The 280,305-nt window shown below is 42.0% G+C and overlaps 5 protein-coding genes, 2 long non-coding RNA genes and 1 pseudogene across 9 annotated transcripts in view; 4 read left to right on the forward strand and 4 right to left on the reverse strand.

The window, feature by feature from the left end:
• The window catches only part of CD8B (CD8b molecule), a 14,317-nt gene extending 10,618 nt beyond the window's left edge, over window positions 1–3,699 (forward strand). Inside the window, exons 5-6 of the mRNA XM_006183599.3 lie at window positions 590–626; window positions 2,974–3,699. Coding sequence (XP_006183661.2) covers window positions 590–626; window positions 2,974–2,986 — 50 coding nt within the window. The 3' untranslated portion in view covers window positions 2,987–3,699. The remainder of the gene's footprint in view (window positions 1–589; window positions 627–2,973) is intronic.
• A 32,065-nt stretch (window positions 3,700–35,764) lies between these two features.
• Window positions 35,765–42,681, forward strand: CD8A (CD8a molecule). The gene is made up of 7 exons (XM_006183601.3): window positions 35,765–35,846; window positions 36,527–36,839; window positions 36,929–37,294; window positions 37,873–37,986; window positions 38,170–38,277; window positions 39,276–39,306; window positions 41,462–42,681. The coding sequence occupies exons 2-7, from the start codon at window positions 36,791–36,793 to the stop codon at window positions 41,511–41,513; spliced, it is 720 nt and encodes a 239-aa protein (XP_006183663.1). The 5' UTR covers window positions 35,765–35,846; window positions 36,527–36,790; the 3' UTR covers window positions 41,514–42,681.
• A 5,845-nt stretch (window positions 42,682–48,526) lies between these two features.
• Window positions 48,527–97,055, reverse strand: RMND5A (required for meiotic nuclear division 5 homolog A). Its single transcript, XM_032469695.1, has 10 exons — window positions 96,299–97,055; window positions 79,942–80,084; window positions 69,902–70,036; window positions 68,349–68,449; window positions 58,976–59,142; window positions 57,966–58,131; window positions 56,426–56,528; window positions 54,348–54,502; window positions 53,107–53,189; window positions 48,527–52,633 (listed from the first exon to the last, which is right to left on the reverse strand). Exons 1-9 carry the CDS (start codon window positions 96,438–96,440, stop codon window positions 53,126–53,128), a joined length of 1,176 nt encoding a protein of 391 aa, XP_032325586.1. The 5' UTR covers window positions 96,441–97,055; the 3' UTR covers window positions 48,527–52,633; window positions 53,107–53,125.
• Window positions 97,056–97,173: 118 nt separating this feature from the next.
• On the forward strand, window positions 97,174–123,396 carry LOC116660377. Of its 2 annotated transcripts, XR_004315853.1 has the most exons (5): window positions 97,174–98,001; window positions 98,593–98,621; window positions 117,710–118,251; window positions 118,842–119,019; window positions 119,120–123,396. It is a non-coding gene; the product is annotated as an uncharacterized LOC116660377 (long non-coding RNA). The 2 variants fall into 2 exon arrangements; XR_004315852.1 differs by lacking the exon at window positions 117,710–118,251 and having other exon boundaries at window positions 97,176–98,001; window positions 118,842–123,396.
• Window positions 106,616–118,957, reverse strand: LOC106729441. Its single transcript, XR_001365852.2, has 3 exons — window positions 118,829–118,957; window positions 117,054–117,250; window positions 106,616–107,813 (listed from the first exon to the last, which is right to left on the reverse strand). It is a non-coding gene; the product is annotated as an uncharacterized LOC106729441 (long non-coding RNA).
• A 3,300-nt stretch (window positions 123,397–126,696) lies between the features above and the next one.
• On the forward strand, window positions 126,697–180,837 carry LOC102513259 (charged multivesicular body protein 3). The gene is given in 8 exon segments (XM_032469727.1): window positions 126,697–126,951; window positions 129,483–129,622; window positions 169,154–169,214; window positions 170,319–170,498; window positions 176,327–176,448; window positions 179,109–179,153; window positions 179,155–179,224; window positions 180,302–180,837. Coding segments are annotated over 8 exon segments (990 nt in total). The 5' UTR covers window positions 126,697–126,725; the 3' UTR covers window positions 180,448–180,837.
• Window positions 167,567–168,276, reverse strand: LOC116660381 (annotated as a pseudogene).
• A 13,882-nt stretch (window positions 180,838–194,719) lies between the features above and the next one.
• On the reverse strand, window positions 194,720–242,440 carry KDM3A (lysine demethylase 3A). Of its 2 annotated transcripts, none has more exons than XM_032469786.1 (26): window positions 242,283–242,440; window positions 241,523–241,737; window positions 234,631–234,786; window positions 233,306–233,416; window positions 230,173–230,275; window positions 229,320–229,444; window positions 228,989–229,061; window positions 228,795–228,883; window positions 222,172–222,335; window positions 220,144–220,658; window positions 216,368–216,572; window positions 213,212–213,383; window positions 210,104–210,251; window positions 209,870–209,965; window positions 209,369–209,496; window positions 207,658–207,853; window positions 206,196–206,368; window positions 205,569–205,805; window positions 204,239–204,410; window positions 201,779–201,866; window positions 201,046–201,176; window positions 198,041–198,160; window positions 197,821–197,960; window positions 196,418–196,594; window positions 196,201–196,335; window positions 194,720–195,427 (listed from the first exon to the last, which is right to left on the reverse strand). In XM_032469786.1, exons 2-26 carry the CDS (start codon window positions 241,706–241,708, stop codon window positions 195,347–195,349), a joined length of 3,921 nt encoding a protein of 1,306 aa, XP_032325677.1. In that variant the 5' UTR covers window positions 241,709–241,737; window positions 242,283–242,440; the 3' UTR covers window positions 194,720–195,346. The 2 variants fall into 2 exon arrangements, with proteins under 2 accessions (XP_032325677.1, XP_032325676.1); XM_032469785.1 differs by having other exon boundaries at window positions 210,104–210,256; window positions 213,169–213,383; window positions 242,283–242,439.
• Between the last annotated feature and the right edge of the window lie 37,865 nt (window positions 242,441–280,305).

Genomic DNA, 280,305 nt, shown 5'->3' on the forward strand with positions numbered 1-280,305 from the left:
TATATTTATACTAATAAATTATTAACATTTATGTTAGCTGTGTTTATTTAACGTACTATGTATGTTTTCAACATGCTTCAAAAATAAAAGGTAATAGGATGAGACAAACATGTATGTAAATCATATGTAAATATTATAAATGTTAAATCTGTAAATGATTGTAAATAAATAAATATGGAAATATGGAAATAGACACACTTGCATTTCCTTCCTGCTTTCCAAGGGGAAACCTTACACATCCCCAGAACACACGTGCTCTGGTTTAAGACCACCTATCTGTTCAGCCTCCTCTTCCTGACCTGCTGTGAAGGGCACAATGACACGTGTAAGGACACACAGACTGCCACTTCCTAGTGGCATGGCTTTGGGCAAGTTAGTAACACACTCTCTCTGTGCCTCAGTTTCCCACTCATTGGTTTGCCATGACCATTAAGGGAGTTAAAACCCATGAAGTGTTGGGAGCAGAGCCCGGCACCGAGGAAGTGGTCCGAGATGCCAGCTGCCCCTCTCATCGCCCTCCTCACTGTCTGGGCCTGGGGGTCAGCGGCTCACAGCCCGTTCCAACCAGTGTTCTTGTGTTCTTTTCCAGGCCTGTGGAGGAGAGCCCGGCTGCGCCTCCTGAAACAGTAAGTGGCCGGGGCCTCGGAGAGGGGCCCGTGCTGCAGGCCTGGGCGTGGCCCTGGCTTCCTTAGCGCTGGCAGCCTCCAACTGCAAGAAACCCCAGCCAGACGTCGCCTTCAAAACATCAGACACTATAAATAGATGGGATGATGGAGTTCAGGCAGAGAGAGAACTTAAGCAAACAAAAATACTGATTAGTCGTTTAAGTGTATGTCGAGGATGGTAAGATTTAGCTCTTAGCTCCCGAAGATAACAACTCTTTTTCTAAAAAAAAAAAATTTTTATTGAAGTATAGTTGATTTACAGTGTTATGTAAGTTTCACGTGTAGAGCAAAGTGATTCACATATATCTGTATATGTGTGTGTGTATATATTCTTTTTCAGATTCTTTTCCATTATAGATTATTATAAGATACTGGATAAACCATCCAATCTTGCCCGCATAAATCCAGTTGGATACCCCAAACTCTTTCCCACCCCCTAGTTCATTTGACTTGGTCCTGCATTTTTACAGACAAGTGGAAAGACTTGCCCAAAGCCCTTGGGGAAGTAAAGAGCAGAAATCGAATTTGAAGACAAGTGGCTTCACCCCAAGGCCAGCTTCCCCGCTGGTGTGGGGTGCTGGGCATGACCCACCTGGGTCCCAGGAGTTTGCACACCCGCCTGCTGAGTCACATAAACACAGGACCTAAAAAGCTCTCACTCTTTAGGCCCACGGAGCAGTGTGGGCTCCGGCCGTGAGAGGCCAGGGCTTAGGGGCTCCTGGACCCCTACTGGGCCATGGACAGTATTCTCAGATAGCTTTTTCTTTCTCAAAATAGAGATGGTTTCATATTTACCTAACTCCTTCATTACAACCCCCTCCATCTAGAGGTGTTTGGGAAAAAACAGAAAGCCCCCGCCTCTGGATTGACGATCAAGAACTCTGGCTCCGTCGCGAGGCAGATCTAGGTTTGAATCCTGTCTGCTCACCCACCCTGTGACTGTAGGCGAGTCACTGCACCTCTCTGAGCCTCTGGCTCCTCATCTAGTAAAATGGGATAACAGTACCAACCACATGGCTATTGTAAGGAAATACCTTCCAAGTGCTCAGCTGCTGGTCCCTTGGAGTCAAAGCGCCAGCTCATGTCACTTAGGAAAATCGACCCTACAAGAAGCCAAATCTTTTCTTGTTGAATCATAAGTGACATATAATATTGTATTTGTTTCAGGTGTACAACTCAAAATGTTTTTTTTTTTTAGTAAAAGCAGATTTATTCAGAGATACAACTCCATGGATAGAGGGCAGGCCATCTCAAAAGGCAAGAGAAAGGCCACAAAGTGTATTTTTAAATACTCTGAAATTATAAGTTTTCATACATACTCTCTACACTGTGTGCTCTGCATTATTATACACATTACGTTTGTATATATAGTTGTGTAAACATGCCTGCTGTGTTTAAGGGGTAATTTTCAATGATAATTTTGGTTGTGTGCAATTTTCACTTTATGTGCTGGATTTAGAAACAGCCCCATACTTAAGAGACAGCAACTTAACGGTATTTGTCTGACCCTGGGCTTCCGGAAGGTTTCAGTTCAGAACCTTCCTCGTGGTGACCTTATATGGGGAGTGACCCCCTCTCGGGGTACATGTGGCCTGTGATTCTGCCTCCCACTCACCCCTTTGCTGTAACTTGTTCCCCAGGGATTTGATGCCGGTTTGGGAGGAAGGTCGTGCAGAGCTGCAGGGCCTCAGTGCTTTGGTGAACCCAGGGCCTCTGAGGATCGGTGCAGGCGAGGAAGGGGCTGGGGTGGCCGTGGGTGGGCCTTTAGCCCCCTCACCGTCTTCTTTCCGAACAGCTCTGCTTTCATCTTTTGTCTGTTGTTTCACTTACCTGTAAGATGTTGTTGAACAAAAGTTTTTGTGGCTAAAAAGAAGTTTTAAAACCACCTCTGGTTTTGCTCTCATAATCCAGGTGTAGACGAAATGGTCTCTGGGCTTCACAGACCGGCTGTTCCAAACTCAAGTTGCAGTTTGGAGCAGACAATCCTCAACCTCTAACTGACCTTAGACAATCCTCCCATCGGCAGGCCTGCTGCCTCCAGCCCCTTCGTGTGCACGGATGGAGAGCTCATCTTAGAAGGGACCGCAGGAAGTGACACTATGCAAAGCTAGAGCTCTTAAGGCTGTGTTTTTTAAGCTCTTTAATTTTTTCTAATGACAAAGATGCACCCTAAAAACATCCTAGCACAAACGCTTGGCCCCAGGCTACTTACTTGGAATGCAGTCTTGCATCCGTTTATCTCTGTTACAGGAAATTCAATAGCGTTGGCCCGAAAATAAGTGGTTTCACAACTTACTGTTGTTTTCAGGTTTTATAAGTGAGCAGAGAATGCGCTTTTGGTGTCCTGCTACAAAAATACACCGGTCAGTGATGAGCGAGATCTGGAAAAATGAGACAGAAGGGACACACTCAACCATGGAAATTCCCCTGACCTGCCGAAGCTGCCTGCTTTTAACTACTGCAAGTTCTTTCTGTGAGCCTCATGCATGGGAGCAACTTGTGATGGAGTCATTGGGAATCTCAGAGAGAAGGCTTCAGAACCCCAGGGCACTTTCTGCGACCCGGAAGGCACACTGGAGGACTGAGTAAGAAATGCCACCGGTGACACCACTTCCGGCTCCTGTACTCACCCTGGGTTGGGCTGGGAACTTCACTGTTGGCCTTCCAGCCACCAGCTTGCTGTGCCCTGGTAGGGCAGTGACACTGAGGCCTGAGTCTCTCGAGGGGATGGCGCTGGGATGGGTCCCCTTGGTCTTCCCAGGCTGGAGCTGACCCTCCTCACAGAAGGCCCCAGAGAGCAGATCCAGATTGGAAGTGGCACTTCTGAGAGGGGCTGACCTGACCCCCCTGGTCACTTTCGGTTTCTGAGTACCTCCTCTGGGGCTGGGAACTTGTGGTTCGGGGGGCAGGAGGCCACTTGATCTCCCACTAGGAAGTGCCTCAGCTTTCACTTCTGCCCTCCCATGGCTTGTATATTTTGACTCTTACTCTCTGTTCCTTTCATGAAGATACCTTGGTTGTAAAAATAAAGTCTTGAGTCAAAGATGCAGATGGCTCCTGCGATGTAAACGCACAAAAGCTCATCTATATAGCAAAGCTGTGATGCTCAGTTAAAAAGAAATAATGAGGTTAAAAGGAGTCTGTCTTCATTTTGCCTTGAGTTCCTCATTTGCCCCCAAAACATACGATAGTCCACGTTGTCGGTATAGAGACGGCCTGGGGAGGTTGGGAGCACCCCGGGCACCCAGAGCCAGACAGCAGTTGCCTCAGGGGCCACCCTCCTCCACCCCACTCCCATCCTGCCTTCACCAGCACCTGTTCATTTCTACTGAGCGTGGAAACCCAGGGACTCCTGGCCACAAGGCGGGCGGCCCTGCACCAAACAGGAGGCGAGAGACATCAGGCTCTCTGTTGCTTGTCCATGTGTTTCTTACTGTCTCTTAGTTTCCATAGAGAAGGAAAAGGCCAGGAGAAAATGCTGTGGAGTGGAGGAGTTATAAAAGCCCCTGGATCATATCTTAACTCCTGAGCCTGGGCTTGAGCAGGTAAAGAGCTATTGAGCCAAGAAAGAATTCAGTCTTTGGCTGCAATAGCAGAAGCACCGAGCCCGGGTCAAAGGAGAAGAGAGTCCCCGCCTGCTTTTCCTGGCCAGCCCAGGGCTGGGAGGTGCGATTTAAGAAGGAATGGCAAACCAGGCGAGGCCACAGAAGGGCCAGTGTGACCTGCTCCCGGCATCTGAGAGGCCCCCTGTGGAGTCGGGGCGCAGCAGAACTGGGTCTGCTGGGTGGGAGACAGAAGGGGGTAGAAGCAGAAAGTGCTGGAGAGAAACAAAAGCCTTCCACGCACCCGCTGTACGGACCACAGGACAGGCTGCCTTGTGAGGCTGCAGGGTCGGGGGAAAGGGCCGGGTTAGGCTGGACCAGACTCCTCCAGGGTTCACTTTGCTCTGAGATGACCCATTTAATAAGAGACCAAGGCCCAGGCGTGCAGCCTGCCCTCCCTGAAGGCTCACACCCTGTCCGCAGAGGAAGTAAGAACAGGCCTCAAGGCCCCTCGTCCCACTGCAGGCTCTGCTGTTTAAGAGCATCTCCCTGCTGCTGTCTTGGTGACCGTGTTTGCTTGTTTGCAGGTTGGCATGGGATGAGGTTGGGGGGCCAGGGCGGGTGGGGGTTGCTCCTCTGTCTGTTTTCTGTGCAGCAGACACCTGCCGAGGCAGGTCTGCCCGGGGAGCCAGCGTGAGCTTGGCTGCCAGCGGCAGGGACTGCGGTGAGGAGGTCTGCGCTCAGCACCTGACTTTTGTTTTGAAGAAGAAACTGAGCATTGACTACTTTCTGGAGCGCCGTTACGGCAAAATATCAAAAAAAAAATTTTTTTTTTCTTAATTTAGCTATCTTTTGACGAGAAATTTCACTTGTCGGCGTGTCTCTTAAAGAAGCACATCTCAGCATGACATGCACAAAGAAACAAGCATCATGTTGTTCCTCAGAGCTCTGCTTATTAGCCGAAAATTGGGGATAATCCAAATGTCCCTCAGAAGGAACCAGTTGGATCAATTGCAATGTAAGGGACCCCGTGCAGCTGTTAAGGCGTGTGCTAGACCCCTAACGCCAGCATCAAATGATGGCCACCACATCTGCGAGTCTTTTAACATTTATATTGAATATTCCCCTTTTTTTTTCATTTTTCAGTTTTATTAGGTAGAATTATTACAATTTGACTGCACACATACAATATATTGCATATAAATACATATACACAATGTACTGCACATGTATTTTTTAATTTACATATATGTACTGTTCATTGTTCCTAAAACGGTTGGAGCTTTAGCTTTTTAGGGGGGTAATTAGGTCTACTTACTTAGTTTTAAATTAACCTTTCTTTTAGCGAAGGTACTGGGGATTGAACCCAGGACCTTGTGCATGCTAAGCATGTGCTCTACCACTGAGCTACACCTTCCCCCAAGCTTTAGCTTTTTAAACTTACACAGTTATCAAAGGAATAAAGCCAACCACAAAATAAGAATTAATTCAAAGAGATACATACACCCCGCTATTAACAGCAGCATTGTTTATAAGTGCCAAGATATGGAAGCATCCTCAGTGCACATCAATAGATGAATGGATAAAGAAGATGCAGCTTATATATGTAATGGAATACAGCTCACCCATAAGAAGAAGAATATTTTGCCATTTTCAGCCCTTCATTCACTTTTTTTTTTTCACTTCAAAAACCAGAATTTTATAACTGGCATAAACTGAATATTCTCATTTTAAATGCAATACGCCGTCACTGTTAAAATTCAAGCACAGATATTTTAAATAGACAAAAAGTCTATGTAAGTGAGAAGTCAGGATACAGGTACCCATGGTGCAGGAATGATCACAAGGTTTGGGGTGGGAGTGTTCTGCTTCTCCATGTGTGTTCAGTTTGTGAAAAGTCAGAGTTATACAGTCATGAGGTCACCCCTCACAGATGGCTATGGAAATAGATACACATTACACTTCATTATACTTCTATACTTGGAGATATTTTAAAAATCCAAGCACAGAACATTGCAGAAATGTGCAAAATCGGCATTTGAAAGTTTCTTGTTCTTCCAGATTTTTCCTGCATGTACTTTTTAAGCAGAAAATTGAAATCTTACAAAATACAACATATAATACAAAAGATATAGGATACAGAAAATTGAATCTTATTGTTCGATTTCCTTTTTTCTGTAATAATGTATCAAGGCCTCTGTATCTACTTGTTCCTATTTGAATAGAAAAAGGTGTGGAAGGATATACTCCAAGCTGTCAATGGCAGTTACTCTGGGGAACATCCATTTCTGTGTGTACATTTCTGTGTTGTGTGAATTTTTTATGACAATCATCTTATTCTTTTATAACTGGGGGAAAAAAGAACGTTTGGGGGAAAAAAGAAGCAGCCTCTTAAAAGAGGCTTTGGTTATTGTATTAAAAAACCGGAATCAGTGTCAATGAGGAATTTGTTCATGGATCATGATTTTAAAAATCTATACAGTGGGAAACAGAATCACAGATGTGGAAAATGAACTTATGGTTACCAGAGGGGAAAGGGGTGGGAAGGGATAAACTGGGAGTTGAGATTTGCAGATACTAACTAATATATATAAAACAGATAAACAACAGGTTTATATCATATAACATGGGGAATTGTGTTCAATATCTTGTAGTACCTTATGGTGAAAAAGAACATGAAAACGAATCTATGTAAGATTCATGTATGACTGAAGCACTGTGCTGTACACTAGAAACTGATACAACATTGTAAACTGACTGTACTTCAGTAAAAAAAAATATATATATATATATCAAAATAATTGAAACAATAAATAAAAAATAAAAATCTGTACAGTGGAAATCGTTGTGATGCAGGCAGCCGGACAACCAGGACCAGCGCTACAGCTGTGTGACCCTGGGCATCATAAACCCGCCGCCTCAGTTCTTTCCTCTGCGATGGGAGTTCCAGGAGTCTCGCCCTGTGCGTGTTGCTGTTGGCCTTGAACGACCACAGATAGAAGGGTCTAGGGCAGTGCTGGCCCCCTCCCCTCCCTTCCTCTCGGCGGGAAACGAGGATGGAAGATTCTGGGCAGCAGCCTGCAGGTGTGGCAGCCAGCGGGGCTGAGTTCAAAGGAGGAAGGGGGCTCCCGCGCCCACTCCCTTTCATCCTGACTCAGCCCCGCCCCCGCCCGCTTGCCTCCCCGCCGCCGGTAGGAAGTGAGCAGCTTGTTTTCAGAAAGTGATTCCCGGCCCCCACGTGGGCCGCCGAGCTGATCCGAATCTACCACCCAGTCAAAGGGAAAGAGCGAAAGAGCCCCGTCTTCAGAGCCCCGTTTCCAGGTGTGGAGGATGAAAGAGATCTCCTCTGTCGCTTCTTGGGAAACCTCCTCAATGCGTCACTGAACTCCTCAGTGGCCGCGAGTCAGCGGGTCCTGGAGACCCAGCCGCATCACCCAGTGTGACGGCGCCGACAGCAGGGAACCGTATCCCCCCCACCGGGTCGGTTTGGGAGCCAACGAAACATGCGTGACACGTGTGATTCTTACCAAGCTCAAAGCAGGGGTGCTGAATACAGCACTTCGGGTCCTGTGCCATATCCCTGGCTCTCCGGGGTCGGGTTTTTTGCCATTAACTTACTGCCTTTTGCATGCGAGTACCCATCTAAGAGCTTAGCTTAGGCTTCTAAATTTGAATGCAAACTGCCTAAGTCTCTGTTCATTATTATTGGGGTGGGGGGAAGTAATTTGATTTATTTATTAACGGAGATGCTGGGGATTGAACGATGAACCCAAGGCCTTGTACATGCTAAGCACGCCCTGTACCACTGAGCTATACCCTCCCCTCTGTTCATATATTATTTTAGTTGCTGTTGTTCCTATGAGATTAACTGCAGACCATCTCTGTCCCTGTCCCCGAGTTATGTGAACTAATCAACTGTCCCCTCTCCCTGCAGTTAGCGCCCCGCTCCTTAGGCTGCGGGTTCAAATATATTCACTTGGGCACCTTCTGTGTGCCCCGCCGCTGGGCACACTCAGTCCTCCAGGCTCACATCTTGTTCATCGCACTTACCAAAGAGCCTTCTAGGCCCCAGTTCCCTCTTGTCTAGCCAAACCCTCATTTCCTGGAGTTGGCAGGGTCGGGGGTGGGAGGACCAAGGCTTGTGGGAGCCCTCTGGCCCTGTCCCACCATCTGCACAGATGATCAGCATTCCCAAGCCCCAGGCCAAAGTCTGCATGAATGAACACCTAGGAGGTCCTCGGAGTCCACGGCAGGGCAGGCTGCTGTCAGGTTAGTGAGCTGGGACAGCTGCCCTCCCTCTTGGCCCCCTCAGCACCTCTCCTCTTGGCTCCCAGCCCAACCTTTCTGGGCCCCTCAAGGCAGTGAGGACTGACTTCTCCACCTTTTAATGTTTACTCTGCTGAGGACAACTGACAGACCCCCTGGAGAACACACGCTCCACAAATTAGATGCTAACTGAGCACCTTACATGTTCTTGGCGCGAACGTGTGAACAGATGCTGTCCCTGATCCCCAGGGCTTACATCATCTCGGGGACACGGACACAGGGCTGGTCCCCAGAGTGAGTGCCCTTGGGGACTCACTCGCCACATCCTCGTGCCGGCCCGAGGAAAAACGACAAACAAGTCAACAGGTAAATACCCAGCTGGTGTTAGCACAGGCGGAAGGCATGAACTGCCTCCTCCCAAAAGGCTGTGTTCCACCGACAGGAGGGTTTGCAGCCTCTCACAGATTTTGTGGAGGTCTCTGCGGTTGGGTGGGGGCAAAGCAAGAGGGGAAGACTTGAAGTGTTGGTGGGAGGCCGAGGCCCACCCTCCCCAGCACACCCCACCCCCCAACCCCCTCAGCATCCTGTGAGCCGCAAGCTGCCTGCTTGGCTAGACCTGCTGGCCTGGTAGAGCCAGGCCAGGCAAGAGGGAGGCTGTGACTCCTGTCCCTCCAGCTCACCCCACTCCAGCCCTCAGTCAAGCTTCGGGGACCTGGGGAGCAAAGAGCACCGGGCGACTCGCCCAGCACAAAAGATGGGACAGCTCGAGAACACCTGGCCTCGGGGCAGGAGAAAATGGAATCTGAGTTGTCCCTTCCTCCCACCTCATCATCTTCCCTACAGCCACACTGATGTTTTGGTTTGGGGATGGGAGGAAGGGTGACTTCCACAGGACGAGCAGGCCCTTGTGGAAGACCTTTCCTGGACCCCCACTCAAAGCCTGCGCCACCCGCAGAAACTCAGAACCCCATCCCCGGCGGCCCACCCACTGTCTAGGGGGTTGAAGGAAGTGACAAGAAAAGAGTGCCGGGGCTCAGACGGCAGCCAGCCTTTCCCCTAAGGGCTCCTCACATCTTCTTCTGTCAGGACTCTGCCAGCCCAGCCAGCGCATGAGGAGCTGAGCACGGAAGAGGGAATCACACTGTTGGGGTTTTATCCATGTCACTTCGGAGCGAGAGTGCTCCTGTGTGTGGCAAGTGATGGGGACAGAATGCTTGCCTTGTAAACCAGCCCTGATTATGGTGACAGTCAGGACCTTCCAAAGGACAGCTGTCTCACATTTGAGCCTGATCAGAGCCTGCTGGTGAGACACAAAAGCTCCCCACCCGCTTCCTTGCCCTGCTTTTAGCATCCAAACTAAATTAAGATCTTTGAGTGTATCTATGTGTTTAAGGCAAGAAGGTTGATTCATCTGTTCTCAGTCTCCTGCCAAAACCTCTACACCAAAATTTCACCTTCAGAGGATGACTTGTGACTTGGTCAGTGGAGGTTATGAAAACGTTTCGCAGAAAAATGGAAACCCATCATTTACACACAAATGTCACTGGGTGAAAACATCAAAAGCAAGACACCACTCACTGCTGGAGAGAATGTGGACCACCTCGCAGGGGCTGCTGATGGTACTGTGAGAGCCTCCAGCCTTCTGGAAAGCAGTTTGGCAGTATCTAGGAACGTCTGATGTAAATCACATGCTAACTCAGCACCTGCGGGAACAGGTCCGCTATAAAGCAGAAGCATTGTTACATAAGAATAAATATACAAAGATAATCATTTCAATCTTGTTTGGGCAAAATAAAAGCCGGAAACAGCCCCAAGTTAATTAGTAGGGAATCACTAAATTGTGATCAATCCTCACCCTAAAGTATCATGCAACCATCAAAAGAACAACTTAAAAGAATGCTTTGGTGCGATTGCCAGGGATCCTTAGGAAAAGCAGGATGCAGGGAAGGATTTAAAATGTGATCCTATTTCTGCAAAGCAAATGAAGACCCGCAGAAAACCTTAGACGTAGATGTCTACTGCTGAGCATAAGGAGGCGAGGGACACAGCCCCGACCAACGCTGGGCACGAATGCTGAAAAGCGCTAGAAGAGGAACTAGTTTAATTTAAGTGATGAGGGATTAAACAAAAGGATTCCTCTTTTTATTTTAATTAAATTGACTGTTAAAATTTAATTTCACAATACATCGGGGAGCACTTCAGAATCAATATTTTTATTTATTCCTGCACTGCCCAGTGCCAAAAAGGATGGGGGGCAGCTTACAGAGCTATATGCTCAAAGGGAGCAGTGAGCGAGGCAAACCAGCGATGGGATGGAGGGTGGAGAAGGCGGGCAGCTCACAGCGGCACAGCCCCCGCTGGCCCTCCGCATCCCCCAGCCGGCTCATTTGGTGCCTGTAAAACGTATGTTTCTGTGTCCTTCATCCTATTTAATACGATGTCGCCTCTCATTTGCCCTTTTTAGTTTTCCAGTCACTCCAGGTAATTTATTTTCTCCTTTCTATTTGCCGAAAATGACAATTCACCTCCCCAGATGCGCTGTGCCGCTCTGGCTGTGGGTTCGTGGTGTGAACACCCAGGTCGCTCAGATGCACGGTGAGATGAGAGAGCACAATTTCCACTCATCTATGTTTTTTTCCCACAGAAATAGAATTTGTTATTGCAGTAGCTGAACATACTACTAGCTCCTGCATTTAAAAAGATGCTTTTTCCAGCATAGGTATAATGAAGTTACTGACTTCCTGAGACCTGGCTCTTTGATCATTTAAAAATTTTATTAATTTTTCTAAAAGTTGTGAGAACACAACTTCCTTCACTTCCCCCGAAGTCTTAGTTTTTGATTTCTCATCAGGGTCCCAGAGCTGGGCTGACTTGTCGAAGTGTCAGAATCCCAGAGGCTGATAGTCAGTTTTCACTGGAACCACCTGCCACCCTCGGGGCAGGAGGAGCTTAAGTTTCCACACAAGCTTTGTTACCGGTTGGCGGCTGTGTTCTGAATTCTGGATTCCTGCTTTCTCTCTGTGAGGGCCTGTTTTTCCCACCCTTCTGTCCCAACAGGGGGAAAAACTGCAGATATGTAAGAATGTGACTCACCCATCTTTTTAGAATCAGAAAAGCTTTCCTTCTCAGAGGCAAGAGCTTCTCCCTCCCAATGGGATTACCAGCTACCAGACACACACTGGTCAATTCACAATGACTGGTTCCAATAATTAAAATAACGTGATTCAAGAACAGAGCCCAGTAGAACTGAGAGAGGTGATCAGACAGGCTCGCTGACCCTGGCTGATTAACTAGGGGAAGAAAATGCCAGGCTGTGAAAAACGGGACACTTCTCTTATCCCACAGCTGGCTCCTTGGCTCCAAGGACCTAGTCCTACAGCAGGACAATTTATGTCCCACAGCTGCTGCATTACTTCAGGACACACCCTAGCATCTCTTTCTTTGTTCGCTTCCTCCCACTGCGGCTCCTGTTTTAGGTCTGGGCTCCACGGGGGAAAGAGCTGGTAACAAGGGACTGGCACCACTGGAATGAAGCTAACGATGGCAGAGCCTTCCAGTAAAAGACCCTGTGGCCACATCTGGGGCTGGTGCTGTCTTGACCAGCCCCTGGGCTGTCGACTCCCCACTCAAGTGTTTACTTTTCCTCTCTCTCTGAGCAATAAAAGCAGCTTTTTTTTTTTTTTAACTTTGTGTCTCTACCTCTATCAAGAATTCTTTCTCAGCCAGCAGGCAAGGACCCACACAACTGGCGGGCTTTCCAATTTGGGAGCCCCTCCATCCACTAACAGAATATATGGATTACATGCTACAAGTAGCGTTCACATGCACAGGGAAAGAATGAATTCTATAATAAAGGGTGCCGAGACAATTGACTATTTGGGAAAAAGTAAGTGTTAGTCCTCCACATCTTACACCAAAAAGAAATTCCAGGTGGTTTCAGTAAGTGAATATTTTTTTAAAATACACTGAAAGAAAGAAACCAGAAGGTCAGTGATTTAATCAATAATAAACTGTAATAAAAATTAAAGACAAACTTGTTTTTAATACAAATTGGAGTTGTTCAAACAATAAACGAAACAATAACAAAAAAAGGAATTCATTTTTAAAATGCATTTTACCATATTATACCAGAATATACTATTTCAGGTAGATGAGAGTATTGATAAATGAGCTCATTAGTATATTCCATCGCGGGGAGTGCAGGCTGGGGCCACCACTGTGAAGCGTGGCTTGGACCCGTGTATCAAAAGCCGTAAAGTCGTGCGTGTTTCCTTGACCCAGCAATTACACTCCAACGAATTTATCATGAAAAGGTTATTGTGGTTACGCATAGGGATTATTAATGGCAGAGACCTGCATCGCATTATTGTGAGCGTATTGAAAACATGCTAAATACCTAAGTACCCACCAGTGGAGTAAAAAAGTACATCCACACAACATGATGAGAGCCCTTATAATAATGCTACGCAAGAATGCTTAATAACTGGAAAGATACTCACGATGTATTTTTAAATTTAAAAAGCAGGTTAGGAAACATTAGACGTTCTATGAATCCAAAGTTGGCAGGCAGGGAAATTATCTGGGTATAACAAACACGCATTAGAAAAAACAGTGTAAGAGTTTGGGCTGGAATGTCCACTCTGTTACAGGGGTCGGGGAGGTGACAGATTACTGGCGCTTTCCACTTCTTGTTTATGCATATGCTTTGCTTCCATCTGTGAATTACATTTATCGCCAGACAAAACAAGAAAATAACTTCCATGTTGAAAAAAAGTTACATGTGAGGAGAATGTGTAACGACAAAGGATTACTGTTTGAAAAAGGTTTTAAAAAGCTGTGAAATGTTATCAGAGCAACCAGAATCTGGCCCCCTTTTTAAGTCAGAGGATCTGGAAGGTGACCTGGCAGAGGTTGCCGATTATATCTTTGGGGATAGAATTGTATGAAGATTTTTTTTCCCTCCTCTCTTGGCTTTGCTAAATCCTAGATTTTCTCTAAAAAGACACACGACTTTGAAAAAAAGGCAGTAACTATTTAAAACACACATATTTAAAACAAGACTATTTTAAACATATTTTAACACATACAGAGCTTCACGCTTACACGTGGGTTCTGAACATCACAGGCCCGCCATCCTGGCCGCCCTGCGGGGTTCACGTCTCTGTGTCCAGGGCCATCAGAAAGGCATCTCACCCCCCAAAATGAGTTCAACATCAGCATCCTCTTCAGCTGCAAGATCTCCTCTGAGAGGAAGAAAATCATCATCAAAAAAAACAGAGTAAAAATAAATTTAAATTTTCCGGTCTATAAATGAGGTTAGCTGCTTTCTACATCTATTTTAAAAAGTTGTCTGTGGACCTGACCACACACATACACATATATTTCTACTTGTTTTCGGACAAGGGTTGCCCGCCTCCAGTCTCACTAAAAGTTTAAAGTGACCACATGACTCATATCTTCACACATAGTGTGCTGACACCGGCTCTCAGTTGCCCGCCACCATCTCTACTTATTAAGCATTTATTATGTGCTTGTTTTACCTACATTGTCTCAACTAACCCCTTATGCACATATGCATTCCTGCTAGTTTATAAGCAGGACGCTAAGCCTAAATTCCCTCAAGTCACCAGGCTGGAAAGCAAACGGCAGAGCTAGGACTTTACCCAAATACAACCACCGCCCAGTGCTGCCCGGTCAGATGCCCTGTACCCACCCCAACCCAAGGGGACAAGAGCCAGAGCAGTATAATCTTGGGTCCTGCACAAGTTTACCTCGTTTCACCACTATACAAAGCCCCAGAGTTCACATTCCCTGCATATAAGGCGTCCTGCGGGTTTTTTCTCTACCCTGGTTGTGGCCAAAGCAGCAGCAAACTGCAGCTAAAATTCAAAAATCTTTGCAACTGGTAAAACCTGATCCTTTAGAGTTATAAACCTCTCTGTTGGGAAAGGATCTTAAAGCCTATCTAATTCAGCTTCCAAAATCAAACTAGAACACGCTTTACAAGAACCCTGCCCAGTGCTCATCCACCCCATACTTCAATACCTCCTGTGACGTGGACCTCATTCTCTGGTCAACCTACTTCACAAGGAACTAATTCTACCAGAAAGGGTTTTTCTTCCAAAGCAAGCTTCCCGAAGTAAGTCTTCTCAATGACTTGCACATGACTGCAGTTTTGAGCCACTAATGCACCATGATGACTCTTTGCTTCCACAAAATTCACAGTGGTGCCCACGTGTGACCATTTCCTTGGCTGACTCGCTGTGTGCCAGCTGTCACTCCACCCCTTTCTAGCCCGCTCAAGGGGTCCTGTGACAACGCAAGTGAACAAGTGATGCTACATTTCATAGGAACAATCTCGAACCTGCTCTCCTTCATTTAAGGAAGTGGGCATTTTTAATCGCCACCCTTCCTGAGCCGTCTGCTTTTCCAGTATGCCTGTTGGGGTCCCCCCAGCCCAGAACCACTGCACCTTTCAATGGTATCACTATGAACGGGTCACCGGTTCCTGTTTCCTCTTCATGTACAAACCCACACCTGTCACAGATTCTCTGAATATTCCACTGTTTGCCAGAAAGTCACCATCTTCGAGTTGCTCTTTGTTTTGCTTTGTTTATTGGGAGGAGCACATTGGCTTTATAAGTCCGTTACCCTGCCACACCACCCGGGAGGTGTCACTGGCTGAGCAGGGGGCAGATGTGACCGCCTCTTCGCGGCCGTGGCCCAGATGGACGCCTCCGACAACCAGTCTAGAGCTAAGAAGGTGTCGCAGGCCGAGGGCTGCCGGCACAGCGCTCCCTCCCCACAAGACCACACTTCCTCCTGGGTTTTCAAGGGCACACCAACAGGAGATAAATGAGCCTTTCTAAAAACCACCTAAAAACACGGCACCTCATCTACTGGGTCTGCATATCCATCAGAGTGGAGGGGAGAGGGGCTGTCTTGGACATTTTCCGCCAAGAGCTCCAGCCAACGATGTCCGCACACTCAGGTACGTGCTCCTGTTTATGACCGACTGTGTCCCCTCCCTGAGGACAGGGTCATGGCTGTTCTCCACGGTGTGTCTTAGGGGGTGGCTGACAGGCACATGCTGAGTCACTTGGCCTGATACGGTCAGAGAAGGGCGGTAAAGGTGGATGAGCAGGAGGTTAGTGGCCCAGGAAGGAGGTGGCCCTTTCTGGAAAGCTCCCAGGCCTTGGTTCAGGTCTGCTGACCATTCAGACTTGGAGGTGGCACCAAGAACACATCGCAGCACTTTTCTTCTCCCATGAATTTTCTGTTAGTTTCTTCCCAGAGGTGTCTGGCCTACGGGCATCAGCCAGAAGGAGGCAGAGTTGGCTGGAGCCCAGGCTCCCAGGGTGGGGGCAGCCTCAGGGCCTCAGGACATCACCCCTAGTGCTCAGCTTTCCCACCTGGAAGAGTCGATTCTGCCTCCAGTGTGATCACAGCTGATCACAGCGACCGCAAACCAGCCACAAGCCTCTGTCTTTGCGGGCCTGGGGTTTGCTGTGACAGTTACAAACTCTGGGGCTGTGCCCTAGATGGGGCCAGATTGAAACGTGCAAGAATCCCTGTACCTTGGACTCTTTCCCAAAGGAAGGTAAAGGGAATGGCCCAAGGAGGGGTGGGGGGGACGCTTGAGGCAGGCAGTAGCCCCCCACAAGCAAGGGGAGCCAGGCAGGGCTGCTGCCACCCTGGGTGCCACCTGCACACCTGCCGCTTTTATGTGGGGACGTTATGTAGGGCGGCCCCTCCCCCGTCCAGCAGCTGTTTGGGACGAGGAACAAGTTCACTTAACAGCACAGAAGCATCGTTGTCCTGGTCCTGTCCTGGGACAGAAAGTCACCGTTTTAGAGTTGCTCTTTGTTTGGCTTTATAAGCCCATCACCCAGCCTGCACCAGGCCTGCAGTCACCTTAGGCACCGTGGAGGGTCAAAAGCGATAGGGCCCAAAGAACCTGCTCAGACCTTTGAAACCCAGTCTGGAGCTCAGTCCTCAGGAAAGACTGCTCTTGGTGTTATTCGCATTATTTAACAGTGTTGTGTATGTATTTTAGACATTTCAAGCCAATGTACATGATTCACAAGAGGAAATTTTAACAAACTGTGGTCCATTGACTTGGCAGACAGTTATTCAAAGCTCATCAATCGTAGTCATAAAGATATTGTAAGAGACTGAATATTTAAGCAAGCAGCTAATGGAAAAGCAGGACATAACATTGCATTTACAGTAAGGTCAAGAGGAGGCTTTGGGAAAGGAGCACAAGAAAGCACCCCGAGTGTGCTCTGAAGTCTAGAATCTTCTTTTCATCTTCTGTGGTGGGCCCTGTTCCCCCTTCCTCTCCCCTCCTCCACCCACGGGCCTCCCACCCTCCCCCTTCCCTGGCCCAATGGAACAATGAAAGGCCCCCTCCCCCAGGACCCTGGGAGGGGAGGGAGAGGGGTGGGGTAGACCTTTTTTTTTTTTTTCCTCTTTTCATTTGGTGTTTCATCCAATCACATATTCACGCTTCATTTTCTTGCTCCTCGACGTTGGGCGGGTGGCTTCTCGTCCCTAAGCCTGTTTTCACTCCAACAAATTGGAGATAACCATCGCCTTCCCCCACCCCGTACGTACATCAGCCCCCGCACCCACAGCGGCCCAGCGGCGAGCTAAGATGCGGAACACAGCAGCGGTTCGGGGCTCGGGGCGCGCCGGTTAGCGGTCTCCAGCTGTACGAGACGCTGCCCCGCTCTGTGCCTCGGCCTCGGTGTCTGGGAAACGGGGCGCCCGGGTACCTGGACCAGGAGGTCGTGCGGGTACGCGAGGTGGCAGTCAGCGCCGCGCACGCAGTACAGGCGCCCAGTCAAGCCTAGGGCCCTTCTCCCTTCCTCTCCAGTGGGTGAGAGAAGAGGTTCCCTACATCTCCAATCACACCTGGAATACACTCCTGCCCCCCCCCCAGCCCCCATTGTCGCCCCGGATCCACCAACTCCCCCAGGACCCTTGCGCCTGCGCGCGCCCTGCCCAGACCCCCCCACCCCCAACAGGGCTCCTCCTCGCCTTCCTCCAGGACCACTCCCCCATCCACCCTCCCACACAGGTTTTCCAGAAGGCCCCGAGAGGTTCTCCGCCATCACACCCAGCATACTTGTCACACACTGTCCTTTTCTCTGCGTTTTCCCTTGTTCTCTCTGCGCCTCCACTGTCAGCCTCGGAGACCACACGTGGTTCTTGAGCGTTCCTTAGCCCTCTGCCTAGCGCAATAATATTTACAAAAATGAGCAAATAAACATCACGTTTAAGATGAAAACTGATCAGACACTTGGTCCTTATCCTTAAAAATGGTTGTAGGAAAAAAACAAATATTATATGATTCCACTTATATGAGGTTCCCAGAGTATTCCAATTCCTGGAGACAAGAAAGCAGAATGGTGGGCGCCAGGGGCTGGGGGCTGGGGGCCGGGGAGGGGGAGTTAGTGTTTAATGGGAAGATGAAAAAGCTCTGGCGATGGAAGTGGTGATGTTGCAGTGAGAATGTACTTAACGCCACTGAATTGTACCCTTAAAAATAGGTAAAATGGTAAATGTTAAGCTATACTTTGTCACAATTAAAAATTGTGGGAAAAGTTATAAACATACTAAACTAGAAAGTTTTGAGACAACATGTGGATAAAGGACACAGGCAATATGAAGCAGAGCACCCACTGCTTGATTCAGCCCCTCGAACAGAAAGAAACCCAGTCCTCTCCTGAAGGTTGTTCCGAGGTGGGTGTGGCCTTGGGCTGAGTGTGGCTCCCCCAGAAGGGAAATGAGTTATTTTTAAGTCTTCCATTTATAAAAGTCCTATAATCATTGTAATACACGTTGCAGAAACTTAGGAACTAGAAAAAAGAGTGAGGGAAAGACATCTTAATATATTTTAATGTAATGTTTTTCAACATTTTTTTAGTTGTAATCATGTTGAATGTTTTAATGAAGTAGACCATAAGCCTTTTTTCTTATTCTTACGTAGTTTTCACAATTATAACAATTCATAATTATAATGCTTAAAATTGTATAGAGCAGATTATCATAGTTTACTTAAATGACCCTTTATTTCTGAACATTTCAATTGTTTTAAACATTTAACATCTTTGGTTATTGCTCTAAATCTAAGATTATATCCACAGGAGAAATTTTCCAGATTAGAATTACTGAGCATAGGGGTATAAATATTTTTATAGCTTTTAATACTTGGCATCAAATTGCTTTCCAGGCCACCAGCAGGTACCAGTTCTGCACCACTGTCATCCACAATAGGTGTCACCTTCTCTTTTTTTAGCCCTGCTGGGTTATAGGTGGGAAATACTTTTTCAGTGTTGATATGATTTTGTATTGGAAGATTGCTATATTTTTTTAAGACTTTATATTTTTAGAGCAATTTTAGGTTCACAGCAAAACTGAAAAGAAGATACAGGGATTTCCCATATACCTCCCTGCCCCCACGCATGCATAGCCGCCCCCCTTATCAACATCCCACACCAAAGTAGTTCGTTTGTTACAACTGACGAACGTGCACTGACACATCCTTATCACCCAACGTTCATAGTTTACATTAGGACTTACTCTTAGGATTTACTCATAGATTTACATCCTATGGATTTGGACAAATGTATAATGGCATGTATCCATTATAATATGCAGAGTCGTTTCACTGCCCTAAAAATCCTCTGTGCTCTGCCTGTTCCTTCTCCTTCCGCCCAACCCCTAGCAACCCCTAGTCCTTCTACTGTTTCTATAGTTTGCCTTTTCCAAGATGTCATACAGTTGGAACCTTTTCTTATTGGCTTTTTCACTTAGTAATATGCATTTAAGTTTCCTCCATGTCTTTTCATGGCTTGATAGCTCATTTCTTTTTAGTGCCCAATAATACTCCATTGTCTGGATGAACCAAACTTTATTTATCCATCCCTACTGAAGGATAGCTTGGTTGCTTCCAATTTGGGGCAATTATGAAGAAAGCTGCTATAAACATCTCTCTGCAGATTTCTGTGTGGACATGAATTTTCAACTCCTTTGGGTAATACAAGAAGTATGATTGCTGGATCATATGATAAGAGTACATTTAGTTTTGAAAGAAACCGGCAAACTGAAAGAAATATATATGTATATTCCAAGATAGATAGATAGATAGATAGATAGATAGATAGATATCTCCTGTGGTCTTTCTGAGAGTCAGGAATAAAGAACATTAAAGCAAATGTGGCAAAATGTTAAAAGTTCATAAAGTATAAATGGAAGTTCATTATATTATTTTTGCAATGTATCTGTAAGTTAGGAAATATTTCAAAATAAAACTTTAAAAATTAAAGGGGAAAAAAAAAAAAGAAACTAGCAAACTGTATTTCAAAGTGGCTGAACCATTTTGGATTCCCACCAGCTGCTCCACATTCTCACCAGCATTTGGTGTTGTCAGTGTTTTGGATTTTGGTGATTCTAGTAAGTGTGTAGTGGAATCTCATTTTTGTTTTAATCTGCATTTCCCTGATGACATATGATGCTTTCTTTTGCTTATTTGCCATCTATTGATCTTCTTTGGTGAGGTATCCATCAAGATTTTTCACCCATACTTTAATCGGGTTGTTTGCTTGCTTATTGTTGAGTGTTAACAATTCTTTGTGTACATCAGATAACAGTCCTTTATCAGATGTACTGTTTGCAAATATTTTTTCCTGTCTGTGGCTTGTCTTATCACTCTCTTGACATTGTTTTAGCAGAGCCAAAGGTTTTAAATTTTAATACAGTTCAGCTTATCAGTTATTTCTTGCATGAATCGTGCCTTGAAAGAATGCAGCATTTTTAAATCTCTGTGTTTCCCAAGTGGAACATCTTTCCTTGTAGTACACAGATCTTCCTGCTGTGTTTACAGACCTAAAGGACAGAGTTTTTGCCGGAAACAGTGCAGGAACTCAAAGCCCTAGGGAGGGTTACTGGTTCAGTCCACTGTGTGCCTGGGGGCAAATCAGGGTGGGATTATTGGAAGTGGTAACCTAAGTACTGAGTCGTGGCTCGGGGAGACAGCAAGACAGGCTTACCGAGGTCATAGGGCAGAGGCTCCTCACCCAGGTCAAGGACAAACAGACAATCTAGAACCTGAAAGCAGTGCAGTGGTTCTCCAAAATCAGAGAAGCAGTGCTGGAAAAGGCAAAAGAATACAGAAGGCAAGATGGGATGCTAACTACTATAGATAAACTAGATAAACAACAAGTTTCTTCTGTAGAGCACACGGAACTATATTCCATACCTTATAGTAACCTATAATGAAGAAGAATATGAAAACAAATATATGTGTGTATATGTATGACTGAAACATTATGCTGTACACCAGAAACTGATACAACATCGTAAACTGGCTATACTCCAATTAAAAAAATAGATGGGATGGAGCTAAGGGCTTAGCAGGGGGAAGAGAGGGGTGTGGGAAGTAAGGGGCAAAGAACAGGCAAAGCCCCCTCCAGGGGACTCTGCCTTTGGGGAGGATGGGTTACACTGGGGGCTTTCCCCCACTGTGGCAGGGTCTTGCTAAAAGTGAAACTGTGATTTTCCAAGAAGGGGTTTGCCCTGGGAGGGAAGATGTTCTGCATGGGGGTCCACACTGGCTCAAAAACAATCCCTCTCCAGCTTTCAGTTACTGAGCCCTGCTACAGTGGTCCCCAACTTACCCTGCATCCCAGCCTGGGCCAGGGCATAAAGGAGCCCCAGTGGGTCTCAGCTCAAGTGTGCCTGCCAGCACCAGACCCCGGTTACTTCCTCAACACAAGGTGAGTAAGAGTAAGAAAGCTCCCATCTGCTGAGCACTTCCCAGGTGCCAGTGCTATGCTGGGAGCGGTGTGTTCCTTTTCTTTATTTTCCTAGCAGCCTGACAAGGTAGATATTAGGGACCCCTTTAACAGGTGAGTAGACTGAGGCTCAGAGAGGCTCCCTGGCGTGATTGAAATCACACAGCATCTAATGGATCGGAGAGCTAGGATTCAGCCTGACTCCAGCGCCTCACTTACTCCCCACATGTGCCAGAAACAGCCCAGCTGCCCCTTAAGACTTTGAAGAGCAGCACCCTGTGTGTTTGGAGAAAAACCTGGCAGAAGTCTGGGTAACCTGATAAAAGTCTGAATTACTGGATTATTTGAGAATAAAGTGAGTCCTTTCAAACCAGCTAAGTCCAGCTATACAGAGTGGTTCAGGAGAAGAGGCGAGGCTGGAGGGGAGGTGGTCGGAGCTTGTGGGGCAGACAGAATGGCTCAGTAGTCAGGGCAGACGCTGGTGTCTGACAGACCTGCACTGCCGTGTGACACTGGGCAAGTGACCCTGGTTAATTTTCTCCCAATTTTTATTGAGATATAATTGACATAAAATATTGTATTAGTTTAAGGTGCACAACATAATGATTTGATATATGCATGTTGTGAAATGATCACCACAATAAGTCTAGTTAATGTCCACCATCTCACGTGGTTATAAATTCCTTGTGATGAGAACTTTTAAGATCTACTTTCTTAACAAGAGTGTCATTAACTGTCGTCACCATGATGTACATTACATGCCCGGAATTTATGTATCTTACAACTGGACATTTATACGTTTTGACTCCCTTCACTCATTTCACCTACTCCTCTGCCTCTGGCAACCACTAACCTTTTCTCTGTTTCTTTGCATTCAGTTTTTTTTCGATTCCACATATAAGTGAGATCATACAGCATTTTTCTTTCTCTGCCTGACTTATTGCGCTTACTTAATGCCTTCAAGGTCCATCTACGTTGTTGCAAATGGAAGGACTTTCTTCTTCTCTGTGGCTAAATAATATTCCATTGTTTATTTACAGTACATTTTTTTAATCCATCCACTCATCTATGGACACTTAAGTTGTTTCCATATCTTGGGTATTGTAAATAATACTGCAATAAACACAGGGGTGACCATATCACTTCAAGATGGTAATTTCATTTCCTTTGGATACTGAGAAGATGAAATGCTGGATCATATAGCAGTTCTGTTTTTAACTTTTTGAGGAACCTCCATACCTTTTTCCATAGTAGCTGCACCAATTTATACTCCCACCAATAGAAATAGAAACCATGCAAATTATGTTCTCAGAACACAATGAAATTAAACTAGCATCGATAACAGCAAGATATCTGAACAATCCCTAAGTATTTGGAGATTAAACGACATACTTCTAAATAATACATGGGTCAAAGAAAAAGTCTCAATGGAAACTTAAGACTATTTCAAACTAAACAGAAATGAAAACACAACTTATCAAAATTTGTGGGATGCAGCAAAAGCAACGCTTAGAGGGAAATTTATAGCATTAGATGCATGTATTAAAAAGAAAGGAAGATCTAAAATCAATAATCTAAGCTTTCACCTTAGGAAATGGGAGAAAGTAGAGCAATTTAAGCCTAAAGGAAGCAGAAGAAAAGAAATAAAATTTAGGTGGGGAAGGTATAGCTCAATGGTAGAGTGCATGCCTAGCATGCACAAGTTGCTGGGTTCAATTCCCAGTACCTCCAGTACCTCCATTAAAAATAAATAAATAAATAACCTCCCGCCACCAAAGAGATAAAATTTAGAGCAGACATCAATGAAACTAGTAAGGTTAGGGGTACAGCTCAGTGGTAGATTGTGTTCTTGGCATGCACGAAGTCAAAAAAAAATTTTTTTAACGCCAAAAATTGAAATTACGTACTATTTAGAAACTACTGTATCATAATGAAAAAGCAGACACAATCTGAATGTCCAACTAATTGAGGGCTAACTGGGCAAAATATGAGCAGAATATCTTGCTGATACCAGGTGAGACTCATGAAGAACATGTTATAAAAGAAACGAGTATGGTACAAGAATTTTTAAAAGCAGCCCAGAAAACTGAAGTAAGAAAATGATGGGGAAAATTAAATGCATAAGTTTAGCATTTAAACAAAAAAGACCAAAAATAAATAAATAAAATAAAAAGAACTACAAAATAAACACACCAAAATATTGAGAGATTATATTTCCATACTGGCACTATGGGAGACTTTTTTCCTTCTCTATTTTCCAAATTTTTTTAAACCAAAAAAAAAAAAAGGCAAAAAAAATTTAGATTAAATACTGATTGTATACATCTGAGGCAGAGAGGAATTTAGGGAACTGCTAAAGTCACAAATTCAGTGCGGGGGGCGGGCCCAGGCGCCCCCCAATCCCGTTGCTGTGTCTATAGTCAGCTCAGGACTCCGGTGAACAACCGGAAGCAATGATTCACATCACCAGAAGAAACAGGCTGGGCCTAGTGACTTGTTAGTGGCTGACAGCAGGACACGTTTTGACCAAGGGACTCTGGTTCCGGGCAGCTCCAGGGATAGCTAGGGGCTGGGCCTTCCAGGTAAAATAAAACCAAGAGCGGAAGGAAATCAGTGACTAGATCAAAGGAACCCCAGAGAGGCCCTGGCCGCTGTAACTTCTCACATTAGTGCCCTCAGGCTGTCCCTTCTCCCAGACCCGCCCTGGCCCAGCGCGCGCGAGGCCGGACCCGCCGCCCGGACCTTTCCCGGCACAGCGACCTCCGCGTCCTGCGCGAGAGACCAGGGGCCGGACGCTCCACCTGCCCTCAGGACGTCTCGAACCCCCAGACCCCGCCCGCTTCCTGCCGGGTGTCCCCCTCGTCCCCTTCCCCCCGGGCCCATGGCCCCCTCTCCAGGATGCAGGTCAAGATGAGCAAGCGAGACGACCCCGCTCGCCTCCCCTCCGCGCCCGCGCCCATCAGCCCGCGCCAGGGGAGGGGACCAGCAGACAGCGGCCGGGTCGGCCCCGAGCCCAGGCTCTCTCGTTCGGCCCCTTTTCATTTTTGGCAAGTGAATGAAGGATAGTTGGGAGAACTCACAGCCTGGCCCAAAAAAAGAGAGGTTCTCAGAATGGGGATTCCTACTCACCAGGAAAGCGCTGACATTCTGTTTCCACGGAAGATGCATTGCGCAGATGGTTCAGGACTAATTGGTAGAAATTTAAGAGTTTGGGGAGGTTAGGAGTCTATCTGAAACTATCTCCCCGCCCTATCTTGGGCCAGAAATTCCATCTTCGACCAGTCTTTTGACCCCCTGTCAAATGCTAATCCTGCCCTCCTCCCTACTCCACCCTTTCCCTCAGTGCACCCCCGGTTGCCGAAAAAAGGTAGGACTCTGGGGACCTGTAACACGACTCTTGGGAGTTGGGGTGAGGAATCCTGGGAAAGGCGAGACCCGGAGCCACAGCCCGGCAGCTAGGTGGGGACGTTGAAGAGGGCTGGGCTCCGGATGGCCGGAAGGGAATATGCACCAGCTTCGGTTTTGCTTGCGGTAAAGCAGGGACTGAATTCAGAATCCCTCCCTACCCACGCCCGCACCCCAAACCAGGCCAAAACTAGAGCAGCATCGCCCCCTGCTGGACTGAACGGGGTGTTCGATTTTATTCGAGGCGGGCAAGGCGCGGGCGTGGTAGAGAGCGTCCCGGCTGCTGGTCCCGGCTCAGTCCGGCCTCCTGAGTTACTCTAGTAAAATGCTCAGACCCTCCCTGGGCCTCCGATTTTCTTTCTCTATAAAATAAATGGATTGGACTGGATCCTCTCTGAGCTTACTTCCAGGTCCGGATTCTAGATCCCTCCTTTCTCCTACCCTCGGCCCCCAACCAAGGGCCCTTGGAGTCTTCTTCATCCTTCCCCCCACAGCATGGTTCTCCCCACCCGCTATGGCGCCGCAGTTTCTGCCTCAGTGCTGCGCGCTGAGCTCTGCGCCCTACGCGTGCAGCTGCCGCGGCCCCTCGTTCAGGGCCACTGTTTTCTGGGATAAGAGTGGGAAGTGTGCTGCCCGCCTCTGGTCAGTGTGCTGCTGTGCTCAGAAAAAGTAATTCCTATGAGAAAAGCGGGGAGGGGTGGAATACAGGCTTGGATCAGCCGGGGTGGATATTTTGGAGCTGTTCCAGTCTGGCCCAGAGAATTCTACAGGAGTAACTGGGAAGGGAAGAGGGCAAACTGCTTACGACAGCTGTGAACCGGCCCCCACCTCCTCTCCAGCATCAACTCTGCCTCAACAGTCCTGATCGATGCTGGGCTCCGCAAACACACAGCGCCGCTTCTGGTCATCGTAGCCTTTGCGACACTGCCTGCCTTCAGCCTGGCTACCTCACACCACCACCACCCTCCCCAACTCCCACCACGCCTGCTTCTTCGCTTCCTTGAAGTCTGAGTTCAGGCACAACCAGTCGCCCTGGTGGCCCTCCCCAGTCTCCACCCCACCCCTACGGGCAGAGGGTGGCGGTAAGCTGGGCTCCCCATGCGCCTGTCCGCGGCTGCACCCACCACATCCTGGCACCCTCAACGCGGTATCACGTGTAACTTTGTCTATCCCCGTTGCTAGGCAGCATCGGTACCCAGGACAGTAGCAGCAGACCACGAAACATGACACCAACTGCAACCCCCACCCGCACCCCAGCTCCCCGTAGCTCGCTCCACTGCATGACCGCTTGGGGATGTCTACCGAACAAGACTGAAACTGACTGGGGCAGTGGGGAGATAGTACTTCATTGCCTCTGCCTCTGGGCACATGCAGCAGTGTTCCTGAAGGACAGTTGACACCAGTGTCTGGGGTGTGAAGGAAGCAGCTCATTTCTCTCCTTCCTGCTAAACTGAGAAGGTGCAAACCACCTGAGAAATTCTCTAACCTCCTTCTTTCCGCCCCCACCAAAAGATGGGGGGAGGGAGGAGCTGGAGGACCAGGCGAGGAGGAAGGGAGGGAAAAGTCTTTGGCTCCCCCACCTCCACCCTCGCCTCTGTCTTCTTTTCTTTCTTTTCCAAGCTCCGCCTTTTCTGCCTTCCACTCTCCAGGTCTACACCTCCCTCCACATCTTCCCAGAGGAGGAAGATCTTATAAATGGGTCGCCGTGCTACAGGAGCTGCTGGGGACTTTTCGGCCCGCTCGCAGGTTCTGGTGGTTAGCTGTGGAAACAGTCGTCCTCCCCTCTTGCGATGTTTCCATTGCTTCGTCGAAGAGAGCTGCTCAGATCCCCTAGGAAAGTTGCATGGGGCGGGGGCTGCCCACCAGCAAAGTCATAGTTTATAACACGTGAGTGACAAAAGCTTTATGGTTGAGTTGAGGTTCATGGATGCTCTACCAACACCCAAATAAAAGAATTAACCATCTTGTACAAAAAGAAAAATTTCCACTGACTTTTTAAAGTTTCTATTCTGGGTAAATAGTTTCAAGACAAATTGTCTCTCCAAAAGAAGAGGAGGAAGGTCTTCAGAACTTTTCATCTTGCAAAACTGAAACTCTGTACCCATTAAATACTAACTTCCCCTCCTCCCTTCCCCCCAGCCCCGACAACCACCATCCTACTTTCTGTCTCTGAGTTTGAACACTCTTCGTACCTCATGTAAGTGAATCGTACAGTATTTGTCTTTTTGTGACTGGCTTATTTCACTTAGCATAACGTCTTCAAGATTCACCCATGTTGTAGTATCTGTCGGAATGTCCTTCCCTTTTAGGGCTATGCATAATATTCCGTCACAGGCATGTGTCACATTTTGCTTATCCATTCACCCATCAATGGATGTCTGGGTTGTTTCCATGTTTTAACTATTGTGAATAAGGCTGCTATGAACATGGCGCACTCCTTCACTCAGTTTTAACTTGACAGCAAACACTTTTTATCATAAATACTTGTAAAGCATATAATTTCCAATGTGTTGTAAATGTTGATATTTTTAAATAAAACTTTACATCAGTCTTTTGGTTTCTAATGGAACATAAACAAATGATATATCAATTTTATTTCAACCATCACCCATTTTAAAAATACAAGAACAAATTCTCCTTTAACTTCTGGAATTTTCCAGCATTCTTTTTTTTCCTCAAACTTATAAATGCTATCCCACTTTCTCCATAGACATTTATTCTAATATAATATGTTCTTATGCTTGAAGATCTTTTGTTCATCATACTTCTCTGCCAAAAAAGCATACAAATTGAAATTTTAATTTCCTACAGCTGTAAATTTCTAAGTATTAAAATTTTATTTAGATTATGCCATCATCCTTACATTATCAGTAGTACATAATTGTTCAAAAATAATAAATTATAAATAAAATTAATCCGAAATTATAAAAATCAAAATGATTGAAAATTAATTATTAAACATAAAAAGTAACCTTTGGTGATAATGTACTGTAGTTATGCAAAATGTTACCATTGGGGAAGCTGGGTGAAGGATATATGGGATCTGTCTGTATTATTTCTTATAACAACAACGTCAATCTACAATCATCTCAAAATAAGAAGCTCTATCAAAAAAGTAACTTTGAGGCGAAATCTAGCTCTTAATGAGGTGAATAGGGTCCAAATAGTTAATGAACCCGTAGGATAATATTACCTATTGTTAGAATGAGACAGAGTTTAGCATCGTTTTCCAGTTTTTTGTTTTGTTTTTCATACTGTGTAAGCACCTGAGGAATCTTGTTCCCGTTACATCAGTAGTTGGTTTTGTTATACCGGAATCACCAAATCTTTTAACTTTTTCCAAAATTTCTTTGGCCAAAAAAAAAAAATTCACAATAGCGATCTACCATCAGAAGGTAATTTTAAGGATCTATCAGTTGCTGTGTTAGTTTGCAAGGGCTGCTATAACAAAGTACCAAGAACTAGGTAGCTTAAACAACAGAAATGTGTTCTCTCACAGGTTTGGAAGCTAGAAATTCAGGATCAAGGTATTGGCTGAGTTAGTTCCTTCGGAGGGTGGTGAGGGACAATCTGTTCCATGCCTCTCTCATAGCCTCTGGTAGGTGGCCGGCCATCTTTGGGGTTCCTTGGACTGTAGAAGCATCACCCCCATCTCTGTCTTTATTTTTCCTTGACATTCTCCCTGGGTGTGTGTCTGTGTCCAAATTTCCCCCCTTTTAAGGACCCCAGTGATATTGGATTAGGACTCACCCTAATGACCTCCTTTCATCTCGATTACCTCTAATAAAGACTCTATCTCCAAATAAGGTCACATCTAGAGGTACTGGGGGTTAGGACTCCAGCATATGAACTTTCACAGAGTGGGGACACAATTCAACCCATAACAGTTGCCAAACCTAGTAGGTCTTCTTTCAATTGTGTTGTAAGCAAAGACTCAGGAAGCACTGGCCTCTACGTGGATGGGTCACCATCTTTAGAGTTACTCCTCTGTTTTTGGATTCCACTGAAATAGGTTTTAACACAGCCTATCAAGTAGCTGTCAACTGCACTGTTCCTCTCCCACTGCAAAGCTGTGGCCTACCCTGATCAACCTAGAAAGGGTTGGGGAACTAGAAATATTTTTAACTTCAATACCAACTTACCAAAACAATGGTCTGACAAAATGTTTTCATCTTATCACAGGCTTTCAACTTTGTTTTCATCAAGACTTTGGCGCTAAAGGTTTACCTCATTTGATTTGTGTAATATAAAAATACTGCCAACTAACCTCATTGGCAAATCAAGCCAACTAACAAATCAGATTTATTTTCTGTTAAAAAAAAAGTAAGTCTGATTCCTTTTGCAATCCTAATGAACATGTTAGTGTACATCCCATAATGGTCTCACTTCTGGATTCTAGCTCTACAATCGAGAGGCAGGTAGAGTGACGAGGCCCAGGAGTCAGCCACGAGGTCCTCTGCCTCCAGGGGATGCCCTCTTTTCCAGCATCTCAGGGACCCTTCTCTGGAGAAATGCATTCTTTGGCAATTCCTAAACAAATGAATATTAAATGAAAAATATTTGGGTGTTGCCCTTTGATTGCTGCCCAAGAGGGCATTAAACCTTGCAAGATACAGAAGAGTAGGAGGTCTGCCGCTTTGTTTTAAAGCAGGAAAAGAGCAATCATGAAGGCAGGGCGAGGGGATGGCTGGGGAAAGAGCGTTAATGTGAAGATCTCCCAAAAACATTTGTTCTTGGACAGATCTGGGCCAATGGGATTTGAGGATCTGGAAAACCAACCCCTTAAACTTATATGTATCCTTAAGGATGGTCTTCATGTTCCCCCAAATGTATGAAGACCCTGGTTTGAGAACTACAAAACAGTGGTATATTCACCAGATAATACTATTATACAGCATTTAAGAGAAATGAACTAAATTCATGTCTCAGCATAACTCAAACTCAAAGACATGTAATATAACATTTCTATATATTGAAACATTCTCAAAAATAATAGTATATATAGTTAATACATATCTACACACACAGCAAAAGTATTAAAACAGAGAGGGGGCAAGTTGAAAGTAGTAAAATAGAAAAGATCTTTCGTTCAAACAGAAAATGTAAGAGAGCTAGTGTGACCATGTGAATATCAAGCTAGACTTCAAAACAAAGCATCACCAGAGATAAAGAGGGACATTTTGGTGGGGAGGGTATAGCTCAGTGGTAGAGTGCCTGCTTAGCATGCATGACATCCTGGGTTCAATCTCCAGTACCTCCTCTAAAAATAAATAAACCTAATTACCTCTTCCCTAAAATAAAAAAAAGAGACATTTTGTAATGATAAAAGAGTTAATCTGCCAAGAAGACAGACAATCCTAAATGTGTATGTGCCCAATAACAAAGCTTCAAAATACGCAAGGCAAAAAACCAGAGTTAAAGGGAGAAATAGACAAATCCAGAATCATGGCTGGAAATGTAACATCCTTCTTTCATAGTTGATGGACAAAACCCCAAACGTTGCTTCTGGGAAGGAGGCAGGGTTTGGGGGGATGGTACAATTGCTTCTGTAACATTCATCTGAAGCAAATATGACAAAACGCTAACACGTTAGTTTTAAGGAGTGTTTTCTGAGGAGTATATGGTATTTTATATTATTTGCTCTCTTTTTCTGTGTTCAGATGCTTTCATAACTTTATAAAAAGTGAATGGAAGAAATATTTAAGTGAATGAGCAATAAATGAAATCCAGACATCAGCATTACTTCATCCAACATTACTTCAACTCCACACCCCACCCATGCGAGCCTCCCTCCCCTGCCTTCCTCCTTACCTGTGAGCCTTCCTCATTTCACTGTTGACCACTGACAATTGTGTGGAGTTGGGTGTCCTTTTTGTGGGTGAGGCACTAAACACAGGCTTACAATCTCTTCCTGCCACAGACTTGCAGTCCCAAGTTTGAATGTCCTCCCATAACTCCCTTATAGCTCAAACCTGCTGCAGCCACCTCCCCATAAAGGCTTTCCACCTTCTTGAGCCCCATCCTGAAGTTCCTGAATCATTGCCAAAGTTTCCTTCCCTCTCCTTAAATACGCCTTCCCTAAACATTCAATGTCCTCTTCCGCTCCTCCCCGCCTACTCTACCTCCTTTTGCAAGCAGACCCAATTTCATGACTTACATTGTTACCCCCTTGCAGAGGCTGCCTCTCCAGCCCAGGGCCCCCAAGTCCTGGTTCTCCAGTTGCATTCAAGATGCTTCTGTTTCAATGTTCTTGACAATAAAGATCTGCAGAAAGTTGACCCAACCCAACTTTATAGCCAGCGTGTGTCTGCACTGAGAGCAGAGAATGACACAGCATCGATACAAGTCGTCAACAGACGTGTGGGTTTTTCCCATCACAGATCAGCTTCTTACTCTCTCTGCCGCAAGAGAGAGTAAGGCTCTCCAAGTTGTGACTAAGGCTCTCCCAAACATATTTCAAACATCATCCCAGCTTCTTCTGGCTTCTGGGATACCTTCCTCTCCTGTGGTTCATCTTGATATATTCAAAAATGGACGTATTTTTATTTATCCTATTTGGCATTCTGGGAGCACTTTTGATCAGAGCACTTGTGCCTTTCATTGTGGAAAATCTTCAGCCATGATCTGTTCCAACCTTCCTTCTCCACATTCCCTTTGTTCTCCTCTTTCTGAAATCCCGTTAAATATTTCACAGTGCTGATCCACATCTCAACAGATTTCAAACTGCTTCTGTCTTTATCTCCCTGCACTGAAGTCTCTGTGAATTCCTCAGCGGTAGCTTCCATTTTACTAATTATCCCTTCAACAGTGTCCAATCTAAAGTACATCCTAGCTTATATCTAAACTGTATGTAGTTTTCATTTCCAGTATGCTCAGTATTTATCATATTCAGTTGTTCTTTGTTTAATTTCTGCATTTTCTATACTTCCTTGTTCTCTGTTTAAAACTTTTTTCAGATTGCTATATAATTTGCATTTCTTCTGAACTCCCATCTCAATTTTAGTTACATATCCTTATATATTTTTTGAATTTTGAGCGTGTATGTAAGTGCATCTTGAATGGGAATTTTAAAAATCTCTCTCTCTCTTTACACTCCATCCTCCTGGGTGTTTGGTAGCCTCTGATCTTCCAGGGCCTGTAGTCAGAACCAGGCCTGACTCTGATGTCTCTAGGCTCCTGTCCAGTGGTGACACTGGGGATCAGGCAGCTCCGGTCTCTGGCCTGCCCTCCCATCACTGTAGGGGAGGAACCCCATGTGAGCCATGACTCTGGAGGGGCACCAAGCTTTCTTCCACTTTCACCAAGAGAAATCCTGAGCCACACCCCTGTTTCAAGCAGAGAGACTGTCTCCAGGCTCTCTCCATAGGTGAAATAGTTTGGGACCCTGTTAGCTGACAGAGTCAGACCCTCAGTGCCTCTGCTCCAAGAATGGACCTTCAAGACACAGATCCAAGAATAGACCCCAACAAACCAGCCCCTGATTTCAGACCTGGTTCCATTACTAAATCCAGGGTGATATTCATGTCGCTTTTAAATGCATCTACCTTCTCCCCTTCGTCCTCCTTGTTTTACCATCATATAAACATGAACGAGACAAGGTCTCTTCCTCAAGGGACCAAGGGTCTGGTCATCAAGCTGGATAAGCAAACAAACCAGTGCTGTGCAGAATAAGTGCTTCAGTTCAGGGATGCCCAAGGTCCAAGTGACCCCGAGAGGCATGCGGTCTATACTGCCTGGGAGTGGGGCAAAGGGGGAGGGGCTGAGCCCCACAAGGAAGAGATGCTGAGGAAGAGGAGTTTACTAACCAGAGAGCAGAGCTGAGAATAATCCAGACGAAAGGAATAGTATGTTCAAGGGCACCGAGGTGGAAAGGAGCAGGGTCCCTTGGAGAAACAGAGACACCAAGCCTAGGAGGTGTGGAGAGGGTGAGCAGGAGAGGATGCAGATGCAGCTGCAGAGCTGAGTGTGCAGAGCCTCAGACAACATTCGGGATCACCGAATGTCCTCCTAGGGACCATGGGAAGCCCTTGTGGGCTGGAGCATGAGGAGGGCAGGATGAGATTTTCACTGGAAGAGACCAGAAGCACTGGAAGAAACTAGAGTGGAGGCAGAGTGGCCAGTTAGGAGGCCACTACAAAAGTCCAGGCAAGAGATGACAGTAGGGGATCCTCGATGAACCTGGGGGTCTAGGATGGAGAAAAGTGGGAATGGCAGAGGTGAGATAGAATCAACAGGTATTTGTGATTGAGAAAGCAAGGCCCTGATGACTCCAGAGTTCAAAGACCTTTCTAGACCCAAACAAGGAGACAGTAACATTTCCATAGACCTGGACAAGCAAGGGGAGACGGCTGGCAAATTCCAGTGACATGATTCCAGGTTGTCCCCGAGTCGGTGTCTCCAGAGCGCTGATTAATTTCCTACCCCTGCCCTGCCCAGGTACGCATTCTGAATAGGTCTTTAATTAGCATAAACTAAAAGTATTTCCACCTTTTAAGAACATACACCTTGAGAAAAACAAAGACCTGTTTAAATTCAGCATAGAAACTGGCTACTCTCTTACCATCTCTCTCTCTCTCTCTGGATGTCTTTAAAAATAAAGTGGGGACAGAGTGCTGCTGTCTCCACTTTTTCAAGCCACCCCATGTGAGTGCCGCAGCGTGGGGGTGTGGGAGCTTACCTGGCAGGCCCCACCCAGCCCTCCGCACACCTGGCCCTACGGCAAACAAGCATCCCCAGAGCCTGCACAGCTGCATCTGGTCTCCTGTCTGCTGCAGGGCGGATGTCACTGTGGTTACACTGAGAATCTACCGCTTCTGTGAAAAATATCATTGGGGTCACAAAGTCTTCTTGGTGGGTTTGACATCCCCCCGCCACCCTTTGTTGAGCTCTGCACAAAGGGGCTGCCACCCCCCTGGCTGACACTTCTCTTAGCTGCCAGGCTGGAAGACCTCCAAGCCAGCAGCAGCTCACTTCTGGGAGGAGACTGACAGGACGATTCTGTTCTCAAGCATTGCCCCCCAGAATCTGGCCATCATCGTACTCAGGGACCTGGTTCCCAAGATCCAAATATCTACAGGGTGACTTTGACTCCTTTACCTTCGTGGCTGGCCATCCTCTTTACCACCCTCCCAATTGCAACCGTTGGCCAGAAGGGCCATTTAGTTCTCCTCCTGCAGTGGGAATAGAGGCGAAGCAAAATAGGCAAAACTCTCTAAAACAAAGACTGCCCTGTCAAGACAGAGAAACAACCTAAATACCCAACGACAGGTGACTGGGTAAAGAAGTAGTGGTATATTTATTCAGTGGAATACTACTCAGCAATAGAAAAGAATAAAATAATGCCATTTGCAGCAACATGGATGGACCTGGAGATCGTCATTCTGAGTGAAGTTAGCCAGAAAGAGAAAGAAAAATACCATATGATACCACTCATATGTGGAATCTAAAAAAAAAAAAAAAAGACACAAATGAACTTATTTACAAAACAGAAAGAGACTCACAGACATAGAGAAAAAGCTTATGGTTACCAGCAGGGAAAGGAGGTGGGAAGGGATAAACTGGGAGTTCAAGATTTGCAGATACTAACTACTATATATAAAATAGATAAACAATAATGTCCTACTGTATAGCCCAGGGAACTATATTCAATATCTTGTAGTAACCTATAATGAAAAAGAATATGAAACTATATATGCATATGTATGACTGAAACATTATGCTGTACGCCAGAAATTGACACATTGTGAACTGATCATACTTCAATTAAAAAAAAACAGAACCCCCCCCCCCCGCCAAAACTAAAGATTGCCATATCGGTGGCCTATCTGGACTTGGTCATTTCCTCATCACCCTCATTCGTGTGAGTTAAGACAGCACTCTGTCTACAAAGCCAGGGACACACACACAGAGTCATATCCATCATTACAAAGGATCTTCCTTCCCCAACCTCCCTAGTCTTCCATTTGAAAATGTTACATGCACATGTGCAAGTAAGTCCTCAATGATACAGATAAGTTACTACAGCCTTACTAGTACCTGCAAAAACTGAGAAACTGCTCAAATGTCTATTACAGGAAAGTGAAATTATGGAACAACCATTTAAAATGTGTTCCTTTAAAAACTTTAAAAAAATTTTTTAAATGTACCCCTTTAGAAGTATGGGGTCAATCTACATGTGCTAACATGAAAAACTTTCCTTCTTCTTCTACTGTCAGATAAGAAAGGCAAGCTGCAAAAAGTACATGCGTAGCACAAACACATGTGCTAAAATGATGTATAAACATCTATACAGGTGTTTCTGAGGGACACACTTAACTGCAACAGTGGTTTTCTCTTGAGAATGAATGAATGATGGTGAAGAGAATTGAGACAGGAAAATTTCCCCATACACTTTTTCGCATTGTCTGAAGTTTTTAAAAAATATATATTGCCTAGGGGTGGGAGCAGGTGGAGCTCAGTGGTAGAGTGCATGCTTAGTATGAACGAGGTCCTGTATTCAATCGCCAGTATCTCCATTAAAAATATATATATATATATGTAACTTCTGTAATTTAAAAGACACTTTAAAAACCATTTCTAAATATAAAATGTTAAACAGTTCATGTTAGAGTAAGCACCTTGGATGCTTTGGGCGGAGCAGGATGGGTGTGCATTGAAATCAAAGTAAAAAAAAAAAAAAAAAGCCCATCCGAAATTTAAGTTCAGATCCAGTTCCGCAAACGCAGCTCAGTCCAAGCTGTGATGTGACATGTGACATCCGGGGGGTGTCTGGGACACAGTCCCCTCACGCAGAACTCTCGGGTAGGAAAGACACATGAAAGAGATAATGCCAAGGTGGCTTGACTCTAGAATCAAGCAGCAGCAGCATGAAGTGCACCCACTATAGGATGCAAAGTGGGAAAGACCCTGAAGAAATGGGAAGGGGGCACCCACTATGGGGAGTGTAAGGTTTCAGGACAGCAGCAGACAAGAAGGAAGAAAGCACGTGCCTGCCAGGGTCAGAGAGGGAAAACCGGCTCCACCCACGAATTCACCCGGGCTGTATACCAGTCCCCGCCCATCACCCAGAGCTGGGATACAGGGAACTGAGGTCCAAGTCCCACAGCAAGGGAGCTGACCCCGAGGCTTAAGTAGAATAGCATTGTAGGCAAGAGGAGCCCAGAGTTTAGGTAATCTCAAACCCCATGGGAATGCAGCCGCAGATGGTTCGGAAAGATCAGGGCAGGGAACTGGGCGGAGGCTGGGAGGAGCCAGCACCCAAAGGCTCTGAGCCAAGCCAGCGTTTAGCTTCCACGCGGTCCTGCGGGTCGTGGGAGGCTGTGGGAGTGACACCATCGGGTCCCCTTTAGGAGAATAATGTTCACAGCGGGTGGCTGGGGGACTGGCCAGGAGAGGGACTGGTGGGGAGGCTGCTGCAGTGGCCTCAGGAAGGAATGAGGCTGTGTGCTGAGGTTTCCCGGCTGAGAGAAAGCCCGAAGGGTGCGGTCACCAGAGCACGCAGGTCCCACACAAGGCTTGGGTGGAGGCTGCCCCGTGGATGTCTCCTCAGTGGAAGGGAGAAGGTCCTCCCTCCGTGAGCGCTCGGACTCCCCTGCGCAGTGCCCGAGAGGTGGGCCCGTCACTGACCCTTCTCAGCCCGCGGTGCCACCCTGCGGACCCTAGGCCCCAGGGCGTCAGTGCTAGGGCCACTTCGAGCGAGGGCAACGAAGTGGACTCTCCTGTCTCCTTTCCTGCCTTCTCTCACCCTCATGTCTTGAAATGTCTCATCTCTATCCTGACTTTGTCACTCCCACAAGAGAGCCATTTTAAGGGCCATTTCCAAGCCCTTTTCCCTGTCCCAAACCCGCAGCTCTCAACCGTCCCCAGCTTCCTGGCAAGGCTGCCTCGACGGCTCCGGTTCACCCTCCGGCTCCGCTGGGCTGGAGGGTGACAACGGCGAAAAGGAGGGCGACTCTCTCCGCGGTGGGGCTTCGGGTGACATCACATCCTCCGAACGCGAAATCGGCCTCGGCGGCCAGTCGAAGGGCGCAACTTCCCCCCTCGGCGTCCCACCGGCTCCTGCGCGCCTCCGAGCTCCGAGCTTCGAGCCGAAGCGCACGGCGGGGAGCGCGCCATGGCCTCTCCCGTGACCGCCCTGCTGCTGCCGCTGGCCTGGCTGCTGAGTGAGTTTGCCACCCCTGGGGAGGGCGGGGGCCAGGCGGGCAGTGGGGCGCGGGGCTCCGGGCTCAGCCTCGCTGCCTGCCCCCTGCAGATACCGACACCGCCCTCGGGTCTCACTTGTTCCGGATGTCGCCAGAGAAGGTGCAGGCTCACCTGGGCGAGCAGGTGAAGCTGGACTGCGAGGTGCTGCAGCCCGGCCAGACGTCGGGCTGCTCCTGGCTCTACCAGAAGCCCGAGGCCGCCTCCGGACCCACATTCCTGGCGTACATCTCCAGCAGCCGGTCCAAGATGGCCGAGGGGCTGAACACCAACTACATCTCCGCCAAGAAGACCAGGGACTCCAACTTCCAGCTCACGCTGCACCGCTTCCGCGAGAAGGACCAAGGCTACTATTTCTGCTCGGTCTTCATCAACTCGGTTATGCACTTCAGCAAACTCGTGCAAGTCTTCTTGCCAGGTCCGGGCGCCGGGGACACGGCACCTCTAGGTGTAGGGTCTGGGGCTCACGTCTGAACCCATTTTTCACACGGATGCCTCGCTTTCGAGCCTCTTAGCTCCCCGGGGGCTACTTCGATCTTGTTCCCATTTCACAGAGAAGGAAACTGAGGCTAGAGTGCAGCTGGGTAGGAACTGAAGGTGCCTTTTTATGTCTGGCTGCGCTGGGCTCGGGTTCGGGTGCTTGCGTGACTCTGGGCAAGCTACTTAAATTCACTGAGCCTCCGTTTGGTTGTCAGTAAAATGCGGGTATCAACCCAAGCCCACGAGGTTTCTGGCTGGGCCCTGGAGAGAGGATGGACGGAGGGAAGCGGACTCCTGCATTCCTGTCCGAGGCGTCCGGTGCGCTCCGCGGACCAGCAGGTCCCGCCCCATCTCCCCTGCCCTGAGCGCAGAGGTCCGCGCGGGCGGCCCTATAAGGCGCCCTAAGTGGAAAATCGGGGAGGAGGCAACTCTTGGGCAAAGGCGCGTGGAGCTGTGGGGAGGGTTCGCGTGCACCGCCCCAGCCTGGCCACCAACCTCGCTCTGTTGCTTCTGCAGCGAAGCCCACCACCACGACAGTGGCGACGCCGCCACCCAAGCGGGCGCCCACCAACGCGTCGCTGCCCGTGACTCCGCGCCCAGAAGCATGCCGGCCCTCGGCGGGCAGCAAAGGTGAGGCGCGCGAGGGGAAGGCCCACGCGAGCGGGCAGCCCTGATCCCGGGGGTGGAGCCGAGGCCAGGCTGAATGGTGGGGAAACTGAGACCAGGAGCCGGGAGAAGGACGTGCCGGGGCCGGCAGGGTCGGGTGGGGGATCCTGGTCCGCTCCTACATTCGGCATCTTGTGTTGTCACTAGATACAAGTGGCATGGACTTCGCCTGTGATCTCTACATCTGGGCGCCCCTGGCTGGGACCTGCGCCATCCTCCTTCTGTCACTAGTCATCACCGTCATCTGCAACCGCAGTAAGTCCTAGAGGATCTCGGCGGGGAGGGTCTGCCCCGCTTCCACCCAGGACGCCCCTGCCGGGAGTTGGGGATGGGATTTCTGGGACTCTGAGCTGCACCGCAGGGCCAGGCACAGTCTGTTTCTTTCCTAGAGAGAGAACGCGGGGAAACCTCTCCCCGCTGCTCCTTCCATTCCCCTGGAGGTTTTTTAAGAAGGCTGTCCTATCCGCAGAGCGGCAGCAGCGGGGGTGGGGCGTTCCATTAGGCCAGCGCACAGGTCTGGGCTCACTGAAAATGCCCTGGGGGAGAGGGGGCTAGGGAAAGGGGGGGCCGCTGTGGCCCTGGGACCAGATTCCAGGAGGGCTGGGCCCAAACCACAACCGGCTGTGGTTTGTACTTGCCCCCTCCCCGCGAGTTCCCGCACCGCGCTTTGGAGCCCACGCAGGTAAGTGTACGAACCCACATCTGTATTTGCAATGTTTTTTAAATTGATGTGAAGAGAGATGGGAAAGAAGCCCCATAACTCTCAAGACTTATAATCCTGTTTACTGTACAGCACAGTGAACTATATTCAATATCTTGTAATAGCCTGTAATGGAAAAGAATCTGAAAAAAATATATATATAGTGGAATCATTTTGCTGTACACCTGAAACTAACACAATGTTGTAAATCGATATACTTCAATTTTTAATTTTTTAAACAATTATTATTAAAACCATGGAATATAAATATACCATGCTTTCTTTATAGCTTATTTCTTTATAATATAAATTAATCTTCTTTACAGTGGCAATCATCACTATGTACTCATGTCATTTTACAAGTTTACCTTATTACGATAAATGTTTTTTATCATGTCAGTGTAGTTATTGTTTGCTTTAAATAAAATAGTCATAACCTCGCTAGGAAAAAAGAGTTATAATCCTAAATAAATAGAGAAAAAGGAGAAACCGTATTTGGGGACTATTGGTTGTGGTGGAGCAGTCACTTTACCCCTTCTTTTCCTTTATCCAGGGAACCGAAGACGTGTCTGCAAATGTCCCAGGTGAGTCTCTTGTAACCCCTGGGCCTGCTGGCCCCGGGCAGCGCTGGGCACATGTCCTTGCTTCCCAGGCAGCAGATGGTGGGAACTCCTTTCCCAGAGGGAGGCCATGGCAGACTCAGCTTGCTGCCTGAACAGAGAGATGGAGAAGGCTGACATGGGGGAGAAAATGGAGGCCCCAGTTGGGCTGACGGGGAGAGCAGTGTGACTTCAGAAAACTGTCCCATTTGGCCCAGCATCAAAAAACCCATCTGAAGAATTCCCCCAGTTAATCCTAGCTCCTCAAAAGACCTGAGGTCTCTTTCACTGTATGATTCCAGCTGGGTTTTCTTAAGAAAACTTTTTTTTTTCCTACTTGTTTGGTCTAGTTTTTTTGAGAGAGTTTTATCACCCGAACTAGATAGGTAATGGCCTCCGTTCCTAATTACCCTGTGGCAACACAGCGCCTTGATCTGCCACCACGGCCTGGAGTGGAAGAAAGGGGGGACCAGGAGGAGGGGCAGTTAGCACCCAGCAGTTCAAGTGACTCCCCCATCCAGCTCCATTCATTCTGAAATGATCAGGAAAAAGACAAAAACAAAAGGCAGTGTCTGGAAGCGAGGCCTCAGTCTCTCCCCTCAGAGCTTAGGCCCCCAGCACTAACGTCTAGCAAAGCGCCCACTCTCGCCCACCCAGCGCTGTAATGGGTGGTACACTCAGGATCTGGCTTATCCTCACAGCCACCCCATGGGGGAAATGCCACAGGGCCGTCTCACAGATCACTGGTTCAGAGATCACGAAACCTACCCAAGGTCACAGAGACATTACAGTCTGATTGTCAATAGTAATAACAACCATTTGATGAAATTCTAAAGGGCACCTGTTACGTGCTTTATGTATATATACATATATATGTACACATATTTTTTAAGTTTCAAGTTTCATAACAACCGTTAAAGTAGTTACTGTGACCACCATTTTACAGATGAGGAAACCAAGGACATTTAATGGCTTGTCCAAGGCCATACGGCCCCCAAGTAGTAAAGCTACAACTTCCATCCAAAGCCCAGGCTCCTTCCTGTGGCTGGGGGCTGGGGCAGGAACGGGTTAAGGATAACCTACCATATTCATCAGTTCCTTTCACCAGATGAAAATACTTCAAGTTTTATACCTGGGGTTTGCATTTCACGGTGGTATATTGGCATTTCTCTTGCTATTTCTTGATGTCAATATCATTTCTTGATACTTGATATTTCTCTGTGGGAACACAAGTTTGGTGCCTAATACATCTTTATTTTTAACACTGGAAATGTAATGAATTTCCAGTGCCTATACTAGAGGTGATCTACCAAGGGGATAAAGACTCTTTAAAAGCAGAGAGGGGTTTTTAGCAATGTCAATATTTGGGGTACAGTTGGGAGCTTTTGGAGGAGAATTGTCCCTTATCTCCATCTTTTTGAAAAATTCTCATTTTGAAATGAATAAGTGAGAATAAAACTCTGCCCTGAAATACAAAGCCGTGTAGATCAAACATATGAGGAATTCACACACCCAAGTTTATATAACTCAGTGATGACCAAAGGCAGCTCAGCTTCGACAGAGAGGCTTTGGAGGACAGTGTGTGTAGACATGACACACAGGATGAATCAGCCCATTTAGAAGGTGCTAGCCCAGGAGTGAGTTAACATTTTTAGTGTGACATCAAATTTAGGTTGTCAAGGGACTTTTAGGTAAAGCATCTCTGCTTGTCTGACTGTGGGGGTTCGTTCACATCCTCCCCTATCTCTGCCATCCTCCCGGGGGCCGAGAACCAGGTCAGGTGATGATTGGTTATCAGTCTGCTTCTCTCACCTCCTTTCACCTTGACAAAGTTTCCAGGAAGCTGGGTTAACTGGGCTCAGTCCTGGCTCCACCATCTCCTAGTTGCGTGACCTTGGGCACGTCCTCTAACCTCTCCTCCCTAGTGGCTACCCCTCAGTTTGCCGTGAGGATTAAACAAGATGGCACAAGGAAAGCACTTGGCCAGGTGGCTGAGGTCATTCACCCAGTCCCACGCTGGTGCCCCAGGGACAAGTCCTCAGAGCCCAGAAGGCTGGGAGGCTGGTGGAGGGTGGGTAGACATGGGTGGATGCTGTATTGCGTTCCAGGCCACAATGGCCGTCACCTGCCTCTCTTTCAGGCCGGTGGCCAGACAGGGAGGCAAGCCCAGCCCTTCAGAGAGATACATCTAACAGGGTGATGGGCCCCGTGCGACAGCCACTACAGGACATCAAACAGAGAACTCGCCCAATGAAGAGAGCGAGAGTCCTTCCTTTTTGTTTTTTTCCAGCGTCCTTATGTATTCACTCCTATTCTTGTTATTTTCATGGGGGATGGGGTGGGAACGGTTACTTTTTCTTTATGTGTTTGCTTTAATTGACGCAAAACGAGACTGTGTAACATCGACGGTTCACCGCAAGGGTTCCAGTACCCCTGTGCTCACGTACTGGGGGAGGGCGGGAGCCAGAGCTACCGCAAGCCGCCTTCTCAGCACCAGGCTGTTAGAGCTGGCCGGGCCTCGGCACCCACTCAGCTCAATTTTACCCCATCTTACAAAGCCCAGAGGTGGGGAGCAGCTGGATCAGAGGCCCAGCAGAGGCTCAGGGCTTGTCCTCCACAATATATAGTTCTTTTCTTCTGGAGGCCTCTGTCTTCACGCATGGAAGCCTGTGTCTTAAACCTCAAAGGAACAAGTTATTTCTTGAGCACCTATGATAGACCCATCACTGCACCCCGAGCCCCGACAAGGTAATGAAATAAAATTAGAAAACTTTACCGAGTTGTATGATGTAGTTAAACAGGATCAGACTTGTTTTTAATAACCAAGCGTGAAATTATACAGATGATAGGAGTTCCTCAAATAAAGTGGAAGGGGTGACCTGAATCCTGAAAAACGAACAACTTGACCTCTAAAGGAAAGCTCTGTGAGATCCCCAGGTAGAGGCAAAACAGCCCTCCCAGCCCATGTGTTGCAGACAGACCCATGAAAGAGGAGAGGCCGCCCTTTGCAAACGTGATTTAAGCATCGGGAAAGCTGAAGGGAGGTCAGCCCTCTCTGAATTTGAGATTCCGTATTGGTACGTGCTCCTAGGATCCTCGATGACTTTTTGCTGGTTGTGAAGGCGGAACTGTGAGAGAGCACCCGGCACAGGTCCTGGCCTCCCCTGGACCAGCAGGGATGGGGATGTGGGGATGGAGCAGGAGAGACCCTGGGGAGGGGGCTGAACCCAGACTGCTGGCCCACACATGCGCTTCCTCTCTTAATGGGCTTGTGCTAATGTGACCTGCTCATTGCAGGAAAAAACTTAGATAAGGTAATAATAAAAGGTAATAAAAGTCACCCACAATTCTTAACCTCAAGTATCACTGTTAATATTATGATGTCCATTCTTTCTGATTATTTTCTATGCACATATACATGATACATACTTTAAAAAGTGGGATGGCACTATGCTTTTATAAGTGGCTTTAATAAACGTTTACGGCATACTTTTTTAATGGCAGAGTTGCATTCCATTTTTGGTTGTGCCATCATTTATTTAACTGTTACTTAACGTTTAATTGTTTCCGATTTTTCACTGTCGTCACAACTAACATGACTGAAGTGTTGCACACATCTTTGTTTCTTCAGGGTAAATACCTAAAAGGAAAATCACTGCGCATTTTCCCCTTGGACTTCCCATTTTCACATCAGTCAAAATGGATTTGTCTCTTCTTGTATCGCCTTCCTTCCTCTTAAAAATATTTTATACTGCGCACTTTCCCCTTGGACTTCCCATTTTCACATCAGTCAAAATGGATTTGTCTCTTCTTGTATCGTCTTCCTTCCTCTTAAAAATATTTTATTTTTTATTATTTGTTTGTTTGTTTTTGCGGGGGGCAGGTAACTAGATTTACTCGTTTATTTAAATGGCGGTACTGGGGCTTGAACCCAGGACTTTGTGCATCTTGGTAACAGATGAGCTGATAGTCCTCACATAATAAATCACAAACTCTTCACTTTGTTGTTCAGGTAAATTGGACAAACTAAGAAGTGCACAAATCATTAAGCGTACAGCTCTAAGCCATTATGAAATGAACACACAGCCGCCACCAGGTCAGACACAGAACTCCCCCTACCTTCCACAACTTTAATTTTTAAAAAACAATCTACTTTGGGAGAACAAAAATCTAGACGAAAAAGTATCCTGAGCATGGGAAAGCAGAAGTGAAAGCTGAAAGTTTCTCTGAGACAAAATCTGGCTCTCGCTCCCTTCTCCTAAATCCACTGAGCTAAGCAGAACCCGCAGGGGTAGGGGTGAAGGAGAGGGGAAACCGCAGGGACTGAGGCTCAGCTTGGAACACGTGCCAGGCTCTGGGCTGTCTCTGGGTTCCCTGGAAAAGGTGAGAAGCATCACGCAAAGGACACTCCTCTCCTCATGGGACAAACTTGTGAGGGTGGCCGTGGATCGCCGGTGTCGGAGAATCCGGGCCAAGGCGGAAAAAGGGCATTTCCTCCCCAGCCTGCAGCTCAGGTGGGGCGTGGCTGGGAGAGGGTTAATTACTTACTGATTTCTTTCATACCCAGTACAAAAGGGTTTCACTTATCACAAATAAAATGGTAAATAACCATTTGGAGTTTAAAAATAACAACATAGGAATAAGCATTTATTAGAGTTGGTCCTGGAGACTAGGAATAAAACAGAAGGCCGATCTGCAGGCCCTGAGGCCTCAAGCATGCGAGGGGGTGGGGGGTAGGGGGCGCTGCGGTTCTGGGCTCAGGGCCCGGAGGTGACAGCGGACATCCAACCTGCTCCTTCGTTCTCCGCATGCGGAAGGAGCACCCCACAGTTCAAAGCTGGAGGCTTCAACAATTGTATTTCATTTGCCAATTGCTAGCCTGAAGCACTGGTTTTACAAATTTTCCTGCAACAAAGATGCTCACCACATGTTTTCGGACCCTGAAAACCAGGAGATGGAGAAATGACTTCTTTACTAGGCAGTAAACTTGGTATCAGCAGGCCGGAATCCAGCCTCCACGTGGTTCACTTAAAAAACATGCATCCACTTAACAAAAACATATCCTGCTTGTGCAAGAAGAAAAAACAAAACAAAACAGAGAAATGGGTCATTTCTTTCTCCAGCTATTAAACTGCTTTCAAGAGAGCCTACCTTATGCTTGGAAATCCCCTGTGACTCTGCAACCAGTGGGTCGGGGGAAGGGTCCTCGTTTTTTGTTTTGTTTTTTTCAAACCAGCAAGAAGCTGTCCCTCCCACCTGCCCCAGGCCTGGGTGCAAATCCCTCCTGCACAGGATTTTACAACAACCAGGGACAGGCACCCCTTAACCTGCCCCAAAAAGCAGATTTGAGGCAGACTTGAGCAATAATTTCTCCATCAGAAAGAACGGCAAAGGTCACAACTGCCTGAGATCAGATTAAATGCAGAGGCTCTGAAAGCAGCTTCCTGGCCCCGCTGATTATTGTATGTTCTCTAGCAAGTAAGTGATAATGTCTCAATACCTCAGTCTCTCCCCTTGTACAATGCGGGTAATAACAGTCTCTATCTCAAAGGGCTCTTGGTAAGAATATATGAGTTTATATGTATTTTAAGTGCCTACTTCAGCCACTGGAACATAGTAACAAATAAATGTATACTGAAAAAATGAACTTGTACTGAATTTCTCAAAATTAGTGTTGGAACAATTATACTCTGAAGGCAGCTGACCCGTGTCTGATTCCTCCAACTTCTGTTCCAAAAAAGGGGTGCACAATAACCATTCCTGTTGAGTCTATGTGTTAGAGCAGGCAGGTAACTAGATGTGAGCAGAGAAAGGGGGACATGGGCAAATGGCAGAAATATTGCGAGAATGACAAAAACGTGACACAGAGAAAAATGTGCTGTTGGAAAAATGGCACTGACAGATCTGCTCGACGCAGGTGGCCACAAACTTTCAATTTGTAAAACACGAAGTATCTGTGAAGCACAATAAAGCAAAGTGCAATAAAACAAAGGACTGCCTGTAGAGCACTTAAAAATTCTCTAAAAGTCGACAAGTACCTGAAAACCAAATATACTTTTCTCCTATGCAGCCCAAGATAGAAAACAAAGGTCACCACCACCTGCTCTGTTCTAGAACAAGGGTAGAACAGGGGTTCTCGTCTGAAGTTAGGGCGTTTCCTGCTTCCACCACGAACATCACCAGTGGGTGTATCTCTGACCGCTAACCCCTCATTTGTCTAACATCCCAGGGCAGGAGAAAGGCTGCATCGATGACCGGTGCTGATGACTTAATTCCACACTGTGAATGAAATGCCACCTGTTTCCTGGCTGAGATGCACAGGTAAGTGGGGCAGAGACCGTAGGCTGCTTTCCTAACAACGATCCTCCCTTTCTTCCTCACCTAACAGAACCTTCATTTTATGACAGGTGGCGATACACCAGGCTAAAAGACTACATTTCCCAGACTTCCTTGCAGACAAGTGTGGTGAGTAAGTCGCCGGGTAGAGCTTCCAGGAAAGACTTCAAAGGGCTAACTCAGATGGAAGCTTGTTCTTTTCCCACTCCTTTCCTCCTCCTTCCTGCCTGGACCACAGATACAATTAGAGGTGAAACTGAAGCCACATATCAAGGCTGTGGAGCAGGATAAGAACCCAGGTCCCCTGATGGCATGAAGCCACCACGCAAAGCCCAGACCGCCTACTGCACACATGCTGCTAACTGGTACACACCAGCACAGACACGGGCCCTCAGCCCAAACTTCCTGAACCACCTCTCAAAACTTTCATGGCCATTTAATGATTTCCTGTGAAATTCCTCTGACCTGAAATAACTGAAAGCAACATGGTCTCATGTTAAGACCGAAAGGAAACCTACCAGGCACTTGTAATCTGCTCAGCAGGGGATGCTCCCACAACAGTCTTGAACGCTGACAAGTAACACGTTTCCTTTTAAGGCACATTTTTGCTTTAGAGGGGAAATGACACCGAAGTCCTTCACTTGAAGGGCAGTCCTTGCACGGTGGCAGAATGACGTCCTCAAATGCAGCAAAAAGACCAATCCTGGCGGGGAACTGACAGAACATTACACAACCCACACAGTGTAGGAGACCAATGTAAGTAAGGAGAGTGGGGAGAAGTTAGAAACCCACCTAGAAAACGGAGACAATAGAAAGAAATGGGAATGTATTTTAGATCAGAGCAAGGAGTCCCATCGCTTGAGAGACAAGAACACCTTAATGCTTCTCTATGTTATAGAAGGGCCTGGAACATTGTATGTAACAAAAATATCACCTTGCTGTGTTTTCATTATCTTTTTCTCAGATTATCCTGAGAGCAGAGACCAAGTGGGTCTTGTTCACCACTCTACCCCCAGGACCTACAGTGCTCAACAAAAACTGACACCTTCTTTACCTACTGTACTGGCCTCCCTGGCTCTAACCACCTCTCCCCAACCATCTCATCCACTGTGGTCACAGTGGGCCTTAAAAACACACAACTTACTGCATCTCTCCCGTGACCCTCTGGTAGTTGGGTCACTGTAGTGAAGTTGGAATTAACTTCACTACAGGGTCTTGGTGCTCTGTTTTTCTGCATATACTAGCAGTCCACAAGCCCCAGGAGGGCAAGGACCCTGCTTCCTCCCAGGGCCTGGCTCTTAAAAAAAATTCCACATTGAGTGACTGAAGTTGCCACATCACAATATGTTAAATACTTCCTGCATTTGACATGCACACATCTGCTTATTAACTAAAGGGTTCTACTGTACAAGCCAATATTTACCATGAAGCACTTTGCACTTTTCTGAGCTGGAAGAAAACATAGCTAATTAACACATAATTCCCTGGCACATGGAAGCCCTTGCTTTTAGACAATGCTTCTAATTCTGGTATAATCCATTTGCTAGCATAGAAGACTCACAGACTAACACTCCACTGCAGGGAAAAGCTTTTGTGGAAAAAGAAAAAATACTTTGTCATACATACTGACAGAGATTTCACTGCGGCTTTGTGAAAGGATCATTCCATCTCTGTCCCTTAAGGCAAAGTTTTTTTTAAACAGTAGATCTCAGCCCCTTAGCAAGTCATGAAATCAACTATCTTGTTAAGTATTAGCGAAATAATAGAAAATATCAGTGTATCACGCATTGTAAGCGTTCGTTTCGTAAAACTTGTTTCAGAATGATAAACTCTGCGTGTATACAGGGTTATATTAATTTCTCACTCGGTGCCAGAAAAAAAAAAAAAGTTAGGGAAGTGTGTCCTCCGGGAAAGAACACTTCCGTCTGCTGGGAAATTATCATCCAGCTTCTCCACTGCGGGGTGAGGGGGGATCGAGCTGCTCATTTGAAGGTGCCTTTTCAGTCTTATTTCACCATTACAAAAATCCATTATTTTCTATCTTTGTGCTCATCCTTCCCCACTTTGGTGAAGATGGGGTGGAAACTGCATCTGGCCATGCTGCAAATATGACAAACACTCCCTCAATTACCTGGGTGCCTACGGACATACGCTGACTTTTAAAGTAACTACACGAAAACCGAGTTCAAAGCACACTAAATTTAACTTTTCTTGATGACTCAGGACTTAGTCATCACGGGTAAAGTTTGCTCAGTACACGTGATCCTTACCTGCCACACTTAAAAGGGAGGGTACTTCAGGAAGTAGGGAGCATCCTAGAGGCTCCTCGTGAGGGAAGCGTTTTCTCATAAGCATGCAGGTGCCGACCCAGAAATTCTGGGCTGTGGCTGGAGATCGGCCATTCCTCCCCAGCTCCCAGGTGATGCTGATGCTGCCGGAGACCGCACTTTGAGCCTGGAGATGCCCCCATGCTGCAGGGACAGGTGGTGAGGTCTCTGGCCTCATCCTTACCACCTGGACCGCTAGCTCCAAACACGACGGTGGGAAAGGAGGGACCCACAACGGTTCTCACGGGTAGAAAACATTCTAGAACCTCAGGTAAGAATGAGTGTCTCTTAGAAATACAAGGAAACACCAATGCAACCCCCACCCCGTCCTTAGAAACTGGGGACGGTGGCCCAGCCACCTCTGCTTCTCACATTGCTGGTGGCACAGAAATAGGATGAGATGGTGACAATGATATGTTCTTACATTCTTTACAGGCAGAGCCTTAGCAAATGCAGACAGCAATGTCCTCTCACCTCCACGCTCCCTCCCTCAGATCTTGGGCACCTGTCACAGTTGCACAGACTGGTTCCACAAAACACTCTTTAAGTGTGCATTTCTTTAATTGTTAAAAATATACACAGGAGAAGCCATGTGTTTTTACATAGGAATACACACATTAACAAAGCATTTCTGAGTTTTCCAAAACTATTGTTATCAGTCTAAAATTTATAAATTAAACATATCAGAACCTTTTAAGTTAAAACGAAGTCCCTGAAACTACTGGATGTGCTGGACTTTTCTCAAGATCAAATGAACAGAGAAATGTGAATACAGTTTGTGTTAAATAAGGTTTATTGTTAGCTTTATTGCCTATAGTCTATAAGATGCAACTTTATTGTGCCTTTGCAAACAGGATACATTTCTTAAAAAACTGATCAAAAGTTTCCATACATATAGCTCTATATGATAGATTACAGTGCAACACTATTGTTACATAATTATAGAAACACTATAGAACCCAAGAGCACAGGGTAAGCAAATGAAATACAACCCTGAGCCATCGGAACAAGGTGATTTGATGAATCCTTTCAGCGTAAGTTTAGAAAACATGGAGGAGGGGGGGAAAAATACATGCACACTGCAGTCATGAGCAAAATACATTAAGTACCTGTTCCTTTGCTGGACACAGGTGGGGGTAAATGGTGAATTTCAGACACATGCACACTCACTCACGCTTCCGTCTTCTCCTGCTTCCCTCCCATCCCCAGTACATTCACTCCCACCCCTTCCCAAAAGAAAAGATCAGGCACTAAGTCCTAGTGACCCCCACATCTGCCTTGCTGGAGAACATGTCAAAGTGACTGCTAAAACAAGAGTGTCGGTCCTCACCCATAACATGAAACAAAGCATGTGCCATAAGCCAGTTCCAGCTGCTTCTGCCGCTTTGGAAGTAAAGGAAGCATCTGCTCACTACAGTGGGGAACTGTAGAGGGAAATGTCTTGATAACTAAACTGTTTTCTCTCCCTATGTCTTGAGTAAAATCAACAGCGGGAAAACTCGCCCTAAAACTAAGTGCCTCGTCTGCTATTAAAATACACTTGTCATTCTATTTTTGGTATCTATTCAATTATAGTTCGATAAGAACAGTTCATGAAGTTTGTACCTGCTTATGGTAAACACCGCTGTGCTGCACCAAACCTTCTGCGTGCTCCTCGCTCACGTCCCCCCAAGGCCACAGCACGCCAGTGTTACCAAACATAATGTACGTAGAGTTAGGTGATGAAAAGTATTTGGTTTGTGTCTTCACCTGACACATCCTGGTGATGAAATTAACCAAACACGCCTCCATGCCTTCCCTGAAAATAACCTGAGTCTGCTGACTAAGCAGACTGACCAGCCTGACTGTCAATCCACTTAATCAGAGGTTGAGCTGGAAAACCAGAGGGCTAATGTCTACCAGCAGCTTGTGCAGAAAACCCAAGAGTTCTTGGTTTTTGCAGTTATCTACTGTCCCAAAGGCTGAAACCACCGAGGTGGAAATAACTCACAGCATAAAATACAATGAACTTAAACCGCATAACCTGTGGGACCACCAGGAGAGAAAAAAGGATCCTCATTGCCCACATAACTTGGTGTGGGTTTTAGCGTCTCTGTATACATTAGCTGCTACCGAAAAAAAATCAAAAAACTAAAGATTTACTTCGTAACTCTTATTTTCAGTTAAATGCTCATACACTCACAAAATACTCACACACCCTATGAATATGAGGTGGCTCTTTTCTTCAAAATTTTAAAAATCAAGAGGCACCAATACCCGTTCGTTTATGTATTTAGAAGTCTCATATAATCACCACTGAAGCAACAGAAATGGCATCTGTGAAGATCACACACAGGAGAAAAAAGATCAAAAGACAACCTTAGCCGCTGCACTTCACGCTGTCCTTGAAAGCACAGATGCTCTGAATCAGAATCTAAGGATCTGCTAAGGTTTTATCGGTTTAGCATAGTCCCATGGCCTTTGTCCGTGATTGGTAAGTGGAAATGGCTTCTTAGTAAGAAATGTTTAAGAAACCACTCTGAAATTGTTTTCAACGTACACTGTTATCATTAGTCTGACTGTAACACACCTTAGCTTTATCACGACCTCCTGCGAGAACGCAGAGCGTGACCAAGCACATCCTCCCGCCCGGCTGACTGACAGCCCCAGCGACAGTCCTGCCACCACTGGTGAAGGTGAAGGTGTGTCTAGAGCAGAAAGGTCAGCATGTTGTACTTCAGCATCTTTGGTTAAGGTCTGGCTTCTTCAAACCCACCTCTCTTCTCCACGTTTAGTCACCTAAGAATTTTAAGTCCATGCATTTAGTTAAAGAAGGTCACACGACAAAATTTTCACGTGAAATTGTCAGATCAACAAGAGTCTCCCAATTTTTGGCCCTACCCCTGCCCAGTGGGACCACAGGGACCTTGCACAGGAAGCTGTAAAGTCCAACGCTTCAGTTAAAGCATGTTCTTTCTAAGGTCTCATAGGCCGCATAGAGAGCTTCCACAGGATCCCCAATCCTGGGAGAGGGACAAAGCAGAGCTCTCTCTGGCTTTTGTCCTTCAAGTGGCCTGAGCCAACTATGTTAAGTGTCTGGTCGCCAAAAATATTTACCACCAGCCTTGAGAGCAATGTCTGTACTGTTCAAATCATACATCAAGCCTAAATGTTGTGTAGGTGTTTGAGGTGCAAAGGCGAGAATAAGCTGTGACTAAAATAAATCTGGCCTAGCGAGAAAAAAAAAAAAAAGTTAAAAAAAAGGTAACACTCTGGGTTTTAATTCAAAGGAAAAAAATACATAATAAAGCAGTTTTACATCCTTGGCCAGAGTGTTCCCTGGAATTCCCTACCTTCTCCTTCTAGAGTCCAAGGAGCTGCTCTCTGCTCTCTTCCTTCACTGTGTTAGTGGAGACCTGCAGGTTCCAACAGGAAAGCAGAAACGCAGGGCAAAAGCCGCTGTGGGGCCAAGACGGAAGTGGGGCAAAGCGGGTACCCGGAGCGCCCAGCCAAATCCCTGGCTGCGCCCCACAGTGCAGTGACCCTCAGCATCAGCCGGACCACACGCAGCAGCGAAGCAGCACCCCTTCCTTCACAAGCGAGTCCCGGCTCTCCCAGGGGAACATCTCAGGACAAACCATCCAGGCCGGACCGCTACAGCGAACGCTGCCAGGCTCCAATTAACTCAGCACCAGATCTGTCAGCTCCCTCCCCCGCAAACGAAGTCAATCTGCAGTAAAATGTGGAGTGTCACATTTCTCTCTGCTCCTGTGTATTCTTCTTTCTTCCTTTTCTCATCAAAGTTCTCCTGTACTGATATTCAGTTCCCAGTCAGATGAAATAGAGTTGCAAAGTATTTGGTGGTTTCCATATGACATTCTTCTCAAAATGAAGTGACTTCGTAGGTTTAAGTCGGAATTATGTCCACAAAAGTCTTTTTCATGTAGTTCATCATACAGAGAAAGACTCTTACACATGGCTATTTCTGGACAGTGCATTAAATGAAGATACCTCGCGAGAGAAAGGATCATTATCGGTACCCAGTAGAATAATATAGAGATTCACAATGAGATGATACACTTTGCAGAAGAGAGGCATTGAACAGTATACTATTCAAATACAAAAACAGCAATAAACATAGTCTGCACTACAGAAAATGTGCTAGCTTCTAACTTTAAGGATTTAAAGTGGTAAGTCTGGTAACTGCATTTTAGGACTGGAACATGCTTCTTCCCTTCCAGATACACAATGTTTGATGCCGGTGCACATATATACACACACACACAACACTGTGTCTGCAATGACATACAAAGGCAATAGACAGCCAAGTCCTGAAGGCAGATTTCAGAGAAGAGGGCTACCAAGACCAAGAGAGCAAATAGCAACTTAAGAACACGTCTAACTTCAGAATTTTGTTTTATTGAACACACTTTTAAAAACAAGCACCTCTTGGCAATAAAAGCAAAGAAACAATAGTAGTGCTTCCACTCAGTTCTGGTGGAAGATTTCTCACACCAACCTGCTAAAATTTATGACGGCATTTTTTTATAGAAGGCAGCCCCGCTGGGGCTACAAGCAGAGCTCAGATGCAGGTCTGCTAACTTCTCGGTGAGAGCTGGAGCAGAGGAAAACATCCAAAAGCAAATTTGGAATTTATCACAGCTTTCTTCCTTAAGCAAAAGAAACTGCAAATTAGCTTCATGACCACAATTCAGTTTTTCAAACTGCTTCTGAAGAATTTTCATTTAATTATGTATACACAACATGTTTCTTCACAAACATTCTCAAGGCTTAACAGTTATCAAGAGAATGACAAAAGTAAAAGCAGGAGAAATATTAAACACATGGCGGGGAGGTCAATTTCTGTTTCTGCTCTTAAAAAGTAAAAAAATCACCATATAATTAAGTACAAAAACCTGCATTGAATGACAACTGCTGGTGTATTTACTTGATCAGAAATGAAGACCAAGAATATAATAAAGCCCTATGACAGGTGTCCCCCAGAGCACTCCCTCAGTGTGTGCACACTAAAATGTTGGCAAAGTTTCTGGAGCGTTAGCTTATATAAACATGGGAGTCCTTGGTTAGCTGCATTAAATGGGACGTTCTCTTCTGAAATGCGCCTCCATTCAGTTTCACTTACAAATTGCAAACTAATTTCTTCAGAAAAATATCTGTTTGGCATCCCCTGGACTTTGTTCCATTGGACAATATGGACATTTTAATCTAAAGACAAGAAAGAAAACACGGAATCAAGGAACAGGATCAGTACAGAGCATTCAATTTTCATGTACTTATAGAGTATCTTTAAAAAAAATTACACACATACACTGTTTTTCACTTTGAGGGGTAACTGTGTTTTCTCTTACTGTAACAGCCAGCGTCACAAATGAACACCATCCAAGCCAGACCCCACACTGAAAGGCTCTTCTTTAGTGGAAATCAGTGAAAATTATTTTGTACAAAAAACAAAGACAACTTCTGAAAATTGCATTTGGGGTTTCAGGAGGAAATGCAACTTTTCTCCTCCAAGGTTTAGCTTGCACCGATCTCGAAATGACTTTCGGAGGTACGAGTGTCACAATCCACTCACACACAGCAGGTCTGATGCCAGCTGCTAAGCCTACAGGACACGCGGCCCACCCAGAGCGGCCTGCACGCCCCGTGGTGGCGCGAGACCCCCTGCAGGGGCACAGGAACCCAGCACAGCCCGAACCAAGACCACCGTCTGGCTTCTAGTGGCCACTCACCCGCACTCCCAGGGCTGCTGGGAAGGGCACAGGCAATTTTATTACAAGCCAGAGGCTTCTCTGAGAAGAAAGACTTAACCATAATGGGTCTGAAACCAACTCCAATGAAACATCTTCTAGCCACTTGAGCTAGAAACAGTTTTGAGATTGTCTTTTTAAAAGCTGGGCTCATCATGTATAAAAATTATAAATGTATACACCCTTTGAATTAGTAATTCCAATTCTACAAATTTATAAATCACACAAAGATACGGTAAATTCACTTTATAGTAACAAAAGTTAAATGCTCATCATTAGGGAACTGGTTCAATAAATGATCCTATTTCCATATGGCAGAATATTCTGCAGCTTTAAAAAAGAATGAGGACTCTTTCTATATCATAAAAAGATCTCTAAGATGCATCACTAAGTGAAAAAGCAAAGCGCAGAACAGTACACAGCACGCTACCATCTGTGTAAAGGGGGAGGGATGAGAGGGGCTGAAGACCACGCCCCTAAATCTAACCAGCAAATTCAAGACTGACAAAAAAAATCAGAAACACTCACGATACTAAATGAATAGTTAAGAATCTATTAATTTCTAAAGTCTACCTTTTTTTTTTTAACAAACATTTTTCAAAAGTCAGACACTTACTTGCTACCGTTAAACATTTTATTCAGGGCGTCTCTTGATATAATATGACCACAGACCAATTTCATGGGTGGATTGTTGTCTGTTGTTTGCTGACGAAGAATAGGACAGGCAAAAATAGAGTGATACCAGCACTTCTTACCAAGGTCCACTTCAATCTGTTTTTTTTAAAAAGTTAAGAGTCTCAAGTTACATTACAGAAAACCATCCACATGTTGATATGCACTACGCAGCAAGGAACATTTATCAAATCTACTCAACTGACGGCAACTTTTTATAGCATTTTTCTAACTTGCTCAAATAGGCAGTCTTAGGGATTCAAAGTATTACTTCATAATTCTAAATTAGCCCTCAAATTTATTTTTAACACTACTTTTCAGACCAAATTCTGATGTCTGAGAGGAGGAGTAAGGCAGTGCTCTGTAAGTCAAACACTCTCGAAAATCTGTAATTTGTACTGAAAATTTGTTCGGGATATACCGAAGAGCTAACCCAGCAGAAATCCCGGCTGTTCCTGTGGGACACTTAGCTCGGCGACACAAGCCAGGGTGGCAACGCCTCTAACACAGGCTAAAGGCCGCTGCTGCCACGTGGGCTTCAGATCCGGGCTTCCCCTGTTCTGTGTGCACCTGTCCAGAGAAACCACCCGAAACAAGGGCTTTACAGACCCTCAGGCCCCCTCACAACCCGTCATCCGAGCCAATGGCACCTGTACATCGGCTCCCTCCTTCCAGCAAACACAACGAACAGAAGCGATGGAATCAGCTCAGCACAGTGGCTGGCGCATGACAGAGGCTCCACGAAGGCCGGTTCTTCCTGTTTCTTTCCTTCTAAATCTAGCACGGCTGTCGGTATAAACGTCTATCACTCAGACTCTTTTAGAAAGCTGACCAAGTGTAAGAACAGCTCCGAGAAACACTCATTTCCCAGCACCTCCCAGTGCGCTATTCCCCGGCACCGGGATTCGGGCGAGTTCAGCTTTCAGTGCGCAGTGGCCCAGGGCTTGAGGGTCAAAGGTTCTGACGACACAACTGGGAACACCTGCCCTGGCGAGGCGAGGGAAGGCTCGGCGCCCCCCGCCCGCTCAGATGAGCAGCAGCCACGCTGGGTACGGCTGGCGTCCTGACCACACTCAGGACTGGGGCCGCACCTGTGCCTTTGATCTGAACGGATCACTGAGAAGCTGGGGCAACCAACCGACAGCTACCAGCTGGAAGGACGAGGTAACTGCAGATAAACCTGGGTGCAGGGGTGGCAGAAACACAGCCAAAAGCCAAATGCGTGTTTTAGCCCATTAGAGCCTGTGACACAGTCACGACAGGCATGGTGACTCCTGTCAGAGGCCTGGTGGAAACACACACACGTGTCGTAACTACATGGCAACGAAACCTGACTGCCTATTCTGTGGTCCACACTATCCCCAGCATACCAATGCTGTCTCTAGCCTTAACAGCCCCATAAAGAGAAGCATGGTCCTCATTGTAGACATGGACAAACTACCGCTTTCAGAAGTTAGAGAGCTCGTGACTGGAGCTGATGTTGAAAACCCTGGCCTGTTCCATGACAGCGGTGGGCACACAGCACGGGAGGGCCACTGCTGACTGCGGGTGTCCCTGGGACAGCCCTTAACAGCTATGTACTCATTTTAATTGGTATTGGGAAATATAACCAGCACAAACCCATGACCCCATAAATATCAATATTTAAGACAAAACTAAATCCAATCAAGCTGACTCACCGATTTTACATTTTTAAAAATCCACAGTGTGAGTGGTTTATCAACTGCACCACAGAACACAGCGCACGCTACAGCATAGACCACCCTTCCCACCTGTATTTTTCCTTCACGAGCTGTCACTGCCACTCTTAAGTAAAATGGTAAGAAAACTGCTCCAGTGCCTCCAAAATGTACCAGCTCCCAGTTCTATGGTTTCATCACGTCTACATATACGGAAAAGGATCCCCATCAAACAATTACAATCCTGTTCCCTGATTAAAAGGCAAGACAGGCATTTAAAATTCTTAATATCCAAGTTCTTCTAATGACAGGAGAGGCAATAACGAAAGAAAATGGAACTCACAGGTAATTCATCTTTCTGGTTCCAAACTCCTGTGCACTGCCTCTGTTCGATCACAGCTTTGATATTAATTAAAGCTGGCAGCGCCACACACCCTGCTGAGAAACTGGGAGGGCAGAAGAGGAAACGTTAGTGCCAGGCCAGGTGTCAGAAAGCTCAGTTTGAGGAAACGCCAACTCCTGCCGACTCCGTGCAGAGGGCCCCGGGCATTGGATTCAAAGTATTACAAAGCCCTCCGCTTTGCTAAGTCAGCGCGTGTGTGCGCGAGCCCGTGTGCGCACACACACACCTCAACAGTTTACAAAACCATTCGACTTAATAGGCTCTGCGTATCCATCATTAATGGCATCGTTAACATCAACGACACTCTGAGACATCTCCTTGCACAGTCCCTTGCCCACCCAGATCACCCCTGTCCACGGCAGAAGTGCGCATTTCTCAGATCTGGAAGTGCTGGCAGTCAACTCTTGGTCGAGTTCCCCTCCTGGACTGTCCTCAGTTGAAGAAAGCGACCTGGCCAGGGCTGCACCAAAACTCACCAGGGAGTAGTTTTTTTAAGCTGAGCTGCAAAGTGGCACCTGAATCCTTGCCCCTGTATTTCCTGGTACCCTGCCCCACTAAACTCCAACAGTCTTGTACTCTGAATCAATCTTCCTCTCATGCAAGATTTTGTAAGAACACACTGATCTTCCAAGTGTTAGTACATTTCATTATATAATATCAGAAAGTTCAAATTCATTATTATCCCCACCAGTCTCACTGCGAACATCTTTTAAGCACTGGGAAGCTGTCAAGCTCACAGTGGTGGGTTTACATTTCCCCAAATTTCTATTTTGGCTTCAAGTCTTGAATTTTATCACTGTGGCAAGACACTGCCACCTGCTTTCCCTGGTGCGACCGGTCACGTCACTCATCTGAACACGTATCTGCCACAAACCTGGGTGTGAAGAACCAGAGTTGGTCTTTCAGTGGTTTTTCAAGTAAAAACTGCATTTCAGGGAAAAGGCAACTAATTTTTTAGCTCATAACTTAAGCACCATACAGCTGCTTTTTCTTGAGACAAGTGTCACTGTCTCATGACATGACATGGAGCTGAAGTGCTTTCTGTGAGCTCCCTACCTGGGCACGCAGAGCAGTGAAAAGATGTGTGCTCAAAGGCTGAGACTTAATAAAATAAGTAGCTTTCAATGTTTTGTCAAGAACATTAAGTAAAACTAACGTCTTAAACTGCCAAACGTGTACTGGTGAGGAATCCCGCAAGTCCCTGTGGGGTTTGGGACCACTGCCCTGATCTGGGCTCAGGCAGGAGCAGTTTAACCCACAATGTCGACAAAAAGGCCCTCAGAGACCCCCAAAGGACCACAGACCACACTTTGGTTAACTACTGCTCTAAAACTGTCACTGCCAATTGTGATGATCTCTTGAAGTACCAACTGCAGAAAGACAAACGTTCCTTCAGCTTTAAATATCAAGAACCAGACAACAAATTAAACAGAACTGACCAAATGCGTGCCTCAGTAACAGACAAGACCAGTTTCCATACCTGACACTGAGGGGGGACTCCACGGAGAGCCCCAGGAGGGCACAAGCATCCCGCGTGAAGATGTCGCAGATGTCAGCCCACTGGTTCGCATCAAGCAGGTGAACATATGGCGAGTTCTCGATCCCCTGTCTCAGGTACACGAGGCTTCCCATCAAAACCTGAATGTCTGAACAAAAGCAGCAGCAGTTTGGAGGTGCGAGTGATCACACCTGAAGGGGAGCTTGCAAGGAATTCACCGAAAAGACCAAAATTTCCCCAAGTATATTGACACAGCCCCAAATAACTGACTAACAACATCTTTTAAAATTCTGGTCCTTGGCAAGGGGATAGCTCAGTGGTAGAGCGCATGCTTAGCGTGCACGAGGTCCTAGGTTCCATCCCCAGTGTCTTCATGTTAAAAAAATAAATAAATAACCAAAGAAATCACCTCCTCCCCACCCAGAAAAATAAATTTAAAAAGTTTTAATTAATAAAATAAAATTCTGGTCCTTAAGCTTGGTTTCTAATAAAGAAGCAGCATAAAGAAAAAGAGAGGAAAAAAATGAAAGCACTAAATACTGAACTTAAAATTACTTTAATTACCATCATCTAGAGGAGTAGTAACAACCCTGTCACAAACGGGGCCGTCACACATCTCTAGCTGTAAAACCAGCCAGGCCTCCCACACCCCACTCGGGGTTAAGTGCCGCCACCTGGGGGCACCCGTGGCAACGACAACACGGGGGTGGGGGTGGGAGGGGCAGTGAGTGCAGAACGCCTCACTCTGTCTCCTCTTAGTTTAACACAGAATCTCCAAAAATGCAATGTCCCTGACTTTTCACTTACGAGGGTGTAATGTTTTACTTTTGTTCTAGAGCCAGTCAAGAGCTCTTGTGGTAACTGACGAGCATCCACCACTGTCTCAGTTTATTACCAAGAGTATCTATCAGATCTAGTTAAGACAACTTAAATTCCTGTGGTGGCTACAGACCTGCTCCAAACACTAAAGAACAACCTGACTCCAGACTCACCTTTTTGATGATTTAGGGCAAATGGCTGAAAATTTTTAGCATATTGTAATGCCTCTCGCTGATTTGTAGTTCCGCCCATTAATAAGCTAATAAAATATAGTCTGTGAAGCTTAAACTCCAAGGAGCTGTTCTGGGCTATGAGCATTTCTCGGTTGGATACTGCCCATCTGAAGAAAAAGCAAGAAAGATTTGAACAGTAATTATAAGCGCAGCCATGTGTGTGAAAAATTGTCTGAAACCTAACACAAAAAACGGGTTTAGTCTGCCATCTTGTGGGAGTCAGTGGTAACATCAACCCCCTGGCCCAGGCACTTCTTTTTGCCAAAAACTGCATCTAGAGATGCTCTTCAGCCAGTGAAAAAAAGAAAAAATATTGTTAGATGACAATTTTACACCAAGACAAGACTGACTGACATATTTGGGATTGTACAAAGCTACACTTTAAAGCAAGTGGCAGCCAGGAGGCTGACTGCTCGCTGCTTATATCCACTACTCCCCGCCCGTTAAACCGGCATGTTCATAATCGAATCACAAGAGTCTGATTCCATCTATCTTTAAACTTCCACTCGTGCAAGATTTTGTGCTACTTGCTTTGAGATGAAAAACAGTAAACACAGGTATTTTGCTCTCAAGGTGCTTTCATTCTAATCAGGCAGATAAAGCTACAGGAATACCACATAGTGTAGCACACGTTGCCAAAAAGATTTGTACACAGTGCTAATGCGGGAAAGAACAACACACACTAGTCCAAACAGCTGGAATAACCAATCTGGAGACGGGACTACCAGTTTAAGGTAAGCACTAAGCCGAAAAGGGTATCAGCAGGTGTTAAAATCAGACTTGCAAGCAAGCGTTAAGAAGCACTGCTTTACTTCTCTAACGCACTGACATGCAGAAGATGTCAGCATCACCTTCTTTAATCTGATCTTTCGTTGGACAAATATTCCCCAGTTAACCTAATTCACCAAGGACCCTCAGGATCTGAACTACTGAGTTACCCTACAAATCCCAAGAGTAAAATGCTTCAAGTTACTCATAGTCACTCAGCTGACTGGGATTAGACTTCACAGAGCTGCACTCTCACTGGAACCTACCCTTCCCCGAAAGGGCTGCACATGCATACGAATATTCCAGTCCACCTGCTGGTGCATGAAGCTTCTCTGACCTCAAAAATCAAAGTGATTTTTTAAAATATTAATTACTTGGACCTTGGAAATATATACTTAAATTTAAGTACGGCTTGGATCCTGACCTGGCACTAGATTAATGCGGCCCAGCTGCAACACCAACTCTGGTGAATCCTGCCGACACCCACAAGGGACCTCCAGCAGCTCTCCTTTGTGAATGCCCAGCACCGGCCATCTGTACCAAAAGGACTGTGCTCTGGGCATTCTCCAGTCTGCCAGGCACTTGCCTGACTTCAGATCCCAGGAAATGTACTTAAATTAGGTCACTTACCATAAATTTTTCCTACCCTCTTCTCACTCGTAGAAGCGTGAGCATCCTTCCTACTAACACATAAGGAGAGGCAGCGAGCTTTTCCTTTTTCTGTTTCTGATACGAGGCATATGCATAAGAGTTTGCAATAGTCAAAGAAGGAAGCTGACAGAGAGTAACTACAAATTTTAGTAGCCGATGAAAGACAACAGAAAATGACACAGTCTGTAAGTGGGCAATTCACAAAACAAGAAAAAATCAATTTCATTTTTATAGGGAAATGTCCATGATGTAATGTTAAAGGGGGGAAAAGATGTGCTATATAGAAAACAAATAACTTCCAGTTATCAGAATTTTTATCAGTAATGACTCCAGCAAAGTTGGATGTCATGTATGGACCACAGCATGGACCGTGACCAGTCACCGGCAGACAGAAGCAGCAGGGACGTGACCGGTTACGATCACGAAGCACACGTGTTACTTACGTGGTGAGCTGTGGACTGAAGCGCTGGCAAAGAGTTTGTATTTTATGCAATTATTCAATTAATATATTGTGGAAACAAATTTGAACTGTTGCTGGGGAATCGGTGTTATTTAACCAAACTGTGGTAAATGAATTTGAGCATACTGGAATTGTGCAGAGAAGACTACCCACAGGTTCAGTAGAGAAAAGAAATAGAACAGAAAAAACATAAGGATCTCAGCGACAGGAGGTTACTGTATAAAGGCAAAGAAGGCCCTTTAGGCCTTTTGAGGAGCTGAACCCATCAGCACCGGGCTTTCTGCCCCTCCACTCTTCTCCGTGAGAGGAGGGACGGCTGCACTGGAAAAGCCCAGAGAGAGGTTTATGCCCAGAAGGAAGTTACGCAACACAGGAGGTGCAGCACAGTGGCTGGCCAATAGGATCAATCAGAGGCATTTGTCACGTGGTGTAAAGAATTAAAGGAGGAAGATGAGGCCTGCTGAGAACAGAACAGAGGGAGAGAGGTGCACGCCAAGAAAACCACGCAAAGCATCTTCAGACAACCTGGTCTGGCAGCTTGTGTTACCATCAACAGTGATGTGTCCAGAAGGAGGACTTGTCCCCTCTGAAATTAGAAGCCGTGGTCCTATCTCCCAATGTAGGTGTTTGTTATATTTTTGCAAAAGGACAATCAAACGCAAATTGAGTAGCTGAAAACAGAACTAAAAAATGCCAGGCCCTAGTATTTTCTACAAGTTTCTTAACAATCTCTCCATGCACAGAACTCTAGTTCTTTATTCAGATCTCTCTCATGGCTCCTGACACAGTCTACATGGAAGGACCATTTCTAGTCCCTGGAGGGAGGGGCTCTGCCTTGCTCACCTCGGCACCCCTCCTATGGAGAGCGCAGGTCAGCAGGGCCAGGCGGGCGTGGACTTAAACCCCAGTGCTGCGCTGCTGAACCTGGGCAACCTGTTACCTGCTGCTCTCAGACAAAATGGGGGCAACTCAAAGGGTTGTGGGCATTAAATGACCGGGTAGTTAAAGCACCAACCGCAGAGACGGCACACAGACACAGACACTCAGTAACAAGCTATTTAATGTGTGTTAACTGAATGGATGAAGATTAATGTTCTCCAGGACCATATTTTCAATAAGAAAATTACATTTAAAAGAGTTCCTTGGGCACTCCCATGACATACTCAGTGCAGCCTGGACTTCTACAGAATCAACTCTGTGGGAATAGGACCCATCAGCATGTGTATGTTAATCCTCTTCAAAAAGTTTTGAAGTTTCCTTAGCTGGAAGTTCACACTGAATATCTGGGTATCTGATTCACTGAGCAGGAGTAAAGGGCAGAAGACAGCCACAGCCTTAATTAACCCGATACAACCAAATCCAAAACCTACGAAGCACAAGAACTACAAAAGCATAAAACCAAAACTGGCACCAAAAACGTAATCATCCACCTGCCTACAAGGCCCTAGAAGACACATGACCAGTAAGACAAAAAACTAGTTAATGAGCTGTTAGGGGAAGAGGTGCTGTACTCTGGTTAATGGCATTTCTAGCAGAAAACTCTTGATCTTTAATTTTTAAAAAACTTAACCACCACTACACTACAACCAGCAAGCTAATTAAACATTCAGTTACATGATTAACTTTACGGTAGTTTTTTTTACAAGAAACTCAGCTCCCTCCCTAAATCTCCAGTGTGGGCCCCAAGAGCACTGTCAGCTTTGAAACCATTCTGTGTTTAGAGAAACACTGTAGACAAAAAAAAATTACACCCAGTAAGGCCATCACTGTCACTGTCACAGTTCTCTCTGTTCAATGCCACTGCATTCTCCTAATAAGCAGAGCTTCTGGGCCTCTTCCATAAAAAGACCTCAAGACAAAACTACTTACTTCGGTGACTAAGTTAAAAGCAACCCATGGCTAAGCAATTGTCGCACAGAAACACAAAGCATTAATTATCCTAACTGTCAGGCCTCCGAAAAGACTTGGCCCACTGTTAGCTCCATATTTAGAATTTCCACATTACTCCCAAAATAATTAAATAAAACAAGGTTCCACCATCACAGTCAGCCGTTCGTCCCCAGGAACCTAACTGACAGCATTTGTCTGTTTCTCTCTCACAATTTTGCCGACCTGGGTTGGTGTCCATTTCTGGTAATATTGAATAAAAACACCTCTTGCCAATTCTTACAGCATGTTCCACTACAATCCTTCAAGGCAGTTTTGTTTTTTTTTTAAAGGTTTACAAATATCTTCTTTTTCTAATCTATCTTAGAGCTATCTTCTTGGGGAAAAAAGCTGAAGTTCAGGGAAACGAGTAACATTATTTACTCCACAGTTGTAGACCTGCCTGAATGGCACTGGTGACTGAATCACGTGCTTAAAAAATTCAGAGACAGGCAAAAATCAAGCTCAGCCAAAAAAAGAACCCTGTAACTCTGCTTTAGGATTTCTGAGACATTTCATTTCATTTCTGAGATATTTTCAAGTGGTAAATTCTCATATATGAGTTGAGTCCATCGCTGGAACCACTAACATTTCACTCATCTCAGAGTTGGTGTAAATCTCTGTCCTTCTTACGTGCTATTTAAGAAAAAGTCAACTCAATAGGTATGCATTTGAATCTACTTAAACAACATTCACATTTCAACTTTACAGGAGGCTCTGAGTCATGCAGAGCTCAGCAGAAGTGCCCAACAGTTCCATGTGACAAGTGGCCGCCATGCAGGACAGCACAGTTCTACAGATTTTATGAAGTATGACACTGCCTTATTTAGTGCTCGTTTCCTACCACAACACCAAGTGCTTCATAAGCCTAAATTAGTAAGAGGTCAGCATTTTATAAGGACAAATTCCAGAGGGCCCCTTTCATTCCTCTTCCTGGCCTAGTTTAGGTCCTTAGGAATAGTTCATTTCAATTTCCCCTTTTTTAAAAAGATGATTCTCAATCTCTCTACGGTCATGGCTTGCCCACTCCTTTCCAGTAACGCTCAAGTCCTTGGTGAGACTGGATCCAGAGGACAGACGGCCAGGTCTACTCTTTCTCTTGAGGAGTATCCACTGCCTTGGAACTTCATACAGACTTGGGCCAGCAACAAACATGAAACAGACAACTGAAAATGGTGTTACCACCCAAGCACTCTCTCCTCTTTTGGCCTCTATATTCCACTGTGCTGCTTCTCCTTCTGTATTCTTCCCACGGGGCACCTCTCTCCATTTTCAATAAGCTTCTTTTTAGCAGAGTAGCTCCTACGGCACCAGACTCAGTGCACAGGCACAGTGAGTTAAAAACGTATTCCTCAGCTCACCTCTTCCGCCCATTCAGAATTAAGAACCCCCACCACTCAACAAAACAAAACAAAAACCCTCAAACGGTGGGGAGAAAAAATCAAACTTGTCAGACCTTGATTCCTTTTCTCCAATGGTACATCCAGCAGAGCTTTCCTTACCCTGCGGTTCTACGTGGCTGTTAAAGACGCCTGAACCAGCAAGGCCGCCCACCTACAGGAAGCCAGAACTAACAAGGAGAAAACGGACACCTGAAAGGTGTCACCCTCCTTCCCAGCGGCAGTCCAGGCTCGGCAATCGGGCACCTCGGCCTGGCTCCCTCCGTTTTCATTTCCTAAAACCTTTCTGTGCTGTTGAACTGTGTTTCAGTCACTGATACCACCATTTCTCTCAGTCCAGCAAGCACCTTCTTCTCCTCACCGTTCACACTCCACCCAGAAGCCACAAGGCAAGCTCATCTCACCTCCCCTGTGGTTGTTATTTCTAGCCTCACCTAATCGCTAGGCTTAGGGATGGAGCCCTCTCGTGTTTCACCAGGCTCGCCTGGTACTGCTCATGGCCGGGCCAGTCTAACAGAACAGCTTGTCTCTCTTCTGTGAAATTCTCCGTAACTTCTCTAACTCCGTAAATTCTCTCTAACTTCTCTATCTCTTTCTTGTAATCATTCAGTTAGTTTCTGTCCCCTCATGGCATTCTGCTGAGGCTCTGCAAACAGAACTGCATGTTCCTGTGAACTAGCGCTGGGAGGCCCTGGGCCTGCTCTGAGTGTTGAAAGAGACAGATTTTTAAGTCTGCAAGGTTGAAAGTCAGATCCTAGCCTGTGGCAAACCCACCAAGGTAATATTACTCTTTGAAACACCGTTAGGAAGGCAACCAACTGGCTTCCCCTCAAGACGGCACTTTCCAAAAGTCAATAACTGGCTGGCACAGAGCTACAAGGACAGCTTCTAAAGTTTCTCCATCTCCTCGTAGTAAGTTTCTGTTATCCTCTGTTGACATTAGTTATTTTTGGCTTTGCTTCTATCTGCCACATGAAGGAGGAGGTCATGTTTGTTCAAAGTGGTCCTTCAAACTATGCTATCATTTATTGAGTGCCTCCTGTGAAATAAGCACTATGCTAGGTGCCAAAAGGAATTTAAAAAAAAATAGATAAAGCCGTCTGGATGACAAGAAAAACCTGTACCCACACTCAGAAATACAGGAGCAGGAACAAAAGGGTAGGCAGAACCCTAGACTACATCTGCATCTCTCGTTAGCTGCTCTTCTGTTACTTCTCTCTGCCAGGCACCATTCTTTACTGCCTTCTTTCCATTGTCTTTTATTGTTTGCAGTCAACAGCCAGCACCCACCAGACTTCCTTCTCATCTAGTCCTTCCATGGCCCCTTTCCACAGTACCCTTTTCGGCTGGTCTCTGCCTCCACTGCCCAGGCTGCCTGGAACTGCTGCTCACCCTCTTCTCTCTTTCCTGGGGTGGCCCCACGATGCCTCCTCCCAGCAGGTGCCAGGAGAAGATGCCACATGTGAAACAGGAAGGACTTTCCTCCTTATGTCTGAACCTGAATTCCCCAAACTCATGCCTCATATTTTTCCACTTTTGGTACAAGTTAAGTACAGTGAATTTTCTGTTCTTTGCCCAAAAAGATGTTGAGGAAATATTTGCTTTGCATCCACCAATAATAGACAAGAATTGGAAATGTCTGACTTGCTGTAATGGAGATTTCTATTAAACAAACATTTTCCAAACTTACGTTCTACAGAATTCTACTTTTGTGAGCTTCAGTAGGTGTTACTGGGGGTTGGGGGAGACAAGGACTCTGGTTAAATGTGCATGGGAAACACTGGGTTTTACACAGCTAAATAAGTTCTTCACTGTAATCTCTCAGAGGAGAGTATTAGGGAGTATCATGTGAAGCTTTTCTCCAATAACCTTTTGATTCCACGCCCTTTTTTTCATGGAACATCTTCCAGGCCTCAATTCCTCCTCTGTAAATCAAGTACTTACTTCACGGCGAATTATAAAGATTGAATAAGTTAATACATGTAAAAGGCTTAGAACAATGCTAGGCATGTAATAAGCACTCTTAAGAAGAGATAACTATCATTATCACTACATCCCACATGCGGATATTGAACAGGGCAATACTCCTGGAAAAGCAAATTGAGAACGTTTTTATTGTAGAACTGGCCCTCCGTATCCACGGATGTGGAACCTGCAGATATGGAGGGCCGAATTTTACATCAGGGACTTGAGCATCCACAAATTTTGGTTCCTGGACCCAATCCCTCGGGGTACCCAGGGACGGGCTGTACAGTAATTTCCACTGCTACTGCCAAGTGGGTGGAACGAGGCCTCCTTTTGCCTGAGAGACACTGCTTGAGGCTACAAATAACAAAAACCATTTACAGAAATGATTGATTTATGTGACGCAATTATCAGTAAGAAATCCAAATCTTATAGAAAAAGCACAAAGTTAAAAGGGTCTTATGAATCTTCTTCATTCCAAAAGGAAAAAAAGCCTTGAGTATTTTGAGGGCTAAGGCAGTCCAATTACTCCACACAGTCCCTGGTACATAGTAAGTATGCAATAAAAATTTGACGAAAAACCCTGAGAAATCTAATGGATAAATGAACACTCCCTTAAATAGCAACTCTTACGTTATTTCTAAATCAATTACAAAACAACTGGGAAACCTAGTACAGTTTTATATTTAGGCTCTTTTGTTCTCCTTTATAGACGTGTAATCACACAGGTTAAACATGAAAATACAAGAGTGGCTGCTATTTTTTAAGGGGTGTTAGAGGTAATTAAACATAATCCCACTGGCATGTTGCAATAAAATCTACTTTAAAAAAATCAAATGAACTATAAAGGTAATTAATATGCATAGTACACAATGGTGCTGTTTAAGTAACATTTATCTTTAAAGAATTAAAATAAATGCATTACCTCATGTTTACAATTTATACAGAAATTTGTAATTTATAAATTTACAACAGGAATCTATCTATTTATCCGAGCTGGTTTTAGAACTTTGCAAAATTTTCTAAGAACTGAGAAATGATGAGAAACAGAAAATTAAGCTATGAAGAATCAAATGAGTTAGTGGGGGGGGGGGGTGCATTTTATAAAAACCAGCAAGGACCTTTCCAACTTTTTTTTCCTGATGACAATGATCACAAATACTTCCAGTCTTAAAATACCAGGATCCTAAGGCTCTAGCCTCACAACAATGCCACTGTCTCTCTCACCCAGCTTCTTCCTTTTATTTTGTAACTTCCCTTCCTCCCTCCCTCCCTTTCATGCTTATCTTCTTTTTAAAACAAATAACCTAAAAAATAAAAAAATAAAATAAAATAAAATAACCTGATAATCCCCACATTAGTTTAGGACAGGGCTCAGCAAACTATGGCCAAGGGCCAAACATGGCTTGTTGCCTGTGTGTATGCCAGATGGCCAAGATGATTTTTTGTTTTTGTTTTTGTTTTTGTTTTTGTTTTTGTTTTTACACTTTGAAAGGGCTGTAAAATAAAATAAAGAAAAACACGCAACAGAGACCTCATGTGTCTTGCAATCCTGAAACACTGACTACCTGGTCCTTTATGGAAAGCGTTGCCGATCCTGCTCTAGGATGATGTTTATCAGAGCTTACCCAGTGATCTCACATAATTCACATCAACGACAAGTTCACAGTGCATCATTCAGTTTTACAGTGGTAATTAGAGCAAAACTCCGACACGTTATTTGTTCTCTTCATGTATACCACTTAGTACCAATAGCCAATGTTTTGTTTTTTGTTAAATGCTAACACCGAACCCAGTGCATTATGGAAGTTCAAATATCAAATTCAAACCAGGTGAACAACAGCACTTCAGTTATAATGCTCGTCTAAAGTGGTCATAAAGCCTGGATACAGGAAACCCTCCTCTCTCATGGGAATTCAGACCAACTGATAAGTGAAGTAAGCTCTAACTGTTTTCTCATATTGCATATTTCCCAAATTCACTTAGCTCAAAGAAATCATTCTCCCTTGATTTCTCTGAAGTCTACCCCAGGTGAGAGAGAGAGATATTTATACATCTCAAAATCTCTAATGTGTTTTCTAATTATGTTTTCTTACAGAGAGTTCTCCAGAATATTCAAAAGAAAACAAACTCAGTAACTCACTCCAGAGCAGGTCTCAGAACTCTGACTTTCAATGCTTCTAATATTCGATTTAACTCCACAAAAGGTTCTTTCTGGCTTGGGTCTACAGAAAGACCAGATTCCTGAAAAAATAAAAAGAACTTTCATTAGCAGGAATCAGAGTAAAGAGATATGGTAAAAGCATACTTTAAATCATAAAATGAGGCAAGCCATTAAAGATAATTTCTTTTTAACACGAATTTCTCCAACAGAGACTGATGACTGGGCCTCAGTATCATTCTTCTTAACAGCAAAACCCCAAATTTTAGCTGGGCGCATACCACGTGGAATAAAGCTGAGCATGGTTTTGCAAGATCTAAGTTCTGGCCAATAAAACATAATAAACATATACTCTTCGCCCCTTCCTGGAATACACAAGGGACCGGTGGGGTTCTGGCTACCCTGGACCGGGAAAGCAGGGACACCTTAGAAACAGCAGAGCTACGGGGGCCTGGGTCCTAAGAGCTTCACAGGGCACAGCTGCCACCCATGCTCTGGGTGGCTTACTACCTCCTATTTCTGTGTAAGAGAAACAAACTTCATTTGTGTTTAAGCCATTGGCATGGTGGGTCTTTGCTACTTGTAAACAAACTTAATCCTAGATAATACAATTCACTTCGGGAAATTTATATGAACACACACACAAAATCCCATAATGCACAGAGAAAGACCTGAGCTACTGCTCATCTGAACTGTTTAAAATAGAAAAGGCTTAGATTAGAGGTTTGGTTTACAGACTGGCTTTAAATTATTTAATCCTTATGGTCCATCTCTCTAAATGGAAAATACAATAGCACACAGTGGCTTAGAACAGAACTTGAAGACACGAATTGGAACTGAATCTTAGTTCCTCCACTAAGAACCCGTATGGCCTTGGGCAGGTTACTTCTCCGGACCTCAGATTCCTCATCTGTAGAATGGGAGCAATGATTCCTTACACGGTTGCAGTGAGGAACAAAGGCAGGGCTTGGCTGGTGGTAAATACTCAGTACAGGGCAGCTGCCAATATTATGACTATGTGGTTGGTAAACTGTTCTGAGCTATCTTGTCTAACAGAAATAAAAGACAAATATCTCTCACTTTAGCTTGAAATTTTAGCTTGAAATTCATTTGATAAACAAAATTCTTGTACACCAGAAACTGACACATTGTAAACTATCTTCACTTCAATAAAAAAAAAAATTCTTTAAGCTGGGCCAGATCAGAAGAACAAACATAAACCTCTTGGTCCCTTTTTTCTTCTCTGCTACACTAAACCTTCCTATCAAAAGAGGAAATGTTTGAAAAAGTTGCATCACTTCTGATCCTACTGATAACCCGGGACCAATGTCCTGGGCAGGAATAAGGAAATAATTTGAATAACAAATTCTAGGACTATCATTTTCACCGATTTATAAAAAAAAAAAAAGATTTCTTAATCAAATGAGGTCAGCCCTGATGCTTAATACTAAAAATCTATCTATGGCTAGAAGACTTAAGAGCCGCGAGGAGCGCCCCTGTTTGTGTCCCGCCCCTGCCCGGCGGGCACACGTCACCTGGCAGAGCTCCTCGGCCACATCCAGCATTCCCTGTCGGAAGAAGTGCTCCACCATCACCTCGTTGAGGAGCCTCTGGCTGTCCGCCTGCCAGCAGCCATCTATCCCCACGCTGCTAATGTCAGAATCAAAATTCTGGAAAAAAGAAAGAAAGTGAATCATGAACTGACCAGGATACATCACTGTGTATGTCTTCACCTCGCCTGCTTAACAGAAAGAACGGCCTGCGTTTCACGCTGAGGCACCTCCAGTAAGTACCCATTCCGATTTCTCTGTTGCCCATGTCAGGAAATGGTTTCCTAAAACTTGTCACTCTCAATGATTACTGCCGAAAGAGTAAACAAACACATTTTGAGGGCATCTTGGAAAAATAAATTTAATAACAATTTCTGTCAATAAATTGATGTCTAGGCGTTGTACAATGGCAATACTTTTGGAGGTAAAAGCATGTTCAATGCATCACTGTCTAGTAGGGGGGAAAAAACCCATTATGTCCAACATAGTGTATTAAACAATCCACGGTCCATCCCAACAGCTGCAGTGCCAAGTTGGGGGTGGGGAACAGAATGGCCAGGTGGGTAAGAGAGTAAGCTCTGGGGCCAATCTCCCCAGGTCTGAATCCTGGTTTTATCTTACTAGCTACGTGACCTTGGCCAAATCACTTAAGGTCCACGAGCTTCTGCTTCCTTACAGTAAGTGGAGAAATTAACAGCCCCTCCCTCCATAGGTTGAGCCGCTTCCTCTCACAAGTCCTGCGCTGAGGCCCTAACTCCCAGAGCCTTACAAAGCTGAAATGAGGCCATCAGGGTGAACCCTAATCCACCATGACTGGTATCCCTATAAAAAAACAAAATGAGGACACAGACAGGTACAGAGGGAAAACCATGTGTTACAGACCAGATGTCTGTGTTTCTGCTCACCCACCCCTGCAAATTCCTACGTTGAAGCCCTAACAACCAGTGTGACTATATTTGGAGACAGAGTCTGGGAGAAGGTAATAAAGGGTAAACGAAGTCATAAGGGCGGGGCCTTAGTCTGGTAGACCTGGTGCTCCTACAAGACAGGGAGAAAATACCAGGGCTGTCTGTCTGTCCGTCTCTCTCTGGAATTTTGTTGCAGCAGCCCAAGCAGACGAAGCCACCACGAATGACACAAGGAGGCGGCCTGGGACACCGTGCTACAGCAGCCCTGGCAAATGAACAGACTCCCTTAGTGGTTAAATAAACAGTAGCTGCTACTACGCTGGTATTACTATTTACAATTACAAAGCAAGCTTCGTTGCTCTGTATTTAACTAACATGGAGAAATGTTCGTAACATCTAAAGTGAAAAACAGCAACTTCTACAAAATTATGGCCCCATTTCTGCTTAAAAAAAAAATGAAAATAACAACAAAAAAATAAACTTGGTAATGCTTATGGGAAAAATCTGGAAGAATATATACACTAAAGTATTAGCAAAGATTATCACTGGAGACTACCACTCTCCACGCAAAGAGCAAATATTCCTTTCATAGCAAAAGCGAAAAGATTCGATACAGCACAAGTGTTGAGGGTTCGGGTTCTGGTAAGACGGAGCAAGCACATCCCACCCCGTCTCCCCCACCGAACGCGGTTACCAAATCAGGCCTGAAAGGACTAGCTACCCGAGGAAACTGAAAAGTGAACAGGAGTAAGCGGATTGGGGAGGAAGGCAAAGAACCAGTGGTGAGCTGACTACTCTCCTCCCTCTAACATATCCCTCAGCCTGGATGCAGTGCAGCTAAAACCCAGCATGGGGCACCCGGACGTGGACGGAGAGCTGCAGGAGACGGCCTCCAGCCCCGGCGTGGGGAATAGGAACGGGCCCTGCGACCACTCACAGAACACGGGCAATCACATGCTCTCCTCCCTCCGTTTCCTGGCACCTCCATCTCAACGCAGTCTGAACTTATATTAGTTTCTGTTCTCAGGGACAAAGGCAGTACCCCCTGATAAAACTCTTACATTTCCTTTTTTTTTTTATTCCAAACCCATAAATTTAACTAGATGAGATCATTTAGATTTAACTGAAATTACAGTCTCAGTGAATCACTGCTTAAATACAGTCCAAGCAACACAGGGCTACTTTACAGCACATATAAGGACAGGCAGTAAGCAGCCTGCAACAGAAACTGCAAACCACCAACCATCTGCAGTCGCTACAGCGCAGGAGAGCTCGCCTCTCCAAAATTCAGCCCGTTTTTCTTTAAAGAGCTATCTATTCTTAGATGTCAAGTCAGTAGCCTAAAACTAAATATACACATTAACATTTGGGATTACTTGCACAGAAACAAAAAAGCAAAATTACTCTCAGCGCCTTAATTTTTATTCACTTTCTTTTTATAGACCTCTTGCTTGGCCTGAAGAATGTAAATCACACAGAGTACCTAGATGCCCATACTGCATAGACTGAATCCAGCACTGAAGAAAAGTCAGAACTGCTTCAATAAAGTTCTCTAATTTCCTACCTGCTTATCAGATTCTGCCTGTTGAGATGATTTCGTAACAATTCATCAATACTTTTAAGCAAATGACTGTATCTTTATGCTTCCATGACAACGAGAACACTGAAAGTGACGATGCTACTGGACTAAGGCAGAGGCCCAGAAGGGGGACTGATGTCACAGACACTCTCCCATATTTTATTAACCCAGATAAACGGCCATTCAAGTGAATAAAGGGATGGGTATCTGAAGATTGCAGAATTTATTACAAAGTCAGGAATCTGCCTGGGACTCTCTAAATAGGTCTGAGTCCACCCTGTAAGCAAGAATCATCGAGACTGATGAGCACGCCTCACTGATCTCTCAACCCCATTCAATCCAAATACGACCTTCAGATTTCTACTTACTTAATGATGAGCCCTCAATCCCATCCACCCTCAGTAAATTTATCAGCTGTCTATTCTGCAGGGAAGAAATAAAACAACTTTGTAAGACACAGTGGTCAGTTCAAAGGACAGACCATATTAAAATAATTTTTTTGGCAGTATACATTAAGTCAGAATTTTAATAGCTACCACCAGACAGTAACTGCTCAAACAAAACAATCCCTTCAATTCTTTCCTTAATATATATACAAAAAGCAAATTTTGATCATCTGGAAAACTTCAAAATGTAAGAGTCTAACACTGAAACAAATTTAAAATTTCACAAAGAGGCTCTTCATGTATCTTTATATATCACCACTACTACACACGTGGTAAGAAAAATCAAACACTCTTACATTCAGAGTATCTCTACTACATTCAAGTTCTGCAACTTATTTGCTAGTCTTGGAAAATACAACTAAGCATGAACAAGCAAGGCATTAGATGAACATTTCTGAGCTCCTGTCTACCATTGTGATTTTTCAGTTTAAATCACTGAGGTCGACGAGTAAACTTTATTCATAGCTTATTTTCTGCTCACATGTAGTAAAAATATAAGCTAAAATTGTAAAAAACAAGTTGAAGAAATGCAGTATCGTATCAGAACTTCTTTGTTAAAACTGCACGTTCTTGCATCAGAGCAAGGATCAGTTCCAGCCCCTGTTGCTAGGTGACCAAACTCGTTGCATGGTTGCCCAGGAAGTCAGCAGCTCGGCAAACCAGCCAAGAAGTAGCTCGTGAAGAGAAACATCTGTTTATCAGCACTTCTGTTTTACTATACTTTTTCCTTTTATGTTTTTAAAGGAGAAAAAAAAGGAAAGCAAATGTGCAAAGATGTTCTTAAATGTGAAGGCAGGATTCAAAAAAAAATGAAAAGCAAAAAAGCACACATTCAAGGGTGTGTCTGCCTAGAAAAGATGCCACAGCTTAAAAAGAGAAACATAGGACACACAAATTCGTATACCATCTCATGTACCTTTTAGCATCATTCCCATATTTGATGGATTAAGTTTCTGGAAGCTAGGCAGAGCAGAAGTAAATAACTTTAATAAAACACCATCATGAAACTATGAAATCTGAACAAACCATCCTACCTCTTTGGCCAAATCATGAACATACTCACAAACTGGTTAGATTTAAGGACGGACTTTCAGTGTTCACCCAAAACAATCCATTTCTGAAACACATTTTATGAAATTTTAATTATTGAGCAAGTAGTGACAACAGTCATGATAAAAGTATTTGTTTTAATTCCTAAGTGCCAATTCTTTAATACTGTTAATTTTCTTTAAACTTCTCCATCTATTTTTGAAGAAAAATGGCAGGTGAACCTAACAATGTGCTATTGTTGCACCTACCAGGAATCAATTTCCCTTCCAAGCATCCAGTTAATCTGATTTAGCAGTGAGAGGTACACTGCAGAGAATATTTAACACAGAACAAGAAGACCTGGATTCTGGTTCCATGTAGCTGAGAAAAGATATCTGCTTCACATACAACCCACAAAAGATCAGAAACCAAAGGAGGTGAAAAAATGGACAACTAAGCAAGAAATTCAAAAGGGAGAAAATTCTAATGGTCCGCCAGATGAAACAGACACTCAACCTCACGCCCGATGAAGGAGATGCAAATCAATACAACTGTTCACCATTTCATATCCATCTGTTTGATTTACATTTTTTAAAAGTCTGCCAATACCAAGTGCAGGTAAGAGCTGTGGAAACAGGGTGGAGGGTATAGCTCAGTGGCAGAATGTGTGCTCAGCATGCATGAGGTCCTGGGTTGAATCCCCAGTACAGCAAAGCACCTCCATTAAAATAAATTAATTAAACAAACAAACCAACCTAATAACCACCTCCCCAACCACAAGTAAGAGAATTGAGAAAATAGCGACCGTTATATACATGCTCAGTAGGATAGTTAAGTTGTTACACACCCTTTAGGGAAAAACTGGTAAATTTTTACTAGCAAACTCACTAAAACTGATGATGAGGTGCGTGCCCTCTGATAAAATAATCCACATTGAGGCACACAGCAGACAGCAGTGCTCTGCAAACGCTGCACAGGAAAACACATTAAGTCGCACGCCGTAACCAGCGTTTACAGACACTGTGTCCTTTTCAGACACTCCAGTCTCTCCTCTGCATGACACACGTACTCTAGTTTCCAGAGTTAAGAGAGAGGTTGGTCGTGCGACACTAAGGAAGGGGAGGGGGCTGCCACACTGGTCAGTTCTTACTTTATAAACAAAGGGGAGTAACGTGGCGTCGTCAGATACATGCCGAACTACTCTGCAGGGCTTTCAAGACCCTGAAAATAGCCCACAATCTAACCACCAGTCACATTTGCATCCCCACCCCTCACAACTCTTTCCCATACCTTTCTGTGCTGGGTAATCTGCTTCCCCAACTGCCTCCTTATCTGATCAACTAAAGAAATCTGAGTGACTGCTTTACTAATTCTCCCGAAGATGGCACACACACCGCTTACCATTCTAGACGCAAAGAAGAGAAATTCATGTATATGCCCCTCAGGGCGCTAGGAATTAATTCTTTCAAGGAACTCCCGTTGAGAAAGGTTCCTCAAAGTCTTAAAACCTGGGCTTTTTTATCCTATTTGCTCTCTAGTTCTGTGATCTCAGGCAGGTTACTTAACCAAAGTCTTAGTTTTCACTTCTACATATGCCGACCCCAATCCCAACCTTACAAAGTGTTGCTAAGGACCAAATTACATAATGGACATGAAATTATCTATCAGTTACCTATCCCATGGTAAGCCCTCAATACACAGTTACTGAATCTGAGAGCCAGGCCTTGCCACCAAATCTTCTGATGCTACATTTAAAAGAGCTTCATTTTAGCAAATGTAAAGAAAAACAAAAATACCAAAGGACATTAACAGAGGCATTAATAAACTCATTAATTTAAAATCACATGAATACAATTACAGACTGGATTAGCTGGTACAGCTCAATGGGTATAAGGTCCGTTTCCCCTCTCAATCCAGCCTAACTTGGATGCGAGACCAAGCAAGCTGTTTCATCCTTTAGCCTCAGTATTTTTTATAACTTTGTCATTAACTGTTCCTTTTCAGGAATTCTAAAAATTCCACCCAAAACATAAATCGTCAATATTTCAGAATTCAACTTAGCTGTATTTCTTCTTACTCAGGGTAAGTTTTCTAGTTTTTTAAATTTTCTTTCTTCCTTCATTAACAGCAACATCTCCTCCACTACAAAAGGATTTATCCATAACATAGTAACACAACTTGAGAGCTAGCACTTATCTGAACTCATACCCACTCTAATGAGTAATACCTTTTTCTCCTCTCACATCCCAGTCATACCTACATAAAAGGGAGTTCCAAATGGCTCACCTGGAACTATCTTAAAATATTCTATATTTCACTTTTTAGAGCTGTACTCCATTCCTTTTTTTTTTTTTTTCAATACAGCCATCATTTTGCCTCATCAGTGCAGACACCCCATCTAGTGGCAGATCAGCTTAGGCAGCGTGGTTTAACCATTATTTTCCTCCTTAAAACATTACCAGCCTAAATGATGTCCTAATATAGCACAGTACTTAGGAATAAATTCTTAAGTAAGACCTTTTCCCAGTCCTTGAGTCACCATTTCCAAGCTGTACACCTGGGGTATGTTACTTAATATTTCTGAATCATAGTTTCCTCCTATGTAAAATGGAAATAATGTACATGCATCATGCGCCATAAATGTATGTAAAACTCTTAGCTCAGAACCTGGAACACGGTCACTGCTCAGTAAGTAAGTTATTGTTTTCCCATTCTTGACTTCTCCTTGGTGTAATTTCATCCTATGCAATGAGGGCAAGCAAATCCTCAAACGGTTTTATCATTCCCTCCCTTTCCCCAACCTCTTTGGATCAGATTCTTCGGCCTTCCATCACTTGCCTTCCCCAGCCTGACCCTGCCCTATTCCTGACAGGGGCAGCCGCTCCAGTCAGGTCAGTCCCTGAGAGTCTTTAACAGGAGTCAAGCGTTTTCTCAGCTCTTGTACTGTCTGTTTTATGGGGGGGGGGGTAATTAGGTTTCCTCACTGATTTCCGCTTCGAGGGGGTACAGGGAATTGAACCCTTGACCTCTCGGGTGCTGAGCATGCGCTCTACCACTTGACCTATACCTTTCCCCCCGTTTTCTCATCTCTTGTTCAGCTCCCTTCCGGCCACACAGAAGACCATATCTCATGGCTCCGATGCTCTAAATCTTAACCATTTTTTCAAGTCAACTCCACAAACCTTAGATTAATCAAGAACACAGTGACCTTCTCTTTACTTTTTATAATAAGCAGAGTCCATCCTATGCAAACTTCTTTTATGCTGCCTCAGATCTTTTCAGTTCTTTCATGTGTACACAAAGCACTCTTCCATGACCAGACTAGACCACAATCTTCTCAAGAACATGTACTATGTGTTTCACTTTCAACTACCTCACAACAAATTTTAGACACTTTAAAATCTTAGCACTATAACATATACACACAGAAGTTTAAAGCAGTAATTGTTTTTATTGACTTTTCTTACTTAGAAATTGAAAAAGTCAAAAGACTAAGAAAAACACTAAATAAATACCCTAAACAGAAGAGAATTCTAGATTTTCTTAAAATAGATAAGGAAATAAAAAATAACTCAACACATTATTTGTTTTCACTAACAAAAATTTTTGCCACAGAATCCAATGGTTGATATTATTTATTTTAAATTGTGATAATATTATGGGTATCGAAAACAGTCAACACGTTACAGCAGAAGCCTTCAATAACTTTTTATGTTGGCAATAATTAAAAGCCAGAAAATGTCTTGGCTAACAACAGAAACTTCTTTTCTGGTTATGTTTTCAGGGAAGTGATGACTAAAAGAACTTTAAAAGAAGCATTAAAACATTAAAGGAAAAAAAAGCCATTTAAGCACTTCAAAAATCTGCTCAAGTTCCTCACTCAAAATCAGCCTGCTCGTAAAGGAGTCACCAGCCTCTTTACTGTCCTGCTCTTGGCAGGCTGGGAACATGTGTCCACAACACTGTGCTCACAGGCTGCTGGACAGCATTCCAGTTTATTACTCAAGGCTGTTTGCTCTGGTGCTTAAAGGCTTGGGCCACAATGGCTTCAGCTACATCCGATTCACCAATCCGTATGATTCCACCCAGCCTTTACAACAGGCGGCCCCGGAAGCTTGCACAAATTGACCAGGTGCAAACTGGAAGAGCAGGAAGACTTCAAGTCAACGGAGTCTGATACAACAACAGCCCACACAGAGTTCCTTATGTGCGCGAAAAGCTCACGCACCTTGTCTCGGCAGCTCTAGTCTGGTAACAGCTTCCTCTACAGCTGAGGCTAAGCAGACGCCCCCATGCCCCTCAAAACACCCAAAAATCAGAGAGAATGCACTGAAAGATGATGAGAACTGGACTAAGAGATCCAAGCTTTCTGCTGTCCCCCAGGACTGTAATTTCACAAATACTTGTCCAGGTATCAACTTAATAGTGTGGTTTCATATGATGAATCAGAAAAATCTAGAATCCAGGTCACCTACAACCTAAACTACTTTCAAAGGAACATACAACTACCAAAAATAAAATTATTTTATAAAGCTCTTATAACTTTGAAGTTCATGAAAAAATGTCCTCAAAATAAACAAGTGAAGTATTTAATTAGCAACATTCACCTTAAACACATCCTCACCAAAAAAGCCAGAATGTAGAGGACTCATTATGTGTCCCCTTGTTAGCCATTCTCAAAAAGATACTTTCATTTCTAGCACCAAATATGTTTAAATGTTTTGTCTCAAAGATTAGCCAAAATACCTGACAACCCTTATAAATATTTGTAAAGACTTGCTAGACCAGGAGGAAGACATGTTTAGCAAGTCACCAGTAGCCAGGGAGTGAAGAGGGTTCTGATGACAATGCAAAGCCCTTGAATTATCTGCCCAAACGCTCCAGACCCTGGGGACCAGCAGCCCACACCACTGAGGTACGATTCCTGAGGCCCCCTTACCTGCTCCCAGAGCAGGGATCTTTTCTCAGATACTTTCTCTGACTGGCTGCTGTGAAAGCTTCAGCTGTTCTCACTGGCATGGCATCTTCTGGTCCCTCTGTCCCCAGGCTCTGTCCTAACTGCAGGCAGCCTGGTGGTCAAGCAATCACTAAATGGGATGGTCACTATCAGCCACCAAAATCTGAAGCTTCCTAAACACCAGCAGGAGTTACTTCACCCTAAAGAAATGTACCCATGAGTTAGAGCCACTCTCTGGCTTCCATGACTTTCTATGTATATTATAGCTAATGTTTTCATGCATACAGATGAAACAGCTCGTAAGACTGGTTTTACTACAAAGAATTCTCCCCAAAAGTTCTCCTTACCCTCCCGGAAGTTTACAATGTGTGAACAAAAATGTCCGTAACAAAAAGGACAAACTCCCCTATGGCTGAAACAGTCAGAGGTATCACACAGTGACCTGCGGCCACTTCTCTTAGGCCCCGCTAAGACTATGAACTCCAAGGGCAAAACTGGCCCAGTGCTAAAAATGGTAACTGCTTATAAGGAAACCACTAAGTCAAAGATTGAAGAGATGTCACAAGATTCACCCCCCACCAGTGACTGGTCTTGCTGGCGAGCAACCCACCCGCTCACGCAGAAAGCAACGCTGGAGAACGGGGCGAGCGCGCCCACAGGAAGACAAGTTCGGACGATGCAGGGGGACGGATGCGAGGGTCTTATCCTACTCATCCCGTAACAGAGGCAGAGTCACAGCCAGGGGATTACTCAGGAAGCAGGAAAAGTTACTTCTATAAACAAACTCCCTTCCAGTAAGTTAAAATTTCTTTGGAAATTTACTCATCATGACACGAGAAGCGGTAGTCATACATGCAAATGAGTGAAAAAAACAAGGCTATAAAAAAAGAAGGCTTTTTCGTTAGCTTTTATTTTTGCTTTTTTAAATAATAGCAACGGGAAACTTTACGAATGACATAGTAAAATCAGATCTGCAACAGCTACTGAAAGCAAGGATGAAAGGACCAGAGTAAAACAGCCCGAGAAAGCTAATGTCATTGGAGCGGTGACAGGAGATGAAGGATGACGACGCTAACGCGTCCTGAACACCCCATCCAACAACGTACCTTATCAATGGCTTTTCCAACCCGAGAAACGCTGCTGTGGATGTCTTTGTGGTCTGAGGCCAACTTCTGGACGGTATCCTTTATTCTTTTGCAGCACTGTGTCAAAACAAGTGAAAGTGTCCCTGACAACTCAGCATCCTGGCCTATAAAAGAGAAAGAAAGGAAGAAGACTGGTTATTCACAAAAGCAAACCCCAAGATGGCAAGTTTCAAACTGGCCCGATGGAACACGAAAGATGGAGGGAAAATGAAGAAAACGTGTCTGCTTTGAAACACATGGTCACACAGATATTATCTTTCAAGTGAATAGTAGGAAAGATATTTTAATTTTTTTACTGTTTGAATTAAATTCAAAATTTTTACTATGAAATACATCACTTTTGTAATTACTAAAATCTGAATAGACTGAATAATACGGCTGAGGCATTTTCCAGGAAATATGTCTAAGTGAATAAACTCACTTATTGCATACACTTAAACTTTTTAATTCATTCTCAATCATTACTAAATTTCCTAAAGAGAGAGAAGTCTAAATGGTTTCTCTTCTACATAAAGAAGAAAAAACAAACTTCTTTGGATACCATGATGAAAACAGTGAACCTAAAAGGGAAGTTATCATACCCCACCTGTAAGCAACAGCGAGCCACCGTTACCAGTCAGGGTGGTGGGAACTCTCCAGAAATCCACGTTCCCAGAAGCCAGCCAAGGGCCAATCTTGTGAGCAGCCTTTCTAAGGATTAAGTCTCAGGCCTGCTCGCGAGGTTGGCCCCTGGCTGGCCTCTGGGAGTTCAGATTGCAGGAGAGTTCCTATCCCTCTAACCGGTTAAGAACGGCCCACTGTGCCCAACCTGTCTGTATAACGCGGCTTACGGTGAAACGCTTTTCTTCCGGGAGTCTGGGATTTTGGTACCTGCTAGACAGACGGTGCCTCTGTGACCTGTCCCCCAGTAACACCTGAGTAATACGATGTCTCTGGGATGAGGCCCAAGAATCTCAACAAGAATAAGCCCAAATGCACAGCAGCTCTAGGACGTTCATTCGTGCAACAACGATTTATTGAGCGTTGAATTAGGTGACAGGCATAGCAGCGTCCAGGCAAAAATCCCTGCCCTACAACTTACCTTCTAGTGCATGAGATAAACAACATGCAAAGTAAGTCAATTACTGCAGCATGACAAAAGATACATGCCCCCGGCTGAGGGGGACTGCAGAGCAAAACAAACGGGGCGTGCGTGTGGGCTGAGCAACTGCCATCTTGAACAGGTGGACATGACAGGCCTCACTGAGAAAGTGACATGTGGACAAAGACTGGAAAGAAGTGAGGGAATTAGCCACGGGGCTACTTTGGGGGTGAAGAGTGGCAGAATATGCCACTCCAAAATAGCTTCTTTGGTGTAAGGATTATTTTGAGCTGATTATTTTGAGAAACAGCAGACACAGAAGTTCTGAAAACTGAGCAGAAGTTACCCTCTTGTAAAGGAAATTTAAATTTATAAAATAAATCTCCACTTGTAAGGGTGTCTGCCTCTCCGTACCAGGAAGAGAAGGATGACTCCAAATCACAAGAAATTTTTATCAAAGGAGGAAGCGCAGACTTAGATCTCTATAACAAATGTTACTCGTTTACTTAGCTTTTCCTGGCAACCTCCCCATTACTAGCCTTCCCACACCCACCTTTCTTTGGTCTTTAGCTGAAGATATTTAAGCCTGAATTCTAGGCCACTTCTTTGAGTTACTCATTTCCCCCTGGGAATCCCCCACGTACACAAGAGGTATACCTGTTAAACTGCTTGTTTTTCTCTGGTTAATCAATCTTTCCTTACAGGGGTCTCAGCCAAGAACTCGCAAGGGTAGAAGAATTATTTTTCCTCCCCTACAGGGAAAAGAATGCCAAGCTGAGGGGACAAAGCCCTATTGCAGAAATACACCTAGACTATTCAAGGAATAGCAAAGAGGTCAGCGTGGCTAGAGTAGATTTCTGGCAAAGGAAAACAGGAGGGGAGGAAGTCCAGGAGATAATGAGGGTCCTGATCTTGCAGGGCCTTTTGGGGAATGCAAAGACTTTGCCTTTTACTTTGAGTGACAGGAATGTCCACTGTAAGGTTCTGAGTAGAACAGGTACATTATCTGACATAACATGTTAATAGTGTCATTCTGGCTGACAACAGGAGTACAAGAACAGACGCAAAGCAAGGAGACGAGTTAGGAGGCTGGGGCGGCAATTCAGATGAGGACAGCAGCTCAGCCCAGGGTGTCAGATGTGGAGGGAGTGAGAAGTGGTTGGATTCTGGATATATTCTGAGGGTAAAGACAACAGGATTTCCTGACTGGATATAAGGGAAGAAAAGGACTCACAGATGACTCCAAGGTTTTCAACCTGAGCCAACCAGAAAGTTGTCTTCAATTAAGATGAAAAAGATTAAAGGCTGAGCAGGTATGAAGAGGAGGGAGAGATTAAGAGTTCAGTGTGGGGCTGGTTAAAGCTGAGATGTTGAATAGTCAACAGTGACTAGGCAGCAGTCAGCTGGATACATACACCTGGAGTTCAAGAGCAAAGTCAGGGCTGGATACACAAATCTGTGAGTTACCGGCATGTGAACAATACTAAGTGAAGTCACCAAGAGTCAGTGCAGACACAAGGAAGTGGTAAAAGGAGGGAGTCCTGGCAACTCCAAGTTTATGAGACCAAGATGAAGTGGAACTGGAAACGGAGACTAACAGAGACTACTGAAACACTAACTGTGATGGAGGAGAAGCAAGGAAGTACGGTGTTGGGGAAGCCAAGTGAAGAAAATGTGTCAAGAAGGAGGGGGTGACTGTGTTAAATGTGCCATGCCAAGTAAGATGTAGACTGAAAACTGACCACTGATTCACAACATGGCAGTTATCAGTGACCATGATGAGAAAACAGTTTCTCTAGAGTTTCAAGAAAATAAATCTAGAAGTTTGTAGGCACCGTGAAGAGGGAACATAAGAAGTCTGGTTCAAAGACAACCACTGAGAAGCAAAAGGATAAGTAAACAAGACAGTGCCCATAGGGCACCCAACCCCATGTGGGGTGGCCCAAAGAGAAACTTGCCCTTATTTCTAAACACAATTGCTCAAAGCATGTATCAGGTGCTTCCAGCTTCTAATAACATAACTGAGACTAAAAGAAGACTTGGTAATCCAGGAAAATTCCAAAATCTGTCTAAAAGATGTTCCATATACACCTTGGGCCAAAAGAATCTAATTGCTTCAGTAGCTCTGCTCTGGTCATTTCTGGTCTTTCTGTATCTAAAGCTCATCTAACCTTGATGGCTTCATCTTCTCTATGAACTTCTCTGCCCATAGACTTACTCAGTCTTCTCAATTCCTAATGAATTCTGTTCTTTCCACCACTCTTCTGGCATGGAATCATTAACAATTTCATGTATCTGTGCCATCATCAGTCTCAAGCAGATGTAAGACACAAAGGGGAGACAAATTCTTCTTGTAAACTCTATACCTCACAGTCTTCTCATATGCCTTGCACGTCTGCAGGCACTTATAAGTATTTGGACTGATGGTAAATAAAACAAGGGGGAAAAAACAGTTAAAAAGAAAGTCATATTCAACAAATGGTGCCAGGATAACTAGCTATCCATACGCAAAGAATCATATATACTACAGACAAAAAGTAACTCGAAATGAAGACCTAAATGTAAGAGCTGAAACTATCAAATTCTTAGAAGAAAGTAGGTGTATTCTTGACCTTGGATTGGGCAATGGTTTCTTAGATATAACACCAAAAGCACAAGTAACCAACGAAAAAATGGGCAAAGGGTCAGAATAGACATTTTTTTCAAAGAAGCCAAAGATACACAAATAACCAGTAAGCACAGCAAAAGACGCTCAACATCATTCATCAACAAGGGAATGCAAATCAAAAGCAAAGTGAGAACCTACTTACCACCCACTGGGATAGCTATAATGAAAAAGATGGATGACAACAGTAAGCGTTGGCAAGGATGTGGAGAATTTAGACCCTCATACATTGCTGATGGAATGTAAAATGGTGCAACAGCTGTAGATAACATTCTCAGAAAGTTAAAGTTACCATGTGATCCAAGAATCTACACCTAGGTCTATACCCAAGAGAAATGAACACATACGGCCATACACAAACTTGTACGTGTCCATGGCAGCATTTAACAGCCAAAAAATGGAAACAATCTGAATGTCAAAATGATGAAAGGATAAACAAAATGTGGCAAATCCAGACAACAGGGTATTATTCAGCTATAAGAAGGAATGGGGGGAGGGTATAACTCAGTGGTAGAGCACATGCTTAGCATGCATAAGGTCCTGGTTTCAATCCCCAGTATCTCCTCTAAAAATGAAAATAAACCTAATTACCTCCCCTACTTTAAAAATAAAAAGGAATGAAGCATTGATACATACTACAACATGGATGAACCCTGAAAACATCATGTTAAGTGAAATAAGCCAGACACAAAAAAACCACTTATTGTGTGATTCTACATATATGAAATGCCCAGAACAGGCAAGTAGACTCATGGTTGCCAGGGGCTGGGGGGAAGGGTGGAATGGAGAGTGACTGTTAATGATATGAGGTTTCTTCTGGGAGTGATGAAAATGTTCTGGAGTTAGATAATGGTTATGGCTGCACAATTCTAAATATACTAAAAGCTAGTGAATTACACACTTTAAAAGGGTATGTGGTATGTGGTTGTGTCGTATATGAACTCAATTTAAAAAAAAAACCTAAAAAATGCAAACCGTAACTCCTACCCATCCAGACACGTTTGTTTCTACAGTCAGTAGACAACAAAGAAACAAAAGGTTAAGGAACAAAAAAGCAGAGCCCAAACCGGAGGAGGGAGGTCATATGGAATTTAAGAACTCAACTTCTATGCCCTAACCTCAAAATCCAATCCATTGATATTTTCGAATCGTAGCAACTTAGTCTGCTAAGTTTATGATATTAGTAACATAGGGTCAATTAATTAACTTTGAGAGAGTTCTCAGTATGCCCCAAGGAAAAATAATTTCTACAAAGTATTTGGAAGCACAAGAAAAGCATAATGGAAGAATCTGAACGGGAATCCTGGGAAAGCCCTTTTGAGAGAGAAAGATTCCACTAATGCATTTTCAAATGGACTCAGTGGAAAGCAGCCAAAAGTAAAAACAGGTTTGAAAACCACTATAACAACCAAACCGATTGAGACCAAACTTCTCAGTCTTAAAGGGAGAGTCCTAATGTTCTTTTGATTTGTCTGTCTAAAAAAAATTTTTTTTTAATTTAAAAAAATAAAAAACCCTGCTTCTAGGAGAACCATTCCATGAAAGAAATCTCGTCGGATTTGGTTCCTAGAAGTACAGCTGGGCAATTACGGTGACAGCCACCCTTCCCATAACTAAACCAGATCTGAAGGTGAGCACTGGAATCCAGGGTCACTTTTCATGCAGGATGAAGTCTCGTGCCAACTGTGTCTTGCAATGCAATCAACCTCCTGGGACCAAGCCCTCAAATATACAAGAAGGAAAGAAGTCATTCTGAGGCAGAGCTCATCACTTACAGTCACAAGTGCTTTTTTCCTCAAAGACTTTTTTTCAGAGCAGTTTTATGTTTACAAGAAAACTGACAGGGAGGTACTAAGAGTTCCCATATATAACTTGCCCCCACACATGGACAGCTTGAGAGCTCATTTCATTTTAGTCCATTGTCTGGATATAACCACACTTTATTTATCCATTCACCTACTGAAGGACACCTTGGTTGTTTCCAAGTTTTGGCAGTTATGAGTAAAGCTGCCATATCCAACCAAGTGCAGGTCTTTGTGTGGAAGTAAGTTTCAACTCTTCGGGTAAATATCAAGGAGCGCTGATTGCTGCATCTTATGGTAGGACTAATGCTTCATTTTGTGAGAACCTGCCACACTGTCTTCCAAAGTGGCTGTACCACAAAAGTACTTATTTTTTTAATTTAAGGTCACTTTTAGTATGATATCATTCAACAGTAAAATAATTAGCATGTCAATAAAGATTTTAAATCGAAGCAAAGAATTTACACACATGGTTGGTCAACGTTAAAGACAGTTTTTCTTTCAGTGCAATGGAATGGTATTCTAATAGAACTGAACCTTTTATAAACAAATTTTAAGCATGATATTCTCAGAAACTGGAAAAGTCATGGTCTCTCCAAAGTCAGTCATCTGCCAAACTAAATCTAACCTGCTGGAGTTAACTCCTAAACTGTTTCCACAGAGCCCAGCTAAGACTTCAAAATCTGCCCTCAGCTTCACTGCCCAGCCATTTCAGGGTTTACGTCCATTAGTTTCACAGAAACAGTAAACCAGAAAAATGTTTATTTGCATAGCTTCCTGTACTTCTCCATCGGGGTTTCACACTACATTGTAAATATCTGTCTATCCCCTCGTGAATTTACTTGAAGATAGGAAATATGATCCTTTCACCTCCACCGTTTATTTAGCATGGCAGCTGGCACATATTAGGTGTTCAATAACTATCTACTGAGTGAACAGAAAAATAACAGATTGTGTATTACAAATTCTCAATTTCAAGCCCAGCACTGGAGACTCTGGCGCCACCAACGCTGGGAACCCACATCCTCGCTGATCGCCTGCTCTCACAGGATGGTTTAGGTGTGCTACGCAACAGCATCACAGCCTAAATTTTCCAAACACCAAATAAGTGCGTCAGTCAATACACATACACAAGGTTTCAAATAAAACACATTCACAAAAGAGATCCCCAGTTACAAGTTCCTTCTCTTTTTCAAATACAAACACCCCTCCCCCCCCCCAAAAAAAACCCTTAAACTTGTAAAGACTTAAATAAGAGCTCACAGGATTGCGTCTTGAGCTAAGTTTATAAATATTACATTTGAGCAGTTCTGAGTTATTAAAAGTTAACTCCACTTTCACAAAATGGACAGAGATCTTAAATTGGGAACTAAGTGGAAGGCAGAAAGGCACCCAAGTTTTAATATAGATAAACAGAAAGAAATTCATTTAGTACACATAATCCCAAATGTACCTAAATGAAAACTCAGACCTCACAGAGCTACACTCCAGAATTCTAGATTAGTTTCTTTAAAAATAATTAAGATAGAAAAAAGTCAAAAGAAGGTTATAGAAGGAAAAAATTCTATACTAGCCCACTCTTATTTTTAAAAAATCTTAATACCATAATATAAACAAAATGAAACCAAAGACAAAACGGGAAAAAAACCAAAAACTAAGGTCAAAAAGGAGGGAAAAATTACGACATTAAGATTTAAGCTAAAGCTCTAAACATTCTCAGAAACAATGAACAATACATATATGTAAATTTTAAAAATATGCGCAGTATACTGTGTATATGTATTTACATGTAATATATTGCATATGTGCAGTCAAACAAATAATTCTACCTAATAAAACTGAAAGAGAAAAGATTCAATTAACATTTATGGAGTGCTCAATGCCTTGTGTCAGCCGTGTTCAGGGTACAGATTAAGTGTTCTAGACAGATTAAGAAATTTAGGATGGGAATAAAAGAAGAAGGATAAGAGTCTAAAATTGATTCTGAAGAAGTCATTGACTAGGTGAACATGAATGTGCTTACAAGACATAAAAACAGAAAACCTGGAATTTGTACATATGTACAAAGTAAAGGATAGTATTTGCTGATCAACGCCTGACCTTTCTGAACAGAATGGTCAGTTTACAGATAGGTGTTCTGATCCACGCTGCCCTAAATCACAGCCTAAAAACTGAGCACAAGAGAAAACAAAAGCACAAAGTCTACCTTTAGGACCTAAGTGACACAGTGCAGACTAACAGTGCTCCTGGAACTGAGCGCCAGACCAAAATGACTCGCCCAGGGAAGAAAGGGGAAGCTCTAAAGGAGACTGTGAGCTGTGAGCTAAGACCTGGCGAGTGAAGAGGAGGCGGATGCGGGCACAAATTTTTAAATGCCTGCTGACAGTGGAACTTTAGAGTCTGTTCACTGCCTTCAAATTCGAAATACAGAGAATCAATCTCTTGCCATCTCTTTATTTATCTCTGAAATGAATGGATGAATCAGATAGAGTTTCTTTTAGCATTCCAATGTGGGTTTCATATTTAAAAATCAAACTCGATTTTCTACCTTCCCCTCTCCTAAACTTCCTATTTTTTCCTGGCTCTATAATTGTCAACCGGTTACTCATGCTCAAAACCTTACATTAACCTTTGATTTTTCCAGCCTCTCTCTCCCAGTCTACACCAAGTCCTGGGAATCCTTCCCTAGGGAGACCCCAGGCATGGGTCTCTTTATACCTCTACCACCAAGACCCCAAAACAGGCCCCAAGTGTCATCAGATCTAGGCTGACACTGAACCGTAACTCGTCTTCCTGCCTCTAGTCAAACCTCACTCCCAACTCCAATAACCTAAATGCTAACTGGTCTCAGATCACGTCCCTGTCCCTTGTCTGTGCAATGCTCCCCCCAATCACTCAGTGTCTCCCCAGTCTGCCACCTTCCCTGAGAGCCATGACTCTGTGAAACCTGATTCCAATTTTAATTCTCTGATCCCGCTTCTCCCCACTTGGGTGCTTCACTGTTCCCAGGACGGCTCTTGTACCCTCACTCCTCTGCACCTTTGTTCTCGCCAACTCCTCTCCTGGCACCCCATCCAATCTTCCCACTCTCCACATTACTGAAACCTCCCACAGCCTGGAAGGGTCTCTCCCTGTCTCAAATGCCACCCTTCCTGTCGGTACCATCCAAACAGCCTATACATGTAACCTTGCATTGTTAAAAACAAACCAGGCTCGCCTCCCTAACCAGACAGAAAATTCTTAGAGCACAAGAACGGCTGCTTGTCCTCTGTGACTCCCACAAGCTCCAGCCCAGTTCCACGCATCAGCAGTGATTACCAACTACTGATCGAGTGCTCTAAGGGTCCACTGAAACGCCCCGCGTCCGGGTAGCTCTTTCTAAAGGCGCCTTCCCTCCCCATTCCTCTGAATGGCTAGCATTTATACCAAGCAGAAGCATGTTCTGCATCATACTGTGTACTGTCCCATGGCTTCTTCCCCTCTCAAATGCAAAAGTCTGGCCTCATTATCCAAATAAAGCTCCTTGAAGACTCTGTCTCTCATACTTTTTGAATATTCCTTAGGGTGTTAAGCAGCCCACTGGGCACAGAATGGTGGTAAATATATACCAGTAATAAAGATATCTAAATAGTCAAAGTGTCTCAGTTGAAACACTGCTTAACACTGCTTAAAGGTACAGACCTTAAAGAGAGCGAGTATGTCTTGTTTTACAGATTTCAAAGCCAGTTCATATTACCTGTTTAATTCCCGTAACTCCATGGTGTAAGTTATCAGTTTACTGAAGAGGAGAGAGGCTAAGCAAGATTGTGGAACCAGTTACACCACAGAACAAGGACTCAGATCCAGATCTCCTGAGCTACTGGACAAAACTCTGTTCTCCACCAGTGCAGACTCATCTTCTTAATCTCCTCAACGAGCCCCCACGCTCCTGGAGTCCTGAGGCCACGCATACAGTGTTTCTTTTTAAAGAAGCCTCTTCTTATCTCCTCCCAAATGCCTTCATAGAGCAAATAAGCTTTAAACCTACATGGATTCCAGATACAGAAAACTCGTCAAAGGTAACACACATGATAAGTGGAGAAAGACATGGCAACATGAGCCTTGAGGACTCCCCGGACAAGGTTCCCAAAGAACCATTCTGAGCTCAGCCATATAATCATGAAACCCAAATAGGGTGAAAGCATATTCGTAAAAGTTCAAGTTCTGCCAGATTCCAGTCTGTTCTCTGAGGCGTTAGACTATCAAGTAATGTAAGAGGAAGGCCAGAAGTTTCTGCCACTCTTCTGTAGACTCTTAAGATTCAAAGAAATGCCCAGTGGAGAGCATCACCTCCCTGGGATCTGGCAACTTCTGCGAGTTCCATGGTTACCATGGGGCTCAGCACACAGCTCAGGGCCAGGGCTCCCCACCATTCTCCCCTCAACTGCATTTGGGGTCAATTTCAAAGATTTTACAGATGAAGAAGCAGGGCCCAATTTTTTAATATCCCAAGTGAACAGTAGTTTGCATAAAACACCATTTTTACTGTTCTAACTACTAAGAGACTAAGACATGAAAACAATGGAAACTTCTCTATCAACTCTAGAATGACAGTATCACAGAAGTGTCGGCAAGCTTCTCCCTTACTGATATTATTATCCAGAGTTAGAAACTACTTAAGAGACAAAAAAACTTAGGAAAATGATTTTATTACACCAAGCATTAAAGCAATTTCAAGCAAGTTCCCAAAGGCAACATGAACCGAGTTGTATTTTCCAGCCTACAAAGTCGTACTAACAACTCAGTATTTCAATTATATGAACATTGCATTTAGGAGCTAAGGCAAAAGCTGGGAAATGAAGGTTGGGCTCGTCAAGAAAACATCTCAAAGAACAGTGCTACTGATGTAACTTGCAGCTGCTCAACTACAATAGACACCCAGCACTTCTGTCAGTTACAAGCCTTCCTTTCTAGAACTCTCTCCTCTATCTGAGCAACAGTGGCCCTGACCCTGGGTAAGCACAGCCCAAGGTGGCTCAATGGACTCCATGCCCCGGCCCCAGTTACTGATTCAGGGAGAGGCTTACGACTCAAACCAAGACAATTAAGATATTCCCCAGTAATTTTGATGGAAACACAGAAAACAGGCATGTTTCAGTGTCTGGGGTCACAAGCATTGTAAGGATGACATGAGTCCGCTGGCTGTCTTTACCTCCATGTGGAAAAAGCTCTGCTGAGAATGAAGCCAACCATGGAAAGCACAGCTGAGAGAGGAAGAGAACAAAACCAGTCCTCATGACACCCTGCGTCCCCGGAACCAGCTGGCCTAACCTCGGCCTATTTAGTTATGAGTCAACAAATTCCATTTTAATTAAAACTATTCTGCCACCTGCAACCAAAAGGATCCTGAGTAATATACTAGTCTGAATGAATAAGGTGCCAAGTAACAAAGAATTATCTCCTAAATGAGCCTGGGAAGAATTGGCTGGCAAAGTTAAACCTGCTTCTAAACCCAACTGGAAACACCAACACTAACCTATCATTATTCTCATCACCTATAAAATAGCCCAAGCAGCTTGCTGACTGGTCTATTCTAGAGAACTTGAGCAATGGCTGATGTTAATTCACTCAAACTTTTCTGACCTACTTGTCTGCTACCTTCCAGATGAGATGTTAAACGTACATATCAAATTTTATTCAATTCAAAACTTTAAAATCATTCTTCTCTCAAGAGTGTCTGGATAGTAATAATTAGCAAAAGTATGGTTAACAAATGGGAGGCCAGGCTATGCAGCCTACTCCCTGAACATCAAAGAACAAGACTGAATTAGTAAACAAGCCACTAGGCCACCAAACCCTGATCCCTTTACATTCATTCAACACAATGCATTCAGCACTGGTAGGCTCTGAAAAGCACAGAGAATTTACGTACATAAATAAACATACTTTTCAATATGTATTTAGTATTTACAACCCAAATTCTAGAATGGAAAGTTATATCAAACATGCAAACCCGGACCCTGGTTTTTGTCTACTGATGACAGTATCACAGAAATTAGTTAAAAACATGACCATCTAATTTGTTTTTTCTTTCATGTTTAATTACCTACTTCTCATTTGTCACCCTCAAATTTAACGACAACAAAAAAGGAAGCAATTCTGCAAATAGTAACTAAATCTCTTTGATTCACCAAGAGAGAAATCAAGGTAGAGGATCATGGTTTAAATGAGTTTTACTACTAGGAGTCAGACACCACACACACACACACACACACACACACACACACACACACACACACACACTTTTAGATGATATGTATGGATCATGCCCACGAATGAAGCTGTCTTTACTATCCTGCAAACTGAGATGATACTAAGCCTAAATCACAACAAGGACATGTCCAATGCTTCAGAGAAAAAATAAACAGTGATAAATTATCACTTCCCTGAATTCTCTTATTTCTTTCTGGAAACTAGCATCTTTGGCTGTGAGGTGGGTAACTTGGTGGTTCAGGAATAAGAAAGACTGAGAGGGAGAGTTTTTACTGGGTATCCTTTCTATCATTTGAATTTACACCATTTAAATGTACTGTCTAGTCAAAATCAATACAATTGTAAATTCAGAAAATTCCGTGAGAATCATTTTCAGAAACTATATTAAAACTCCCTTTAATAATAGCCTAAAAATAATAATTCTGTAAAATACTGTATACCCTTTACTCTTATGAAGATTGTAATTTCCCCAAGTACACTATATACCTGTCATAAAACTGTTACCCAGTTCTTTCAGCCTAATTTTCTATTACCAAATGTGAATTTATAATATCAGCAATACATGATATATAATTCTATGATCTCCTTTCCACCACGTAAGTGCTACTGAGAAACAAAACATAAATATCCTTGCCCAAAAAGGGCTAATAAACAATCACAAGTCAAATCACCAAAATGTATCCAAACTATTTATCTGTTAATCAGGGGCTGTCCAAAGTGTGGCTCCCATACCATCCATGTGAATGGTGACTTTAGCTGTATATGAAATAATATTTTAGTTATAACGTAACAGTGCCCTCCTCTTCCCTCAGAGCTGGGGAAATAAAGAGAACCTAAAGTTTCAACAAAATAATTACGGATAAGAATCAGAGCTCAGTACAATCCATGAACTTCTGACAACCAGCCATTTACCATGACCAGTTACCTCTAATCCGTTTGACCGTGGAATCCTCACTCTGACGGCTCTGGATCAGTCCCATCCTCCAAGCTACCACCCTAAGGTCTCCACGGCAGTTCCAAGGCCATGAAGAACTGACTCTACAGTCAGTCAGTCTCCAGGAAGAGAAGGAGACCGGGCTTCAGCAGAACGCCTTTTTAGTATTCTCCTAATTCTTTACTGCCTCTTGGAACTTCTGTTATCACTGTTGTCCCTGAAGCACCAAAACCCCCCAGACTGGCTATGACACCCAGTCAAAGCCTATACTTATCTCTCAGAGCCTTACACTATGAAATTATTCCTCTGCCACAGACCTGACACTCCCTTTAAAAAAAAAAATTTTTTTTTTCCTTTTCGAAGGCTGGACTTGCTGGATTAAACAGCAGAGCAAAAACTAATTCATTGGGTGTGAGTGATCATCCCACATCACCCTCATCCTCCCAAAGAGTGTCTGAATTAAGGAATTCATTATTTTAAAAGAAATGGTTAATTAGAGAAAGTTTATATGAAAGAATTTTAGGCCATATGGAGGCAAGATGAGAGCAGATGAGAGAGATCTGGGGGCTCATTTCCAGGCAAGCCCCCTCTGGGTGGTGTTCGCGATCTGGAGTAAGGGTGGTGAGAGTGGACCAGGGCTGTCAGTGGGCTAACACACTCCACTGACGTACAGTTTCCACCTCAAACCGCCCTAACCATCCTCATTTCGTAGAGCTATCTGCTCACAACTTTAGAAAAAATAAATTGAAACGTAAGAAAACGTAATTCAACCTTCCAAACTGAACTGCTCCCCTGACCCTCGCTAAAGGACACTTCTGCACCAGTCATTCATTCACCATCAGTACGGTGCAATGTTGGGGGATCTGTAGAGTCCCCGAGATTCTACTTTATTCATATCACATTCTTACAACAATAGCACCACAAATAAGCCCAGAGAACGAAATCCAAAGCCCTGGAAGAGCATCCCAACTGGAGCCCCTCCTCCAAGTCACAGGAGCCCACCAAGTCACTTGTCCAGTGAGGTACCCTCACAGCCCTGAAAACTTCCCTTTAAACTTCAATATGGAGTCCCAAATTCAGATGTCAGTACATATAACTTTGAGAAGAGTATATTTAAGAGTCAATGTAATACCCTCATTGCCTGCAGAGAACTTAATGAATTATCTGCTTTGAAAAATACCATAACCCAGAAACCAAACATGATGTCTGTCTTCATACAGAAGAACACCAGAAGGTGATTTTATTTTGGAAACTAGAGCTGGCACTTACGGCATTTTTCTTTGAAGTTTTATAGTTGTCTTTTGTCACTTAATCCTATTATTAAAGAATTAAAGAAAATCAAAAAGATACCAATATATGACTGCAATTAGGTAGACAAGAAGGTTAAAAAAAATAGGCTGAAAAGAGAACGCTTGCCAATTCACCACATGATGGCAAACATCCCTCAGACCATAAGTTCCTCGGAAAGTTCCCTGATACCAAGCAAAGAGGTTGAAAACAAATTCCTACTTCGGCAATTTCTCTAAAGTATTTTAAGTCCATCCTGGATGGGCCCCCAATCCCTTAAAACATGGCTCACAATCACATCCCCCTTCAATGAACATGGCCTCCCTCCCACCGAAGAAAGGGATCTGACTTTCCATCTTCGCTCTCTCTCTCTCAAGCTCTGCCTATCCGACCCGCTCAGTCCCTGACCAGGTCCCTAAGAAGGAAATGCTCTTCCACCTCTCCAAGTCTACAGCCTTCACTCATTCCCCTCCTTTCAGGCTTTAACAAGTCCAAGATTTCCTCTCCAGCTGAGAGGGGAGGAGGCACGCCTTCAGGCCCTGGACTCAGGCAGCACCTTACACCTCAATCTGCCTATTTTTAACTCCCAGTCGTCTAGTTTATTTTAACAATTCTATGCAAGCAAAGAAGATCACTGCCTCCCAAAAGCCAAATACCAGTTGACCAACCTCTTTTTCTACGCCCATCCTTCCTGTTTCTGCTGGCTCCTCCTGGCCCCCCAACTCTCCAGGGGGAGTTCAAGGCTGTGGTTAGACCCTACAGGCTTTCCTCCCTGCAGCCTAAGTGATCTTCTTCAGTCTCCTCTGTAGAAATGACACCAGGAAACCAGCTCAGACCTTACTTTCCTCCCAGACTTCATCTATGCATCTCCAGCCACAAGTAACATTAAGCTCTTGGTTTCATCTTCATTAGCCCTTCAGCTTCTCACTTGTCCAAAGCCAACCAAGTTCACCAGCACCTTCCCAGGAGTCCCAGCCCACTCTTCCTCTACTGCCTCTTCACTGGCAGCCAGCTAGGGCTGCTCATTTTTCCATATTCATATTCCAGTCCTCTCCCTACGACAGTCTCTGGTTTGCTTCTTCCCTAGAGTTCCAAAGTGACCATCATGTCCAGGATGAGATGTTCTAAGGCTCCCTCTCCCCATGGACCAGCACGAAGTCTCAACTCAAAGCAGTCTTGGAAAGGAAGGTGTCCAAGAAGGAAGGAGAGGAGGAGGGAAGCTCAGATAGTGCCACTGTCCTCCATCTCACCTGCCACAGTACCTACTTGTCACCCTAGCTACCAAACCTTCCTTTTCATAAATTTCCGATGAGCCTTCGGGTTGAGACGGCCCCCTCCAACCTCTCCAATGAATCCATTAAATAAAGTCTTTTACTTCTTGCTCATAAGGAATCACCATCGTAGACATTTTAATCTAAGGATACCAGTCCTTTAATGTTATTTTAAAAGACCAAACCAAAAACCCTTCCCAACCAGCTTCCACAAATTAACTGTGGCAAAGTATCTGCCCCCAGGGCCAAGGGCAATAATAATACAGGAGAAACACCTTCTATAGGAAAACATGTTTTCTGAAAGGAAAACGAGTAAAAACTTGACCAGGAAACGTAACTAACTAACAACTTGTGCCACAGTGTGTTTCTGGAGAGCCGCTTTCGTCTCATCACAGGCTACACTAGGAGAGCTGAACAATTTGATTCAGCTAGTTTCCTAGGAATTATGTCAGTGCCGCTGCGGAATTGAAGAAAAGCTGCTTCCACACTGAGTCAAATTATGGAGTTGCAGGAGCGGCTGTTTTGTTAACCCGCAGCTAAGAATAACACTCGACTTGCCAAAAAAAAAAAAAAGAAGAAGAAGAAGAAGAAAGAAGAAGACGAGCAAAGTCCCCGGGCTAAGTGTTTGGGGCTGGGGAGGAGAAGGGGGCTTCCTGCACTGATCCTCTTATCACTCAGGCCCTTGGGCCCAAGGCAATTGATGGGGGCGCCCGCCCCGGGAGGGCGGCAGTTTGCAGGTGCGATGGACCGGCCCCCACCCCCGATTAACCCAGGCTGGAGCTCGGGCTCCGGTAATGGGTTTCTCGGTTTCCGGGTGGGTTTGCGTTCACTCTTAGTTAAGGAGGCCGGGGCAGGTTCGAGACAAACCCGGGGAGAGGGCGAGGAAAAGTCACAGGGGCCCGGGGGTCTCCGCGCCGCGGGGGAAGTGGAGCCGGGACCCCCGGAGGGCACCCCTCCCAGCCCGCCGGGGCCTGCGGGGCGCGGGCGGATGGGCCCGGCCCCGCGCGCCCACCCGGGCCGCCCTACCGTGGCTCTGCAGGATCTCGTGCTTGAGGCCGCCCGTGTAGTCGATGAGCTCCTCCAGGCCGCGCTCGCACAGCTGCCCGTAGCCCGAGAACTTGTGCAGCACCTTCTCCAGCTCGCGCTCCACCGTCACGCACTGATCCATCCCGGAGGCGGCGGCGCTCGGCTCCCCGGCGCCCGGGTGTCCGCAGCCGTTCAGCCCGGGCCCGGCCGAGGCCGCGTCCTGCTCCTCGTCCCCCAGGCGGGCGGCGCGGGCGGCTGAGGCGGCGGACGCGCTAGCCCCGGCGCCGGGGGAGCCCCGCGCAGCCCGCGCCCGCCTGCCCCATGGCGCCCCGGATCCCGGCGCGTCGCCGCCGCTCCCGTTCGCTTGTTCGCCCCCCCCCGGCCCCGCGCCCCCACTCTCCGTTCCCCGCTCGCCGCGTTCGGCTGCCTGCCGCGGCGCCACCGATTGTTTTTGTTTTCACGGGAGCCGACCGATGACCTGGTTCTCCCGGGCGGCACCAAGCGCCGCCGACCCGAAGGGGGGGCAGCCACCCCAGCGAGGGAAGGAGGCGGCGCGGGCCGTACCAAGCGCGCCCTCGAAAGGGGGGCAGCCTGGCGAGCGCGGGTGGAGGAACGCGATCAGCGTCTGCTCCCGTCGCCGCTCTAAAGGTGTGGGCCGTACCACGCGGAAGGTGTGCTCGGGAGAAGGCGAGGGTGGAGCAAAGACCCAATTGGTCCGAGGAGCTAAATAAGGAACTTTGGAGACAGCCCCAGCGCGCCGAGAGCGCTACAACTGCGCGCGCCGTAAACAAGAGGGTGGAAACCGTCCCTAACCACTCCGCCCAGAAATGGGGAAAACGAACCAATGGGCGCCGGGAATACGTAAGGAACCAACGCCCTCCAATCCCTGGCCGAGGCGTAAACCTTCAGCCAATCCGGGACTAGGGGCCAAACCAATAGTCTCGCTGTTGGAGGGGGTGACTTGGAAAGCCGCCCGGGAAGCTAGTCGTTTCTGGAAAGCCGGGAGGGAAAATGAGGCAGAAATAAGAAGGCCTATTTCCCATAGGACTTCACTCTCGCCCTGAGTTATTTCATCTCCCCATCACTCCTCGGGGTACGGCCATTCCGAAGTTTTGGAAGACGGACTCGCCGCCCCGGAGAGAAAATCCAGCCAGGCGGGGCGGGGGTCGCTAACGAGAATGAGAGGCGGGGGTGGTGCTGGGGCGGGAGAGGGGGCTGCTCGCTGGGCGCGCGAGGCCCGCAGTGCTGCCTGCTCGACTTTTGCGACACCAGGAGGTCACACGCCTCACTGCCCAGCCCCACCCCCGTGGGCCTCGGCCCTTTGGCCCCTGGGCCTGGAGCCTCTCCTGACGGTTTGCCTCACTCCGTGTCACGTGCGGGCAGCTTCGCAGAATGGAAACTCGCGTCGGAGAGCCGGACAGCCAGGCCTCTGAGCCTTATTCCACTGAATCCGATGGGGTTACCTCCCACTTTGCGTAGATCCTTCCCCTGACTTGCCATGGCGCCTCCAACCTTGGCCTGTGACTACTTGCTCACTAAGCTACAGCTGCACGGACTTTAGCGTTCCTCCAAGCAGCCAGGCTGGCTCTGGCCTGAGGGCCTCTGCGCTTACCCTTTCCTTGGCCTGGAAAACTCTTGCAGCTTCTCATCCTAAATTCTCAGCTGGTTTGTCCCTCAGAGGGTCCTCTCCTGACCACACTGAAGTACGTACCTTCCCGCACTCCCTTCTCCATTGCTAGATTGTATTTATTATAATACCCGTTATGTCACCAATTTTATTATTTTAGCACCACTTATTAAAATCTGAAATGATCTGATTCAGTTATTCGTTTACTTTTCTGTCCGCACATCTCTAAACCTCTTCAGTAAAATTCCACAAAGTCGGCCCCCTTGTGTGTCTTTGTGCCGAAAACTGCTTGGCAATATAGTACGGATTTTTTTTTTTTTTTGTAATTATGGTAAAGTCTTTCTAAGCCTCCATTTCCCATTTTATAATTTAAAAATAACTAGAATTCATAATATTTCACGGCATTATTAGGAAAATTAAATGAAATAATTTATGTAAGCACCCAGAAGCACATGATAACCACGTGATAAATGGTGGTGGTTACTGTTGTTGTCAGTTCCCAGGAGTAAATCCGAGATGGCAACTCAAAGTCATGGAATCGTGTTGGTCTAGCACCCAATCCTTTATTTCTTGGTGATTCTCAAGGGCGGCCCCCACTGTTGCTGTTTAGTATCTCCTTTCTCTTCCCCACGTAACCCGTTTTCCTTTCTCCTCTCTTCCTTGGCAGATGGCCCTGATTCCTGCTTCGCTGAGAAGGTAAAAAAAACATCCAACTCCGGCACCCTCTGCCACTCTTTTCAAAGTATGTGCCTCTGTACCATCCATTTTGTGAACTGTTGTCAAGTACCCAAAGGAAGAGTCCCTTCTCCCTTCCTCAGCTGCCAGCTAACCTGGGGATATGGGAGGAACCAGTTAATCCTTCTCAAGCTGTTTCCCTTTCCTCTGAGTCCTTTCATGGCCAAACTGCCCAAACAAATCTTCTACATTTGTTCCTCCTGTTTCTCCAGGGATGTCCTTGATAAACTCCATCACCCTTTTCTCGGTCTTTTTTTCTTTGACCTTACTACAGCACATAGATGTTTTGACTCAGCGTCACCTTTAACATCCTTCCTTGACCTCCAGAACATCGCCATGCTGTGGTTCAGTCACCCCTTCTTCCTTGCTGGCTATTCTTCCTGATTTAGCCACCTATGTGGATGGGCATTCACCCCAGGTTCTATCCTTAACCTTCTCTCCTCTTTACCTGCTGTCCTGGGAGGACACATTACAATTGCCCCTCTCCAGCCCTGATCTGTTTTATAAGCTAGTTTCACATTCCCTCCCAACTAGCAAGGCATCGTCATCCAGAGGAGATATTACCTCCATTCAACATGTCAGAAGCAGAATTCATATTTCCTTTCCAAAACCGAACTGTCCTCCTGTTGATTCCTCAGTATTTGTCAGCATTACCTTAATTCTCCCATGTTCCTCTGCCACTCCTCCATCCTCATCTTTAACTTACCTGTAGGATTCTTGAAAACCTTTTCTCCATCAGATTTCTAAACTCCACTGACCTGTTTCCATTGCCAACTACATCCTTTTCAAAATCCCTTTGCTAAGGCAACTGCCTTCATTTCCCCCCAGAATTATTGGTGCTTTCCGGGAGTTTGTCCTCATCAGTATCTCTAGTGATACAGATTGTGTTGCTTCCCTTTCCATTCACCCTTTACATGTTGTCAGACATAAAGTTCTATTGAGTCTAATTTCCTAATGTCCTAAATAAGGCTTTTTAGCTTCTACATCCCTCACGTTCGTTAGTACTTTTGATATGTTTCCAGGGTTATAATTGCTTCTCTTACCTGCCTTTATCTCTTACCTCTGCAGTGCCACCAAGTGAATCTTCATTCTCTCAAAATGTCGTTATAATAATTAAATCAAACAATCCATGTAAGGCACTCGATACAATGCCCAGCACATGGTAAGAACTGTCATTATCCACCGGTCAGAAATAATCAAGACTCCCTATTACCTACAGTTTCAAATCCTAATTCTCAGCTACACAGTCTGCCCAGTGTAGCAACCCATCACAATACCCTAGCCGATCACCGGGCACTTTCACACTTTCAAAGTGAACTGAACACAGCTTACTCGTGCTTTTTCTTATCCTAGAATGGTTTTCTGTGTTCTCAGCTACTCAGATCCTCTCCTTTCTTCAAGTAACAGGACGAGTCCTATTACTATTGATACCTTTAACTATTGTTACGTTCTAGATCTCAGCCTACCACTTTTCAGTATGGTAGTGACCAGCCATATGTAGCTATTAAAATTAAAATTTGAATTTAAAAACTTTGAAATTCACTTTCTCAATTGTACTAAGCACATTTCAGCTAGTCAGTAGCTGCACGTGGCTAGCAGCTACTGTGTTCATCAAACATTTTCATTTTTGTAGGAAGTTCAATTGAATGTTACTGATCTAGGGGAAGAAAGATCAAAGGGGACTGAAAAGGTGTTGGAAGAAATCATGACTGAAAACTTCACAAACTTAAAGAAGGAATCAGATATCCAAGTACAGGAAGCTCAGAGAGTCCCAAACAGGAAGAACCCAAACAGACCCACACCAAGACATATCATAATCAAGATTGCCAGAGTCAAGGTAAAGGAATGTTACTGATCTAGACCTTGACCTTATACTAAAGTTACCAGCCACTCCTTTAACTGCTGTAGGACTTCTCTGTGTAAGTCATTGAATGCTTAAGTGCATTCTGCCTCCGTGTTTTTTAGTTAACTTTTCCCATATGTACCTTGTTTGCTCACCTAGATTGTTAGCTCCTACATCAGAGGTGACTTTTCTGTCCTTTCCCATAATTTAATCAGCATAGAATAAGTGCTTTAGGTATTGTTAAAGGAAAGAGAATAAAACAAGCAGAGAAGAGGCCTCAAATTTAACCGAGGAGAGAGAAATAGTTCTTGTAAGGGCCGAGATCTTTGTGCTCCCTCCTTTATGTTGGCCCTTCCTACCCAGTGCACAATTGCTTTAAGCCTAAACCTTGGTTTCTCAGAGGAGGGTCTCTGGAAGCAACAGAGGGAAATGCCATTTTCAGAACAACTGCAAATTATTTTTCTATGGTTGTATTTTTACCACACAACAAAAAAGAATTCACTCACATGCAAACACCAACCAACAAAAACTCCACTCCAGTATCAGATGGACTCCTGCCCCCATATTCTGTTCAATCAGAAGAACTTTTCATTTGCAATCATTCTGGACTTTGCTCTGGTCCTCCCCTCCACTCCAAATTCCATCCTCTGTAGCATTTTTTTAAAACATTTTTTATTGAGTTGTAATCATTTTACAATGTTGTGTCAAATTCCAGTGTAGAGCACAGTTTTTCAGTTATACATGAACATATATATATATTCATTGTCACATTTTTTTTCTCTGTGAGCTACCATAAGATCTTGTCTGTATTTCCCTGTGCTGTAAAGTATAATCTTGTTTATCTATTCTACATTTTGAAATCCCTTCCCACCCCTGACCCCATCCTCTGTAGCATTTAAGAAAACAACCAAAGAAAGAGAAGGAAAAAAAAAAGACCCTTTTGTCTTATGACCAAAATATCTATTCATTGTCAGAAAATTAGAGAATTCAAATAGATAAACAGAAATAATCATCCCATGAAACCCCAAGACCCAGAAAAAAAAATATCAGTTTTAACAGTCGAGGTGAATTTGCAGTTTTTCCTGTGTATACACACAGACCTATATGTGCAGTTTTATAAAGAATGGCTCTCACTACACACAACTATTTTGTAAGCTGCTTCTGTTGTCTACTTAAAAACATTTCTCTAACAACAACAGAGATTTTAGAACTGCTTGTGACATATTTTTGAAATGTTTAATAGCTGTTATATATAATTGTAGCTTAGCACTCAGCCTTATTCAGTATATCTCGTATGTATTCTTTTCATTTTAACTTACTCTTAGAAGCTTGAAACTAGACTGAGGAAAAATAGGAAAAGTCAAAATTTCATCTTTCAGATATGAGAATCTATTTTTAAAAAACTACTGTAAAGATACACTTTTATGCAAAACACACTTTCAGATACGGGTAAGAAAGACTATGTTTATAATTAAAATTGTAAAAAAAAAAAAAAAAAAAGACCTTCTGAAAGAGACTGACCACTCTAGCTGATGGCCAATAGAAAAGTAAGGGTAAACTGACAAAATGTGTTATTATGAAATAGTGAATTATGAAAAATAATACTCCTTTTCATCCTTTCTTTAAAAATCAATTTTCATTGTTTTCAAGCCAAAAAAAAACTCCATGAGTCATTTCTGGAAATTGCTATTAATACTAATTTAACAAATGGGTGAAAGCTTAACTACTAGCAAAAAATGATGATCTGAATGTTTTTCACTTCTTTTACATCTCCTGGGTGGTTTGGGGCGTATTGCCACTGACATGCCGGCTTGCTGGCTGGATGATACGCGCCTGCCTTTGGGACCCACTGCTGGGAGTGGACAGGCAGTGTTGATAGTAATGCCCTTCCGTCTGCATCCCCACCACCACCTCTCAGCACCACTCATGTTGGTAGATGCCTCTCTCACCAGCAAAACCCTTCCCAGTGTAGCCTTTCCCCCTTCTAGAGCCCAGGGCACTTCTGATTGGTTGCCTACTGGTTTAGGCACCACCCCCTCCTTAAAGAGCTCTGTGAGGTTGATATGCAGGCATTGCCCTTGGATATGACACCCAGCCTGTAAGTGGGTATTTACACCTTTTGGACCTGTTCCATCACGTTTTGTTGGTTTGAATCTTTTCTTTCTGGAATCTGGGGTGTCTTCCTATCCTTTGCTTCCTGCTCACTCTTTTGTGTGGTTTACCAGATGTAGCAGGAAGGGTGCTAGCACTGTAACCCTGAAATAATTCATTCAACCCCTCCCAGCCTCAGTTTCCTTATCTGTAAAATGAGAAGCTTGAAATAGATGAACTTCAACCTTCGAGTTCCTTCCAGTTCTAAAATTACAGAGATGCCAGGGTTTATTAAGCAACATGCAAGGTACTACACAACCTGACAGGAATGGAGAGATGCACCCTCTGTGCTTTTGAAAGTTTTGAGTCTGAATCATTACCTCCTCATTATGGAATGTAGTGGGGTTTTTTACCCCCTTTGGCTTTGTTTATTTATCCTAATACTAATAATAGCTGCCATTTATTGAGTGCTTAACAATTTGCCAGGCACTTTGCTTTAAATGTATGATTAGCCAAAGCAATCTTTTGAAGTAAATATTTTTATCCCCATTTTATGGATGAAGAAACTGAGGCACAGAGATTAAGTGATTTTTCCAAAATCACACCACTAACACACAGTGGAGCTGGAATCTGAGTTTGATTCTGACTCCAAAACCCGTAAGCCACTGTACCTCAAAAAAGCAAAATTACGCTCCAGGATTACTTGTTAAGCATGGGATTTCTAATAAAACAAAACACCGTTTACCCTAGATAGTGTGGTTAGGTAATAGGAGCCCAGGGCTAAAATTTATAAAAATTGTAACACTTCTGTTTACCAGCTTTTCAACCTTAGGCAAGAACCTTAACCAAACAGCCTTTATTTATTTTTTTAAGTAATATCTACTCCACCTACTTTGCAACATTGTTTAGTTATGTATATTTATTTATAAAGTAATATAAATATACCTTATATAGTAAATGTATACATTAGTAAATGTATAAGAGTATATATATATATATAGACAGAGAGAGAGATAAAGGGAGAGAAAGCACTCTGTAAACCCTGAAGCCCTGTAGAAATTTAGAGTGCTATCATTTCCTCTTACTATAGATGCACTTGAATCATATCTGCTTGTGTACTTACTATACATCTATTCAGGGCAGAGTATAGATTGCAAATTGCTGAAGTACAAGATTCATGACTTTTGACAACCTGGGGGAGACTCCAGGTAGTAAACTAAGCAAGTGCTTAAAAATGATCTTTTGAGGAGACTTCCAGTTCCACTAACACGCAGTAATCCCATTCCTCTCGGTTGTTCCTAAAAAGCCCTGGAAATAACACAAGAAAACAAACGTAGGACTATTTTGAAAGGTTGAAGTTGGGCGACATCTTGGGACTTGAGAAATGACATACTGGTAAATTCACGGGTTTCCTCTCATATCTCAAATAGGGCACTGCAAAAAACCTCCAACCCAGCACCACCACCAATAAAAGCTCCAGGAAAAACCTGGTTTTCCTAACCAAAGGATGGAAAAAAGGTGGGCTAACAATGAAAACATTATTGGCAATTTCCGTCCTACTCCAGCCAAAACCAGAAAAACTACACCCTCTCCCCACCGCATGGTTTCAGCAGAGCTGAGCAGGGACTTAATCTTCCACCCAACCCCCCTTAATCCATGGACATGGGAAGCAGCCCTCCAGTTCCTCTGCAGGATGGTTTTGGCAGGGCTGAGTGGGGAGCTGACTTTCCATCTCCTGCCTGGCAAAAGCAGGTGGCGCTTCAGTTCCCCCAGCGGGTGGTATTGGAAGATTGAGCAAGGAGCTGAGTTTATATCCCCGTTCAGAGACAAGACAGTGGGAGTCATTGCCCCGCTTTCCCTGGGAACATGAGGGATCTTTGTGATGGAACTCTTCCGTATCTTGATTCTGGTGGCCACACAATTCTACCTGTGTGATAAAATTGCATAGAAGTGGGCTTGAACATACGCATGTACACAGACACACACAGACACACACAGACACACACACACACACAGACACACACACACACACACACACACACACACACACACACTCGAGTGCTGTAAGCCTGGCGAGAGCTAAATAAATTTGATGCATTGTACCAATGTTAGTATCCTGGTTGTGAAATTTCCCTGTGTAGGATCTCTCTGCATTATTTCTTAAGAACTGCATGTGAATCTACAATTATCTCAAAGAAAATATTTTTAACTGGCCTTTTGAGGATGATTATGAAAATGAAGGGGAAAGGCAACCACTCTTTATGTCTCTAATTATTATATCTACAGCTTCTTCTCTTTGTTTTTAGGTTTACCAGGTTACTTTTTCTAGTGATATAACTATGAGGTATGTTTAATCCCCCCTTTTCTGTCTTCTTCATTTTTCCTATCAAATGATCAATAGATTGTATGGGCCTGATGCAAGGTTATTTGAAGCCACATTTAAAATACAAAACTATGATCGTTTTGTATTTTACAAACTTAAGACAGATTTTCCTTATTGTCCCAAGGGCAGGGAAGGGACTATGCTGTTGGACACTCTCCCGTGGAAAGCACATGGGAAGTGTGCAAGCAGCGAGCTTCTGTTGCTGCAAGAGGCAAATGCCTCCATTATTAATCCTCTAAATCACCTTGTGTGTTGAAACGAGTGAGGTGATTTTTTTTTTTTTTCTGCTCAGCTCATTCTGAGCTCCTGCCTTTTTGCCCCTGGTCAAGAATCAGGCATTACTCTTTCAAAAACGAATAACAACCTACTAGAATTCCAGAAGAGGGTAATGTTTACTAGTAGAAAAAAAGATCAGAATATAAGGAAGACTGACGCGAACTGATCACGAACATTTGAAAAGAGTATTAACACATGTCCTCAGCACGTATGATGTCGTCTTGTGCCCACCACACCTCAGCTAAGAAACAAGTTCAGCTGAGCAAATCTGAAGGTCTGGTTGGCTGTATTCAGCATCCCATGAGCAGCATCCCATCTGGCAAACAGAAAGGCACTCCCAGGGGTTGCACAAAAAAGAAGTTTATAGGCAGAAAGATGGATTAGCAAAAGAAGAGAAAGGGTTGTTTTAGACCAGGCCACCTTCTTCTGCAAGGAAGAGAACAACAGGGGCTTTTGTCATGCATTCTTCCCCTGGTGGGTGGGAGAGGGGGCCCATGTGACAGATTGCCTCGCTAGTGCAGATCAGAAAATCCCAGACTGGCCAACTAAGATGACATTCCTGGGGAAGGTTGAAACTAGAATTAGATCAGGTATTAAATCTAGATTTGGTGTCATGGGCTTTAGCAAAAGTGATGCCATTTTGGGCTGATGATTTTCTCTTTAACAACTTTATAAATTGACCCCATGATATACCTTCTGTATATTGTGAAATGTCACAGTGTATTTGCTTTCTGTATATCATGATGTGTCACAATGTATTTGCCTCACTGTGTCATGAACATGATTAATCTTATTTTTTTAAAGAATTTTCAGTGATAGACCCTATATAATATTTTGTATTGAGATGGGAAGGCATAATGCAATTTTTTGATGCCACGCGAGGGTTCACTAGCACAGTGTTTCTCAATCTTTTACCTCTGGAGGAACTCTTGAAATAATTCTCAGGTCTCAGAGAACCTCTGTATAATTTTTTTTTGCCCTTACAACTGATAGTACATTAGCATCAGTAAATTGTAATTATAACAATCCAGTAATAATTTCCAGTGCTCTTCTGAGTAGAGAATAACTTTTTTTGAGGATCTATTTATTTTAGCTAACTGATTTGCCTACCGTTTTATGTAGTTCTTCCAACAAGAGGTTAATTCATAGTACCTACTTGATTTTTTTGTCTTAACCAAGTGATCTGAAATTCTTATCACAGATTCCCATTAAATAATATTCTAATGAGGGTGATATATAGTATATAATGTATGCAAGACTATTTATTTTCCTTATTTAAAATTAAAATTAGAATTTCTTTTAACAGTCTGTTTTTGAAAGTGAATCAGATGGTTAAGATTAGCTTACCTTTCTTGACATTTGTCTCCTTATTGCCCTGTTATAAATATTTAAAACTCATAAGGCTAATATAATACCTTTTTGTTAAATAACTGGCTTAAGACAAAATGAAATGTAACTTTTTAAAGGTAGGGGAGTAGATTTAATTTACATAGAAGTCATAAATTGGTTTTCATTAATGTTATTTAGAATGTGAAATTTATTGACAATATTGAAAAGAAAAGTTACTAAAACTGTAAACCAAGCAATATGAATAAAAATACAGCCTAAGACAGTTTTATTCAAGACAGGGTAAGAGCATTTCCTTGCTGAGTGACATGATCAGATTCCCGAATGGGCCTAGCAATTGCAAAATTCTTATAGACTTCTTACTTCCTTTATCTCTTTTATCAGATATATCAACGCTTTCAAACTATTCTTTTTGAAACCAAAGCTAAAAAATGAAATTTACCTCTTAATTGCAACCTATGATTTTTTTTTTCCATTTTTTGCTGGTCCAACACAGAGATTTCATTTTCAACTGAAATGAGACTATTTCTGTTGCTTGTTAAATAATAAAGGAGCTTATTTACACATTTAAGAGAAGTTAAACACTTCAGCAAAATATTCATCATTTTCCCATAAATAGCAGCACGATCCCACTTTTTCACAGGAATCCAGAACTCGTGCAGAGGCAGATCAGTTAATCTCATCTTGAGTGAGTGTCCAATCAGACTGCAGCTCACAAAGGTCCTGTTCTTCTCTCAGAGTCACAGGTCTCAGGCTGAGCAGAAGATTCAGTGAGTGTCAGTTGCCCAAGTTACCCCCTGTGTTTACAGGGAGGGAGCATACCATCCGTGTGGTTCTGTGGTTCTCCCACGTCTCATCATGAGACTTGCAGAGGCTCTTCCTCACCTTCAAACGCAAACAGTGGAAACATGTCAGTATTTCCTTTTGCAACATGATTTGTCAGAAGATTCCATTTCTTTTTGAGTTCAAGAAACTTGCCACTTGAAGTCAAAATGTTTTCTTTGGGATTCTGATTCATCTTTTAGCCCAAGCTCCTGCTAAGCCACTGGATTTCTGTTTGTAGCAGATTTATGTGTTCTTTATCCAGGTGGTCATACAGTTTAAAAAATATTCTCGAGTGAGTTGGTCTCTTTTTAACGACGTGGGTCGTTTTTGTCACATCATCTAGACTTTTAAAACTTCTTCTTTAGCAGGCTTTGACACCAGCACCTCTCTATGAAACAAAACAAAACAGTGTGTTGCAAAGAAAGTCAGAATTCTCTTTGTTCATTAAAATCTGTTGACTAATCAACCTGGACAGAAAAGTGATTGTTCAGTTTATCACACAAAACTGTTGGCATAATGTTATGTGTCACTAATATGTTGACTGTACTGCTAGAGAGAGAAACTTTTTCATTTTCTCATACTACATCTTATCCTAGTGTCTTATTCACTATGACTTTACACACTCGCATTATTAGGTTCTCATCAGCTGGGTGGTTCTTCCTTTTCTGGACGATAAGTAAATGCTACGAAATAACTTGCTTCTTGAGCCTTTTCATTAATTGTGGCTCTTTTTAAAAAACAATTTTACTCTGTTTTGAGATTCCAATAGCCACTTAAAATAATCAGCCTCCTTACTTGTCAAATGACTGGGATTTGTACTTAAGTGTCTTTGGAATTTGTGGGGAGCAATTGCTTAATTTGTAAGCTGTTTAATACCGATAGTACAGACAGTTGGCTTATCAGAATCCATTGTCCCCAAGTACAATGAGATGCTTCAAAAGATTGAAACTCTTTTCATGTATAACTGAAAAATTGTGCTGTACACTGGAATTTTTCTTTTACATTTTTTATTGATTTATAATCATTTCACTGGAATTTGATACAACATTGTAAAATGACTATAACTCAATAAAAAAATGTAAAAAAAAAGAAAAAAAGATTGAAACGCTTCGTCATTAATACGATTGGAAAGGTCCACAGGCCCAGGCCTAGAATCTTTCTGTTTCACATCTTGTCTTTAAAAGTCATTATGTTGGACAAACACACATGTTTAAAAACACAAACATGAATAAAATATGAAACAGTAGATATAATTGAGAAAATTACCCCCCAATGTGAAATGTTTATTATATAATTCAGTTCTAATACAACCCATGCTTTCAGTGATTGTAGTTCATGGATAAGTAAAGCGAATGACAGCAGTGTTATAAGAAATGGGATGGCGGCATTGGTGATGCTCTGTTACAAAGTACTTGCACCACCTGAGAAACATCATAGTGTTGTTTGAAAGTGGATTTGAATTAGTTGTAAGTGTAGATTGCAAACCTTAGGGAAACCACTAAAAAAATCTTTTTATTTTTATTTATTTATTTTTGGTGGGGAGGGGGTAATTTGGCTTGCTTGCTTGTTTGTTTGTTTGTTTGTTTTAATGGAGGTACTGGGGAAGGAACCCAGGACCTTGTGCATGCTAAGCATGTGCTCTACCACTGAGCTATACCCTCCCCCCATAAAATCTTTTTAAAGAAGCATAATTGATATGCCAAGAGAGTAGACAAAATGGAATCATATAAAATGCTCAGTTAAAACTAGAGAAGGCAGAAAAAGAATGGAAGACCAAAAAGAAACAAAAATAAGGGCAACAAATAGAAAACCCTTATTAATATGGTAGATTTTAATCCAAATATATCAATAACTACTTTAAATGTGAATGATCTAAATACAACAATTAAGACAGAGATTGTCAGAATGGATAAAAAAACAAATTCAATTATATGCTGTTTAAAAGAAACCTACTTAACATATAAAGACACAGATTAAAAATAAGATATGGAAAACAATACACCATGCTAGTGCTAGTCAAAAGAAAGCTAATGTGCTACATAAATTTCACACAAAGCAGACTTCAGTGCAGGGAAAATTATCAGGGATAAAGAGGTCAGTTCTCCAAGAAAACATAGCAATCCTTAATGTGTATGCAGCTAACAATAGAGCATAAAAATAAATGAGACAGAAACTGGTAAAAGTGCAAGGAGAAATAGATGAATTCACTATTATACTTGGAAACGTCAGCACTACTCTATTAGCAATGGGCAGGTCCAGCATTCAGAAAATCAGCAGTTACATAGTTGAACTGAGCAGGACATCAAGCAACTGGATCTAACTGACATTTATAGAATATTTCATCCAGCAGTAGAATGCACATTCTCCTCAAGCTCACGTGGAGCATTCACCAAGAAAGACCACATACTTGTTCATAAAATATACCTTAACAAATGTAAAAGAATAGAAATCATACAGAGTGTGCTCTCATGTGACAGTGGAAGTAAACTAGAAATCAAAAACAGAAAGACAGCTGGAAAATCCCAAAATCTTTGGCAATTAAATAACATGCTTCTAAATAACAAATGAGTCCAAGAAGAAGTCTCTAGAGAAACTGAAAATTATTTTTAGGTCAATGACAATGTGAATACAGCTTAGTCAAAATTTGTGGAATACAGTGAAAACAGTGCTTAGAGAGAGTTTAACACCATGAAAGGCATACATTGGAAAAGAAGAAAGGTCTAAAATTAATAATCTAATTACCTCAGGAAACCAGAAAATAAGCAAAATTAGTAATAAAATAGTAATAAAATTAGTAAAAAAACAAAGAAATAAAAATACATGACATTATACATTTATTAAAACCCATAGAATCATGCAACACAAAGAATAAACCCTAATGTAAACTATGGCCTTATTTAATAATAATGTATAAATATTCTTATATCAATTGTTAACAAATGTATCACACTAATGCAAAATTTTACCAACATGGGAAGCCAGGGAGGAGGGCAGTTAGAAAAGGAGATATACAGGAGCTCTCTGTACTTTTTCCTCAATGTTTCTCTAAACCTAAACCTGTTCTAAGAATAAAGTCTATCAATTAAATATATATATATACACACACCATGCAAATATTAATCATAAAGCTGGAATGACAATGTTAATATCAGACAAAATAGACATCAAGACAGAGTATGAATAGAAATAAAAAGGGACGTTTTAAAGATAAAAGGGTCAATTCATCAATAATACATAGCCATTATAATGCATATGCACCTAATAACAAAGCTTCAAAATACAGTAAGCAAAAAATGCAAAACTAAATGGAGACATAGACAAATCTACAATTGTGTTTTGAAGAGTTTAGTATCTTTCAGTAATTGATGGAACAAGCAGGCAAAAAGTCAGTAAAGGCACAAAAACTTCCAGCAATACTTTTAAGCAACTTGAACTAATTGACATTAATGAAACATTACTTAATAAAACAGAATGCACATTCTTTTAATGTGGAAATCATCATCATTAAAATCTTGCATGTGTTCATTTTTTATAATAATGAAACACTTGAAACAAAACTGGAGAATTGATAAATGGTAGCATTTTATACACAGAAAAATCACACAACAGCTAATCAGAGCTAATTTCGTTCATATAGGTCACTGTGGATAAATCTCAAAAAATCTAAAAATGAGTAAAAGAAGCAAGCTGCAGAATGATAAGTACAGTAAGATACCAATTTTAAAAGATACAAAACAATGCTGTGTTTTAGTTATGGATCCTATGAAAATACTTTAGCTGCTTGAGAATGACATATTGGCACTTCAGGACAGTGGCTACCTCAAAGGAGAAGGGGAGAGAAATGAGATCAGGCAATCAAATATATTAGTAATATTATATGTTTTAAGGAAAAATGAACTAATAAAAAATGACTTTTGCCATTACTTAAGATATTGAAAAACTGGAAACAATCTCAGTAAAGAACCCCAAGAGAATCCAACACTTCACCTACACCCATGTTGCTGAAAGCTTCTGGGGCAAACCACATGACCAAGCAAGGCGATGTGCTCTCAAATTGATGATTGACCCCTTGCAGGGAGAGGGTCTTAGTGCCCTCCATCAGTCTCACAGGATGAGATGGCTCTCTTTCTATTTAACCCCTCTATTTCAACACATAATCTTCATCTCCTATTCCCAACTCCAGGATCATATTCCATCAATTATTGGCTTCCTTTCATGCTCAATCTCTTGCTCTTGGTAACCTATAAACACGCTCAGATCTCTGTCAGTTTAAAAACAAACAAAAAGCTGATCGTGGCCTTGATAATGTCATCTTTCTTTTTACCTGCAACTAAATTTTTCAAAAGGGAAGTCTGATTACCTCCATCCGTTTTCCCAACTTGCTGCAAACTCCTATCACTCCTTTGAAACCGCTATGGCAAGCTCACCAACGATCTAGTTTCCAAATCTGGAGGTTACTCTGCAGTCCTTATCGACCTTATCTACTCTCTTTTTGAAATTTTCAACCCCCAGACTTCTAAGACCCACATCTTTCCCTTTATCTTGGGCTTCCCTTCTCACTGCCCACCCCTCCATCTCAGTGACTATTCTAACTAACCTTAGCTACCTCCCAGGTTCTTCTGCCTGTGGGCTGGGGATCTCCCAAATTTCTGCCTCTAGCAGGACCACTTCCAGAACTCTAGATCTTCATATCCAATTGACAAATACTCCGCTCCACCGGGACATACCACAAGTATCTTAAATTCAACAAATCCAAAATAAACTCATGTTTTCTGTGGTACCATCTCCTCCCGCTCCCCATCTGCATTCCTTCTCTTCCTCAATGCAGGATGTTCTATATACTAGCAACAAACAACTGGAAATTGAAGGCACCTGAACCTACAAAGCCACCTGGGGTAGGAGGGTGGACAGCAAGCGCCGAAGTAGCGTGGATGCTTTTACTGTGAGGAAGGATTTTTTTCCCACACACCCTTCGTGGTTAGCCTGCTCCCATTTGATCCTTTTCATACACAGGAGGTTTCTAGGTAAGCCCAGGGTCCCATGTTGCCTTCCACTTCCATTATTCATGAATTATTATCACACGGTCTCCAGTAAAGTACTCTGCTTGCTTCACCATCCCCTTGATGATTGTCTCCTGTCTTCTGTTTCGTTTTAAATAGTTTTAATTTTTTTTGCAGCAGCAGCATTGGCTTTGAACTCAGATGTTGATTTGAATCCCAGCTCCACAGCTTACTAGCTCTGTGACTCTGGCAAGTTACTTCCTGATCATAAAATAAAAGCAGATCTTGTTTTAAAATCTGAAAACAGCTCCAAGATTTGTTGGCTGTCAAAGTTATTATCAAAGCACAGATTATGCTTGGTTCATAGCATTTGGCTCTGTTAAACACCAGGAAATTTCTGGAGCAAATAATGCAGAACCATTACTCTCTTACATTTATTCAACAAGTGTGTGAACCAGGCATCAATCTAGGAGTTGGAGATACAGCAGTGAACAAGGCAAGCATCAGCCCTACCCTTAAGGAATCTACATTCTAATTGTGGGATGTCAGACAATATACAAGTAAATGAATTCATTCAAAATGGTGAGAAGTGCTAGGGAAGAAAGAAAACAGGACACTATCTTAAAAGGTGACTTTGGGAAGAGACAGGGCAGGAAGAAGGTTACTTTAGCTAGGGTCATTAGGAAAGGCTTCTCTCAGGAGGGTGACACTTGAGCTAAGCCATGAAGAATGAGACTGAGCCAACCATATGTATTAGTTACCTATTGCTGCATAATAAATTACCTCATAACTTAGTAGCTTAAAATGACAAACATTTATTACCTCATGGTTTCTGTTGGTCAGTGATGCAGGTGTGGCTTGGCTCAGTGTCTTTAGCTCAGGGTCTCCCCCAAGGTTAAAATCCAAGTTATTAGCTGGGTCTGCAGTCAATATCATAAAGATGTCAACTGTCCTCAGATGAATCTATAGATTCAGTGCAATTCAAGTCAAACCCCCACTGGGTTTTTTATAGAAATTTGACAAGCTGATTCTAAATTTTTTATGGAAATGGTGCTTGCTTCGGCAGCACATGTGCTAAAATTTTTACGGAAATGTGAAGAATCTAGACTAGCCAAACTGCTCTGAAAAAGATGTAGAAATTTCAAGTTATAACACTACTTGATTTCAAAAATTATTATAAAAACTACACTAATGAAGATGGTATGGTATTCACATAAGGATAGAAAAATAAATCAGTGGAACAAAGTAGGAAGTCCATAAATAAACTTGTACCTATATCTGGACAAATGGTGTTTGACAAAGGCACAATGCAGTGGAGAAAGGATAGTCCTTTCAACAAATCGTGCTGTAAGAATTGTATATACATATGCAAGAAAAGAACTTAGACCTATATCTCACACCTCATACAAAATTTAACTCAAAATGGGTCATTGACCTGAATGTAAAAGCATGGATCTATATAAAACTTTTGGAAGAAAACAGAAGTAAATCTTTTTGACCTTGGGTTAGGCAAGGATTTCTTAGCTACAACATCAAAAGCACAATTCATAAAAGAACAAGTTGACTAATTGGACTTGGTTAAAATTTTAAATTTCTACTCCTTAAAAGATACTCATGATAATGGAAAGACAAGACATAGACTGTGAAAAAAATATCTGCAAAACATATCTGGTTAAAGACTTGTACCTAGAATATATATTCTCAAAACTCAAAAATAAGATAACAAAACAAAACAAAACAAAACTGAGCAAAAGATTTGGACAGACAACTTAAGCTATAGGGATGGCAAATAAGCATAAGAAAAAATGCTAAACTTTGTTAATCATTAGGAAAATACAAATTAAAACCACGAGATAATAGCACTTCGCTAACAGAATGGCCAAAATTACAAAGACTTGTCATACCAAGTGTTGATGATGATGTGGAGAAACTAAAACTCTTGTGAAATTATCATAATAATGTCAGTATTGCAGCCACTTCAGAAAACAATTTGGCAGTTTCTTAAGAAGTTGAAAATACAGTGACCTTGTGATCCACCCCACTCAAGAAAAATCAATTTGTAACCATGTAAAAATGTGTACACAAATGTTTACAGAAACTATTTGTAATAGCCAAAAACAGGAAACAGCTCAACTGTCCATCAACAAGTAAACAGATAAACAGACAATAGCATATCCAAAAAATGGAATACTACTCAGCAATAAAAAAAGAATGGACCAATGCTACATATACCAACATGGATGAATCTTAAAATTACCATGCAAAATGAAATTAAGTCAGCCAATAAAGGAGTACATACTATATGATTTAAACTGTAGAAAATTCAAAACTAAACTATAGTGACAGAAAGAAGATTCATGCTTGGAGACAGGGAATGAGGAGGTGTGGGAGGGAGGGATTACAAAAGCACAAGTGAAAACTTTTGGAGGTGATAGATATTTCCACTATAGATTATAGTGATGATTTCATAGGTGTATACACATATAAAAATGATATACTTTAAACATATGCAGGTTATTATAAACCTTATATGTGTACTTTAGTAAAATTTATATACATATAAGTTTTATCTGTATAATTGAAAATATAATAAACCACATATAAAACTTTTTTTTAATTTGGCCCCAGAACTGAAACTGTCACTTCCTGTCATGTTTCATTGGCCATTGAAAGCCCTATGTCCTCACCTAACTCCAGGGGGGCAGGAAAGTGCATTCTTACCACATGCCTGGAAGGAGAGAGTTGAGTATTTGTGTGTAATCCTAACGAGTACCACCCTCAGCAGTAAGCATACTGGATGTTTATAAGTGGAACACTGGTCCCATTTGTTCCGTAACAGAATTCACATTCATTTGTCGAACCACTGAACAACAGCAGACTTAGCAGCTCTTACTCAAAAGTCCTGCAAACATTCAGCTGTTCTGCTTACAACAGTGAGGAACACACATTCAGTCAAATTAGCCATGCAACCCCGACCCTTCCCTACTAATTTTGAAATTAGTGCTTCCTAGAATCTAGAAAAATTAATAGAACTATGAACACCCATTTGGTCTAGCTTCTGGCTCCTAACAAGTTAAGTTTAATGTAAATCGTAGAAGAAAGACAGAGGGTCAGAGATTCCATAATGACAAATTCCTTTTCCTGCACTTACTCTCTTCATCATGAAGAAATTGTTTCTCATACCCAACTAAAATAAGTTTTTTTTTTTAATTTAAACTGATTTCCTTTTGTTCTGTCCTTATCAGTCACTTTGATGAACTGGTCAAAAATATTAAAGCAAAAGTGCTATATCACAGAAAAAGGTTGGCATCCTTAACTACAAAAAACACTTGCACGTCACTATGTAAAAAAAGACAAACATTTTACTTGTTTAGCAACATGGCAGATTGTGTTAATACGGCCCCTACCTCACGCCTGGCAGGCCTATCAAAGAACAGGTAGGAATGCTCTGTCGACTGTATATACATCTTAATTAAAAATGGCCTAAAGACACAGGCAATTCACAAAATAAAAATATATATGAACAATAAACACACAAGGTGTAGTTTATTATTCAAAGAAGTAATTTAAATCAAAATAGCAATGAGATGCCATTTCAGCTGTAAAATTGGCGAATATTTTTAAAAATGAAGATGCCCATCACGATCGAGGGTATCCAAACCTGTATTTACAGTAGGATAATCAATTGGCACAAACTTGTGTGAGGATAGTGGGATTGTGCATGTTGCAGATTTTCTTCTTTTTGATAATGCCTAATTTCTATGTTTTCTACAATAAACATGTACTACTTTTATAACAAAATATTTATTTTTAATTGAAAGCAATATTGCTATTTTAAAGTTCTCTCTCATCCTTTTCTTAATTGTAGTTGATTTACTGTGTTAGTTTCTGGTATGCAGCATACTTGTTCAGTTATACATATATATTCTTTTTCATTATAGGTTATTACAAGGTATTGAATATAGTTCCCTGTGCTGTACAGTAGGACCTTGTTGTTCATCTATTTTATGTATAGTAGTTTGTATCTGCAAATCCCAAGCTCCTGATTTATCCCTCTTCCCCTTCTCCTTTGGCAACCACAAGTTTTTTGTTTTCTATGTCTGTGAGTCTGTTTCTGTTTTGTGGATAGGTTCATTTGCATTATTTTTTAGATTCCACATATAGGTGATATATATATATGTTTATTTGTCTTTCTCTGTCTGACTTACTTCACTTAATATAATGAATTGTAGGTCCATCCATGTTGCTGCCAATGGCATTATTTCATGCCCGAGTGGTATTCCATTGCATGCATATACCACATCTTCTTTATCCAGTCATCTGTCAAGGGACATTTAGGTTGTTCCCATATCTGGCTATTGTAAACAGTGCCACTGTGAACACTGGGGTGCATGTATCTTTTTGAATTAGAGCTTCCTCTGGATATATGCCCAGGAGTGGGATTGCTGGATCATATGGTAAGTCTATTTTTAGTTTTTTTAAGGGCTCTCCATACTGTTTTCCGTAGTGGCTGCACCAAATTACATCCCCACCAACAGTGTAGGCAGGCTCCCTTTTCTTCACAGCCTCTGCAGCATTTATCGTTCGTGGACTTTTGAACGATGGCCATTCTGACTGGTGTGACTTACCTCACTGTCGTTCCGATTTGCGCTTGTCTGATGATTAGCGGTGTTGAGCATCTTTTCGTGGGCCTGCTGGCCATCTGTGTGTCTTCACGGGAGCAACTTCTATTTAGGCCTTCTGCCCATTTTTGTCTTATCCTCCTCTTCTCCAAGCTCACCAGCTCCAACTTCTTTCACCTTTCCTTACAAGGCCTATTTTCATTCTGAAATCAAATTCATTAAGGTTTTTCAGGACTTTATTCATTTTTTCTATGTCTCCTTAATTCAATTGCACTTACTTTCCGAATTATCCTACCAACACAGATTTGAACTTTTTAAATGCTTTTTTGCTTTCTTCTTTAAATAATCACATTATATTTGCATTGCATTTCGCCTAAAGCATTCATTAGCCAGCTTGACATTTAAAAAATGTTCCTACTAACTGTGTTCTTTTGTCCAAAAATAATTAGACTTATTAAGTACCTTCTGTGTGCTCTGGTACTGTCCCTACATGTCACAGCAGAGATGTATGGGCATCAGTGTATATGGGTAGATACACATATACAGGTGTGTCCATTTGTATAAAACATGTGCCAGTCACTGGGCTTAGAGCCTTATCAGCTTTACCTCATTGAGTCCTCACAACAATCTTATGAGATCATTGTTTTATTTCTGTTTTTCAGATAAGCTTAGAGAGGGGCTGGAACATGCCAGAGAACAGCTGGTGAGAGTAGGAACTCAGCCTTGCAAGTGCACCTGGGAAGGGAAGCCAGTTTACGCAAGGAAATAAAACCATGGGCAGCAGCCTATGAGAAATGCCACGAATGTGATTAAAAAATAAAGAATTTTCTGGACTTTCACTGATTTCAATCATTCTATCCCACCCAACTGGCTTCTTGGGTGTGTGAACAGAGCGATGGCTCAGAAGCCCAGGTTCGGAGGGACCCTGCAGGCGCTTGGAGTTTAATGCTCCGCAGTTGACGATGTGAGATTCTGCATAACAAGTGAAGTCTGATCAACACTGGAGCAGGTGCCAAGGCCTTGGAGCCTTCAGCTCATGCACGGTCTGCCTGCTGTCAACCCCCCACCTCCTGGCAGCCGGCCCTCCGTCCCTGGCACCCAGGGCCCCTGCCCAGCCTCACCCTCTCCACGACTGCCCTTCCCACTGAGGGGCATTTCCATCTTCTGCTGTCGCCCTCTGCCCACAGTGGGGCCCTCGGCACAGGTCCGCAGTGTGTTGGGGTCAGGCACACACATCCCAGGTCCCACGTGGCAAGGCATGAGTGGCAGCAGCTGTCTCTGCTGGGGTTGGCAACGTGACAGATGTTTGGGGGGCGACTTGCTGGGGACAGGCCTCTTGCCCACCCCCAATCTAGGTATGAGCATGTCCTGGTGCTGAGGTTGGAGTCCTTTTCAGGCCCCACCATCTGTTGCAGGGTCTACAGCTGGAGGGAGGGGGTCCAGGTGCCTGTGAGGACCTGCACGTGTCCTATGAGTGTCCCCTGTCCAAGGGAGAATTACATTAAATTGCAAATTTAAAAATACCACTTAACACGTCCAGAGACTGCGGGGTGGGGGGAGAAAGGAAAAGCTTTATGTAGTACCTCTCATGGCACTTTTTTCCTGCTTTTTGAACAAGGGGCTTGCATTTTCATTTTGTCCTGGGCGGGAAGACCCGGTAGCAATGTCCTACTGCCCCGTGGTCACACCATATGTCCTTGTAGCTTCAGGCAGTCAGAGGAGGAACAGTTTACTCTAGGAGGAAGGGTGACTTATTATTTGCTTACTCCACCCTTATTTACCTTTGTCTTCAAGGTGTTTGTACAGAGTCCTGCGGCTTGCTGTTCCTGCTATGGGAAGCTGGAAGACGAGAGCTCGGGGCTGGCCGGCTGACCAGAGGAGAAGGGCTGTGTATTAAATGGATGACAGCATGCAAAGCTGAGCCACCCCAGGGTGTGTTTGTCTCAGCTTTGCTGGAAGCCACATTCTGCAGGTATGCCTCTGGTGAACAGAGGTTCCTCCTTTTGAAGATTCCAGCTTGAGTGCCAAACGAGTCTCTGAATACTGCTTCGGGTCTTTGCTTATTCCTGCAGAGACTGGCCTAGTGCGCTGGAAAACACAATTTGGTACCAACGCTGTGGTGACACTCAGTCAACAGGGTCATCTCCACAGAGACAGGACTGGACGGGCAGTTCTCACAACCACAGTGGGGGATGTGCCTGGAGAAGGCACTCCGGCAAGTTTGATTTCCTCACAGAAAAAAAATGTAGTCAGGTAGCTCTGTGCCTGGGGCTTAAGTCTCCTCTTTTAATGACCATAAATGCCATATTCAAGTCAGCTATAAAGTATATCATTGTACACTGTCCAGTAATAAACTTTTGAAATGTAAATCAATTAGTCAGGTAATAAAGAAATAGATCCTATAAATTTTTAGTTAACTCTGTTAAATTGTTTAGGAGATTGCTCAGGAAGGGGGCATGTGCAAGGGTGGGAAGTGTGAGGGTAGAGGGTCTGGAAAGGGCAGACGATCTATGGGCAGAAAGGGGAGGAGCCGGGGGACAGTAAGTTTCAGGGGGTGCCTGGCATTACCTCACAACCGAGTGTCTCTGACAAAGAGCCCCCAGGAGAAATTGCTGAAGGGTAAGCTGCTCTACCTGTATCATTTTTTTTATTATTAGTTACTAAGGATGAGCATTTATGTCCCTGAAATAAGAAATATCAAATATGTTTACACGCCAGACACAGACGTGGAATTGCTCCCTTACCTGCCTCAGATCCATGCTTCACTGGGTGAATCAACCAGACATACAATGACAAACCAACCCAATCCATCTACTCAGTCTACCCAGGACTTAGATTTCTCCCCCTACCCTTGTTTTTTCCCACCATTTCTAGCCATTTTTACTTTTTTTTTTTTAACCAAATTGTGTTCTTGATAAAGGAGTCAGAGAGGAAAGTGAAGAAAATGGGGTTATCTAATTTGCCTTTATCTGCCTCTCTCTTTGCCCCACCAGCAAGTAAAGTAACACATATTAGCATTCCTTTTCCTCTGCTTCTCGTCTACCAGTCTGAGGTTCCTGTGAGCCCCACCTTTGCGCCTCTGACTGTGTGGAATTCATTGTGTCTTGGATGCAGAGAGCTCTATGGTCAAAAAATAGAGGCAGAAGATAGGGGTCCCAGGGCAAAAGTCTCAAGGCTGTTCTCTGGGCCACCTGTCTCCCTGGCCACCCAGTCTGGAGAGGGCTCAAGGCTGTTTATGAGGGCCAGGTCTGGAAGGGGTGCACATTACTTCCGCTCGACTCCCACTGGCCATAATTCAGTCACTTACCCAACTTAACTACAAGCTGGTATGTCTACACTCCTGGAAATAGTGTGATGGATCTGTGACACTGCCTCTGCCTGGGTGCCAGAGAACCCAGGAAAAGAACAGAAATTGGAAGCACAACACTTTGGAAGCCCAGGGTGGTGGGTGTGGCTCAAAATTGGAGGAGTTGCTTAAAGTTTCATAAGATACAGTTGGACCTCGTGCAGCCAGGCACTTTCCCCTCTCCCAGCCTAGAGGAAAATGGGAGGTTTACCTTTGGAAGTGAACAGAGAGGTTCTGGACTTGGAAATACGGGCATAGCTATGTGAGGGAGGTGAGGAACCCTATGGAAAACTGTGATATTAAGTTCAAGCCTAATGGCTGGGACCTGATACTGCCCAGCCTCCTTCTCTCAGTCAGTCCCAGGACGCTGACAGTGACACTTGAACTTTCCAGGCAGGATTCCTCTCTGAAGAAAGCAAACAACCTAAGAGAAAAGACTTATAGATTCTTCTAGTGAAATAGCTGGGCTCTGACCATCATGCACCCTAAGTGAGTCCCACTCACTCACAGAGAACTTCCAATGGGCTTTCTAGTGCCTCGCTTTTATGAACTTATGAACAAGGAGAGAGCCAAATATTACCAGGTAGATAAAGTGAGCTCCTAACGTGAACAATGAAGTCCGAAACAAACAAATAGAAAATGAACCCAGATCTAAAGAGCAGAAGAAACAGGGGGAAAGCCACTATTAAGTAATATCTTCAGAGAGGTGTGAGACTATATTGCAAAGCACGGGGTGCTAGAGAAAAGGCACATCCCCGTGACAAGAAAAAGCTTTTGAAAATTAAAAATATGACAAACAAAGTTAAGAATCCACTAGAATAGGTGAAAGATAAATCTGAAGAAATCGCCAGAAAAGTAGAACAAAGGGCAAAGAGAGGAAAATTGGAGTGAATAAAATTACAGGATTAATTTAGGAGTTTCATTATCTCACTAATTGGAGTTCCAGAAAAATGAGAAAATGGATAGAAGAAGTTATTAAAGAATTTCCCAGAACCAAGGTCATGAGTTGCCATATTGAAAGGGCCCACTGGGCACTCAACACAATGAAGGAGAGGAGACTTGCACTAATGCACATGACCATAAAACCTCAGAACACCAAGGATGAAAAGAAGGGCCAGAGAAATTATAGAGAGAACAGTCAAGTCAAAAGAGAAGCCGGAAGACAGTGGATCAAGGTCTTCAAAATTCTGAGGGGAAATGATTTCTAATTTAGAAGTCTATACTTGGCCAGACTATTATTCAAATAGGAAGAGTAACCGCAGCTACCTCTTAAATGGTTTAAGAAAAAAATGCATATTCAAATTAGAGAAAAGACATGAGAAATCAAGTAGAGCAGAAGTGTTAACCATTGGTGAATTGGTGAAGGGTACTAAGGAGGTGTTAGCAATACTCTTCCAAGTCTTTAAGTTTGGAAGAAAAAAAAAAAGAACGAGAGTAGAATAAAGGAATTTTTAGATGTGTAAATTCTCCAAAGTTTATCTCCATGTCTACTGTCTTACTAAATCACTGTAGTATGAGGTGTGTTCCATGCAAACAAAGAAGTGGACAAAGTGTAACCATGGGATCAAAAAAACAGAACCCAGCGCAGAAGAGAAGTGAAGGGTAGTCCTGAAATGACAGCTGCCTAGTCGGTCTAGAGAGTAAACAGTCTAACCTGGAGCAGGAGGACCAAGGACAGGTTTATTTCCAACAAAATGTGGAATTGATAGATTAGCCACTTGACTAGTTTGATAGTTCAGACAGAGAGTCCGGGAATGAATAAGTGGACAGGGCCCTAGAAAATAGAACAAACCCAAATTTGAGTTAATTATTAACTCCAGGAAAAATGAACAATTGCCCAAGAAAGGAAATATAAATGATGTGATTCAGTCCATGAACAAGATTTATATGGACATATTAATATAAAAATGAATATATAATATAATCCCATTGGGAATGAAGGGAGGGAAATGGTGTGTGAATGGAGGATATAAAAGTGATCATTCCTCATCTTCTGCGGTAAGAAATCAATAGATAATGTATAAAGTGGAAACATCAAGAAGAGCAGTAGAAACCTGTTATTTGGAAATAAACATGAGAAAAAATGCTTACTGGGGCTGAAGGCAGTTACCTCTGAGGGTATCGAAGGTAGTGGGGAATCAAGTGGATATGAATAAGCCTGCTTTTTTATGAGTAGGGTTTGTCTGGGACAGTCCCCACTTTATCCCTGATAGTCGGGTATCATTTTGTTACCACTGCCCCTTTCACTCTCAAAATTGTCCCAATTTTGAAGTCTTGAAGTATTATTTGATATGGGTAATATAATACTAGAAAAAAAAATAAAATAAAAAGAGAGGGCTCTTTGGACCCTAAATTAAATAACCTCGTTTCATCCAGCTCAACCAAAAACATTGATTTTTCTTTTCCTCTAAAATTAATTCTTTATTTTAAACTGAATACAAGCAGTATGTCTGTTTCGCGATCACAGCAGGGGACATTCCTGGATAAGGCACTCCCACAAGTCTGATTTTCTCACAGGAAAAAAAAAAATGTGGTTAGATAGCTGCTATATTCATTACCTCATTTAATCCTTACAACGGCTTCATGGGGGTAAACATCCAACCCCATTTTATAGGTGATCAAAATGAGGTTCAGGGAGGTTTTGTGACTTCTTAACAAGGTGACGCAGCTGGTAAGATACTAGTCTACACTGGACCAGGCACTCTAATTATGGTTCCCTTGCCTTTCCTCCGTATCAAATGATAAGGCATCTCAGCCATCCCACAAATGAACAGAATCTGAGATGTGAACTTGAGAGCCCAGGTTAACAGCCTTGTAGTTAGAAAAACAGATTATGAAAAACAATAAATAATTTAAACATCCTTTTGTCTTCCTCGTCTTTGAACAGAAATTCTAATTAATCTGCCCAGTTAGGCATAGTGGAAACTGAAGTCATCCTCCTGAGAGGACAGCCTGCACCTCCCTCGGAGTCCCGGAGGATGAAGCCCTGTTGTTAAAGCTCCAGACCAGGGAAGCCGTCCTAGTGGTTGTTTTATTTTTTAAAACACATCTTTAAACAACAAAAGCAATATATGATTATTTTGGAAAAAGAATAGAGATAAAACACAAGAGAAAAAAATTTAAATCATCGAAATCCCATCACCTAAAGATGCATACGGTTAATATTTTAGTGTATGTATCTCTACCTTTTTTCTAATACAAATACAAAAATAGGATCCTAGCATACAAACTTCTCAGTAACCTGTTTTTTTCCCCCAAACACTATATTTGGGACACAGTTTCACGTGCATAGCCACATATCTACCTTGTGTCTCTTTCTTTTTAGTAGCTGCCTAATAGTTCATCATTTGAATGACTATATTTGACCAATCCTTTGTTGCAAGACATTTGGGTTTTCTCTCTCTCTCTCTCTCTCTCATTAACTTTACAGCAAAAACAAAGCTCTGCACATGCATCTTTGTCACACGTTCTGTCATTTCCTCAGGGTACATCCCCTAAAGTGAGATCACTGTGCCAAAGAGTATACATTTCAGGAGGCCTTCTAACTCACATTGTAAATTGCTCTCCTGAAACATTGTACATTCCCATCAATGGAGGATATAAAAGTCCACACCCCTATGTCCCACCAACCCTGCGTGATCTTTCATCAGTGCTCTTATCCTTCCTAAGAGTTTAACCTTGAGGAAACAAGGCCAGGGTGTCGGGATGAGAAGCAGTTGAAACAAATAAGAAACGTCAAAGAGTTCTTTAATAATTTCTTTCCAGTCTCTTCCACTCTCTAATATTTTTCCAATTTGAAACTCTGACCTGGTTGGTTCCATCCTCAACTCACACTCCAATTTTCCCCATCTGCCCCTTTTTTATACTAGTATTTGAGTTTCAGTCAAGTCTTCCCTCACCAGGAAGTACATTTCTTTGAGGTGAAGGACTTCACTGAAAATGTCAAGTTTTAGACAGCAATATCACCCAGTAACAGCATCACTGTGACACGCCCAAGGATTCTGAAATTTCAGAACCAAGCCAGTTAGAACGAACTGTTTAATACAGTCTCTCATGTTGATCTGCCAGCCATGGAAACAAAGCCACATTGAAACTACTTAAGACACAGAAGCAGAGGCCAAGAGCTTATTGTACATTCCTACACCTCCCCCTCTGACTCCTTCTCCCTGTCCCCATGAGCCTGACCCCATGGGCCTGTCCCTCCTGAGGCCTCCTCCATAGCTGGACACTGAAATGCCTTTGCTTGCTTTATTTTAAAGGGGTACCATTCTGGGGCTACCTTCTCACGGTCCAGTCTTTGCTTTCTATTTCTCATTTGCCCCAATATCGAGGATCACTACCCCCCCTCCATTTTTTCTACAATTTTCACCCCTAGTTCAGGACGTTTGACAGTTTTGCACAATAGCTAACGGTTCTCTTGTAACTCCTGCATCTTTTCCTTCTTCATCAGGTTGGTAGAAGCCAGCCCTGTTTATTTGATACATGCAACCCTCTTCTCCCTCAAGACTGGCACAGAGGTTGACACCAAGAGGAGCTCTATTGGGGTTAAACAAATACAGAACCCAGAACTGCGTACCTGCCCAGCTTACTCATTTCATACAAGTTCTTCTTCCTGGTGGTGCCACACTCAGGGAGGGCAACGAAAGAAAACACACATAAACTTTCAACTGGGACATGTCCACACTCAACAACCTTTGTCCTGGGAACTCAGCACTTCAACACCTGGCTTGTAACCCTAAGACTGAACCAGCGGTGGGGGGTGGCGGGGGTGGGGGAGTGGATTGTAACAGGCAGGGATAACTGGGCCTAGTTCTAACTCCCCTTTTGGCCAATCCTCCTCCAACACATATGTGCAAAAAACTACTACATTCTCACCTGAAGATGAAAATCACTGTTTTCTGGGTTTCACCTTCTACCACCTCAAACCAACCGTGCCAAAGTTTTCCCGGTTCACTAGGACCTAGTATAAATGTACTCTTCTATTTGTTCCTATTTTAAGAGGATAATTAACTACCTTATTTTTACAAAAAATGCACAGTGACACAGTCCCAACGTCCAACCCCCAGACAAAATCAACTGCTAAACATCTGCAGGGCAAAAGGAAAGAAAGAAAGAGAAGACATTGGAGAGGCAACTTTGGGAGCTCTTAGGAAGGCACACGTCAAGGCTGCTGCTCCGCGCTGCTTTCCCGCCCCCTGGCCTGGCTGCCCCTCTTCTTCTCTGCACCCCCTTTCCCCGCTGCCGCGGGCGGTCGCGCCCTCGTGGCCCCGCCCCGCCCCGCCCCAGGCCACGCCCCTCCGCCGACGTCAGTTGTTATGTCTCGGCTTGGGCCGCGGCCGCTGCTGTTTCTCTGCTCGGGAGGCGACGGCCGCGGCCTCGAGAGGTGGCGGGGGCGTAGGGGACGGCGGCCGGGGTCCGCGCCGCCCATCTGAGCGGGGCGGGCGCTGCGTGAGCGGGAGGCGGCCCGACAGCTGCCCCGGGGAGCCATCTCGGGCCTATTTTTGCTTTTTTTCTCCAGGACCGTCGCCCCAAGCGCCCCATTTCCCTCTGCAGAGACTGCGACGCCCCCTCCCGGGCCGTGCCGAGGTGCCCGCCCGCCTGAAAGGCGCCGCCCGCCGACCCGAGCGAACCTGGAGCCGCCGCCGCCGCTGCCGTGCCCGCCGCGCTTCTCGCGGAGCCTGGGCGGCCGGCGTGGCCTGGGGCCTGGGCGCCGGGCGCGGCGCTGCAGCGGCAGCTCCTCCCCGCGCTGGGCCCCGGGCCTGGCCCCGCCGATCGCCGCGCCCTCCTGACCGCCGCCGCGGGAGCCCTGGCCGGCCCCAACCGCCTCCCGGGCCCGCCGCCCCTGCGGCCCCGGCCTGCAGCCCGGCGCCCGCCTCCTTTGTGGATCTGAATGATTTGGGGGGCCTCCCCCCTACCTTCTTGAGATTACGGTGCTGGAAGGCCGACCCCGCCTCCTCGGTCGGTGACCCCCGCCTGGGGAAGCGGCCCTCATTTTGTTCTTCCCCGCGGGCTCTCCCCGCGCCCCTGTTCTTTCGGGGTCTAACTGATGGTTTTATTTTAGTTTTTTCCCTTTATTTTTCTCGCCTCTGGACTGGAAGGGCCCGCGCGAGGCTCTGCGTCTCTGCCCCTCCTGGTCTTTTGCTCACCCCCGCACAAATCCCCGGATCCACCTGCCTCGCGGCCGGGGATGTCCCCACGGTGACGGCGGCGGGCGCCGGACCACACGCGGAGCTGGTGCCCTCGCCCAGGCTGCTGTAAATACACACTCCCCCGTCTGCCGTCCTCTTTTTCGTGTTCTGAGCTCTCTGAAAAGAGAGAAGACGCAGGGGAGGATGTGGCTGAAGCTTTTCTTCTTGCTCCTCTATTTTCTGGTCCTGTTCGTCCTGGCCAGGTTTTTTGAGGCCATTGTGTGGTATGAAACTGGCATCTTTGCCACCCAGCTGGTGGATCCGGTGGCACTGAGCTTCAAGAAGCTGAAGACCATTCTGGAGTGCCGGGGACTGGGATACTCGGGGTTGCCGGAGAAGAAGGATGTCCGGGAACTGGTGGAAAAGTCAGGCGAGTATCGGCTCTCGGAGGGTCCCCTCCACTCGGGGGAAGGGACGACCCGTACTTCTTGGTACCTGGTGGTCTCCCAGAATGAGGCCAGACCTGGAAGGATTGAGCAGACTACTTCGAGAGCTGCTCACCTTTTCCCTGTCCAGGTTTTATATATATATATATATATATATATATATATATATATATATATATATATATATATATATATATATATATATATATATACATACATACACACACATACATATATTTACATACATATATATGTGTGTGTGTGTGTGTGTGTGTGTGTGTGTGTGTGTGTAAAATTTCTCAAAAAAAATCCCAATTTTTTGAGACGGGTCTGGAATTGGTAGGGGTGTTGGTGGGTCTTTTTAAGGTTATTTTAAAATAATAGTTCTCAGCTTTGTTTACCAAGTTGAGTGATTTTTCTCAAAATTCGGAGGTGTGAACCAGTTACAAACTGTAAAGCATTATTTGTCAGTTGATGTTTTAAAGGTAGAAGAAAAGAAAAACCCTCAGAGGTCTGTAGATAGCAGATAGCAGCGTTTGTCACCATAGTAATAGCAAGTTACCCGGAGGGAAAAACATCATCGGAGTACTTAATATCAAAGCAGCATTTAGGCTGAAGATTTAAATTTTATTTTACTTATTTTTTCTTCCAGTTTTATTGAGATGTAATTGACGTACAGCACTGTAAGTTTAAGGTGTACAGCATAATGATTTGATTCATACACATCATCAAATGATTATCACAGTAAGTTTAGTGAACATCCATCTCAGATAAATACAAAATTAAATAGAAAAAAATTTTTTTCTGAGATTTAAATTTTAAATAATGAGTTTAAACATAAAGTGTACACTGTACAGTATTAGCTTTTCTTACTTTAAATTTGGTGAAAATTAGGTGGCTGTTTTTTGTGAATGCCTACCTTGTTTGTTTTTGTTTGTTTTGAAAGAGTTTATATTTCTGTCAGGATTTTTAAAAATTCCGTGTATCTTGGATGTAAACTTTTTTCCCTTCTGTGTCAAGGCACTGCTGCGTCAACTTAAATGGGTTGAGAAATAGAATTAAAATAGTGCTCAGAGATATTTAACATCTTAAAGAATGTATTTTCAAGAACTGTTGGTTTGGGGGTAGGATTGGGTGAGAAATATGCTTAATTTTTTTTCACCCCAGACAAAGTGTATCTTTGTTTTTGATACACTTCCTGGAAGGGGAATACACTGTAATTTGAGAAGAGCATTCTGGGTTGCTGTAGGAAGCAATTGAAACTGATAGTTATCTTTTTTGTTGTTTCAAGTGTATCTGTCAGCTGTGTCTCTTACAAGGCAATTTTTTTCCTTATTTAGTATCCTATAGCCATGTAATATGATAGACAAGAGTAATAACTCCAGAGGACTTCAGTACTCACGTATTTGCTGGTTAAGGTTAAGATCACTACTGGGGCAGAGGAGGGAACACACTCTGTAAAAGTGATACATTTTTCTTTAGAGAAAACATGCAGTTGTGTGCCGTTCTTGCCACTTGTTTACTGACTGGTTTATGGTGACTTATTTCTGACCATGGCTGGGGTGTGGGGTGGAGGAAATGAAGTAGAAGATCTCTTGTAAGTAAACCTCTCTAAGTTTAGGAATGAAAAATGTCTTAACTGCCCAAGCCAAATCATTTTTTATGGTAAAATAATTCGATGACACATTTTTTTCTTTTGATTTTTATTTAGTGTTGCCTTCCTTTGGGCCTAAAAATACTTGTAACTTTGAGTCACAAGGAGTGCACGTAATATTTAAGGAATACACTCAGCCCACAGAAATACAACTCAGATCACACATTTTATAGCAGAGAAGTCTTGGTATAGCAATTTAACTTTATAATTTAAACATTTGTTATGAATGGTTTTGCTGCATGATACAGTATTTGTTTTCTCATTGTTAACATTTAAGGCAGAAGTTAAAATAATTTGACATTAGTGTTTTTCTTTCATTTGATGATACAAGCTGTAAATTTACACTATAAATTTGTGTGTGAGTATGGAGTTTGTTCTCATAGGTAATCTTTTGTGTCTAATCTCCAAGTCATATAAACCCTATTGCTGTTTTAAACAGGTGGAGATGGCAAATTGTGTAAACCCATTTCTAAATCTTGTAAGTCAGAAGTATATAACTCATATTGTTTAAAAATTATTTGATGCCTGCACAAAACTAAATAAATAATATTATGATGGCTTTTGGGGCTGGCATAAATTTAGTAATCTCCTGATAAATTATGTGATGACCCCACTAGAACATAAGCTCTGTGAGGAGATGGATTTTTGTCTGTTTTGTTCATTTTTGCCTGCCTCATAATAGGTTCTTACATATTTACTAAATGTATGAATCTTAAATAAGTGTATTCAGGTTCTGCTCTTTTTCTCTGTGGAGTGCAATGAAAGTACAATGACATAATTTTTTAACAGCGTAAAAATCATTGAAGTTGGGGATGTGAGATTTTTGAAATCTTACTCATGTTATTTTTTTCTTTTCTTCAGGTGACCTGATGGAAGGTGAGCTCTACTCTGCACTCAAAGAAGAAGAAGCATCTGAATCTGTTTCTAGTACCAATTTCAGTGGTGAAATGCACTTCTATGAGCTTGTAGAAGACACAAAAGATGGCATCTGGCTGGTTCAGGTATTAGAAACAGTGACAGAAATGAAATTATTTTGACTAAAATAGTAGTCACCAGGTGGTGACACATCTGTGTACTTGTGTCATGTGTCTTAGACATAACTCAGTTCTCACAGAGAGGCTCCAGGGTGGCCCCAGGGTCCCCTTAAAGAGATTTTGCAGACCAAGGAAAACAGAAATTAAAGGGTCGGGGAGGGGAGGCGTCGGGGAAAGAGGGTTGACTGTTTTGGTTAGAATCGGCAGAAGCAAATCCATTTTGATTGTTGTGTCTTCATGAGAGTAAGAAACATATATATTCCTTTTATTTAGTGCTTTGTGCTGTTTCTCTCAGTTTTTATTAACTCCACTTTTTAATTCAGTAATCCCAAATAATTTTGTTTCTAAAAAGAGAACTTTAAAGTAAGAGTAAAGGAATCTTTCTGTTAGGGAAATAGCCAACTTTGTGGGGAATAGTAGGGAGTGCTTAGTGCTTTGCTTGTTAAATTGATGAGATTTTAATTTTAAATCCTAGTTCTTTGGCTATCAAAACTGGGAGATGTAATTATCATATTAGAATTTTAGAGCTATGAAGAGCTTTAAAATCATTTTTTTATGGCAAGTGAGTTGGTACATGTTATCATTTGTGTATTTTTATGTAAATTAGAAAAATCAATATTATATTGAACATGTAATTTCATAAATATTTCTTAGGGCAAGGCTAAAATTATTTAAATTTTTTAAAATACAATTCACTTAAAATAGCGTATTAAGTAAATTAACAACATGAATTCAGCTAAAATTATGATTATTGAACCAGGATCAAATCCTAGGTTCCCTGATTTCTTGTCCAGTGTTCTTGTCATTTCACACCGGGGTTGGCAAAGTTCGGTTCAGGACATAATTAAAAGTAGCTGCTGCTTCAGATTTCTTTCTGAGAACAATGACTGCAAAATAGGGTAGAAAAAGCTGAGTCCAGAGACCTTGGTTGCAGATCTGGCCCTGCCACTGATCTGCAATATGATTGTGGATAGACAGATTTTCTGTTGCAAGGTCCTCAAATAAATACAAATACACTAAAGGAGAGAGAATAGTACTGTAGTGCACTGGGCTGATGGGTTGCCCTTCGGGACTTCTTCAGGTGATTGCGTTGGATATCCATGACCTTCCCTTCACTTGCAGTCTCCCTGGTGTGTTGTGTGTTACTCTCCAGATAATCTAATTTAGCAATTTTTAAGTCCAGCAAATGTAGAAACTGGGAAGAGGGAATGGGTACTGACTCTACATTGTGCTTCAAAGTCTAGTTTATTTCTGTGTTAAATTATTGGTATTGAAAAATAAACGGTAGCATCTTTAAAGCCTTAATTTATAAATAGTTGTTCCGTTTCTTTTCCCAGATGTTTCTTTCTGATAGTCTGATTGAGGAAGGCTTATTGGTTTTGATAATTTTAGTATGTATTAGTGACATTGAACCGGCTGTCCCACTGCCCTATGTCCAGTGTCTAAATGTTTGTCCACACATTGAATGGTCCCATAGAGAAGAATGGTAAAGATACTGAATACCTTCCAAAATGGGAAAAGCCATGTCAAAAGTCTCACACTTCTTTTGGTATTTAGAGTGCTGCCTACGGATAACAGACACGTTCTGGTTCACTATTAGCATATATTCTTGGCTTATAAATGATCTACTATTTTTTATGTCCTATTAAAGATAAGCATGGATTGAACTCCCTTAATATGAGACAGAATTCAGATAGTTTATTCAGCAGTTAATTGTGTACCAGACCCTGGAGATACACCAGGAACCTACACAGGCTAAGTCCTTGCTGTCAGGCAGGAATAAAATAAGAGGGTAAGGAGACAAGAGAGTGGCAAGGAATTCTCTGGTAAGGTGACACGTGAACAAAGTGAAGAACACGTGATGGATCGCAGTGAATGTTAGCATTATAATCACTGAATTATTTTTCTCTGAAAATAATTTTTTGAACTTCATAGGTATTAATAGTTGAAAATGACTTCTAAGAAAAATGAAATGTATTTACTGTGTGGTTTTCAGTGTGTTCATGTTCAGTAGGACACACAGTTTATTCAGTGACCTTCAAGGTTTGCGCTGATCACCACTGCCTGGCTTGTGTTCCCTTGGGCCAGTGGCTTACATCTGTCAGATGGCTGGCTTGGGTTGGAAGAGCAACCCCTGGCGGGACAACTGAGCAGACCGAGATCAAAACCCTGTCCTCAGCACTGCGAACTCGCCAGCTAAGCTAATCAGCACAGACACTTCGGTTTAAGCTCTTAAAAGAGCGCTGTGTTGTTTTGTTTGTTTTGTTTTCAAGTTGAAAATAACTTCTTAAGACAGAAGAGATTTCTCTCATAAGCTTGTCCTTCTTTTTCAGCTCAGATATGATTATCTGTCTCTTGTAAAGGACAGCATTCAAGAATTCAGTTTTTAATAATTTGAAACATCATTCTTTTCTATTTGTTTTAAAAGAAGCTGACTAATTTCAGATTGCTGTATTATTCTTGCTTGCTTTCTTTCCTCTGTGAGGGTGTGGAGATCCCGATTTAATCCTCTTCACATTGCCTTCATTTGGGGTATCCCGTGTAAGGAGTGTTTAAGGACATCGGAGTCCTTTCTTCTTTTCTTCCCAGTTTTCTAGTATCATTTTCTTACTCAAATGAATTATACTCTCCTTTTGTATTTCTTGAGGAAAAAAATGTAGTTAGGTAGCATATAACTGATAATTAGCACGTTAGCCTTCATATGTTATGTCATTGAAAGAATGTCTAGATTTAGGGAAAATGTGACTGTAATAAATGGGTGTATGACTTAGCTATTCCATCACTTGGTCAGTTCATTATTGTCCTGGAATGAGCTGGTAATCTAGGTTGATTATCTTTTTTGGCAACACTGTATGTGGAATGACACTCCAAAAGGAAAAATGAGTTTCTATAATTTATTTAATTCATCCTACATCCCTTATGATTTCTATCTTCTCAGTAACTCAGTAAGTTTATTTTCTGTATAATACATGTGAATAGTATTCATATCTTTCTCTTAATTGTTTTAAGATGGATTAGTGGTCATAAATTATCCTTATGTTAAAGCAGAGTTTTAGCATACTCCTTTACACGTGAAGCTTTTCCATGTCTCTCCTATGTTCTTTGTAACATGAGGTGGAAAGAACTAATTTTAGTTTTGAAGGCAGCAACACATATGGGACATCTTTACCAATAATATACTATGTAATCCATGGAAAAACCAAGTCATCTTTTTTCTATCAATTCTTTCTAACATTTGAAGTTTTCCTAGTTTGTTCTTAGCCTGACCTCATATCTTTCATTAGCTGTTTGTTTCCAGTTTTGTAGGTTCTTTGATTCTACTGCCAAGCAGTCTTTTTAGCATCACATATAGAAGTTACTTTTCTTTCAAAAGGTTCTTGGTCAGAGAGGCAGATGGAATAGTGGATCGACTTCTGAAATGGAAAAGTTAGCATATGTTATGGGTCTTATGGATTTATTCTTAACATTTCTATTTCTCTGTTTTGACTTCTGTTCAAAGAACTTCAGAGAGAGGCTGTGGTATCTGTTCTCTACTGTTGTCATATCGTAAGGAATCCAGCATCACTGGGGCGGAGGTAGCAGTGAAAAGCACCGTGTGATTTAAAGTAAAGCTTTAGGTCAATATTTACTAAAGTATTATGTTAATATTGTTCTTGTTTGGCTGAAAAGTGTTCCTAGCTGTTTTAAAACTTGTTTATTTTTACTCCTAGACAGTAGTTAGGTTCAGGGAGGTTCTAACTTACTTACTCCTCTCTTGGCACTACTCTAAAGATGAACTACATGGCAAGCTACCTTATCCTTTATTTTGTAGAGATGAAAGGCTTTTATTTGTGTTTACTCATAGAGAAAACTAGTGAGGTTACCAAAGAAATAATTAAATGCCATTGAGTATTGTTTTTGTCAATCAGTCATCTTTACTTTTAATAATTTTATACAATATGCATATATATATTTAGGTTGACCCATGACTTTTCAAAGTAGAAACTCCATTATAATGAAATATTGAAAGATGCAGAAAATAACGTGGCTCCACACTCCTTGTATATGGAGTTACGTTATTTAATCTAGCCTCCACGTGGGGGACTAACAGTATTGAGAGGGATGTGACAAATGTCCTGATTATTAGTAAAACCCACTCTAAGAAGTGGGCAAAAGTGTGTGGGTTTTTTCTTTGACCTGTGTAACACCTGTAATACATGTGGAAGGAACTAGGCAGTAACCTGAGGCTGGTTTTAATTTGTAAGTGTAACTGGACTACACAAGATTGCCATCAGAAAGTGTGGGAAGTTGACATCTCACACTGTTCAGCTCAGTTCCGTCCAGCAGTGTGCTGGAGCCGGCTCACACTGCCTCATGAAGGGCAGATTGTCAGCAATCCCAGCTCTTCCCAACTCCATGTATAGCGATGTCACGTTGGTAACTTGAAATCAGCCATGTGGGAGTATTTACACCAAGGAAATCAGCAAATAATAGAAATTAGAGCTTCCGGTTTCTTCTGGAGAGCTACTTGTTAAACATTTACCAGCAAGCCACCGGGTTCATCCATTCATCCAACCATCTAACAAATATTTACTGAAATCTAGTGTGTGCCAGCTGAACCTTGTGATAAGCATTGAGGGCAAAGAAGACAAATAACCCACAGTCTGTGCCATAAAACAGCATACAGTTGGGTTTACTAAAATGTGTGGACCAGTAAAAATCTTAGCTTATGATTATCTTTCCCAGATGGTCTGTGATGGGCTAGCATCTTGAGGGATCCTAAAGAACTGTGAGACAGTGAAGTGGAACCTAGGAAAATGAGTACTAGGAAAAACCTGGTAGTTTTGGGTTTTGTTTTTGTTTTTGTTTTTTTAAAAAAGTGTATTTTTAAATACACTGAACTAGAAGTCATTACCTGTGACTGGGGTCAAGAACACTGATGTGCAGTTGCATGGCAATGTACCAGTTGTGCTGAAGTTTGTCCAGAAAACATCCCAGGTAACAGGTTGCTGAGGAAGGGACTTTTATTATAACAGAAATCAGAAACTTGGAGGCTTTAGAGAACCTTTATAAACAGAAGTAAAAGAATGGGTTTCTAAACTGTAAAAAGCTGAAGTAGTTTAATTCAACATACATATTTAATGAGTGCCCAAATGAGTTAGGCACCATCCTAGCCGCAGGAAATGACGATGGCGAGCAGGTGCAGGGATGCTGTTTGGAGAAGCAGATACCCTGGGAAGGAGGATGGAAAGATTGCTTCACTTCTAGCCTGTGTTGCCAGGTCTGTTCTAGACTTGGAACTCAGGCTGTACTTTCATCGGGTTTTTTTCTCGTCCCTGAAAATTTTCCCCACAGAGAATGCAACATTCTTCCTGAACTGCTGAGAAATATGTTTCCCCTTTTACCAGCAGTTTGAGTGCCGTTCAGAATCACTGTGCGTGCTTTTGGATATGAGCTGTAACTTGGAAACCCTTACTGATGTGGTACAGTAGTAATAGGCTTAGAGTGTTTTGTTGTGCCATGTGGCAAGCCAGACGAGTTCTTTCATGAAAACATTTTTAGTGGTTGTTTAATTTGGCCTCCACCAAATTTAATTTAAGCTAAACTTTCAGTTGAATAATACCACTATATAGGACGTTGGACAAAGCAATTTCTAATCATGTGAATATAACTATAGAGTCAAATAAAATGCTTTCATGCAGTGCCTAACGGATTTGTCATTTTTGTATGGTTCTTAGTCAGGGATTATTAAACTCTTCAAGAGCAGATGTTGGAATAGCTTGCTGAATCAATAAGGCCCTGGGGTTAAACATTGTCACGGGCCTGTCTCAGGGATGTTCCCACCTCTCTTCACACACTTTTGTTGTCTGTGCAGTGACCAGGGGTGCCCGGGAACAACCCCGTCTCGTTCCTACTTCCTTTCCTAGCACTGGGGCTCTTGTAAGTCTGAAAGGAAGTCTGCAGTGATCAAGATCTTCACTGAAAGATGCCGCTAGGCTGAGCGCCAAACCTCATATTGAGTAAAGCAACCTCTTGATTAACCCCTTGACACAGTGTCATGATAAACACAGACCTGAAGTATTTGTGTATTTGTAGCCCTGATCAGCAAATAGGAGTGAAAGGGGAGTTCTTTTATTAAAAAAAAGGGGGTGGGGGAGGGGAGCAAAGACCAGGGAGTATGGCCATATGATTTTACAGAGATTTCCTGATCCTGAGTAATCTGAAAAGTCAGTTCAAGATTTCTTTGGTTACTTGATAGAAAAAAAGAACTACCATGTTGACGCTTCAGTGGTGGAAAAAGAAAAGAGAAAAGAAGAGATGAGAAGAGAGGAGCCTGCCTTGCTTGTTCATCCTTATTCTTCAGATAAAATTCATAAAGGACTTTCAGACCATGGGAAAGTGTGGCAGCTAGGAACTTCCTGGGCAGTGTAGCCTGTGTGACCCTCCGCAGAAAGCAGTTTCACCTACGGAGACCACGTCCTCCATGGCCCTCCTCCTGGTTACCCCAGCCATCTAAGCGTTTTAATACTAACTTGCATCTCCCTCAATAAGACCATTTATTTTCACTTGAAAGTACTATCAAAATAATTTGTTCAATGCCCTAGATTGTGTATTTGTGTGTGTATTTATTCAGCACCAAAGTTATGTTACAGAATGTTCCATATCTGTGTGTATGTCTCTGTAGGTATGAGGGTGATAGTATCAAGGGTATACGACTGGGGTTATTGGACAGTGACCTGTTGGCACATAATGTGAACTTTAACTTGTCACCACCACACTCATTGTCTCCTCCTGCTGCCCTTGAAACCTGTTAGACTTCCCAGCCGAGAGGCCAGAGATGAGGCATTTGCAGCATCTCTTGCCTCCCCCAGGCACTCATTTCACACACTCGCTCCCCTGGGATTTCACTTCCTGGAGCTTTGTGAATGTGAACATGGCCCTTCCTCCTAGAAAGATTAGAGGCCCCCAGAGTGCTGGGTTGTAATTTTGAATTAAGTAGTATCAGTAACACAGCATTCATGAAAATAAACTTGGCCTATATACTCCAGGCTTAAAATAAATTAAACAGATGGTTTCATGAAGGCATAGGACATTTTTGGCTTTCCATTAAGTTTCCATTTAGTTATTTTTGTTTGCGTTTGTTTTTAATATATAATTTTTATTTATTTTTCCTGATACCTCTATTGAAATTCTGCCTTCATTGAAAGCAGGAAGTTTAGGGAATAAAGGGAAAGGTATTAACAATTAGGCTGAGAAAGAAGTCATTGTATGTTTTGAAGGTTAATCTACAGTTTTTTTCCTTTTTCTTTCTTTTGTTTTTAAAAAAATATTTTTCTTCTCGCAATCATAATTGTATTTGAAAGCTGAACATTTGAAGCAGAAGTTCAGGAATGCAGAATTTATTACAGTAATTTTTATGTTAGTACCTTTTGTGATTGTTAAGAAAAAAGCCATAGAAATACTAGTGTTGATTTAGTCAAAGCGTAGTTTAATAGAAAACATGTGTTTGACTCTTGGCTCCATAATTATACTTTTAAAAAACTGAAATTTGAACTTGTTGAACCCACATGTGGTAATTTTTAGTAAGCTTTATTTGAGTTATTTAAAAATTTCTTTTTAGAGCAGAGAAATGACCCCAAGGGCCGTTCTCTTCCTGCGTAAGTTAACCCTGGAGGACGGGCCACACGGTGAAGAATGTGGCGAGTGTTTTTAATACGGCTTTGACTCCCCCTCTATGTAACTGCCACAGAGTGTGAGAGCTTAATGTACTGTATTCCGTGTTTTAAATCTTTTCCAGTTGGACGGTTGCTCCTCCTGTAAAAACTGCAGTGATAACGTGATGATATAGTTAACAAGAACTGGGAACAGAGTATGTTTTTCAAAAAAAAGTGAAGTTATAGATATAAATGGTTGGTTTGACTCCATTTTAGGTGATTAAAGTTTCTGTTTTTCTTTTTGGGGGAATAGGTCATAGCAAATGACAGAAGTCCTTTGGTGGGTAAAATCCACTGGGAGAAAATGGTGAAAAAGGTGTCAAGATTTGGAATACGTACAGGCACGTTTAACTGTTCCAGTGACCCCAGGTAAGGTGATTAGGCCATTCTTATAATTTGAGTTCTGATCAGAATTTTTTAATGTAATAAGGACAGTGGTATTACAAGCCTGTTTAAACTAAAAGTTAATTATAACGTTTAGCACACAGTTACATGAGTACTTGATTACTAGTTTTTGGTGATTGGCAGATACCTTCCTTTCTGAGATCTCTTTTTGTCTGTTCTTCTGTGTTCTTTCTAATGGGGGTGACTCTTTACAGTATGTTTCAATCTTTTTGTTTCCATTTTATTTCCCAAAGAGAATTCAGTACATTTATGGCTCTAGATGACACCTTTGTGCTGACTTGAATCTTCTTCCATACTTCTTGGACCTCTAGTTTGCATTGTGACACTCATTTCCATCTGCCATATGGGTGCCCCTCTACACCCTGGTCCCTAAGCCCAGTGTTCAGATTCATATTTATCTTCTTTTTAGATAAACTGTGTGCCTTTCTACCTTTTTTTTTTTTCTGTCCTTTACTGTTTTTTTCCCCCATTTTCTCAGACAAGAATTCTTGCAGATATTTTTGACATTTTTGTTTTTCTTTTTGTCATCATCTCCAGTATTTAGTCTGTCACGTTATTTCTTGCTTCATTATTGCATTGTTTCTTCTTTGACATGTGTTTTATTTCAATTTCAAGTGCCTCCACATTATTAACAAATTCTTTTGTTCATTTAATTACCCATTCAATAAGTATTTAATTAAAGATGAGCCTGTACAGCATGTTCTATTTAGTAATGAGGAGGGAGCATATGATACGTGCATAAAAACCCCGCAATGTTAAGTCCTTTCTAACATAGGTGGGTACAGCTGACTTACCATGTCCCTTACATGTGGTCACAGAGGGAAACTCATTCACTGTAGAAAACCCGCCTCCACCACTGCTACCCCTCAGGTTCTCCTGTGCTTCTCCTTCAGACCCACGTTTGCTTCAGTTCTCCTCACTGTCCTTGTTTGGCTCACTCGTAACGTAGGCTGAAATCTGCGGTGGGAGGACTCCCTGAAAGCTGGGGAAAAGAAGGGAGGTTCCTGTGTCTCCTGACTCACATTAGTCTCCTCATTTACCCTCAAAGCTCCCTCTCTCACCTTCACGAGAGAACCTTGATCATATTTGATGCCTTTTGTTGAAATGTCCAGGATAGCCTAAGTGTTAATGTTCTTATGAAAAGGAAATCGTTCTTATTTCTGTCTTTTGTTTACCAAAGACAATTGCATTTGGTCATATTCCATCATTCCCAAATAGGGTCCAACTGAAAGATCTTTCCCTCAGCCTGATGGTGATGGAAATACCAGAACAAATGATAGTTCTGATATTTTGATTTCTTTTTCAGATAATGCCAAAAGCCAGTGTTAAATACCACTATTCTATTGAAAGATGTTCAGAATTTATTTTTTAAAAATCAGTGAACTAAGTAATACATTTTAAATACTGTGACTTATAAGTATACTAACAATACCAAGTAAAAACAAATGCACAAAAATATCAAGGTTAAACACATTACAGTCTAATGTAAGTTGTAAGACAACATCAGTAAAGAATTCAGAATGAAGCTAAGCACAACATAAAGTGAAGATAATCTGTTAAACGTGACAAACTGAAGGAAATGGTAGCACTGATTTTTTTCTTTTATTGAAGTATCGTCAATTACAACATGTCAATTTCTGGTGTAAGCATAATGTCCCAGTAATGCATATATATACATATATTCACTTTCATATTCTTTTTTACTAAAGGTTATTAAAAGATACTGAATATAGTTCCTTGTGCTATGCAGAAGACATCTGAATTTTATCTGTTTTTATATATAGTGGCTAACATTTGCAAATCTCAAACCCCCATATTTACCCCTTCCCACCCCCTTTCCTCAGTAACCAAAAGATTGTTCACTATGTATGCGAGTCTGTTTCTTTTGTCGATGAGTTCATTAGTGTCTTCTTTTTTCTTTCTTTCTTTCTTTTAGATTCCACATATGAGTGATATTATATGGTATTGATTTTTACTGTAATCTTATAAAGGAACATGCACCAGAAGGGTCATAACTGAGTCCAGTGGACTTCAGTGCAAATTTTGTAGCTTTTCTTTTGAAAAGCTCTTTTTGAGTCTATACCAGCTAAGGAGTGGTGAAAAGATACATATAAGCTACCTCCAAGTTTTCCTCTGAATCGTTCATCTTTGTCTTCAAATAATCCTACCTGTTATTTATGATGGAAGAGATCTTTTTTGGAGCAACTTTCTGCTTTTTTGTTGACTGCAGAAGCTATAATTTTTTGTTACTAAAAAAGCACTTGTGTGTCATCTTCTTCAGTTCCATCGCAGAAATGACGATCTTGATGCAGAGTTACTTGCGTCAGTTTCGGTACTGTCATGTTCATTTCCTCTTATTTGGAAAGCCTTCCAGCTGGAGCAGGACCTGTTACTGCCATAGACACTGTGCTTAGTCAGGGTCATTCCCCCCCACCTTTTTTTTGAGGATTATGGAGATACAGAAGAACAAAATAGGTTGATAAGGAAAAGGGTGTTGAGAATCTCAATGCAGGGTGTAACTGGGCAAAGAACAGTGTTCTGCAAGCGTTCTAATCACACACCGAGTAACTGAGCCATCATCTTGATCTCAGATTTCTAAAACAGCAGAATCTCTACCCCTCAGCCTATGTGGCTTTCTTTGACTGTCATTCCTTCCCGGGGTGGCCTCCACGGCGGCCTCCTCTGATGTGCCAGTCCCACTGTGAAGAAGGTCTTTCGTGACTTGCTTAGTGCCCCGTCTGGACTTTCAGGACCACCGCTCTGTGCAGCATCTGACTCTGCGTTGGCAGCAGTTCTGATTTCTTTCTCGCTTGGCCAGCTTCCCTGGTCCTCATTCCTCTCATTCCCCAACCAAGTGATCTATCTCAAAGGGCTTTTCAGGTCAATGCTCTGCTCCCTTCTTTTCCCTTTGGAGAAAGTAGAAAGTGAGGTGGGGTATATATCTTTGGGAGGTTGGAGAGATGGGGCAGGGATAGTAGAGTGGTTGGAGGATACTGGAATTACAGAAGCTGAATGATAAACAGAGCCAGGCGGGCTTATGGTCAAAGAATCAGGGATGGGTGCCTATGGAATAATTAGGGAAGGAAAGGGGAGATTGCAGAGGGGGATAGGGAGGCCGAGGAGGCCAGTGACCTTGTCTGAAGAAGCAGCATTTTATGAACAGAAATACCAAGGTTTCTTTTTAAATACAGCATGCCATGCCAGCAGCTGGAGTGCCAGAACTCACCAGCCATGTTTTCTGTCATGTTTAGTCTTCAGATTCTCTTATGAGATCTCAAAAAGGCTTCCTTTTGGTCACGAGAGAATATTGTCATGGGCTTCTCATCGAACTTATTCACACCTTTAGAAGGTTTTCTGACTTGGCAGCAAACCTTTTATATTGATATACAGTAAGTAACATTCTAAAAAATAGTATGAACATTAGTCTTCATTTCTGTTTCGCAGTGGGGTTTTCAAATTAATTTGGTATACGATATTTGGATGTTGGATATCAAGTGTGGAAAACATGGATTTAATCTGAAAGACATATGATGACATACAAAATGTTATTGTCCTGGGTACTCTTAAATTCCTTCTGGAATGATAAACCTTAAAACTATCACTTAGCTCTGAACTGAAAAGAAAGTACATAGTACATTTATTTTCTTACATGAAAAAATGTGTGCACTAAGACTTTGCTGTTTTACAGGGAAAAGCTTTCTGTCCAAAAAACTGTCATTTAATTTATATGACACAAATCAGAAGCCATATATTCTCTGAGGTGGTTATAGAAAGATAAAAAGAATGACCAATGTGTCATTACAAGTATCCTATGCAATTAAAAAAGTACAGCAGGTTAGGTATTGAAGATGTAAATAACACAATTATCTACATACATTTGACTTGTTTTGTGAGGGGAGGATAAAAATCACATTCATGGCAATGATTATTATTTTGCTTTGGACACTGGTACAGAGTAGAAGATATTTTATTTTGTAGGAGTATGTATTTCTCAAACCATTGCAATTAAAGCAGTATTGATATTAATGATACCTATCTTGGGAAGGAAGTGAATAAACTCAACAAGGAGCTGAGTCATGGTCTCTGGTTCTGAGTCGCCCAGATGGTTTCCCAAAGTCATTACTAACCTTGCCTTTGTGACATAGCATGTTGTGTTCACTTACGTTAAACTATATCACAAAATACCTGAGATAAAATTAATCGTATTATCATCATAAAATCATAAAATGTGATGTATGCCACGTATGTCAAGACTTTTGTCTCTCTTAATCTGATCTCATAAATGTGTAATATGCTTATTTAATAAAATATAATCCATGCTTATTAACTAAAGCATAACATTTATGATTTTTATATCAATATTCTGAATAGCAAAATAAAAAATTAAACATTTACTACCATCCATTTACAGATCTGTAGTGAACAAAATGTATCCACATGGTAGATTTTTTTTTCCAACTTTACTAACGTAAATTTACACATCATAAAACTTAAAAAAAAATGTTTCGCTGATTTTCTCTCCACTGTAATACAGCAGCTGTTTTTATTTTCCAGTATCTCCTTTCACTTGTCATCTAGTTTTTTTAGGGGTAGAGTTTTGTCACAAATATTATAGCAAGAACCTGTCCATTTCCAAGAGGTCTGGAGTCATGACCCCACTGGATAAATCTTAAAAATGATTTAATTTTAGTTAAATTCTTCTGTATTTACTGTGTTGTAAAATGGGGGTCATCCTCGGACTGAGTCACTTCTTAATCTGAAAACTATTTTTTGGAGGGGTCGGTGAGGAGGTAATTTATTTATTTTACTTCATTTTTTCAGTGGAGGTACTAGGGATTGAACCCAGGAACTCTTGAGTGCTAAGCATGCACTCTACCACTAAGCTATACCCTTGCCCCCCTAAAAACTTCTTAACCTTTGTTTTCTCTATGTTAAATACTCCTCTTCATGATCCTCATTAAAGAAATGAGAGAGTACAAAAAAGATGAGACTTGCTTTTTTCTAGGCGAGCTTTTGTGGAGATTACTTTGTGACACTGCCTGTGTGCGTCAGGCATTGTAATGGGTTCTTGGGTTAATAATAAATGGGTGCAGCATGGCTCCTACCCTCAGGAGCTTGCATTCAAGTCAGGGACTCAGCATATAGAGTAATGTGTTTTCTTCTCTCTCCTTTGCCCGTTTGAATCTAACCATCCTTCAAGACCTAGTTCAGTTCCCAAAACTTTCATGAAATCCTCACCAGCTCAAACTCCCAATGATACTCCCTTTTTTTTTTAAACTTCTTTTATATTATTTAGTAATAGAATATGTAGAGTTTTATACTTTGTTTTGTCTTAACAGGATTTTAAATTCTTTGTACACAGGAATTGTTTTCCTGTTATCTTTTGAATCTTACCAGCACGTAATGCACTAGTAGGTTCATAATCGATGCTGAAAGGTTTGCTGATTCCCTTGACTCAAAGGCTTTTCAAGCTACACTTTTTCTTAAAAAAAAAAAAAAAAAAAAAAAAACAAAGTGAAAAAGAAAGAACCAAAAATACTACAAAAAGAGAGCTTGCTTTTCCTCTTATACAGCTGCCAGGTATTGACACTGCTTTTGATCGTTTACAGGTTATGTGTTTGTGGGGAGAGGGTGTCTTTCAAGTGCTAAGGAAATTTACCAGGGGAAGACAACAGCGGAGACGAGCGAGCCAGCTCATCTGGCAGCCCAGCTGTTTCCTTACAGTTTCCTCTCTTACAGATACTGCAGGAGAAGAGGCTGGGTACGATCCACGCTCATAATGTCCGTTCCACAAACGACTACTTCTAAAGGGAAGGTCATGCTTAAAGAATACAGTGGGCGCAAGATTGAAGTGGAGCACATTTTTAAGTGGATAACTGCTCACGCAGCTTCTCGGATCAAAACCATTTATAATGCTGAACGTTTGAAAGAAGAATGGAATAAAAGTGATCAATATTGGGTAAAAATATACCTATTTGCAAACCTTGACCAACCCCCAGCTTTCTTCTCTGCACTAAGTATAAAGTTTACTGGAAGAGTTGAGTTTATTTTTGTAAATGTGGAAAACTGGGACAACAAGAGTTACATGACAGATGTTGGTGTACATAACATGCCATCGTACATACTTAGAACTCCGGAAGGAATTTACAGATACGGAAACCACACAGGCGAATTTATATCCCTTCAGGCCATGGATTCATTTTTGCGCTCAGTACAACCTGAAGTAAATGATTTGTTTGTTTTGAGCTTGGTTCTAGTTAATCTTATGGCCTGGATGGACTTATTTATCACGCAAGGAGCCACCATAAAGCGATTTGTGGTTCTCATAAGCACTTTAGGGACTTATAACTCTCTATTAATTATTTCCTGGCTACCTGTGTTGGGCTTTTTACAGCTCCCTTACCTGGATAGCTTTTATGAATACAGCTTGAAGTTGCTGCGATACTCCAACACAACCACACTGGCTTCGTGGGTGAGGGCGGACTGGATGTTTTATTCTTCACACCCAGCCTTGTTTCTTAGTACATACCTTGGCCATGGGTTACTGATCGATTACTTTGAGAAGAAGAGACGGCGCAACAACAATGATGAAGTGAATGCCAATAACTTAGAATGGTTATCAAGTCTGTGGGACTGGTACACCAGCTACCTCTTCCACCCGATCGCTTCTTTTCAGAACTTCCCTGTAGAGTCTGATTGGGACGAAGACCCTGACTTGTTCTTGGAGCGCTTAGCTTTCCCCGACCTTTGGCTTCACCCTCTGATACCGACTGATTATATAAAAAACTTGCCAATGTGGCGATTCAGATGTCTTGGAGTCCAGTCTGAAGAGGAACTGTCGGAGGGTTCTCAAGATATTGAAAATGACTCAGACAGTGAGAGTACAGACACTTCTAGCAGTGAGAAGGAAGTGTTTGAAGATAAACAAAACGTAGTTCACCATTCTGCAGGAAGAGCAAGTCACTGTGAGGCTGAGGCTTGTTCGTGTGCCAATAAATATTGTCAGACCGGCCCTTACGAAAGGAAGGGGAGGTCATATGGATCATATAACACTAATGAAGATATGGAGCCTGATTGGTTAGCGTGGCCTGCTGATATGCTGCACTGTACTGAATGTGTTGTTTGCCTAGAGAATTTTGAAAATGGATGTTTGCTAATGGGGTTGCCTTGTGGTCATGTGTTCCATCAGAATTGCATTGTGATGTGGTTGGCTGGGGGCCGACACTGTTGCCCTGTTTGCCGGTGGCCTTCGTATAAAAAAAAGCAGCCATATGCACAACACCAGCCCTTGTCAAATGATGTCCCATCTTAACCATGTGCAATTTGTCCTTTATAAGCTTTGAGTATCTTACAGCTTGCCTTTTTAATGTTAGTCACAATGTTTTTGTGGTTTGACGTTTAGTTTAATGTTAGTGCAGTGACAGGAAATACACATTATGCTAATGTTGATGACAATTATTTGGTTGCCTTGTGTGTCGATTTGAATGCATACTTAATTGTGAAAGTTTTTATTTACAACATTGGAAATTCTGAAGTTAATGTTTTTTTGGAAGCACAGAAGAAGTATGATAGAAATTATCCTAGCAAGACTTGACAAGGTAGGATCAAATTCTAATGGAATTGAGGTGGTTTCTTATCCTAAATGTTTCCTCCCTTTTTACAATCTTTGTCCAGCACCTCTTGGTTGAATAATGTATGCTCTGAGACATGAAATTAAAACAGACCTATGAAATAAATTATTTTAAAACCAGAACATTATAGCTTTTCCCATGTTAAATTGTTTTTGATAAAGTGGCTGTGAGCTCTAAGTGCTTGTCTGGTTTGTTAATTCACAGGTAAGTCAGATGATTCTTAACTCATGTGGGGAAATAAAAAAGACAGAAATTACATTGCTGACAACAGCCAGAGGTGATGTTAGTCTGCCTTGTAGCTTGGTTAGCTTTGATGGGAGGGAGTTTTATGGTAGGCTTTATTTTAAGTAGTAAGTCATTTATGAGTGTATTCTGGTAAATAAAATCACCTATAGCATATTAGCCACATAGATTACTTTATATATTTTTCCTAAGTTTTTATTTTGAAAAAAATTTAAATACAGAAAAGTTGGAAACATAGTACAGTGAGTATCCGTTTATCTAATTCACCAAGTGTTTGTATTTGGTTACATTTGCTTTATCTCTTCTTTATATGTGTATAATCTTTATTCTTTTCTCTTTTTTTTTTTTTTTTTGCTGATCCCTTTAAAATAAATTTCAGTCATCATGATGCTTCCTTCCCACTAAATATATCACTGTGTATCTCCTAAGAACAAGGACTTTTTTTACATAACCACTACACCATTATCATACCCAAGAAATTTAACATTGATTTAATAATATCCAATATACAATTCAAATGCCCTAGTTGCACCCAAAATATTCCAGATCTCTCTATGATTTTTGTTTTTATTAGGAGCTCAAAGTTTATGCATTGGGTTTATTCTCCTTTCTTTCATCCTTTTCTCTAGAGCAGTTCCCCTGCCCACTCCACCCCCCCCCCCCATTTTTCTGAAGTGTTTTCTGACATTTTTTGAGAGTACAGGCTAGTTGGCTTATGGAATGTTCCACATTTCTGGATTTGTCTGAGTGTTTCTTCATGATTCAATTTAAGTTAAAGAATATTGCCTAGATGATATGTATTTCCCATTTGTATGACATCAGGAGGCACAGGCTGTCAGTTCATCCCATTGTTGGTGATGTTAAATTTGGTTAAGGTAATATCTGCCGTATCTTTGCACTGTAAGGTATTTTTCCACCTTACAATCAAGAAGGAAACTGTGAAGCCTTGTGAATATTCTGTTCTTCAACAACTTTTAACTCAATGGTTTTAATATTTGTTGATGATTATTAGCCTGAATCAGTTATTCAATAGGAGTTGTGACATGGAAATTTTCTAATTCCATCCTTCATTCTACATTTATTAGGTGGCTTTTGTGTGTGTGTGTGTGTGTGTGTGTGTGTGTGTGTGTGTGAAGAAGAGCTTCCCGTTTTTCCATTTTGTACTTTGAAATACTACTGCAGACTCACAGATTCTCTTTATATTCAATGTGTTAAAATTTATTGTTCTTTTTGATGCTCAAATCATCCCAAATTTGGTAAGGGGGAGCCCCCCTCAGCCAGCTCTCATGTTCTATTATTGACATGTCCCTTTCAGTCTTGAACACTTCTTCGTTTTTGACACAAGGTGTTCCAGGCTTGCTTTGTATTTTCCCTGGCGCAACCCTGTAGTCAGTCATTTCTTCAAAAGATCCAAATTTCATGGGAGACTTTTAAAATCATTTGTTGACTGCTCCTCAAAATGGTAAGAAAATTAAATTTTCTCATTTTGAATTGCCGTTGGATTGCTAACAGAAATATTTTTTTTCTTCATGATCCACTGAGCCTCATCTTCATACAGTAATGGAAATAAGGGCTAGCAGTTACTAACTTTGTATTAACACTTGGGAGCTTTTTAACATTTTTAAGTAAGAGTACAAACACTGCTGCTTGTGCTCTCATTTTCCTTTTGAAAAAAAAAGTAACCATTTTATTGTAAATGTTAGTGTTTCCCAGAGTTCTGCTGTTGGTCCTCTGTTAGTCTCTCTCATGATTTCAGCAGATGTTCCAAATCGACATGTCCAGCCAAAGGTGCCCTCCCCAGATCTACAGCTTTATGTACAGCTATCTGCTGAACAGCTCCTCCTGGAAGGGCTTAAGTAATTAGTAAGTGTCAAACAGTTTTTCATTCTCTCACCACACACCCCCGAACCTCCCTAGCCCTCCACTTAAGGTTCTGATTTCAATTAATACATATAATATTGTCCATTTGCAATGTACACAAAGTACAGATATTTTAAAAGATAAATAAAATTTCTCCTTCAGCATCCAGGGGCACACCACACTTTGGAGACTACAGGCACTCAGAAATATTGCCAGTTTGGTTCCAGACCACCGCAATTAAGCAAGTATCTCAGTGAAGCAAGTCACACAAAATAGTTGGTTTCCCAGTGCGTATACATTATACTGTAGTCGATTAAGAATGCAACAGCATGTCTAAGAAAACAATGTACATACCTTAATTTAAAAAATACTTTGCTAAAAAAATGCTATCATCTGAACCTTCAGCAAGCCGTAATCTTTTTGCAGTATAGTACTAGCCTAGCAGACAAACCAATCTCCTTAACTCTGGCTCACAAGGCCCTTCAGAACCTGTCCCCGGCCCGCCTTTCAGACACAGGGTGACACTGTGTACTACCTGTTTGTTCCGTTCCACTGCTCTAGTTTTTCTCAGCGTGGTGCTTGGCTATCCCCTCTGCCTGGCCTTCTCACCCCTCTTCTCTGCTTTGTCTGGCTAGATCCCACCTTCTCCAGGAATTCTACACCTTCCTATCCATTTTTTCTTTCCCCATCAGGCTTATAAAGAAACAAAGGTATCTTTACAGCGAACGCTCAGGTGGTGGTCACCCTACTCGAGTGATCAAACTTAGCAGGCCAATAGTGGAGCAACCTCATTGCTCCTGGCCCTTTCTTGTCATGTGCCCTTCTTATTTCCCAGTGATACCTTGCGCATCCCTGTCATCCTGAGCTGTACTGTGTAACTGTGGAAAACTAGGTACATGTCTTTTTCAGGTGAACTTTAAGATATGAATTGTGCTTAATGCATTAAATATCAACATGCATGGCATAAAATAGAGATAATGCCTTCTGAATGTTAGACATGCAATAAAAACATTACAGTGATGTCAGGGAGGAAATAATTGCCAGAGGTCCAGGTCTCCAGGGAAGCTTGACTCATCCCTTAATTGTTAAGCATAGCAAACAGTGCTTTTGTCCGATTTTCCTGCAGGTGAAGAATTGAAGGAAATATTCAAGGTTGACAGACTCTAAACTTCAACTGTGTTTAAAAAGAAAGTTTGAATTCTTAGAGCAACTTACTGAATTAAAGATTACAAGCATGTGGGTTTTCTAGTTACTGAACTTTCTGGTTAACTGCTGTAGTGGGGCACATGTTTGTGTTCTGCTCAAGAGTTTTTCTTCTGTCTCTGATTATTTTTGTGTGTAAGTCTTTCTTTCTTTAAGGAGTAATGCTATAATCTACTGTTATATCTTTAACATATTAGACTCAGAGTAGATATTCAATAAGTAATTGTTGGCTTGAATTTTAAAAACCTATTTTAATATTGCCTTTTACTAGACTTTTTAACCACCCATCTAGTAAAGGTGGGAGATAAAGCAAAAGAAATTTTATTTTTAGTAGCCATTAATAGTGAGAAAGATACTGATATTTATGGCCTGCTCCAAGACAGAAATCTTGATTTTTTTCCTGTAGTCACATACTTTTTTTTTACCTCTTCTTTAGATTATTTGGGAGTCTGGAAGTCTATTCATGTAATCTTTCCCCTTGCTCCCTTATTGTCCCCCTTGGCCATTTCATTATTCCTTAAAATGCTACCAAAGGGACAAAAGGTACAGAGGGAAGGGTTGAATCCTTTTTGCTATTGAATCTAATTAAGAACTTAGAGAAGAAAAAATGGATTTAATTGTAAAAATGTTATTTTTGAATCATCTGTGTTTTAATCATTCTGTTCTTGTTCTTTGTTGTCAATAATTTAAGTACATTGATTCATGATAAATTTAGGCAATCGCTTTGCTTTAATTTTTTTGTACCATCTTCTCACCAGAAGTTTTTATTGGTTCATATACAGATCACTTTACTTTCTAATATCCTCATGCAACAGGTAGAACGGAAGGAATTCCCACGGAACAGATGATCAGAACTCAGCACAACCGAGATAGCTGAAGAAGTGACGAGGACACAGCTTCCAAATTCAAATGTCTTTAAGAGGACCTAGGGAACCAGAGTCTGAGTAGGTGGTAGTGGGGGCAACAGCATGTAAACTCCAACTAATGGTATTTTGATTTTTTTTTTTTAAGAATATGTCAATGAAAGCTGGTAATGGTCTCTTTATAACCTCTGGATAAGCTTCTATCTGCCTCTTGTTCAGGGTTCTTTCTACCATATTTTAATTTAAAACTTTGCATTTGTAGCAAACACAACTATAGGAAACTGCCTTTTGTCAAAATTATATCATCCTTCACGCAGGTGCTAAATGCATACCTGTTGTTCACGTTCTCCTGGTTTAAGTGCATAATGGAATAGGCTCTTCACACTGTGTGTTAAACACACGGTGCTTGAGTTCTTATTCACAGTCTGTTTTAAAACACATTCTTAGTACTGACATAGAGGATACTTAATTGAACTTATAGCATATTTATCGAATTAAGAAAAAAGCTTAAAAATATAGAGGTACCCAAAAAAATATAGAGGTACACAAAAAGATGGGTGCACTACATGTTTCCTTTTTATTTTCAACTTTACTGAGATATGACATATATTGTTATGTAAGTTTAAGGCATAAGACATGTCGATTTGATGCATTTATATACTGCAGTATGATTACCACAGAAAGATTAGCTAAACTATCATGTCATGTAATTCCCAGTTTTTGGTGTGGTAAGAACGTTTGAGATCAGCAACTTTCAAATGTATAACACAATGTTGTTAACTGTAATCACAATGCTTTGCATTAGGTCCCCAAAACTTACCTCCTAACTGGACGTTTGTACTCTGACCAACGTTTCCCCATTTCCGCTACCCTCCATCCCTTGGGAACCACCATTCTATTCTCTGTTCCTATGACTTTGGCCTCTTTTGAATTCAACATGTAAGTGATTACAGTATTTGCCTATCTCTGTCTGACTTACTTTACTTAGCATATTGCACTTAAGATCCATCCACGTTGTCACAATCAGCAGGATTTCCTTCTTTCTCATGGCTGAATGATATTCCTCTGTGTGTGTGTGTGTGTGTGTGTGTGTGTGTGTGTGTGTGCGCGCCACATCTTAATCCATTCAACCACTGATGGACCTTAGTGTTTTCTTATAAGCATCTACTAAATGAATGAAGAACCATGCAGATGCTTCCTCAGAGAGAATTTATTCTTTACATAGAGTTTGAAGAGCTTGGTGATCTAGCTTCCCAAGCTATAGAACAGAGGCGACCTGTAAAGAGACTACAAAGTGCGGGTCGGAGTGGAGCCTGCTGGAGGCAAGCCTGGCAAATGTAGTCAAAATAGTTGGATAGGAAGGAGTAGAGGGTATTAAGAAAAAAAAAAAAAAAGACCAAAACAAAAAACAGTTGCTTGTGGCCAGATAGTACAGTAGCAAGTAACTTCCTGGGAGGATATCACTGTCTTGCCAACAATGACGGTGTCGTCAAGAAAAGCGTTTTATAGGTACCATTTGCAAAGGAAGTCAGGAACACTCATTTATGACATTCAGAACAGTTAACTTTAAACTGTTTCAACAAAGTGAAAAGTTTCCATTTCCTGGAAAACTCATTTAGGAGGACAGAATAGGAAAGACAGAAATCGCATTCCTTGGCTCCTTTATAAGAGGTTAGTGCCTGACAGTCTGACTAGGTTTGCCGCAAACCATGCAATCAGTTGTGTCACAGAAAAAATGACTTCCATATACAGTGTGTATTTAGTCAGTGCCACTACTGTTAGTAAAATTCTACAGGCTTTTTTTTCATTTGGGAATGTATTCTGAGAACATCGATTTGTCGATCAAGAAGCGTCTAGTGACACGTTTCCACCTGGGTAACTAATTTGGAGTTTTAGGAGGTCCTTTCACAAAAGACAAAGTAGGGTTTCAGACACAGCAAAAGGGAAGTTAGAACTCTGATATGTTCAGGGATGCTTTTGTTTTATTGTTTAAATGCTTTCCATTTAGTTTTACTTATTTCCTGAGCCAAGTGGCTAAAACAATAGGTTTCTGGAACAAAATGCGTCAAGCTGACTCCCAGCTTTGTTGCCAGAGGCTCGGATAGGAGGGATCACTTAAAATGCCAAGCCCAGCGGTACCTTGAGCTTTTACAACAATACTGTGCAAATTATTTGTTAGTGTTGAACGTGGTGGACTGTGACCAATGTTGATGCGTATTGCTTCGCTGTAACAGCAACTTGGTCTTTTTTAATGAGGAAAAAGAGTGGTTCTTACAGTTTTCTTGTCTAAAATAATAGAATCTGAGTGTCTGAAGGAAATGTGAAGGCCCTTTTGTTGAATCTTCTGCCTTAATTCAGATTGTTGATGTCCCTGTTGTGAGTGAACTGGCACGCTCATCATCTAACAAAAGACATGCTACATTTGCAGCAATCTGTAAACAGTCCACCTGCAAGGACACAGCAAGAAAGCCAAGCCAGGAAGAGAGCTCTCACCATGCTGGCACTTATCTTAAGACTATCAGTCTCCAGAATTGTGAAAAATTTCTGTTTAAGCCCCCCAGTCTATGGCATTTTTGTTATGGTACCCCGAACTGACTAATACAAACACCACGGAACAACAGAGGCAGATCGGAGTGATGCAGTGATGAGCCAAGGAAAGCCAATGACCGATGGCCATCACCGGCACCCGGGAAAGGGCAAGGAACCACTCTACCCAGAGTCTCAGAGGGCGCATGGACTCCTGCTGACACCTTGATCTTGGACTTCTCGTCTCCAAAACTGTGAGGGAATAAATTTTTGTTGTTTTAAACCATCTAGTTTGTCATACTTTGTTACAGCAGCCCTAAGAATCTAATACAAGAGTCAGGGTAAGGTTAGTGGAGGAAGGTCGGAAATGGGCGGGAGGTCACTCAACGTCTTTCTTTGCCTTGTTTCAAATCATAAACTGTTGTTAGCAGCCCCTCACACCTGAAGGTTAGTCAGAAATTAAGATAAATCCACTCCAAAATTATTACATAAGGTGTTGGAGGGAATTCAATTTCCCAAAGGCCAATTTATATCTAACATTTTCAGAATCCATCTGTTGTATAAAACGTGTATGTTGGGTTTTTTGGTCAAAATTCCTACCCGGAATTGGATTGTGACTTTCTTGCCCAGAGCACTTCATTTAACAATCTACCTGGTGAACAGGGAGCAGCTGTGAGTCAGAAAGCTCCCGACGACAGGAAGTTTTACTGAAACAAGCAAGGACAAACTGGGGGATGGAGGGAAAACAGCCCTTTTGTATTTTTCACTTCCAACTCAGGGAAATATTTAAAGCATTAGGCACTGAGGCACCTTTCAAGTCAAGGTTATGCTTCTATTTATAATGTTTTTCAGGGATCAGAATGTACATAAAACCTTTAAAAAGGTGTGTGACTAGAAGTCTATGTGAACATACGGCAAGGGAGTGTGATCCTGTTAAACACTTGCTGTGTATGGCAGGAGTGAAGAGCTAGAATGCCTGCTCACTTAGTTCCTCCCACCCTCTCAGATGCGAGTCTCAGCAGGGGGAGGATCCGGTGCCTGATTCCCGAGGTCCACATAGGAAGGACAAATCACAGCCAGTGTTATCCAGCGTCTAGGCGACATCAGGACATGAATGGAGGCTATGTGTGTGGAAGATGCACAGGGCCCTTCCAGTCACTGAGGAGCAACAGCACTGTCTTCTTAGGGCTCCGTCAGCAGCTGTGGGCTCTGTGTTTCAGTGAGGTTCCCATGCCAAGTGAAACCTTCCTCCACGTTCTGTGGGGCCTCTCTGTCCTTCATGACCAACTTTAGAACAAGTGTAACTTTAAGAAATGAAATGCCTGTTGCCCAAAACCTCCACCCAGTAACCTGGAAGGCTCTTAGGCACATGCTGTTTCTTTTCCACTAGAAACTCTTCATATCTCTGCTGGCTCATACTTCAGGCCTCAGCTAATACAGGCACACCTCGGAGATAATGTGGGTTTGGTTCCAGAGCACCGCAGTAAAGCAAACATTACATTAAGCTTGTCTCACGAATTTTTTTATTTCTCAATGCATATAAAAGTTATGTTTACACTATACTATAGTGTATTAAGTGTGCAATAGCATTATGTCTAAAAAATAATGTACATACAAAAAATAATTGCTAAAAAATGCTAACCATCATCTGAGCCTTCAGTGAGTTGTAATTTTTTTGCAATAGTAACATCAACGATTACTGATCACAGATCACCACAACAAATATAATAATAGTAAAAAGTTTGGAATATTACAAAAATGGGACACGGACACAAAGTGACCAAATGTCATTGGGAAAATGGTGCTGATAGACTTGTTTGATGCAGGATTGCCATAAACTTTCAATCTGTGAAAAATGCAGTATCTGCAAAGTGCAATAAAGCAAAATATGCCTGTGTATCACCTGCTCATGCAAGATTCACTGATTACCACGTTCTTTTTATAGTCAGTACTTTACACATTTCTAGTTATTCACTCAATTTATCAACATTTTTTAATACCTGTCCTTCTTATCAGATTGTATGAGGTTCTCTTTTGTTCACTGTAGTTTTCCTAGAGCCTGGCACATAGTAGACATTTGATAATATTGTTGACTAATTGGAAGTCTAGGTCCTCCCACCTGAAAAATTGCGGCCTTAACAGTTCATTCTAAAAAAAAAGGAAGAGGGATGTGGAGAAGGAGACTTAAAAAAATTTCCACAGATCTCTCATTTTCAAAGAGCTCCATCACATTAAAAAAAGAAAAGCAAGCAAAAAAGCAAGGCAATTCAGTAGAAAATGGGCAAAAGATATGAGGAGGCAATTCACAGAAGAAATTCAAATAGCCAACAAATATACAGAAAGATGCTCAACTAGACTAGTAATCAAAGGAAAATTAAAGACAATATTTTATACTCTTACATTGGCAAAAATGTAAAAGACTGATAATATTCATTGTTAGCAAGAATTTAGGGAATAGGGTGCTCTCACACACTGTTCGTAGTTCAAGTCGTGCAGCCTGTATGAAGAATACTGCTAGTACTTTAAAATTTTAAACTGTGTCTATACGTATTATCAAAAGGGAAAATTGTATATAACTTAATGTCATACAATAGGGGAAATGGTTAAATAAATGTTAGCACATTTCTGCTTTGGAATCCCTTAGCTATAGATGTTAACATCAGTGAAAATCTATGCAAATTTTTTAAAAAAGAAGATTGCAAAACATGATTCCACTTAAGAAAAAAATATATAAAGATATATTCTCCAAAGGAAAGCTCTCAAAGAATTCACATCAACTATTTAGTATTATAATCATAAATAGTCTGAGACCTTTTCACATGAGGAAGAGAGAATGGAGGCTTTACTTTTTACAAGGAACATGTACTGCTACTTTTTAAAAGCACTTTACTGAAGTATGTTGACATAAAGTGTGCATATATAAAGTGCCTGATGTTTTGACATTGTATTTATTTGCGAAACCATCACCACAATCAAAATAATACCTGTCACCCCCACATCTTCCTTATATCTCTTTGTTATCGCTCTTTTGGAACCAACCCGTCACCTAACAACCACTGATCTCCTTTCTGTCACTATAGATTAGTTTGCGTTTTCTAGAATGTTACATAAGTGAAATCATACAGAATGTACTTTTTTTTTCCTGGCTTCTTTCACTTAGCATAATTATTTTGAGATCCATCTATGTAGTTGCATGTATCAACACTGTGTTCTTTCTTATTGCCAAGTACTATCCAATTGTACGCGTCTACCACAATTGGTTTATCCATTCACTTGTTGATGGACATTTGGATTATTTCCAGTTCTGGACAATTACAGACAAGTTTGCCTGTAACAGTCTTTGCAAGGACATATGGATGCTTTTGCTCCTCTTGCAAGTCAACTAGCAGTGGAATGGCATGAGACAGATGTTTAGCATTTAAAAAACGTGCTAACTAACACGTTTTTGTGACTAGGTGATGGCGGTGACAACAGAGGGGAGGAGCAGGTCTGGTGAGAGGAAGGTCAATCCAGACCTGCTGTATGCGAGGTGCCCACGGGGCAGAAGGGTGAAGCTGCTGCGAAAGTGGTCGTAAAAGTACCTTGTCTGGGTGGAGATACAGAATTCCGGTTTAAGTGAGCAGAAACAGCTGTAGTCACCAAGTGTAGCCCAATAAATCCGCCTCTTTCAGATGAGTCGCCTCAGGAAAACACAACTGACTCGCGGCCGGGCCCATAACCCCCCTCCCGGACAGCGCGCCATTGCGTCAGTCTTTCCGACAGACCTCCGCCGGCCCGTCTGCGCATGCGCACAGCGCATGCGCACCGGGCTCCCTGCGGCTGCTCCCAACTTCCGCCGTCGGGACTCCTCTCCGGTCCCCGGCCCCGCCCTGGCGGCTGCCCGTGACCTGCCTGGGCGCAGGGAACGGCAAGCCGGAAGGGGTAAGGCGAGTTCAGTTCGCCATGGGGCTGTTTGGAAAAACCCAGGAGAAGCCGCCCAAAGAGCTGGTAAGGGCTACGGCCGCGGCACCGGAGTGGGTGGATTCCCGTGGGGCGCAGTGGAGTTGGTGAGCGGCTGGACACTCTTTCTTCCGCGGCCGGCCAGGTACCGCTCGGCCCCCATTTCCGGGGCCTCCCACTCGACCGAGGGGCCGGAGGAAGTCTCTGCGGAGACGGCCGTGGCGGAAGAGAGCCCCGGCCCCTCAGCTCTCCGCGAGGGAGGCGAGGGCTGGGCCAACAGTCCCTCAGCCGCGGCACGGGGCGCCCAGGCAGCAGCGGCGTCCCAGCCCCCTTGGAAGCCCCCTTGGAAGCCCCCTCCCCCGCCCGCGTTGGTAAGAGCCGCCCGGAACCTTTCCTGCCGCAGGCCCCGCCCACTCGGCCGGCCCCCGACTGCGGGCGGACCTACCCCTGCCCCGAGAGCGGTGCCTCGAGGACCCCGTCCCCGCGGCGGGGAGGTCCGCGCACCTGCCGCCCCGTCCCCACCCACCGCGCCGTGTTGACAGGGAGGCTCGGGTTCCTCTTTCCCCTGCCCTGCAACTTCATGTTGACACCGGGCACACAGTTAGGTCAGAGACCCGTTTCGGAACAGTGGTACCGAAGATGGGAACTCTGGATCTGGCCTAGAGTTCTGAATCTCTCTGTTAACTGAGATCACCTCCGGATGACGTGGAGCGGATAAGAGCGCCCTGCAGAGTCAGTCTGCCTCAGTTTGAATCCTGTTCTTCACGTATCAGCTTTGTGATCTAGGGAAAGTTCATTTCTCTGTGCCTTCGCCTTGTATGTCAAGTAGGAATAACAATAGTATCACATCAGAGTCATTGAAGATGAAAGGATGTTATGTTTTAGCCAGTAGGGCTAGTTAGGGTAACTTCTTCATCTGTTCTATAACTTGCTTACAAAGTGCAGACCAACAGCATCAGCATTACCTGGGAGCATGTTAGAAATCTTGGGCCCTACTCAAGGCCTGTTGAATCATAATTTGAATTCTGACAAGATCTGCAGTGATTAGTATGCAGATTAAAGTTTCAGTAGCATTACAGCACCCTATACAGACTTACACATAATGGGAAAAAATCCCTAAAAATCTTTCATTTAATGAGTGATCTCACCTGTTCAGTTCTGGCAGGCATATTTTTTTAAACCGGTGTCATGAATCATGAAGTTGCTGGCACACAGTGTATGTGTTGATGTTAATGGTCGAAGAACAGCAGATACTCAATAAATACTAGTTCCTTTAGACAATTTACTCAGTTTTATGCCCTTGTAAAGTAAAAAGTGGGGAGCTGAAATTACATAAAGGTGTGCGACATTACTTTGCAAACTGTAGAGCATTATATAGATGCACATTTTGCGGCATGTATGTATTCTGAGATGCTTGTTATTATACAAGCGTATTTTTGATGTTAGGGAAAGATTATTACCTTCAATGTTTGGCCTCAGTTTTGCCATTCATGCAATGAGAAGATTTTGGGAAAACGGTCACATTACTATTTAAAGTGATCTCTAGTCTGTGTATTACTTGCATAGCACTTAGACTGTTTTTGAACTATACATGTAATTGCTAAGTGTTCAATGTCCATATATGCTCCCAGTAGGGTATCCTACCTGGGAAAGTAAATTAACACTGAAAAATCACAGGGTTGATGCATGAGATTTTTAGATATGCCCGCCAGAGGGATATTATATGGTTGTCATTTAGGCCGTGATGACAAGTAACATGAAGCAGGATAGATAGATAGATATGTCAGATGGGTGGTGTGCTCAGAGCTTTGGTATATTATGCAGCACAGAGTAGGTGCTAAATAAATGTTGAGTAATGAATTAGTATCACAATAAGATTAAGTGAGATTTGAAGTCTATTAGTCCTAAGGGGGGGCAGTGTTTCAAGGGGTACTCCAGGGAAACATTAGATGTATAAGGGGCTTCATAGTCCAAAGTCTTTGCCCCTCAGGCACTTTGATAGAGACATCTTAGTGGTGAAACTTGTTCTGAAAGTGTCCAAATTAAGACTAGATTGGGCCTGCTGAGGATGAGAAACCTTGTCATCCACTTAGGGAGCTGAGACTATCTTGGGACAGAAATCAAGAAGACATGAGATTTTGCTGAAAAGAGATTCTTCTCTTGAACTTGAGGTTCTGCCAGAAAATTGTGCTGTCCTTACTTAGGGACTTCACTGATTTAGTCTTTGGGTGGAGAATGTAGTCACCTTTTATAGGAGAATTCTTAAATCATATAACTAAGTTATGTCCTTAGACTGGGTCATAACTCATGGTTGTGGGATGCTATCAGAAGAGGGAAGAAAATGAGAAGGGGAGATGGAGAAAAAGAAAGCTTCATTCCCTTAGTTCATGCAACAAACTTGTATTGATATATTTTAGTGTCCATTTTGTTGGACATCAGGTTTGCAAAAATAGACACTGGATGACAACTTCAAAGAATACCAAGGTTTGGGGGACACTGACGTGAACAAATGCTTTTATTTTAGGGTAAATAAGAACAGTAATACAAGTATGTATAAGATCTGTGTTGTCACAGTGGGGGAGTGATTAACTGCTCAAAATGGGAAGAGGACCTGTTCAGGGAGGCTTTCTGGGTCTTGTCATAAGAGGCATTGACCAGGTGGATAGGCTGGTATAGGATTGGGAAAGGAGAGGCGTTTCGAACAAAGTAAACTGCAAACGCGAGGTATAGAACTGTGGAGCATAGGTTAGAGGAACCAGAAAAAGTTCAGAGTGGTTGAAAGATGAAATACTGTTATATCTGAGGGGGATGCAGGAGGATGATGGCAGTGGTAAGATGTAAAATTGGAGAGGTAGGTAGAGGGCAGATTGACAGGCCTGTGTGTCATGCCTACTAAGGATGGGGAGCATTCAGAATAGCAGTTTGGAGGGAAGAGACCTAGGTATGGAGGCCAGTTAGTGGTCCAGGTGATAGACGATGCAGGTCTCAACTAAGAGTGGGGATAGAGAGGACAGAATGAGTTTTAGAAATATTTATGATGTATAGTCAGCATTTGCTGATCTTCTAGATGTGAGGCGAGAGTGCAAAAGAGATTCTTAATTTTTCTGCTTAACATCACCCCCAGCCAAATCTGTCATCCCCTCAGTGTTGGTATCATGAACTGAAATTGAGAGAATTCAGGAAAGGAGCAGGTTTGATGGGATGGTGGTGGTAGAGAGGAAAGAGCCACAGAGTGCAGTGTTAGACAGAATTTAGGAGATCAGGTAAGATACTAGGAAAAGGGTTATCTGGGGAGAATACTTTTCTTTTCTACTTTGTCTCCTAAGCAAAATTGTAAGCTTCTTGAGCGCAAGAATCATGTTTTTCTTTATCACCCACTGAGCCAGCACAGTGTGGAACTCTCTTAGTAACAGTAAGGTGCCTATCAAATATTTGCTTGATTAGGAGAAGAGATGGTGAGAGAAAATGCTTGCACATTTGAAGTGTACCCTAACTGACCATCTTGTGTATGGCCGTCTGATAGTGACCACAATAGGCAATTTTTGACCTAAGCTCACTTAACATTTGTTGCTTTGGGCTGATTTCCGGTTTTATGTATGTTTTAAATCTTGAAGGCTACACACAGTCCTAGTTTACCTGGTTTATCTTCAGGGAGAAGAGCTAGGTAACAGAGGACCAAAAGTGTGAGGAGAACTTACTTTTCACTGTATACCTGTTTAAGTCTACTTGGGCTGCTATAATAAAATACCATACACAAGTGGCTTATATACAGCAGAAATTTATTTCTCACAGTCCTGGAGGCTGGGAAGTCCAAAATCAGGGCACCTGCAGATTCAGTATCTGATGAGGACCCGATTCCTAGTTCATAGATGGCCGTCTTTTCACTGTGCCCTCACATGGCAGAAGTGGGGGATCACGCTTTCTGGCGTCTCTTTTATAGGGACATCAAACCCATTCATGAGGGCTCTGCCCTCGTGACCTTATCACTTCCCGAAGGCCCCACTTCCAAATACTGTCACGGCAGGGATTAGGTTTCAACATAAGAGTTCTGGGGGGACACAGACGTTCTGTCTGTAGCAGCAATTTGTACACCCTAGCCCGAGACCTGGGATCAGCTATTTCTCCAAGGAGCACTAGGTTCTTTATTGGGGGTGGTATTTAGAAACCAAAATTTAGGTCTGCATAGTGCTTATTACTACTTAGTGTTTTTGCTTCTAGGCCTTTTAATTAGAAGAAATACATTCTTTAAAAAATTGTGAGGGTGATTAGAGATTAGGTTGTTTTGAGCCAACCCTACAGCTGGAAATAACTAGAAGAGCTAGATAAGTGGCGGGGCGGGTAGAGCTTAGTGGTAAAGTGCATGCCTAGCATGCACGGGGTCCTGGGTTCAATTCCCAGTACCTCTGTTTAAAAAAATAAAAAAACAAATAAATAAACCTAACATTACCTCCCTCCATTAAATTTTTTTTTTAAGAAGAGCTAGATAAAAAGTGTAACTATTTGAAATCACTGAAAGCTACCAAGACCATGAAGAACTGTAAAAGCAAGATCCAAGAGAAGAGGGAAGCTCAACTACATGAGCCCAATTATTTGGGACCACTTTTCCCCTCAAAAGCAATCCTGTAATTCCTCAAGCACTGGTTGAGAAACAGAATTTGAGGAGAGCTTTTGACAGGCTCTGTGGTTAGAAGGGTTCAAAGATTGGAGTTTAGGCCACATCAAGAATAAGGGACCAAGATTAAGTACGTCCCCAGGGCTTTGGGTTGGGACTCTGAAAGGATACACCTTACCAGTGACAGTGAGCTGGAAATAAACTGGCTTTTACAAAGACAGGTCCAGTTTCAGATCATCCCTGTCTCTAATTGGATTCATTAAGCTTAATTAAGAACCAGTTGCCAGGGTTCTTAGACTAGATGTTTCCCAGAAGGAAATTAATCTTTCTCTGGAAGAAGATAACATCATCTGAGACAAGTTTATCCTGTGGATTTCATATACAAAGATTAGAATTAAAAAAAAAAAAAGAAATAAAAGACATTGATTTATAGGAAGTCTTATGTATTTTGGATACCAAGTCTTTTAAATGGTTTTTCTTTGTTAAATTTATATGATTACAAATATCTTCTCCAAATTTGTGACCTTTTTCCTTCCTTTAAATGGTGTTTTATGATACATAAAAATTCTTAATTTCAATATAGTTAAGAATATCATTCTTTTCCTCTATTGTAGATTTTTGTGTCTTGTTTAAGAAACCCTTTCCTAATCTGAAATCATAAAGGTTTTCTCCTATATTATCTTCTTAAAGTAACACAGTTTTGCATTCTATATTTAAGTCTTCAATCCACTTAATTAGTTTCAGTGAAGGATGGGAACAGAGATTCAATTGTTTTGTTTTTCCTTTTGGTTTACCATTTGTCTCCACACTATTTATGGAAAAGACCTTTTTTTACTTTCCTGTGCCTAGTTTGCTTGGCATGTAGTAGATTCTGTAAATGAACTTGACTCTAGATTCCTTACAGTTTTCACAGCATACTGCCTAATTTACAATTTGATTTTTCTTTATACTGTACTCTTTGTTTATGTTTGGTTTAACCTATTAATTGTAAATGCTTTTCATATATTACATTTATTTGGTTTAACCTATCAATTGTAAATGCATTTCACTTATTACTAAAACCCTGCTGGTATTAAATAGATTTGTTAAATTTTCTTTTTCCCAAAGGTTTTCAGTTTCCTGTTGTTGATTGTAGTGATCTTTACATTTATGATTCATGTTTGATGTATTTTCTTGCTCTCTTTGTACTGGACTGTATCTTACCCTAACAGACCATTAGAATCGCCTGGAGAGATTTGAGGTACTACCTATCATTTGGGCTCTAGTACCAGCCCAATTAAATTGGTATTGTTTAAGTGTCCCAGGTGACTTCTGTGTTCAGTCAGGTTGAAAACCCCAAGATCTGGGACATTGCTGGATAATTTTAGTTATTCCTATTTTCCTTACGTAAGTTTTTCTTTCACAAAATCCCTTTTGGTTTGGTACATTAAAAAAATATTTTGACTGGTTTTATGAACCTTTTTCTCTTTGACATTTAAAAACATGTATAGAAAGTTTCTGTATATTTTCGGTAAGTGTTTTTGTTTTTGATGGTTGAAATTTATACCCCTTCTTCACGACACATATTCCATCCAGTTAAATTCAGCAGATAATTATTTAGCATCTGCTTTGTGCCAGACGTTGTGCAAGGGCTTGGTGAATAAGAAAAAGTCTTTGACCTTCTCGAGAGTACAATCTGTAATGTGTATACACATTAGTATATTAGTTATATATAATTATATTAGTTTAATACAATTAATGTAATGTTTACAAAAGAGAGGAGGTACAGGGTAGTGTGTAGTTATTCTGCAAGGGGGTTTAACCTACCTTAGGGGTCAAGGAAGGCCTCCCAAAGTAACATTAAGCTGAGACTTCAATATAAAGTTCAGAAAACATGTTCTTGAACTATTTTTCTGACTGTTGTTAACACTGGGGAAAGAAATATTTTCTGGTGATTGTGTGAAATTGTTCTTTCAGCTCGTTGCCAATTTCTGTGTAGTTATTGCTCCAGTTCATGCCTCAACGCTTCTGATTCTAGACATACTTCACCAAGTATAAACATAAGGTAGAATTTATCATATTTAAGTTGTTAATAAAATGGAGATTGAGCTTAACTAGCATTATCATGAAGATTTGAATTAGGTAATTTAAAAACTAGTTTGCTTCAGTTGTGGGGAAAAAAAGTCTATTTGTTATATGACCAGTTGAGTATATTTGTGTGGGTCTAATTCTAGGCTTTCTATTCTGTTCCATTGGTCTGTGTGTCTGTCTTTTGGCCAACACCACTCTGTCCTGAATCCTGTAGCTTTATACTATAGTCTTGAAATTGAGTAGTGGGGACTCCTCCAGCTCTCTTTTTCTTTGCTATTATCTTGGCTATTCCAGGGCGTTTGCCTTTCCGTATAAAGTTGAGAATCAGTTTGTTGACATCTACAGAATAGATTCTGGTGATTTGGGAATTGCATTGAATCTTCAGATGAAATTGGGAAGAATTGATACCTTAATGATGAGTCTTTCAATTCATGAACATGGAATATCTCTCCATTTACTTATGTATTCTTTGATTTCTTTCATCAACCTTTTATAGTTTTCTGGTATACTGGAAAGCAGTTAACTTCTGTATATTAACCTTCTGTCCTACAACCTTGCTATACTTGCTCATTAGCTCCAGATTTTTTTTTTAATCTATATATAGAAAATCATGTCATCTGTGAAAAAGACAATTGAATTGCTTTATTCCAAATCTGTATACCTTTTATTTCCTTTTCTTACTGTACTTCATTACAATGTTGAATAGTTGTAGAAAGAGATGATAGCCTTCTGTGTTCTTGATCTTAGGGGGAAAGCTTCTAATTTTCTTGCCATTAATTACGATGTTAACTGTAGTTTGCGGGGAGGTGCAGTTTCTTAAAAATATTAAATTGAGGGGGTTTCCTTTTATTCTGGTTTGTGGAGAGTTTTTATTGTAAGTATTAGATTTTGTCAAATGCTTTTTCAGTGTCAAGTCATTTTTCTTATTTAGCCTTATGGATTATGGTGATTGATTTTTCAGTGCTGAACCAGCCTTTCATACCTGAAATAAATCACACTTGATTGTTGTTTATAATTTTTAAATATGTTTTCATTCAATTTGCTAACATTTTGTTGAGGGTTTTTGCATCTATGTTCATGAAAGATATTGCTCTGTAATTTTCCTTTCTTGTAATGTCTTTATCTGATTTTCTTTTTCCCTTCTAATATATTTTTATTGAAGTACTATCAGTTTACATTGTTGTGTCAATTTCTGGTGTACAGCACAATACTTTAGTCACATAGACACACATTCATTCTCATATTCTTCTTCACCATAGGGTACATTAGTATTTGCAAATCTCCAACTCCCAATTTATCCCTTCCCATCCCCTACCCCCGGCGGTAACTGTAAGTTTGTTGTCTATGTCTGTGAGTCTGTTTCTGTTTTGTAAATAAGTTCTTTTGTCTTTTCTTTTAGCTTTTTTTAGATATCACATATAAGTGATATCATGTGGTATTTTTATTTTTCTGGCTTACTTCACTTAGAATGACATTCTCCAGGTTCATGCATGTTGCTGCAAATGGCATTATTTTATTATTTTTTATGGCTGAGTGGTATTCCATTGTATAAATAGACCACAACTTCTTTATCCAGTCATCTGTCGATGGACATTTAGATTGTTTCCATGTTTTGGCTATTGTAAATAGTGCTTCTGTGAACATTGAGATGCATGTGTCTTTCTGAATTAAGGTTCCCTCTGGATATATGTCCTGAAGTGAACAGTGCCTGGGACTAGCGGATGCTCAGTAAACATTTGAATGAATGTATGAGCCATTTCCTGCTCTGTCTGAAAGTTCTGGTTTGATTATAACAGTGTCTTCAAATTGCTTCATGTAGCACTCAAAATAATTTTTTGTACATGTGTACCCCTTTTTACAGCTAGCTGTAAGTCAATATTTTATATTTTTTTATCATAAGTTCAGATAGAGTTGCATAGGATAAGATTTTTGGCATATTGTAAATATTGTGTTTAAATAAAATTGTTACGTTACTCTTTTAAAAATACCACAGCAATTTGATACCTGTCAGTACTCATTTAAAACATGTACACACAAGTTCTTATTTATAGTCATTTTTCATTATTTTCTTTTTCTTGAAAAGAGACTTTCCATTTATTTCTTCTTCACTTCCATCTGTAGATTTCTCCTTAGTCTAATATTTTATGCTTGAAATAACTTATTAATCATCTTATTACACTTGAAACAAAAATACATACTTATCTTTTATGGTAAAAACACTCAGAAAACTAGGAATAGAAGGAAGCTTTCTTAACACGATAAAGGGCATTGATGAAAAACTACAGCTAACGTTATATTTTATTATACATTATTAATTGTGAAAAACTGAAAGCTTTTCCCCTGAGATCAGGAACAAGACAAAGATACCTACTTTTGCCACTACTATTCAACATTGTATTAGAAGTCCTAGCCAGAGCATTTGGGCAAGAGGAAGAAAAGGTATCCATGCTGAAAAGGAAGAAGTAAAAGTTTTTATTTGCAGATGACATGATTCCACAAATAGAAAACTCCAAAGAATCTTCATGCACCAGAAAACTAGTAATCAGTGAATCCAGCAAAGTTGAAAGTTTCAAGATAAATACTTAGAAACTTAGTTGTGCTTTTTACACTAGCAATGAAAAATATAAAAACGAAATTAAATATGTCATTTTCAGTAGCATCCTAAAGGATAAAATACCAAGGGATAAATTTAACCAAGGAAGCAAAACACTTTTACACTGAAAACTACAAAAAATTACAGAAAGAAATTCCAAGTTTACGGATTTCAAGACAATGTAGTTAAGATGGCTGTACCACCAAAAGTGATCTGCAGGTTCAGTGCAGTGGCTATCATAATTCCAAATGCCTTTCTTGCAGAAATGGGAAAGTTAAACCTCATATTCATATGGTATATAACAGGTCCCAAATAGCTAAAACCATACTGAAAAAGCAAAACAAATTTGGAGGACTCACAGTTCCTGATTTGAAAACTTAACTACAAAGTTATAGTAATTGAAACAGTGTGGTATTGTTATAAATTCTATAAAGTTAGGCATGAATCAGTGGAATAGGATTGACAGTCCAGAAGTAAACCTGTACATCTGTGGCCACTTGATTTTCTATAAGGCTGCCGAGATTCAGTGTGAGGAGGATAGTCTCTTCAACAAATGGTGCTGGAGCAAGTGGATGTCCCCACGTAAAGGAATGGAGCTGGGCCCCTACATCACTTCATATACAAAAATTAACTCAGACTGACCCAAAGTGTTTGAACTAAAACCATAAAACTCTTAGAAAAAAACATAGGGGTAATCCTTCATGACCTCATATCTGGCAATGGATTCTTAGCTATGACACCAAAAGCACAAGCAACAGAAGGAAAAATAGACAAATTGAAATTCATCAAAATTAAAAGCTTTTGTGGATCAAAGGACATTATCAAGAAAGTGCAAAGATAACCTATAGAGTGGGAGATTATATTTGCAAATTATATATCTGATGAGAGTCTACGCTGAGAATATGTAAAGACCTCGTACAACTCAACAACAAAAAGACAACTGAACTTTAAAACGGATAGAAGAAAAAAATAGACATTTCTCCAGAGGAGATACACAAATGATCAACAAACATATGAAAAGATAGTCAACTTCATTGGTCATTAAGGAAATGCAAATCAAAATCACAATGAGGAACTATTTAAGCACATCCAACAGATTGACTGTAGTCAAAAAATTGGAAGATAACAAGCATTGGCAAGGATGTGGAGAAATAGAAACCCTTGTATATTGCTTGTGGGAATGTAAAATGGTGAAAAAGAGTTTTGGAGTTCCTCAGAAAGATAAAATAGAATTACCATATGATTGAGCAATTCCATTCCTAGGTATATACGCAAAAGAATAGAAAAAAGGTACTCAAATACTTGTTCACAGATGTTCATAGCAGCATTATTAACAGTCACCAAGACATGGAAACAACCCAAATGTCCATCAATGGATGAATAGATAAACAAGTCGTGTGGTATGTACATACAATGGAATATTATTCAGCCATAAAAAGGACTGAAGTATTGATAGATGCTGCAACATGGGTGAACCTTAAAAACACTATAGTAAATGAAAGAATCCAGACACGAAAGGCCACATACTGTATGATTTCTTTTGGATGAAATATCCAAAATAAGCATATCGAAAGACATAAAAAAGCAAATTAGTTGACAGGGAATGGAGGGAATGGGGGAGGGTAGATATAGGGGAGGATTATTTACAGGGTGTAGTGTGTTCTTCTGACACGTTGAAAAAGTTACGAGACTACATAGAGTTGGTGATTGCACAACATTGTGAAGGTACCAAGTGCCACTGAATTGTACATTTTAGAATGGCTAAGTGTAGGGGGTTAGGGTATAGCTCAAGTGGTAGAGTGTATGCTTAGCATGCACAAGGTCCTGGGTTCAATCCCCAGTACCTCCTCCAAAAAAAAATAAGCCTAATTACCCCCCAAAAATTAAAATAATAGAATGGCTAAGTGTAGTTTATGTGAATTTCACTTAAAATGTATGTAAATCTAACATTTATTTTTTAAGTTATATAACCATATAGTTTTAATTGCTTTAACATTTTGTTTGGGTAGAGTTATTACAGTTGTTGCCTCATAAATGTTTTATAGATTTTTTTAACATTTTTTATTGATTTATAATCATTTTACAATGTTGTGTCAAATTCCAGTGTTCAGCACAATTTTTCAGTTATTCATGGACATATACACACTCATTGTCACATTTTTTTCTCTCTGAGTTATCATAACATTTTGTGTATATTTCCCTGTGCTATACAGTGTAGTCTATTCTACAATTTTGAAATCCCAGTCTATCCCTTCCCACCCTCCACCCCCCTGGTAACCACAAGTCTGTATTCTCTGTCTGTGAGTCTATTTCTCTATAGATTTTGTTAAATAATGATTTTAATTAAGTCATTAAAAGTGAAATTTGTTGGAAATGTGTCTTCTCTTAATACTATGGATTTTTTAATGCCATTTAGTTCATGTGTCCATGGTTGAGTGTTAAAGCGGTCAGCATCAGTTCCATCCCTGTTTTATGTTATTGTTATTTCAACCTTAAATTCCACAACCATTGTTTATCATAAAGGTGAACCTTGATCCTTAGGATGGGCTTATTGGTAGGATTTCTGGTAACAGTCATGGGCACCAGGGTATCAGACTTCTGGATTTGCAGGGACAGGGGTCAGCTACCAGCAGGGTCCAGTCATACTGGATGAGGGTGTCTTTGATCTTCTTGGGAGCCTATCCACGTATTTCTGGTGATAGATCACCGGGGTTTTAGAGATGGGACTGGTGGATTGTGCAGGTCTAAGCTGTGTGACCCCCACCCTTCACATGGACACTGAGGTCCAATTCAGCTAATTGCTCCTTGCCCAGAGGCAGAACCGGTGACGGTAGCATGTACTGCAGCCGTGCGTGGTTGGATCGTCTCTGGGGGTCACTGTTCACCTGATGAGACTGTTGCCCTCTTCGCAGTGTGCCACAGCGGTGGCCATCTTTTGCATCCTAAGACCTGGGCCAAAAGCAGAGGGCTTTTGGATGCCATTGGTGCAGGTGTAGACAAGAGATCCTCATTGTGAGGCTCCTCACCTGGAAGAAAGCCCTATTTTATGTTTTATTAAACTCAAGTGCTGAGATACATTGTTAATATAAATAAGTAGATGGTAGTGGAAAGAATTTTTTTACATCAGTGTCACTTAGTTCTTTGAACTTCTGTGTCATGTGCCAAAAAGCCCATATGGATTTAATGTAAAATTTAGTTTTAATGGTTTATCAGCTGACAACTCAGATTTTTCTTCCATATTTTTGAAAGTGAAGAATTAGGAAAAATGCATAAGAATTTGACGATCATTAGAGTCATTCACTGCTTTCTCAATGCCTACACTGCTATTTCTTAGGCTCTGTTTAGTGCTTCAGAGGTTTTTGCCTCTCAGGGAAATCTGTCATGGTAATAAGACACATAGGTTAGAGGAATATATTTCTTTTGTAAAATGGAAAAGCATTATTGTTAAAGGAGAGAAGGAAAAGGTGAACTCTTATGACGCAGGCAGAGCAGTTTTTAAAATAATTATGTATGGAAGTTGAAAATCTTCTGATGCTCAGAAAACCTTTCATAGCCCATGCACCTCTTGAAAAGTCTTCATATACCTGCAGGGTCCTGAACTCTCTCTGAGATCTTGTATAAAGTGCTTCTTACTGCCTTCAGATACGAGTCTTTCAATAGTTTGAGACTTCAATGTACTGTGAATAAAAAGATGAAAAAAAAATAGAATTTGGCCCTAAAGCTCTTTCTTTCAAAATGGCTTTATTGATTTTATTTTTAGATTGTGTCTGGAATAAATGTAGAATTAATGTAAATTTCTTTAAAATTTGGTGAATTGGGAGTATTTGCTTTTCTTATAATTTTCTAAAATTTTTCCCAGGTCAGTGAATGGTCATTGAAGATAAGAAAGGAAATGAGAGTTGTTGACAGGCAAATAAGAGGTAAATTACCATTTTACGTCTCCTATTCCTTATCCTTTTGGTATATTTTGCATTTGTAAAAATAAACTGCATCTCCATCTATAGGACATAGTTTTATATTAATTATTTATAACTGTCTTAATTTAAATTTTGCTTTCTAATTATTATAAGAAAAACAAGATATAATGAACTCAAAGACACTTTACATTTTAGAAGAACTAAATCTTTTCTCTGGCCTGGAATTCAGCTATTCAAAGTAGAAGGGCCATGTTCATTCAAGATTTCCTTGAGTCCAGGTTAGTGCTGGAAACAAAGCAGGCACTCACATTCTATGATAGATAGAGTAATGGCCTCCTAAAGATGTCATGTCCTAATTCCCAGAATCTGTGAATATATTATCTTACATGGCAAAAGGGAATGCGCAGATTTGATTAAATTAAGGATCTTGAGGTGAAGAGATTATCCTGGGTTATCTGGGTGGAAGGAGGGAATGGAGAGTTCTTGTTTAATGGGTTTGAGATTCAGTTTTGAAAGCTCTGAGGGTTCTGGAGACAGATGGTGGTAATGGTTCACTACAGTATGGATGTACTTAATACCACCGATTGTGTATTTTAAAATAGTTTAGGATAGTAAATTTTATGTTACGGTATTTTACCACAATGGAAAAAAATCTCCACTATTCCTAAAGCATATAATGTCTTCCCTCTAGTTGATGCGTGATGATACTTTTAATATGTTCAGGTTTTCCCTAAGTTGCAGGTTTTTATAAGTCATTAATGAATGTACCAAGATGGTGCTCCTGTAACTGTGGGAATACTAGGCATTGATGATCAGAGCAAGCTCTACGATGCTGTACCAACAAATGTTTCAGTGCACTTGCAAAAGCAGTTTTGAAATTTTGTCTGGTGTAGTAGGATTCACTTTTCTGTTCACTCTTACATTGCTTTAATTTTCTGGAAATAAGAATAGCCAGCACATGAGTTATTTTCATTTCATGAATATCCTCCTGTCTGTTTTCCTTTTTAACAGACACATTTAGATTACAATAAGGACAGATTTCAGCGCCAATGACTCTCCTGGTTTCCCCTTAATCTTTTGGTGCTTTGTGTTACGTTCTAAATTTAGATATCCAAAGAGAAGAAGAAAAAGTGAAACGATCTGTGAAGGACGCTGCCAAGAAGGGTCAGAAGGATGTCTGTGTGGTTCTCGCCAAGGAGATGATCAGGTCGAGGAAGGCCGTGAGCAAGCTCTACGCGTCCAAAGCCCACATGAACTCCGTGCTCATGGGGATGAAGAACCAGCTGGGTGAGGCGCGGCGCCCTGCAGCCCCCGCCCCAGTCCGATGCTCTTCAGTCGCTGTCACGCTGATCTCCTTGGACAGGAGGAGCAGTCTCGGCTCTGGTTTTTATTCTTCATGTTGTCTTAGTTGAGGTGTTACACAAATGCAAACTGTCCTTATTACGCTCATTTTAATTTTATTATTATTTTATTTTGCCAGCGTTGTTGAAGTAATGGAAAAATCTATATATAAATACACTTTGTTTAGAATTTAGACTGTATTTCCTCAAGTGAACAATGTTGTAAAGTGAGCTGAGAGTTGAGTTATAGGAATGAGAAGTGGGTCCATACCTTGGAAGGAGGATGAAGGAAACAGTTTCCTCCGTCCCCGGCTCAAGGACACCCAGGCAGGATTTTAAATAGTTTGTCTTTAGCTGTCACTCACCTCCTTTTCTGCCTCAGCTCTGGCTCTCAATCTAGTGGTTTCTTAATCTTAGGAACCTGCAGGCCATGTGATGGGTATTTAGCATATATTTGAACTGTCACTCTAATTTTTTAAAACTCATTATAATATTTAAAATACAAATAAATATGATTTAGTTTCCTTTCAGTGTCCAGTATAATACTGTTTGTGACCTTTCACAGGCATCTGTCTCCAGGTCAGTGACAGCTTGGTTCATAGGTTAAATTTCATATCCAGTTGGTTTCTTTTCTTACTTAATTTCTGTTAAGTGAAAAAATCGTAACTCAGAATTATAGTTCTTTGAGAATGGTAGCAAGTGACTGTCAGATAGTAGACCAAGTACAGACTCAGAAATTACAGGGAGCTTTTTCACTAAAAAATATCCTCGACTGTCGGTTTCCACATTGCTGAGTACGTCACACTCAGGAATTAGAAGACTTGAATGTTTCAGTTTGGAGGCTGGTGCCAAATGAGCACCTAATCCATAACTGGTTGTATTTGGCTCGGAAGGTGCTTCTTTATGTTCAAGTTTAACATTTGGATGTGCTTTTTAATATGCTTAATAGTGAATGATACGAGTTTCTTTCTCCAAATACTGAAGAAAATGACCCATGGATTGAGAAAGAGTAAAAAGTAGGACAAACTGTACTGTATCTTCTTACCTTTTAACAGCTGTGTTATTTCAGCCCAGAAGTGATGTATTTGGGCTCTTTAAATGTTGGATATATAACCTAGATATATGCCTTTTGGACAGACCAAGTATTCAGTACCATGAAGAAGTAGTCTGATCTTACCTGTCATTTTGAAAGCTTAACCGAACATAGTTGTCTTTTATCGCTGTCATTGAAAGTTTCACTTACTCCCCCCTTTTGTTGCAGCCTGCTGAACATGTTCAGTTGACCAAGATTAGCTAATTTTTATATTTTTCAGTATTTCCTTTACTGAATCAGCATTAGAAAATATATGGTTTATTTTGCCTTTTTCCCCTCCTATGAATAAAGTATTGTATGCACAGACTTTTTCTCCCCAGTTGCAAAGATAAAATGGCACACAGGATAAAATACTGGATGCTTATGTAGCTAACACTCAGAACAAAATTTGACATTTTGTTATATTTGCCTCAGTCTTTATATTATAAAAGAAAGAAAGCAGTATTACTTAAGTTGAAGCTTCTTTCATATGCCTTCCTAATTCTATTTCCTTCTCTTTCATCCCCCCCAGAGAGAACTACTATCATGAATATTAAAATTTGTATAAGTGGTATTCTATACGTACCATTCTGCATTTTTTTTTACATTTATCATTATGTTGTTGAGACATAACCCATAATGATAAATACATTTTTAACTCCTGGATGGTATTCCATCCTATGAATGTATCACATTTTATTTTTTCTCTTCCCCTATTGATGGACTTTTAAGCTGTTTTCAATTTTTACTATTACTAACAGTGCTGCTGTGAAGAATGTCTTTTCAGTTTTGCACATGTATTTCTTGAGGACAGTTAAATCCTTGGAAGTAGAACTGCTGGGTTAAAAATAGCTGGGTTGAAATTTTGCTAGAATTGCAAAATTGCTCTCCAAAGAGGCCTTACTAATTGGTATTCCCACCACCATCAGCAGCAGAGAGCTCTTTTTTCCCTACCTTTCCACCAACCCTTGTCAGTCTTTTTAGTTTTTGAGAAGTGTTGTAACAGTTCTCTGGGAACTAGTGGGCTTGATCACTGCCTTCTGCTCACCTTTTCTTCCTATGTACTGATTCCAAAATACCTTTTCAAGCAATTGTAGCTCACAAGTATTAATCTACATGAAAAAGAATCTCTTCTCCTGTAGCCTGTACTTTCAGTGGTGAACATAACCATGAGTCTGTTATCCTTTAAATATATATCCATAGCAACATACTGTGTTGTTTATTTCAAATATGTATCATTTTGTGGCTTTATCACGTCTGAAAAGTAAAATATCTGCCCTTTGATACTTACGTGTTGAAGTGCGCCTGGGCTCCGTCCCAGGTCCTCTGCTCTTTTCCACCTTTCCTCTCTCTCCGAAGGTGATCTCATCTAACCTCCTGCCTTTAAATGCCATCGATTTCCAAATTTTTATCCTTGGACCTGACTTTATTGCCTAGTGTATAGTTGGCCTCTCCACTCATATATAAGTATGTCAAACTAGTATGCCCGTGCAAAAATCTTGGCTGGTTTTACTTCATCTGTATCTCCACCTGCTCCCTATGGTTTCCCGTGGGAGCCCAAGACATTGTATAATTTCATCTGTAGATATTTCCACATGGATTTCTAAAATACAAAGTTTCCATCCCTTCAATTCCTTGGTCCTTTTCTCAGATACGTTCATATGATCATTTCCTTCCCAGTGTATTTTCTGTTTGTTTCTGAAAGGAAGAGATTTGAGTCAGTTGTTAGATTTCCCAGACTGATCCTTTAATATTTTTTATCTTTCCTAGTTTCCATTTTGAAAATAGTAAGAGTACCTTCCTCCTAGGATGGTTGTGAGACTTAATTCAGTGCATGACACACGCTGTACACGTAGGTTCTAAATATTGTCATTATCATCATTGGTTTTGTCTTTGTGTTCTGCTTCCTGAGAAATTTGTTCAATTTTATTTTCCATTTCTTCTCTTGAATTCTTTATTTTGACTCCCTTAATTTTAATTTTCAGGAAAGAGTTCTCTGATAGTTCTTTTTTTTTAAAAAAAAAAATCATCTGTCCTTATTTCACAGATACAATTTGTTCTTTATTATTGATAGTCTTAAAACATTTTTTTTTCTTATGTTCTTTGCATTGTCTTTCAGAGCTCCTTTTCCCTGCCACCCCTTTCTTCCTTATCTCTGTCCTCTTTTTTAAGAAAACGAGAGAGAGGGAGGGAAGGGAGTGGGGAGGAGGAGTAAGAATCGGTTTCAGGAGGACCCTCCAGTCTTCTCAGGGAGGTAGACAGAGCGACAAAGAGCAACCTGATAAGTCATGTAATAAATCCATTTCCTTTCACCCCTATGTGCCAGATCCATTGCTGGGCACCAGGGATAAAATAGTGGACATTACATTGCCCCCTAGGTATGGAGTGAAAAACAAATAGTCAGGATACATTTAATAAAAATCAAAATACCTAATAATAATAAATAATAAACCTAATAATCAAATAAATGGATATTTATAAATGCAACCGGTGATGAGCACTAGGGGACTGTGAAAAGGAGACACAGTCCAGGTGGCTCCTTCCAGGCACTGCTGTTACCTGGAGGAGGATGAGTGATTAAGTGTGTGTGTGTTGGGGGTGTTGTTCCAGCCAGGGTGTCAGCCAGCATGTGTGAGGGCTCTGGGGCCAAAAAGAACTGTGTGCTCAACCACAGGAGGAAGTTCTGGGAGGCTGGGGGACCTGTGAGCAAGGGGGAAGGGTGGCCGGAGAGGATGAGCAGGGCAGTGACACAGCAGTTGTCACAGCTGTGAGGAAAGCATGTGGCTTTTCAGAGACAGGTTCAGACTGAGACGTGCTAGGGGCGATGCTGCACGTAGTCTGCAGCGGGAGTTCAGAGGAAGAGCTTGGGGGAGAACCAGAGAGGCCTCTGGGTGGAGGGATCAGGCTGCACAAAGGCACAGGGGAAGCAGGTCGGGCTGTGTCCTGCACTTGGCTCGGTTTGACAAGAGTGCAGGAGAGAGGGCATCGGGAGGTGAGACTAGAAAGGTTATCTGGAGCCAGAGCTTTGAGAGCTGAGATTTCATTTCCTAGGCAGTGGAGGCCGCAGGTGCAGGGAGGCACTGATGCAGCAAGCCGGGAGGCAGTGGGCCCCGCAGGGCGATGGGCAGGGCCGGAATGGGCTCGCCTAATGGGACGAGTGGCAGAGAGGACACTTGGTTTTGACTTTCCAGTGTATAGCATACACTTATTTTGGCCTTTTGAAAGTTCACTTCCCCAATTATTTTTGACTGGTTATCAAACTAAATATTGTTGGAATTAGTTTTATTGCTAAGTTCATTTTTGTGTCCTCTTTCCCCATAATACTGACTTTTCCTTTTCTTGTTTAACACTCAGAAATTTATACCTTTTCCAAAATACAAATGTTTCAGTATCTAAGACTTGTCATGCCATTTTTTTCTGTCATCTATCTTTTTTATTTTTTATTAATTCAGCTCAAAAAAGTTTATTGAGCACATGTCATATTCAGCCACTCTCTCTGGGATACAGACTCAGGATGCAAATTAGGATAAAACATGGGCCTGTGTAGGCATCAAACTTTTATCATTCAAACAGAACTGCACAGAATTGGCTTTATTTTTAACTCTTCTTCCAATCCCTTACCTTTTTACAATAATCAATAGTAACTTTAACATTTCAGAATTTCTGTCTTTCTTGTATCATTATAATAGTATATACAATTTATTATTTACTTCAGTCATATAGATCCTTGACACCTACTCTGTAATTGTACTGATCTTAATAAGTAAATATTTTACATTCCCTTTCCAATGTCAGGGGAAATGAAGTATTCTCTGCAAGCAGCAAACTTCTTTACTCCTTAGGAATAATCACAAAGTTGTGTGTGTCGCAGACAGGCATTTCCCTGGTCACTCGTGTTTCCTTGTGTCTTGTTTTCCTTACGTGTGACAGCTTCCTGGAGTCTGGATTCAGGCAGAGGTAGATGGTGGTGACTCCCAGCGTAGCTGAAGGCCCTGTGTTCCAGTTTTGATAAAAAACTGGGTGTGAGGCAGTTCTCAGAACTTTAAGTCTCATGAAATTTCAAAACAGATTTGAAGGGTTTGGCTGCCAACTCTTTATTTTGATGTGTTAAAAGACTTTTGGGGGAAAATGATCATTTGCTACTACCATGATTTCTTATAGAGAATATATAGTGTGTATATGATCTCAGACTACAGGAAAATTTTCACAACTGGGGAGCTGTAACTGACACACTTTCTCTCATTTCCTGCGAACCAGAGGCAGGTTCCTCCCAGAGCGGCCACCATCTGTAGGCTGGTGTAAGGGGGCCACCGCTTGAGTAGCCTAGAGCCTGCTCTTCCAGTGTGGCCCTGGCAAGGCCTCGAGCCGTTCCTCCTGTGTGTGACATGTCCTTGGTGTCACAGTTGTTCCTAGCTGGCTTCCTTCCCTAAAGGTCAGACGCAGGCCTTGAGGCCATTCTCCAGATCGGCTGTTTGGTGTGGGTGCTTGGAGAATCTGGACCTGTTGTAGCCAAAGTAGCACACAGTTTAGAAAAGCCACTCTCAGTCGGCCAGCACAGTAATGTATTCTGCAGGTATATAAATAGCTTTGGGAGTCCGCCCACTACTGCTGCCTTTTATTAGAATAGCTTGCGGTTTGACTGTCTTTCTTTATTCCATCCTGCGTCACATTCTGTTGAGCAATCCTGTTACTTTCCCTTTCAGCGGTTTTGCGAGTGGCTGGTTCCCTGCAGAAGAGCACAGAAGTGATGAAGGCCATGCAGAGTCTTGTGAAGATCCCAGAAATCCAGGCCACCATGCGAGAGCTGTCCAAGGAGATGATGAAGGTGACCTGGGGCTGACCCCGCATCCCACTCCAAAGCACTAAGAGTCACTCTCAGCAAGTGGCAGGGGGTCTCCAGGGCTGGGCAGGAATAGACAGACCACTGTTACCAGACGGAAATGATTTTGCAGACAGAGAAGTGGCTGTTAATGCTGGTTGAAACCATCTGAGCTGAGCATGTCAGAGGCTGGGTCAGATTGCCAGACTGTTCCTTAGAAGAGTGTAAGTTATAATATACCCAGGCCTCTGGGCGAGGTGGGGGATCCAGGGAGCAATGTCTAGGATTCAGGGAGCTAGGGTTTATGAGGACATGAACAAGGAAACAGGAAAAACCCCAGGTTCGTCTGTTGGATCCAGGGGCGTGTCTGTGAAGCTGGCAAGGGGGGTGGTTCTAGACCAGGGGTCAGCAAATGTTTTTGTAAAGAGCTGGATACTAAACGTATTTTCTACTTTATGGGCCACACATCTCTGTTGTAACTACTCAGCCCTGATTTGTAGCGTGAAGGCAGCAGTAGATAATATGTACACAAATGTGCACGACTGTGTTCTAATAAAACTTTATTTATAAAAGTAGGCAGTGGACTGGGTTTGGCCCACAGGCTGTAGTTGGCTGACCCCTCTTTCAGACGAGAACCCAGTAGAAAGCAGTAAACACCTGCCCCCCCCACCCCCCGGATCGGGGCCTGGCAGGGACCTATACTGGTGGCCTTCCAGTGGGAGCCAGGGCTCAGCAGGGCACAGCTCTGAGCCCACTGCCGGCCAGCGGTACCACACACAGGCTGTGCTGGAGTCTCCCCAGCCCCCGTTTTACACGGCAGTAGGAAGCTGAGACTTCAGGTGCCAGGTCGCTTCCCTGAGGGACCTTGGTAGTAAGTGACAGATCTGGGGTGGGGCACACAGGTGCCTGAGCTGCCTCAAATTCTTGTGTACAGTCTGTGCATAGAAATAGCCACCTTTCCTCCTTGGGAATTTTATGTATGAACTTGACTGTATACAGGGCTCTAGGGCATGGAAGAGAGGGACTGGAGGAGAAAACCGATGGAACAGAAAGGCAGCACGAGAAGCCCGGAGCCCAGGTCTTCAGAATGAGAAATCCCGGGGCAGGCAGTAGGAGAACCCGGTCAGCTGGGTGTGTCCTTCAGAAGCGGTGTGCGGATGTCCATCCCCCGAGTTTGGTACCTGCCATCTAGGACCGGCTTACTGGGCAGTTCTTGGAGTGACTTCAGGCCTGCTCACTCTGACTCTTGCAGCCTCCAGGGTCTGAGGGGGGAAGCCTTTGTTTTTTTGGTATGCGGGATCTTTTTCAAAAAAGTTCCTGAATCCTGAACATAATACAAATGTGGAGGAGGGCCTGCATGTGGTAGACAGTAAACATTCCCTGAACTTATCCGGGGATGCATCCCCCGGTTCAGACTGAAACCTCGAGGGGGCCCTGGCTCGTCGAGGGCCGGGACATGATCTTAGTCACTCCGTTTGTCTCCAGACCTAGCCTGCTGTGCCGCACAGAGCGGGCACTGGCAAATGGCTGCTGGTTGGATGAATGAATTGGATAAATGAATGGCCACTTGTGCCTCCAAGCTGTGGAGGGCTGTTCAAGTCCGGGTTCCTGTAGGCTCTTCTAACCTGCTTAGTATGTATGGACCCTCTTCTACAGTAGCCTCCAGCACCAAGATGACATCCATTCACCCAGGCCAGAGGGCTCCATATGTGACCTTGAAAGTGACTGTATTTATTTGTCCATTTTGGTCTGAGAATGGGCAGAATGTGGTGCTGGCCAGAGTCATGTCATTGAGAGTCACTTGAGTGGTCTGACCCAAAAGGCAGGCAGGAGAGGAGAGGGCCTGCGTTAAATCTGGTGCCATCAGCACGGTCAGTGAGAGCCCTACCCTGCCTGAGTGCAGGGGAGCCAGGGCCGGAACTGCCACCTGTGACCTTCTACTCATATGACACTGCTCAGCCAGGAAGACTGCAGGGCCTGCTTGTGTTGGCCGGTGTTAGGGAGCGTTCTTCTTGTGCCTGTAGTGGCGCTGTGTGACCTTGAGAACAGAGGAGGCTGCCAGGCACCGGGCTCCCAGTGGACAGTGTGGGCATTGCCTTTCTGGTCCAGAAATGCAGTCTTGTCAGTTATCTCAGGCTTTGGTGAATTGATTCATCCTTGCCAGACCCACCAGACTGACCCTGTGCAATCAGCTATGACTTGGACAGCTCTTTTCGGGGTTTCCTGGAGCCCCCCGGGCTCTTGGTATTTGTCATCATAGTGCCTACCTACTCCAGCCAACTTTCAGACTGTGTTTCAACTCCTGCACTCATAGATTCGCGATGTTCAGGTAAATGCTTCCTAAGACAGCACACTCTCATCCCAGCAAGTTGTTCCCTGTGCACTGCCATTATCATCCGAGTTACTTTGTGAAGCTCTGCTGCTGGAGGCCCCTCTCCAACCTTGGTGCGAAATTTGGAGAGCAGTGTCTCTTTGGCCTTTTGCCTTCCTGCAAAGAGGGTGGACGGCACCCAGTGCTTCCTGTGGCCAGCTGTCTGCGGGTCAGCACTTGAAAGGTTGGACTCGACTTGGGCCACCAGAGCTCGGCTGGTGCTGGACCCATAGGTGTGTCTGCTGGGAACAGATTGAACCGTTGCGGGAAGTGACGTGGTTTATTCTGTGTTTAGGCTGGGATCATAGAAGAGATGTTAGAGGACACTTTTGAGAGCATCGGACGATCAGGAAGAAATGGAGGAAGCAGCAGAAATGGAAATTGACAAAATTCTGTTTGAAATCACAGCAGGTATGACCTGAGATCTTCCTCTTTCTCTCCTCCTCTTACGGTGGTTCTTCCCACGTTCACAAAATTAACTGCTAGCTTTTTCTTTAGGCTGTAACTCCCATACTTCTACATTTCTTATTTTAGATTATCAAGTTATTACTTGAAAAAATAAGGATGGTGTCTATAACCATCTTTTAAAAAATGCAGAGATAGACTGACTTTTTGCTCTCACACATTGCTGTTGGGAGCTTAACGTGGTACAGGCTTTCCTGGCAGTTCGGCAGTAACTGTCTGAAACTCTTGACCTGAGCGTGGCTTCTGGGAGGTTACCCTAGCAATTAAGGATGTACTGAAAGAGTTAACTCGAGGATGTCCGTAGTAGCATTATTTATGATATCGAAAAGTTTGAAACAAGCTGAATGCCCAATAATAGAATATTGGTTGAGTTAATTATGTTACACCTATTATAATGGAATACCTCATAGTTAAGATAGATAACACAGAAAGGTATTTATTGACGTGGAAAGATGTTCCCAATATATTATGTGAAGAAAGCACTGTTACTGAAATACAGACTTTTGTTTTAAAAAACATACCAACAGAAAAATTCTGAAAGGGGGATAAAGAAAAGCAGTAGTTATCTCTGAGTGATGGGTAATGAGGTTTTAAACTTTTTTACTTCTGAATTTTCTGTTTAATAAAAAATTAAACTGACAAGATTTAACTCTTGTTTATTTATATGTTTTAAACTTTTGGGAAAAAGATGACTACTTACTCCAGAAAAACAGTTTATGAAGATTTGGAAACAATTGAGTTTTACTGAGAGAGAATATTTAACATCTTCATAAATCTTGAAAATTAAGTACTCAGTGGTGTTTAGGAATTCGGATCAAGAGCTTGAGAACCCAGATTTTTAAAGTCTGAATTCTTAGTCATATGACGTTGGTGTCGTTAGAAGCTGGTGTTGGCACGTGCGTCGCAGTGAGCAGAACTCCACGGCCTTTCATCGCCCCTTTTCTTTCCTGTCAGACTGACCAGGTGTGAAAGGCAAGGGGGATGAGGGACCGCCTCGCTGATCTGTGTGCCGTCTCTTTGCAGGCGCCCTGGGCAAAGCCCCCAGTAAAGTGCCCGACGCCCTCCCGGAGCCCGAGCTGCCGGGGGCCATGGCCGCGTCGGAGGAGGAGGAGGAGGAGGAAGAGGCCTTGGAGGCCATGCAGTCCCGCCTGGCCACGCTGCGCAGCTAGGGCTGCCACCGGGAGCCGGGGCACCCGGGGCGCTGGGCCCCCCACGCCGGTCGGGCCCCGGCCCTGCCGCGCTGTCACACTACACCTCCCGGGGGTGGGGTGGGGGGGCGCCGCGCCCCGAAGAGCGGGCTCTGCTCATCTCTCGTCGCTCTCTGCGGAGGCTTGGGGATCTCGGTAGGACTGTGCTTGAGAGGCAGTGTAATAAATGCACCCTTTCCAGGAGCACATACAGAAGTATCTTTTTCTGGGTGAGGGCAAAGAAACCTGTCTTCTTGCGAAGCTCTTCCGAATTGATTGCCTGAATTTTGAGGACTCTGTACATTTTTTCTTTTTTTTGCCTGTAAAACACTATATAAATGGATTTTAATAAATTTCTGCTTTAACACATGGTCTCATTGTAGATTGTCAGGCACAATGGACTTTCATGGTGTTTGCTGTCCCAAATTACTTCGTATGTTGGCCTTTGAAAGAGAAGACGTGCGGCAGCAAGGCATTATGGGACTTGGAAGCTCAGCAGAAGGGGCTTCTGCTCTGTGGGCGCTGCAGCCCAGCCTTCACAGATGTGGTGTGCGAGCCACTCCTCTGCTTTTTGTCGTCTGTGTAACCAAAAGGACGCTTGGGAATTGTGCGCCCTTGTCTTGTCGGCTGGAGGGCTGTATTGTGTACGTCCTGAGGCGGGTGAGTGTGCATCCGTAGCTTTCCTTCCTGCAAATTGCAGACGGCGGTGAGATTCGGACTCTCTCACCGTCTGACTGCCTTCCCTGCGCTGAGCCGCTTGCTTTGGGTGCATGAGCCATGGGCATACACGCCAGTGCTTTCTCAGAGCCAGGAGCTGACCGGTGAGAGCCAGGGTGTGGTCATGCATTATAAACAGTGCTCGCACATTTCCAAGTTACGTTTTTAAATAATTCAGCAGTAACAATTCATATTTGTATGTTTTTGACACTTTACAAAGTCATTTAACATATGTGATTATTATCTTCACCAATTAGGAGAACAGTCCAGCTTGCTGAAGTGACACATCCTGAATCACAGTCATGAACTGGCAGAACTGGGGTTCAGCCCACGTCCCTCTGGTCCAAGTCTTGTTGCCCTAAACTAACCAGGTAGGAAAATCACCCAGCCGCTCCCTCACAGGTTGGTTTTTGTAGATTGTATAGAGAAACCCTGATGTGTCAGATGTTGCTACAGTGAGGGACTTCTAGGCTCATCCTGCAAAATGGGAATCTTGAATCCATTGGACCATCCTGTTACTCCTCACTTCATCTTCAGGACACAGTTTGTTTCTTAAGTAAACATTATTTTTAGGGAAGTTTTAGGTTCAGAGCACAAGCGAGCAGAAACTGTTGGATTCCCATGTATACCTCTTTCCCTGACACACGCCCAGTTTCTCACTTGTACGTATTGACATCTCGCCACAGAAGTACATTTATTCCTGGAATCGTAGAGTATGTAGCCCTTTCATACTGTTTGCTTACTCTTAGTAGTGTGCGTGTAAGTTTCCTCCATGTCTTTTCCTGGCTTGACAGCTCATTTCCTTTTAGCGCTGAATGATACTCCATTGTCGGCATGCGCTACACTATCGATTCACTTTCTGAAGGACATCTTGGTCACTGCGAAGTTTTGGCAGTTAGGAATAAAGCTGTGCATGTCTGTGTGCAGGTCTTTGGGTGGACACGTGTTTCAGCTCATTTAGGGGAATACCATGGAGCACAGCTGCTGGATCGTATGGTAAGAGTGCGTCTAGTTTTGTAAAACACTGACAAACTGTCTTCCAGGGTGGCTCTGTCGTTTTGCATTCCCGCCAGCAATGATGAGACTTCCTCTTGCTCCACATCCTCAGCATTTGATGATGTCAGTGTTTTGGGTTTTGTAAAGACAACATGCCAGAACATACAGGATGCAGCAAAAATAGTGCTCTGAGGAAGATTTGCAGCTGTAAATGCCTACATTGTAAAAGAAAAATACCCCAAGTCAACTACCAGTAAGTACATCTTAAGCAACTAGAGAAAGAAAAGCAAACTGAACCCAAAGCTAGAAGGAAGAAGCTAAAAATTGAGAGTGGAAATCAATGAAATTTGAAACAGAAAAACACTAGAGAAAATCAACAGAACCAAAAGATGGTTTTATGAAAGATCAACAAAACTCATCTTTAGCTAGATTGACTAAAAGGGAGCGGAGAGGGAGGGGAAGGAGGAGTGGTAAGACTCAAGTTACTAAAATCAGATGGAACATTACTACCAGCTTTACAGAGAAGGATTTTAAGAAAATAATATCCACAGGCATCATAAACTTATGGTCACTAGGGGTAAAGGGGTGGGAAGGGGTAAGCTGGGAGTTTGAGGTTTGTAAATATTAGCTACTATGTATAAAATAAACAAGTTTCTTTTGTACAGCACAGGGAACTATATTCAATATCTTATAGTAACCTTTAATGAAAAAGAACATGCAAAAGAATATATGTATGTATATGTATGACTGAAACATTATGCTGTACACCAGAAACTGACACACTATGAACTAAGTATATACTTCAATTTAAAAGTTAAAAGAAAGAAAAAATAATATGAACAACTATATGCCAACAAATTGGATAACCTAAGTGAAATGGAAAAATCCCTAGAAACAAACTACCAAAACTGAAGAGTTGGAAATCTGAATAGGATTATATGCCATGACCAAGTGAGACTTACCCCAGGAATGGAATATGAAAATCAAAGTAACAAACCACAGTAAAAAGAATGAAGGAAGAAAACCACATAATCATCTCAATTTATGCAGAAAAGACATTTGGCAAAATACAAAACTCTTTCAGGATGGAAAACACTCAGTAAACTAGGAACGGAAGGGAACTGCTTCAACATAACCCAGAACATAATACAAAAAAATGCACAGCTAATAGCACACTCAACATGAAAAACTGAGAGGTTTTGAAAGTTAAGATCACAATCAAGCCATGAATACACAAGGAGGGAAAAATGGTCTCTTCAATAAATGGTTTTGCGAAAACCTGCACAGCCACATGCAAAAGAATGAAACTGGACCACTTTCTTATATCATATACACAAATTAACTCAAAATGGATTGAAGAGTTAAATGTAAGACCTGAAACCATAAAACTCCTAGAAGGAAACATAGGTGGTTAAGTTCCTTGACATAGGTCTTGGCCATGATGTTCTGAATCTGATACAAAAAGTAAAATCAACAAAAACAAACAAGTGGGACTACATCAAGCTAAAAAGCTTCGCACAGCAAAGGAAACCATCAACAAAATAAGAGCTTCCTACTGAATAGGAGAAAAACAGTTGCAAATCATGTGTCTGATTAGGGGTTAATATCCAATATAAAGAACCCATGCAACTCAATAGCAAAAAAAGAAGCAATCTGATTTAAAATGAGTAGAAGACCTGAAAAGACATTTTTCCAAAGAAAGCATACAGATGGTCAACGGGTACATGAAAAGATGCTCAACATCATTAATCATTAGGAAAACACAAAACTACAATGAGATCACCTCACACCTGTAGAGTGGCTATTATAAAAAAAGACAAGAAATAAAACTTGTTGCAAAGATACAGAGAAAACCCTTGTGCAGTGTTGGCAGGAATGCAAATTGGTGTAGCCACTATGGAAAACATGGAGAGTCCTCAAAAAAATTAAGAATAGAACTACTATATGATATGGCAGTGCTACTTCTCGGTATTTGAAGAAAATTAAGACACTAACTCAAAAAGCTATGTGCACCCCCATGTTCACTGCAGCATTATTTACAATAGCCAAGATATGGAAACAACCTAAATGTTCATTGATGGATGAATGGATACAGAAATTGTGGTATATAGATAATGGAATGTTATTAAGCCATAAAAAGGAATGCAATCTTGCCATTTGTGATGACATGGATGGCCTTTGATGGCATTATGCTAAGTGAAATATGTCAATCAGAGAAAGAAGAATACCATACAGTCTCTTACATGTATATCTTGTGAGTATGTGTGTGTGTGTGTGTGTGTGTGTGTGTGTTTGTGTTTATCTGCATGTCCTCATCTCTAAAAGAGGAAATAATGGCAGCTGCTTCATTAAGTTATTGCAAGATTGCAATGCAACATGAAAAAGTGCTCAATAAAGTGCCTGGTTCACAGTAAGCATCCATTCCTGTTTATTACTATTGAGGTGATGAGGGACTTAAAAAAAAAGAAAAAGAAAAAAAGTTACTACTGATTTCACTGAGCCCAGTTACTCTTAATATCTGAACTAGGTGACTCCTCTGGCATCTTCCATACACAACACACTTATTAAATGATCAAACTTAGTTTTTCCTTTAGAAATCAACCAACCAGTCAACCAGCCAAACTCCCAGTCTTGGGCCCTAGAGAAAAAGAAGAATTGTTGTTTAACAAGACAATAAAAATCAAAGGAGATGGTAAGGTGAGAAACTGACAGCTGGAGGTAGGGAGGGAAGTCTGAGGGATTACAAAGTGCAAAATGGACCCAAGCTAGTTCTTCTGAGAAATAGCCTTCCTAATTGTCTAGAATGGGTAAAAAAGTGTGTCAGGAAAATGCAGGGAAGGGGGCATGGGCAGAACTGTTTAGATTTATTTTAATTTAAGAGCATAGGCAGAAAAGAAAAAAAAGATTGCAAACAAGACAAGAATGCCTGACTTTTATTCAACATGGAACTGCAAGTTCTAGCCAGAGCAATTAGGCAGGAAAAGAAATTAAAGGTACCCAGATTGAAAAGGAAGATGTAAAATTATCCCTACTCATAGATGACGTAATCTTATATGTTGAAAATTCTAAAGATTACACACACACACAAACACACTCCCTCTCTCTCTCTCTCTCTCTCTCTCCCTCTTAAGAGCAGATAAACAAATTCATCAGTTTCAGGATGCAAAAATCCATTAAAAAAAAGTAAGTTGCATTTCTATACACTAGCAATGAACAACCCCCCAAAATTAAGAAAAATAATTCCACATTGAATAGCATCAAACAGCATAAAATACTTAGGAATAAATTTAACCAAAGAGGCATAAGACTTGTACACTGAAAACAAGAAAACAAGGCTGAAAGAAATTGAAGACACCAGTAGGCAATCATCTTGAAATATCTAAATGTACGAAGTCAGCATGTTGTACATCTTAAACTTACACAATGTTATATGTCAGCTATATCTCCATAAAGTGGAGGGGAAAAGACACCAATAAATGGAAAGATGTCTCAAGTTCATGGATCACAGGACTTAATATTGTTAAGATGACAATACTACTCAAAGCAATACATGTAGTTTCAATGCAATAATCTCTATCAAAGTTCAGATGGCATTTTTTTCCAGAAACAGAAAAACCCACCTTAAAATTCATATGGAATTCAAAAGGACCCTGAATATTGAAAACAATCTTGAAAAGGAACAAGTTAGAAGACTGTGGTCCTTCTTGATTTCAAAACTTAATTCAAAGCTACAGAAATCAAACAGTGCAGTACTGGCATAAGACTGTTATATAAGACTAATGGAATAGATTGAGAGTCTAGAAGTAAACCCTCATAACTATGGTCAATTGTTTCTGACTACGGTGCCAAGACTATTCAGTGGGGAAAGAACAATTTCTTCAACAAATGGTGCTGGAAAACCGGGTATCTATATTCAAAATGACTGAATGAATGAATGAATGAATGAAGTTTGACCCTTACTTTATACCACATACAAAAATTAACTCAAAATAGATCAAATCTAAATTGGAGTTAAACCACAAAACTTAGAGAAGAAAACATAAGAGCAAATCTCATGACCCTGGATTTAGCAATGGTTTCTTAAATATAAAATAAAAAGCAGAACCAAAAAAGAAAAAGATGAATTAGATAATTAAAATTAAGAATAAAAATTTTTTTTCATCAAAGGACACTATCAAGAGGATGAAAAGACAACCCACAGAATAAAAGAAAATATCTGCAAATAATGTATCTGATAATGGTTTAATATCCAGAATATATAAATAACTCTTACAACTCAACAACTAAAAGACCAACAACCCAGTTAAAAAATGGGCAAAGGACTTGAATAGACATTTCTCCAAAGAAGACACTCAGATACCTAATACGCACATAAAAATTTGCTGACCATCATCAGGCAAATCAAACAACAACGAGGCAGCACTTCACACCTACTAGGATGGGCTATACTTTTAGAAAATGGAAAATAACATATGTTAGTGATGATGTGGAGAAATTGGAACCATCACACATTGCTGGTGCAAGTGTAAAACAGTACTGCCACTGTAGAAAACAGTTTGGTGGTACCTCAAAAATTTAAATATATAATTACCTTGTTACCACTCCAAGATATGTTCCCAAAAGGACTGAGAATAGGGACTCAAACAGATACTTGTACATTCATGTTCATAACAGCATTATTCACAATAGCCAAAAGGTGAAAACAATTCAAGTATCCATCACCATATGAATGGATTAACAAAATGTGGTATATGTAAACAATGGAATATTATTTGCCCATAAAAGAGCAAAGTTTTGATACATGTTACAGTATGGATGAACCTTGAAAGCATTACGCTTAGTGAAGTAAGCCAGACACAAAAGGATAAATATTTTGATTCCACTTACATGAATCATCTACAACACACAAATTCATAGGCAGAAATAAAGATTATCAGAGGCTGGGGTAGGAGAGAAAAAGGAGTTGTTGCTAAATGGTTACAGAGTTTTTGTTTGAGGTGACAAAAAATTCTGAAAATGGATAATGGTGATGGTTACACAAACTTGTGAATACCACTTAACTGTACACATAAAAATGGTTAAAACAGCACATTTTATGTTACATATACCATAATAAAAAATAGTAAAATATAAATCTATATTGAAATTTACTAAATGATTTTTTTGTGTGTGTGTACAGGCATACCTTTGAGATACTGCACATTCGGTCCCAGACCACTGCAATAAAGCAAATATCACAATAAAGCAAGTCACACATTTTTTTTTGGTTTCCCAGTGCATATGTTTACACTATAATGTAGTCTATTAAGTGTGCAATAGCATTATGTCTAAGAAAAGTACATTCCTTAATTTAAAAATACTGCTAAAAAAAATCTGAGCCTTCAGTGAGTTGTATGTAGCAGTAACATCAAAGATCACCACTGATCAGAGGTCACAGTAAGAAATATAAGGAAAAAGTTTGAAACATTACAAGAATTACCAAAATGTGACACAGACACAAAGTGAGCAAATGCTGTTGGAAAATAGCTCAGATGGACTTGCTCAATTCAGGGCTGCCACAAGCCTTCAATTTGTAAAAAATGCAGTGTCTGCCAAGCACAGTAAAATGAAGTATGCCTATTTGAGATAATCACCTAGACTTTTTTTTGCCTTCTGTTAATACGGTGAGTTAATGTATAAATATTCTGATATTAAACTAGCCTCATGTTCCTTAGTTAACATTTTTTTTGTCATAACATACCATTTTTTATACACTGCTGGGTTTGAATGTGCCAATATTTTATCTAGGATTTTTTGCAAGTGTGTATATAAGTAATATTGGCCTATAATTTCCTTCTCTTGTACTGCCCTTATCAGATTTTAATATCAAGTGTACTAGCCATATAAAATCCACTGAGTAGTTATCTGTTTTCTATTCTCTTCGCTATTTTTGCAAAAATTGTCTCTTTTCTAAAATTTGGTTCAAACTCACTTGTAAAGCTGTCTGTGCCTGATGCCTTTTAAACGGTATGGATGGTGCAGAGATTTTTGATTAACAATTTAATTATTTTAATATTTATCCAGATTTTCAAAGTCAATTTTGATAATTAGTTTTCTAGAATGCTGCCCATTTCATTTGTTTTAAAATAACATTAATAGAATTCCCTTTTATTTTAAAAATCTCTACTATATGTACATTTTCACTTCATTTCTAATATTCACTTTGCTTTTGCTTTTTCATCGGTCTTGTCATAAGTTTGTCTGTTACTAATTAATATTTTTCAAAGCTTTTGACCTTGTTGATCATTTCCATTTCTTAATTTTAACTTTTATTTTTATTAATCTATTCCTTTTGTATACTGAGATTTATTATTACATTATTAGCTTATTGATTACTGATTGATTAAGCTTATTATTAGCTTAAATATTCCCTTTTTGCTTTGTTTTGTAATAAATCTTTTAAGGCTGCACATCTTCTCCTAAATTATTCTCTAGGTGCATTCTGTAAGCATCTTATTCTATATACAAGCTAACAAGTTAACCTGCCACCTTTTCCTGGATGCTGGTATAATTTTTCATTATACTTCCAGTATGTTGAGTAGATATGTTTAGAATATGAATATAATTGATTTATTCCTTCCCTTAGAAAATACTAAGTATTTCACCATCATATATTATTTTAGCTGTAGTTTTTCATAAATGCTCTTTATCATATCTACAGATTTCTCTTTACTTACAATGGAGTTATGTCTCAATAAACCCATAAATTGAAAATACAGTTACATCAAAAAATGCATTTAATATACCAAACCTGAACATCATAGCTTAGCCTAGCCCACCTTAAATGGGCTCAGAACACTTACATTAGCCCATAGTTGGGCAAAATCATCTAACACAAGCCTCAATAAGCAACTTCAATGAAGTATTGAATATCATGTAATTTACTGAATACTGCACTGAAAGTGAGAAACAGAATGGCTGTATGGTACTCACCATTAGTATACACAGCTGAAAGCACCCTGGATCTGAAGAATGTTTGAAGCACTGAACTAAAATTAATTGCTGGATGAGGGGGATGCTACGCAACAGGGTTGTCAATCTCTCTCTTCTGATGAGGCTTGAGAATAGCTGGTGGAAGGAACTGGGACACTGACACTTGATGGTTTAGCAGGCGTAGTGTTCCTCGGGGAGACAGCCAGTCTTGACGGTATAGTTTTTATTATCTGTTTCTCTATGGCAAGCAGGAGCATCACGTATCTGCCAGGTCTTGCCAATCTCTGGTAATTGACAGCCATTTCTTCCAACATCGGTAGGCCGCTGGTGACAGTAGCAAACGCCTTTGCCAGTTTCTTTGCTGTGAACTTCCTTTGTGCTTCAGATATAGCTTCTGCCTCAACTTTTTCTTCCTCCAGTTCAATCAGCTCTTTATTGGGAAGCCCTTCAGTCTCCATGCCGAGCAGCTTGTGAATGTCCTCTTCATCGACGTCCAATTCTAGCTGTTTCCCAAGCACTAGTATCTTGTTACTTATTATTTCAGCAGCAGCAGCAGCAGCTTTGTCAAGCCTTTGAGTGTGTTCGCATGTGTCTCCAAAACTTTCTTCCAAATGCCATTCATGCCTTGCTGTGTGACTCCTTCCCACGCTGCTGTGGTGCTTAGCACTTGGACTTGGGTTGTGCTCAGAGGCAAATACACAACCTCTGCATCAGGATGCATGTCACAGATGTGCTGTAGACGCCCTGGAGCATTGTCTAAGATCATTAGAACCTTGAATGGGATGTTGTTTGCCTACAGTTTTCTCTTGCCTGTGGAATAAAAGTTTTTTTTTTAAGTCTTCAAACAGTTCTCCTTTTGGCCAGGCTTTCTTGCTATGGTGACAATAAATGGGAAGTGTACGCCTGCTCACATTCTCCAGTGCCCCGCCTTCTCTGAAAGGTAGATTAGGAAGAGGCTTTAATTTGAACCCTGCAACATTTCCACCCAAACGCGGTGTTGAACAGTCCCCGAATGCCTTGAATCCTGGCAGTTTTTTGGACTCTTGATGAATGCATGCACGTTCTGGCAGACTCTTCCAGAACAGGCTGGTTTCATCCACGCTGACTTTTTGCTCTGGCAAGTATTTCTCATCCAATGTCATCTGCAGCTCTTGCTTAAAAGCTCTGGCACCTTCAGCATCAGCACTTGCTGCCTCCCTGCTGACTTGCACACTGTGAAAACGAGGACGCCTTTTGAGGTGCTGAAACCTCCCATGACTTGCTGTAAACACCTGCATGTGAAGAGCTAATCGCAAAGACTTCTTGTCTTAGCCTGGATCGTCAGCAGGCGGAGGCGTATGCTCTTCTCTATCTGGTCTTCCACGTGACAGGCAGTTTTTTAATGTCAGTTGGCCCGGCTCTTTTCTTTGTGATGACAGTGTATTTAACTGATGCTGCTTCGCTGCATCACTGATTCGCTTATCCTTTAAGATGGTTGAGATCGTCAGTTGTGAGAAGTCCTAACTCACGTGCAGTGACCATTACTGGCTTGCGCTCGTGTCGGCAATTAATTTTGAGTTTCATCTCAAGAGTAACGTTCTCTTTTCCCACCAGAAGCAGCAGACAGAGATGGGCATTTGGTAGACATCATGGGATGGGAAAACACAAACCGCAGTAACCAGAAAATGCTCGGAACACAGTACACTGAGGAATCTTGGTTGTTTACCCTCACAATCATATGGCTGACTGGGAACCAACACCCATTTGTGATAAAAACTCCCAACAAAGTATTGAGGGAACGTACCTGAACATATGTTGTCATATATGACGAGCCCACAGCTAACGTAAAATAAAACATATAATAAAAATATAAAGTCTGAACAGTCCTAGATCTGTTAAAAAAATTGAATCCATAGTTAAAAATCTTCCTCGTGCATGTTTTCACTGATGAAGTGCTTCTACTAAACATTTTAGAAATATTGCTATATATACACTTAAAGTTGCAAAGTCCCACCCAAGCACATTTGTAACTGAAGTCCACCATTTTTGAAAGGTTGTATGTTTATTGTTCAATTCCAAGCATCTCATTTCCATTCTGATTTCTTTTTGTTCAGTGAGATCCTTAGAAGTGTGTTGCTTAATTTCTCTACACTTCAGGACTTTGAAGTTATCTTTGTTTCCATTGTCATCAAAGAACATATTCTGTACGATTTCAACTTATATAATCCTTGGAAATTTATTTAGTTTTTTGGGGGGACAGTGTATGGTTGTTCTTGACAAATGAACAATATGCACCTGAAATGAATGTGTATGTTGCACTCATTGGCTTTAGCGTTCTGATGTTGATTTGCTTCAGGTCAATTTGATAGGTTCAAATATTTTATATATTTATTGGTTCTGTTTTTATTATGCCAATTACAGAAAAAGGTGGGTTAGAATCTCCATCTATGATTAGGAATTTGTTTTCTTCTGTCAACGTTTGCTTCATGTTATTCTGAAGCTCTGCTATAAGGTGCATACCCTCCTTAGGATTATTATAGCTTCCTGCTGAGTTGATCCTTCTATGATTGTGAAAACGTTCTCTCTCTGGTTAAAACCTTATCTTAAAATCACTTTGGTATTAATATAGCCATATTTGCCTTCATATAATTAATGTCTGCATAGGATAATCTTTTCTATAATTTTACTTTTAACCTATAGTCAAACTGTATCTTTTGTAAATAGCACAGAGCCAAGGCTTTAATCTGGTCAGACCATCTTTATCTTGCAACTGGAGCACAGGTATCCCCTACTTTTGAAAGTTTGCTTTACACCACTTCACTTTTTAATAAAGACTCACATTAGTACCTATTTTTGCTAAAAAAAAAAAAAAAAAAAAAAAAGGCAGAAAGTGAAAACAGCGTTCAGCGCTGGTTCTGCGGTGATCAGGTCCCAGAGGGAGCTGCATCCTGAGCAGGGAAAGCGGCGCCACCGAGCCCCTTCCCAGGAAACGACACTCAGCGCCTCGGCCTGAAGGCGCTGTAGTTCTGAACTGTGTCTGTGAGCACCTGCGCTTTGTCTTGATTTATTCTGTGCATCCTTGAGCAACATATGTCCTATGGCACCTACTTCTACACTTAGGAAAGGTTTCACAGGAAATCTCTACTTTCGAATAGTGGGGGAAACCAGTGTTTAGAAAAGGCCCACTTGTTCCTTCCTTCCTGTCTTTTTAATCAATTAAAAATAAGAATGTCATTTTCTCATTCAACTCCGAAGGCTTCCTCCTACTTGGGAGTTAATTTTTATTTGGTTAAAATATACATAACACAAAGTTGACCATTTTAATCATTTTTAAGTGTACAATTCAGTGGCAGTAAGAACACTTACAATGTTGTACAACCATCACCAGCATCCATCTCCAGAACTTCATCATCCCACAAAGAAACTCTCTATCCATTAAACAGTAACTTCCAGCTCCTCTTCCTCTCAGCCCCAGTAACCGTCATTCTACTTTCCGACTATGAAATTTGACTCTTCTAGGAATACGATTCTCATGAGTGGAATCATACAGTACTTGTCTTTCTGTGTCTGCCTTACTTCACTTAGCATATTTTCAAAATTCATCCATGATGTAGCATGTGTCAGAGTTTCTTTCCTTTTTAAGACTGAGAAGTATTCCATTGTATGTAGATGCCACATCCTGTTCATCCAGTCACCTGCTGGGTTGTTTCCACCTTCTGGCTCTTGTGAATAATTCTATTGTGGGTATGAGTGGACCAGAATCTGCTTGAATCCCTGCTTTCAGTGCTTTTGAGCATAAATCTAGGAGTGGAATTGCTGGATCATAATGTTAATTTTATGTTTAACTTTTTCAGGAAATTTATCCAAACTTCTAAAAATACTGTTTTATTCCTATGTTGCTTAAGGTCATCCAGGAATTTACAACCTCCCTTGTACACCATTTTTTCTTGCACGATGTGGGTTTTCTTTCCTAAGGATATTCTTAAAAGTTCCCTCAACAAGGGCCTGAAAAGAAACTCTGGTTTTTATCTGAAAATGCCCGTAAAGAACACAGAAAATAGTTTTGCTGTGTCTAGACTGATTTTTCAGGATGTTCTCTGGCGCAGGAAGAGTGGCATCTACTTTGCTGGCTCCCGCTGCTGCTCAGTCAGCTGTTACTGTCACTTCTTTGAAGATCATGTTTTCCCCATTCTGGGTACTTTTGAGAACGTATGTGTTTGGGTATTCTTTCCGTTTAGCACTGTGTACCACACAGGTGCGGGTGCTTTACCTTGATTCAGTCACGCTTCTTCAGTCTGATGACGTGTTGCCAGTGCTGGAAAAATTTCAGTCTCTGAATGTCACCCTCCCTCCCTGTTTCGTTCTCTTGGTTTTCTGTCACTGATTATCAAACCTTTCATTTTCTGTGTCCTTCTTTATAGTTTCCTGTTACTCAGTGCTGTATTGTGCATTTTTACCAATCTTCCAGTTTATAAAACAACTTTTTTCTGCTGCTTAACTCATCTGCTGAATTTCTAATTTTAACCATCATGTCTCATTTCTGTAAGTTCTATTTAGCTTCCTTCCAAATCTGGTTATTCCTGGCAATCTCATTCTTTCATCATATTCTTATACTCTTATTTCTTTAAACATATTAGACATTTCAGAATACAAAATAAGTACTGGGTCATTCCAGAATCTATAAACTTTGCAAGTTTAATACGGCAGTTTGAAGGTTTTCATTGACACTTGCTCATGGTGGCTTTCAGTTTCCATATTTGTGGGGACAATGCACTTGACTGTGAATTACAGTCCTTAGACTTATCTATGGGGCTCCTTAAAGGCCTGGCTTGAAGGTGATATCCTCTAAAGAGAATGCACATTTTCTTCTTCTTTTGGCTACTGGAGATTTCCAACCAACAGTGCCAGTTTTAGATCCAAAACTGTATAAAGGAGCTTCTGATAAGAAATTCCCAGAGAAAGACATTTCCCAGTCAGGTAAGTAGATATTCCTACTTACTCTTTTCAGAATGATCTGGAAGTTCATCCTTTAAAGATTCTGGCTTGGAGGGGGTTGGCCTTAGTCAGGGACCTTTGACCTTCTACTCTGAGCTCATAGGTAAAAACCCAGACTCTCGGCCTCGTCTATGCTACTTGATTCCAAATTAATGGAGAACCAGTGAGCTACAGAGAGGTGGCTTCTTTATGAATTTTCATCCTTCATAGAGATGCTACTGTTTTGACACTTCTACTAATTTCATTTTCCTTTATAAATGCTTAAATTATGAAGGGCCAGAAGATAAAGTATTTCAATCTCCCACCTTTTAAGAACCATTTAGCCGGTCACTATTTGGTTTTTTGGTTAATTCCCACTTGTAAAAGTAGTTAATCAGTGGTATTTCTTTATAAAAGTGTGACAAGGGTTTCCACCCGGCTGGGGAGAAACTTGTTTCCACGTTAGCATTATAATAATCGCTCAGAAATCACTAGAGCATCAAATTTCTGTGCTTTTTAAGACGAGTTCCTGGGGCAAACTCTTACGCCTGTAACATCTGACGGAAGGTACACTGAATCCATAACTGGAGGATAATGCCAAAAAACTGAGTCCAAACATTATATGAATACTTTAATGCAAAATGCGGAACACGTAAAATTAGCAAAGCTTCATTTAAATTAAAACTCCATTTAACTAAAGATGGTTAACCCCAAGAATTGTACAGTAGTTGAGTTCTGCTCTGTAACGCCGGCCCTAATGCGGCCCGGCGAGGGCCGCACCGCTGGCTGCCTGCTTCCTCCACTGCTCTCTGGGCCCTACGGGGCGGGGGAGAGGGTGCTCGGATGCAAAACAAAACGCCATCCAGATAACTGCGCGGTGATCCCTAATAGTTATTAACCCATTTGACTAAGCTGTCCAACCAAACAGCTGGGGAATAACTGCAGATGTTGCTCCAGAGCTGATGAGAGGTTTTGTTTTTACAGCTGGGTAGAAGCTCTGCCCTCGGGGAGAAGTCACAGTTTAAGGATGCATGTTCTGTAAATAGTTACTACATATACACATTTAGTGTCTGTAAACACTAGAAATATACATTAGACAGAGTACCCTTACCAGGTGGGTACAGTTTAAAAAAGAAGATGAGGTAACATGAATCTCAAAGTCCACAGGAATCCTGCCTGGAGAGTTTGAACAGCTGCCAGTAATTCGCTTCCAATGTGCAGGGTTAAGGCGTCTCCGGGGCCCTCAGGGTTTGCCAAAACCGGATTCACTGGCTTTCAGCATAGCAACCGCATCTTTCACTGCGTGGTAGATAACGTTCTTCACCTAGAAGAATGAGAGAAAACATGGTCAGTTTACCACTAAATCTAAAGTCGGTCACTAAGAATAAACTTTTCCCCTACCAATTTTATGACCATGATCTCGGATTTTAAAACTCCAAATTCAGTATGAAATGTTAATAATATTTTAAAGGCCTCCAGGCTCCTTTAGGCTAGTAGCACATACACATTTAAAACCCATGCCTCCTTTGAGGAACTTAAAGCTCGTTTCCTCCCTTCCTCAGGCTCTGATCTCACATGGCCCTGCCTCCACGGGAGAGCAGGAGAAGCGAGTCCCAGGATACAGTTCTATTTTTCAGAGGTTATCTATTTCCCTAGTTTTTCAAACATGGAATTATATGTTATATAACTCACTACTGAAAGCCCCTAAAAAACCCACCCTTTCAGGCCCACTTTGGATCACAGAGATTCTGTTCTGCTCTACCCAAGGCTGAGAACACTCCAGCATGAAAGGTCTTTGTTCAAGACCCCTGTCTGACAGCTGAGCCAGAATCAAAAGTCAGGCCTATTCATTTTCAATACTAAAGCCTTTCTTTTGGGGCACAGCCCCTTACAGAGTCTAAACAGTATCAAACTGAAATGAGATTTCCTTTGGGTTCATTCCTTCTTTGCCTAAGTAGACAGAACTAGACACAAAGCCAGTTCATCAAGTCACCGTACTGAGTGTGATGTGGCCAAGTTTGCTGATTATTCGTATAAGGTCGGTAACGGGCCATGAAGCCGGAGTCAGAGAAGGCCGGGAATCAGCGCTATTCTTACCTGTAATTTATCTTCATGATTTGTATGAGTCTGTGACAGATAGCGGAATTCCTGAGTGAGCCAGAAGCAGTGTTTAACATGCTCTGGGGAAACAAAATCTTCAGCCACTTTGATACAGCTGTACAAGTTATGAACCTGGAGAACGACAAGCCACGTTAGGAACACGTGCAGAAGTCTGCAGTGTAAAGAGAATAAAGAATAAAGTAATGGTTCCTGCCTGATGTGGCGCTCCTGCTGGGATAAATACCACGTCTCCAAGAAACTGCACGATAGCCCAGCCTTGAACTCCATACTCTTGATGAAGACGCTTTCTCAGGGATCGGTCTAGATACCAGCTCTGATCATGAATGGGATCGTGGTCTGCGGGGTTTTCTTGACCTTGCTCTTCTGAGACCTAGAATACATTCAAAATATTATGAAACCGAGCAACATGCTGAGACCCAAGGGGGGCATTCTGCCCCCTGAACAGTGTGGCAGTCGGTAACGTCAGGCCTTCTTCAACCTGCGCCCCTGCTGACAGAAAGGGACAACGAGTGCCCCAAGACGTTAACTGAATGAATCGAGAGATGGCTGAAAGAAAACGTGGCTTCTCTTCTGTCATTTCCTATAAACCACGACTGGCAGTCTGCATATTTTTTTGTAAATCCTGTGTTTGGACAATATTTTGGCCTTGACTTCTGAATGTAAGTAGTTAAGCTCCTTAGAAACAGGCTTGGCGTACTGCAGTTCTGAAAAACCTGTGTCCACTTAATAATCCCAAAGATGACTGTAGATTAATCTTGTTTATTCTAGACCCGGTATCCGTCAGCAGACTCAGGGTGACACTATCAAAGGAACAATATGGTGACCAGCAGGTTTTCCGGAAGAGTCAAATTATCCTTAGTCAGAAACATCTTGATTCAAACCAATGCTGGTTATGGACCCAGTTGGTACCAGGCAGCAGGCGAGGTGTGTTCACATTTATTCCTCGTGAACAACCACAGAGACCAGCCACCGATATCTGGGCGGCCGTCAGCAGCCCCAGTAGGAAACAGGCTGAAAACTGAATACACCCATCTTTCCTGCTGCCTACAACCTCCAAGCAGAACCCCTGCCAAACAACCTGCTAACTACTGGAAACCTGGAACCTTCCAACCCAGCATCCCTTTCCCATGGCCCTTCACAAGCTCAAGGCCACAGTAGGGCGAGACATCTTCCTGACCTCCCACTAAGTGAGGGAGGACAAACCAACAGGGACTCACTCAGAACACAGCCATCAAGGGCGAAGGACTGACACGCACTTCTGAAGTGCACAGAGTTTCATAGCAATAAAAACAGATACTGCGTGAAGATCAGAGGAACTACCTTGAAGGTAGAGCACAGAAATCTCCAAATGCTCTAAAACATAAAACACAGACGTAGGAAAGACAAGCCCCCCTATTCTCAGAGGTGTGAGCCTGATCACCTAGAGACGGCCGCCCCCTGGCAGGCAGCTGCGGCCTGGCCAATCTGACACGCCCAGATTCGGCCTCCGGAGCTGGGATTACCCCCCGCTAACCCAGCGGGTCCTCAGCACACAGTCTCCTCTAATACTGCTATTCTGCATGCCTCTTGCCACACGCCAGGGGGTAAGGAGCACACCTTTTTAAGAAATTCTCGTATCTTCTCTGTGTCCTTAGCAGCGTATATGTGCCAGAGGGCTCCTGGCTTCTCTTTTCCTTCAATAAATCGCTTTATTGTGAGCTCATCAGAATCTCCATCTTGGATGGTTTTAAGGACTTCTAGAACAAGAGGAAAAGCAAGTATCAGACCACAAGCTCCAGCTCAGAGAGTAAGCCCCACTTTGTGCTCAGCACCCTACCTTCTTCTTGGTCACCCTGTCCTTTGGGAATTCCCACATAGACCATGACATTAGCTGCATCAGATACATCTAAGTGAAGATTTGTTGTTCCGTATTTCCGATCTTCTGGAGTAATTAATCCTGCAAACAGAAAATGCCTTATATTTACTGAGACACCAAAGCTGACACAGTCTTCCCCACTCCCAGGGATACTTGATCACAAAATTTAGAAGTTGCCTTTCTAAGCATGTAAAAGTAATAGAACAATATTTAATATTAAATTATTTTATTCTTTCAACTTTGATTTCAGATAATCTCTTATTAAATAATTAAAAATAAAAACCCAACTCCTACTACTAGACTTCTGTTTCTGGTGATAGGCGAAGTAGGTCCCTCCTGCTGAGAACAACTAAAAATCCTGGATGAAATTATTGAAAAGAAATTTTTAATAAGTCAATATGCTGGCAAGAAAAGAAATATTTAGAAGCCGAAACTAGAAAGCAGGACTCGGGAATGGCAGAGTGGACCACTGGGGCTGGGATTTGCCAAAGGTGTTTGCTCAACCAGGTGAGCTCGAGCTTCAGTTGTCACAGCCTAGGAGGGCTCTGGGGCAAGACGTCGGCCCAGGGTCCACGTAAGATGGAGAGTCTAACAGAAACCCCCGCCCCCGCCCCCGCTGCGTACACATAAAGCCAGGACCGCAAATGACCATGTAGTCAGTATAAGAAGGAACCCTGTCCAGTGCGCTCTGTGGTCCCCTCAAATGTGAAAGAGAAGAGGTGAGCCAGAGCACGAGGCCCACACCGGCGCTCATGGTCCGAGCGCTCACCTCCTACCCCAGCAGAAGGCTCCACTGGCTCCGCGTTCAACCAAGGCTCACCACGCCCACCCTGACATGAGGATGCGGCTTCCAGACCGGGCCGCGCAGGGGAGCCAGGCATGGGGCGGGCAAGCGGAGGCTGTCTCCTAACCCGCCAGGCCCTGAAGCAGCCCTGTCCTGTCCGGAGGCCAAGGGACGGCTTTCTGGCTTGCGGGGGCCTGTGGCTGTCAGAGCAGCTACACACAGGAGGGGGCGCCTCACAATTTCAACCTGGGGCCCCGGCCCTCGAGCCCTGCTGTGCTTTCCTTTCTTTCCCATTTGCTGAAATAATCAGCCCTAGGAGTAGGTGAAGCCTTAAATGTTGGGTGAAATCACAGGATATATGAGATTTTCTTTAAAATGCTGAAGGAAAAATATAAAGAGAGGAAATAATGAAACAATTACAGAAAAACTGGATGGCTGTTGTAACTAGGTAATGAGTATATAGGAAGTCACTGTACTAGACTCTTAAGTTTTCAGTGCATTTGGAAAGTATTTTTATAATAAAAAGTAAAAAAGTAAAATTTGAGAAGAAAAAAGCAAGTAACGTGATAGAAGGCAAATGAATGAAATGAACAATTACTGATGACGGACCAGGTGAAGCTCCAAAAGTCTGATTCTGTTTATATAAAGCTCAAATCCGGGGGAAACACTGCAAAAATATTCTGCAGGAATATAAATATATACAGTAGAATTACAAATGGAAGGAAACGATAAACACAAACTTCAGGATGTTGGTTACCACTGGGGCAGAAGGAAGGAGAGAGAGCTGAGGGGAGGCAGGGAGGTGAACAGGTCGCAGAGCCTCGGCAGAAGCTGCTTGCTGGTTTGGCCAGTGCCAAACTGAGTACAAAAGAGTTGTGCAAAACAAAGGAAACGACACCTACCCAGCCGTCAGCCCAAAGTCCATCCAACCCCAGCTACGGGTGACTGCACACTGATAAAACCAGCCTCTACACTGAGGCAGCCTGAACACAGATGGACCCAAAAACAATGGTCCCAGGGAAAGGATTCCCAGAAAATAGAAAATCCTGTAAACAAAACACACCACAGACTTTTATGAAAAGAACATAAGCTGACACAGTAGGGGCTGCTGGGTGACAGTGTGCAGGGGCTGGAGGTTGGCTCCAGCCTGGAAACCAGGGGACCCGAGTCCTAGTCCCAGACCTGCCACTAGATGCTCCCTGGAGACCCTGATCAGGTCAAGGTCCCTTCTAATCCCCTCCAGTCCTGGTTCCCATCTGTAAAACCAGTTGGTGCTGCTGGAGCTGGACAGAGGTTAACCCCCTGATATTTCCAAAGAACCTTTTCACTCTACTCTATTTGACTGAGGAGTCACAGCTCAGTCACTCAACTTTCGAAAAATGACCGCTCTGTAATGTTTATAATAAGGTGTAAGGTGTTTGAAGACGAACACATTTTCATTATTTTCAGCCCCTAACTGCTTCCTCTGAATGGAACCACTATGTCACAAGTATCATAGAGTAACACTGCCATCTACTAGCGTCTGGGGGGGAAATCTGTCAAGTTGTTTACACCAAGCAGACTGTTTATTCTGAAAACCTCTCAGATAACCACTTCTGCCCCAACAGTGTCTGGAGAACATGGCAAAGATTGCAGAAGATTCTGTTCTTCCCCTTCCAGTCTGAGAGACAGGAGTTGGGATAATTATGGGAGGAAGGAGTAAATCAAAGGACTACAATTCAGCACTTTTCAATGCTAACTTTAACTTAAGCAACTAACTACTACCCACCAACAGAGAGCAGAGCACTTAAGTGTAACAGATGCTAAAGCAGCTGGAATGCTAGCAGACTGACCTAAATGTCCAGCAACATTAAAAATAATGAATAAAATTACATCCATTCAATGATGCACCAAGCAACCATTAAAACGATCATACTAAAAACCAGTAAGCAATATGTAAAGATTTTACAGTGTCATATTAAGTGTAGAAAAGAAAAATTTTAAATGGCATGTGCCCTACAACTAGGAAAGGAACACGAGCCAATGAATGAGAGGAAATATGCAAAAATGAAGACGACTGCTGTGGCTGAGGGTTAGGACTACAGACATTTTCCAACTCCCCCCCACAAAAATCAATGTTTCAAACATTTTAACTTGTTTTATTTCTGTGACAATTTTTCCAAGTTAGCCGTTTCTTCCTTACCATAAGCATTATACATCTTGGGACCCAGATCTGGCCTGACAAAGTAGTTTGGCAGCCTCGAGGCCAAGTTCAGTTTGCCATCCCTCCTTGTGTACTCAGGCAGTGGAATATTGGCCATCAGATCATCAAACCTAGGACAAGAGAACCATGAATTTGCAAAATAAGTGTGTGTTTCTCATACACTGTGGTGTTTGTTTCGTTCCTTCCACACCAAAAGGAACAAAAACATCTGTGCATGTTGTAGATGCAGTCAGCTATCATTAACAGTATTAGGGTTAGAATTACAGTAGTTATGAACAAAGACATCTTCTTTCTCTCCTAGAGCACACATTTGTATCCAAATGATCTAGAATACTTCAGACAAAAGATCTGAACAATAAATTCCTGTAAGAAGTGGCACTCAGGGATATATTATTCATCAGTTATGAGGATTCTTTCCAAGGTTCAAGCTCAAATCAGGAAAATGGATCGAGCAATTGCACTGCCTTGCTGTCTAAAGGAATGACATGACTGCATCATCCTCGGTCCTAACACGTCTGATCTCACCGCTGCCTCCAGGCCAGCGCGCGCCGTCTGTCGGCCCTCCACTGGCAGAGCGCTACCATGGAAGCACGCGGTGTTTTCATTAGTCAGCCAGATCTGAAAGTCCGTAACCTCTTCATCTCACCACCTCACAAAGAATTTCTCCCTCAAGTCCAGGGCAGAGCCACCTCTGCCCTCCCCATACCCGTACCTGGAGGGCATCATGTCTCTAAAGTCTTCTCCTGGTGGCCAGTCCTTCAGTTTCAACACCATAGGCTCTTTTTCATTTTTCAAGCGGTCTGAAAGGTAACCGGAATTACTGGGTTGTTGCTTTTCACAACTAAGAAACAGACCAAAGTCAATGGCAAATTAGCACTACGATGCAAATTAAATTTATTTATCTCTATAAAATCTTCATAACCTGATATATTTAGTACACATGTATTATTTTTCTCTAATATTCACCTCCTGCTAAGTGCCAAGCATTTTATTTCTACAGCGCCAAGAAATCCATTCGCACCCAGGAAGCAGCAAGGGATAGCAAAATAAAGATGGCCAATGAGTCTGTATTGGAGCCCTGTCTTTTCCAGATGCTTATTAAACTGCCACTTATTCTTTGAGATTTCGGCCACTACTCCCTTTTGTCTACAGATGGTGTTCTGACAGACCCAGTCTCCTCTTATACAGTGTCCTAGAAGAAGTGAGCAGCTCCCTAACTAACACACAGCAATGCACTTTAATAATCAAAGGCCACAGATGTTTAGAAAATCCAGTTTTCTGGGGCCAGCATGAAATATAAATGACTTATTTTGCTCAGAGAGACTGAAGCTACCTGATGTTTTGTCCAGGGACTGGGGAGAGGGCCTCCCAGTCCCCATGCCCCCCCCCCCGCCACTTCCCCACCTTCTGCCTGATGTGTGCAGGGTTTAGTCAGAACTATTTTCCTGCAAAAAAGACAATTACCCGTTGCAGATAATGCCAAGGAACCAAGAACCAAAGAACTCCAACTGAAAAAGATACACTGGTAGTTAGGATTAACGGCAGTGACAACTATTATTTCACATCTTAACCGTGTTCCAGTCTCTGCTAAAGTGTTCTAGCCATTTAGTCCTTACAACTAAATCCAACATCCCAGTGAGATCTAGCACTATTTAATATTCCTATTTCGGGCAAGGAAATGGACAGATGCGTGAGGCCATCCAGCTATTAAGCAGCATTGGCTTTGGGCTCCCCTCCCGCGGGCACAAGTGGAAGCACAGCATTTCTGTCACAGAATTAAAACGGGGACCCAGGTTTGACTTCAAACCCTATATTCTAGAGGACTAACATTTGTATCTATCGCAAAACCTAGTTTAAACAGGTGTGCGCTCCAGGGGACCATGCACAGGGAAACACAGGGTGCCAGCGGCATTTCAGTGTGGGCGGTGCACTGAGGATCTGGGCAGCAGAACCATCACTGTGGAAAGGTGAGCTGTGGGGGACTCTGGGCTGCCCTCACCGTCTGCAGGCAGGAGAGAGTATGAGCCCAGAAAAATTAAATTACAAGCTCACGTCCATGTCAAGTACACAGCAAGAGTCAGGACTGCAACCCAGACCTAACTGGAAGGCACGGTGGTAGCTGCGCCCCGAGCCCCCTTCAAGGACCTGCTGCCCAGACACAGCTTCGGGGTCCTGCCCTTCCCGGGGCACTAGCACCTAGAGACCTGGGAGGTAGGGGATAAAGGCCCTGGCTTTCCCCACCGCAGCCCCATCTGAGACAATGCGGGGCAAGGCTTGCCCCAAACTCCCTCCCAGACTGGCTGAGGCTTCATTGAGTCTGCACTGAGCTGACGCCCTTTCCTCCCCTCCCTGCTTCCTCCTCCTCCGTCTGACAGATGTTGACCCCCATCTTACATCCATGTGTGGAAACCCCATCACTCCCTATTTAAGAGTTGGCTATATAACTTTGTATAAAGTTTGATGGTTTGGGCCACAACATGTAAGTGGGTGACAGGAAATAAGGAAGCAGGTGATTACGAGGTGAAAGCATGTCTTATAAGAATGAAAATGATAACCGAGCAAACTCGAGTTACCGAAAGTCTAAAGAATGATGGCAGCATGGTGACAGGTGCCTGTGCTGAGGGGCTTCTTGGAAACAGCTTGCTGCCTGGCCAGTCCACAGAAAGGGCCAAACCTCAGCACCAGACACACACGCCTCCTTCCTACCACAATCCCCCAGCCCAGGTGAGGCAGGCGGTGAGCAAGGTAACTTGTGTTAAAGGGATACACACTCCCCAGCTCCTTCAGGTCTACGTATCTTGTTAAACAATAATTACAATTTAAAAAAAATCAAAAGGTTATGTAAAACCACCAGCCTGAGTCACAAGCCTTGGCTCTGGGCTCCCCTCCCAGGGGCACAAGTGGAAGTACAGCATTTCTGTCACAGGACAGACATGGAGCCACCTGAAGAAGAGGTGGCCAAAACCTCACCTCTCCAAGGGACTACAAAGTGAATTTGCCTCAGTTCAAAAGCACAAACTTTGTAAAAAGAAAAGGGAGGAGGATAAGACACTATTATAGACTCCAGAGTCACAGGAAATGCTGTTGTTGTCCCTGAAGGGCCTGACTCCTGCAACTCCTGTGTCCCCTCCTTTCACATCCTCAACTCCCTTAGAAGGCCTTTAACACATACTTGGAACATCTTCAAATCCATCCCAGAAGTCGCCTACTGTGGCTCCGGTGATGATTTCATTGGTTCTGCAATTTACTAGGTCAACTTCCTGATTTCCAAACTCTTTCCTGAAGGATTCGGGTTTCCAGAGTTCCGTGTTCAATTTATGATGCACTCCTGACACCATCACTGGCTAAGAGAAGAGAATGAAGACTTTAGATTGAACTCCCCCAGCTTGGTCCCCACACCCGCAGCAGCCCCTCCTCAGACAGTTGCTGCTTTGTTCCTCTGTGCCTGATCCTCAGTCTCAGATCCCAAAGTGACAGACAGCTCAGGCCTCGGAGCTCCCACAACATTTCTTGTCTTCACCACTCATCGGCTACACACCCCCTGCTCTCAAACGACATTAGTGAGTTTCTAAGATCAAGGATCACACCTTCTGCCTCAGTTCCCATCACTCACGGAATTCCAACGCCAAGGCTCAGGGGCCAAGCAAGGGATGTGAAGGAGACAAAGTCAGGGGAAGTGCTCTGTCCAAAGAGGACATTGCCACTGGACCCTAGTCTGTTGTTACCAGGCAGGAATACGGCCCTGCGGTTGCCAAGTCTTTCGGTTATCCACGACAAGCCAGAAATCCTGACCTGTAGGCAAAACAGCCTAGCTAAAATATTGGCAACTAGTTCAATCCTTAGAAAACATTATGTAATCCAAATAAAAATGCTAATGGACTGCATTCAGTCTGTTGTCATCATGAGCAAATCTTGTTAGAACACAGGACTGAAAAAAATGTTTTCTTTGGTTAAATACATACATTTTTGTATTTGGCAATTCCCCACGTCCTGGCCTTGGCCAAGAGCAAAGTGTTCCTTTAGTGAGGACTCTGTCTGGTCCTACGGTACTCCATGGCGCAGGACCACCCAGAATTGCCTTCGGCACAACATTCTAACTCATGGAAGAGGGACACCTGATTTTTCTCCTATTTTGTCTAATCCCCAAAACTCATCGGCCCTAGTTATACCCCCACTTCTCCTACTGAGGTTTACCACACAAGACTCACTGAGCCCACAACGCGCTCATCAAGAATCCAAGGATGACTGCTTGGAAGCAATCAAAACCTTATTGGAAAATATAGCTCAGGAATGTCTGCTGTAAAAAACAAGACTCACAGCCACACTCTTCTCTAACTATATTCACCCTAAACAATAAAGTACAAAAAAATGAGATAAAGTATAAAGTATACACTACTTATTGGGGCGGGGGGCGGTATGCGGGATGGGTTGTCAGAAGTCTGGCTGAGGCTCCGAGGAGGGGGTCTGACGCGGGCTGGGCTGGGGAGCGAGGCCCCTCCTACCTGCCCCTGTTTCCAGCACTCCCTAAACACATTCCAGTTGCTCTTGTTGTTGGGATCCTGCAGGCACAGCAGCCGATTGTCACACAGCCAGTAGTGAGGAGTGTCAAAGCCCAGAATGCTGGGCTTGATGGTCAGCCCTTGAGGCCTCTTAGATAAATCAGAGCAAGTCTTATTTTGCACCAGAGAGGCAAAGATGTCATCAAGGATTTTTGGTGTATTCTTGAGTCCATTTTCTGTCTGAATTTGAAAAAGAATACAAGTCTTAAATACGTCACTCCCAACCATCAAAACAAAAACCCATTCTCATAACGGTAGGCTGAATATACATTACAATCCAGGAAAGAGTCCAAGCCAGGGCCCTCAAAGAGGTAAGTCCTCTTCCCTACCAGACACCACATCTCTCAGAAGTGGGTGTAGGAGGAAGTGTTAACAGGAGGAAGCGACCCAGCCCAGAATCACAGCCCCGTGAAGCCCACCCGCCAGCGATACAGTGTCTGTGCCCACGAAGGAGAGCACGGGATTCAGATCCTTCTTTCTACTGCGTTTCAGTTTCTCTAGCCCCTTCCTGTTCTGACTCTGTTCACCTTCACAAGGTAGAGTAACACATACAACAAAGAAAATGCATACCTTTCCTGTAGAGGAATTCAGAAGATTTCGGAGGAAACCAGAATTGTTGTTGCTTACAGGCGTCAAAATTGTGCTGTTAAAGGTGTGGAGGACTGTGCTGGATTTGCTCAAGGGGGGGAGCGGGGGAAGGCATTTGATTTCATTCTTTAAAATTGGCATTGTTGGTTGTTTTTCTAAAGACAAAATAAAAAACACCCAGATGGAAAAGCATTCAGAAAGGCAAATCCCTTACTAGTCTTCTATTAACAGAATTTCTTTGGAACTTGGTTTTAATTTACTGGAACCAAAAACCTTAAGAGAATTAATACCAATATATTACTGATTTAGACAAAGATTTCCAACTGCTATTAAAAAAATAAATATCCAATATCCAAGGTGATACTATGGTAAATGGTATTTTTTATTTGTTTGTCCCTGGTATACATGATACAGCTGATTTTTATAAATTAACATTGTAATTATCAACCTTGATAGATTTGTGTATAAATATAGATTCTCTCCGATTTTTCACAGGTATAGTCAGATTGTTTACGAACATCAGCAGTTTTATCTCTTTCTTTCCAATCCTAACACCTTTTTGTTTGTTTGCCTGACTGCAATAGCCAGGACTCCAGCACAGTGTTTAATAAAATAGTGAGAACAGGAATCCTTGTTGCGCCCAAACACAGAGGGAAACTGTTAAAAATGATTCAACTCATTAAAAAATTCAGTCATTATTTAGGACGTTTGCTGCTAGTTTTATTGCAGAAATTCATTAGATTAAGGATGTTCCCTTCTGTTTCTAATTTAAAATTTTTAGAAAATAATTATCAATAGGTATTGAATTTTACTTTTTGTGTCACGAGACTCTTTCCCACTTTTTTAATGTTAAAACTACACCTGCGTTTCTGAAGCCCTACTTGGTCACCCTGTATAATTCCTTCATTTATAATGTTAAATTTTATTCACGTTTAAGTGTTGTTTAGAATCTTTGCATGAAAGAAACTGATCTGCAATTTTTCTTTCTTGTAACATAGCCAGAAAGCAGAATCATCTAAATTCTAATCCAACTACCTGATTCCAAACCCATGTTCTTTATACTATCATCAAGCGTCTTGACCGAGGCAACAGCACCGATGAGAAAAATAAAGCTGAAGCCAGACATTCCAGTTTAGACAAAACAGGAAATATATACAGGGTAAGGAGAGAAAGGCAAAAGTCGCCACTGGAACAGACAAGTCTCAGCCCACTCCTTTCTTGCCAAACACAATCCCGACCTCACCCAGAGCTCTAGCATCAGCAAAAGTTCTCTCCGGCGCTGCCGGCTGCAAACACCTGCGTTTGTGTCAGGTCTCAGGGTGACTACGGGGAACCACTTTCCATTCCATGCGACTTATAACCACTCTGCTCTCACAAGAACTGAGGCTGCCAAGTCCCTTTGGGAACAGACGACAGTTCTCAGGAGCCCGTAGGAAACACTCACCCTTGTTTTCCTTGTTGACGTTCCCGCTGGTCAGGTCTGCCAGCCAGTTCAGAGGAGATGTGCTGGCTGGACAGGCAGGCCTCACGCTGCCGACCGGCTTGGAGGCAGCTTCCCCACCCGCAGCCGGTGGCTCCAACACCGACGGGTTCTGCTGGAGCACAGAACCAAGAGTCGATTTTTCTCCAGCTAACGAAGTCTGTGTTAAGTACAAAAGAGTAATTTTACACAAACTGAAAAAATGCATTTTCCTTTTCTTACCTTCTCTCCTAACTGCTCACCAGTAAGAGATAAATACTCAAAACAAAACCACCCAGCGGCCCTGGACATCACCACAGATGCAGGAATCTCGCGACAACAGAGCAGAGCCATGAGGTAGGAGAGCTTTTAAGTTTTTAGTTTCTGAGTGTTACTAGTGACAGTGTAAGACATGTTAAGAATTTAAATATAGCACGATGTCCACCCCCACCCTTGCACCATCATCTCATGCTCACTCGTATCCCTATCACTCCACCCACCACACTGCTTTAAAATGCCCACTTTGTGCCCACTGTGCCTGTGAACTCACCCCAGTATCCTACACAGGCACTCCACACCCAGCGGCTGAGTGAGTGAATGAACAAATGAGGCAGGGTAGGAAATACAGCTGTGAATTCAGAAGGAAATGGGATGCAAAAAAAAAGAGAAAATGCTCCTTTGATTTTAGCACAGTGTAGTAGGCTTTAAAATGTGATGAACAGCTCTATAAAGAACTCAAACATAAACTGGGAAAAAAAAATTGACAGAACACTCCACTTATTTTTCTGTCACTTAAAAAATTGCCTTGACAACTTAGCTAGTGAGTTTACACATATATAGGAGGGAAAAAGAATAGTCAAATTCCAGTTGCGGCCCCAGCCGTGCTCCACGTGCGATGTGACTCTGAGATGCCTGATTACCGGCACTGTGTGCTGTTCCCCTATGACTGATAAGGAAGTTGAAGCACATGTATCAGTTCACTTGAGCCAAAGTTGTGCAACTAGAAAGTGGCACAAAAAGAATTCAACTTCAGCTCAGACTCCAAAGATCACAACTCTTCCACGTATGCTGCCTCTGACACCACAGCTTTATAAAAACGTAAAATCATCTCTGGTTACTAAAAATGTGGGGTACAGTGTGGGATAATGATTGCTGGGGTGAGGGAGAGGAAGGGAGATAGTGGGGGAGGAAGGTATGATGCTGGAGGTGAAGGAGATGCCAGCAGGAAGAGGCACGTGAGCAACAAGGAAATGGACATTTTTTATGCTGAGTGATAGCTACGTAAAGGTGCATTTCAGTACTATTTCCTTCAATTCTTTATATACAGTATAGGTAAAATATATTTAGTAATTTAAAAAATGTTAAAGCTTATCTGAATAGTTTTAACTCTGTAAAACATGAGAAGTTTTAAAAAACCCATACAAATTTGATAGCAGCTTATTAGGCAGACTATGATAGAAGAGGTTTTTGCTTTTTCAAGGAAAAAAAATTAAAAGCCTACCAAAAGAGGCTACAGAAGAGGTCCGTGAAAATTGAGAATGAGTGTATGAGGCATCACATGAAACATATGAATTAGCTCTTTCCACTGACAGCTCTCCCCATATTCCTTTCAAATATACTACAGAAATCTTTGGGTTATTTGAAAACAGACAGACAACAATCACGAGGTTGGTGAATCTAGCATAAACAGTAATACCTGTTTTATGTCTTCCTTTGAGGCTGGCTTTGAAAAGAGTTTGAATTGCCTGTGTGAACAGGGACAGTTTGCCTTTATTCCCCATTTTGCTCTTACAGAATGAACAATGTCTCCAACATCATAGAGGGCTAAAAAAAGGGCACAGGCAAACATCTGAACAAGGATGTTAGGTACTTTCAACCTCAACATTACAAAGCAGAAGCTGATATTTCCAACAGGATAACTTTTTTTTTTAAAGCAGCGTTTTCTTTTAGGGCGCTCACACTCCTCCTTTCCATCCTAAGTATGCCTTCCCCCAAAGTGCACCATTTTCTTTCCTTCCACAAAACTGTAAGACCTTAATCAAAAGCTTTGGAGCATTATTTAATACATTTTTGGACAACTTATGGTACATACTAAAAGTAAGCAAGTAATTACACTACACAAAGTAAGAACAAGCTACCAGCCCTGTGAGTTAACCAAAACACAGGGAAAAGAGAATCGTTGCACCACATGAAATACCTTTGCCAGGAATGATCTGTGTAGGCATGAGGTTCTCTGGTTCATGTATCTGACTCTTCACACATCTCAGCCAAGAGAAAGTCTTGTAGGCAGCACCTGCAAATAACTGGTTTGTAGTGACTGCTCTTCATGGACTCTGGCCCCCAAACCTTCGGAAAGCCATCAACCATAAATCAAAGACAGGCTTAATTTAAGAGTGTAAGGGGCTTGGAGAAGAATCAAGTCGGTTCTCACCCTGTTGGCAATTCTTCCTCTTCATCCGGTAGCAATCCACGCACACTCCAAACCCACACCGAGGACACACCCAGTGCAGGTTGAAGATGGTGGTGTCACACACATCACACATTTCTCGAACACCTTTGACAGCTCGCTTCCAAGCAACCTGTCCTACAAAAATCAATACATCACTTAGTCCTGGGGAGGAGAGAGGAGCTGATGTCATCTCCCCCTTTCACTGGAGTTCCCACTAACTGCTCAGCCTCCAGAGTCCATCTCAAATGCCCTCCCCGCCACAAAGCTCTCCTGGATTCCTTCAGCACTCCCATGATTTTGTAGTTCAGACTCAGGCCTGTTTACACTGTATAAAGTCAGGTGCAGTTTTACTTCCCTCCAGGAGACTAAACTCCGCTCAAGCAGAATCCCTGCTTGGGCTGTGCCCCACCCCCACCACCCCCTCATCCTACCCTCCAAGGAGCTCAGCACACCGCTGGTGGGTAGAAAGTACTGCTGAGTAAATCAATGAAAAAAAAAAAACAGTGGTGGTTACACAAGCTGGAGTTCAGATCAGGGAGTGGCGGTTCTTCACCTTCTCAGTCATGAGACCCTCTGAGATTCTCTCCAAAGAAGGGAAAAAAACCTAACAGATACACACACCCAACCTTCAGTACATTGGTCAGGTTATTCACAGATGCCCTGAATCCACTCAGACCACCCATCCAAAACCCCAGGGCACTCAGAAAACCTGGAAGGAGCAGCGCATTAACTTAGACGGGGCACAACAGTCTAAAGTCAGTTCCTTCACAGGCCAGTGTCAGAAATTCGATTTTGTTAGAGCCAGGAGTGAAGAAGCGACAAAGGACTGACTCACACTAACCAAATATCCTGCAGACTGAGACACAATCTAGAATTCTACAAAGGAGCATTTTTCTGTTCCAGTGGTCATGCCTTGATAACTGGAGGGAGGGGCAAGGACATGGTACCCTCCCCCCAGCATGGACGAGTGCCAAACAGGGCATCAGAAAGCTTCCAGGAGTAAGAGCAAAGGGAAAAAATGTTTCTGGATCACAGAAAAGCCCAGTGTCTGCTGGCCAGAAGGCTGTTTCTTGTCTGTCTGTCTCTCTTCAACAAGACAGGATCAATACTGTCCTGTTCTTGTTCTACAGAGAACATCTTTTCCTAATCCAGTCAGTGGTTAATCTTCTTCCTTCAGACCAACCATGAAACAGATCACTAACTTCAGTTTACTTCAAATTAATCCAACTGCTGACCATCATTTCATTATCATGTAAAAGCTCAGTGCACATGCATAGAGCTCCAGGCATTTTACAGATGAGATTTTATGAACTTCACCTTGCTCACTGGATTAAACTGTTTCATTAGGGAGCAGTGTTAGATCTCTGAACCACCTATGTAATGATTATTTGTCACTGAAAAGACAGAATAAATGTATAAAGGTTGAGACCTGCTTCCTTATCTCAGGACTGGAGGGGACCTGCCCCCTCTAGGAAACCCTTGTGGTGGCATCTTTCAGTATCACTCAGAGAGAGTTCCTCTCTCCACCTGACCAGCTTGTCACAGAGGAAACAAAGAGGAACAGGATAACCAAATAGTCAAGGAGGAAAGGTTAGTTACATCTTCAAGGACACAGTTTCTTAATTATGCTCTTAAAAGACAACTATCTGTGTTTTTTCAACAATTCACAATGTTCAGACGACTCACCTTGAGCAAAGAAAAAATATCAGTAGTTTAAAACAGCCCTGCTGATTCAGGAGTGAAGCTACTAATATATTCCAAAGTCCCGTTTCCATACTCCAATCATCCACCTCTAGACCACTTACTCAAGGATTTTTCTTTAAGTCTATTACTTTTACTTAAATGTATGTAATAAGAAAACTTTTGTATCCCTACTGAAAATGGAAAACCAGCATCACTTGTCCTAAATAGAAGGTTACAGGGAAAACGAACTTTAATGCAACTCTTGACTTATCAGAGTCTCTCTCACCCCAATAGAGCAGAACGAGCCTAAAGCTGCTGGTTGCGTCAGTAGGACCGTGGCTGCCCTGAGCTCACATTCCCCAGCTCTGAATTCCTGCTCCTGGGAATGCCCCAGTTCCCATTCCTTGGACTCTGAGATATAACAGTATATATATTTAACCAATATATTATTTTTGTGCTTAAGCTAGCTTCAGTAGTTTCTGGAAAGTACAACCAAAATTCCCAAGACCAGGATGTGTGGATGTTTGTATTGAAACATACTTGGTTATACAAAACCTGAAAAGATATCTACCAGAAGAATGGAAAAGCTTTACTTGTAACTTTCAACCATTTGGGAAAGATAAAATGATAGAAGAAAGTATGAGACTTAAAAAGACAGATGACCCTGGGTGCTTCTGGCTGGAATCTCACTTGGAGACACACAGACGGAGGCGTGCTGTCCTCCCAGACAGCGCATCTCGGCTGTCATGAGGGAGTTCTGGCTCTAATGTGTTACCCATACTGGTCTCTGTGGTTTACCTGGTGGCCAGATTGATGTGAGTGCTCTCGGAGAGCAGAGGCCACTGCACATGCCCAGCTGGAACCTTCAAGTATTCCCTTGAAACCTTGACTCGAACGGAACCATTTTCACCTGAGCTTGCTCCCATACTCCTGCCTGGGACTCAGCCTTCCCGGACTCTGGTCCAGTAGGTCTAGGTTACAGCCTGTCCATTCTTATTTTCTTTGAGCTTTCTTGATTAAGAAACTTTTTCTTAAAATAAACCACCTGAGGCTTCACCCGCCTTTGCTGAGCCCACACTGATGGTAAGGCTATGCAAATTCCACCACCACCTCATCTTTTACCTTAACAAAAACGGAGTCCCACTCTTTTACTCATTGACACAAAATAAACCCCACAGATAGGCCACTGACTCTGATGAAATCAACAGGTAGAATCTGTTATAAAAGGAAAAATGCAATCTTTTTTACCAAAGCCATCCAAACTTCTGGGTGAAAATGAAATCCATACAATTAGGACTTAGGTGTCATTTAGAACAAAAATCAAGTTGGACTCAAAAATCCTACCCCCTAAGAGATGCTCTTACTGTGTGGCTCAATAGTTGACATAGCTTCCTTTTCAGAAATCACCATTTGACAGAAGTGGTCTCCAATGTTGGCCAGGATATACTTTGCTGTGTCCAAATCAGTCCCCACGACACTTCTGGTTAAAGGCAACCACAAGCCAATTGCTTCACTGTCATACTTGTTTGGTGTCAGGAAGCCCTCTACCCGCAACACGCCATGTTTGTTGAACTGTAACCTAGAAGAAGTGGGAGGAAAAAGTATGTTATAGACACAAAACATTGATTTACATCTTGTTGTTACTATTTAAATGTTATTTAGATCAACACTTCCTTCCCAGTTTTCTATAATCTCCATGGCTAATTACAGCCAATTGCTACTTGTAGGCAACATCCGTAGAAAGATTTTTTTTAATTTCCAAATTTTCCCCCAAAAGACATGGTGCGGGGGAGGGTGGTGGTAGGAGGAGGTGTGCTCTGCACATGAACCAAGATCTGCTCATACTGCCCCCAAGGGAAAGCTACTGAACCTGTCTGACTTGGGACTTAATTACACAGACAATCACAAGTCACCACAGAAGTAAACTGGTAACAGACAGAAGGCGATAAATAATCTGTCCAGATTTGAATAAAACTACTGCTTCAAGAATAATGCTCAGCAAGAGAAGACCAACCCCAGACACCAGGAAGCCATGAGCACATGGATCCCTGAGGCATTCAGCACTCCTTGGAATCCTAGCTACAAACTACTGTGCAAGCTCCTGGAATGAGAAGCAGCGTTAATATGGGCCTCGGTCTTTAAGAAGGTGGAGCAAAAAGCAGAGTATTTTCCCAGTACTCTCTTTCAACATCTTTGACATTTGAAATATTTTTCTAAGCTATGTATTAGTTTTGGGTTTATCTGTCAATCTGTATGTCAATCTAGCTGGAGACACGGAAGTAGACATAAAACACCCAGTTTTTGGCATCACTGGGCAGCTGCTGAAACTCTTTGAGTCTATGAGACACACATAAAGTTGTGCCTGAGAAAAAGGATTTGTCCAGAAGAGAGCAGAAGGAACTGGAAGGATATTGGGAGTCGCATTAACAGATGCAAATGTATTTCTAGGGGTCCAAAGAAGGGATGCACATTTTTGATTGACAGCCAAAATTAGAGAGTCATAATTCTCAAACAAATTTGGAAGCCAAGTCTAATGGGGAGGAAACAGCAAACAGGATCTGGCAACCGAGTTTACCATTGAAATCCTGCCCCCTCCAATCTCAACTACAGAATCTAATGAGAAACAAACTTGATGAGACTAATGCCAGCCTCAGTCTTCACTCTAAATATCAGGAAAAAAAAGGCTCTGCTTTTAAAATTGAGATATTCTTTTTACCAAAGAAGTGAGTTGGTTCTACTTTCTACCAGACTGGCTTCTGCTATGTAATACTAAGCAAAGGCATATTCCCTTCAAAGAAGTAAAAAACGGGAAAACAGCTAAGTCATAAAACCAGTGATTTCTATTCAGTCACAAAATAGTAGTTTTTTTAAAAGTTCCAATAATATTCGAAAGAAAAAACTAATCACCCCCTCCCTAAAATGCCTTTGAAACTTAAACCAAAACTAATCTCTCATCCAGTCCAGTTACACTTCTCACAAAGAGCCATAATGACACGAAACCGAGTTTATAATAGGAATACACAGGTCTGTACAAAGCAAAACAAAAGGAAACGTACCTACATTTATTTATTGCCAACACTTTCTGCACGAGTAACCAGTGTGTATGTACAAATTCACCGTATACCCAAAAACGCTTTTGTGTGCTCTTCAAAATAAATGCAAGCACTCACAAATGCATGTGCATCTTAACACATTTACCTGTGTAACAAAGAAGTCTCCAGGGAAGCAGACTAGAGCTGACCTTTACTGAGTACTTATTCAGAGTATGTATTAATATACAGGTAGACTAAGAGTTACACAGCTCTAAATGCTGCCCACATACTTCGTCCCAGTGCTTTTGCAATTTACTTAGGAATTAATGGGACAAACCACCATCTAAAAAACTCTAGTTCGTTAAATAAGCCGGAATCCGAAAGTTACCAGCACGGATATAATTAAGAGTCTAAAATATCTGTGCATTTAATGTAGTTGATCAGCCATATTTAATCTTAATAAAACAAAAGGGCAGGAGGAGAATAGGAAGAAATTAAAGTCAACACTTCTTTTTATAATTAGAACCAGTTGAGCCTGAAACTGCCTAGATTTCTGAGAAGACGTATCATATCTAAAAGCTCATCTACACCCAGAACAACACTGCTCATTTATATATATTTTAAAAACAAAACAAACAAAACTCCAGAAGGCTGCCTTTTTCTTCACTCAGGATGGAAGAATTTAAAGAAAATTAATATGTCTTAAAGAAAAAAAAAAGGCAATGTAAAAATGAAAGTTTTGGCCTACAAAATGAAGATTTTTTTTTTTTTAAGATATACCTCTTCCTGCCGGCAAAGGTACACAGAGACAGAAATGTCCAAACCCTGCCAGCGGACATGGATGCAGGTGCAACTTTCCTGCAGGGCAGTTTGGCAGAACTGAAGTATCAAAGCCTTAAAACACACATAACTTCTGACCCAGCAATGTCACTTTAATTCTTCCAAAGTACATAATCAGAGATTGTGGACAAGATGATCATTTCTGCATATATTTAGTGGCAAAAAATATATAATCTTAACACCAACAAGGGAATTGGTTAAGTGAATTCTCACACACTGTTACCATGGGTCTTGCATAGTTATTCAAAAGTATCTGCAGAAAAGTTAACATGATCAAGTGGTTCCTATTGCATCCTGGGAAAGTACGTTTTGGGCAAAGTAAGATTCAAAACAGTATGTACAACACAGCAAGGAGGTATGCTTGGACACATTTTATAACCACATCAACACTAAGATGCACTGAAACATTAACAGTAGTTTTTAGGGTTTTTTAAAAACTTCAGCATTTTTCTATGTTTGTTACTTTTAGAAACAGAAGTTTATATTTTTAAGCTTCTTTCCAAAACAAACAAACAAACAAACAAACTAAAAAGGAGAATGGGAAGGAAATATGTAGTAAGACCTAGATTCCTAAACCCACAGATTAAGAAGTGTGACCTCTACTCTGCAGCTTTAGATGTACCACTGATAGAAGGGGCGGGTAGCGCATTACAGGGCTCAGGCTACCTGAGCATCTCCCACAGTGCCTCACCTCCTGAAGTGGAAGAAACGGCAAAACACGGGCGAGTCTTTCTGCTGCTCCTTGTCCTTTCGGAGACTGTCCAAGCGGCACTCCCGGCACTTGGGCAGCTGCGCGACAATGTTCACACAGGAGTCATCCTGGACAAAGGCCTCTCCACTCTGCTGCAGCTTCTTGAGTTTGGCTGGGTCTGTCAAAACGGACTTTCGGGATGGGGCTAGAAAAAAAGATGAAAGAAATGGGGACCTCAAATTTTTAAAAGTCATTATCAATATTTGACTGAATTCTATTCACAAGGTCAGTTTTCCCAAAGAGAGAACTCCTCAGTTACTGGTTCAACTGCAATTTCTAAAAATGGCTTAACAGAAGGTATTTATCAGAACAGCTGGAAGTTGTACTCTCTTTATAAAATACTTCTCATTTGGTGAATCCATTTGGTAACTTAAAACCCCAAATTCAACAACCAGACTCACAATTCCAAGTTGGGGCATACTTCTATTCATAACCCTAAGTAAGAGAAATACTTCAGGAAGATTTTTCCAAATCAGATACTTAATTCAAACTCATTGCAAACTCAATAAACACAGGACCATATGGAAGTCATTTCTGTCTCTTTTCACACTCAAAAAAAGGCTTGTTTAAGGTATGTTTTCTAAAGAACTCTGCAAAAGCTAACCATTCTAAATATAATAAAAACCAAACAGCTTTCCTGTATAGAGCCCTTTGTCTGTAAGAGATAGCTTCAGGGACAGACTGGGATTTCAAAATGTAGAATAGATAAACAAGATTATACTGTATAGCACAGGGAAATATATACAAGATCTTGTGGTAGCTCACAGTGAAAAAAAAATGTGACAATGAATATAGGTATGTTCGTGTATAACTGAAAAATTGTGCTCTACACTGGAATTTGACACAACATTGTAAAATGACTGTAACTCAATAAAAAAAATGTTAAAAAAAAAAAGAGATAGCTTCTATATGAAAACGAATATATGTATGCATATGCATGACTGGGACATTGTGTACACCAGAGATTGACACATTGTAAGTGACTGTACTTCAGTTAAAAAAAAAAAGTTATCTTCTAAAGGCTTCCAAGAGATGCTGCTTGACCCTTGACATATCTTCAATTTCCTTCATACATATGTTCCATTCAAGATTAAGAGTATTGGCTAAAGACAGGATTTTGATTCTAAGTAAATGCATGTTTTAAGTTTTAACTTCTAATGGGCAGGAGAACTTGAAAGGAAATGTTAACATGGTTCCTAAAGAAAAAGTAGAGACGTAACAGGAAAGAGCAACCACCGTGTCAGCACAAATAACACAGAAGGGAATCCATTTATAAGCCAACAGCCTTCATAAGTGGACCCTCTGCATCCATGGGTTCAGCCAACCGCGGATTGAAAATACAACACAATCTGTGGTCAGCTGACTGCAGATGCAGACCCTGTGGACAGGGAAGGCTGACCGTACGAACTTGCACATTCGCAGATTTGGGGTATCCGTTGGGGGTCCAGGAACCAATCTTCCTCGGGTATCGAGGGACAACTGTATTTCACATAAAACCAACAGAAAAGACCTCTTCTCAGGGTTTAAGGGTGCTTAGAAGAGGAAAGTAGATTCTTAGGCAAGCAAAAAACAAAAACACAACTTCTGGGGAACCAGTTGAGAGACAGGTGGGAGAGGCTGGTAATCAGTCTTGGAGGAAATTGGAAGAAAGATCTAAAATCAAAGAAGGTTTTAAATAAAATAAGCATCTTTAATAATTATGTTAGAGACCTTCTAATCTTACCTCTCTTTTACAACAGGACTAGAGCACACTGTAAAATGCTAAACGGATGCTGCCAGGCCCTGACCCCTTAAACATTCATATTCAGTTAGTGAAAGAGAAAGTAAAGCAAAAAAGGAGAGGATATAAAGAGATCAGTAACTCAGAGATGGAATTTTAATTACTCAGATACTGAAAAGACATCATCCTTTGAGTTGGACCAGGTTTTCCCAGGCTGAGTCCAAAAATTATCTTATCTGTTCTGCCTGGGCTTAAATGAGGAAATACACAGAAATAAGGAAATTGAACTATATAAATCTAGCTCTTAAGTGAGAACAATAGTTCCCCCACCAGTGATTCTCTCAATTCAGAGCAGAGCCAAGGGGAAAAAGCAGTGTCAATTTCTGAGGAAGCACACATCTACCAAACAGAAAAAGGGCGGCTGTTCAACTCCACCTTGCTTTCATTTTCTAGCCCCTAAGCAAGCAAGGCCACAAGGCAGAGGACATTTCCAGTAGAGCCTGTCCCCACCCATGAGCAATACTAGTGGAAACAGTGCAGATATCCTGGTAGGCTTCTGATCACACACACTTACTCCTCAGCCAAAAGTCCCAGTAGACACCATGCACTAGGATGTGATTAGGTTTTTCATTTTTCTTAAAATCATTTTAGTTGGGGCACAGTTGCACCACATATTAAGTGAGACAAAGGTGGACTCCGTAACTCACTTATACACTGATAATGTGCTTACTGGTCTAAAACTTTTAGTGTTTTTTCACATGATATTAAAATAATTTGCCTTAAAAACTAGCTGAATTTGAAGGCTGATGACTCAAAAAGAATAAAGAAATAGAACAGGGGCACGGTTATGAATATTCACTTTCTTTGGGGAGTTACATAACTCCTAAGGAACAGTATAATTTATGCAATTAATTTCATGCAAATTAACAATTATATCAACTTAAGCTTCAAGAATGAAGAAGCTAGGTTAGAAGTACTACTTGGCAAGTAAAGTTCTTTTCCAGTTCCTCCAGCTCTATCTCAGAAAGACCCCCAGTCAGATCCACTCATCTTGCCCTCTAGTTGCAGAAGCCTGCAGTAAGAGCTAGAGTGTGGATTATTCATTTCTTACTTATCCAAATGAACAGCATCTTATTGTTTTTTTAAAGTTAACTTTCCCACACAGCTGGCAATTATTAAATGTATTTTTAAATTAGAAAAGGTCTGAACCTTTTGACACACTGAAGCCATTTAGTTCTACTAATTCTAGTAAGGAAGCATCTGATAACTACCATCCTCAAACTCAATGTAAATAGTATGAGATACAATGTACCATCTTCTCTGTAAGGAGAGTACTTAGTTGCAAATCGTGGGTGCAGCAGGATCTCCCTTTAGGCAGAGACACTGCCTGGTATTTCAGCACTGCCCTTAAATTCTTTAACAAAAAATCCCTTTCCTAGAGGTGGTGAGGCAATTTGCTCTTTAAAAAAATGTCAGATCTGAACTACCTTTGTGAGCAGAAAATTTCAATCATTTCTTCCACTCCAACCTGGATATTACAGAAAGATCCTACAGTGATAGGCTGATGATAAAAGCAATCATCAGATTACTTTAGAATTTATTCAAAATTATTTTCTTACAACCAAACTTTGGGAACCACCTAATTACCCGTCTTCTAGGAACCAGTTGAGTCTTACAGTAAATAAATACAAATAATGGAACCCCTGCAACTTGTAAAATGTTGATAGATACCTACACTAATGTACGGGGTAAAACTGTTGGTATGAACCCATTTGTCTAATAGTCTGTTTCTATATACATGGAACCAGGTCTACCAAAATATTAACAGTAATCATTTCTAAGAAGATTTGGAGGTTTTACTTTCTCCTTTGAACTTTTCTGATTGTAAAACTTTTCTACAGTCATTTTCATATTTTTTTCTCACAAAGTAAGGAGACATGTATGTACCTGCTACCATCTTTACCGTCTACCAATAAAGATATGCAGAAACACTCACCATTCTGGACTTTATTGTTGCTTCTTGTACAACAGCTTTCAGCATCTACTTTTATTGAAGACTCTTTTAAATTTTGTGACTGGCACCCGAAAGTTGAAGGTTCTACCTTTTTTTCCACACAACTATTAGGGCTATTACTGTTAACACCTGCTTTCTCTTCTGGCTTATCTGAAGGGACATCGGACGTGGAAGGTGCATGTTCCAGGTGCTTCTGCAGCTCTGGAGTGCTGGCAGTTTCCAGTTCTGTCACAGAAGCCTTTGTAGGCAAGCCCTCCTTAGGAAGGCCAGTCGATGACTGAGGAAGAGATTCTAAGCTGTCTTCCTGATCAGCGTTGGCCTTCAGCTGGGTATGGTTTCCTTTTGGTTCGCTCAGAGTTTTCAAGTCTCCAGTTCCAATCTGAGAGGACTTTGAAGAGGGCAGCCCTACTTTGCAGACAACATCTGGTTTTGTTCTCAGTACTTCAGGCTTTGTATTTAGACAGGAAGAAAGCTCTGGTAAAATCTGTTTATGACATCTGAAAAAGATAGTATGGAAAACTAGGGTCTAGATCTCTTTTATCTCTTCCCTACCTTCCAAAACAACTGCTCGTTCTACGGTAACCAGTATGAAAGAGAAAAGAAAACTGCTTATATTAGAGAATTCAGGATAGGTTTCTGTGAACTGAAGTTAAAAGCAATCAATCAGTGGTGCTGCAAAAATATCTTAAGCACTAAGAAAAATACAACTCTAAATCCTACCTGCATGTCCCCATAAATCTTTAACTACTTCAAGTTCCTTCTACTTTTTACAGCATAATTAACTTTAGCTCTCCCTCAAAACAAACTGAGTATCATATGGAACCAAAACCACCAGCAGTAGAAAACCCTGTCCAGCCATGAACATGTAACCAGCCTTAGTACTAGATACTTTCATTCTTGTTTGGTCAGGGATCAGGATCCAAAGCAAACAGAAGAGCCAGCTGATTACTTGCTTGTTCACAGAACAACCTGGTGCCGTTAAAGAACTTCTGTTTCTCTGAAATTCATCCTAAAAGTTCTTTCACCAGCAAAATGTTAAGTCTTTTTTTCTTTTTACAGTTTTTCCCTGCCTCTAACAAAGGATCTCATCCTGGAGAAGTTGTTCTTTAAGCACTCATACTGGACGTCTGTGCTTGGGTACCACCCAACTTCTTACTGTTCCCTCTTTCCGTTCTGAAAACCACTCCATCTTCTATCGGACGCTGTGTGGCTGCCCTCCCAGCTCTACCCTAGGCAGCTCGCTTGCCTCCCAGTGAACCCATGTGCTCAGCCACTCTCCCACCTTACTGCAGTGGATCTCCCAAGCCCACCTTTCTATGCCAGTATCTGAAGGTATCTTTATCAACCACCTGCAGAGGCCATCACCCCTCCCGAATGAGAGCCTTCCCTTAAAACTTTTCTCTCCATTAACCTCGTAGCCACTTTAAATCTCTGGTTAAATTTTACATTTCTTATTCATCGTCTTCACCTAAAAATGAGTAACTACCTCGTAACTAGTGCTTCCCGCATTTCTATGACAGTATTTTCTCTCCTGCCGCATTTCTCACCTATACTTGAAGACCTCATGAGAACCACCCACTGGAACCCTGTCTCCCCCTTCTCCACACTCCCGCCGACCGCAGTCTTCCACATACAACCAGCCTACTCCCTCTTCCTGGAAAGCGGGCATCTCCTCTACAACCACCTGTAGTACTGCAACTGACCAACCTCGCTGTAGCAAGTCAAGAAAGCTGCTTTTCCCTCGCATCCCCTTCTTTTCTGGAACCTTCTGCATGCTGTTCTCTAGGCCTACTATACTTGTCACCTCTGAAGGCACCTGACCTATCTGGAAACTCTAACCTCCCTAAGACACAATGAACGGCAGGTCATCACATTTCTCTCTACGAAACACTGAATGTAGATTCAGTTTTGCCTTCAGTCTGAGCAATCTCAGCTCAGACAGGAAGAACCAGGGCTAAAATAACCTTTCTCCACATTATGATTAAACATCTGTAACAAGTAACTACTCACCCTTGAGGAACTTTTGCTCCAAGGTTAGGAGGAGAGTTGGCAGCCTGGGGAGTACTCTGCTGTCTTGGGTCTTTACTAGGGGGAGTTGCTGCAGTACAGCCGAGCAGAATCTCCTTAAAAACTGTGGTGGGAACAGACTGTACAGGACACACACTAGGAGAGGCCTAAAAGATACCAAACCAAACGGGTATTAAAAGGAAAGCCCCTAGCAAGATTCAGGTTTCTTTGCTTGGTTTAATAGTAAACAAGCACGATACCATCACCAAATAAAAAGAACAGGACGGTAGAACACGTAATAAGGACTTGTACCTGAGGGCTATTATAATGAGTCACTCCAGCTTTTCACAAAACTTGAGTCTTCCTATAAAAGATCACAAGCCGATCTTTTACAGAACCTCTGAATCATTATGCCAGGAAAATGCAGCCATGTGGCAATTATTTCAATAATGCAATGCACAGAAGTGAGCTTTTAATTCACGGTCTTCAAATGGTGGCAGCTTCACATGCATTCAGTTTAACATCACTGAGTGCCCACCACGCACTTACTGCGTAGACTGGCAGGAGACCAGACCACATAGGGCTCTTGCAGGCAGTGGGGCCTACCGGGTACCAACATAAACCTTTACAATGCAATTAAGATTGAGGACATGGTTCTTGATTGTATGTAGCTCATCAAATCACAAAGGTCATCCCAAGCTGCAAAAAATATCAAATCATGACAGGCCTGTGGGACAAAGTTAGGACATGTGTCCCCTTCCTTTTTCGTGTAGTTTTACCTTAACAAAAATATTAATCATGGACAAACTTCTTTCCAATTTATACTATCCAAAAAAAACAAAAAACAAAAAAACAAAACAAACCCCACCTTCCCACCGTGGAGAGAAGGAACAGATTAAATACAACTCCAGACAACTAAACAGTCCATGGCTAAACCAGGAGAACGCCATTCACCATCTTCACCAGTTTCTTTGTATGTGCTGACATGTAAAGTCACATGTCCTTCTTAACTGTGTCTTTCACACCACAGTGACCTTAACAGTCACCTTACCACTAAATCTAAACTTGAAGAATCTTCAAAGTTTCCTCATCTTCTAGTTACTAACTTCTAAAATCTGATGTAGAACGTCCCTTAGTAAGTTTTTAAAACCTCACAATTCTGAATGTAGAGTATGCAGTCTACTCATGAGACATTTACTCTGACAGCCTTGAAATGACTGTCTAGAATATGCTAAACAGAAATGTCTGAAAAATTAGAATTTACTTAATCACTGGCAAAGTTCGGGCATAGCTTCCAACTATTTTAAGGTACTAAATTATCTGATCATATATTATACTATGTTATTTCAGTTTTGGTTAAATATTAGCTTCGTGTCCTCCAGAAGGACTTCTGGGGGAGGCTTTGACTGTTCTAAGGATAGCCTTGGGATAGCCAACTTTACTTATACAGGCCTCAGTTTCCCAATCCTTCTCTTTTTCTTTTCTTTTTTTTTTTTAAGGGGGGAGGTAATTAGGTTTATCTCTTTATTACTTTTGGCGGAGGTACCGGGGATTGAACCCAGGACCTCATGCATGCCAGGGATGCACTCTACCACTGAGCTCTACCCTCCCCCACTAACCCTGAAGATGAGGAAATTAGATAAACTTATTCCTAAAGTCCTTTTCAACTTTATTTTACAATTCTCTGGTAATCACCTATTAAAAATTGAAAAGTTTAGTCTCCCCAGGTTTAATTGCCAAGTCATTTCAAAACGCTTATTCAAGGCTCACTTCTACCAAGCGTCTTCCCCCACATCCCCTTCCTTACTCTGAATTATGCGGAGTTGATGCACTAATACAATACCTTTTCTTAAATTCCTCCCCTAAGAGGAACATATTTAAGAAATTTAGACCACAAACCTAGGTATAAATTTTTACCCTGTGCAACAACCACCGAACTGCTCGAGCCAAAAAAATCCCCATCTCATTTCCCATATCCAATCAATGAACCAGGAAATCCTACCTCTATTTCCAAAATGTTTGTGGAATCTATAAATACCTTTCCATGCCACCACCACCATCATCTTTCCCCTAGACTATACGTGTATCCTAACTGGCCTGATTTCCTTTCATTTTCACCTGAACCTTTTGCCTCCTATCCAAAATGTATCCTACCACAGAGCAATCTTTGTAAAACAGAAATCAGTCAGATGGTGGCACTCCACTGCCTATAAGAATTCCATGTGGTCTGGTCTCTGCCAACCCCATCCACTCGTCTCATTCCACTTGTCTACAGGGCTCCGGCTCTACCAGCTTCCTCTCCGGTCTCCAGACGTTCTAAGCTCTTTCTTGCTTGCTCCTTTGTACTTCCTATTCCTCTAACTGGACAGGTTTCATGTTGGCTAGCTGGTTTCATCCTTCACCCTCCAGTCTGCTCAGTTGACACCTTCTCAGAATCTCTGATCTCTCTTTCCAAAGCCATGTCCCACAAGCCACCCTTTATGCTTTATTAGATTACCATGTTTATATCTTTCATCATGAAAGTGCCTTTATTTAAGTTACTTTTTCACTGTCAGTCTCCTCACAATGGAACATAAACTCCAGTGGGCAGAGACCCTGCCCTTCCATCCACTACTACACCTTTTAAAGCCAGGCACATAGCAGATGCTTGATAAATAAGACTGGTGAAATGCATGAATGAATAAATGCTGTTGGCACTTACTATTTCAAAATAGCTATAAGTAAGTCTTTTGAATTACCTCAAGAGTCAGGCAGTAATGCTCACCAATGTCTAGCATTTATTAAATGTTCAATAAATATCTGCTGCAAAGCAGGATGGAGGAATAGAGGGAAGGAAGGAGGACTCTCATTTTTACAACGGTGACTCATCAAACCAAGGAAAAGACCTGGAGAGGAGTGGCAACAGCAGCACAGTGGTGAAGAGCACTGGGCTTTGGTGATGGACCCTGGATGGAATGCGGCCCGACACTTCCCAGCACATTATTTAACCTCCCCAAGCTTCGGTTTCCTCAGTCGTCATGAGGAGTAATGAGAGTAATGAGGAAAAGGGAGAGTCAGTAATGCAGCGTACTTTACAGGGCTGTACTGCACCCCAGGGCCCGGCACTTAGACTAGCCGTCTCAAAGCAGAAAAATATCGTGAAAATTTCCTCAGTTCAGTCACCATGTGATAGAACGAGCACAACCTAGGATGCTTTTCCTTTAAGAATCTGAAGCGTATCACTCTTTCCTAAGGTTTAGCTCCACAAGGATAGGGCTCTGATTCCAACACCCATCTCCATGTGCGCACCACTGCTCTGGCCTCTGGCTTGACAAGGGTCAAAGTTTCTTCTTACCTGAAGAGTTTTCCCTGAAGGTCTTCTATACCAGTCATGGCAATAGTTCCTCCCTGCCAGCAGACGGAGATAATATAATTGAGTGTATGGTGGTATTCTAAAAAGGACACTGCTGGCTCACACTTCTCAGCAGACTCTCTCAATGAACCAGGCAACATCCTAACTCTGAGGAATAGTCTGCTAGGCAGAGAAGACCTTCAAGGAGCCAGATGTTACTGGCAAATAGGTTTATCTTATCCAAAGGTATTCATCAAGGCAATCAAGAGTCTCATCTACCTAACCCCAAGCTCCTGTCATGCAAAGACCACCCTAAAAGCAAACTCTGTGCCGGCCTGGCACATCTGGGAGGCACAAGCACAGAGACGTGTGCCAAGTGTGCCGCTGGACTCACTTTTACTCACACATTCAAATGAACCCTACTTCTTTCCCCACTTCTCCCTTTACCTCTCCAGCTCTCTTGAAATCTAGGCTAGGCTGGTGTTTCAAAAACTTGCCTGATTGCAAAAATCACCCAGGATAAAAAAAAAAATTTATTGACATGAAAAAATATTCACAATATACTATGAAGGAAGCAAGGAAGCTACACAAGAGTATGGTTTTTAGTTTAAAAAAAAAAAAGCCTCCATGAATATACAGGGGAGAAGTGAGAAAAACCCAGGAGGACAGGTAATGCAGAAGGTGAACAGTGAGTCTCTGGAAAGGATGACTGTGAGTGATGTTTCTTTCCTTTACTACGCTTTTCTGGGTTATCTAAATATTTCTAAATGAGAAAAACTTTTTTTTTTTAATGTAAGAATCTTTATTTTGAATGTAAGCACAATATAAAGAATAACTCCGATAATTAAAAATAATAATACTTTCTAAATACGTCAACACCCAGGTAAAAATTTATGATCTCTAACTTCCTTTAGAATGAGAAGATGACTAGAATAGGTCTTATGAGCTGAAACTAACATTTTAAAAAATATATCAAATTTAGTTTCACATTTTAGATGCAAGTTAAGACTCAAACAGGCTGAAAGGCTTATCTCTTAGCCGAAGTTCAGGCTTTTCTGAAAAACAGCTTCTACTGTGCCCTACAATCGGTAGTACACAAACCCACTGAGCTGGACAATATGCTGGCAGAGAGATGCTCCCAGCCCTTCAAGAACATGAGTCAGCGAGAGAGGACCACTTGTGCATGTGTATATTAGCGTATTTTACAGGCAACTCCTTTAAGGTTATCCATTTAGTTGCTCAATTACCTATCACATCACTGACAAGCCTGATACTTTGAAGAAGTGGTACTTTCCCCAACAGGAGGTCCCCACTGACCCAGTTCTGCTTGTACCCCAGGTAGATCCCTCCATGATCCACCAGGATGCCGTTTCCTATCCCCCAACATGGCACCGTGCGGCTTGCCTCTTCATCTCACTGACTACACTGATGCATTCTCCATGATAGGCAACACCCAACCAAATTCTCCAAACTGCCCTTTATTACCTCTACCCAAGATCACTAACCATTTATCCAATGTCAAAATCTGACAGGTTATAATTCTACTGTGTCTCTTTCAGCATCTAATACTGTGGATTACTTAACAATACATCCTGTGAGCTTTCCTCTAAGATGCAATCATCACTTACTCAACATCCTCAATCTACAGTCCTTACTACATTACTTCCCCCTTGTAAACTTTAAGGCAAAAATGAAAGTAGTTAACACTAATTTCCATAATTACCTCTTCATTCTTTCCTGAACTACCTGAGGTCAGGCTACACAGCTGGAAGGAAGACAGAGGAATTAGATACCTTGGTTTACGAAGTTTCCGACCAAGTGTCAAAGCTCCTGTTGTCCTTCCATAGGCTTCAGACTCGGGAAAGCCAGTCACCCTAGCTGCCCAGGTTCTCAAGTGTCTGTGTAGCATGTGCTTGCTTTCGTTCTAGTTCATGCTGCAGGCCAGTCTGCCCCGATCCGGAACCTCAGATTCATTAATTGACCCTGACCCACTCCCACGCCGTCACTCCTTGCCTTGCTCCTCCAGACCCCAAAGTGCCCTCTAAAATGCTGCCAACATTTAAAAAATTAATGACTTCATTCATTCATTCATTCAAAATGCTGCCAACTATCTTAACAGTATCAACTTGGTCAATTTTAAAATTCTAAACTCCAGCCTGGAGCAGAGCATCAATCATAAAAGTGTTTTTGACAATTATAACACAGTAAACTATCCATGTAACACAAACACACTTGGGTCCCTAAGTTGTGAGATAGTTATTTGTACTGTAACAGAACCTAAGGATTCAACTCACCTAAGAAACAGCCTTAAGTTTCTTTTTCTTCCCCCTAGACTTCAAAAATTGACCCTGCCATTTGTATCACCTCGAGAAGTTTATCCCAGCCCTCTCTTCACTCATTAGGTTAGTCTGTCTAGCCCAATTCTTTGGGAATTTTGAATAAAATTGTCCCCATTGTGTACACTGTGATGTTATGAAGACAGCTGCTAGTAAACACAAAGCATAATACAGGGACTTTGACCTAGTCTGGGGTATAGGTTGAAATGATGGTAGAGATGTTAGGTGCGGCTTCCCCAAGGAAGCAGCACCACATTAAAAAGGTAAATGGAGCTAATCAGAGTGAAGAGAAAGGAGGTTGGAGAAAGCACCAGGTACTTGAAAAGCTAAAGAAGGCCAGTTTCTCTACAACACAGAGGAGAGGGAAAAGATTACAGCCTAAGTTTCTTGATCCAAATCCTAACTATTTCAGAATAGAATTAAATTCAGTACTTGAACTCAACAGTGCCACTCACAGAAGCCTGCACTTTCCTAGGCAGAAATTAGTAATGGCAAACCAACCACTTCCTTCAAAAAGGGGGTATGTCTGTTCACCCAATGGTAAATGACCAATCAAACGTCTCTATTATTGAGGTGTGAGTCCTATTTCAACACCAAATCTACTCAGAATTCTAGGTTTCCTCCCCTCTTCTCATGCCAAGCATTCTTCCAATTTTATAATATACAACTCAATTTACCTTCAAAAATACCTCTGTATGGTGAAATTGTCAAATCTATTGAGAATTTTCAGCAGACATCAAAAAATAAAATATTTTTTATAAAAACAGTGAACCAGAAACTTATATTATCTCCATCTGCTTGAGTATAGAAATTATGGCCAAGACCTGGGACTAACAAAGAGCAGACACGACAGCACAGAAGGGCAGAGAAGACAGCTTTGTAACCACTAAACAAACTGGTCATGCACTGTGAGAACTAGAGAAAGCTTTACACGAGTGACAAAAATAAATCAAGGCTACCTCCGAGCAAGATTTTGCTTGTTTGGAAACCAGGCTTCCATTATTCTCAGAAGACTTGCGTTTCACAGCTCCAATTCTTGTAGAATTACCTAAAGTATTTAAAAATAGGTTAAGTTGACTTCCCTGTTTTTCTTAATGTGAGAAGGATACAGGGAAAAGGAGAACAAAGATTTTAATCAAACAGTGTATCTTACCACAAGTCACAAAGTTATCGTGTACAACTTCAACATGAATCAAGGATGGGTCCACAACTTTCAGTGCTGGAATCTTCGAAACAAACAAGTAAAACACAGACATTGGGAAATTTTAAAATGCTCAGGAATGTACCAGACATTACCTCCATTAACATGACAATAGGGCTTCTTACGCATAATTTCTTTTTAAAATAATTATGGTGTCTCTTTCTACTCTGATATTTTACTATAAAATAAGAAATATATTTAGCTCCTATAAGATACTATAACTCCTTTTTATAATTATCTTCCCCTTTTGAGTTATCTCACATGCAATTATCATCTTATTTACCTCCTCACAGTTTACTTGAAGAGTTTTTGATGTTGGGTTTCCATTTACAATGGTTGCAGAAAACCACTGAGTAGATGGGTCCAAGCTATAGATTTTTACTTCGGAACCAACCAAGTTTTTGTCACCTTAAAAAAAGAAAATCCTTAGAGAAATTTGCATTGTCTCCCAACAGCACCATTATCCAGCATAGTCTTTCCCCAAGGCTTAAAAAAAAATGCAGTAGGCAAAAGTAAACATTAAAAGATACTGCCATAAACACAAGACAGACATTTCAGGAAAACTAGTTTTAAAGCTTTATTTTCCTATTGATTCATCTAAGAGTTGCAATATACTTATTCTAGCATTTGTATCAGACCACATAGTGTGAGACAACTCATTGAGACCTAACTCACTCTCCTATGCAGAGTTTCAGAGGATCCAAATTTAGGCGCCTCAGTAGAGCTACTGAAGTCTGAAAAAATGCTTACCATTGTGAAATTGACCAAGAAAATCAGTAGCAGTAAATGGCAAAATCAGGGTTACCAAATCAATGTTTCATCAATTGTACAAGACTGAAATTCCAAACATACCAAATTCCATGTCAAAATATCGCTGAACTTTTAAAATATCTACTTTACTTTTATAGTTTTCACATAGTCCCTGACCTTTCCAAATTTCAGAGGTTTTAGAATATATTATAAAATATATAAAGGCCTCTAATCATCTAGTTGCATGGAAAAAGCAGCAAAGGAATTTCTAAAGAATTTCTACAATACTAGAAATTTTAATGAGCAAATGAGTGAGAAAGGCTGGAACATAGCTTCTTACAAACTAATTACTGGTTAACTCAGGAACCAACAGATAATCCATGTACCTTGTAGAAGATGGCTTTCATCCAAATGCTTCACAATTAAAGCTTGAAATTCCTTACTGACATTTTGATTATCCATAAGGGAAAGTCGAAGATTGTTTACATCCTGAAAAACAGCAGATCATTACATTTTAAGGTGGCAAGAAGAGCTGTTTAAATTCCAGTGGATTATTTCAATCAGTTTAATCAGAGGGATTAAAGTAGTGTAAACTAGCCATTTAATGGCACAAAGCCATTGCAACTCCAATGAACTGGACAGGTCAAACAGCAGAAAACCATCAAATGATCGCAGGTATAAGGCAGACAGAAGTGAAGTCGCCCCAAGCCAAGAGCATGACAGATACTAAGAGTAGCTCAAAGCATAATTTTAAATATGACACAACTTAGGCTACGGGAAATGTAATAAGCAAACCAACTAGGTAGTCAACTCGTGTTAAAAATACTCAGTAACCCAGACTCCAGGGATTAGGAAATTATAGCTCCAAATGTAAGGGGCAAAAGACACATACACAAAAACACAGATTCATAGTGTCAATTCACTGAAATTGCTGTTTTAACAAACAAATCATTCCACCCAGATTCATTTAACCTAACAAGAATTCCAAATGCATTCTTCTTTACAAATGGTAAAGGGGGTGAGGGGAACAAAATCTGAATGAAGAGCCTAAATCTTCAGCAAGCCAATTCTCAGCAGCTCTGTTTGGCACTATCTAAGTGTTCTGGCTTTGTGTGTACACTCAGTTATAATAAATGTACACAGAAACTGTCAATAGGAGTAACCTACCCAACTCGAACGATGTAGCACTGAAGCCCTTCCAATATCGGGCCTTCGTGCTTTTCTGCCACTGTGAAATGAATACATCGTGGCCAAAAACAGTTTATCCATTTCTCCCATTGGGAAGTACATTAATTACCAGAAAGGGCCATGTGCTTCTTTTTCTCTCATGCTACTGCAATTTCAAAAAATTTAAATGTGTTCTCCAGTTCCTACTATTAGAAAAAATAATACGTTAATGGGGAGAGGCACAAATGGCTCTCAAATAAGGTAGGATAATTTTACTCTGCCTAGAAGAGTTTTAGCTCATCAAAAGTACCAGATAACTGACCTGCATACTTTGTCTTTTTTTTCTTACCCACAACTAACTGAGACAAATTCAATCCAAAAGACAGACCTTACATTTCAATTCCAACTTCTGCATATGCCAAATGATTTTCAGATCCTCTATTCATTATTTAGGGCAAGCATCCTACTGTTGTAACCACATCATCCAACACAGTTTCATACAGTAGAAGCCTTACGTCATCACCCACATCTACAAGAGAATGCCCTGAAGCATTCAACTTTGGCCACTATTATCATCAGTAAAAGTCAAGAGCACACACCATAGTCTCCCTCAATTACTATTACATTAATAACATTCACACTGATAGCACACAGTGAGTCTCCCTGAGAAAAAAACGAAAACCTAACTCATCTTTTTCAATCTCAAGAAACAAAATGGAGTTCTGCTTTAACTGAAAAGGTTAGACACGTGAAAGCTGGAAAACAGAATTGTCCCAAAAACAACGCTAAGAAGCAAAAACCACCCTCCCGCTCAGTAAAGCAGATACCCACGGCCCCTCCCGTATAATATTCCTTGGTCCTTAAGAGCCATTATTCTTCTGTTTAAGGCAGGAAAAATACCAAGATGCCTACCTAACACATGAAAGTAACTTGTGTCTGCAATTAAATACAAGCACCGTCCTCTGTTGCATGTTCTTAAACACTAGAAAGTAGGGGTCAGAGCGTGAATCTTGTTTCACTCACTTCCAGGTATGGGAGTAAAAGTAAGACTTAAGTAGGGAAAAGCCAGTGCTTTGGGTTTTCCCACACAGGCCCAGCAATGGCAACGATCACAGCCCTAAACTGCCTTTTAGCAAACAGACTGGCTTAATTGTTCCACAGGCCATACAAGTTAGGTCGCAAAACAGAAGTGGGTAAAGGGGATTATTAAGCTTCACATGATATCTAAAAGACGAATGTTATTCTAACACCAACACTGTTCCCAAGGTAGTGATCTGTAGAGATAATGTGTGTGCTCCTCTCTCTCATCATCTTTATAAGAAAGGAAAAAATCCTTTATTACGTGAGCATACCCAGCATACCATACATATGAGCATTACCCAAGAGCCTAAATGTTGTGAAGAAAAAGATGAGAGTTTTGCAAGCTAACTGGAAAGAATAAGAATACACACGCACATTCGATGTGCATTGTTTGTGGTAATTATGTTCTTAAGAGAACCACAAACACTGAATTAGTGAACACTGAGCCACTGCTCCTAGGGGAAAGATGGGGTCCCTTCAAGCCTCTGATCACAACGTTTTCACCAACCAATTAATCTATAACCTTCTTTTACATATTTCTTTTGAAAGACACATTATTTAGTATACACTGCTGTATTATTAATCTTGAATTCACAGCCACTATACCTTATGGCTGAATGAAACTTACCTAACACATGTAGATTGTCCCTAAGACACAACACAGCACTTAGGAGCACTACACAGCCTTCAGTACTACCCTTGGGGGCCATTTTAAACAGTGAAATCACAAACAAGAAAAAATTCAGCACTAAACAGAGCTCAAAAAGGACACATGTTTACAGTAGAAGAGATGAAACGAGAAGGCAGAATGTCACCTTATTCGACCCCAGGTGGGAACATGTGTCAGACAACTCAAACTTTGCACATGTCTGTGAATGACCATGAAAGCACCAAAGTACTGACTTGGGGGTTACAAATGTATCTGGCAAGCAAGCAAATTCCCAAATATAGAATCCTTAAATAATGAGGACTGACATATATAAATATTTAAAGAGACAGTCAATCTCTTTAAAATTACTTTCACATCTCCTAGGTGTGTCTATACCCATACACACCATCAACTTGCAGTACCTTTATCTTCCCAGCCCCAATAAACAGCACCAACACGATGGCTAACACTGAGCAACGATGTCTAGCAACTTCACTGCTGATGAGATGAAGCCTTCTCTCCATTAGCTATCTCAATTAGACCAATCAACATCAATATTTTAGTTCATATTAAAGGAGTCTGTATCTCTATTTGGGGGGTTTAATATTGTCTCTACATTTTACCTGTATAGGCTTCAAAAGGTCTTTTGAAAGAAATACTCTTTGTTGATCTCCTAAAAAGCGAATAGATGTTACGGATCCCAAACCAGCTTTGTCCAACAGAGATTTGTACATCTGAAACAAAAGAAAGAGTTTTGTCATCGTAACTGCTGTCAGCATAATTCTGAAAATGGGGACCGGCAATTTTCCATACACACAGAAAGAGATAAAGCCATTCAGTTTTTTATTTACTACCAGAATCTCAACAACAACTATTTATGCAACCACAGTAAGACCACATAATTTTTACCCAGAATCAATAATTTAAAACAGATACAAATTTGGGAGTCACTAACATAAAGGTCTGGGTCCACAGATGTATGTATGGCTTCCCCCAAATTTATGTGAAATATTGTTTAAGTACATTTTTCTGGGGAGACAGGGTCACGTTTTTAGCCAGTTGTTAATAGCTGGGGAAAAATACAAAGAGCAAAATACAACTTTAAACAGGACCCTACATCACTCAAAAACCTCCAGCAGCTCTTCTTGCCCATGGGCAAAATCTAAACTCTGCCAGCAGAGCACACAAAGCCCTTCACAAGCTGGTCAGCCTCAGTCACCCTCCTGGCCTTTCCAATTATGCACACCTGGCCCTTCCTCCTTCAGGCCCCAGCTCATGTCTCAAACAGCCTGAACTGTCCTCGCCAGACATAGTGATTACTCTTTTCCTTTAACTGCACCAGACTTATGTGTAAAAATGGCACAATCGTATACTGACTGCCAGTATCTTTAAAGCCAAAGAATTATACGAGCCAGAGGGAATCTTAAAGATCATGAGACAGAAAGTGGAAACCCTCCCAGGGAATGGGCAACAGCGACTATTCAGTTTCAGCCTATTGTCACCATAAGGAACCGCTGCAAGGCTCCAGTGTTGCCCTATCTTGCAGTTTTTCCAAGAAAAACTAGAAATCTAGATTTTGAGGTAAAGTAGACAACTAATTCAGATTTTCTTAAAACACTGTAAGGATCAAGCCAAAAAGATCTGTATGTCTGTACACATCTGCTGGTTTCTAACCTCTGACCCAGACGTTCCCCACATTACTTCCACCCGGACTCTTCAAGTGAAGAAACTGAGGCCCAAGAAAGTCAAGGGTCCAGAGCTGCAGGGCTCCCAGCAGGGCTGACAGGAGATTCTGGGTGTTTTTCTGGCTCTTCCACATTGTCATATCTCTGTACTACTATTTTCCAGAGGGCCAAATATAAGCATTACATATAGATTTTCCCTGTTTCATCTGTAACGGATGAAATGCCCTCTTCCCAGGGGTTCAGTAAGTCCAAGTGTTACTCACTATTGCAGGCCACTGAACAATTCGCTCAGCAATTTCTGGAGATTTTCGTTCAGCCAAAACCAAGTTGTGTTCTACTAAAAAGGCTCTCCTTTGAAGGCTGTAGACCTCTAACCATCTTCGCTTCCTCCAAGATTCCCCATCAAACTCCACACACACCTAGACAAACAGAATTGAAGAAAAGCAGGCTTGATTAACAAAAATAAACATGAAAAATGCCCAGGTGGAACTGAACCTTATCAACCTATTCGAATCTTTTACGGGAGAGCGCTGGCCCTCACTCCTCCTCTCTGACTTCTCCTTCACAGCCCACAATAAACTAACCAGATACATTAGTCTGAACACCAAGCTTTGGCTCCCAAACCACTTTGGGAAACAGAAGTCAAAGGATCTGGGGGCCAGCCTCTGTCCTCAAAGTAACCTCTGGGAAGCCCTAACAGAAAAGAACCCCATGTAGAAGGTTTCTGCATGTGTTAACTGGACCTCAGAGCTTTGACAACTGAAAGACAGAAATCTGAAACCAAAAGTACTTACCGCACGTGGCACTGTAATTCAATGTTGACACTGTCGGTGAGTTTAAGATGACCCCCTCCCCAACACAATCCACTGCCAGCTTTTGCGTCCCTTGGGCAGCAGTAGGACTTAACACAAAGTACTCTGTCAATAACTTTGATTTGAATAAACCAGGAAATTTACCCCAGAGTTTGAAATCTAATAAGACAACTTAACTACACATAGAAACAAGGAATTGATAAACAACCTGAGTTTTCTAAAACTACCTCTAGGTTCTTACATGAAAATTAAACTACCTTTGAAATACAATTTTCCCAAGTAACTATGAAGTTTTCTGCTTCTAATCCACAAAATACCTTTTAATCCTAAAGTTAAAACTCATTCAATTTGTATAAATATTTTAAGACATAAAAGGAGTTCAGTCCAAAAGTGGATCTCTGACAGTAACTCAGAAGTAGAAATCGGTCACAAAACCTTAAAGGTCATATGAATGTACCAAAATACCTTAGTTTCCTTAACCTATTATGAATATGACATCCCTTAATTTATTCTAAATCTTTTAAAATGTTTTTTATATTTTAACTGACATACAACTCAATAACTGACATACGCTCAATATTCAGCGTAAAAATCATTATTTTTATTTTATTTAAAAGCCCTCCACTTACTAGAGAGGTCTCTCATTTTTGGTTTCAAAGAATTAGTTAATAAATCTATCAAGACTTTATAATTTCATAGACAATCATAGCTCCCTTTCCAACCTTTAACTTTCTCTTAAAAAAAAAAATTTCCATTCATCTGTCAGAACCCAATTCAAAACTCCTTTCTCAAAGCCTTCCCTTACTGAAAAACCCCTTTCCCTCCGAAGAGAAGTCCCTTGCTAATTGTAGGCAAAACTCTGTACTTCTCCTTCCTCGCACTTATCCACATTTTGAATTATTTATTTGTGGTTAGCTGATTGACATACTATAAATTCTAGTGGGCCAAAGTCTGTGTCTGCGTTTACTTACCATTGCATTTCACTGATCTCCAGGCCCTAGTCAGTACTCAAACACTTGTTGAATGAATAAATTTCTATCTGAATTGGGCTCTTTCATTTTTCTCACCCATTTGGAAGGCACGAATTTCCCAACTGGTATACCACTAGCCACAATCCCAAACCTTTCCAATTTTATGGGTATAGAATATAAATTTTTAAAATCAATGAAATTTAAAGACCCATCCTATCCTCCCCCAACCACAAAATGTGCACCCCTAATTTCCCAGGCAACCTCCTCTGAGAAGCTGCCTATCTTCTTGGTATGGCAGGCTTTTAACCTTGCAGTTATTACAGACAGTGCAAATGTGGAAGCACCTTCTATGTGACAAGGCCCTGTGTACTCTCTCCTTGGTTCTATGTATTCCATCCGCCATCATGACCAACCAGATGGTCCCTCACAGAGGTGTTCAGAGACTGCCTGTTTTCCTTTCTGTTTACCTAGCCACAGGATCCAGGTCATCTGACATCTCCCCTATCTTTCTGCCCCACATCACATCAACCTCAAACCCAACTTAGCTTTGGATGAGTTGCCCCATCAATGGAGTGTAAGAGGAATGCACATCTACAAACTTCAGAACCAGAGCGCTCTGGGTTTGAATGCCAGCTATGTTGAAGCTTTCTTAGAATGATTTTATATGGATAAACAAAATACGTAGGATTACAAAGGAAATCAATTAACTGTACCAATGTTAAGAACCCTTGCTTAAATCTAAGCTCTCTGAATCTTGCGTTTTGGTAGCTTCAAAATCAAAGTACTAACATCTATCCTTCATTGAACTGTTAGGTAGATTTTAAAGGTGATGTCTGTTAAATATCTGGCAAGAAGACCAAGTGTTTTAAGACCTTCATGGTAATTCTAATCTTAATTTATCAGGGTATTACTTCTTCACTTAGGAATGTGGCAGAGAACTTCAATGTGATTATCTAACACTCATTCAAGAAAAAAAAGTAATCTAAGATCTGAAGTGGTTTCCCAAAACTGAAGTAATACCACAGTTCTTATCATATCACCATCTATAAAGCTTATGATCAACCCTAAACCAAAACTTAGACAAGGTTCCTCTTTATATCTCAATCTTTGAGTGATCTGGAAATTAGATTTAGCTCTTTAAAAATAAATTAATTTATGACTTTCAAGTATTAGGTTGCGTTGGTCAAAAATTCACATTTAAAAATCTGACTTTTTTAAAAATGTAAGGAAACCAACAAGTTGTGAGCTTTCTTCAATATTCTTTCAAAAGTTTCCTATTATAACAAAGTTTCCTATCTATCATAACCACACGTCTTTCATTTGTGCCTTGAGGTCTGAAGCTCTATACATAAGGATACCCCTCCCCCTCAGAAAAGCCTCTTCTGCAGAAATTTCTATTAAAAAACTTACCAATAAGAATTCAAATTCAGGGAAAACGGAAGTGATTTGACCAAGCTCCTGCAAGCTGACAGATGCAACTAGTTCTCATTTCAAACTGTGTTCTTCCTTCCACAATCCCTTGGTCCACAAAGGAGACGTTATTTATGCTGTCTGACTCCAAAGCCCAGAAAGAAGTCTAAAAATTATGATTAACTACCTATAATTCCCAAATTTCCTATTTTTTAATAGGACATTTTGTAAACATGTGCCCATTAGCCTATCAAATACCTTGACCAGATGTCGGATCTTTCAAATTAATTATTTCAAGCTATTTTTCCCCAACATAAAATCTCTTCAAGACACACGAATTAAAATTATCTAATCAAGCTGATCTCAAAACCTCCCACTCTTAGTATACACTCTTACCTGAATATAACAATTATGTAAACCATCAGAATGGCCAAGTAAAATGTTTCCAAGTAGCACTTACACAATGGCATGATTTTTAACCAAGTTTTTAGTGCCACATCTACTCTATGTTCAGAATTACAATGCAGGATACCACTTACTTCACTAGTCCACAAATTAGGAAATTAATTCATTATGCTTCTATTTATGTCTTCTTACACCTAAGGAAAATGCTTGTCTAAAATTCCAAAGTCTAGCATTCAATTATAGGGATGAACGGTTTGTTTTTTTTTTATTATTATTATACTGTGCTAAGAGTTTCTCATTTTACATGATTTGACTGGCAACAGAATCCACCAACATTCAAGTTTTGACTCCAGGCAAGGATGAGAAGATTAGGCATTGGTCAAAGCATCCAATTGCCAAAAAGGGCTTTAACAGCACAAAATGGTACAGACAGATAGCAAGCACTACTCATCTGATAAAGGCAACCCTAAGAACTAAGAAGAGGCAGAAGACCCAAGGAAAAGGCAGGTTCAAGGGAAGGGAAAGTTCCAAACAAGTTGGGGAAGGAGAGCATCCCCTGCATGCATAATGAACAAAGCCAGTTAGGGAGCGATCTGCCTCACACTCAAGGAAAAGAGAGTAGGATAAAAATAAGGATAAAGAAGTCTTTCTAATCACACCTAATTAAGATCTGTTGTTACTCCGAGTAAAGAGAATGTCACTGCTCCATCGGTAGATTATTTCTAAATTGCTTTTCTATATAGAAGTAATAATTTTATGATTCCTTCACTTATTTGTTCAAATATTTTAGCCAACACTACATGTCAACACAACAATGTTCTCAGTGCTGGGGATCCAGAAGCCAGCAAAATAGAATGCTTTAATCTCACTCTACCTGAATACTGAAGCCTAGTGTTTAAGATCTGGAGACAAACTTGGGCAAGTTACTTCTTTAAGCCTCAATTTCTAACATTAAAAAATGTGGTTTAACATCTAGGATTTTTGTGAGGATTAAATAAAAGTATTTGCTGCATAACAAGTATTTGTTATTATGTCTTCACCTAACTTCTTTGTAATCAACTACTAAACACACTGTATCTGAGTGACTGACTTTGTTACCAAGTCTTTCTCCAGATGAAACAAAGTTAACAAGACCTGGCATCATTAACATCATCCTCAACTAAGGAAGCAGATCAGTCCAGACAGACCTGTACTTCTACCAGTGCTAAAACATTGCACACTGCTTGAATTTTATTCATTTATGTTCATCATAGCCCTCAGTCCCAACCCTCTCCCCAAAATTCAATACCCCTAAGCTCAGGTCTTAAGCATGATCTTATTTCCTGCCTGCATTCTCACCAAACACAACTGGTTTTAGTATTTTATGTTTTTGCCACTACAACACGTCCCTAAACTTACACCAATTACTTCATCTGCTACTCAGCAATAAAGATTAGAAAAGAGAAACTGAGTAGATTTCTTACATGAGGGCTGAGTTGTAAAGTCTGCAGGTAAAGCAAAAAATCCAACACAGTCAAAACTGTTCCTGAATTAAAATCCCCATTGTCTCTGGGTTAGGCGCCTTGGCACAATGGAAGAGACACACAGCCAAACCTAGATTCAAATGCTCCCTCGTCACTTAGTAGCTCACTATGCAAGTCTGGACAAGACCCCTTTTCCTAAACCTATTTCTTCATTCTGCAAATGAAGAAATCACCACCCCTTCAAAAGACTGGGGGTGGGGGAGATGTGGAGATTAAAAAGAATATGCATAAAGGACCTCTTAGATTGCCTTCCTAACCCAACAGGTCTGCAATCACTGTTAGGAAAGGGAACACCTAGTCTCTCATCATCTGCCAAAGAACTAAAGACTGTAAAGCTTAATCGTGTTTCCATTCAAATCAGATAAAAACAAATACACCAGAGAAAATTTTACTTGGCTGATGAAATCAACCACAACAAGTATGATTGAAATCTAGTACACAAAGCCAATTCTACTGAGAAAGGTTACTAGCCTAAAGCAAAGAGGCTGGCCATCCCTGCACCACACTACATTCTTCCTGTGAACATCAAAACCCGGCTTGCTAGGAGTGAACCCGAACTTCAGAGTATGACAGGAGTCCTTTGGTGGCGAAGCCTTTGATCAGGGAGCATGGTGATGAAGAGGGTGGGCTCAAGGGTCAAAACTTTCTGGTTTAGAACACAGGCCATGCCAATTCCTAGCTATGTGGCCTTGGGCAAGATAATCTCCCCCAGCTCCAGTATTTTTGTCTGTAAAATGGGGTACATTAGTACCAACTCCCAAAGAAGTGCTGGAAGGATTAAATAAGATTACGGCTGTGAAGTGTTCAGCATGATGCCTGGCACGTGGTTAAGTACTCAATGGTCACTCCTCCTTTTCAACATGAAGATTAAGCACACTATGGAAGCTTTAAAAATATATGACCACACATCCTTTTCCCGCAACCCTCTGCAGACTAATACTGGTTTGGGCATGCACTGTCACCTTGAAAGTCCTCAAATGAACAGTGTTTCAGAACTCAACACGTACTCAACTGCCAATGCAAAAACTCGCTTCCCTTATTTGAATAGTTTTCAAGAAAAAGGAAAGATAATGACCAAGTGAAGATACTGAAACATATCCATTACCCAGGATGGAAAGCTCTTCTGTTCTGACAAGCTTCCTTCAAGTTATCACCACTTTGGAGTCTTTGCTGGGGATCTTTTCTCAGTTATTTCTACACAAAGGAGTCTTTGTTGCTACAATGGCTTCCTCACTGGTAGTTCCCAGACAATCCTTTCACACTAATACTTCTATTAGGGAGTACGATCAGAATTTATGTCTTTTTGAAAAGATCTAACTGAAAAAGGTCCTGTGTGTCATTCTGATTTAAAATCACCAGCCAAACTTGGTCCTATTTCTCTCTCCCCTCAAACACCCAAAAGAAGTATTTAGAAGCCATTCCTCCAACACACCAAGTAAGGAGCAGCTCCACCCCAGCCCTCCATATATGGTCATATCCACACCCACCCACAGACTCATCGTGGTCAACCAGGAACCCACTCCTGCCCTCACCCACCATATACGGACAAATACCCACCCTAATATGCTAAAGAGAACTAAGCTCCTCCCTCTACACACACTTCAAACAAGTCTGAAAGTTTCAGAAGTGGGGTGAAGAAATTAGGAGGAATCAACAAAAAACCCAACTGAAAGCACTTCCAAGCAATAGCGCTCAGTTCTTCACGATTTCAAACGTCAACCACTTGCCCAACTTAACAACAACGCACCGGGTTCGGAGAAATAATCGCACAGCCCTAAAGAGGCACAGCGCGGGCAATAAGCAAGCATGTCTGAGCAGCCCTAAGCCCATTATTAAACACAGGCAGCTCTAGGCCAAACACACCTCGCTCTACGCACCATCTCAAAGACTTTCAAGGTCTAGTTTTCTGCACCTTCGGATGAGAAGCCAACTTTCTGGTCGCCTTTTCAGAAAAGGGGAGGGGGGGTGCTGGCTGTCTCGTTACCACGGTAACTAGGAAACGTCCGACTGCCAAGGCCCGGGAGCCGGTTTTACCTTCAGATCCTTCTTGGTAACGTCGGTGTGGGAGACGGCTCGAATTGTCCCCGAGAGCCAGGGCCACTCGGCGACGCGCTCCACGTCCCAGCTGTCGTGGCCGCCGTCGCTGCCGTCGGCTGCGGACAGACTGAGGAATCTCTTCCCCACCAATACTGGCCAACTTTCTCCGAGCGTGAGCACCATGGTTTCCACGCTGCAGGAAGGGCGCCTCCCTGCAAAAACACAAAAACAAAATGCAACGGGGGCGGCTGGTGGGAGGGGGCCGGGAAGAGAGGGCGGTGGGGGGAGGCCAAGGAGGAGGGAGGGCTCCTAACCCCGGTCGGAGGACGGGACTCCAGGCGGCGGCGGGCGCGACTGACGACCCCGCAGCCGATTTTTCCACCCGCGTCCTCCCCGCCCCCCGGATCCCTCCCCCACTGCAAACACGGGCCCAAGCGCCGCGTGACCCTCGCTCTCCCAAGTTTCGCTTTTCCAAAACCTTAAACCAAAACGCAGACAAGAGTGAGGGGAGAATTATTTGCGGCTTAAGTGGATTTGAAAGTGTTTGCCCCTCACCCCGGAAAAGAAAAGGCCCCGAAGCAGAGGGCCCGTCCCAGACGGCCGGGTCCCCGCCCCAGGCGGCCCCGCGGGAGGGGCGAGCCCGCGGTTCCGCACTTGCCCCGCCGCCCCGCCCCGACACCCAGCTTCCCGGCCCCCGACCCCCGGCCTGCGCCGCGGCGCTGAGGGGACGGCGGGGCCGCGGGCTTGGCGCCTTCACCTTTCTTCCTCCGCTCCCTTTAGCCGAGGCCGCGGCGCTCTTACCCCGCCTCCCGCCTCCCGCCTCCCGCCTCCCTGAGTCACCGGCGGCGGCCGCCGTTTCCAGCCGCCCAGCCGACTCTAGCTCTGACTTGGTTCAAGAGCTCTCACAAGACACGCACAGCCTCCCGGGCCCGCCCCCTCGGAGCCGCTTCCACCGCTCATTGGCTGAGTCCAAGGAGCTGGGCGAGACTCGTGGGGAAAAAGCTCATCTCCATTGGCCAGCCTGGCGAGGGCGGGGCGAGAGAAAAAAACAATTCCTTGGCTGCCTCCTCCCTTTCCCCTCCCCCTTCCGACTCCCGGACGACCCCCATTAGGTTAAAGTACACAGAGCGTAAGCGAGGGATCCCTCCGCCACAGCCATTCTTTCCATTTGTTGCCTCACTGGATGCAAAAAAGTCCCGCGAAATCGGTGATCAACTTTAGGGCTCAGAGGGAAATTGCAGTGGTGCACAGATAAGACTGAATGGCGAACCCCAGAGCTGTAAGTGCCTATTGGATTGCTCTTCATGTGCGTAGGCTGTCGACCGAAGATAGGCTTTCCACTTGGCGGAAGAATCTCACAGGAAAGGGGTGAGGGCGGTGCAGAGTCAGCGGGGGAGGGAAGGGACGGGACGTGCGGTTTCAAGCGTACTCAGCTAGAGGGAGGAGCGACAGTGCTCTGGCGGCTTCTGCGCAGGCGCTTCGCGGAGCAGAGGCTGGAGCTTGGGCTGCTGGGCGAAATGGCCGCGGGAGGCGCAGGCGCACGTGGTGCTGATCATGGAACCTCTAAAGTCCGCCATTTTGAAGGAAAAATGAAGAAAGGCATGGAGTCACTGGGAAATGACGTTGATTAAATCTACAGCAAAAGAAGCCATTCAGTATCTTGCAGAATGGGATTTTTTTTTAATGTAAAGAGAGAATGAAAAGATATTCTGAGTCTTACAAAGAAATTGAAAGACTAGATCAAGGTCATGATGATGTAAGAGATATGAAGAAGAGGTGACTTTGAAGGACAAAGGAGTTGAGAGGTGATTGTGTCCTTTGGGCAAGAAGTTTCTTGATTGAGTGAAGAAAAAATTGAATGAAGGAATAAGCTCTCTTATTTTACAAAGGCTGGTACTTGAGATGGTATGGCATTTAATCTCTAAAATTAAATGAAGATTAAGGGAAGAACTGAACTCCCAATTTTACAGGTGTGAAAATGGAGAATCAGAAAAAGTTCAGAAACGTATTCGAAAAATTGTATGTGCAAGTTAACTCCAGGCTTTGATTTTAAACATATGTGTTCTGAAAACATATTACATAAAATTTTTAATTAATAATAAACAGTGAAGAATTAATTGGAGGTATGATTTGGAGACCATTAAGGGGGGGGGAATGGAAGAAAGAAGATATGTCCATTCCAATATAAGTCAGAATGGGAACAAGGAAAAAAAAAACTAGAGGGAAATATATTAAATAGAAAAAAAAAAAAAAACTAAAGGAGTAAGTCTAAAGATCAGTATTTACAATAAATATAAATGGATTAATTTTACTTAGAACTTTAAAAGACAGGCTGGATTGAAAACAAAATCCATCTATAAATTGACCAGAGGGAAACTCCAAACAACAGAGAAGGCTTGAAAATATTGAGTTAAAAGTATTTCTAATCTAATGATAATCAAAGGAAAGCAATATAGCAATGTTAATATAATTGAAAGCAAAAGCATCAAAAGAGAGAAGGATTTTATATCAATTAAGATGAAAACCACAAAGATAATATATATTCTTGAACTATTTTGACTCTGGGAACATAGTGTAGACTAAGACTAAACTATCAGAACTATGAGAAAATGTTGACAGTTTGTAACAGGAGTAGAAGATATAAATACATCTACCCCAGATGTATGCCCAAAAATAGGCATCTCAGATTTTAAAAATAAGTGAGGACTCAGATTACATAAATTAACTATTAATCTGAAAGACAATCACTAGGGACAAGTTCTATCAAATTTCAAATAGCATATAATTCCTATTTTATAGTCACAGTTCCAGAACTTAGGGAAGATGGAAAAATATCCAGTGCATTTTATAAAATTTGCAAAACCCTATTATCAAATCTGAACTGAGAGAGTACAAGAAAGGAAAACTATAGTTCAATCATATGTGTGAACAGAGATGGAAAAATTCTTATATAAAATATCAACAAATTGAATCCAGCAAATTAAGTCCTGGATTTAATTAGGGTTATTATATGACTACAAGGATATTTCTGAATTAGAAAATTACTATAGTTCACCACAACAGGTTAAGAAAAAGAAGTTATGTTGACTTTACTAGAGGCTAGGAAAGAGCATGCACTTGCGATGAACACTGAATTACCTAGAATAGTAGGAATATTAAGAGCACACATATTCAATACTTATTCATGATTTAAAAAATAATTTTATACTTCCACAAAGCTAGGAATATAAGAACTCTAGAAAAACACCCACACATATGAGCTAGGAGACATCAACAAGGTTGTTGATTTCAGCATTGTTTGTGGTCATGAAAAATTAGGAGTAATCTATATGGGCGTCAGTTGGGAGATGGATATATGTGCATGTAATGAAAAGCTGTGGAGAAGCTGAAATGGAATGAAAGATACTTAGATGTGCCAATAAGGATAGATTTTCAAAACAAATTTTGAATGAAAAAGTTGCACTTGGTAATATTTGAAAATACACACACAAAAGTTATACTACATATGTTCTATGATATATAGATAGATATAAACTCATAATGATGGTTATTGGTATTGGAGGAGCATGTTAGTATTGGAGGTATTGGTCAAAGGTGACTTAGCGTTGTTTTTAATTCCCTCATTTTTTATGAGGCAAATGAATTCATGTTACTTTTGAAGTTTAAAGTTATATTTAAAATCCTATGAATGGAATCTACTGCGTTAACACTTAAGAGTATTCATGACAAATTATTACAACTAATACAAGAGTCAAGAAGGTGGCACAATAAAAGATCAACCAAAAAAACAAAGAATTTTTATTCCTTTACAAGCATAAATTAGAACATACTATAGAAAAAAAGAAGCCATTTATAATCATGAAAACTACAGAATATCTAGGGAAAAACATAATGTGAAATAAACAAAACCTACAAGAAGAAAACTGAAAGACTTTACCAATGGAAAGATACCCATATTATGGATGCATAAAACAAGATTTGAAAAATTCCATCTCCTTATATGAGTCGATAGAGATGTCATTTCTCCTCAAATTAAACTACTTTCAAATTAAATTTCTTTCAATGAATGTAAGACTCAAAATAGAAATATATGAAGAATTAAGAGAATACAGAAACAGACCCATGTATCTATGAACAATTATTTTATGATTAATACAGCATTTCAAATGACTGTAAGTAATAAACTATTTAATATATGCTTTGGGGTCTATTGGTTATCCATTAGGAAAAATTGAACAAAGTCAGATCTCTACGTCAACATTCACAAAAATAAGTTCCAGGTGGATCAAAGAGTTAGATACTAAAAAATCTAGTAAAATATTTTAAGATTCCTTTCCCCTTTCCTTCCTCCTTACCTTTCCCTTCCTCTTCCTGAACATTTCAGCCCTAAAGCTGTTAGGAGTGTGGAGTGAGGTAGGTTTTCATAAGGAGAGGCTGCCTGGCATGGAATGTTTGAGCTATAGGAGTTATAGTCTGGCATGAGGAATCAGAGCGCAAGCTGGGCGAGAAGGGTAGACATACAGGTCAACCCAGTATGAGATACCTAGAGCCTGGGTGAGGTGAGGAGGGCATCCATGAGTGGGGGTCACTTGGTGTGTTATGTTGGAGTCCACCCAGGGCAAGCTGGGGGAAATCCTGGTGCTGGATCTTAGAGCCTGAGGAAAGTAAGGAGAGCATTCATGCAGGGACCAGAAGAGAACATCGAAAAGCCTAAGAGAGATCTTAGAAGCAGGAGGAGAACCAAAAGAGAGGTGCACCCTGAAAACAAGGCGGAAGAGAATTTTGATTTGGAGAACCATTCAGAGCGCTCAAAGGATACACTGAAGTCAAGGCAGGCAGAGGACCAAGGGGCAGGATATTGACACTTCCAACAAATATATTTCAGCCTGGAGGTATTTCTAGGAATCACTTTGGCTGGTTAGTAACAGCTATCATCCAAGCTCCAGCACATACATTCCAGTGAAAATCCTACCACTGACTACATGAGTTGACTTTTACGCCAAGGGACGTCAGAAGTTTCCAAAAACCTTCAAGAGAGTTAGCAACTGGAAATTTGGAGTCTGTTTGGCCCTGGATCCTCAAATGCAGAACAATTAGAGTACAATTTGCTGTCTAAATCTCCTTGCCTTAAACAGCACAAGAATAGTGTTTTGTGTGAAAATTTGAATATGTTATTTCTGTTAAAGAGGTGCACCTGTGACAATTAATGCAGCAGAACATCAGTACTAAGCTCCTTCTCTCTCTCTCTTTTTAAAGAATTTTTCTGTTGAGGAATAATTTATTTCCAGAGAAATGCACAGATCTTAAGTGAACAGTTCCATCAGTTCTACAAATGCATTAAACCATATAAACCACACCCCTATCAAGATATAGAACAGGGGTCAGCCAGCTACAGCCCACAGTTCAAGTTTGGCACACCAACAAAATTTCTACAGCCAATGAAGAATGATCTTTATATTTTTTTAATGTTTGAACAAAGAAGATGAATATTTTGTGACCATGAAAATTGTACAGAATTCAAATTTCAGTGTCTCTACATAAAAATAGAACACAGCCTCTAAACAAAAGGACCTCATAACTTATTTTATTCTGTAGATGCTGTAATGTCTACAAAATGTGGTCCATAAATATCCTTAGATAAACTCCATGGATTAAGCCCATTGGAAAAGCTAACACTCCCCCCTGACCCTGACAGAAAAGAATCTCTTTCTTAAAACCATGTAATTTCAATTACTGACTTCTCACCATCTGGCTCAGTGACTCTGTAAGTTACATAATAGTATTTCAAATGTTTTGTAGAACTTGTCTTTTAGTTTTAGTTCACTTGTGGCTGAATATATCATTATTTCTCCAGCTGTTTTCTGTTCTACCACCCCCACCTCAACCATCTGTGCAATGAGTAGAAAAGGAAAAGATGGAAAATTTCACATGGGACAGTTCCTAAATGCAACCTCTTGTTTATTTTTTTTCTCCACTGCTTTATTATGAACAATTTTAAACATTACCCATATGCCTACCGTCCAAGTTCAACAATTAACATTTTGCCATGTGTGCTTTATTTATATAATTTTTATTTATTTATATATATAGTTTTTCTAAACCATGCAAAGTTGTAAACATCATTGAACTTCACTAAATACATCAGTGTGCATCTCCTAAAAATAGTCTCCAAAAAAAATTGAAAATGGACAGGATTTTAAACTATAATGTTGTTATCTAGTATAATTTAACATCCTGTCCATTTTCAAATTTTTCCAATTACTTTGTGTTTAATTCGGGAGAACAGACATTCTTAGATCTCAAAGATTCCCTGAAAGAAAGAAATGACAAATAATTCATAATTAAGAAATTTGGCTCTTTCCTTGGTCTCTAAAACAAAGTGAAAAATAAAGGGATTTACCTTCCATTAAAGTTGAACAAACAATTCTTTTGTGCAATTCTTTCTGTCTCCCTCCCAAGGAAACAGAGGGTAGTAATCATCCCTAAGAAGTTTTCCAAATAAAAGATTACACATATTTGGATTCTTAAGAGCTACCCCTCAACAATAAATAGCCCCAATAACAAATGATTAACTGATATTATATCTTGATAATGGTAAGTTCTGGCTTTTCATGATAAAATGACTTAAGTTACCTAAAAACAAATTTAGAACACAGCCACACCCATTTTTTTTGTTGTTGTTGTTTATCTATGGCTAATTTCATGCTACAACAGAGACTGTATGACCTCCCCAAACCTAAAATATTTACTTTCCACCCCCTTACAGGAAAAGTTTGCCAAACCCTCATAGAGAACATTCCATGACCCCTGAATGTTCCTAAGCATTATTTTCTAGTCAATACCCTTGTGCAGAGTAACCTTTGTTCTGATTTCTATCACTATAAATTGACTTTGCTTGGTTTTGAATTTTATTTAAGTGACATAATACAATATGTACTTTGGTATCTAGCTTCCTTTCCTCAGCAGGTTTTTGAGATTCATCCATGTGATTACATCTACCAGATGTTTATTCCCTTTCGTTGCTAGGTAATATTCCGTTGTCTGAATATGCCACATTGTGTATGTCCATGCTCTGTTAAATGTCTGAACTGTTTTCAGTTCTTGGCTATTACAAATTATGAATATGTTCTGTTTAAGTCTACCATCTTAGTGTTTGATTTCTATTTGTCTTATCTGTTCTGCCTTTGTGTTTTTCAACATTTTAAGTCTTTCTTCTGTTATGCATTCCTTCCTGCAAAATCAGATTTCTGTTTAATATATTTTCCCGTCAGCCTAATGAACTTTTCAAAAGGCTTTGAAATTGTATTCAGTAATCTACATAGCATAAAGACCAATAAAAGGAAAGATCCGATAGTTGCTCACCGTGCACTTCTGCCTATTGGTAATACTAAGTCAAGAATTTGATATACATTCCACTTGGCTGCATTACATGTTTCCGTGTGTGTGAGTTGATCAACAACAACAACACAAAATGTACACAACATCAAGGGGCTTTTCTTTTTCGTAAGAGCAGCTCAATGATTTGGGGAGTGTGTTGGTACAATACAGAGACTACAAGAGGAAACATACACAATGGCATCTGGCACCTTGCTTAGGAAAGAGCTAACGAGAAATCAAGTTGGAAGGTAAGAGTTCATCTTTGTTTTCAAATAAGTAATCTTAATTTTTCTCTAGGTAGAAAAAATTTTAATTCAGTTTTTTAGAAACATACCTAAACCATTAATTTTTGCAGCTTTCGTGTAGATTCCAGCTTGAACTTCTTTTAGTGGACTTTGCAGTGCAGATCTGCCGGGGATAAATTCTTTCAGCTTTTGTCTGTTTAAAAGTCATAATTTTATCTTCATTTTTGAAGGATATTTTCACTAGATACAGAATTCTAGATTGACAGGGAATTTTTCCCCTTTTACCTTTAAAGATGCCAATATGTTATCTTTTGGTCTCTATTGTTCTTGATGAGAAGTCAAGAATCTTTGAGTCTCTGCTTTCAAAATATTCTCTTTACCTTCGGTTTTTAGCAATTTGGCTCTGATCTGCCTGGGTGTGGTTTTCTTTGTATTTAACTTACTGCAGATTTACTGAGCTTCTTAGATCTGTGGACTAATGTCTTTCATTAATTTTAGTAAAACTCTTAGCTATTATCTCCTTAAAAGTTTCTGCCCCATTCCAGCTCTCCTCTTGTGAGACTTCATTCACACATATATTAAACTCTTCAATACTGTTCTACACAACTCAGATGTCTTGTTTTGTTTTGTTTACTCTTTTTCCTCTTAGTGTTTTGGTTTGAGCAGTTTCTAATGACTTGTCTTGAAGTTAGCTGATGCCTGTGTCTAACCTGACCTTAATTTTTTTTTAATTTCCTATACCATGTGTTTTATATCTAGCATTTCCACTTGGCCTTTAAAAAAATTTTTCCTCTCTCCAGGAAAGTTCCGCATTTGTTAACATATGTTGTCCACTTTTCTCACTAAATCTTTTACACATTTATCACAGATATTTTAAATCTGGATTTTGATTATGTCAACATTTGAGACAGCGCTATGTCTGATTCTACTGACTGTTTTTTCTCTTGACAATGAACTTAATTTTCTTGTTTTAAAGACGTCTTGAATCTTTTATTAGATGACAGATGTAACAAATGACAGAAGAGCCTGGGGTAAATAATATTTATGCTCAGAAAATGGCATACTTCTTCTTCTGTCAAGCTGTTAGTGAGGGGTGGGGGATAGGAGGATGTGGCTGGAACCATCTCATCTGTCCCAACTGACCTGGGACTGTGCTGTGTGTTTATTAGTTAGATTCACCTTATTACACACTTGAATTATTCGGGAGCAGTTAAGGCCAGGATTAAGGTGAGGCAAGTGAGGCATTTGCTAAAGTACAAAAAGAGACAGGATCAATACATGCTGTGCTGAACCACATGGGACTCTGAGGCAAAGGAAAAAATCAGTATGCATCTCTGTCTTTATTTAAAATTTGAGATTTTCCTCATCATGGATTTTTTGCATAAACTTTGAGTTTGAAAAAGTATTGCATTAAAATATTACCTATAATTATTGAGTTGGGGGGGCACCTCTTTTTGTGCCAAAGGTAAGTTCCTCATTTGCCTCATTCAGTCTCACCTGAGACATGGCCCTGTAGTGTCAGAACCCTCCTTTTACCAGGACTTGGGATCTGAGTGCCTGGAAGATGTGTCTTCCTTCTCTCAACCCACCCACAGATGTCTGCCGGTCCCACATGACTGCACCTCGGGGGTCTCACTGGGCTCGCCTGCCCCTCCCCGAAGCAGTATATGGCTGCTGCCTGACACTCAGTGTAAGGCCTGGAATGCTCGTGGAGTTTTGTCAGGCGAGCACTCTCAGCTTACCCCTCCTCTCCTCCAGTGGTAGGCAGCTGCTCCCTCACACTCAGCGTGAGGCCCCGAGTGCTGCTCCTTTATCCTGATCCACTTTCAGACTTCAACAGGCATAGCGCATCTTTGTCTCACAGGGTGCCTCTCTCCGATCTCCTGCCCTTACCCTTCTTGTAAGCACTCAGTGAAAAGGTCTATAGAAAAGAATTGGCAGTGTGGCCCAGACACCTCTGTGTCTTCACCATCCAGGAATTCTAAACTCTCGTATCAGACCACATCCTGCCTTTAAAATTGCATTTAAAAAATCAGCTCTTTTCATCTTCCTACATCTAAGGAAAGCTGTCTCAAGGCACATCATCATCAAATTGCTTAAATTCACCAGGAGACCCTCACTACAGGCACTGTTAAAGGAAATCCTACGGGCACAGGAAGATGATACCAGATGGAAATCTGGATCTGCATAAAGCAGTGAAAACCACCAGAAATGGTGACTACCTGGGTCAACACCTAAGACTCTTCCCTTGTGATTTCTTCTTTGACCCATTGGCTAAGAGTGTTGTTTGATTTCTTCTTTGTGAGTTTTCCTGTTTTCCTTATGTTAATGGCTTATGGTTGTATTCTACTGTGGTCAGAGAAGATCCTTTGCATGGTTTCAGTATTTTAAAATTTATTGAGATTTATTTTGTGGCTGCTTCTGGTCTGAGGGATGGGGGATGGTAGGTAGGTAAGTTAAAATGCCACAATGCTCTATTACAAAAATTTAGCAGCTGCTTTCTTTATGTAGTGCTCCCCTGATCACCGTAAGTTTCTATCATGTTCTAGAGTTCTGTGAAAGTTGATTCCAACAGTTTCTGCCAACTTAATCATTGCTTAAAACAGGAACAGAATTTTAAACTTCCCTACTCTGCCATTTTCAGTCCTTTATATAGTTTGGCCTTCATGCATTTTACTTGTATATATGTCATAAGCTCCAAAATGGGTTTTCATTATATTTGTTCAAAGTCAGTTATCTATTAGAGAGATTATGATGACAAGGAAAAAGACTTATATGTTTACCCACGTAGTTACCATTTCTGGTGTTTTTCATTCCTTTAAGTAGACCCAGATTTCTATCATTTTCTTCCTGCCTGTAAGAATTACTTTAACAGTACTTGTAGTGAGGCTCTCCTAGTGAGTTTAAGCAATTTGATTATGATGTACCTTGAGATGGTTTTCTTCACGTTCTTATACTTAAAATGGTTGAGCCTCTTGGGTCTAAATGCTTATAATTGTCAAATAATTTGGAAAAAAAAACCTGGCCCTTACTTCAAATAATTTTTGTTTTCTCTTCTATCTTCTATCCTTCCCCTACTCTAATTGTACATATATTAAGCCACCTGAAGTTGTCCTGTTAAATTGGTTTTCTGTTGTTGTTTTTTTTTTTTAACTTTGTGTATTTTATTTTGGATAGTTTTTATTGCTATGTCTTTAAGCTTACTAATTTTTTCTTCTGCAATGTCTAATCTGCTGCCAGTATCTTCCATTGTATTTTTTCATGTCAGACATTGATTTTTTTATTATCTCTAGAAGTTTAATTTGGGTCTTTTGTGTATTTTCCATGTCTCTCCTTCACACGTTCCTGCTTCCCTCTACTTTCTTGGTCATATGGGATATATTGATAATAACTGTTTTAATGACCTTATCTACTAATTTCTATCATCTGTGACATTTCTGGGTCTGTTTCAATTGATTGGTTTTTCTCCTCACTCTGGGCGGTATGTCTGATAGCTTTTGATCAGATACCAGACGTTGTGAATTTTGCTCTGCTGGATGCTGGATATTTTTGAGTTGCTACAAATATTACTGAGCTTTGTTATGGAATGCAGTTAAGCTACTTGGAAACAGTTTTTCCTTTTGAGGCGTGCTTTTGAATTTTGTTAAGTGGGACAAGCAGCCCTTACACTAGGACTAATTCTACCACACTGTTGAGGTAATTAGTCTAAGGTTGATTTTGCCTCTCTGATGAATGCTACTCTGCCTGGTACAACCATGGACCATTTCTGCTTCTCTGTGAGCTCTGGAGATTGTGTTACTGTCAGACAGTTATTACCCTACCTATGGTAGTTCACTTACTCAGATGCTCTAATGAGCATTTAGCTAACCGTTAAGTGAACCTCTTACAGTTATCCAGAACTTTTTCTTCATGCAGTTCTTTCCCCACCGGTACTCTGCCTTGTGGACTCTAGCTTCCTTGGCCTCCCCAGTCTTCCAAATCTATCTGTTCAATTTAAGGAGACCTCTAAGCTCTGTCTGGGTTCCCACTATAACCAGAAAAATCTCTCAGGAAAGTAAGCTGGGGCAATTGCAGGGCTCACCTCATTTGCTTTCCTCCTGTCAGTTCTGCGCCACCAAATGTTCTGTCTGTGACCCGTTGTTTCATATAGTTTCTCTGTTTTTTTTTTTAAATTTGTTTCAAGCAGGATGGATAAATATGATAACTAATACTCCACCTTTTCAGAAGCAGATTTCATCAAAGGCACTCTTCAGCTTAGGTAAGAGAAAGTGAAATATTCAATACATGGTATCAGCACATATGTTAACTGGGGTTCTATTTTGCAGCTGTAGAGACCATTTGAGATAGTTTTTAACAACAAAAAAAATAAATGTATGAAGCAATATAAAATAGAATAAAGCTTTTCCAAAAGGGTCAGAAGGTTTAGGCTTTGAGATGAAGCATTTGGAAACTGAATTAGCCTGGCCAACCGCCCAAAGGAATGATTGCACCGTTTCTGGTGCTGGCACCATGCTTTCCACCATAGATGTGCTGTCGCTGCTTCTGACTTCGCCATGTCTCTCTGCTGCAAGTCATCATGCTGTTCAGGAATTACATTCAGGTGGAAACTCTCTCCTCATTATACTCTTTCCCAAATCAAGACCTTAGTTGTGCATGCCTGGTTATAGAAACCTAGGTCTTTTGCCTCTTTCCTAGCCATAAGAGAAGCTGCGGGATTAAATTTTGGCTTCTAACATGAGGAGGCAGAGCACATAATGAGACTATCCCCAGATAGAGACATGGGATTCAAATGACACCAGGTGGCCACAAACAGGACAAATGATTGCGCAGCAAAACTGAATAGTCATCTGAAAAAAGGTCAAATTGAATTCCCTATCCCACACCTGACACCAGAAGGTCAAAGATTTAAGCAGGAAAAGGTAAAACCATAAACGTACTGAAAGAAAACAAAGAATAACCTTAAAATAACCTCTTTTTTATTTTTTGCATCTCTATCTTCTAATTGGGTATCTGAGAAATTACAGATCTAAATAAACAGCAATTAAAGAGACCAATGAAATACTGATGACCTGTGAAGTAAACGTAAATCGAATTCGATGGCTCTGCCTTCGGCAGAGGATCTGGGAGGTGGTTCTAAGAGTCTGCAGAGCTTTGCCATCTGTATGACAAAATACCCACCACCAGTCAGTTGTGCTTCTGAGTCTCACCCTCTCGAATCTTTATGTTTGCCATCAGATATGTCTCTCACAGAGACCTGTTCGCTGCTGAGAGTTTTCTGGGGTGAGGGCTGTTTCTTGTGGTGTTAGTAACAGTGCTGTTGGAGGTTCTGAATTGTGCTGGTAGAGCAGCAGACACAGGAGAGGCAGTTGTATGGTGAAAAGAACCAGAGCTTTGACTCATGAGCCCTAATTTGTGCCCTGGTTCCATCACTTACTGGATGACTGAGCGTATTATCTCATCTCTATGGGGCTCAGTTTCTTCACAGATAAAATTGCTCCAGTAATGCCTCCCACACGGGGTTGTTCATGAAGACAAGATAAAAAATATATATACACACACATAATGTTATTTTTATGAAAGAAAAGATGTTAAGTTATGCTTATTTTTATGTATGCATATTCCACCGCAGTATTTATGAAATTAATTTTAAAATAGTACTTTTCTTTGAAGAATGAGGAAAATTACAGTGTGCCCTTTTACCCTTGTCTTATACTGTTTGTGGCCCTGGGTGTAAAAAGGTCCCCGACTCTGCCATAGACCATTACTGATGCCTGCAGCTGTGGCTGGGCGCCAGCAAGGGGCTGGGAGGGGCCTCCTGGCTGCCCAGTTGGTTTGACAGATTTGGCAGCCAGCTGTCTACTGTTGCAGTGTGGTTTCTCCCCCAGAGCAGCCTTCCAGGGGCTCCCACTGGGAGCTGGGGACAGAGGACAGGGGTCCTGCTTCCTTTTTCTGTGTTCCCCCACCCTGCCCCAACACCTCCTTATGGGACTGCTTCAGCCCTAAGTTCCTTCTTAAACACTCACCCTTAACTGTTTTTTGTGAGTCTGTATTTCCTTTTTAAGGGTTTAGTCTGAAATATTTTTACCTTTGTACTTTTGTATTGTCTTACTTTGCTTTTTCAATTCTGACTTATTTTATTTTAAATGGTATAATTTTTTTCATCTCTCGAGGCTTTATCAGTTTTCTAATTTTATCTTTTTAATCTTTTCATACTGGTTTTGCTTTAAATGTTTCCTTTTTAAACTTTTATCTTGTGTGCAATTTAAAACAATAGTTAACCTTTCTAACACTGTATTCCATTTTTAATCTTTTTTGTTGCTTTTTCTCTCCCTTTTGTCTTTTCTTTTTTTTAGCCTTTCTAAACTTTAGCAGTCATTATTTTATCTTCAATATTTTTGATCTTCTGGTTTTACTGGTTCCAATCTGTGTTATTTTTTCCCAACTCTTTACATTTTAAATTAGCTAGCTCCCTTATTTTTATTTATTTTATAATTTCTATTCTTTAAGCTCTTAGTCTCCTTTTTATCTGAACACATTATATTAGCTTTGGGATTTATTTAAAGGTTATTTTGGACCTTTTTGTTGGTATTTATTTTTGTAGTTTACATTATTTTAAATTCCTTAAAATAATAACCGTGCCATTAATTTCACCACATGAATTATTAAGCTTCTGTCTTTGTTCTGAATTTGTTTCATTCATTTGAACCATGATTCTTTCCCTTTCTTTTCATTTCTTTATCCCCTTTAAAAAAAAAAGTAACTTTATCTTTATAGTTTTATCATATCTTCTTTTCTTAACTTCTACTTTTTACTGTTTGTTTTCAAAGGGGTCATCAAGAGGTTGGTGGGAGGTTGAACGCTTCCACAAAAATTGTCACCATAAACTGGTGAGATTTCTTTTCGGCTCTGGCTACAGCTGTCCCTCCCTCTGGCTTCTCTTAATGGATTTCACGTGCTCCTGCACTACTTAAAAGATTTTTAAAAATAACAGTAAGGGAAACAAGTCTCTCCTCCTGCAATGAGTGCCTTTCTGGCTGTGGAGAGTTTGCTGTGCATCAGCTGAGGGGCGTGGATTTAACTGACACCATCACTGAGCCTGGGGAGCGGCGTGTCCGGGTGCGGCCACCAAGGCAGGGCCACAACTACAGGCAGGCAAGTGGTGCGAGTGCACCGGGGATTATTTCGAGCTGATGTTCACGTTCTTGGTCCTCATGCTCCTGAAAAAAAATATCTTAAGCATGCAAGTGGATGTGAATCTGTCCGTAAGCACAAGTATGTAAGAAATCAAAGCTTCTTTGCTTTTTATAACTCACCTTCAATTCCATGTCCAGCCTAGCGGAAGAATCTAACTTGAGTCCTGGCCGGGGTCCCCACCTGCAAGGTTGTGTCATGGTTTGAGGACCTTACTCTGGTCCATGAAACTGGTGTCCCTGGAGCCTGTCTGGTCATTGGTCACCTGAGCCAGGGCTCTGCTGCTCTCCTGTTCCATGCCTCCTCAAGACAGGGGCAAATGATTGAACTCAAGAAGTGGGCAACTGACTGGCTATATAAATCAGAGGTTCCCACTTCCCCATCTCTGGGTTCAATTAATTTGCTAGAATGGCTCACAGGTTTCAAGAAAACTAGTTTACTTACTAGATCACCAATTTATTATAAACGGATATTAAAGGATGTGAAGCAACAGCCAGATGAAGAGATACACAGGGTGAGGTCCCAAACAAAGGAGCTTATGTCCTCTTGGAGCTTGGGACCCAGGATGGTAGCACTCAGAAGTGTTCTGTTTCCCCAAGGTGGAAGCTCTCTGAAAAGGGCCAAAAAGCTATCCTTTTGGATTTTTATAGAGGCTTCATTACCTAGTCTTGATTGGCTAAATCATTGGTGAATGATAACTGATTCAACTTCCAGGCCTTCTCTCCTCCCCTGAGGTCACATAATAGGAAAGGACTGAAAATTCTAACCCTCTAATCGTCTGGTTAGTTCCCCTGGCAATCAGCCCTCAGTCATAGGTGCTTCTAAAAAATTATCTCATTCACATAACGAAAGACAACTTTATCATTCTCAACACTTAGAAAATTCTGACAGTTCAAGGAGCTGTGAGCCAAGAACTGTGGATAAAGACCAAATAGTTATGAGAAATATGTACTTGGTCATTCAGATGAATGATAAATATTTATGAGAAATACACGTTTCTCATAAACCACAATATCACAGTAGGTAGTACAGGCCGATCATCAATTTCTAAGGCATAGTGGCTGGGCCAGCAATGAATACATAACCTAAGCCTGAACAATCAGAGTTTTCTATAGGATTTTTCTTATTAAAACTTGGGAGAAAAGAGCCCTGTGTCCTCTCTGGTTGTATGCCCTGAGGATGTGAGGTTGAGACTGCCTGCGGTCACTTCTCCTACCCTATAGAGGAGTATATCTAAGAGAAAAGGCTAGAACTGAGAGAGAAAAAGGAGACTCAAACACAGGAAAAGAGTCCTGGCAGAGTTTAAGTCCTGGATCTAGCTGAACCTGAAGGCAGATCTACTCCTAATTTTTCTGCAGTCTTTCTACTTGAGCCGATATATTTCTCCTGTGTACTTAAGCTAGCTTGAAGAGTCTTGACTAGTAAATCCTTGTAGGCAGAAACCATATCTTGTATTGATTTATGCTTCATGGAATCTAAAGCAAGCATAGAATGAGGTCTTAAGGAAGATCTGCTTTAAAAACTAACAGACAGTTAGTTATCTGAGTCAAGTTTAACTGCTTCATATCCTTGGAATCTCCAAGATAAGCATGCAAATGCACACAAACACATTCACATACATAACAGAATGACTTTGGCATTCTCCCTTTAGCAGAACTGGAGAGTACGCACGTGTATGCATACATATGCGTGCACGCATGTGTGTGTGTGCGCACGTGCGCACACACACGCCATTTTCTGGAAACATAGAAGTAGTCAAAGGCCAAATTGCCAAAGCCAAGTTCTTTAGGGAACACACCTAGCATTATGTACAAGACATGGAAGAAAATTTGATATTTTTGAACTTCTATTTTCCCAGGACTGGGTTTTGTGTTGTGTTATGGCCCGTCGCATTCTCTTCCCACAGAATACTGTCAGGTAGATACTGTCCCCATTTCACAGTGAGCTGGAGGCTTTGAGAAGTGAAGCTCAAGGCCACACAGCTAATATCTAGATCTGAATTCAGAACCAAGCCTGGCTCCGTGCTTCTGTACCCTGCTGTGTGGATTACGAGCTGTTCCTGCGATGGAACAGAACACAACACTTCATTTCTGAGAATACACCTCATGTTTTCCAGAATCAGGAGAGGTACAGGGCTAATGTCTCAGGCAAATCCAACTTCTGGGGGCTCATCCATGTGGAGGGAGTGGTCCTCCTGTTTAGGGGTGTAGGGTGGTGTTGGTGGCATTTTGGTTGGTTTGTTCTGTGAAGGCTGCAGAAGCTACAATGATGAGGAGCATGAACAAGAAAACAATGCTGGGGACAGAGGGAGGACCAGAGTTATAAAGGGGAAGAAGGGGATGGCAATGAGGGAAGGGCAGAGACCCAGATCTCCTTGTCACCAGTCTTATAATTTTGTTCTTTTCAAGTCAATGACCATCTTCAAACCCATAAACCATTCACTATAGTGTGGTTTGTGTGTGTGTGTGTGTGGGGGGTAATTAGCTTTATTTATTTGTTTGTTTAAATGGAGGTACTGGGGATTGAACCCAGGACCTTGTGCGTGCTAAGCACGCACTACCACTGAGCTATACCCTCCCCCTATGAACAATTGACTATAAATTGATATTTACATACCCCAGGCCAGCTCTCCTGCACTAAGTGGACAGCAGATATACGACTTAAAGCAGTGCCTGTTGGGAGGGCTTCCCTTCATCCCTGTCTTTTAGACTCGCTTCTGTAGGAAGATGTAAAACTGCAGGTGTTCACCTGAGGATATAGCATACAAGCCTGTCTGCAAACTAAGCCTGCATTTTTCTTCTTCTGTCCACAGTCATAATTCCCCATGAGGCCCTCCATGTGGGCTGAGAGAAGGAGATGGTAAAACAGTAGAAGCGAGAACCGTGGGAGTGTGGCTTACCCGCTCATGCAGTTTTCTAGAGCTTTTAGGCCTGTTGGAGTCTAGTGTTTTGTGTACCATTTCCAGGGTATACTGAGTGCTGTTCCAGTTTTATGACTCAGTGGATCAAATGATACCTAGTTCATCTGGGGGACAGTTTGGGTAGCCTAGTGTCCCATGTTGAAGGTTCAGTCTCTATCGTGGCCCAAACTCAGCCTCGTTCTGAGAATTGGTGCCCGGGGACTTGTGATTTCATGGGGATCTCCGGACTCTCTTCTCTAAAGGGCACAGGACTTCCTGTGTGCAAAAGAGCCCTGGTACCAAAGGCTAACTGAAAAATCTCCAACTTTAACACGGTTTTGTTGCTGTGTGAACCAGGATAATAATGACTAACGTGGTTTTCACTTCTACTCTCTTAGTTAAGCTTCATAGCAATTTGGTGAAGGAGGTTTTATGATCTCCATTTAATCAGAAGGGAAAACCAAGACATGGCTCCAGAAGTTAAAGACCTTGCTCAAGTTTGCATGGCTCAAAAGTGGTAAGGGCTGGATCCAGACTGCCACCTGCAACACTGTCCCTATGCCCGTCCAAAGTAGCTGCCTAAAGGCATGTTCACATCAGCCTCCGGAGTCTTCTCAGTGCAATGAGCCGAATTAGATTTCTTTAACTTTGGCCAAGGGAGAGGGTGCAGGGCATAGGCTGATTTTGTTGAACTCCAAAGGACCACATTCTCAAAGGTGATGACTCCATTGTACTATATATTGAAGCATTTATGGATAACATAATTTAGTGACTAAAATTTGCTTTAAAATGGCTGGAAGAAATCAGTGATGAAGTAAGACTGGCCATGTGTGGATAACTGTTGAAGCTCTTCTCTTCACATAGTATAAAATTAAAAATGTATTATATTCACCAAGATAGACCACATTCTGGGCCATAAAACATACCTTAACAAAGCTGAAAAAGTGGAAACTGTACAACCTCTAATTTGACATGTGATTTGATAGGGGTTGCATTGAATCTGTATGAAAAGGATTATGTATGTATGTATGTATGTATGTATGTATGTATGTATGTATGTGTATGTATAACTGAATTGTTTTGCTGTGCACCGAAACTAACATTGTAAATCAACTACACTTCAATAAAAAATAGAATTTTAAAAAACAGTAACAATATCAATACTATGTGACCAGCCTTCAGGGGACAAGAACATCTGGTGTAAGACAAACTCTAGACAAATAGTTCTCAAACTGTAGCTTGCATCAGAATCCCGGGGTGAGGGTGGGAGGAGGGGGGCGGTGTGAGGGAGGCTTGTTAAAACACAGGTTCCTATTGTTTCTTATTCAACAGATGTGGGATGGGCCCCTCCAAATCAGCATTTTTAACAAGTTCCCAGGTAATGTGGAAGCTGCTGGTTGGGGACCACAATTTGTGAACCACTAGGCTAGCCTACCCAGGTCTTTCTCCGTATTCCCTCCAAACGCGTTTTGTCATCCTCAGATTAACCCCAGCTGTGGGAAGACTCCCAAGATGCACTTTTCCTCAGAGCAACTCCCCTCATAGAATCACAGATTCCTGACACAGAAATTTCAACGAGAGAAACTTCAGAGTTTTCTGTTAGTTCCAATTTCGTATCCAAAGCAGGAATCCTTTTGAGGATCACGTGGTCCTCCATCCTTGACATTTCCTCCTCTGTTGTAACAATTGATTGCCCTACTCCCTCAAGTCTGGACACTCTCTGAGTTGGACATCAACACCTTTCACCTCCCCTGTGTGCCTCTGAGCAGCCCAGGAGTGAAGCTGATGCCAGCTGCCCAGCACCGGGGACTGCCGTTTGTGCAGTGGGCTCCTCCGGGCACCTCCCCTGTTTTGAAATTCTCACCCACCTGTTCCCGATTCATTCGGGATCCTCACAGGGCGTAAGTGTTGGAACAGACGGGTTTCAGCTTGGGTTTAACTTGGGGGCTTGTCTGATTTGCCGTCCCTCGCGAAAAGCCAAGCTCCTGCTGAAGACGGCGGGTCCCCCAAGCCTCGCCCTTCCTCCCCACCCGCCGCGGTGGCATTTTTCGGGCCCTGCCCGCCAGCTCCCCAAGGGGGCGCACGCGCCCCGGGCCAGTCCGGACGCCTCCCCTGCTCGGTCCTCGCTGGGGGAGAAGTCGGGGCGCCCGGGTTTGCTTCTCAGGGGGCCGGACGGCGGGGCGCAGGCGCTGGGGAGGGGTCTCTGATTGGGCTCGGGAGTCAGATGGCTGGGTCCTGCTCTGACACTGGATTCCTGCGTGACCACGGGCAAGTTGCTCACCGTCTCTGAAACCTCGGCAAATTGCAGGGTTAGTGTGAGGAAAATGTATTTAAAGCACTTTCCGCCAGCCTGGTAGATAACAGCGTTCTGAATGTCAGTTGCTACGACTAAGTTTGGATCCATTGGCTTCCATTTGAGTTGCATTTTCTCATCTGATGGAGCGATGTTTGCAGAAAGGAGCCAGGGGCAGAGGATTCTGCAATTACAGGGACAGTGGGGGGGATGATGAAGCGGGGGCTTAGCAGGCTGCGGTGGGGCGGAAGCACAAGAATTTGGTAAGCACTGTGTGCCACTTGCTTTATAGACACCGATATTCTTAGCGCGAATCAAGGGAAATACAAGAAAACCGTCCTTATGTGACAGATGGCGGGTAGGGAGGTTCAGTAACCTGCCCATGGGCAGCGCGTGGTGACAGAGCTGAACCCAGGAATGAATAGCTTGCTGTCCTTCCTACCGGCTTCCAGGGGAAGCCAGGGCACGGAGGAAGCTCAGGATGAGGGGCACCTGGGTAAGGGCAAAGGGGGCTCAGCAAGGAGGCCGTGGAACACGCTGTCCCCAGTAGGCTGCTCCACAAAGGCAACCCCAAGTCTACCTGTCCCACTCACAGCCCGGCGAGCCACCTCCCTCTGCTCCTGAACTTATATCCCAGCCCTGCTGATTACAGATAGGTCTCTTGATTGAAGCAAAGTTTAATAACCTGGTGCCATGCCACAGGGTTTGCATCCCCACTCTGCCACTGATCAGCCCTCAAGCAAGAGTTCTGGGCCTCAGTGTCCTTATCTGCAAAATGGGAGATTTTTACACTTCCCTTCCTGGTATTGTCATAAGCCTAAGTGAGGCTCAGAGGGACAAAGCTCAGAATCTGAGTCCTTTTTTCAGACTTAATCCCATGACGAAGTCTTGTGGGCAAAATAGCTCAACACAGATTGGCTGAGGGTGAGGGAGGTAGGGAAGGGCCTGGAAACTGTGACATCTGCCTTCTACCCACCTGTCCCTCAGCAACTATAAGCACCCTGTAGCTCAGGAGACCACGGGATACTTTCCCAGTGCCATTTATTTTATTTAGCCACACATCTATCTGTTTTATTCATCTCCATGTTCAGTGTAAACGCCTGAATCCAGAATAAAATATACCTACTCCTTGTGGAGAAAATGGAGCCCTCCTACACTGTTGGTGGGAATATAAATCAGGTGCAGCTATTATGGAAAACATTATGGAGGTTTCTTAAAAAACCAAAAATAGAGTTACCATATGATCCAGCAATCCCACTCCTGGACATATATCCAGAAAAGATGAAAACTCAAATTCAGAAAGACACATGCACCCAATGTTCATAACAGCACTATTCACAATAGCCAAGACGTGGAAGCAAAATAAATGTCCATCAACAGATAAGTGGATAAAGAAGACATGGTATTTATATATACACATACCATGAAATACTGCACCCATAAAAAAGAATGAAATAATGCCATTTGCAGCAACATGGATGGACCTAGAGATTATCATACTATGTGAAGTTAATCAGAGAAAGAAAATATCGTATGATAGCACTTACATGCAGATCTAAAAAATTAATGAACTTTACAAGTGAACTTATTTACAAAATAGAAACAGACTCACAGACAGAAAACAAAATTTTGGTTACCAATGGGAAAAATAGGGTGAGGGATAAATTAAGAGTATGGGATTAAAAGATGTACGCTGTTATATATAAAATAGATAAAAAATGAAGATTTACTATATAGCACAGGGAACTATATTCAATATCTTGTAATAACCTATAAGGGAAAAGAATCTGAAAAAAGAATATATGTGTATAACTGAATCACTTTGCTGTACACCTGAAACACACAATATTGTAAATCAACTATATTTTAATTATGTATATATTTATATATATACCTACTCTGGAATCTCTTCTTTATTTTTTACATTTTTTTTTTGTATATATATGTTTATTGAGGTATAGTCAGTTTACAATATTGTGTTAATTTCTGGTGTACAGCACAATGCTTCAGTCATATAGAAACACACATATATTCATTTTCATATTCTTTTTCATCATGTTACTACAAGATATTGAATATGGTTCCCTGTGCTGTACAGTATGAATCTGTGGTTTATCTTGAATCTCTTCTTTAAGTAATCTTCCCATCTGGAAGGTTCTGGCTCTTAACCGTACCCATTTTAATAATAATTAGAATACCTAATATTTAGATATGCTAGACATTTAAGAAAAACATTCCTTCGAAACATTAGCTCTTTTAGGCTTCAGAGCAACCCATGAGGTTGGAACTAACTTTGTCCCTGTTTTACAGATTTTCCCACAGTGTTGCTTCTCTTGCTAAATCATGTCCAAAACACATGCTATCCTCAGTTCTGCTGTTTCTCCCTTTTTTTCTTTTTATGTGCACATATCTTATCTGCCCTTCTCTGTTACCTTCTAGTTTTCTGACTCAGGGCACATTGTTTACGTCCAAAGGCCTGCTGTGAGGCTAAAATGAGACAATGCTTGTAAAGTGCTTAGCATGCTGGCGGGTATGCTGAGTGCTCCATAAATGGTAGTTTCTTTTTATCATTACATTATTAATAAGAACTGGATCATAACCTCCAAGTGCTTTTGCCTCCTTGTTGTCTCCCCAGCACCCAGCCTTGCCTATTTTTAGTAAAATTCTGCTCATTGACTAATGTTACCTGCCCACCGGGCCATTTTGTCATCTGAACTGTAGAGAGGGGGCAACCGAACTGCAGGACTGCCTCCTGGCCGTGGGCCCGGGCCTGAACTTTGCCCGGGGCTATTTTCAGAGGGCGGCCCTGTGGCTAGCTATCACAAACCCATGGCCCTGTGTGTTCTGTTCGTATGACTGTGATTCCCACCCGGGGCCCCGCCAGGGATGCAGGAAGAGCTCAGACCCCAGAGAACGCTGGAGAAAACAAAGGCAGCTCCCCAGGGACCCTGAAGGCAGCTGCCTGTTTTAGGTTCCTAGAACAGCCGTAACAAATTCCCACAATCTGGGTGGCTTCAAACAACATGTATTTATTCTCTCGCGGTTCTGGAGGCCAGAAGTCTGAAATCAAGGTGTCAGCAGGATTGGTTCCATCAGGGGATGCTGAGGGAGTATCTGAGCGTGCTTCTGTTCTAGCTGATGATGGTGGCCGGCGGTCCTTGGATTCCTTGCCTTACAGATGCATGACTTCAGTCCTCGCCTCCATCATAAATAAGGCCTTCCCTGTTTGTGTCTGTGTGTCTCCTCTTCACCTAAGGACAGCAGCCACTGGAATTAGGGTCCAGCCTAATCCAGTATAACCTCCTCTTAACTGCTTATATCTACAAGACCCTGTTTCCAAATCAGGTCATTCTGAGGTCCTGGGTGGATATAAAATCTGGGGAACATTACTGCACCCCCCTCGCCTCCCCAACTCACCAGTGGGGTTGCTGCTGTTCCCAGGCTGTGGTCCTGGTCCCTCGTGGAGACAGGATTACACAGTCTGCAAAGCTGAAATGGCACTTAGAGTCAAAGAAATACAGACAGACTCCTTTTTAATTGGGGCATCTTTGCTAAGTTAGAACATTGGGTTTGAATTGATCTAATTCTATCATCCACTGAGGGAGGGCACAGTGGTATTAGGGATGAATGGAAAAAAACAGTATAATCTGACAAACTTGGCCCTCACTTCAGAGATTTCTGCACAATCTTACAGTGCTGACAGGAAGGCCTCCCAATGATCTTTAAGAAAATGCCAGATGGTGTTGAGGGATATTTGTAAAGGTTCACCAAAGCCAGATCTAGAGGGAAACTGTTTAAATTCACTGAGGTGCAGGATTTGGATAAAATTTAAAGAGGGCAGTGTTGGCTTGAAAGATTTGAAAATCCTGGGTTTTTGAGATTGCTGCTTGAATGTTTGAAGTTTGTAACTCTCTGCTTCTCATGTTTTCTGAGACAATCCCCATTTCAAATATTCCACCCCATTATCCAGATAGGACATGTTTATATTTGTCAGACTGCAGTCTCAATTTAGGGACATGAAAGAAAATGGTACCCCACCCTTAGCACATAGTCAGTCCTTCATCCAACAAAGTGGGTACCTACTGTGAGCAGGCACCAGGGAGCCAATGAGGCTGTTTGGAATACCAGTTGTCCCTACCCCAGGATGCTCACCAATATCACAAATGCAAAATTGTCAGTGGGGACAGACAATGGAGGAGCCGTCCAGGAGCTCAGAGGGCGTGTGAAGGGCCCAGAGTACGGCTCCAACCTGGAGGTCAAGGGAGACTTTCCTGCAGATAGAAGGGCCTGTCCAGGAAGAAGAAGCAACGTGAGTGGACGTGTGAATCTGCAGACTCCTGACTAACCAGGAGGAAGATTAACCAAGGTCAAGTTGCAGCAGGGGCAGTCACTAAGCTTTCCTCTGCCACCTGCCACCCCTTCCAGGGCTGGGGAGACTGAGACTGAGCTAAGGAGCTGGGCCTTGGGGGAGGGCTTGGGGCAGAGAGGAGGGAGTGGCTGGTATCCAGGCTCTGCAGAGCCAGCTTTGTCATAGGCACTCTAGGGGACACCTGAGGATCCCCAACCTCCTGATAGAGGGTGTGTGGCCATGAGGAGAGTCTCAGGAGAAGCAGAACAGAAGGTGAGAGGGAACCAGACCTTCCAAGTTCTGAACTAAGACACAGATTTCTAACCTTTGTGGGGAAGGGGCAGGTGGTGGTGTAGTGACAGCTCTGAGAGTCTCATGAAAGACTTGGGTCCCCTTCCCAGAATGATGTGCAGGTGTGCGCATAAAACAATATTTACACAGACTCTCTGGGGTCAACAGCAGCAACCTGTACCCTGGAAAAGGAAAACATTGCATCAGGACCACCTCCCCACCTCCTCCCACACGGAAGGCTCCCTGCTCCTGGGCTCCAGAATTCAGGCTGGAACACTCAGCAGCTTTGTAGGCTGATCAGAGAAGGTGGTGCTGTTCTGGACTGAACAGCAGCTCAGCAGTTTCCATGGGGAAATGCAGGCGGACTTCTGAAGGGCGCCTGTAGCACGAATGAGTTTGTCATTTGGGGCGTAATCCACTTTAATGAGCTCAGCAGTAAGAACAGACAAAGCGGCCTTTTCTGGGCCCTTTCTTGTGGCCCTGCCTCTCAGTTTAAATGCTTCCCACCTCCAGATCCAACTGTCCCACAAGCATCACTCTCCTGTGCCCATGGCTAGCCTGGGCTCATCACAACAGCGAGGCCCTGGGCGGATTAATTAGAGTTTATGGTAGCAACTCACCCAGCTTCCACAGAACCTGCCTCTGCCTGGAGAGAAAAAGAAAAGGCTTTAATTAATTCTGAATTAAAATAACTAGGAAAAAAGAAAAACCTCTCTGGTCTACCAATCAGAGACAGCAAACTTAAAAATTTAGGTAAATCGTAAAAGCCAGACTTTCACGTTTGACACACTCAGCTAGGTCAAAGTATTAATGCTGATCTTATATTTGAAGTGACTGTTTTCAACCGAATCAATTAAAATATAAAAGCAAACATATATTTTGTTAAAATAATAGAGCCTGGTCATCTACTGTAAAGCATGTAAATATCCAGGATAAGTGTGTGTGTGTGTGTGTGTGTGTGTGTTCCTTTCAGTTATCATCTGCGGCTTTCATTCTCCAGTTCGGTGGGATAGAGACTGGTTGTGGCAAGGAAGCAGCATAAACTTAGGAAGTGCTTCCTTTGTGTTCACTCTGGTACTTGCTACCGACTTCATATATGTTACTTCATTTAATTTGATTTTATCTTGCAGACAACCCTGTGGGAGAGTGCCATTTTGTGGATAAGAAACTGAAGTTTCAAAAGCCACAGTTCATCATCATCATTATTGTTGCTATTGTTGAGATGGACTTTTCTTTCCTGGACAGCCTAAATTTTATGTTTCCTGAAGTCAGGTGGATGAACCAGGTTTCTCCTGGCAATTTCTCTGCTCACAACATTTGTACAATTCTCACGTGTGGAATGAGAGCTACTTGTTTTTCCGGACCTGTTAGCCAGGTCTTCTGGAACAATGGCATTGCAGGGAAGTCTGAACTTCCTTTGCATTTCTCAGTCGGACATTACCCTGAAATCTAATCAACTCTCTCTAGGTCCTCGCCCAAAGGACGCTGGACCCTTGGGAAAAGAGGGATGTGCAGTGAGCTGGGCTCGGGGCTTGTCCAGCCCAGCTGTCTTAGTCCATTCAAGTTGCTACAATAAAATGCCACGGACTGGCATTAACCAACCAACATTTATTTCTCATAGTTCTGGTGGCTGGGAAGTCCAAGATCAAGATGCTGGCAGATTCCAGGTCTAGTAAGAACCCACTTCCTAGTTCATAGTCGGCAGCCATTCTGCTGTGTCCTCATGTGGTAGAAGGGGTGAGGTGAGGGAGCTTTTTTTGAGGGCACTAATCCCATTCATGAGGACTCCACCCTCATGACCTAATCACCCCGCAAAGGCCCCACCACCAAATACCAACACATTGGGGACTTGGTTCCAACATACGCATTTTGGGGGAGGGGAGGACACGAACATTCAGTCTATAGCACCAGCTTTATGGAGCAGTAAATGAACTCCTTAGATGGTAACCAAGGAGACTGTTGACACCCTTGAAAGATGTCAGGAAGCCAAAGATGTTGGGTAGAAGCTGGGGATGGGGAGAGAAGAGGAATCAGCCCCTTCTTTGGGTTTGGTATGTACACCTGGGGGAAGAGAGATTCTCTGTCTTCTGGTGCTGCCAACCTGGGGGATGCAAGTCTGGGGCTGCCGCACCCTCCACCTTCAGCCCTCTGGGGCTGCCACCTCCATGCAGACACAAATATCAGAAAGGCAGAGTTAGACAGGGCTAAATGGGGTTGATTTGGGTGGAGAAGTACAACCTGGTAAAGTAGGCATAATCTGGGAGTTTGTCTAGTGTTTTCATTCATTCATCCATCCATTCATTCATTCATTCATTCAATAGCTTATCAGTAACACCTGCCACATGTCTACCGTAGTGTCGTGAGCCAAGGAGCCAAAAACCGTGGATAAATAAGCCAGGTCTATGTTCTCTTGTATCTCCCAGTCTGCTGGGATTAAAAGATTTATAATCAAATACAAGGCATTTCACTGACACCTGCTAAGTGCAAACAAGACTTCAGGAGAAACAAAGCAGGGAATGGTTAGGTTTGTTCCAGACAAGGGTCTTATAAGATGTGTGAGGGTCCAGGGTGATAAGAAAAGGGTCTTTCTGACACTGAGCACAGCTAGGATAAGTGCTGGGTGGATGCTGCTACATTGTGTGCCATCGAGAGGGAGCCAGCAGTGGGGGAAGCAACATCAACATCCACCTCTTCCCCTTCCCATTGACTCATTCTGCATATTTTCATGGTGTGCCTACCTTGTGCTAGGCGCCATTCTGGGTACCAAGGATGCAGCAATGAACAAAACAGATTGAATTTTAAAAAAGACAAAAATCTCTGCCCTTGTGCACTTTCACTGTAGTGGGGAAGACAGACAGGAAATAAAATAAATGAACAAAATACAGTCCATTTTCTTTATCTGTGGTAGTTCTATAAAGTCACCACAAACACTGAATTAGCAAATACTGAACCATTGCTCCTAGGGGAGATACAGGGTTAGGTTCCTGTGAGGTTTGATCACAAGATTTCCATCAACCAATCAATACGTAACTTTGTTTACGTGTGTTTCTGTTGAAAGACACCTTATTCAATAAACACTGCTGATTCATTGACACTAAACTCACCCAGCGAAAGTGCTAGAACTTCTGCCTGAACAAAACTTATCTAATACACGTATTTCCACTGTGAGGCACATCCTAAAGGATCACTGGACAGCGCTGAAGCACTATGCTTGGGGGCCGACTGAAACAGTGAAACCACCAACAAAAAGCACAAGGACTCAGCAAATAAAATGGCACTAAACAGACCCCAGAAAGGACAAGTGTATCATAGGAGAACTAAAACAAGAAGGCAAAGCTCTGCTTTGTTTGACCTCGACTGGAAATGTGTGCATAGGGTGACTCAAATTTTTGTCTACTCAGTGCATGTCTGCAAATAACCTTGAAACTGCTGCATGTACCGATTTGGAGTTGCAAAGACATTTTAGCAAGTAGGTGAATTCACAAATGTGGAACCTGCAAATACTGAGGCTTGACTGTGTGTAGTATAACAAAAGCTGTTAAGTTATGAAGGAAAAGAAAGCACTCTTGAGGGGCTGTCTGAGCTGAGGGGTGGTTTGGGGGTCTGGGCTGTGAGGGTATCAGGGTCTCCATCTCAAAGAACCAGTAGCTGGGGCTTCCCACATCTGTAGTTGGCTGTTGGTGAGTATGTCTTAGCATCTGGGGTCCCCAGTGCGGTCAGAAAGCCTTTGATGGGAACAGTTGGTCCTGGCACACCTTCATGTCTGTCTGTGACCTTGTCTTCCTTTCCACTCTAGGAATGAATAGACCTCTTGTGGAAATAATGAGAATCCTATTAAGGACATTACAGAGCAGTTTCATTTGAACCTCACACAACCTCACCAGGTAAGTGGGGCAAAGATAATTTCCCCCTCTTTCCTGGCGGAAATAAAAACCTGAAGCTCAAACAGGTTGTGATTTGTTCCAAGGTCAACGGCTCACTTGTTGGGCAGGCAGAACTCTGAAAATTCTGATCCACAGTCCACATAGGTTAATCTGCATTGCTTCTCCAGCATGTACCTTGCCAGGCATTTGTGCTAGTAGCTAAACTTGTGTGGGATGAGTTCAGATGCCTCAGGGGTCCTATGGAGCTGTTACACTCAGAGAACTTCCTTCCATGTCTGAGTTGAAGTTTTTGTCTCCCGATAGTCCCTTTTTATTTTATTTAAAAAATTTTTTTTGTTTATCTATTTAAAAAAAATTTTTTGTGAGGGGGTAATTAGGTTTACTTATTTATTTTTAGAAGAAGTACTGGGGATTGAACCCAGGACCTTGTGGATGTTAAGCAAGCACTCTACACTTGAGCTATGCCACCCCCCCTCTCAGGTAGCCCTTTTTAAATGCTGGGCTCTTAACCTGGAAGACTTTGAAGGCTGGGCCACTATAACAAAAATACTATAGATTGGGTGACTTAAAGAACAGGAACTTATTTCTCACAGTTCCGGAGACTGGGAAGTCCAAGTTTAATGTGCCGGCTAGTTTGGTTTCTGGTGAGAGCTCTCTTCCTGGTTTGCAGCCAGCCACCCTCTTGCTGTGTCCTCCCATGGTGGAGGGACAAAGCTCGGAATCAGAGCTTCCAGAGAATGTTTCACCAGCCCCCACAAATGCATAAGATCAGATCCCATAACAAAGAGCATATAGAAATTGTTAGGTGGGTAGGTAGATGGAGAGACAGACAGATAGACAGATGGATAGATAGATAGACAGACAGCCAGCAAGACAGAGGTGGGCAGATATCTTGCAGATGTTTTGCCTCTGTGACTGATACACACCGTGCACTTCCACCTGATCTCATCCCGCTCCATCCTCTACTCAGAAATAATCAGGCTCTCATATTTGGTATTTCTCATTCCTGTTTTTACTCTATGTGTGTTTGTCCATAAATAATATATAGTATTGGTTATTGGATTCTCATTAACTTTAATATTTAATAAACAATAGCTCAAGTCCCTCCCCCCACCACTGCTTGATTATTGATCCTCAGATCTACCCACTTCCACAAGGTATCTCCCTGCTTATCTCTGGGGTCCCCAAAGGAGTGTCTCACATGAGCCCACAACCTCTCTGACCACTAAGGTTCCCATACAGCATGTGCCACGTCTTTCTTTTTCTGTTCCAAAGACCTGAGGGAGTGTCACCATGGCCACTGCCATGATCACAAGCTGCCTCCCGGGCTCCCAGCTCATTCGTCCCTGTACCAAATCAGATCCGGTCAAAGAGGTCAAGGATGCCCTTTCCTCCATCCCCAACACCGTACTTTTTCACCTTGGTTCCAAAGCAGCCCAGCTTGTGCCTAGGGTCCCGTACAGTCTCTCATTAAATCAGGCCCTTCCTCTTGTCACCTCCATCCCACAGACCCTGAAAGCAACACCCTTCCCCAAACCAAACCAAGCCAAAACCCCACCCCCATCACCGCAGTAAGAGGCAACCTCTCACAGAGATTGTCTTCAAGATTCATCCACAGTCAAATAACATTTACTCACACCCACGCCTTAAAATGAAAGATACACAGAGGTACAGAGAGAAAGCTGGATATTTCAAGCAGTTACAGGATACAAGAGCATGCAACAATTTCACATTCCCAACCAGGGTCCTCAACGCATGGGTCCTGCATCTTCCCCAAGAACAGTGCATGAGCGCTTGCTTTACCTTTAGGAACCTTAAGAGCCTATCCCGGCCATTTTTATCAAGTCAAAGAAGCAGGATGCCGCAAAAGGTTCATTCTTTCAATACATGTTTATTGGGCTCCAATTTAGTATCAAATACTACACTGATGATTGTTTGGCAGCCGTCACAGAGTAAAACCAATCAAGAACCCTGCCTGTGTGCAGTTTCTAGTCTAGAACAGAACAACTTCTTGCAAATATTAAATAGTAGTTTATTCCTCCATTCCACATTTGTGTCTTCTCTACAGAATCCCAAAGATATCGTTTAGCCCCAGTTTCAGCTGGAGAATCATATCATATACAAACAGGGAGATTCTTAAAAACCAATTTATTGAGCTGTAATTCCCATATAATAATTCTTATATTTTAACTGTATGGTTGGTTGAATTTTTTAAAATGTGTACACTATGCAGCTTCCATCACAATATATATATAGAGAGAACACTTCCATCACCCTAAAAATTTCCTTGTGCTCTACCCAATCTTCTCTCTCCACCCCACACAAATATCAGCCTCTTTTTGTCACTCGAGATTAGATTTGTCTTGCCTAGAGTTTCCTATAAATGAATCACACAGTATGTACTCTTGTGTTACTGGTTTTATTTATTTCAGCATAAAGTTTTTTGAGATTCATCCATATTGTTGTATATGGCAGTAGATCATTTTTTTTTTAATTGCTAAGCAGTATTTCATTGTATGGTTACACCACATTCTGTTTATTTGTTCACCTGCTGAGGGGCCGTTTGACACGTCTACTTTTTTGGCTGTTACCAACAAGGCTTCTATGAACATTTGTGTACAAGTCTTTGTGAGATTGTATGTTTTTATTTCTCCTCAGTCAAATACCCAGAAAGTAAATACATACTGGGCCACTGGGTGAACGTGTATTTCTTTTTTGTGAAGACTTATGCATCTTTTCATATTTATGCACTTTATATGTATATTTCATTTTATAAATGGAATGTAAAACAAAATCACTTGGCATTTTATAAACTACCAGCCTGTTTTCCAAAGTGGTTGTGTCATTTTTTTTATTCCCATCAACAATGTGTAAGAGTTCCCTTTGCTCCTCATGCTCACCAGCACTTGGTACTGTCACTCTTTTTTTTTTTTTTTAACATTTTTTTATTGACTTACAATCATTTTACAACGTTGTGTCAAATTCCAGTGTAGAGCACAATTTTTCAGGTACTGTCACTCTTTTTAATCTTAGCTGTTCTCCTGGTTTGAGGGGTGGCTATCTCATTGTGATTTTAAATTGCCTTTCCCAATTTTAAGTGCTTTATTAACTTTCCTCTCTCAGCCACCTTATGACGCGTGTGCTGTTATTATTATCCCCACTTTACATGTGAGGAAACAGAGGCACAGAAAGGTAAGGCAGTTGCCCAAGGCCTCGACATACCTTGTAAGTGACAGAACGAGGGTTCAGTACAGGCGCTCTACCTCCAGAGATCAGACTCTTAACTCCTCAGCTGCACCAACCGCCCAAGAAGTTCTTGGGTCCCACCCTGGCTGGTGACGTACAAGGAGGGCTGGAAACATCAGTCAGTCACCTGAAGAGAAGAGGTGTTGTCTAAGTCAGAGCTTTATAGCCTAACCGTAGACATCTGAAGGGCCACCTGCCAGGAAACAGAAGCAGCGGCAACTGCCAGCCCTTTCTTGGAGGCGGCCAGGAGGAGGGCCAAGGGGCCCTGGTCTCAATCTCTGCCTTTCCCTGCCGAGCCCTGCCAGATGGCAATGTGGCAGCTCTGCCCGCAATAGATAGCGCAAGGTCACCCCTCATCCACCCACTTTATATCGGCGTCTGGGGAAGGGCCCCATCTGACTCAGTAACCGTTGTAAGAATCTGGGGGTATGCCAGAGGAGAAAAACTGTCTTGCTGCCTTGAATCCTTTTTGGAAACAGGTGGGGTATAAATTATAAATCAACACATGTGCTAGTCCCATAAGGGCAGAGGGAGCCACCAAAGAACACAGAAAACCCTACGACAATGTTCAACAATTTCCAGTGTAGCCAGCTCTGATCCCATGATACTCAAGGAACAGGGCAGAATGGTGGCTTCTGGGCTTTTGAATTTCAAACATCAGTGAAGCTTTAAAAACAAGAAGCTGAAAGGAATGACAGTTTGGTAGCTTTTTACTTTGCCAGGAAGGACATTAATAAAATAACAATCACTAATTGCTACCACCATTATGTCATAAAAGAAAGGACATATTGAGAACCCCAAAGGTATAAAATACAATCTCAGAGTAACAGATGGTCTTTTAAATGGAATACATTAGCTTTATAAAAAATGCACTATATTATCCCAATTTTTCTCACTGAAAACACTATTATTGCCAGGTGCTGGTTCCTAGGAACCACCAGTGAAGTAGAAACTTCATGGTCTGGAGAATCAGAGAGATAAGTTCAACTCCCAACTCTGCTGCTGTGCTTGGAACTTCACATGGCATTCTGCTTGTCTATCAATCTACTGCTGCGTAACAAACGACCCCAAACTTAGTGGCAAAAAACAACCACCATTCTACTACCTTTGTATGTTTTGTGAGTCAGGAATTTGGACAGGGCACAGTGGGATAGCTTGTCTCTGATCCATTATATATGGAAACTCAGTTGGGAAGACTTCATGCCCGGGGGTGACTCTAATGACCAGAGACTAGAGTCATCTGGAGGCTTCTTCGTTCATATGTCCAGTGCCTGGGTTGGGATGATTCAAATGCTGGGCTTGGCTGAGACTGTCAACTGGAGCAGTTACCGGTGCCCTTTCCTTGTGACTTGGGTTTCCTTATAGTGATCTCAGGATAGTTACACTTCTTTTATGAGCCTGGTGGCTCCAAGAATGAGTTGCAGATAAGGTAGAAACTACATGACCTTTTATGACCTGGCCTTGGAAGCCATATGGCCTCACTTCCACTATAAAATATTGGTTGAATCATTCACATCCTCACACGGAGTCAAAAGGAGGCCTCTTGCCAGGAGGCATGTCAAAGAATTTGCAACCAATTTCTTTTTTTCAAACCACCTCATTAAGGTTATCACACTTAATTTTCACAAGAACAATTCATTATGTGTCATTACCCCCATTTTATAGATGAAAAAACTGAGGCTTGTAAAGGTCATGAAATTCACCCCAAGTTAGTACTTAGCTAATATCTGACTCCTTGCATTTTCTTGTGGTCATGGCCTCTCAGCCTGAACCTTTAAGTCAGCAGACCATACCCTCTCACCAAGCAAGTGAAGGAGCTGTAGGTACCCAGCATTGCTTGAAGAGAGGCCAGGGGCCTGCCTTCTGCTTTAGCTGACATATATATATATATATATATTTTAAATTGAAGTATAGTCAGTTTACAATGTGTTAATTTCTGGTATATAGCATAGTGATTCAGTTATGCATAGATATATATTCCTTTTCACATTGTTTTTCATTATGGGTTATTACAAGGTATTGAATATAGTTTCCTGGGCTATATAGTAGGACCTTGTTGTTTTTATTCCTATAAATCAGCTTCCCAGGCCCCCAGCTCTGCCCCCTAATTCTTGGGCTCCCAAGCTGCCCTTTGGGCTCTGTGTTGGGTTTTGCCTCTCCGATTTTTAACTATCTGTTTGGATTCAAGGACCTTGCCACCTTGCCCTGACTTGCTCCTCTGCCTTCAGCAGACTGGCAAAAGCAGAGCTTCTTTTGGGAAAACAGAGTTTTTAAAATGTGAATTGTCAATTAAATAAATAAATTAATTAACTAAGAAAATAAAATAAAATAAAATAAAATAAATAAAATAAAATAAAATAAAATAATAAAATAAAATAAAATAAAATAAAATAAAATAAAATAAAATGTGAATTGTCAAGACTGCCATTGTATGTAGTAGGACACCAGACTGTCACAGGTGAGGCCACTGGAAATGTGTGCTGAGGTTCTGTCCTGGGCTTTCCTCTCTCGGCATTGTGACAGAGATTCGGATATAAGCATAGATGGTGGTAGTTGAGGGTTTAATTGTGTCCCCCCCCTGCAAAATATATCTTGAAGTCCTAACCCTCAGTTTCTATGAATGTGACCTTATGTAGAAATTGGGTCTTTGCAGTACATATATATAAACTAAAAAAAATTATATGTGCAGTATATTGTATGTATGTATTTACATGCAATAATGTAATAATTCTACCTAATAAAACTGGAAAAGAAAAAAAATGGAAGAGTTAGACAATTAATAAAAATGCTATGTTAGTTTTAACTGGCTTTAATGACATTTGTGATACTTTTCAGCTTTTAAAAAGTTGTAATTTGTTGTGATTTCTTCTCTCATTCTAAAAAATATTTACATTCAAATTTTTGTAGACCCAGCTCCCAAATTCTTTAAGTTTGAGGCTTTGTAAACCTGAATATGCCCCTGCATATTTTACTGCATTTAATGTGTATTCCCTACCGTGGTCAATGAGATTGAATTTCATCTGTTAATTAGCCATTTATGCTGCTTCTTTTGAGAATTGCCTTTTCTTTTTCCGTATTATTTTTCTATTGGAGTGTTTTTTGCCATTTTTTATTGGTTTGCAAGAGTTCTTCATCTAAGGATTCCTATCTCTTGTCTGCTATGTATATTAGATTTTTTCCCACTCCAAAATTTACCTTTTAAATTTGTCTGTGGCTTAAATATAAGGCAGGACACCACAAAACTCCTAGAAGAGAACATAGGCAAAACATTCTCAGACATAAAACACGGTAATATTTTCCTAGTTCAGTCTCCCAAAGGAAAAGAAATAAAAGTGTTGTTGATTGAAATGTTGCTTATTTATAGTAGGAGTTCATACAATATATAACTTCACACAGATTTACTTGCCTTTTGCAGTACTGCTACAGGCTTGTGCTCTATAAACGTAGGAATCTTGATAGATTCTAGTTCATGTCACTCCCATCAAAAAGGTAAAAAATAGATACAGTGCATTTATAATTGTAGATGCTATGTTATTGAATATATTCCCGAGAGAAGAGAACCATCTTGACTAGACACTGATGAGAACTGAACCCTCCACTTACAGTTTTACATCCCCGATGATTGGACAGAGAGTCATAGACTAGATTTTGGCTTTGTATATTTCAAACCTGTTTCTCTGCCGCTATCCAATCCAGGGCCATGGCTTCAGGACACATTCATACCACGATTATACGAGTCTTTAGCGCTGCACCTTTGTGTCATGGAGCTGGATGATTTGGCTCAGTGGCAGCAGGAGTATTGTAGAAAGCCATTCCTCCCCTGGAGAGTAGCTGTAGCTTAAACATGACATGGAAATGATAGCAACTCTGTCAATATACGTCTCCAAACTCAAACAAAATGTATTCCCAATTCAATTCCACATTAGCCAGCTCCCCAAAATGCCTTTGACCACTTGGACAATACTCAGTACAGTAAGTATGATTGAAAGATAAAGTGGGAAAATCAGCCACGGTAACAGATCTTAACTAAAATATTTTATTTTTGCACATGTAATCATGTGACTATATTGCTAGGGTCCTGCTTAGGACCTTGAAAGGAAAAAATTAGAGGCTCCAAAACTGAAGTTTTTTCTAATAGTAAACCACTTCGGGTGTATCTGTACCTTATGTTGAATTTCCATGACATTGTCAATGTTTAAGGCAAAAAAAAATTGTATACAATAAAAGATTACTTATATGGTCCATAATGGTCTAACACAATGAGTTTTTCCTCAAGTAATGGATCAGATCACGTTATATTTTTGTTCATTTCTAGTTGAAACATCAGAAGTGCCTAGGATTATGTTGTATGAAAAATATGGATATGTGAACCCTGGAATCACATAGCAGGTGGTAACGCTCACACTTCGAGAGCCCCATAAAAACTGAGATCTACTGAGGAAACAGCAGAGCCACCTCTCCCATAGCATCACTACAGGGAGCCTTCTCATGAACTCACGAAGGGGAATGACAGGCAGAACCCCCTGCACCATCTCTGTTTCTCTGTCTCTCTGTCTCTCACAGAATTTAATTCAAATAAGGCATCGATTGTAATGAGACCTTACTCTACCATATTTAACCCATAAAAATTTCAAAAATTTGAACAAACTTGTCTGGAATGTAATTTAGCATGATGCATCAAAAGCCCTAAAAATATAATTTCTGGGAATTTATCTTAACAAAATCATCACGGACATAATAAAATATGTAACAATGTGTTCATTACTGAGTCATTTTTAATCAGTAAAAATTGGAAATAATCTATATATTCAATGATAGAGTTTTGATTAAATTAATTATGATATATTTACGCAATGGAATACAATGCCTTAACTCAAATGGCAATATAAAGAAATGTGCAACATCTTCTTGAAGAGAAATTTTAAATGCTATTGAGGACAGTAAAAGAAAATTTGAATAAATGGAAACAGATACCTTGATTTTAGATAAAAAGGCTAAATATTGTAATGATGGTGAGTCTCACTAAATTAACTGAAAAATTTTACTTCATCTCAATTGAGAATGACCAGAAGTTCTTGAATTGAAACAATATGACTCTAAAGTCTTATGAAAGTATAAATGGCAAGAATTTTTTTTTAAAAAGTTCAAAAAAGAAGTAGAGGAATTATTCCTACCAAATAATAAAATATATATATAAAGCTACATTAATTAAAATGGGTTGGTATTAACTCATGAGTAAATGGGTAGAACAGAACAGAGTCCAAAAATAGACCCTGATATAACAACAAAGAGAGTATATGATGGAGCTGGTCTTTCAAAATAAGGAAGAGAACAATGTGTTGTTCAATAAATATTGTTAGGACAACCAGCTAACTCGTACACTAAAATAAATTTCCGATTGGCTGTGAAATAAAAGGTGTGAATTTAAAATTAAAACCACAAAAGCAGAAAACATGGGGAATTTTTTAATTAAAATAGTGAAAAAGTGTAATTTTAATGCAAAAATAAACATGTTTTCAATTTTGCCTATCTAAGCAAAATACAAATCTCAGAAGCCATTTAAAGAAAAACTCTAAATATAACCATGCAAAATTTTGAACCCTTTGAAAAGAAGAAAATATTGTGAACAGTGTCTGAAGGAAAAAATGACATACTGGGAAAGATTTTTCATGTCGATTGAAAGGCTTATTTTCTTAATGTGTAAAAATTTAAAATCAATCATTAAGGCAGAAACAACAACAAAAAAGTTTCCTAGAACTACTGAGCCTCACATAACATATCACATATTTTGTTCTAATCTAAAAATTAGCTTTACTGAGATATAATTTACATACAATAAATTTTTTATTTTTTAAATTGGGAGTAATTAGATTTATTTATATTTGTTTATTTTTAACAGAGGTACTGGGGATTGAACCCAGAACCTTGTGCATGCTAAGCACTCACCCTACCACTTAGCTAGACCCTCCCCCTAGGATATAGCATTTTTCAATCACCCCAAATTTCTCTCTCGCCCTTTTGAGGTCAATTCTCTTCCCCCATTTCTGGCATCTGGGAAACACTGATGTACTCTCTGTTACTATGACAGAGTTTGACTACAAGCAGCTAAAATTAGTAGAGCAAAAGGTTTCATCTTGACTAGAGTTTCATATAAATGAGTGAAAGTGGAAGTCTCTTTTTCCTAATTTCAACTTGAAAGATCCTAGGGGAAAACGTGGGCCCAGCTTATATCCGTGGTCAACCAAGGTGGTTTGGGCACGTAAGACAATGACACTTAAAAGATTGGAGTGTAGGGAGGCTCATTCCCCAATACAAAACGGAGAGGTCTTTCCAGAAGAGAAGAGAAGGGTGCAGGCAAAAACAGATCATCAGCACCCACCATAACCAAGGTTCATGTGAAAAAGAACTTCAAGTGAACCAGCTGATAGGACTGTAAGAGCCTCATTGTCTGGAAGGCTGTATCCATTCCCTGGCCCAATGTTTTCCAGGCTCAAGGACAAACTAGAAAGGGGTCTCTGATGGAGAAACATAACATGTGTAGCAGTTACACTGAAAGAGATAGAATTAAATAAAAGAGCAACTTTCTTCCCTCTGTCGGTTTTTCCCCTCCCCTGCCCATCAATGTTCGCTCTGTTGAATGTGTTTTTTCCCCCAACCTGTGAGTGAAATCTGGTTGGCTCCACTAGTTTTCTGGTCCTCCTCAGATAACAGAAAGATCTCTACACATTTTAATCCCATGAATAGTCTCATTTCATTGATTTAAAGTGTCCAGTTGCGTGAAACAATCAAACCTGAGAATTCTATTTATAGGAACAGGGGGCATCTCTGGGAGAGAAACAGCCTGTGATCAGCTTCTTCCCTTCTTTCCCACCAAAAGGATCTCTTTGAACCACAGTTTTCCTCCCCTCACCCCCAACATCGCTAACAGCATTTTCTGACCTCTGGCAGGTGGGGTGGTGGGGTGGTGGGGTGGATGGAGCGGAGAGAAGGTCTTAGAAAGGTCCTA

Source organism: Camelus ferus, chromosome 28, assembly GCF_009834535.1.
Source record: "Camelus ferus isolate YT-003-E chromosome 28, BCGSAC_Cfer_1.0, whole genome shotgun sequence".
In the NCBI taxonomy this organism is placed as follows: domain Eukaryota; kingdom Metazoa; phylum Chordata; class Mammalia; order Artiodactyla; family Camelidae; genus Camelus; species Camelus ferus.

Coding starts and splice junctions, on each gene's coding strand:
- CD8A (XM_006183601.3), top strand. CDS start 36,791: ATGGCCTCTCCCGTGACCGCCCTGCTGCTGCCGCTGGCCTGGCTGCTG. Junction 37,295..37,872: donor CGTGCAAGTCTTCTTGCCAG/GTCCGGGCGCCG, acceptor TTGCTTCTGCAG/CGAAGCCCACCACCACGACA. Junction 38,278..39,275: donor CACCGTCATCTGCAACCGCA/GTAAGTCCTAGA, acceptor TCCTTTATCCAG/GGAACCGAAGACGTGTCTGC.
- RMND5A (XM_032469695.1), bottom strand. CDS start 96,440: ATGGATCAGTGCGTGACGGTGGAGCGCGAGCTGGAGAAGGTGCTGCAC. Junction 68,450..69,901: donor TGGCCGAGGAGCTCTGCCAG/GTGACGTGTGCC, acceptor TTATTTTTTCAG/GAATCTGGTCTTTCTGTAGA. Junction 58,132..58,975: donor TGCCCTAAATCATCAAAAAG/GTGAGTCTGGAG, acceptor GCTTTTGTTCAG/ACATTCAGGTTTTGATGGGA.
- KDM3A (XM_032469785.1), bottom strand. CDS start 241,708: ATGGTGCTCACGCTCGGAGAAAGTTGGCCAGTATTGGTGGGGAAGAGA. Junction 209,966..210,103: donor GAGGAAGAATTGCCAACAGG/GTGAGAACCGAC, acceptor AGTTATTTGCAG/GTGCTGCCTACAAGACTTTC. Junction 205,806..206,195: donor TGAATTCCTCTACAGGAAAG/GTATGCATTTTC, acceptor TTTCAAATTCAG/ACAGAAAATGGACTCAAGAA.